The sequence below is a fragment of the Lutjanus erythropterus genome, chromosome 12, assembly GCF_056507025.1.
Source record: "Lutjanus erythropterus isolate fLutEry1 chromosome 12, fLutEry1.hap2, whole genome shotgun sequence".
Taxonomy (NCBI): Eukaryota; Metazoa; Chordata; class Actinopteri; order Lutjaniformes; family Lutjanidae; genus Lutjanus; species Lutjanus erythropterus.
In genome coordinates, this window is record NC_139328.1 from 14,796,216 (window position 1) to 15,064,536 (window position 268,321).

General features: G+C 39.2%; 5 protein-coding genes across 9 annotated transcripts; 1 reads left to right on the plus strand and 4 right to left on the minus strand.

Moving 5' to 3' along the window:
• Nucleotides 1-952: 952 nt before the first annotated feature.
• On the minus strand, nucleotides 953-21,301 carry rb1cc1 (RB1-inducible coiled-coil 1). Of its 3 annotated transcripts, none has more exons than XM_084731761.1 (23): nucleotides 20,952-21,301; nucleotides 18,717-18,849; nucleotides 18,498-18,624; nucleotides 18,228-18,398; nucleotides 17,828-18,030; nucleotides 16,443-16,857; nucleotides 16,179-16,349; nucleotides 15,909-16,093; nucleotides 14,820-15,006; nucleotides 13,766-13,847; nucleotides 13,576-13,640; nucleotides 13,370-13,473; nucleotides 12,522-12,648; nucleotides 10,364-12,300; nucleotides 9,622-9,808; nucleotides 7,510-7,618; nucleotides 5,722-6,022; nucleotides 3,510-3,561; nucleotides 3,363-3,410; nucleotides 2,844-2,902; nucleotides 2,452-2,621; nucleotides 2,140-2,210; nucleotides 953-1,867 (listed from the first exon to the last, which is right to left on the minus strand). In XM_084731761.1, exons 2-23 carry the CDS (start codon nucleotides 18,785-18,787, stop codon nucleotides 1,790-1,792), a joined length of 4,920 nt encoding a protein of 1,639 aa, XP_084587887.1. In that variant the 5' UTR covers nucleotides 18,788-18,849; nucleotides 20,952-21,301; the 3' UTR covers nucleotides 953-1,789. The 3 variants fall into 3 exon arrangements, with proteins under 3 accessions (XP_084587887.1, XP_084587888.1, XP_084587889.1); XM_084731762.1 differs by having other exon boundaries at nucleotides 2,494-2,621; nucleotides 20,952-21,300; XM_084731763.1 differs by lacking the exon at nucleotides 3,363-3,410.
• Nucleotides 21,302-34,993: 13,692 nt separating this feature from the next.
• Nucleotides 34,994-215,642, plus strand: agap3 (ArfGAP with GTPase domain, ankyrin repeat and PH domain 3). Of its 2 annotated transcripts, none has more exons than XM_084731420.1 (18): nucleotides 34,994-36,289; nucleotides 124,175-124,233; nucleotides 130,505-130,592; nucleotides 138,447-138,532; nucleotides 141,652-141,793; nucleotides 142,341-142,475; nucleotides 146,781-146,908; nucleotides 147,194-147,349; nucleotides 154,072-154,155; nucleotides 161,282-161,386; nucleotides 164,167-164,338; nucleotides 173,971-174,120; nucleotides 183,429-183,584; nucleotides 196,089-196,243; nucleotides 196,706-196,796; nucleotides 198,015-198,237; nucleotides 211,379-211,634; nucleotides 213,848-215,642. In XM_084731420.1, exons 1-18 carry the CDS (start codon nucleotides 35,920-35,922, stop codon nucleotides 214,082-214,084), a joined length of 2,793 nt encoding a protein of 930 aa, XP_084587546.1. In that variant the 5' UTR covers nucleotides 34,994-35,919; the 3' UTR covers nucleotides 214,085-215,642. The 2 variants fall into 2 exon arrangements, with proteins under 2 accessions (XP_084587546.1, XP_084587545.1); XM_084731419.1 differs by lacking the exon at nucleotides 34,994-36,289 and adding an exon at nucleotides 111,746-113,786.
• A 10,309-nt stretch (nucleotides 215,643-225,951) lies between these two features.
• Nucleotides 225,952-228,782, minus strand: gbx1 (gastrulation brain homeobox 1). Its single transcript, XM_084733088.1, has 2 exons — nucleotides 227,835-228,782; nucleotides 225,952-226,997 (listed from the first exon to the last, which is right to left on the minus strand). The coding sequence occupies exons 1-2, from the start codon at nucleotides 228,283-228,285 to the stop codon at nucleotides 226,483-226,485; spliced, it is 966 nt and encodes a 321-aa protein (XP_084589214.1). The 5' UTR covers nucleotides 228,286-228,782; the 3' UTR covers nucleotides 225,952-226,482.
• A 3,739-nt stretch (nucleotides 228,783-232,521) lies between these two features.
• On the minus strand, nucleotides 232,522-240,561 carry asb10 (ankyrin repeat and SOCS box containing 10). Of its 2 annotated transcripts, XM_084733197.1 has the most exons (5): nucleotides 240,114-240,561; nucleotides 236,917-237,184; nucleotides 235,383-235,887; nucleotides 233,811-233,924; nucleotides 232,522-233,175 (listed from the first exon to the last, which is right to left on the minus strand). In XM_084733197.1, exons 1-5 carry the CDS (start codon nucleotides 240,436-240,438, stop codon nucleotides 232,990-232,992), a joined length of 1,398 nt encoding a protein of 465 aa, XP_084589323.1. In that variant the 5' UTR covers nucleotides 240,439-240,561; the 3' UTR covers nucleotides 232,522-232,989. The 2 variants fall into 2 exon arrangements, with proteins under 2 accessions (XP_084589323.1, XP_084589322.1); XM_084733196.1 differs by lacking the exon at nucleotides 240,114-240,561 and adding an exon at nucleotides 238,366-239,609 and having other exon boundaries at nucleotides 233,029-233,924.
• A 12,755-nt stretch (nucleotides 240,562-253,316) lies between these two features.
• h2bk1 (H2B.K variant histone 1) lies at nucleotides 253,317-253,945 on the minus strand. The gene is made up of 2 exons (XM_084732564.1): nucleotides 253,763-253,945; nucleotides 253,317-253,681 (listed from the first exon to the last, which is right to left on the minus strand). Exons 1-2 carry the CDS (start codon nucleotides 253,874-253,876, stop codon nucleotides 253,445-253,447), a joined length of 351 nt encoding a protein of 116 aa, XP_084588690.1. The 5' UTR covers nucleotides 253,877-253,945; the 3' UTR covers nucleotides 253,317-253,444.
• Between the last annotated feature and the right edge of the window lie 14,376 nt (nucleotides 253,946-268,321).

The following is a 268,321-nucleotide window of genomic DNA, read 5'->3' on the forward strand; positions in this document are numbered from 1 at the left end:
CAACAGCAAATTTTATGATACAGTACTGAAGATAAGTAGCCAAGTGTTATAGAAAGAAGTTAGACAGCAAGTCAAAGGCAGTTTTAATGGTGGAACTAGCTAGAGACTACACATGGCAATGTTAAATCCCATTCAGCCTGATGAGAGTGACTCCCAGCAGCACTGAGCTCAGTGGGGGGTTGTAAACATTTACACTAAGAGCCTGTCCAGTGCACATGGTTGGTGCTTGCCAGCCACCTCGGTATCGAATGTTGTGTTGCATATTTTGTCATTCAGGCCTGTCCCGAAATTGTAGGAATCACACCATCAATTTATGAAGGAGCCATCCAAATGTGACAACAGGCTTATGCTAAATGGAGAAAATAGAGCTAAACATTGTTAAAACACCCCTAGACCCACATGGTAGAGAGTGCTCAGCGGAGAGCTGCTATGCTCCCCGCTGTGAACTGGGAAAGTGATGTTGGTGGGCTTCCTTCTCCATGAGGGCCGCATCGTTCTTGGGCCCCGATTTGAAGCCTTTTTGAAGTCTGTTTCCTGCAGCAGCGTGCCAACATTAATGTTTCCACAAAAGCAAAAATGCTAAATCAAATGAATACACTATATACTGTGCTATTCCACGTTGACTCCTGAATCCCCCAGAAAATTACAAAAGCATCATTAAAAAGCAATTGACTATATATGTCCTAAAAGTCACTAATATGCTTTTTTTTGGTATTTTATTTCATAGTAACAAGCTATAAAGAAATGGTTTCTCATAATTAAATACAGAAATCACAGCAGGCCAGTGACTTGGTGAAAATTAGCAATTGTATACTGGTGGAGTAAATTAGTTTTTGCTCATAAACCAGGAAAACTTTGAACCTCCTAATGAACATTATAAAGCTGAGTATAGGATTGCATATAATTCCCAAATACGGAAGAACAATAATTGGGCATCATAAAAACAGCAGAATCAGTTTGGGATCAATCCTTTATTGTTTCAAAACTCTATCTTTTACAATACAGTCATTTATTGTTACATGTGTGATTTGATGGGTAATGTACAATGTCTTTTCTGATAATGAAACACAGTCACAAAGTATTCCTTTCTACATATCAATATTCTATGATAGTGAGAAGTTTGTGCTGATATATTTACTTAGTTCTGACAGCTCAATTAACTTCCCTTTTCAAATCAACAAAAGCATTGTTTTTGAAAGTGCATTTTTCAAGGATTGCAAAGACGACTGTTTTCCATCAGTCAGCCATAATGTACATTTCAGTATTGACAGAGAGGGCCACACTGCTTTGTGAGTAACAAACAGCATTAACTACATTTCCAACTACAACATTTATCTGGATAAGTAAATCAAAGAAAATATATCAATATGCATGCCATGAACATTCCTCCATAAACATTTATAATAAATGTATATTTTTATTTAATTATGTTGATAATGACACAGTATTTTCCACAAAAGGACAAATGCTGATAATGAGAACTAATATTTAACATCCAAATTTTGTTCAATTTTACACACAGGTCAAATGGCATAATGCCACAGTGTATAGGGCCATGCCCTAATTAAGTTAATAGCATTTGGTCCACAATAACAAATCTGGGTTTAAAAGAAAAACAAAAAATGTGGTAGCAGGTGGGATTTTGAACTGAAACTCAAAGTAGCATGATGACGATCTTAATTCTTTCCATTTTTAAGGACTTTCGATTTTCAAGTTATGAATTATGATGTGAAGTTTCTGTTCAAAAATTAAGCAATATAAATATACATTTTAGCTCATTACTTGGCTATTATACTTTTCTGTTCCATGGAACAGCTTTCACTCTGTAGAACTTGGTTCCTAAAGGAACCTTGAACCTGTTCTGGGCCTGGTGAAGGAAAAAAGACAAGAAAAATAAATCTTTGTAAGACAGAAAGAAACCTCAACTTACTAATAAATTAACAGAGCAGCATTAATGACAAGGATCAATTCAGTGCATCCAAAAAATTAATCCAAACCGAGTGTGGAAAAATACCACTAAAATATATACATATATATTTCAAGGACCATTCATGTCATTATGCCATGTATATTTTTGCTTGTGTATTCATTAAAAATACAAGTTAAAGATCACTTGAGAACTTTTGGTGAATTTAGTACCTTTTTTGCCTGACAATATTCCTTCTCCATCACCTTTCCAAGTACCCACGGCCGTCTTGAGGTCCCTGATGCTGAAACAACAAAGCAAATCCACTTGTTAAAGAAATACTAAACACTCACTAAATCACAAAAATGCTTCTGTGTGCGTGTGACATTAAGCTTATATAAGCACAAACCCCCATTTTTAACAGCACATGTACATATTGTATACAGTGTCAATTCTTATGAATCCATTCATGCCTGACATATTAAATAAACAGCTATCAGTGTTGCATATTTATTTCATTAGCAAATAAATAAAACAAATATTACCACTAGAGTTATCATTGTCTCGAAGGTCTGAACGAAGCTGACCTGGTTTGAGGTCCAGTGCAGTGAGAGACTCTGAGTGGAGGAAGTAGAGGGTGGGACCCACTGTGAACAGCACGTAGTTGTCATGCCTTTCATCCAGGATGATTAGGACCAAATCGCCTACCTGGAAACTGAGGCAAAAAGACACGGACAAAGAGATGAAGGAACGATGACACCCGAGTTCTGCAAACTGCTAACAAAAAAGGACGACACATTAATGGTAATTACACAATAATGTGTATAATTACACTACATGTAATGGTGGTCAGAGTTTCAGTTAAAAAAAAAATATGTTAAAATATCACATCAGAACGTGCATGTTAAGGCCATGTGTTGTTTTTTTATTCACTTACTCTCTGATGGCGATTTTGTCTGAATGCCGTGACGACACAGACGACATGCTTTGAGACATCTACAAAGAAAAGGATTAGGGCAACGTTACACATGTTAAACTGAAGGGTTAACAATACTGGCTGTGTTGGCTACAGATGACTTCTAACATTTACTGGGGAATTTGCAAGAAAGGGTAAAGCAGTATCACCACTTTTACCATATTTACACAATTATATTCTAATCTAAAATCAGTTTTATCCTCCTTTGTGAATCAATCATCAGGGCTGATAAGTAATTATTAAAATATACAATAATTTTTCCAATCACAAAAGTATATTTTTAACACTTATTTTAGAAGATATGTTTTTGTTTCAAACACTAATATTCATCCCTCTACACATTCTACAGTCACTCTTTATGAAAATTCATTTTTCTTTACTGGGCTCTTTGGCCTCCTGGGTCAGGATTTTACTCTTTGATGCTACTGCCACCTAGTGGAGCAGGTGTTACATAGCCCACAGAGATAATAAATAACTGACCAGTCTTTGACTGAGGCGCTTGTTTTCTTCTTCCTTCATGTGTAAAGTCTGAAACATATATTACATTGATTAAACAAATAAATACATCCAGAAACAATCTGTCTAGTGCTCTCAAATGCAATGTGATCATACAGTTTGTGTATTTACCCTCTCAAGTAAGAGTATCCGCTGTTTCTCCTCTGACATCAGGATGTTATCACTGCAAGCAAAAACAAAACCTCAGATTATTGAGAACAGTCCTCAAAAATGCCCACAAAACTGAATAAGTAGAAAATGAAAAATTATCAAATTATGAATAGGTTCTCATCGTTATTCTTCTAACCACATAACAGTTTTTAATCTTAATAATAGTAAATAAAAGACTTACACTGTCTGATCCTATCCTGACCTCCTTCCATTGTCAAATGTCCTTTCTGTCCATCCATATTTGGATATTTTAAACGATCTTTTGAAAATATGATCTGCTTCAAGAATAAAAAGATCTCCTTCTGTCAGTGACTGGCAACCAATTCATGTCATCTTAACAAAGGACTTTATATGGGTATAAATGCAGCCCACTTGCAGGTCTGCTGTCACCTTTCTATAAGTGTACTGAATGCAACAAAATGTGCTATGAACATTAATTAGCATATTACTGTGATTGATTGTGGAACTATTAAAAACATGTATTTTAAAAATGCACAGTAATCTAAATAAGCTTATATCCCAATTAGGAGGAAATATCCTATAGCTGTTTGAACTTTGCTGCCAAATAAACCAGAATCTTGAAAAATCAATAGTGTTATAATGCAGAAAATATATTTTTATCATCTGAATGAACAAAGTATGTCTTTAGTAATATTTTCAAATTAGTTTTCACGGTTGATCAAGGAAAAAAATGACAAATTACAAGATGGCAGATGTAGAGTGTAATGAGAAAACCACACAGCACTGAAGATAAAGACAGCTGTAATTCAGTGGCACTAACCTGATTGTAGAAGCCACAAGTTAAAACTCACTACAATCACCTGGTTGTCATGTTTCTGCAGTAACCTGAGGGACAGTTCACCCCAAAATCAAAACTATGTATTTTCACTCTGGCCTCTGGTGCTATTTATCCATCTAAACCAGGGGGTCTCAACGTCTGAGACTGTGGGCGTGCCCTCAAACAAAGCTTGAAAAAAGCACCCCCGATTTAACTTAGCTTAGTTTTGCTCAATTCCTGGATGCCTATGAGATTATGATAATGTTATCCGATCACATAAACAGATAACCTAATATTGCTGTTTTGCATAACCTCAGACTACACCAAATGTATAAAGGTCAGTCCAAAGGGATTTATTAGTTCCTAACTCTAGGGAGGTGGGAAAAACAGTAAAATCCCCCCAAACTGTATCTCTGCACTGTCTTTTTAATCAGATCACATGTATTTAGGCTATTCTATGTGATCTCCTTTTGATAACTAATATAATGTAATAATTTTTCACTTCCATTCACTGAGCCTTCCCTGAAACTGTTTGGAGCCACCCTAGGGAGGCCCGGCTCTTATTCTGAAAACCTCTGGTCTAACCTGTTTTGGCGTCAGTTGACTACTTTCTTTCTATGGTACAAAGAAAAAAGTTTCAACATTAATCCGCTCACAACAAGGTCTGTAGATTATCTTGAGTAACCAGGTCATTATTTCTGGAAAGAGATATTGTTGATGAGTTGATTTTGGGGGTGAACTGTCAGGTTACGAGAAAAAAAAAAACAACAACCTAGTTTTTCAGCACTTCAATGCTGCGAAAGGAAAAAAATGATTGTGTATATGCAATAGATTTCTACAGGGTATGCATGTAAACAATAAACAAAGAAACTGGGGAATTATCACCAAAAGAGCAGGTCAAATAAAGTTAGAGATCAACAATTTAAACCGAAACTTAAATCGACATAACTCAGTTTCAACAGTTGACCAGTTGATTATTTTTTTTAAAATTCAGATACATATACACAGCAAGGATTAGTTTGGTGTTTCTCCTCTACACAGATCCTCTCTCTGTCCTCTCAGTGAACTGTCAAACCACTCTGACCTAAAAAAAAAGAAATCCCTTTTGGCTTCAGCAGCACCAAACAGATTTTTTATATATTATTTAGTACACCTATAAAGTGTCAACCTTATATATATATATGTGTGTAGAGCAGGGACACATACACTGACTAGCCAAATGCATGTTAACACTGGCCTAATCTGGTTAAAGTAATGAATGTAAATGTGTTGGCTTAACCTGATTTCTTTCCAGTGACCTTGTTTCTTGTGTGCATGTAAACACAGAGCTGTAAAACTACATCAGATCACACAAACTATCAACAGAACCATGTTTATTGGAGAGGAGATGCTTACTGGACTGTCACCATGCTGGCGTCCACTGCTGAATCAACTTGTTCGTCATCTCGAATGGCTGCCACAGAGGCCAGTCTGTCAGTTTCAGCCATGGACTCAGAGGAACAAGCCCCAGCAACAGGCAGAGCTCGAGCTACTGCTGCTGCTGCTCCGGCTTCTGTGGGCTCCTGAGCTGAGAGGTTAGGAGTGAAGAAGGCAGAGGAGACCAGTGCAGTGCTGCGCAGGCGGTTCAGCTCCTCTTCCAAGTGCTTCTTCTCCTGCATGACACTGGCTCGGTCCTCGGAGAGCGTCTCTATCAGAGCTGCAAGAAGTTAAGATAAATAAGAAACACTGATAGGCACAACAAACAGGCTAACATAAAACCTCAAAGAATGGCTGCTCTTACAAAAACTGCAGTAAGTAGAGGGAAAAAAAGGATCATTGATTGTGACTATTTATTAGGTCTGTTATAAGGCTTGGCATTGTGTTGATATCATATCAAAATCATGATATGAGACTAGATACTGTCTCAGATTTTGGATATCATTATGTACGACATAAATGTTGTCTTTTTCTGATTTTAAAGACTGTATTACAGTAAAGTGAAAGTATATTGCTTTAGCTGTTCTATTATTTCCATGTGCCCATTTATTCATTATATCCACATTACTGATGACTATTTACCAAAAATCTAATTTCTCACATCTCACGTCTCATGTGCAACAGCAATATTGTCACAACACTGATAAATATTGATATTTAAGTATTTGGTCAAAAATATTGTTATTAGGGCTGCAACTAACAATTATTTTCATTGGCAATTAATCTCTCAGCTATTTTCTTGATTAATTGATTAGTTGTTAAATCTATAAAATGTCAGGGAATGGTGAACAATGTTGATCACTGTTTCCCAAAGCCCAAGGTGACATCCTCAAGTGTCTTGTTTAGTTGACAACCCAAAGATATTCAGTTTACTAAATGGAGGAGTAAAGAAACTGAAAAATATTCACATTTTAGAAGCTAAAATCATTTTTTTTTTCTAAAATTAGTTGTGCACTATTAGATTAATCACCAACTATTTTGATAATTGATTGTGTTGAATAATCATTTAATCATTACATGTGACACTCTTGTCTAACCCTATAATGCACTGTTGGGTAATCTACAGCAGTGTATCATATTCTATAAAATCATCATATTTTCAGTATGAGAATGAGAATTTACTGTATTTATGAGGAAATTTGTATATCAAGATATTGTATTGTAAATTGTGAAAAGCCTTTAAAAAAAGCCTAAAACAACTGAGATAAAATTTATAAGACATATCACTCAGCTCTAGTAGAATATTAAAAAGACTGCATTACTATCCTGTTTAATATTATCACCTTTTATTTGACAAAACATTGCACATATTTAAACATGAGCAGCATGTCTACACACAAAATTTCACGGCTTTCATTAGAGATAAAAAAAAAAAACGATTACCCTTCTTTCAGTCAACAGTATTAGAGAGTGTGATGATTAGTCGATTACCGATTAGTTGAGCAAAAAGATAATTAGTTGTTTTGATAATTGATTCATCATTTCAGTCAATTTTTAAGCAAAACATGTCAAACATTTGCTGGTTCCAGCTTCTTAAATGTAGTGGATTTGCTGATTTATTTTGTCATTTACGACAGTAATCGAAAAGTCTTTGGGTTTTGGAATTTCTGGGAACTTGTGATGAGCATTTTTATGATTTTTTGACATTTTTAGCAACAGTGAAAATAATTGTTAGTTGCAGTTTTACTCATTTTGTACAGCACTCACCTTTGTCCTTCTCCTGCTGTTGGGTCACTTTCTGTAACTTCTCTGTGAGGTCATTGATGATCTGCTCCTTCTTCAGCTTCTCGCGGGTTAGAACGGTGTTGAAATTAGTCTAGAGAAACAAAAAATAATGATAACAGCATTTAGAGTTTTAACAAGCTCAAGAGCCATTTTTGGAGACAACAGAGAATTTAGACCAAAGCACAAATGATTTGAGAGGAAGTTCTAACAGCACAGATCAACTAGCAGCCTTGGGAGTTTCAGTTGTTTGATTTTTTTTACTAATCTGTTAGATTTTTGTTTTATTTTGTTCCATATCTGATCTTTCAACCATTTATCATACCCAGTAATAAAAAACAAAAATGAATTGCCATTATGTGGGCTCAAATGTTATTTCAAATAACAGTAACAGCACACAGCTCAATTATGTAATATTTTGTGCAAAACAAGTCTTATCAGATTAAGCTATGTGTGGTGCAACAGAGAGAGCTCCAATATATCCGTAACAGAAATTCAGCGAAATCTTTGTAATAAATCAGTGATAAAATATTAAACTTATGACTGAATAGAACCAAGTGAACAATTAGTTTGGTGTAAAGCGATCAGACAGACCAAGATTAGTGCCAGCACAGAAAAAAATGAATGTGTCAGACTAATGAATGAAAGGCTGATCTGTTGATGAAACAAATTAAATGTAGCTGGCTGAGAGTGACAGTTTCAATAATGATTAAAAATTAAAAGGTTTCACAAAGCAAATATTCACTGCTATACTGGACTGCATTAGAAAGCTAACATTGACCAGGTAGTGCTTAAATGTATTTAGGAGAACATTCACACTGCACTCCATACACTCAGATGCCAGTTTATTAGGTAGATCTAAACAACTAATGCAACATCCCTGTAATACACCTACTTTCATGAAGGTTAGAGGAGTTGATTGAACTTTATAGTCATTTTGGAGACTGTAGTTTATGGTGCTGTTGAAATATATTACATTATCAGAGCTGCGAACCTTGGAAAAATATTTTGAGTAGGACAATAGTGTAACGTTTGTTAACACGCATTTCAATCACTCTGCTTTTACACGGTCATTTCCCCATTCATTGCCTGGTCAGATGCATAAACAGAAATCATTTGCTATGTGTTCAAACTTTAAATATAGGCTAAAAACAATAAGGTTGGGTGTGACTGCTTCTAAAGGAGCAATATGTAACAACTGTGCATCCAAAAACGAGTACTGCAGTTCAGTGCGGTGCAGTTCAACAGTGAGTCGGAACCATGGACGTTATATTAAATAGGATGAATTTCTGTTTACTGTACAATTTGTGGTTGGAGTTGTTTGGTTGGTTGCTCTCATTACTGTTGCGGGTTTGGCTGCAATAATAATGAATATTATGAATACTATGAAAACGTTACTTCACCCACTTAAATGCTTGGGGAACAAGCAGGCTAGCTTGCAAATTACTTAATATCAGGCTAACGTTATTAATGTTAAGGTCGACTGCCTTCAATTTAACTTTCGACATAAACCCCAGTCATTTTACCTTTGAAAAGTAGTTAAAAGAACTGTCCTCACTCAAGGAACCAGGCAGCCGGAGTAAGGAAGAGGAACAAGAGGGAAGCTCTTGAAATGACATTATGTATGAATCCAGCGCTATGATTGGTTAAAGTCTTCTTCTTTTCAGCAGGCTAGTTGCTGCTGAGTACTTCAAGTCCACAACTGAACCCACAGGTGTCACCAGCTTTTTGTACAGTTCAGATTAACAAACCATGCCTGCACCAAAGTAGCCTGGTATACAGGTTGGCAGGTCTGCATTATACTGAAAGCCTACAGAGGTCTACCCTCACAAATACATGGGATGAACAAAATACTAGTATCCAGGTCTACCTCTATATGCTGTAGACCTAAATGGATCTTGTTGCACTTTGGGTACTAATAAATCTCACTTTATGAACAAACCCAAAAGCTGTTATCTGTGTGTAATATATCCTCAGTTATGCCAACAATCTAAAATACATTTTTTTTCTAAGGATATTAGATAAAGGGTCAGTTGCCACTAGACTTAACAAGACATGACAGTACTTTTCCCACCTATTAACAACACAAATACAAACCTGCTGCTCTGCAATCAGAGATGTCTTGAGGTTCTGCATTTCCTCATTCTTCTTCTTCTCCATGAGCTCCAGCTGGGACTGCAGAGAGGCCCTCTCCTGCTGCAGCCGCTCCTGTAGTGCCGAGTCTAGAGACAGAGTTACACCAGCGTCTGCAGACCCCTCAGCACGCAGCACCAACCCTTCATCACTGAAAGACACACAATAAATTTTATTTCTGACAAATAAATTAATCTGGACATACAAACACAAAGACATTCTCAAATAACAAGAATACAACATATTGTTTACTTATACAACCCCCACATTTTCTTGTAGTGTAAAACTTCAAATGTAAGCAGATTCAAGCTGCAACAATAAATCTATTTGTCAACTGAAAGAAAATTAGTCGTTTTTTTTGTTTTGTTTTTAAGAAAATGTGTCAAACAGTCACTGGTTCCAGCCTTTTTAACATATGATAGTAAATGATGAGTTTTTGGGTTTCGACTGTCGGTTGGACAAAAGAAGAAAATTGAAAATGTCTCTTTGGCCTCTTGGAAACTGATGACATTTATCACAATTTTTTGACATTTTACAGACTAAACAATTAACCATGACAACAATCGGCAGTTTATCAATAATAAAAATAGTTAGTTGCAGTCCTAAAGCACATTGAATTTACACAAACCATTCACTACACTCAGATTTTTTCATTTTAGCTAGATTTCTATATGTGGTATGTCTGCAACTGTGATGAAACATTTACCTTTTTGAGGATTGTCTCTCCTGAAGTTCACTCTCAAGTTGTCTAATTCTGTCTAACAGTCTCTTTTCCATCTCCTCCTTCTGCTGTTCTAACTCTTTAAAGGCATCTAGTGACGCAACCTTAGAGGCCTCTTCTTTTTCTAAATCTTTCTTGACTGCTTGCCTGTCCTGCTCTAGTTTTTTGGAGAGCAGGTCATTTTCTGCCTGCAAATTGCTGATAACAGTCCTCAACTCTTGCTCCAGTTCTTGGAAACTCCTCAGCTGCTTTTCTTTTTCTTCACTTAGAGCAGCCACTTGCTGCTCTACTTCCTGCTTAAGCTTCTGTTGCTGCTCAGCGTGTTTTCTCTCAGCATCCTGCGCCTGCTTCTGCAGAGAAGAGAGCTCATTGCGCAGCAAAATCGTCTCCTCCTCGTGTCTGTCCACCAGCTCTGAGATGCAGTGGTCCTTCTCGATCCTCATGAGAGTCCTCAGCTCTGCTAGGTCCACTTCATACTCCTCATTTTTTACCTGAAGCTGTTTTTTGATGCCTGCCAGCTCCTCACTGAGGGCTTTGGTCTGAGCCTCCACCTGGGACCTCACAGCCTCCACCTGCTGCATCCTGGCCTCCTCAAATAAGAGCCTCACCTCCTCTGTCTCTGACTCTTTGAGGGCGAGCTCCACTTCGAGTTTGCAGCGGAGTTCTGCAAGCTCAGAACTGCGAGTCTCCAAATCCTTTATAAATTTGTCCTTCTCCATCAGCGCAATGTTGTGGTGGTCGCCTGCCTCACTTAACTTCGCACTATTCTCAGCAGCCAGATGTTCCAGAGCCTCCTGGTTATGTTTGATGAGGGTCTCCAGTTCTGCCTTGTGTTCCTGCCTCATTCTGTCCTCCAGCTCCTTTAAGTGGGACTGCTCGGCGACTTCCAGCTCCTGTCGGATCTTCTGCTGGCTGCGTTCAATCTCAAAGTGCAGTTGCTCAAGCTGGCTGGTCAATAAATCTCTTGAATTCAAGAGCGTCTTAATCTCTTCAGCTTGATCGCTGATCGTCTGCTCCAGGTTTTTGATCCTGTCTGTCTGGTTACTCTCTGTTTCAACCCATCGCTCTTTCTCATTCTCGAGCTGAGTAAGTTCCTTTTCTTTGCGCTCCATAAGACCCTCCAGCTCCAGCATTGCACGTTGGACATCTCTGACAATATTCTGGTTTACTTGGTTTTCCTCTGTTAGTGTCTGAACCTGCTTCTCGAGTTCCTGTCGAAGAGAGACAAGCTCACTTTGGTGCTGCTCCTTCAGTTCTAGTCCATGTGTCTGGCAGATGTTGTCCACAATACTGCGCACCTCTGTGGTCATACTCCTTAACACAAAGCCAAAGTCATGTTGTTCTTTTAATACCATGCCTCTTAAGTGATAGAGGTCATCCTTAACACTTCTCAAGTTGGAATGGGACTCCTCTGCAGCTGATCGGTATCTGTCAATAACTTGTTTCAGGACAGTGATCCTCGAGTTCTCCCTCTCTAGTGTTGTGGTGTCCTGCATACGCTTGTTGTCAATAGCATTAATGACTGAAGAGTACAGCGACTCCACCATCATCTCAGGGCTAGTGGGGTCACTGATGGGGTTCGGAGAGGTCAAGTTCTCTTCAATTACAAATTCATTAACGGCAGACATGAAGTCAGATTCAGGGCTCTCTGCAAGAGAATCCAAGTCCAGGGAGCCCTGCTGTAGGACTGGATCCATGTTCGGATGGCCAATGGTTTCAAAGTCAAATGTCTGTGCATCTATGCTGTCTGGGGACAAGTCCTCCAGAGGAGCTGGGACGGGAACATGAAGGGGCTGGCAGCTGGGTCCCTGAAGGCTAAGAGAGGAAGGTGTTTTGGAGGACATCGGTGTTGTGGTCCCAGGTATGCTTTCAGACTGTGGGATCAACACGGTTGATCTGTGAGTGCTCCGACTACAGGACGCCTGCAAAGACACAACAGATGAACATAAAGGGACATAAGGAAAATACTTCCTATATAAATAAATCAGAAAAGAAAGAGCAAAACCATGCTATGTATAAAAACATTTTGGACTTCATACACATGCACAATGTATAAGAACCATTTTTATGTAATCAGCCTATCTAAATTTCTATTTACTTACTAAAAATACAAATAAAAGGTTGTTAATGAAGCTCTCATTACCCTTTGTTCACTTAGCAGGTCAGTAATAGTTTGAGACATCTCATCTACACTCTGTGCAGCCTGGACCAGCTGGTGAAGGGTCTCTACGTGGCGATTTAAGGGCTCAAAGTCACACATTGTGGGTACCCTGCAGAAAAAAAAAAAAGGATAAAGTTAAAGACAGAATTTTTAAAACTATGTTTATTTTAGTACTAACAGTCTTGGGCAGAGCAAGTTAGAACTACAATGGCTGGGTTTCAGGCCAAACTTCATGTCACAGGATCAAGCTCCAAAACAATCAATACACTTAAAAAAGCAAATAACTTTTAAAAAAGCCTGTATATCATATGTATCTTATCCAGCCCTTTCTCACAAAACAAACCCTGCATGATGTTACATACTACAGTCTCTTTGCAGTGTTAACCTACTGTACACTGCACTTGTTTTTAAAGGCTCTGTGTGGGAAAAAAATCAGAAATCAAAAATGTCTGATATAAGATTTCAAAGCTAGCTGCATAACTGTCCTGTGCTGAACATTACCACATCCACAAACTCACCTTGGATTATTGTCTTCACTTAATGTATTATTAATTGCTTGTGGGACATTTGACAACACAACATAAGTGCAATAAAATACTTACTGATGTATGTTCTGTTAATTGTTAAAGCATATTTGATTATTCTACAAACAACACTTAACAACAATAGCCAAGTTGCATACAAGGACTCAAATTAATTTGATTTAGAAATGGACACAAACTTCCAATGGTATTTTTTTATTGTCCATATCTTAGGACTATTCTTGTAGTGTTACGTAACTGACAAGTTTATGCCAAAATCAATTTCAATAATGGTGGACATTGACTTACATAAGGAAAGGCTGCACCTCTACAGGACAACAAGATTTCAAGTACTGCAGGTCCTCAACAGAGATGTCAGGAAGTTCATCATCAAACCTTCTGGGCTTTCGTGTCTATAACAATAATTAACAGAGCACAAGAAGAGCTGCCTTATAATACAGTGGAAATACATGATAATAACAACATAGTTTAAATGGTCTTAAACTATAACTTACACAAAATGATGTTGGAGGCCACGAATCAAGTCCTCTAAACAAACGATTTCTGAGGAAAGACTTCCCTGAAAGGAAGTAAGTAAATACTTAAAGGCTCTGATCTTTGTGTAATGTGTTATTTCAAAAGCATGTTGTGCTTAACAGTGACACCACAAATGTCATCAGCTGAGAGTTTTCAAAAGACACTTACTAAAGAGTTTCCCAAAGGATTCCCTTTTGAACTTCTCCGCCTCGTACAGTAGTTTCCCATCCTTCACAAGTGCATACGCCCACTGAAAAGATTAATAGTAAAAATTTCTCAACAACAAAGCAATAATTGTATTTCAGATGATATCCACTTTCAGGACTTGATGGAATTCCTTAGTGTGGTTTTTAATGTTGATGAACCACTGTGATGCAGTTTTCTATTCCGAGTTCAAATGTCAAAAAGGAAATTATTTAGCTTCATTCATGTTAAAAACCGGACATTAAATATCTTATTATTCCAACAACTCAAAAAAAAAGAAGTCAGGCTCTCAGTAGGAAAACAGTTTAAGACAAAGAGAAAGAAAGAACAATTCACACAGAAGTGGGTTCCTTTGGCATCACCAAAACACAAAACCAGTTCAATAAAAGAGAGAACAAATGTAAGAAAAATCTGCTCAATTATTAGCTTCCCACTCCGACTGTGCATTTATACATAGCAATATAAAGAAGAAAGACAGTAGTCCTTATCAGTTGAAGCATAATACACACACACACACACACACACACACATATAAACACACACACACACACACAAGCCTTCGGCAAAGATTGACAGAGCTGATAAAGTTTTTAGCCTTATGCTAATGCAAAGGGAGCAGCCACCAAAAGCGCAGATCCCAAACCACACAGTGGTGCAGTACTAGTCCTTTACAAGTCTGTTATATAGGATTTCTCACATGAAAGGACATTAGGACCAGTTCCATTTCTAGCTATGATACAGACTACAATGCCAAGTGTTTCCTCCAAAACATAAAAATGAACAAAAGACTAAAAAAAAAGCTCAAAATGAACTTAATTGTCAAGCACCAGTAAACAACATAATGGGCCTGTGGTAAACTCAGAGAACAACTGCCCAATTAGAGCTGAACATGTAAATTATGTACTCAGTGCTAAACACGCCTGAAAGCTACAGATTCATTGAGGCAAAAGGGCTCACCTCTTTGTATCAGTATTTCTGAATGCACGATTAGTGTCCAATAATGGGATTAAGCACTGACCTCTCTGTAGTGGCGCATAAACATTTTTCTCCTGACGACTTCCACCACTGCCAAGCAGTACATCTGGGGCACGGTACTGAGGGCCTCCACCACCCTCACTCTCTCCATTAGCTCTGTCAGAAGTCGGAGCAGAGCCTGAAGCTTCTCACCATCCTGGTCTGCATGAAGCATCACGTAGCAGCACCATCTAAAGCAAAATCATCAGCACTGTTAAAAGTTGCAAACATGATTCTCTCGACTTTAACACTTTTAAACCCAGTAAGGATAAATTCAATAGAACAAGCCAAAAGTGCTAAGTACAGAAAGTAGCAAGTTGTGAATCAAGCACAGGGTTCTCCCTACAAATGTAACTCAAACATATTCGGCCATTTTTTTAACACCACCAAAACTACTGGCATTTTATTAGCAACTACTTTGAGGTGTTTATACCAAGTGTGTGCACATTATGTTTCTTACTCAGTGTGAGTGTGTCAGTGTCATCACTAAGTGTGTGACAGAGACCACATAGTGATAAACACTAAACCTGAATCCTGTACAGGACGCCTCCTAGTGCTGTATGAACCAATGTTATTTTCAATACCTTTTTGCTGACTTGCCCATATTAGTAGAAATGATGATAAAAAATTATACTAAGTTTGTCTCTGTAGAATGGCTATTTTGACTGATAATGTGTAATCAGTTTATTTTACATAAATATTTGATTAGACAATAATAGCATTTTTTTTTCAATAGCTTCCATGTCATGTGACCCATTGATTCTAAATCAATGACAAACTGTATTACTACATTGGACTAATAGGTCATACCTCTTTTTAGTGCTTTTTTTAATCAATATTTTTATGGAAAATACTGATTCTATTTCAATGTCAGGCTTTGTACCCTTCTGTCCTTTTCTCTCCAGTGTCTTTGTTTGCCCTCAAGTTGTTAAGCAAAAAGTATAATTACTTTTTTTTTTTTCATTTCAGTGCAAGGCACACCAATGACGCACGCCCAAACTGTGTACAGCTGCACATGCCAAAAACATCAAGAAAAAAACCCTGAAGTAAAGCAGGCAATAAATGTTTGGGAAAATGTGATTTTCAGTTTTACTTGAGTCGGACTTGAAGGTTGTTTGCAAGTTCTTGTTTGGCAGTGGTGCACTTCTTTTTGATGTCCAGCAGCTTCCTGTGGTTATTCAGCATGATCATCAGCTGGTTGGTGTGACTCAGACACAAGTCAGGCAGAACAGATGTATCCTTCAGGTTTTCAGCCCGCTTCTGATTGGCCAAAAATCCCTGCAGGAGACAACATGTAAGCACAATTCATAAAATAATAGAAGAGAGAGAAAATAAATGACTGTTTATCTCTTATTTTACATACCTGAGCAAGTTCTTTCTGTTCATTCACCAGCTTCTTACAGCTTGCAATCATTTGGTCAAGCGCGTACAACCTGTCCTCCAACCCCTTGATGGCTTTCATGTTTTGATTATCTAACTTGGCAATTGTATCACGACAATCTGCCAGGAAGGGCTGAATGATCCGAGGGTCAAGCTGAAAGAAACATTCCAGTCAAGGTTTTTTCCCCCACCACAATACATGGATACACGTTCACAACATATGTCTATTCATACATGTGTGACTCACCCTGTTGATGGAGTCAAAGCATTTCCTCACGACTGACTCCACGTCATTGGGTCTGTCTTGCACATTGATCCAGTCTAATAGAGTCACGTTGAAGCTGGACGGGTTGACATACTCTGGAGTGTCTTCATCCATAAGCGCAGCTCTCAGCCCACCACTGTCAGTCATTTCGTTTGTTTCCTGGTCTCCAGTTGTCTCACACGTGGCTGTCGCCGAAGCAGAGAAGGATGCAGATAACTTGGAGGGCCTCTGAGCATCAGTGGTGCAGAGCACAGAGTCTGTGGATTTTTCTTCTTCCGTCTCATCTGAATCCTTCTCCGGGGTTGAGCTGGACTTCTCTATGCTCTCTCTGTAACTGTGCCTTGTCAAACACTCCAGAAGAGGTATCCTGGCCATTACAGAAACTGCTGTCCCTAACCTGCAATTACAACAAAATGTGCATTCAGACATCGATCTCATTTCCTTTTAGCAGAAATAAACAGATACTCACATTTACTTACTGGTATTTTAGTATATTTATACTGAGCAACGATTGTGATAAAATCATTTTTAATTTTTACTATAATAGAAAAGGCAAAATACAGATATTAAGCAGTAATATGTGACAATGACATGTCCAGAAATTAGTACTGCAGTCCAAATAGCAAGTTGGAGCCATAGAGGGCATATTAAATAGGCTGAAATCATATTTAACATATGATCTATGTTTGAACCGAGTTGTTCCATCGTCGCCCCCCACCCCTCCTCCCCAGACTGGAGGAAGCCCAGGCAGGCTGCTGGAACACTGCATGAGTGCAAAATGAGTGCAACATGGTAAACTGACAAAAACAAGCAATGTCAAGTCCTTCACTCTAAGTTGATCAGCTGTTTTTAAGTGCCAGTTGTCTGTCAATGCAAAGTTAAGCCCATTATCTTGAAAATAAAAGCACACTGCTCTGAAAATACACACTCGGGAGTTGGAGTTCAGTGATTGCCTGTCTCACTGCCTGCCAAATTCCACTGACAAATTGTTCAATTTAACTGTCAGAAACATCTGCGCATTCTACAAGAATACTGATTTTTTATGTTTCATAAACTCATTCAGTAAATATTCAACATTAATTTGAACTCTAATTAACATGAAACAGGCAAACAAAAAAACAAGTTATGGGCTGGAATAGGAATTTCAAAGGAAGACTGAGGCTGTAGCGCCGTTGCCAGAAAAGCAAGTATTTAAACTTAGTATGTTTCCTTTATCTCTGATGGCATATCATGGTCATTTTATGATTTAATACAGTAAATATATTACACATTTCTCGAATTACTAACAAGTATACAGTAATTTGAATTTCAAGTTCAAACAAGACTAGCAAAGTACAAAATATCATGTCTTGTGTGTCAGCACTTACTTTGTCAGTTTCACCTTAATTTCTTCCAAGTCACTTTGATAGTTTGTGTATGCACTTTCAAATCTCATGAGCAGCTTCTGATAAGACAGAGTGCAGTCGTCCAGATTAGCCATAATAGCAGCCCAGCCTTGGTGTTGAAGGTGTTCATCATGAACCAAACGTTCACAGAAAGAGCTAAGTTTGTTGGCAACTTCAAACATTTCCTGGAGAAGAATAAAAAAACAAATAAATATGGTCAGGAGAAGTTAGGAGCATTACATAGTTAATAGACAAGTAACAACTGTTTTATATCATACCTAAAGATATATGATGATGAGAAATACACAATGAGATACACAATGATGAGAAAAAAATCCAAAACAATTTCAAAGGTGATTTTTAAGAATAAATAGATAATTACCAGAGCAAGTTGTGTTCGCGAGGCAACAGTGTGAAAGACAGCTGGCATCAGTAAAGACTCCTCCACCTTGACCTGAATCTCACTCTCAATCGAGAAGGTGGTTTTGGGGATCGTTGGATCCCGGTCACACAAGATCATCTCTTTGTTGAACAGGAATATGGGGTTGGTTTCCTACAGATCAAGAGGAAGACATCAGTAAGTAAAACATCACATATGCAACCTGTATACCTTAAAGGCAAATATAAAGGGCATGAACAAGTATAAACATACAGTGCCAGCACTGTAGCTGCAGACGCGCCTCTCTGCAGCCATACATTCCCCTCCATTGACAACAAGGACTTGATGTTGAGTTGCGATCTTGTATTTAGCTTGGATGGCATGTTTAAGCTCCAGCACACTGAGACAAAAGATAAAAATATTTAGGTCATAATAGCCAAGATTTACTGACCACTATTTCTGATTACAAATGGTAAAATCCCAGTTTCTTACGTTTGGACAGCAAGATCAGTGTCAAATGTCAATGTGCTGCCATTGTTGACCTGGAACACATACAACTTCATGTTGAATCTCCCAGACTTCTTGGCGCTTGCCTATCTTGCACATTTAGTCATTCAAGGCCACCCTGCGAAAAAAAAACATAAACACGAACATGAGATAGCTGATAATGTCAATTTTTATAGTTTTAATATTTTCCATATGATCACTCAATAATTTCTAGTGAATGCTGCTTGATTAAAACCTATGCAATGTATTTTCTTAGAACAACACAGTAGAAATATTATTACTTTTTTAATGCTCAGGGAAAAGTTGTTATATAAAGCACAAAGTAGGGCTGCACAATTAATCTTACTATGACCAAGTACAATATCCAAATAACATAAGTTGCAATTTTTTGATTAAAGAAAAATGTTTGACAAAGCAGCATTATAATGACTTATTTTATTGTAATGCTGCATAGATGTCCTGGCCTACAAATCTTGTTATCCAAATATAAGAAAAATGTTTGATTGACAATTTTAATCATTTTCTTCAGTGAAAATGAAAATTGTGACGCAAAAATGATCATTCCCACTAATTGTGAATAAGATCACAATCACAATACCTGTCAAAATGATAGTAATCTAATTTAATCTAATTTTTACTATATCACACAGCCCCAGCTCAAAACTTTACATATATTAGTCACATAAAGGAAAAAAGGAATGATAAGATAGTAGACTAAGTTCAAAGCATATATTATTGTCCTGAAACAAAAGCTCAGCTCAAGTTACCAACACGTACTATCTCTCATAAAATAGTGGTACATGGTTACACATACACAAAATACATTTATCATTCATACTCATATCCACACATACATGTTTACATGTATACAATTGCCCATACACAAACATAAAAATATGTTACACATACACAATCAATATAAGTATAGTACTAACATATGTATATTTACATTCATATCTAATACATGTGTACATGTTAAAGATTGGTAAGGTGTACAGTAACCTGCTTCAGGATATATAAAGATTTAGACATCTGTTCTAAACATAATGATGTTTCAAATGTTTGCAGCCATGATTTCTCATGTATACTGTTACTAGTCTTGTGGCTAATCGTTTAGAATTTATTAATCCAACAGACACTTCATTATTTTTATACTGTGGCTATCTTGTATCATTCATATACTTCAGAATTAGGATTTAGGAAATTAGGTTCCAAGAGGATGTTTTCTTTAATAAATGTAAAACAAATAAAAGCAACTTTCTTCCAAAATGCAAGCAGTTTGAGGCATTTCCATATCAAGTGTCAAAATAGGCATTTCTTCCTATTATAGTGCCAACACATTTCATTATACAACTTCATAGGTTTCTGTTTACGTAGACTATAATTATGTGTAAGGAAACTGCTTTCAAGAGCTAGTCTATTTCATTTGATAATTTGCATAACATGTCATCCCTCTCATCCTCCACACAAACTTGTAAGGCCACTGCAATTTCTTTGTCTACTGAATGACTAGCTTTGTAGCTGAGTCACCATGTGGCTGGTTACTAGCTACTGTCAAGTGTTTAATATGTAAGAAGTCATCTAATATGCTGGTCTGATGTAAGACAAAGCCAAACTTTGAAAACTGCCTGAAGAAGTAGACAGCTGACATTTGTTGACACTTATCCAGAGAGAGGCGAGCCACAGGGCTGCACTGATGAAATGTTAGGTTAAAAATAATATAAAATACAGTTAGTCCTACCTAACTTATAGATGTTTTAAACTAGTAACACTTTACCAGCTAAGTTGCTATCACAGACTATGCGACTGTTGGTTAGCTAATTGCCGTTAATAACGGTTTGCACATCTACGGGCCTCCCTATCATTCAGGGTTAACAGAGCGCAAATGTTTTTGTCTACTGTTTTTAGTACAGATAACACTGACATTTAACCGTTCATATTAACCTCGAGGCCTCCAGTTAGTTATGGGTACAGTGCCAAAGAAGGGGCCACCGGCAGCTGCTAGCGAGCTAGCTGGTCAATAATAACCCGCTGACTGCGCTAACTGGCTATTAGCTAACAGCTGTCAGGCTAGCGCTGGATAGCTATTTCTAACGTCGATGAATTTGACTAATGTAACAAGATTAGACAAAACAGCCAACATCACCTACTTAGACGTACATTGGTATAAGGACGACACACCACGCTGAATTAATTTCATAAATGATTTGGTTCCCTTACCTCACTTTGCTCGCATCTCCCTGTTCTTGGTCTCCACCTCGCCTAAGCGAGTTGGCTAGCTAACAAGCTAGCAACTAAGCTAGCTAGCTAACCTGTTTTAGCTTGGCATACATAGAGCTAGCTTAGCAAGCCACTTAGCTAACGTTAGCTGGACTAAACTAGACTAGGATAAGTGACAAGCATGGTTAGTTGCACAGATTAACCATATTGATGTAAAAGAAATGTCTAATTTGGCAAACTCCAGCCGAGATGGTGTGACACACGGACAAAACCACCAGTTGTTTATCTCAGGTAGCTAACTACGCTAACACCCTCTCAGTAGCTCTGTCTGTTTTGTTGTTGTCATCTGCTGATGGGCGGTTCGTGGACGATCGGTTCATCTGTGATACAACTGAAAGCTAACGCAACACAGTTGTTATGCAATTTAGGTCCATTTATAATCTTTTTCATTTTTTGAAAGGTGGCTAAGTGTTGTACATTTTATTCTAAATTTAAGCGCATATGGATGTTTTTTGTTTTTGTTTTACTTAGATAAATTCAGTAGGCTACAAAGGGTCTAATTTGTGTCTAATTTATATATATTTTTCATTTCAATGCAGCTGTCATAAAGAAAATTTATTAATGATGATATTATTATTAAGTTTACTTTTATTCTTTTTATTATTTGTATTTTATTTATGTGCTTTTATTATTTTAATATACTTACATTTGTATGCTTCATTTACTATCTTCATTGCCTATATTTTCATTGATATTTATTTATTTAAAAATAATCTGGTTTATTCACTTATTCTTTCGGCTTTTCATAACATACTACTACTACTACTACTACTACTACTAATAATAATAATAATAATAATAATAATAATAACAACAACAACAACAACAACAACAACAACATTAATGATAATGATAATACAAAGAAGAAGAAGAAGAAGAAATATTATTTTTATAGCACATTTCAAAATCAGACTTACAAGGTGCTTCACAAAATAAAATGCCATGCAATATAGGTGCAAAGATAACAAATATATAAAACCACAAATTTAAAAGACCATAATACAAATAAAATGCTATTAAAAGGGAGCTAGAGAGATCAAACAAAAATAATTTTAAAAAATATGTTTGAATAAACATAAAAATATTATAAAAATGACAGTCTGTACATGTGAATTTTTATAAGGACATCAAGCCCTTTTTATCAGTTTTTCAAAATTCTGAATGCATTATGTATACAAATTTATTCTGTAATCATTATTGTTCATGTTGTTTACATTACCTCTAAGCCGACTGGATCAATAAAATTAATAAGCAAATACAGATGCACGTCCCACTGAATATGTTAAAAAGAATCAACTCTTACAACAGAGTCGAACTCCCCATCAGTATGTGCGTTCGTCACTGTACTTCTCCAGGTGTATTCTGGGAAAATAACAGAAAAAAACGCTGTCGAGTGTTTTGCTGCAACATGAGAAGGGGTGTGGTTAATGTGAGGCTGCAGTGTGTGGATGACTGCTGCAGAGAGGAGGTAGTAGGGGGACTAACGTCAGCTGGAATGGAGTTTCATGATACCAAAACTTTTCACCCTCTTGCATCATTATTGGTCTTTATTTTAATAGTTTAAGACATTTAAGTGAAAATATGCTCTAAAAATAAAACAAATAAATAGATTACAAAAAAAACACCCGTGTGAAGTTGCAGCAACTGATTTTAATTTGCTGTGGTTAAATGAGTGATCTGAAAAAACACAGAGGAATAGACCTCAATGCAACTGAAAACGCTGCAAACTAGTCAAACAATAGGCCTAAATACATTTTATCTGCATTTTAGTGTGCCTGTATTATTAAAGATCACAGTCAATTTACATGATCTGCTGTTATTCAGACCATTTTTGCATCTCAGCCTGAATCTTTTTTAGAAAGACAATACAGCAGTTGTTGCCAAGCAGATAAATAAAGTCTCTAAACGTGTCTGAGTCATAAATGATAGTACTGTATAATCATTAATGTTATGACTCCCCAGTTCTCACTGTGCTAAATTTAATGTATGCTTGTGGGGAATGATGAGGTCAGAGTCTTATCCCAAATGCGATCTCGCCTACTTTATGTTCATCATGTGTTGAAATAAAAAAAAAAAATCTATCCCATAGGAGTCTGCTGATTACAATTACTAGTGTCATCATCAACTGTCAGTGATGTACAGTGTGAATAACCTTTTACTGAAAGGGTATGTTTGTGTTTGACAAACTGTAAATGCAATCAAACTGCATGATTATTTCTGTTGTTTTGTTTGTGTATTTATTCTCATCTAGAGGAACTGACCCTTTAATCCTTTTAATGTTTTAGAACCAAATTCCCCCTAGAGGTCACTGTTTCACAATAATTTATTTGTCCCAACACATCAAATGGAAACAAATGGGTGTTTCCTTTTTCTTTCTTTAATTATTACCGCTCACACCATCACACATCACATCAGTCAAAACTGTAAGAACAGAAGGTCTCAAATATTCAACCTACAGTGACCTCTTGTATACAGTTCAAACAGTCACAGTACAAAGGGTCATGGCCGGCCTTAGAAACTGTCCACTTTCATGTTGTAATCTTGAGCAGCAGTGTAAATAAGAAGGCATTCTTTAACCAGAGGGTTGGGGTTCATATCCCTGCCATTGTGCTGTTCTCTGATGCTCCCACTGAGTAGTGCAAATTAATAATTATGAATGTAATTCCAAAAAAAAGCTGAGATATTTTGTAAAACATAGATGACACACCCACATGCCATCACAAATGCTGGCCTCTGAAGTTAGCGCTGGTAACAATCTGGATGTTCCCTCTCTTCTTAAGTCCAGAGGACACAAAGTCCATGATTTCTGAAAACAATCTAAAATGTGATTCATCAGTCCATCTCAGATGAGCTCGGCCCTCAGAGAAGTCTGCAGCACTTCTGCATATTTTTTTTTATATCGGGCTTATTCTTTGCATGGTGAAGTCTTAATTTGCATTTGTAGATGAAGCAACAAACTGTGTTTACTGACAGTAACTGACAGTTATCTGAAGTGTTCCTGAGCCTATGTAGTATCCTTTATACAATTATATGGGCTTTTAATGCAGTTTTGAATGCAGGTGCTGCCTGAGGGGCTAAAGGTCACAGGACTTCAATGCTGGTTTTCAGCCTTGCTCCCTCTGTTCGGAGATTTCTCTGGCTTCCCTGAATCTTTTCACACTATTATGGATTGTAGATGGTGAAATCCCTATTTCCTTGCAGTTTTATGTTGAGAAATGTTCTGGTCCACACAGTTTTTCTCAAGGTGGTGAACCTCACCACATCCTTGTTTGTGAACAACGAATGAGTCTTTTGAGGATGCCATTTATGGAACTGAGTTGTAGTTTCCATATGGGAACGATTTAACAAAGTGAGCTTGCACATTTGTTAAACGTGGCAAAAACAAAAACGACTAAGACATTGTTATTACACCAAATAAGGAAATATGGCATATATTACATATTAAATAGGCTACACATGAATAAATATATGTCACATTTAAGTTATTGTACAAACTCCTGGTCACAAACCGCATCCGTTATGAACCTTTTTCATCCAGAGAACCCTATTCGTAAGAAAGAGTTCTTCAAGCACTGTTGAAATCCTCGAAGAGCTCTTTTGTCAAGGGTTCTTTGGCACCGTGATATAAAACGGTTCTCTGTATAACCCCCTGAGTGGGTTCTAAATAAAACCTCTGGAATATAAAAAGGTTTTTGAGAGAACCCCCCTTGTGTGGGCTCTTGTTCGTGCCCTTAGAAGGTGGAAAGGCCTTTATGGTTCTAGTGAGCACCTTTATTTCTGAGAGTGCATGGAAATCATTTTGTAAATTTGTTGCTACTAAATTAGTTGTTTTTATGTGCTGTTTTAGATAACGATTCGCTCCCATCTGTTGTTATTTTGTCGAATAGTCCCCAGATGTCCTCTCAGCCTCATTGTTCGTGTTTTAGAATCAACTGTGAGCTGTGTTAAGTTTCAAAACATCAGTGTGAGCTGGGAAAGAAGTCAGAGACTTGGGAGTGCTAATAGGCACAAACAAAACCGCAGTATCGTATGAACTAAAACATGACACTGTTGAGTCAGTTCTAACACTTAACCACACAGCAATAATCATTAGTTATGTGTTCCCAGGTCTGCTGTAATCAAACACTGGGAATAGCCTTGGACGCGAAAAAAAATCCTTTAGACAAACACAGATGCATCTGTAACAAGCTAGGACATTACTTGTTCTTTGTGGTGAAAAGAAGCTCCATTAAAGTGTACATTGTAAAAGGGTGACCTTGTTTTGCTCAGTGTGTTTTAGTAACTTGAACCTGAGCAACAGCAGAAGAGCGAGGTCACCGGCTTGATCCGGCCACAGCTATCTGAAATCTGCACACTTGTGAAGGGCAGCGGCTCGCTCTGTGTGCTGCACTCGTTACATCCTTAGATGGTAGTTCAAGCCGTGGTGTCTGGATGGCATGCCAGAGTGCCTAAATATAAAAGAGAATCAATAGAGTCTCACCTCTTCCTTCTGCAACTAGTTTGCACATGAAAAGATGGTGTCTCTTGTGCAAATCTTTCTATTTTAACATTAAATTAAGGTTTGAAATTTTTATGATGATGATGATGTATTAATTGTCTTGCTTATTTCAAAAAAATCATCAGTAAATTCCAGTTGTGGAAGAAGCGTTCAGAGCCTTTACCACATGCCACACTGAGAAAATACCTCACAGGTGAAAGTCCGGCATTCAAAATCTGACTTAAGCAAAAGTGTTTCGGTACTATCAGCAAAATGTATTTAAAGTATCAAAACTAGAAGTGCTCATGCCAAAAAATGGTCCCTGTCAGTGTTTTACTGTGACAGTATCTGTATGTGTTCCCTGTGTTGTTTGTCGTCTCTGGCTCTGCCCAGGTGTGCTGCATCTGGTCGATCAATGGGCTGCACATGGTCTGGGAATAAAGTGCTTAAAAGCTCCTACAGCAGCAGATGAGAGAGAGGCTTCTGGTGTGGGGTCTTCTGTCTCTCACTCTGCGATTTTGTGTTGCTGTTGGGTTTTGACTTTGTGTCTTCTGGTAGTTTTGATTTAGTGTCTTGTTTGTTTGTATGTCTTCATGTTCCTGTGGTTGATTTTAGTGTTCTTCACACCACAGAGCTGCCTGAGGGTGGGGCGTAACATACTGTCACATATATTCAGATTAATATTACTGGTGCATTATTGTGTATGTTGCATTTTACTGCTCTGGATATTTAAGGTTGTGCTCATTTTAAGTACTTTACTGTTGGGGTACAGCAACACATCATATATTATAACATCATCATGTGTTTGCAAGTGTTGCTGTCCTGTGAGAATCACATATCTCTAAAAAGGCAAGCATTTCTTTAATGAAGTTTATTTAAGAAGGAAAAGTTTCTCAACCCACTGAGGAACAATTAATCCTTCAATTTAACAAAAAAAATTGCATAAAATGGAAATACTCAAGTGAAGTACATGTACTTCAAATTTGTACTTATGCACAGTACTTGAGTGAATGTACTTTGTTAAATTCCACCCCTGAATAAACCCCATGTGAGAGACTTTAGCAAGTCAAGCACAAAAGACACGATTTATATTCAGGATTTTGTTTAACCAGTTTTTAATGTTCATGGGAGATAAACCACTTCAATATGAGTATGATTTGCATTTATGCATTTATCTGGTATTACATTATACAGCACAAAAGTAACTGGAGTGACATAAACATCAACTTGAGATAGTTTGTCAATTTAACCTTCAATATAATTTAAAACAGAACAAAAGTCATTTTGCATCACATTAAGTCACATTAAGTTATGAATGAAGGTTTGAGCTTCAACATGATCGCATCATTTGTCCTTAGGAAATTAATTGGCCATAGTTGTACGTCACTGCCTCAGCCAGTGGTTCTCAAACTTTTTCCTCCCCCTTCAGAAGCTGCAAAAATTACATGCCAACCCACCCCATCCCCCAACCCCAGCAGTTATTATCAATAATTAAAGATAGATGAGGAAACACCTGATAAAGAAGGATTTAATTTGAATTTTAGTGAAATAAAAGTCAACATGACACTATCTGCAAACTCTTCTTTGTTTATTTCCCTTACATAAATCAATATTCATTCAACGTTGTTTCACTTTATATGTCTCCGCTGGTCATCCATGTTGCCCCTGCAGTGGCTGTAGGCCCCCCAGTTTGGGGACCACTGGTTTCGGCTCTTCCTTTTAGTTTCTTCATACAAAAAAGAACATGAACAGCGTGAAAGCATGGACAAACAAAATCAACTGAAACACAAAATTATATACACAATAAACAAATAATAAAATAACGATATGTGGCAGTAAAAGAGCATGGGTGTCATTATGTAAATTTTAAAATTGTAATAATAAGATGGAAACTACAGACTGGAAACTCACAATGCTAAAAAATCAGTGTGACATATGAAACAGTGTGACATTGTTTGTCTAATGGAAGCCTTTTTCCACGAATGTGATAATAAAAAAAGAAGATCCAGTAAGTCATTTTAATGAGAAACATTCTCAAAATTATGACTCAATTATGACGCAAGTCATTTTTTCTAGAAAGTTTCTCATTATTTTGAGATACTAAGTCACCAGATTGAGATAATTAAGTCCTTATTTTAAGATTTTAGCTCATCATTTAAAGACACACAACAAGAATGGGCCTTCATGATCAAATTTAACCATATATTTATAGTGTATTATTTTCTGGTCAAGTGGAATAATAGTCTATTTTGTTCTAACAGAGAAAGACAAATTGTAAATATGATAATCAAGCTTGAGCTAGAAGTATGTTAAGTCTTTCCTTTGTTCATTAAGTGGCATCACAGCTCATCCTTTGATTGCATTGCTCAGCTGCTTATGCGCATTATATAGCTATAACTATCTGATTAATAATGTAACATCATTTCATGCAGTATGTATGGTTCATATCCAGAGGATGCTTTCCTGTGGTCTTTTGTGGTTGATGGATAAATATGCAATAATTTGAGAGTGGCTCCATCTTGTCCTCAGTAAAGCAATGTGATCAGAGTTCAAGTGCAGGATGTACTCCACCTAAAACAGTTTGAGGCCTTTGTAAAGACTGGGGGGAAAAACAGCATCAAGATTTTGTATTTAGTCCTCATCTCTGCAAGTTAAAAGCAGAATCAATAATTCAGACAGGTTTCATAAATATTGCTCTCACACATTTTTTTCTCTCTGGGTGTAAATGAATCTCGCCTGTTCAAGTATTCATGCCAGCAACCAGCGTCCTGAGGCGCTTCTCACAGGGTCTTGCAGATCATTTGGAGCAACATACCAAATGAGTAAACTGGGAAACACTGCATTTATCTTGCTGAGGTCATTGTGCAGTTCAGACTTATTATTCAAACTCAAACTTATTGGTTTCTTCTGTAGAAATAAAACGTTTTTTCTGCAGAAAAGGAGGATGTTTACTGAGGAAACTTTCCTCTTAGTATTGTACTGTAACAATTTTTTTAGTAACTTACTGGCAGCAATTTGCTGATAATTTGCTGGAAATATATTTTGCAGTATGATTACTTTAAAACCTACTCACAGTACAACAGGATTTGCTGTTTACATGTTCAAAGAAAGCTCATAAAACCAGAATAATACCAGCATATCCCACATGTCTTAATCAGAATATCAAGTAACGATCCTGAAATCTGACATCTCTGATCAGATGGAACAAGAAGTGAAAATTAAATAATGAAACTATTATGAGAATATTTTCCAGAGCACTTAATGTGGACTGTGGTGGTACTGCTCTTTTGTTCTTTACATTCAGGACATAATCTGAAGAATTTGCTCACTAAACTTGAAATTCTAGATGGATGGAGTGAAGCTAATCAGGCCACACATAACATCAAACAAGTCATCCGCCACAGAGGAATCCGCCACAGAGGAAATACTAAGTTGTGCTTTTAAACTTTCAACTTTCTGAACTCCACCTGTGTGGCATGCAGGAGGCCCCAGGAACAAACTGAAACATGTTTGCAAATACTGTTTGGCTCAGTTCAACAAATAAGAAAGATGAACTCCTTGTCATTTTGACTCTGAAGACTGAGCACTTCAAACCTACTTTAGTTTTTGATCTCAAGCAGTTTTTTCTTGACTAGTTCAAATGAATTTTATTTTCTGTTTGTGTATTGATTTAGGCGACCAAAATCAGTGTGAGTAAGCATGACACAAGAGGAGAGAGAAAAACACAGTATTTCAAATTGTTAGCTTTTGACCTCAGACCTCCATGTGGAGGCACCAGCCGTGCTGCGACTGTTGCAGAAAGAGTGAAATAACAAGACAAACATAATGGACATACACCCCATGTTACAGTGATGTAATGATACGGTAAAAATCAGCACGCTCTACTCTCAGGGCACCTCCATTGTCAGGAAAGGAAACAAACACTGTGATGTTACATAAAAATATATACTGAAAATTGCAGTTTTTACACTTAAACAGCATGAAAAGACTTTGCTGGCTGTATGAATTAAGTTGAGTTTTTTAAGTTACTATGACCATAACTTTTTTAAGTTTGTCTGTGTCTTATTGGAACGCAGCCTTTTGAAAAGAAATCTGGCCATTTCATAGGACAGAGTGGAGTTCAAGGTTTGTACATGACTGCAAAAAGACCACCAAGAGGAACATACAAAAATGAAATGGTCATTATTTTCATGATGTAAAAACGGGCCTTTTATTTGTGATTTTTGCTACATCCGCTAATGTAAACCAGTAAAGAGTCAAAACAAAGAAGTATACCCAATAAGAGAACCCCAGACCCACAAAAGGTCTCACAAGATCGATCATTTTAAACCCAAACTATGATTTTTCCACAACCCTAACTGAGTGTTTTCTGTCCTTAAACCTACCATATTTATTTAACCATAGCATTCTCGCATTTAAAACAAAATTAGGTTGTAAAAGGTGCACAATGAAGAACCAAACACACAAATCTCGTGAGAGTTACACAAATCAAAGGTTCCCTCCCAGACCTGACAAGAGTTCAGTTCAGTTCACTCTCAAACAGAAAATCAAACTCCAAAAGTTTGTGAAAGAAGAAACTGAATGGCAAAAAGGGTAAAAATGAAGATCTGACTTTCGCCAACTCACCTTGCTGTAGAGGAGACTATTGATCAGCTGGTTCCGGAGATATTTCAATTTTTCGAAGGACTGGCTGGCTCTTCTTCACTCGCCGGTGTTCAGACATCATCACATGACTTTTACCTCTCATTATAAAGGAAGAAAAGTGGGCTAACTACTCAAAAACTGGTAAGTGATTGGCTGTCAGAGGGAACATGGACTGTTTTGGAATATCTAAATCAGGGGTGGACAAACTTTTTCCCTTAAAGAGACAAAACTGAAACTTAATGTTGAGCCATACCCCAAGCTCCCTTAACTTTCTGCTCAAAGACTCCATCTGGTCAGATTATGAAAAATAAGTAACAATCAGGGATCCCATTTAAAGAGTTTTTCAGATTATTTGGGGATCATCCAGCCTTTGGAGAATTTAAGTATTAGTTCAAACTATTTAAATGTTTAATTTAATTTAGCCACTCTTACAATAAAATTACATGGAGAAAAGCAGGTGGCCAGCATCATTTATGACACTTACCTGAACTGGATGAAAGTCAGGTCCTCTTCTGCCTTCTTAATAACAAAATAATCCTACTACAAATCACGGTATTGAGATTTACAGTGATAATATATTTACTGTAAAATTGTCCCGCCAATTATAAGTATACAGCAACATACTGTATACATATCATGCAGTAAGCATGTCTTCATTTTACAGTAATCATGCTGTAAAAAGTGCAGAAATTGCTGTATACATTTTATACAGTAAAGATTTCCTCATTTTACAGTAATAATGCTGTGAAAAGTACAGAAACTAAACTGACATTTTATGCATGCATGTTTCAGCTATGACTCTGAAGCTCTTGGATTCTGTTCATCACTCTGCGTTGAGATTCATTACTTGTTATTATGGGCTGTATAAGGTTGGGTGGCCCTCTCCCTCTGGTACACACTTTCAGTTTTATTTATTTATAAGGTCCTTGTTGGTCTTCTTTTACCCCCTTACATTACTTCAGTGCTGCTCTTATCGAACGCTCTCAAGTGATTGGATTGCGCTGCAGGTTCTGGTTGTTCTCACTGAGTTTGGAGAAACCAGTTTTTCTCATTGTGAAACTGCAACATGGAACAACATGCAGGGCTTACTTCATTTTATCCTTAGGGCAATCTAAATCTTTAACGGCATCACGTCTCACTTCTTGATGTTCTTGTTTTAGCTAATCAATTTGCTTTAAAATTTAACTGTATTTATTTCTTGTTAGGTTTTTATTTGTTCTATTGCGGCTTGTATTGTTTTTACTTATTATCTACCCTTTAATCCAAGTTTCTTTTATGTATTTTTTACTTGGCTACATTTTAAATGAGGTCTCAAGGACAAACCAGCAAATGAATTCCTACAATACTTGATTCAAAATAGAAATAAAGCTAAAGAAAGTCTGTCAAATATTTATAAAATGCTGCCAAAGCTCACCACTGCAGATAAGAGAAAAAGAAAGAGTCAGAAAGTAACATCAGCAGAAGACTTGAAAGACCCCTTATGTGGAAACTTTAAGATATCACATTTGCTTGGAAAGTGAACATGACATTTTTTTACAGCTTGCAAATATGGAAAAAGTTACTCCAAAATAGGGACCACTTGCTACAGGAAACTGCGAACAGCAAGGTCTGTGGATTATTTGAGTCAGGGTTATATTGCAGAGAACACAGAATCTCTACTGCTGATATCTCCAAAACTCTACAACTCACACCAAAAAGTCTAGATGAACAAATAGCACTACAAGCCAGAGGAAAAATGTGTATTTCTGATTTTGGGTTGAACTGTCACAAAGTTTGGACAAATAATTTTGGACAAATTAATTATTTAACTAATTTCAAATGATGACATTTGTTCAAATTGAAAAAATGAGCTGTAGTGTTACTTTAAATAAACACAAAATACATACATTTTACCTGTTAAAAGACCCTGGATATTGTGTATTTGCATACAGTGTCTGTGAATCTAAATAACATGACTAAGTTCTCTTTAAATTCATTTTGAATATCTGTCATTTTCTGATATATTATGCTGTGAGAAATGGTCTTGATTACTGTGCATGTTCCTTGTTGCATACTGTAGTTATTGTATATGTTGGCTCAGCCATTTGCCAAGATGGCTTATGTCATTCCCCTAAGAGCAGTGCCAACATCATATGTCAATACCAAATGAGCCAGAGAATTAACTGCATGATTCATGTAAATGAACAGAGCATGAAACTCATTTTAAGGCCTACAAGCTGCAGGTTATTGCAAAGGTTAGAGTCATATCCGAATATCAAGTAATTTTGAGATCCACGCAGTTTAACTTGTGGAACATTGCTATGAAAACAACTGGAGAGTGACAATGTCTTTATAGGCAGATTAAACAATCACCGCTGCTTATAAATGTTCACACTAAAATGGAGAGCAACAGGATGAGCATAGTAAGCAGTGTTTGGAAAAGGAAGTTCCAAATTTGGTCAACAGATGGTGGCAGAAGGCTGATGATAACACACACAGAGTGTGTAGTGTGTGTTGCAGAAGAGGTTCATGGTTACATAAAGAGAAATATAAACGTCTGATTTCAGAAAATAATGTTCTGTTACCTTAAAATGTGCCGTAAAAGCATCAACAGCACCATAAGAGTGGCTTCTACATCTTCCTCATCACAAGCAGAGGCACAGAATGAAGACACAGTCGTGCACGTTGTTTACTCGGCCTGCTCGGTCATTAATTCATGAAAATCATAAATAATGATCATAATTTCCAAAACAGCAGGTTGTCCTTGCTGCTGAATTCATAATTGCTCAGACGTGACGCTGGGAATAAAAAGTTATGTGTCATATTGCAGCTGTGCTGACATGTGCATTATCATCCCCGCTGTCACAACAGGTTTGGTTACATAATGAATTGGAAAAACATGCGAAAGAAAAAGACTTTTACAACCAAGTGCAAACCACGGCATCCATTTAAAATGCATCAGAAAATATTGGCACTTTATTACACTTCTTAAAAATTCTGAACAAAAATGTGAAGTTGGGTCTTTTCTGAATTATCTATGTTTATATCCCTTGGAAATCACTCTGTTCTAAAACTAATATTAATCTTGAAGCTGTGTTTCCAACTCTAATACCAGGAAGAATAATAAAAAATGGTTATTGCACTCTATATTATTAATGTGTGAGAAATGCCGCAGGCTGCCTGGAAGTTCAGGAACTGTAATGCTTTAATTTTTCCTCCATTATATTTAAATGAATATTTTATATAAAACTTTTTCATCTTGGCACGGTTTCCCTTTCCTTCCCTACACTGAAAAATCAAGACACTTGACCTGAAATGATGACAGATTACAGACATACAAAACACATATTTGCATTTATTTTGTATCTAGCTGTGTTTGTTTGGTCATTATCTGCACCAACACACTCCTGCAGAACCTTGACTGATGGTGACAGTCGTCTGGTCTTGAACAGCTGTTGTTGTAATGTGCATTCAAGCCAGCAGGTGGCTCTGCGTCTTCCTTTTCAGTGAAGACATGCCCACTATGATCCATATCACACCACTTCTTATGAGATTCAATAATGTAAGAACCTTTTGAACATGCAGATATTTGATGATGCATGCTGAGGAGGAAGTTGGGCTAATGTAAAATGAGAAGACCTGACAAAACTTTGCTGTATCACTGCTTTTTTATGGTTTGTCGGATATAAAAATGCAATATTAGTATGTATTTTTTCATTGCCAAATAGGTGTGTGTGTGTGTGTGTGTGTGTGTGTGTGTGTGTGTGTGTGTGTGTATACAAAGTGAGGGGAACCTCTCTGCCCTACAAAGACAGAGAAGAGTAACTACAGGAAAGCTTAAATTGGGAATAAAAGGGGGTTTAAAGTTGAAAGCTGACTGGATTAACTACAACAGATGGCTAGAATGCATCCTTTATTTTATATCTTTTTTGACATATTAGTTTTCCACAAGAAATGATTAACAACAATAGTCAGCTGGCAGGAGTTAGCTGATTGTATTCCCCATGATAGCATTCAGTTTCTGGTTTACCTTTGTGGGACAACAAACTATTTATCAAGATGTTGGTTCAGCAAAATTGATCAATTTATCAGTTAGGCTACTTGTCTGTAGTCAATGCTAGCTGTGGCTATCTGAAGGTAGTTATAACAGGATTTGTCTCTTTAGCTTTAGCTAACTGTGTAGTTGTGCTGTAGCTGTGGCTATCTCTAGCTATAAGGGTTTGGCTCTCTTGCTTTAGCTAGCTGTGTTGCTGACAGTAGCTTATTGCTACTCTGCCAGCTAGTCTACTAGGCAGGGAAGAATATCCTTTGTTTTGAATCTTTTTAACATATTATTTTCCCACAATTTAGTTTAAATAAGTGTTTTGATAGTAGTTTGACCACACAAGATAATTGTAAGTCCACTAGAGTCAAAAACTGGCCTGGCAGTATGTGTTCAAATTCTGCTTTACATATGTGGGACAATTAACTAAAAAGATGTTGCTCACCAAAATTGATATATTTAACAGAAACGTGTAAATGTTTGTATCAGTTTTGGTGAGCTAGCTGTGGCTATTTCTAGTTAGCCATAACATAATTTTGCTCTCTTGCCTTAGCTACCTGTGTCCTTGACCATTTGGTTTATATATATATACATACATATATATGTATATATATATATATATATATATATATATATATATATATATATATATATACATATATATACATATATATATATATATATACGTATATATATACGTATATATATATGTATATATATATATATATATATATATATATATATATACATATATATATATATATATATATTTATATATATATATATATATGATAAATAGTATTTAATAGTATTTTGCTATTTTTGTGCCAGGCATCCACCTATAATCTGTTCAAAGACAAACATGGAGTATTTTGGAGTTTCAAGACGATAAACATTTGGTGCAAAGAAGTCTCTCAAGAGCCCATATTGCAGTCTGTGCGCGTGCTTGTGCGCGTGCACACACACGTGTGAAAGTGTGAATGTGTAGGCCACTGACATAATGGTGTAGGCCTACATGGGATATACTGGCTGCTTTAATAGAGACAACAACAACTAAAGAAATCCTAATGTAATGGCAGCATGTATGTTTGTATCTTGCAGCAGCAGCCAGATTTTTTGCGGTTGCATAACTGTCAGGTAGGTTATTATAATGATGTGCACGTTGCGAGTTTCTCCCCCTCCGCCAAATCCAATCACACCCTCCCCCATCTCAAGTACAATTACGTGATGGGTGACGTTTCAGCATGCGGAGGAGGGCGCTGGGCAGGGACCACTTGGACCAAAGAGGACTAAACGCTATTTCATTTCAGCGCAGAAACAACGCATTCAAGGCAGTGTGGTGGTGGACCAGGGCGCCGTGCTGAAGCCTAGCCCATTGTCTCCTGCAAACAGAGCAACTAAAGGAAAACGGCTTTTGACCAAAACAGCGGTGTAGCCCATAAAGGAGTGTCCAAGTAGTGGTAGGCATTGCGGGTTTGTAAGCCACAGAAAAAAGAGGGGGCCCTGGATAGATCTGGCCAATAACGGAAAATGAATCACAGTCAAGTTTTAATAATATGAACAAGAGCCGCGTTTTGTTGCAATTGGCGACCAACTATTGATGCTTCTGCGCCGATCGTTTTCCAGACCATCAGTTCGCGCGGACTTCTTTTGTTCGCATCGCTTCAGTCTGAAATTCTAGTCTGCAGATTTGTGTTCGTTGTTGTAAAAAAGAGTTAGTCGCTCCCAAAAAAAAAAAAAAAAAAAGAGAGAGAGAGAAGAAAAAGATGAATTTCCAGTCGAGCGTCCCAGTGTCCGGTATCTCGCAGCAGTCTCAGCCAGCCATGCCCACTCCAGGCACGGTCCCGGTGGCAGTTCCCGTCCCAGTGCCCCAGTCCATCCCGTCCCAGTTCGGATCCGGATCGTCTGCGAGCTCAGGGGCAGGCCAGTTCGGTTCGGGGACTGTTTCAGGCCAGGCTGCCCAGCCCGGCCCGGCGGGGTCGCAGTTTGTTTTGTCCAACTCAGCGGCCATCAGGGCAGAGATCCACCGGTTCGAGTCTGTCCACCCGAACATTTACGCTATCTACGACCTGATCGAGCGCATCGATGACCTGGCCCTGCAGAACCAGATCCGAGAGCATGTAATCTCCATTGAAGGTGAGTAAAAAAAAAAGGGGGGGAATCATACTGTCGTTTGGTGCTTCTCATTCATTGAGGGCTGTTGGAGGTGGAGAGGGGGGGGTGTTGTGTGTCTGTTTTGAGGGGGGTCTCCAGTCCTTTCCCTTCCTTTTATGTACACATTGTCATGGGCGCATAGCACAGTGTCAACAATCACACTTTGAAGCTGGGGGCGTAGTCGATCTCATAGTCCTGCTCAAAGCATGAATTGCCCACAAGCACTGCAGTGTTAACAATAAAATGTTCAATTGCACTCACAAGAGCCTGTGTGATTGTAATTAGCTCTCAAACACTGGTCCAGCTTCTTAATGGCATTGTTTTAACATCCCATCAACTAAAATATCTGGCTTTACAGTTTTATTTCTAATGTTGGACCCATGTCTATGGCACAGATGCTACCAATGTGGAGTCACATGTTACATGAAGCCAATGATTGCCCTCAACAATGCAGAGGCACACTCACTCACACAGTTGTTGCACAGAGAGCAAGAGGAATAATGATGTACCACTAGAGATGGCACGATGGACATAATTGGGTTTGTTATAAAGCCGTTCAGTTCAGAAGGGATATTCTTTGTCACACTGGGAAAAAAATGAAGTCTAAATGTTATTATTACCTGACCAGAGAGGGATGACAGTCCCTGGTATGTGGAAAGCTGAGGATGATGCACTGTCAGGTGTCTTAAATGATGGTAGCGGTTTCTCCCTGCTACTCACCCGCCCATGTATCCAATCAATAGCTGTGTGACATAGCGGCAGTCGGTGTACTGTCCATCAAAGTCCAGCTGTCATGGGTCTTGAGAAGTATTATAGCAACTGTCTAGCTGCAGACATTTGCACCATTGGTTACGACACCATCTTTGGCAGCATTATTTGATTTAGATACGTTTTGTGCGGTCAGTCAAAAAGCATCAGGTTGCAGTTTATCTTGGAAGCGGCACTCACAGCAATCATTGAAATACACCTGCATGTGCAAATTTTTAAATATGTTTGTATAATTTGAAAACTGATTTGGAGTATTAGTGAACCGGCTTGGCTAGTTTTGTTTTTTTGGCAGCTGACAGTGCAGGAGTGAGACTCAACAGTGTTGTTTTGTTGTTTTGTATGTGAATGTGTCAGGCAGTATTAAAGCAGCTGTCTAAATGTACATGTTTTGCACCACATGTTCCAACACCATCTTTGAGACAGTTATCTTGATTTAGATACATTTCGTAAGGTCAAATAAAATGCATCAAGCAGCAGTCCCTAAAATACACCAACATGTGCAGGTTTTTGATTATGTTTGTAGAATTTGAGAGCTTGCTAGTTTGCTTTTTTAGGAGAAATTATATGAGCTGACAGTGACAGAATGAGATTCAGCAGTGTTATTGTTTTGTATTTGACTGTACTGGACATTATTATAGCAGCTGGCACCGTCTTTGGTATCATTATCCTGATTTCAATACATTTGTACAGTCAAATATAATAATTTAAATGAAACCAGCTTGGCTAGTTTGGTTTTTTTTGGCAGAAATTACGAGTTTATAGTGAAAGAGCGAAAGAGCTTGATTATATTCCTGAATGGATGCGTACACAGACAGCTGCGGACACCACAGACGCCTGTTAGTTTTGTTTATACCTTCTGGAGTCCACTTGGAGGACGAGTTTCACACAAGCACAGTAGATTGTTGTCTGTAGTGATCAACAAATCAGCAATGGCGGGTATGTGGTGTGTATGTGTACACCCTCTGATGACGAAATTTCCATCACACTGACCTCAGCGAAGCCTTGCGCACTCGTGGAAGCTATAACTTAATTTTAAGATCCAACAGTGACTGTGTTAACATCCACACCAGTTTTCCACTGTAATTCAGAATATGATAATGTTCTGAATTTGATATGGGTCATATAAAAGGAATATTCTGTTTGAATATTCCAAATTAAGCCTTATTCTGAATGGAGTATTTTCCGATTAGAACGTGTAGGATTTGCCAACATTATTCTGGTGTTTGGAACATTATCTTGTTGTAAAGAAACTAACTAGCCAACAGTTTGCGAGGCTGGGGTAGAGACAAATGCACACAGCTCACATTTCTGGTTGGAAGGAGAAACAAATGTACTTTTAAACATTATGACGGCTTTTGATATCAACAGGGTTTTAAATATGCTTTGGTATGCATATGATGTTGTTGTGTTAATTGGAGTATGTATGGCTGCATGTAAAGCGGAATATTAGTGGTATGTTGATTTTCATTAGCCAGTATGTTGGAAAATTGTCTTTTCTTGAATAAGGACAAACATAGTCAATGAAACTAGCTTGGCTACAATGGTTTTGATAGAAGAGTGCGATTCAAACGTGTTACTGTTTTGTATTTGACTGGTCACTACAATTTCAGCATTTTGTCATTTTGCCAAAAAAAAAAAAGCAGTGGTTGGTTTGTTAGCATTGCATTTTCAGTGAGGTGTGGGAATCATGCAGTTGAATGCCAAAACAAATACTTAATGCAACCTTAATAAAGATATAGCAATGATGTTGACAATATTTACTTGGGAAAAGCTAGTTGATGTTGAACATTAGGTACATGGTGTTTGAGTTTTAATATTTACTTTTATTTACATAACACAACATAGTGGTCACCACCATTAAAACTTCAGGCAGAATTAGAGAGTCATGGAGTGAAATAATGAAGATGAAAATTATCTTCAGCAATCAACTGGTGATCATGTTGTGTCTCTGTTCAGCTGTGTGAAGAAAGGATGATTTTCCTTTTTTTTTTCTGGTGCCGTAGGATCATTGCATAATTTTCTCAGTGAAGGCATGTCTTTATTCTGTATCTTGATAGGACAACACTGGAGCCTTTTATGAGCCATCTCTTAGAAATACCCCTTAAAAAATGAAAGGTTATTTATTTCTTTATTCACAAATCTGTTTAGTAAAAATATTTAGTTTCTTCTTTCTAAAACATGAGCAGACTCTTGACCTTACAGAAAACTCCACCCTCAGCTTCCAGTGTTGGGTGTTATAAATTTAAAAAGTAATTTTGTGGTGTTGAATTACTGTTGTAATGGAAAACTTGTGTGTGCTTGAGTCTTCTTTTCTCTGAATGCCCGTTAATAACCCTTGGAATAAAAAGGAGTTACAAGTTGATGTTTATGTTGGCATTTCAATATATGTACCACCAAGTTTATGAATAGTGGGTCATGTCTAAAGGCCACTGTGCCTCCTTATACTCAAAAAATGACATATAGTCTGCATTATTGTCTAATGCAGCTTCTGTTGGTGGAGAAACTGATCTCTCTGTGACATCTTCTGTGTGATTGCTGAACACAAGCAAAAAGATTAGAGCCAAGCCCCTGCTTTCTGATTCTGATGTGCTGCATGCTAAACCTGATGCTTGCTGTTGATGTTTGAGATGAGAAATCTCTCAGTGGGATGTCATATTGCCTGTATTTGGCCAGATATCCTTGGGAATAAAAACAAAATTATGATTGTTATGGCATCGTGTCCACACCTGCAGTCTTATACATGTTAAACTAAGAAATGTTTAACCCCAAAGGAAAAATTGACTGCTAAAAAAACAAAATAGGCCCAGAAATGCACACTACACTCCCTGTAGGCATTTATTTATTAATGTGTTCAGCACATTGTTAACACATTTGATGTAAACTTTGATGCTGTATGCATGAAGAATGGTGTTGAATTGATATTTCTCAGTGTACGCCGCATGTCAAAAGGCATAACAGATTGTGGTGTCCCTCTCACAAAATCATTGCGTTAGCTTTGATGTACATTGTAGTGCTGTTAAATGAGATTCAGTTGCCTTAATAACTGTAACTTCAAGAGGCTTTGAAGAGCTGCAACAGGAGACTCTGGCCGACTTGTCTTCACCTGCACTGTGGAACTGCAGAGCTGTTCCTCTTCAATCTTGCATCATTGCAGAGTCTGTTGCTAAGGAACCAGTGGCTCATGCATTTAACTGAAAATGCTGAAGAAAGAGTGAATAGAAATTACAGCCTTGCACCCTTACAAAATGAATTCCCATCGTTACTAAGGTTTCCCTGTTGTTTTGTTGATTAATAAGACCTTTTATGTGATGATGACTCTCCATGCTGGTTTTTGTGATCCATTTTTTTTGCCTCGCATTGTTCCTTTTTTCAGTGAATGATGTTCAGGGTGCTTCTCGGTTTCTGTGAACCAATTCATCTTACAATTCCGAATAACATTTTTTTTTCTTTTGTCTTTTATAAAATCCTGCTTCTGAATACAGGACAACTGAGGCTGATCGAAATCAGACAAACATGTTATTCATAATAAGTGAGAATGACCGGGCCAGCCAGCAAAATGGCTGCGCCGAAATATGGACAAGTACTAAGTGAATTCACTGTTAAAAGTCTTGAGCATGTTTTGCTACTAATCTAAGCGGCTTGGATAAGTGTGGCCATGTAACCTGTTTAGGCCAAAATGCTGTTGAGCCCCTGTTGATCCATTAAGTGCAGTGCACACGCAGCACACTACACATGGCAACTTCTTTATATTTTGCGCAAAAGCAGAGAAACCAACCAGTACCTGTACGAGAATGGCCCCAGGTTTTCTGTTTGACAGTTTATGGTAATTTGTAGCCTGGTCTTGCTATGCTACTTCACATTTATGTTCATTTTCAGATCTATAACCGATCAGCAATGAAACTTGATCTAGGGTAGCTGGTAAATTAAACTTGCCACATCCTGTTGGAAGTATAGCAATCATTTTTCTTATCAACAAAAGCTTTAAGGACAGTTGTTCTTTTAGAGAAAATATTCTGTCTAGTTTGTTAAAGGCCAGAGATGTACTTCCTTTTAACTACACGTTCACGTACGCACCCCTACACATCCATTCGCATGATGGCCGCCTTGCATATCCTGCGTCCATTTGGAACGTTTTTTGTGCCTGAGTTTGTGCTTTAGATATTAACTCTATGCATGCACAAACATGTGGTTAAACAGCAAGTATATCTCTTGCAATACTGATGCAATAGCGGATTCAGCAGAAACAGTATCCATCAGCCAATAAGGTTGCACTCCTCTGTACAGTCAAACCTGCCATATATTAGATAAACAGTTGTGATTGTCCTGACTAGATCCAGGACTGGTGGAAATCTGTCTAAACGAGAGGGGGCCCGGATGAATCAGCCAGAACTAATAGGACATGAGATCTCAGATGGGTCTGGTTCTCAGGATAGGTACATAATTTGATGAAACACTTCTCAAACAAGTTTGCAAGTATTCAGAACTGACACACGATGAACCTGGGACTTGTTTTTGGGGGATCCCAAGGGCAGTTGCCCACTTTGTCTGGTTGGTAATCCAGCCCTGTGGCTAAGCTACAATAACGTCTTTGACTTGTGACCTGAATGAATGAGAACCTTCATTGACATTATGCTAAAATGACTCTAAAATCCCCAGGATTAGTAGGCTGGGTTGCTTGTGTGTGCTTTGTCAATCAGGCTAAACTGAAAACTGCAATTTCCTGGACAACAGCTTGGTCTAATCCATATTTTGTTTTCAGTTGCTGTGCCAGTTAAACCTTGTCTTTAGTCTTGAAATAAGTCTAGGACTAGGCCTCATCTCCATGACAGCATCAGCTCATAGACTTTGCTTGTGACTGTGTCCCATGATGGAACATATTTAGTGGTTTTTTGAAACCGATCAGACACATTGACCAACAAATTGATTTATGCCAACTGCAAGATGCTGCTAAAACATTATGAAGAAAAAAAGTGCACATTGTGACTGCAGTCTAATTCAAGACAAAACTGACCACAACCGACCTTTTCATGGCAGCCAAATTGATATGAAATTGTAGGGTGGACACAGGTGTTATCAGTGATACTAATTAAGTTACTGTTCCATTTAGAGTCAAAGAGCCTTTCCACCGAACCAACATGCACAATAGCAGCACCCTGACTCTGCTTAATGTGAATAGAAACTCAGCCTTAATTAGTATCATTGATAACACCTGTGTTTACACTATTATTTCATGTAAAATGGCTGCTGTATATATATGTATATATATACATATATACAGGAGAGAGAGATTAAAATATACATGGAAAAATAAAAATAAAGTTTGTTGAGTCTACATGGATAAATGTCTAATGAATGGTTCTCTTTTTCATTGCCAGCCAAAGGTGTTAATTATCTCAATATTGCCACGTTAATCACCAGAGTAATTTCACCGGCCAGTCTTCTTGCCAGTGGCCATCTTTAAGCCTCGCCGTGAAGTAACATTGATGATGCAGCAGAAAGTTTGTTGCAGAGCAAAGATTTTTAGCTGTCAGCCAAGAAAGTCAAATCCAACTGAGGACTGCACCACAGCCGTGATCGACTGATAGCAGGTTAAACTCCATCCAGGAGGCTGTCGAGTGCTGTCACAGGAAGAAAAGAAGGAAACGGAAACAACAGAAAAGCAGCAGATCTCCAGCACATTGCCAGTGTTGCACATGCATTGTGCAGGTCACTGTCAGGTTGCACTTACTGTACTTCCACATTTAAAGTTAGTTCAGATGGCCAAGCTAATGAATACCCAGCAGCCATTTGGCAAGACATTGGATCTCTTGTCCTTGCTGCATAATTAATTGTTTGAAATAGCAGATAGCTCAATTTTTTCAGTGGAACAAACTAATATCATCTTTAGAAATGACTCAATTTTATTGACTCAAAACTAGGCTTAGGTGGTATCAACATATTACAGCGTACCAAAGTATTAGAGCTACTTGATGGTGACCATGAGAAGTGAGGATGACTCAATTCATTCATTCATTCATTCATTATCTTCCGCTTAATCCGGGGCCGGGTCGCGGGGGCAGCAGTCTGAGCAGGGACACCCAGACTTCCCTCTCCCTGGACACTTCTTCCAGGTGTTCCGGAGGGACCCCAAGGCGTTCCCAGGCCAGCCGAGCGACGTAGTCACTCCAGCGTGTCCTGGGTCTTCCCCGGAGCCTCCTCCCAGTGGGGCATGCCCGGAACACCTCCCTAGGCAGGCGCCCAGGAGGCATCCGATATAGATGTCCAAGCCACCTCAGCTGACTCCTCTCGACGTGGAGGAGCAGCGGCTCTACTCCGAGCTCCTCCCGGGTGACAGAGCTCCTCACCCTATCTCTAAGGGAGCGCCCCGCCACCCTGCGGAGGAAACTCATTTCAGCCGCTTGTATCCGAGATCTTGTTCTTTCGGTCATGACCCAGAGTTCATGACCATAGGTGAGGGTAGGAACGTAGATTGACCGGAAAATCGAGAGCTTCGCCTTTCGGCTCAGCTCCTTCTTCCCCACGACAGACCGGCGCAACGACCGCATTACTGCTGCCGCCGCACCAATCCGTCTGTCGATCTCGCGTTCCATCCTCCCCTCACTCGTAAACAAAACCCCAAGATACTTAAACTCCTCCACTTGGGGCAGGGACTCTTCTCCGACCCGGAGGGAACAAGCCATCTTTTTCCGGTCGAGAACCATGGCCTCAGACTTGGAGGTGCTGATTCTCATCCCAGCTGCTTCACACTCGGCTGCAAACCGCCCCAGTACAAGCTGAAGGTCCTGGTTCGAAGGAGCCAACAGGACAACATCATCTGCAAAAAGCAGAGATGAGATCCTGTGGTCCCCGAATCGGACTCCCTCTGGCCCCTGGCTGCGCCTAGAAATTCTGTCCATAAAAATAATGAACAGAACCGGTGACAAAGGACAGCCCTGCCTGAGTCCAACATGGACCGGGAACAGGTCTGACTTACTGCCGGCAATGCGAACCAAGCTCCTGCTCCGATCATACAGAGACCGTACGGCCCTTAGCAGAGGGCCCCGAACTCCATACTCCTGAAGCACCTCCCACAGAATGCCACGAGGGACACAGTCAAATGCCTTCTCCAAGTCCACAAAGCACATGTGGACTGGTTGGGCAAACTCCCATGAGCCCTCAAGCACCCTGCGGAGGGTGTAGAGCTGGTCCAGTGTTCCACGACCAGGACGAAAACCGCATTGTTCCTCTTGGATCCGAGGTTCGACTATCGGCCGAATTCTCCTCTCCAGTACCCTGGAATAGACTTTACCAGGGAGGCTGAGGAGTGTGATCCCCCTGTAGTTGGAGCACACCCTCCGGTCCCCCTTTTTAAATAGAGGGACCACCACCCCGGTCTGCCAGTCCAGAGGCACTGTCCCCAACTGCCACGCGATGTTGCAGAGGCGTGTCAGCCAAGACAGCCCTACAACATCCAAAGACTTGAGGTACTCAGGGCGGATCTCATCCACTCCCGGTGCCTTGCCACTGGGGAGCTTCCGAACTACCTCAGTGACTTCAGCTTGGGTGATGAATGAGTCAGCCTCTGGGTCCCCAGCCTCTGCTTCCTCTACGGAAGATGTGTCAGTGGGATTGAGGAGGTCCTCGAAGTATTCCTTCCACCGTCCAACAATATCCCCAGTCGAAGTCAACAGCTCCCCACCACCACTGTAAACAGTGTTGGCAGGGTACTGCTTCCCCCTCCTGAGGCGCCGGATGGTTTGCCAGAATCTCCTCGAGGCCGACCGGTAGTCCTCCTCCATGGCCTCCCCGAACCTTTCCCATGTCCGAGTTTTTGCTTCCACAACCACGCGGGCCGCAGCACGCTTGGCCTGCCGGTACCCGTCGGCTGCCTCAGGAGTCCCACGAGCCAGCCAAGCTCGATAAGACTCCTTCTTCAGCCTGACGGCATCCCTTACCTCCGGTGTCCACCACCGGGTTCGGGGATTGCCGCCGCGACAGGCACCGGAGACCTTACGGCCACAGCTCCGAATGGCTGCATCCACAATGGAGGCAGAGAACATGGTCCATTCGGACTCGATGTCTCCAGCCTCCCTCGGGATCTGGTCAAAGCTCTCCCGGAGGTGAGAGTTGAAGACCCCTCTGACAGATGGTTCCACCAGACGTTCCCAACAGACCCTCACAGTACGTTTGGGCCTGCCAAGTCTGTCCAGCTTCCTCCCCTGCCAGCGGATCCAACTCACCACCAGGTGGTGATCAGTTGACAGCTCAGCCCCTCTCTTCACCCGAGTGTCCAAGACACACGGCCGGAGGTCAGTTGACACGACCACAAAGTCGATCATTGACCTCCGACCTAGGGCGTCCCCATGCCACGTGTACTGATGGGCACCTTTATGCTTGAACATGGTGTTCGTTATGGACAGACTGTGACTAGCACAGAAGTCCAATAACAGAACACCACTCGCGTTCAGATCGGGGGGGCCGTTCCTCCCAATCACGCCCCTCCAGGTAACACTATCGCCACCCACGTGAGCATTGAAGTCCCCCAGCAGGATGATGGGGTCCCCAGTCGGAGCACTTTCCAGCACCCCTCCCAAGGTCTCCAAGAAGGCCGGGTACTCTGCGCTGCCGTTTGGCCCGTAGGCCGAAACGACAGTGAGGCATTTATCCCTGACCCGAAGGCGCAGGGCGGCGACCCTCTCGTTCACCGGGGAAAACTCCAACACATGGCGGCTGAGCTGGGGGGCTATTAGCAAGCCCACACCAGCCCGCCGCCTCTCATTGTGGGCAACTCCAGAGTAGAAAAGAGTCCAGCCTCTCTCAAGGAGTTGGGTTCCAGAGCCCCGACTGTGCGTGGAGGTGAGCCCGACTATCTCTAGCCGGTACCGCTCAACCTCCCGCACCAGCTCAGGCTCCTTCCCCCCCAGCGAGGTGACATTCCATGTCCCCACTGTGAGATTCCATGTCCTGGGATTGGGTTGTCGGGGCCCCCGCCCACGACTGCCACCCAAATCACAGCGCATCAGCCCCTTCTGAACCCTCTCGCGGGTGATGGGCCTACGGGAGGGCGGGCCCACGTCGCTCCTTCGGGCTGGGCCCGGCCGGGTCCCGTGGGCAAAGACCCGGCCACCAGGCGCTCGCCTGCCAGCCCCAACCCCAGGCCTGGCTCCAGGGTGGGGCCCCGGTAACGCCAATCCGGGCGACGTAACTGACCCTGGTGTTGAACTTTCCATAGGGGGCTTTGGAACCGCTCTTAGTCTGACCCATCACCTAGGACCTGTTTGCCTTGGGAGACCCTACCAGGGGCAAAGCCCCCGACAACATAGCTCCTAAGATCATTTAGGTTCTCAAACCCCTCCACCACGATAAGGTGGCGGTTCAAGGAGGAGAGGACTCAAGTGAAAAATAAAAATTCTCCTGCTCCTCTTGTGTTTCGTCCTGATAATAAAGGTGTGTCAGCCAACATCACGAAACCAGATCACCTCTGTTCAGCCAACTGATTGGTCGGTATCACCTACAACAAGTACTTTCCTCCTGGAAGGGCGCTGAATTCCTATCTATTCATTATTCTGTCTGCCGTATGTATTTAAATGCAGCAAGCAGAGATGTTAATGTTTTTAAGCACTGGCCCCACAGGCCACCAAACTTGAAACTTAAACTTCTGTAAAAACAATTCAGAAAAGGCCATTCAACATGACTTAACAAAGCTTTCCTTGTGACACCTGTGTTGTTCACGTTTCCTATTGTTTTTTCATAGTCGGCCTTTTCTATTTTTGCTCTTTCTGTAAGGACTGTGTTAGCAGTTCGAGCTGGCCTAGTAAACCCATACTTTGGTAACCCCAGTATATCTGTAGAAAATAAATACCACCATATATTTTATACCTCAATGACATATCAGGAAGGTATTAAAAAACAGTAGACACCGTCCCTGCCTGCTCAAAACTCAATTAATGCTGTTTACACCTTGGACTTTGAACTACAGTTGGATTCTTGTTCACCCTCATATGCGAGGGTTTGTAAGTAGAATAAAATCCAGATAACTGTGATATGGAGACAGCTGCAGACATGGCATCTGCAATGTGATTTCAGTTATATTTTTAGCTGTTCATTTGTGCAGGAGTGTTCCATTAACAAGACTACACCCTGGGAATAGTTTTCTTTGGTTCTTTTTGTAATGGAAGTTCTCATTGCTACCTTGCATACTCTTATCTAACTTGTGTGTCGTTGCACACATGTGGGTGTGCGTGCAGGTGTGCGGACTCTGCAACACGACTGTCATATAAGTGTTTGACCTTTTTTAGCCTCAAGGTGGCATTGCACTTTCTCACCAGCAGGTCATGAGTTCAGGACGCTGACCTGTTTGTATTTTGAAGGGATTTCCTTGAGCTGCATGTTGTGATGTTACGTTGTTGTAATGTCATCTTGTATCTTGAGAAATAACCATGTTTCATAAAACTGAAAAAGCTCATGCTGGCGTTCATATTTCCAGCTGACAGGCCAATGTCAGAGCAAGGGCAGCCACCTAAATCCACTGCCACTCAAGAGGGGTGCTTGGGATTTCAAGAAAGGACTAATAAGCCTGCACAATGGGACATTGTGCACTCAGATAGCAGTAGGGACGACACTGAGAGATACAAAAGCACACAGACTAAAGCCGCAGAGCTCTCTGCTGGCATTGTGTGTCACCTAAGCAGCTCTCTGGTACATACTGCATCTCTCGTGTAGGCAATTGCCAAGGAGAGCATGAGCAGAGTGCTCATCTGCTAATCACACGCAGGGAATGATGATAATGCATATTTCCACTGCTCCTGAAACAGGATTTATTCCCTCCACTGAGGTGAAAAACACTGAGATATCTTAATTAACATTCTTTTTATTGACCACATGCTGTCAAGTTGTTTTGTATAATACAGCTTTTGTGATTTAATTCAAGAATCATGGTAAATCTACTGATTAATTATTATACATTAAACATGAAAGTACAGGCTGGGCTCACAGTTTAAAGGGGTAGTTCATTCCAAAATTAAAAATGCACATTTTTCCTGTGGCCTGCAATGCTATTAATCCATGTAGATAGTTTTGGTGTGAATTATTGAGCAATGTTTTTTCCAAAAATCATGACCTGGTTACTCAACATAATCCACAGACCTTGTTGTGAGCAGTTCCATGTAGGAACTACTTTCTTTTCAGAGGAAAACATGTGAGGTTTTGGTTCTGTGGTGAACTGTCCCTTTAAAGCTTGAGCTGCGCGTGTGCTCGAGGGGTTTGAACTCGGTTTGAGGAGCTGGCCTTACAGTTGTCACTGCGGGCCATCTGTGTACAGAGAATGCCGCTGTTACTTCTGGCAAGTGAAATCTTCACAATGTGCTCATTATATTTCAAAACCGTATCTGTGAATATGGATTAGAAACTGTTATAGAGTTAGAAATGTCAGTCAATACCACCAGCTGTGTCTCTTACATGGTACGTCAATGTAAATTGCTGTTAATGTGGAATGCTGGTGTTTATAGAGTAGCTCAGTAAGTATTTACTAGTTGTAGATCTTGTGCCTAAATAAAGGCTCACATAAATACATCTGTGAAACATGGAACAGGCCCAACCATTTTTCTACATACTGAAACACATAGAAAGCAGCAACTGAATACTGCTTAGCTGGAGATCAGCACCTGTATGACTTTAATTTCATATTATTCTGAGGCATTTATCTATATTACCTCAAATTTAAAGCCTTTTGTGAGCAGCATGAAGCTAAAATAGCAACCGTTGTAAGCCACAACCACCAGGCCTACATAAACTGTCTGTGCATATATTTGCTAAACCAACCCCATCAAGTTTTTAAAAATAAATAGCAAGTAATATGTTAATTATTTTAGCGACCAATATCTACATTAAGTATGTTTGTTTTAATGCTGTCATGCACTTACAGTTTTAGCCAGTAAACCTTTGTATTAAATATTCCTGCTGTGTTCCATGTGTAATATTTTCAGTCTGTCATTGTCAGAACAGCAAACTAGTTAACTGACTGGTCAGCAGTCCACTATGTAACTAGACTTATGATTTCTTAGGAAATAGTTGGATATATCGGGAAATGTGCTCATTTGCTTTCTTAATGAGAGAAAAACTAATCTAAGCCTTATTTACCAACACATTGTATATCGTTCATGTAATCTGTACACAAACTGACAATGCGAAATAACAACAAGGCTCCAGGAAGTCACTGCTCCCAACTGCTGTTTTCCAAGAAATAGCCAACACATCACTCTCCCTAAAATCTCAGATTTGCATACATCTTTGTGTATGGGTTAAGCAAACAAAATAAGTGTTAATCAGTGAGATTGAGAGGTGTCATCAGGTGTAATTTTGAACTTCCTGCTTCCTGTTTGTATGCTAAGCTAAGGTAGCATAAAGCCTCCTGACTTGAGAATGGTATCAATCTTCTCCTCTAACTCTCGGTAAGATTTCCATATTTGTGTAACCATTCCTTTTAATCGATGGAGTGCTGCAAGGATGACGTGTTTTTCGAGGTCAGACTGGAAGTCGCTGTCGGTCTGGTTCTCTCAACAAAAAGCCAATGGGATTATTCCATTGGATTTTGGATTAGTGCAGAAAATAAGCTAATTATACATGTTTAATTCTGTAAGATAATCTTCACAAAGGAACTCCACTTTTATGATTTTTGAAGTGTAAATGCAATCACCAGACATAAAAAAACTAACTTTAGACTATAAATGAACAACAATATAGTCATATGACTTTGTCACCAATGTTAAGTAACTAGTATTTAATGTGTTTCATTTAGCGACTTGTTAGTGGCTGCCTTTTTTAAGACATTTTAAAGCATCAAAATTCAGGGGTGGGGCATTTACTGACATATTTTATGTGGTATACTTATATGTTGTAGAACATAAGGTGACTATCTCTTAAGCTTATGTCAGTCACAGACTTTATTTCATATAGGAGCCCATTTCAACTTCAATGCAAGGGAATCGGAGGTGCTAAAATGCTAACTCATTTCCAGGTTTCAGGGCTCGTTGCTGCAACACTATTGTAAAAACGTAAATCTGGCATGTTTGCCTATTCAGGATAGTTACAGACAAGCTTTAGAGGTATCCTACAGTACTGGAATTGAGTCATGGATGTCACTGTAAATAGCATGTGTCTAAGACTCGTGGATCTCTAGGATGTTCTCAATTTTGCTGTTAGTGGGAATGTCTGAAAGTTAAGGCAAACACAGATTACCTAGAAAATACACATTTTACTTCAGTTGCGTCTGTGTTGGAGAAGAGAACGATCCTGTATCTGTGGGAGGAAAAGAATGTCTTCAGAGGTCTGCAACACCACTGTCAAGCTCTCAGTTGAGCCGTTTGATGTGATGTAACACGGATTAATCTGCAGCACACCTGAAATGTGCATGCAGCTCCCATGTCAAGTCGCCCAAGTGGGCACTGATAAAAGTATAAGCTTCTTTTGATTTCCCATTCACTTGAGGACATTGTCAGATCCCCCGGAGCATCTGTTGCAACTGAACCACCTCTGTGTTGAGCACGGCACGTATCAGGTTTCAGCCATGTTTAATCCTTGAAAGCAGTGTTGAAAAAACACTTCACATCCAAGTTTACGTCACAGGTTTATTCTCGGGAGTGTAGTAGTAACAGACTTCACCCCTGACAGATGCACGCCAGATAACAGGGTCTGCACATGCCTCAGTCTCAAAAGACTCCCTGTTTGGTGATTAGCCTCCACAGTTTCTCTCATCTGCAGCTTCACAACGCCCATTAGAGCCCCATTGAAATACATTTTAGAGCTGCACCCGACTCTTGACCGTGGGTCAGCAAAGATGAGCTGTAAACAGAGCCTCGGTCTGACCGCCCCGGAGGTCCGCGGGGTCAAAGTGTCATTTCTGCATCAGGCCTGCTGTCCTCTCTCTGCTGCTGCACCTCAGCATCGGCTTATTGAATGTGACGCTATCCTCCACAGCAGAATGTCCTCCATTGTGCTATTGAACAAAGGCTCCCTCTCTCCCATTGATGGACAGCTAATTTTTTTCTTGTGTTGTGAATGTGGAAGGGGCGGGGGTGAGCTGGTCGGGGGTTTTTGCTCTTAAAGGAACATTAAGTATAGTAAAAAATACCAATCCTAATCTCTTATGAGCAGAAAGAAGAGGGATGTTTCTTCACTCTGCCATATTCGGACATTGTTAATGGATAGTGTGGAGGTCTGATCTTATGTTTTATTGGAAGAGCCATTCAATTTCTAAGCAGAGTTAGTTTTTAATCACTGGGTTTTCACCATAGAATAAGAAACTTCTCCTAAGCTCTCATGAATCTGTCGGTGTTGGGCCTTAAGCAGCTTCATTAGATTCAGATGAAAGAAAGAAAGGAGTCAGTTTCTGCGGATGTGTGGTGATGATATGGTTGATATTGTCTTCCTGCTACAAGGACATTGTGACGTTTGTTGCAATTAGTATGACCAATTGAGTGAATACCTATACAGTGGATTTAATAAAAAATCTCTTGCCTTAATGTAAACTGTATATGTGATGTGGTGACAAGACGTCATGCTGCTGAACCAATTCCTCTTTGCAGCCACTCAGTTGTGGAAGATTTGCTACTTTTCTTTGTCTTTAGTGATAATTATTTTTTGTAAGACAAAACAAGTAATTTGAAGATGTCACCTTAGGACTTAAGGGAAGTGTGAATTACTTTTTTCACTATTTTCTGACATTTTATAGAAACCGACAGGGCTGCAACCAACAAATTCAGCATTGATTTATCTGCCAGTTACTTTCCAGATGAACTGATTTATGTTAATTTCCTGCAGCTCAAGGTTATGTCTTCAGTTCACATGTTTTATTACTGCATGATATGTGAAAATAATTATAGTTTTTCTTACCTTAGAATGAGCCATTTATATCTACAAAGGATGAGTGTCCTCTTGGAGGTGGCCAGGTTGAACTGCCATGTTTCTTCAGTAGCTCAGAATAGTCAAACAAAACCCTGGCTCTAGAATGGACCTTTCTTGTTTTGCACAGGTTTCGTGGCCAGGGTAGGTAGGGAGAGGCAAGGTGTTTGCAGTCTGCAAGTTCACTGTTAGATGCTAATAAAACCTACACGCTGGTCCATTAAGCAAAAACACAAAACATTTATTTCTCTCAGCCACTTAATTGTGAGAATTTGTGCTTTTCTTTGTTTTTAGTCATAATTAGTGTTGGCGAGACAACTAACCAATTTGAAGATGTCGGTTAAGGGTTTAGGAAACTGTGGTATTTTCACTATTTTTTTGACATTTAATAGTACAACAGATGATAAGGTTTGCAACCAACATGTTTTCATCAGTGAGTTAGTTTCCAGAGCAATTGATTTGTCTATAAAATGTAAAAAAAATATGTCTAAGGAAAACTGAACCACTTAATTAATTCAAGTCTCTTTTTAAGGAAAAATATAAAATGTTCCATTTTTCCAGCCACTCAGTTGTGACAATTTGATGTTTTTCTTGGTCGTTAGTGGTAACTATTGTTGGTAAGACCAAACGAGCAATTTGTAGATGTCACCTTAGCCTTTAGGAAATTGTGACAGGCATTTTTTTTTTTTACTATTTTCTGACATTTGATAGAGTGCTGCAACTAACAGTTATTTTCCGGATGAATTGTTTTTTCTATAAAATGTCAGGAAAAAAATGTACAAAAAAAATCCTGCTTTTAATTTCCCACAGCCCAAGGCGATGTCTTCAAATGTATTGATTTGTCCGACAAACAGTATTTAATAATATTCAATAAAAATATTCAGTTTACTATCATGTATGACTAAGAAAAGCATCAAGTCTTGATATTTAAAGGTCCAGTCTGTAAGATTTACAAGGACTCATTGGGAGAAAATGGTAGGCAAGGAATATAATATTCATAAATATGTTTTTCTTCGTATATAATCACCTGAAATCAGGAATCATTGTATTTTTGTTACCTTAGAATCAGTTATTTGTGTCTGCTGGGTCCCTCTTAACTTCTGCCTATGATGACACTTGATTTCTGTGCATAGCTGACTTACGTGGGGTCAGATTTGCTGCTTGGACAGATGCCTATATATATTTGGCCAAATGACAATTACTGTATGCTAGTGTGCTAATATCAGGCTCCATCATGAGTCAAAACATGCTAGCTTCAGTGCAGCGCAGTGTCAAGAAACTTTTATTTATCATTTTATCTGATGAAGAACGTCATTATTAATATTTGTTTATTAACTGGCCTTTGGCTTTCTGCCATTTTACAAAAGTGGCCTCTGGGCAAAACAAGTTGAGTATCTGGATCCTACACATTTGGAAAGGGAGGGTGATATGATATGATATGAGGTGTTTGCAACTTGCAAGCTCGCCACTAGCCGCCATATTAATCCTTTTTTGCTTAAAATTATCTACAAACCATTAATTGACTAATCTAGAAAAAAGCGTCAGATAAATGGATAATAAATGATCATTAGTCGCAGCCCCACATTTGAGGTTGTATTGTCTTGTGAGATTTATAATTCCCTCTTTCAACATTATCTTGTTTTGTTTAAAGGCTGAGACAGCGGTCAATTAAATTTGCCATAGGCTCTTCTCTTTTTTTTTTTTTTTTTTTTTTTCAATTTGTGCATGGTCCATATCCTATGGTGGAAGTGCTCATGTTTCCTGCCAGTGGGGTAGGGCTGGAAGCAGATGGCTGCTGACAGAGGAAGGGGTTTGGAAAGCAGTGAGTGAGCAACAGATGGAAAGGCGCATATGCCTCCAAGTCCCCTCAGCCTGCCAGCAGTCCCGTGACTAACTGTGGGAAGATTCGGGCCTCATCCAGGTTGGGGATGGATAGAGGATCATGGTGAAGAAGAATGAAGTGTCCTTAGAATAGAAATGGTTATCTGAGACCAGTTTTTTCTGTGGAAATTCAACTGTGGGAGGATTCAGATCTCATTTAATTGGGGATGAATGGAGGATCATGGCAAAGAACCAACCTGGACCGCAGGAGCATTTTTCTTTTATAAATTCCTGTTTAGGAAAGCAAGCAGCGATCTTGTTTTAGTTATTCAGTTATTTAGGAAAAGAAGCCCAGTTGACTTTTTACTTTTGAAGAGAAATCTCGTACAGGCACTTTTCTTTCCCTCGGGGAGCAAATTTTCTGCACTGAGGAGGAAAATGCCGGATGAAGGAAGAGCGGCCTACAGTATGTGAGGCCTGCAGAGTATGACAGCATGCACTACGCTGGTTATAGTCAGTTACTCCCGTAATTGAGAATGTGCTATTTAAAGGTTTCAAGGCCGTGGAAATTCAGTGTAATTCCTTTAATGGCTCAGGGACATGTCACAGTTTCTTCTGCGTCAGTCAATCTTCAAGGACATGTTTGAGATTGTTTGCTGCCACATGAGGCTGGTGGAGTTATTCATGAAAGTTACTTTTATCTTGTGTGAATGAATCTTAAAGTTATAGGACTGTGTGGTAATATTATCACAACTTAAGTCTGGCTAAGTGTAACCCCCAACTAAAAGTCTAATCTTTTTAAAAATGACTTATAAAAAGGTTTTTGTGTGGATAAAATCAGTTCTATATTACATACTTGCTTTAGCCACCTTAAGGGTGGGATCATATGGCGTATCTGTAGTTAAAGGGATAGTTTGTTTTTTTAAATCATATTTCTAAAAGATCAAAGGGCTGGATTGAGGTCACAAATTGAATAGGCCTGCTTTAAAAGATAGTTTGGATTATTTGAAGTAGGTTGTATGAGGTACTTATCTATAGTCAGTGTGTTACTTACAGTAAATGGCAGGGCCTCAGTTTGGAGAAGCAGAGAGGAGTGCCAGCTCGCAAGCTAAGCAGTGTACTACTGCGAACACAGTCAGCAGCAAAATGTATTTTAGCCACTTAAAAAAAAATCAATCATCAATCAGTTTAAGTGTATGCTACATTAGGAATATTTTCATTGCTGTACCTTTCCATCGGACACCCTTTTCTGACAGGAAACTGCCATTACATAAGCCAAATGTGGCTGTGTAATGCTCAGCCAGACTCCATGGGCAATATCAATAATTGTACCTCACAGAACATGGGAGCTGCTGGTCTGCCACTGGCACGATCTGCCAGGTTGTTTGTGTTATTGTGTGACTTCTGTGTTTTGAAAGGATAGTTTGGATTTGCCAAAATCACATAACACTAACTAATAGATAGAGACAGCGGTGGATCCGCAACTACTGTGTCCTGCAAGGTAAAGTTACTGATTTTGTGTATGGATTTTGGTTGATTTGCGTTGATCAATATTTGGCTTCTATAACAGCGGTTTGGCTGCCTGAATGCAAGTAAAGGTATAATAATATAGTGTACACTTAAACTGATATCGATTTCTTTAGGTGTTTTTTTTAAGTGGCTAAAATACCTTGTGCTGCTGACCCTATCCGGAGCAGGACGCTGCTTCTCCAAACTGGGAGCATGTCAACCTCCATCTACTGCAGCTAATACACTGACTATGAATGAGTAGTGCAACCCAAATTCAAACGATCAGAACTATTCCTTAAAGCAGGCCTATTCAATTGTTGACCTCAATCCGACTAATTTAAATTTTACACATTTAAATTCCTAACTGTGCTGGTCAGACGTGGTAAAACTACACGTCTGGCCCCTCGACACTTTACTCAAATCTGGCCTTTCTAAAAAAGAGTAATTGAATTTGTCTGCCTTAAAGGCTTGATGTGTATGCAGCAGTTTGACATTTGCTCTCACTCTTGGCTGTTAATAGAATATAGTTACTGTATATATCATCTCACTTCTTCTCAGGTTTGTGTTCATTGGACTGAGAATAGTGTAAGCATTGTCGGCACTACTTTTGTGAGGTTAGCCCTCTTGTCAGTACAGCTTGTTTAACATGTGCCAGCTGAGCGTTATCACTCAGGTCCTACATTCCTGCTGTAGATGTCATTGTTTTGATGGTGTTCTGACATGTCCTCTGGCCTTGTGCTGGCTGTCTTCAAAGGACTTGCTCAGGCAACATGCCAGGTGCTTGTTTCCCAGTTTATTTTGCTGCTGATTGTGGGAAAATACACGCCATACTTTTAGCAGTTGAGGGGGAAAAAAAAGCACCAGTGGACAGTTGTTTTTAATGAACTAAAGGAAAAACGAAGTTTGAAGCATCTGTTACTCAGCTTAAGTTTGGACCAGCAGCAGTGATATTTTGGTCACTTGTTTTGTGATTCATAACTAACTCTGAGGAGGGTCTGTTGTGAAAAGATGTTTTATTTCTGTGGGAAATCGCTGAAGAGGAAGTGTAATGTGACCCCCGTTTACTGTTTATACCCCCGTTTCCTGCTTCCCCCGACTGGAATAACCTTAAGTTGTTCCACTGCTGAATCCCCCTGGCCATGACCCAGGACTCATGTCATGCGGTGGGGTATGTGAACTGCATGTCCAACAACCCCTCTAGGAACACAATCACAGTTCCCTTTTTGGACTCGACATCTGAGGGGGTTTTTCAGAATAACCTCCGTTAGCTCAGGACATCGGCTCCAAGCTGTCAGGATTTACTTCCCGTTGCACGGTGGCTGAATGTGGCCCACTCCCTGCATGTCTGAATTTGTATTTGTTTGCTTTGTGTGATTTCTTTCCACCACAGCTTTAACACTGTGATCATTTTGACAAGTTTTGTTGATTTAGTTATAGTTTATTGACAAAAATGCCATCTAGTTTTAGTCTTATTTTAGTTATCTGAATTAGTTTAATATGTCTAGATTAAGTTGACCAAATATAATAAGATTTTAATTGACTAAATCTAATGTATTTTTTATTTAATAACAGTGACCTTATGGATTTAGTTTAAGTGTATTGCATAAGCTATATGACTAATATTTCTTCAAACTTTAATTTCCTTTTTTGTAATTTGAGGACAAAGAAACTTGACACTTTATATCTTAAGCATATCAGTCAATCTTTTGATCTTTATGATCTAAGATTAGAAACTCTGGGTCACTCACTTCTTAAAACAGTAGGGCTGGGTATCATTCGTTTAAAAAAAATTACAGGATCAGGACTAATACCAGCACCCTTAAAGGGACATGGATACCAGTAGTTCATTTGATGCCTTTTTTCTTTTTTGAAAGCATTCCTGAGATAATTGGTCCACATTGTGTGCATTTATTAACATGATAATACTATTATATGCTAATTGTATGTATTTAAACACACCACGCTCAACTCACACCACATCACAGATCATATAGGTTGTAGCTGCTGCTTTATTGGGCCAATCACATGTCACTGTAAATCAAACAGCGCTTGCAGTGATTGACTGCGAGCAAAGCCATGCATATAGTTTTATTCTGTCTAGATTTGTGTACAAAAAGGTTTGAATGCAGGTTTCATTTGATTGGAGAAGTTTTCATGCTACTTGGTACTGGGTTTATTTCAGTCGATACCTTAAAAGTATCGAGTACCAATTCTCCAGCCCTGTTAAGTCACTGATCACTCCCAAACAGTAGTCGATTAGTCACAGCATGTTTTTTTTTTTCACCCAATAACAATAGTACATTTCATCAAAAAGGTCTGAAGTACAACCAACAGAGGGTTAAGGTTAGGTGAAATTGCAGAGTTCCCAGTTGGCTATAAGAGTCTGTTTACAAAATGAGCCGTCATCTGATTGGACTAAATGCCCTGCAAGCTTGTCTGAACTGAATACTGTTGGACTCCAGTAACAACACAGCTGCTTTCTTGCAGGGATAGTGGGAGTCTTCAGTGGTAGCTTCTCTAAGCTAAAACACACCAGCTCAGGTTAGCTGATAAAATAACGTTAGCTTAAAAGAGAAAAATGCATGAATTTAGGAATGATTCATCTGCAAATGTTGCTTCAAGTCATGTTTTTACCAGTGATTGTAGCTCCACTCAAAACGAGACCCTCCAAACTATGATGAAATCTAAAGATGTCTTCATCATCAAATAAAAAAGAGATGAAAATGTTGGAGAACGTTTGGGAGAAAGAGAGGAACAGACATATGGATAAATTTCAATGTCAAGATGTCGAGGAAATGACAGGGAATGTCATGATGATGTCAAGGAAAACAAAACCTTTGTCAAGGGTCATGGACATGAAATGTGAAATTGATCCATATGCCTGTTCTTGTCTTTCTCCCAAACATTGTCGTTTCTTTACAGTTACAAGACATGCAGCCAGTGCCTGCAAGTAGATCAGTACTGTCCAAATGCATGTTTCTAACCTCTGTACCACATCGAGAGGTTAGTTCTGATGAGATCTCGTCCCTCTCTAACATTTTCATCTTGTTTTTATTCAATGATGAACATGTCAATAGATTACATCATAGTTTTTGTCTCATTAATTTTTTTAATCAGTTATTATCTTATTTTCGTCAGTGAAAAAGAGTAAACTGATGAAAAGTCTGACGAAAATTATTCATCAGTGAAATTAACACTGCTCTAACAGTTAGGTTTGAATGGGACCTGTTGTCAGTGGTGCACAGACCAGCTGCTGCCCGTAACAGAGAACTGCATTATTAATGAGATAATACTTCACAACTGTGGAACATTATAAAGTCTGAAAACATTTTCTTTTCCATTTTGCAAGCAAATAATGACCCGTGGTGAGCACAAATCATAACCCTCATACATTTTACCCATGTGGTTTAGGGGTCTAACTTTATCATTGCACACCGAGCCTTCATTTTCTACCTTTTCTAGAGGCAAAATGGTTTGTATCACTGTGTGTGCAGGGGATAACTTCATTGCTGGGGTATTTGTATACATATGCATAAATCATATGAGAGAGTGTTAGCAGGGTTGCCTTATGTTAAAAAAAGTGGAGCCTCTGGCAACAAGACAACACATTTATCTCTTGGTTCAGCCAAAATTATAGCAGGACAGGACACAAGAGGCCAACACCAAACATGAGAAGCCTAAAGTGAATAAAACCTGAGGAAGTAATTCATGAGAGGCATATTCTTAATGGCTTGCCAGTCGGGAACGACGTTACTATGGAGATTTGGAAGAAAAAGGTTGCCAGAATGCTACAGTGCTCGACGAGCACCATTTGGTCCTCTTTTTTTTTTTTCTAAATAAAAATGCAGTGATTCTGATGTGAGACAGAGCTGCAAACTGAGGGACTGCGTCGTCCTCTGTGTGAACGGACACTCTGCAGTACCGATTATGATATAAGCCGTTCCGAGTCTCTTGCTCAGGGCTGTGTCTGTGCAGCTTCTCAACAGCTCCGGCTTGGATGATGAGATTTTCCTCATTGAGGAGTCTGGCGTGAAAAGTGCACTGTTCAGCAGGCTGACACCGCTCTCAGAAGACGAGCTCTCCCCCCGATTTTGTATTCGCGCACTGGAACGAACTGCTGGCCTCAAATAAATCACTGTACAGTTAAAAAAGGAGGAATTATGACACTTGTGTTGCCACACAGTACATCTCAGGCCCCGCTGTGCTCTTGGGCCCATTCTGTTGTGAAATTGGACCAACTGGTGTCTAGAGATGCACCCTGCTGCTGTGTTAAAGCATAGTGAGCCATTTGTATCCATTTTGCAAGACATTTACAGGACATTTATTTCCTCAGCAAATTGGTTTCTTAGCAGCACTGTGCTGCTGACTTACAGTGCTCTGTCTTATTTGTCCACTAGCGAGCAGTTGCTCAAAATATTGTTAAAGCCTGGCCCTCTGTGGTGTGCATTATGACGCCAGTTGGTAAAAAATGTATTTCGGAAAATATTTAATCGCCTCGACAGTTTAAAATGTGTGCCATTTTAAAAAAGTAACTCTTTTGTTTGTTTGTCTGAACATTACCTTCAGTCAAAACTGTTCCACTGGGGAACAAACTGAATGAATGTGTTAAAGAGTGTCGACATTTTTAAGCAAACTTTACATCAGTAATATATCAAACCAAACTATCATAACTTTCTTCAAAACAAGATGGAGTCACTCTGTTTCCTGACGCGTCTTTCCTGACATACAGTATGTTGCAACCATTTGTTGTGTTGTTGCCATCTTTGTCTCTACTTATGAGATAAAATGAGATGGTCATCAAAGCGTTTTACACCCTGTCTGCTGGATGGCAGCATATGTTGCTCCAAAACTTGTATGAACCCTTCAGAATTATTGAGGCTTTCACAGATGTGACAGTTAGCCATGTCATGGGCACTAACACACCCTCATCCCATCACAGATGCTGGCTATTGAAAAAAAAAAAAACTGGATGGTCCTTTTCCTCCTTTGGAAAGTTTATGGGTCTGAAAATTAAATATCTTGTCTTTGTACTGTATTTAATTGAATACAAGTCGAAACAGATTTGCAAATCATTGCATTCTGTTTTATTTACCTTTTACACAACACAATTTACCTTTTAACCCTAACCCTAACCATAACCCAACCTTTTTGGGACCCAAACCACAACATATTACAACACTTGTAACAATATAAACACTATAATAATGACAGACGTTAAATTTAAGAAGAATCAATTTGCAGTAGTTTATGAGATGAGTAGTTCTTTCATGGTCTTGTGCCTTTGTTTTTTTTGGCCATTTTCCTTTTTTTTTGCTCCAAATCAAATGTTTTTTGGTCATGATTTATGTTGTAGTTGGTTGGCTTTCAGTTCAGCTCAAAGAGGGATTTTCTGAAACGTCAGTGGACTCAATTAATGAGAAATTCACTTCCAGAATCAGAGCTGTCAAAGAAGTCGGTGGTCACTGTTGAGCTCTATTATTTTCTTCAGGGTCCTGCCTCTTTTTTTAAACTATTGCACCATAATTGAGAATGCATTGTATGAATGTAAAAGTCCAAATATGGGTATGGTACCTGAAGGCAACATTGTACCATAGAGGACTAAGGATAACTCATGTTACTAATGTTTGTGTAGGGCCTCTCTGGAACAATTCACACTATTAAATTGTGGCTTTTCACACATTTGGCTTCACCTTCCACTCAAAAAAGGTATCTTTTGTTGTGTCAGAATCTGGCATGCAATCTGGCTGAAAATTGGCAGTTAATCCAGGCCCAGGCTAATTCAAAGCTACATTTTGTCTGTTTAGACAATGAAACAAATCTTCCTGTGGTCTCCTCATGCCAATAGGCCCTTTAGTAAACAGCACCCTACCTTTAGTGGGCTGGCGAGCGAGAGCTTGGCCGTGATTTGTGGTCCACTTTCAAAACCAGTCTTTGGCCACACTCGTGGACTGTCAGATGTCACGTTTGGGAAAAGTCCATCTGACTGAAATCTCGGTTTACACCGTCAGGACAGACAGGTCGTTTAGCGTCAGCGGCCCAGAGGACCTGTCCTCGTGTCTGAAATGTCCGGGCAGAGAAATGGGGAAGTGCATTGTTACTAATACTTGTGCAGCGTGTGAAGAGCTCTGGTGATGCATCTCCGTCGGTGGCTGAGTGGAGAGCAGCTCTGGCGGTGGATGGGTAGGCAGTGGCATGTGTTATGTAACACAAGTAGGTGGCTGGAGTAGCTCTGCGTGAGTGTGTGTGTGTGTGTGTGTGGTGTGTATGTGGATGTGTGAATTTCCCCCCCCACACACACACAGGCCTTTGCCCCTGACCTGGATGGGAGTCAGATGAGTGCAATGCCCCGAGGAGATGGATGTAATGGGAGTTTCAGTTTGTTGGGAGGGGTGGGGACAAAGTATTGGAGCCGTTTCATGTTGTGACTGCGGTTCAGGAGTTGGGGTAGTGAGGGTGAGTCTGCTGTCTAGGAAGCCTTCTAACAGTATTTGTCTGGAAGAATCAATCTATACCATTTTTCTGGGATTATTACCACCGTTTTTTTCTTTCCTCCGGCCTCCCCATATCTCTATAGCCTCTGAGCAGATAATTGCTCCTGTGTATCGCTCAGACTGCTGGTTCAGACCCTTTTGTTTGCAGCTGGTCAGGGACTAGACATCCTTATTTCTGACAAAGAAGGGATCAGATCTCATCAGATAGAGCCCCCAGAGGACGAGTCGACCTGAAGTTGTCTCAGCCTGAGCTACTGCTCTGGTATATTTGGATAGATGAAATAATTCAGCACAATATTATTTCCCTAAAACATCTACATGGGTTTGTTTGCAGCAGTTGTGCAATCACACACGAGACAAACTTGTGGGCGACTGAAATTCATTCACGTTCTAAATCCATTTATTTCTGTTTAAGTTCACAGGAGGGATGGAACATGTCTCGACATGCATAGTGTGACAGGAAGGGAAATGCATAAAAAAAAGTAGCCTCAGATTGTTGGGTGTTATGTTATCCCAGAATTAATTTTTGTGATTTGAAGACCATTTTATACCACTGACATAATGATAATATAATAGCATAATAATGGTCGTACACCCTTTCAAAGAGCAGTGAACTTTAACTTCAGACAGCAGATGATGAGAGTGGACCAGAAGTGACACCAAAACATTGCTGTTCATTGTTCATTTGGTTTGAGTGCAGTGGAAAAAACGCTTAAGCGCTGCACCTGAATCTTATAATCATAGGGAAACCATGATGTTTACTCTGGCATCATTTGCTAAAATGTTGGTGACAAACTAACATGCATGTAAACACAATGGGCAATATCATATGATATATGGACATTGTGACAGGCCAATAACCATGTTTTCTTTCATCTGGAGATCAAAATTTTTAGGCCAGGTCATCTATGCAGCACTACAGTACTTCATTATAATGCTGTTTTCTCATATTTTTTCCTTTTCCCAAAAATTGTGATCTGCTTCTTTGGACTTGGACTGCATTACAATTTTATTCTGATTGCGATTAATTGTGCAGCCCTACAAACAATAATAAGCAACCATGCATCCAAAGTCAGAGGTCCTTTCTTAACAAAGGATATTGCAGAAGGAATTCTTTGCTTTCAAAACAACACGAAAATTAATCAATAACCCAGCAGTCTGCTATGATTTGCTGTCGAAAAACTGTTTCACTCACCCGCCTCTAACCCTAACCCTTCATTAAATTAATAACATTCATGCAATAGCAGAGCCGACCCAAGAGGGGCACAAGCACAAAGAAACAGAAACATCACTCATTCAACATTCATATATATCCATGGCTCATATTCATGTTTGAGTACTGCTTCATAAATGATTTCACCTTCATACCACATAATATTTGTACACTGTGGGTCCAACACTTATACTGCCTAGACTCTCAGTGAATTTCCACTCAACCTGATTTGCATCATCTTGAACTTGGGGAAACAACTTGGAGCTTAAATGATTAGTTGATTAATTCATCAGTCAACAGAAGATGAATCGACACCCATTATTGTGATAATTATTTATTACTTTTTTATGCACAAATGCTAAACAGTCTCTAATTTAAGCCTCTTAAATGTGACTTTTTGCTGCTTTTCTTTGTCATATATGATAGTAAACTGAATATCTTGGGGTTTTATACCGATGTTCAGATAAAACGATTTGAAGGTGCCACCTTTGGCTCTGGGAATTGTAATGGGCATTTTTCACTCTTCTGACTTTTTCTATAGTCCAGATGATATGTGAAAATGATGTTGAGTTTTACATAAAACTATCAGTCTTGGTACAGTTGGGGCCCTGAACATTTTCAGAAATGGAGCCATCATAAAAATACCTCATGACGCCCATGACTTTCTGCTTCTCACTATAACCAAATTATGTGTTTTTGCATCATATCTCCTGACTCAAACTTGCTAACACAGAAAAGGCGATGTCCACCCCTGTGTTTTGATGGTCAGTGATTACAATAATTCAATATACAACATCATAAACTGTCCAGGTGAATAGTTAATAGCAAATCTAGTGATGTTTTGAGAAGAAAATCACAGTGTCGGAAGACTGATGGTAGAATTTATAATATCATGTCTGTTGCATAAATGTTATGTAGAGTTTTAAAAGTGTAATCCTTTTGTTTATTAACTCTGATGACACAGTGACCCCGAGCTGTTCCAAGTCTCATGCTTTTATGAAAAACACATCTCCTTAAATTTGCCACGTCACCTGGACTAACAGACAACAGTTAACAAGTGTACAGGGGCCACATTCAGAACCTCCCACCACCTCTTGTGTATTTAGTTTTACTTTTATTTCACGGCTTGTAGCTTTAATTTTCGTGGTACGTGTGTCTTGTTGGTCACAGTGTCTCTAAACATCATCCAGTTACTTGACTGCAGGAGGGACTGAGCGAGCTGTTATATGATGCACTGTGTGAATTAACTGGTATGCTGATGACTCATTGAAAATTCTTCTGGTTGCATATGACCCGTGCTGAGCAATGCAACACCTCAGCCTGCACTGACTCAAGGACGCGGATAGCTACTGCAAAGCCAAACATGGAGAGGTTTTTGATGACTGTGAGTTATTGGACATAGAGTCCAACCACCAAGAGGCACTAAACACATTAATTTGTCCTCAACATGGAAGCAGTTAGGTTTGTTTGGTTGTTTCTACGGAGCCTTACTTGAACATCCTGGATAAATTGTCCTCTTGTGTCCATCTGGAGAAAATAACACCCACTCTAACTCACATTTTTGTTGGATCCCTTGCTTATGAAGAGCTCTTCAAATGTTCTATGTTCAGACTGTTATGAAATGTTTAAAACTATTTATATGTCTCCCAATATTAATCATTTTCTGCAAATTCATGCAGCAAAGTTTACTTTTTTTATGGGAAGCTGAGCTCCTGATGTGATTTGTATAGATAAAGGTCGCATTGAACTTGTTCAAGGGTAGTTTGTCAGACCTTGATGGCTCTAAATGGACAGAAAATTACTGTAAACGCAGAGTAGTGACCAAAAAAGTGTTTTTGGACTGTTGAGTGGCATTTCCCTGATATTTCTTTGTATGTCAGGCCTCTTTCTATCAGGTCAGATAGAAGCAGAGGGGAGAGGGGTCTGGATAGATTGGATGGACGGATGGAGAGTCAACTAATTCAATTAAGCATCTGGTGGTCAGCAGATTTTGTCGGCTGGAGATCGAACAGCACAACTCCAAGATTGTCTAAACTTAATCACTGGGTTGCACCAACAAAGATTAATTTAATCTGGGATTAGCTCTCAAAACTAGGTTAAAATGTGTAAATCCAGACGTGAAATTAAGCAGAGCTCTGTTGCACAATTAAAAGTGATCTCAGTTTGCTAAATCCAAGTTTAGTGATGTAAACTGAAATTAAATAGAGTTAGATCACCATACCTTACCTTGTCCAGATTAAAATAAGTAAAATATAAAATCTGAGTGTTGTAGAATAAAAGAGGCAGAAAAACTGCAAAAAAAAATCCCCTTAACCAAACATTACATTGTTTGCTAGCTAGCTAAAGAGCAAATAAGTGTTATGTTATTTGCTAGTTGGCTAAAAACAACGAAGAGGAAAACTAGCTAGCTAACTGAAAAAAAAAATATTGTTTCCTAGCTGGCTAAAAACAAACTTAAAATTCATAATATAGATGGCTAGTTAGCTTAAAAAAGAAAAAAAATATTGACTTGTTTGCTAGATGCAAAAAACAAACAAGGCTTCATAATATTGTTTGCTAGCTATGTTAAAAAAAATTACATTGTTTGTTAGCTGGCTAAAAACAAACTAAAAATCCATAAAATTGTTTGGTAGCCAGCTAAAAAGTTTGCCTTGTTAGCTTACTCATCATGACTCAGCAGAGAATTGTTTTTCTCATACCATCTCAATAAGGCAGCTATTTTAAAAGTTAAACTATCTCAAGTGGAAGTTTAAAGATGGCACAGGATCAAAGCTTTGGTGCAACAGAATTTAATTTAATCTAGGTTTAGAGTCAAAAGAAAACTGAGGTTTAAAGAGAGGTTTAAATGTGACCTTTATTTTAATGTAGTTTAAAAGTTTGTCTGTTAAAGGTAAACCAGGTTTAATCGGTTTAAAGACTCGTCCAGCCAGTAAGGAAAATCTCTAAAGTCTGTGCTTACTATGATATGATGTCACTGAACAAAAATGCGATCTGATCTCGAGTTTTGTCAGAAAAATACCAACAAATGTAGGATTTTAATGCTGCTGTTCAGATTTGGCACATAACCACACAAAAGCATCCCACGCTGTCTGCAGTGAAAAGGTTCAGTCTGTCGCTGAGCTTTGACGTCTGACATCTTTGACTTATTCTTGACATCTTACAGAAATGTGGAAATGTCAGCCATATGGGGACTTGTAATGGATAAAGTCTATCCTGAAAACTTGTGTCTCTTTGTGATGATTCCATGAATTATTCATTTAATATTTTGAGCTACATTATTCAACCCCTTTATTGAGTTACCTTAGACAGATTGTGGTGTCATAAGCAAGTATCAACAAACTGTCAACACACTAAACCGTCAACCGAACACACTGATTGCTACCCTAATGAAACAAAACCTATCAGGTGGCTGCTTGAGAATTTGTTCTGAAAGGTGTCAAACTTGGGATCATTTTGACTTGAATAGAAAGAATGGACGAGAATAAAGAATGACAAGAAAACTGATGTTTGTTGACAGGATACCCTGGAGATGTAACGCTCCAAATTTAGCAGCATATCGGCTCTGTCTATATTTTATTGTGATGTCTGCATTAACGATTATACAAATGTATTGTCACATGTCTCCTTGGAAGTGGCTCACGGGTCATGTACTAGATTAGGGAATACATATAGGCAAACGGGTATAATTGATCCGTAATGGGACGTAGTGCCTTATTGAGTAGCCCACTGAGATCTGACCAACTCTGATTTATTTTCAACTTAACACCTATTGAACTCCTCATTGATTTCCTTTGTTTCCTCTCCCTCATGCCCGCCCTGCCTGCGGCCCACCTTGATGGATTCCCAACATCGTGCATCTCTGCAGGTAAGCCTCACAAATACAGGCCATTACGAACACACACTCAGAAGCAGTGACCATATTGTTAGGTATCAGGATGTACAGTTATAATGTGTGTTTGGTGCAACATGTTCTCACCCAAGACTCCAAACTGTGACGCCATAGGTACCCGTCAAGCATCAGCTTTGCATGTGTAGGGCTCAGTTTCAAAATAAAGGCACAAAAATGACTAAGTTAGCGTTAATTTTAGGAATAGATCATGGTTTGTGTTTAAGTAAATTTGTTATAAAAGTTAATGTACATAACAAATTGTGTAATGTAACATAGGCAACTTGTGTAAAATAGCTTATGTACATTACATAATTTACACAGAGCTCAACAATAAGGATTCTTTCAATGATTAAAGTAATTTTCATGCAAAAATTATAGAAAATGCTGTTTTCAGACTTTCAAATATGGAGAGTTCCCAATTTTCTCAGTTTGGTATTGTATTAAACTAAAAATCTTTTGGTTTTGGACTGACAAGGCATTCAAAGACATTTTATAGACGTTTGGGCCTCAGATTAAACATGTTAGGAAACCTTGTTGTTATTTAATAACTACTAATAAATAAAGTAAATGAAATAAAGTGAAAATTGACAGTGGGCAAGTAGATATCTGACCCACTTTTCTGACCAGAGAAGAAAAGAAAGCAAATGAAACGAAACATAAATGTCGAACCCTGTTACATACGTTATGTAAACCTAAAGGAAGCCAACATAGATGTTTATCAGTATACAGATAAAACAATAACAAAAGGGGAAAAAAACAAAATATGTTTTGATTATTAAATGTACATTTATGAATGAACTATTTTGACAATATCATTATTGAATATATGAATATATGAATATATATATATATATATATATATATATATATATATATATATATATAAAGATATGATCAATGATAAATCTACAGAGGTAAGACTCATGGGGCGCATGGAGTTAACTACATTCTTAAAAACCATTAAGGTGCCTGTTGGAATGGCATCAAAAACTATTGCAAATTCCTCAGGGGCTGCTGGGAAATAAGAATTCTCTGTATGGTTTGTTGTTTCACATGAGACACAAGGCCTGGTCTCCTGGATTAAACTCTGCAGACTTTCTCGCTCTTTATACTGTGTCACCAGTACATCAGAACGTAACGCTAGAGGGGTGCCTGCAGAAATGCTGCTGGAGGAGAACCTACAGTGTAATAGTTTGAAGCGTAGGGGAACTGACCAAGCTGCTGTATTTGACCTGTTGGGAGTGAGAACAGGCTGGCTTGATGACACATTTGGATGTATATAAACATAATTTGAGGGGAGGTTAGTCTGCTGTACTTGGCACAGTCTCACCGTCTGCTCTGTGGATCCTCAAGCAGACAAAGCCTGACTCCTTGCCCTCTCACCCAGCCAGCTGTTAAATAGTGTGTAATAGTACCTGCGCTTTGAGGACTTGGACTTTGTGTGTAGGACCCAATAAGAAATAACAAAATATTTTGTTTTCATGAGCTCAAACGCCCAAAGAGTTTTACTCTCTGAGTTGATTTAAGACCTTTTTTTTCTCAACATGCAAGCAGCCAAACTACTCATAAGCCTCCTAATATGTTGACTTGGCTGATTTGTCTTTCTAATCTGTTGAGGAATCGAGTGCAAAAAAGGGGGACACATTACCCTTTGGTTTCTGCACTGAATACATTCCTGGTGTCATTATTTCTGACATATGGTCTGTGAAAGGAGAGGAGCATATAGCCCAGGGCAGGTTATAAGCAGGGCAGTGCTGATGATGTATTAAGAGGTCGTAGGAACACAAGGGTTTCTGGATCTTCTTCTGGAGCACAGAGGATCGCTCATAGTGAGAACCTCCAGAGAGCATCCCAGATGGGGATGCCATCCTCTCAGCTGGCCTACTTCCTTCCCACTTGCAGTATAACACGTAGCAATTTGTCCAATCCGCCTGCGCCTCTTCTCTTGCTAAGCCAGCCATGTAATTATTGTGTACATTTTAGCTTTTGTTGCGGTGGAAGACACTTCTTCTCATGCAAAATTTCCATACGGTTGGTTGGGACACCCATGCTGTTCCATGAGCAACTGTGGTCAGAGCCTGGCACAGCACGAGTGGTAGGAATGGCACGGTGAAATGTGTTGCTAACAGTGACGCTGCTATCTGTTAGATAAAATCAAGAACATGAATGTAGGAGTGAGAAGTACACAGGCGCAACAAAAGAACTGAGAGCTGAGCAAAGATGAAGATTTCTCTCAAGTCACCCGACAACACATGTTAAACCTGTCAGTTTAACCAGGTTAAATGTCCCAATAAAGCCCACCAGACTTTTCTTTTTTAATATATATTGCTCCAATTTAAGGGGGAGTTCAAACTTCTCCTTTGAAGTGTCATTTATCATTTATATGAAGTGGTTTTATTGTTTACCTGTGGAACCCATGAAGCCAAATAAGCCAACTTCATGATTTGCTGATAGATCCGAACTTTTCAAAACTGTGATGGCTTAGCCCTGAAAAGCTGTTTTCATTTCATCCCCGCTCTAATCCTGTGCCTTGTACGTGCCATTTGAAATGGGCGTGACGAGCCTGTTTGCTCTGTTACCACTGCAGAAAAAGCTGAACTTACAATGTGTCGTCTTTGGAATGCAGTCAAAAAACATTTATCAACAAAATCAAAACTATAGTGGGAATTACTCTTTAATAGTTCATCTTTCAATATGTGTTGTCATTTCGTCTGTATGTCTACCCTATGCTGTGCTGTGGCCCAGGCAGACTGACTGAAAGAAACAGTTTGCAGCTTCAATATTAATGTTCTAAGGACAGTAAATGAGTCAATATCAGAATTTACAATTAAAAATAACTTAAATTGATTTTCCAATGTTCACATTTAGGCTATTGTAAGAACACATTTTGAAGCAGTTCAGTTAATTATGGAGAAACGTTACTGAATACACATGCAATATCACTTTTTTTATATAAATATGAGTAGTAGTTGTCTGAATCATGGAGGTGATTTTATTGGGTGAGGTCAAAGTTAGGGAGGAAAAAGGATCAAAGGTCAGAAGGGAGAAAATCTCCACTGAAACTCAAATGGGCTTAAAGGGAACCTCTGTGGATTTATGCTGAAAAGACATGAAATGAAATTAAATGTTAATATTTAATATTAAATTATATGAAATTACTCTATATATGGTGCACTAACATAACATGAAAAGTATAAATTGATCATGTAGAAAAATGATTAGCTTTACTCATTTACATCCCCAGCAAAATAATGCTGCAGAACCTACCACTGGGCTTAGTGTTGACATTTACCCAAGCTAACACAGCTCAGTTTGTATTAGGAGCACAATATTGCAGTTTAGCTTGTGTATCGCAGGTATTCACACATGACCACAGGCAGTTTGGCGGTCTGTACTGAGCCGGTGAAAATGGGGCAGTAGTCAGTAGCAGTTACTTCACACATGAACAGAAACCCACCCTCAGGAACATCGCCTACCGCGAGCATTTTCGTTTTGTGATAACAATAACTGTAAGAGCTCAGGAATTTATTTCCAGTGTTACTGCACTGATTTATGCTAACAGGGTTGTTTATATGCAGGTTTGTTGAGTGTTAGAGGGTCCACACTTTGATAGTTATCATTTATTATTTCTACTGGTCTTATTATTTAACGTGTGCACTGACTCATGTGGTGTGTCAGTCGAAATACAACACCTACACCTCTTTTTCTTTGATTTTTTTACGCCGTGACGGAGATCCCTATGGTCGTGCTGCAGTTGAGGGTGAGAGTCTGTGGTTGGGAGCTGTTTGAAGCTCCACTTGGCACCTGCAGAATGATTCGGACTTTGTTTACATCTCTTAATTACTTGCTGTCATCATATTGACATGGACAGCGTGGCCACACAAACAGCATCTAAAAGGGTGCGGTGATAAAACACGATGCACGACCGAAAAACTGTCCAGTGTGATATTATATAAACATTATATTTGATTCACTGTTGTTACTGTGAAGGACAAAACAGAAAACTGCCAATAGAGGGACTGGAAACCCCAATTATCAGTGCAACCAGTGTTTTGGTTTTTCAGTTATTTAGCATATTTTAGATGCTAGTGGTGTCTAAAAATGCATTTTATAAAAATCTGGGACCCCTCAAAGAAAGTTTTAAAGCCTGATATTTATCCGGTATTAAATCATAAATCAATTATCATGCTGTTAGATATGGTTATTATTAGTTTCTACTCTGCATTAATTGATTTTGGCCCTTAGTGGGCAGAAAAAAACATCACAGCAAGCTCCTAGATAGACAGCCACCACGTTATGCCTACGTGTAAGTGTTAGCAAACATTGCCTACTTTGTGTACATAGCCGGCAGATAAGGAACAACAGCAAGATAAATTTGGAGTCGTGTTTCTGGCCACTGGATAGGTCTCAAGTCCAATATTCACTCTTGTTTTAGCTTCACCAACCCCAGAGATAAATTGAAATGGCTTCCTGTTAATGTTTTTGAGATTGAACCTTGCAGTAGATGTGCGAGACAAAGAGCCAGCATGTCTATATTTATGTTAAGTACACAAACAAATGTTAACACCCAAAGCAAAATGTCAAGAAATAGAACAAAAGTCTGTGGCCACCCTGAGTGGTGCTTTGAGCCAGGTCAGCTCAAACAAGCTCAAAGGGACATGCTAACATTAAGCAGGTGTAATATTTACCATCTTAGTTTAGCTTGTTAGCATGCTGATACTTCCTAATCAATAATAAACACAAACGCAGCTGTGGATGACGAGAATGGACTTTACAGGTATTTGGCCATAAACAAAGATAATGGATAGAGCAAAGTCAGATTTTGAAGTGATGATGGTGTTAGAATCAGGGAAGTTATTGAAATGTAAGGACCAGTGTGTAGGATTTAGCAGCAGCTAGCAGTGAGCCTGCAGATAAACACCTCATCTCACCCTCTCCTTCCGAGCATGTCGGAGAATGTGCGGTGGCCACAAAACCCGTGTAAAACACCAGAAGCTGTGTCTAGAGCCTGTGTTTGGTTTGTTTGTTATGGCCCACTGTATAAACATGGTGGTTTGGCCTCCATGGACGAGAACTTGCACACAATATGCACATATCATCAGCTCATTCTGAGGTTATGAAAACACAACAATTCTTATTTTTAAGGTGATTTATACACTAATGAAAATATGCTTATGAATATTATAATGCTGCCATATTGTGCCAATAAATTCCTGTAAATCTTACACACTGGACTTTTAATTCTCAGTGAAACATGAATGTCTGTACTGCAGCTGAAGCTCTTCTTTTAGCTTTTATAGCTTGAAGCATAGATTTGGGCACTGTTACTGACTTGTGTTGAGTCCCACATTGATTATGGGGCTACAAATTAACTGTAATGCCTCATAAGCTGAGTCACAGTTTTTGATTTGCAAATTTTAAGCGCCAGTGTTGGATTTGTTTGTGATGAATTGGCCGATTTCTTGCCCAAATGAATAGAGCACGGTTTCTTCTCAAGAAACGGCCGGGATAAACTGGTCACACCTCCAGGAATGTACATTTCCAGGCTTAAAACTGTCGAAATTCATGACAGTATGTAATTATGGCCACCGCAGAAATAATGATTTAGCAGCAACAAGACCACAGTCCATAAATCTGATTCTTCTTTCAGTTATTCAGTCTTCCCCTGTGACATAACCAGGCTTATTTTTGCTGTTTTGATTCCAGCTCTGGTAGAAACTTGTTTATGGTCGCACCTCACCACCACCACCGCCTTATAATCATACACCATTTATAATTCTGTTGTAGCCCTTGAAGCTGTATTTGTGAAAATTACCTAATTTACTTAAATACACATCATCATAATACTATGCTGTGTCAGATCAAAGGAGAAAATGACTTTAAGTGTGCTTTTATGTGTTTTTTAAGGTCCTTTGTAACATCAGATGCTGTATGTGTTGTAATTGGCTGGAAGACCTGTGGGTCGACAACAGCATGATGTGAGGCTTTTGTGATGCAGTCGGCTCCAGTCTCTCTTAGCTGTTCCTGTCCTGTTTCAATAAAATCAAAGGATGTGACAAAGGAACATGGGCACAGGCGGCGCAGGAATCTTTCATTGCCACCCTGTGGAGCGGCTCATGGCTTCCTCTCCAGTTGACTGGAGTTATGTAAGATCTGCAGCCTCATACTTAAATAGGAGAGTCATAAATCAACCTGCACAGTCGCAGCAACACAGCAACTTTTGCTTGAGTGCTCCTCTTCTTATCTTCCTCTTTGTCCTCCTTCCTTTACGTAATCTGGAGAAGATGGAAATAACTATGAGGGAGATGGTAGCAAGTAGCAAGACTACCAATTCTGGTGATTCATAACTGTCCTCAGGGCTCTGGGAGTATGCATATTGGTAATGATAGCAATTTGGATGAAAATGACAAAATATCTTACATCTTTTCCTTTGTCACGTCACCAGTCCTCTTCACATTTCTTCACTGCAGTTGCACTTAAAGCCCAAAATTTGTAGACACACAAGCTTTTTTTTTTTTTTTCACCACTTTTCCTCGTCTCATCAACTTTTCCGAACAAAGGGGGAAGTCTGCGATTCTTTGTTTCCTACTGTTTCCTTGCATTCTTTCAGCATCACATAGCAGGATTTTGGCGGGAGCATCTTTTGAAAGTCTTCCAGAAGTTTGAGAAAATAGAAGCTGACGCAACTCCTTCCACGCTAGTTTGAATTTGGCGTTTCGGGCCAGACGATTCGCTCTGCCAGCCTCAGAGTGTGAAATTCGCTGTGACGCTCTCTTATGGTCTTTTGCTCGCCGTCTCTCATTCATCCTGCTGCACACTCCACATCACCTTTTCTCATCCTCTCTGTCTTCCTCCCATTCTCACGCACAGATTTACTCAAACTAAGGGCCTAAATTATTTTAAGTTTTTGTTCTCACAATAATTATCCACAATAGTTTTAGTTAATTTGCACATTATAAAGACAATAAGAATAATAAATATAGTATAATAAGTTAGAACATTTTGCAGGAGAGGTCAGAAGCCAAAAAGGCTTGTGAAGTTACCTCCCCTATACATACTTCAAAGTGTAAAAACTAGCAGTCATACAAAAGTGATTTTTAAAAAGAAAGTGTTTACGCAGAAGTGCATGTTAACAAGTTGTTGTATTACAATGAGATCAAAGAAGTGCCACAAATCCTCACTAATTAGAGACCTTTTCAGATGATTTTTGAACGATGGTAATGTAGATATTGATTTTAGTGATGCCGCTAGATTGTTCCAAAGCCATGTTCCTCACTGTGGATTGATTAAGGACCGTCCGACAGTGTGGAAGGTCAAAGTCCTTAGAGCAGGGGTCAGCAACTTTTACTCTCAAAAGAACCATTTTTGGCCAAAAAAGCAAAGAAAAATCTGATTGAAGTCGCAACTGTTAAATTCTCCATTTTCTTCACAAAGTCTTTTCTTTTCTGTGTATGGGCTGCATATTTTTTCACTTGCAGAATGTATGAAGTCTACATTAATGATAGATGAAAATTAAAATATAAAAAAAAAATACCAGTTCATTTCCATGTAAGTTTTTATCAGAGCCGCGGGAAGTCACTGGAGAGGGACAGAAGAGCCGTATGTAGCTGTGGAGCTGCAGGTCACTGACCCCTGCCTTAGATATATAAGATATGAGTAAAAGTCTGAGGAAGACAATTCTGGAACGTGCTGGGCAATCATGAGTACTATTTATATGTACACACACAAACCAGTCCTATATTCACATTAGTCTCTTGGTTTAGCATCTGAATAATATTAATATTGATAATAATGATGACAATATTGAAAAAAGTGAGACTAAAATGTCATAACATTAGATTTATTTATATTAAGGGAGAGTTTGTTCACCTGAAACCGTTCAGAAATGGATGATTCTGTGTGCTAAAATTTACATGTGAAGCAACAAGACATGTCATCAGCAAATAAAAGTGGCAACACATTATTGCAGACCCTCGATAAACCATTCATGTCTATCAAAAACAAGAGGTCCAAGGGTGGATCCCCGAGGTGCCCCACAAAGTGGTTTAGCTGTTTGAGGTTTGTCTTTTTATAGATACATACTTTTCTCTGTCCTTTAAATAATCAAGCAACTATATTAGAGGACAATGAGAAAAAATTTGAATGAATGAATGAAAGGCTTTTGACAAGTCTGAGATATTATGAACAAGCTGCAAAAGAGCCATTTCTGAAATTTTTTTCTGAAATCCATATCGCGGGCTTTACAGTATGTTGCTCTCATCCAAATGTTTTATAGTTCTTGAATATACTAGCTTCTCAAGAACTTTAGAAAAAGAGAGTAAAACAGATATAGGAGGATGATTAGTAAATGTGCTGGAATCACTGAATTTGAACAATGAAGCTTAAGCCAGCCGTATGCTGTGAATAAATTATTTCCATGCTAATAAGAAGAGCAGTTAATTTATTGCTGTAAAAAAAATTACAATCACAATTATACACGTTTTCTGTCTGCTTTTACACAAATATACTTGTTATTTATCAAATAAAACAAAACGATGCCTGTGCAGAAGTAGACAAATCATTTTTTTGCAGTACCACATGCACACATTCTCCATTTTGTTTCATTGTTTAGTGGCTTTATGTGGCCTCTCAGTGTTTGTACTGTGTTGACTTTACAGCACTTCCATGACATCATGTCATGTTACTAATAAACAGCTTAACACCTCGCTGAAGCACAAAGACAGGGGAGCATCCGGTCTCCGTGGCCATGCCTGGCATATGATGGGAGGAGGAAGAGGAGGAGGAGGAGGAGGAGGAGGAGAAGAGTGGGACTCAGCCACCGGATGTGTAGTCAGGAACCAGTCATCACTCTCTTCCTAATCTCCCTGTTCACCCCCCTGTTCACCGCCATCTGGAGAGGATGCCAGGGACTGGCCTGGTGGCAGAATTAGACTCACGGGCTCAGGGAGCTGCCAGGCTCGAGAGGAAAATCCTGGAGGGAAAAGGCCTTTTTGCAGATCATGCTTGTCTGTCTTTGCGTCCTCGCTCTGTGGTGTTGGACGGCAGCCCGCAGTGCTGACGTAGGCTGCCCTACCTCTCAACAAGACAACATCTAGCTCATCTGGCATCCAAAACATGACCATAAGAACAAATCCTCTGACCATGGATTAGCCACAGGCTGCAGAGAAGCATCACTTTTATTGCAATCAAGCTGCACCCTATTAATACGCTTATTCTGTAGTCTGTCGTCTTTGCCTTTTATATTCTATGCTGTGCAAAAAAGGCCCCCAAATATTGCCTGATATGGATTTTTAATGTTTCTTTTAACATTTTTTTTTCGTCGCTCTGTTAATTTTTTGCTAATTTCTCTTTTTGTGAACACCATTTCCCATTAAATGTAATTTCAATCACCCATCTTAAAAGTATCTTGCAAACAGTTTGCAGTTTGTGTAAAACTTATAATGTGCACAGTATTGCACATATTTCGAGTTGGCTCAACTTAAAAATGTAAGTAAACTGAATGTGATTAGTTACTGCTTGCTTTCAGATGTTTTCAGATGTCCGTGTGGACAAGACAATAAGTTGCTTAAAAAAGAACAGAAAATTGTTGTAGTTTTGTGTTAAGAAAGCAATTTTTGTGTTAAACACAACACCGCAACTCTTGTTGTAATGATATGTTTTCAGTGAATTGGTACATTATTCATTTTATTGAACGCTAAATTTATTCTGTCATATGAACTTAAAAACATTGAGTACATATTTTTACAACATGTTTTAGTTAATTCAGCTATCGAAATATAAGAAATATAAGTGCACAGTCTAGGTGTTGGTAATTGGTTTTGACCTAATTATGCTGTTTTTGCTTTATAAATTTTAGTAAAATGAACATAAAAAAAAAAAAATCACTTTAGGGTGCGTTTCAATCAAGCTGCAGATCAATGCACTTATTCTGCCTATTATGTTCTTTGCTCTGCAGATTTAATTGAATTGCATAAATAGTTTTCTTTCCCCCTTTCTCCTTTTGTAGTAACCACCTAAATAAAGCAGTTAAGGTCAAATTTGAAGCAGAGGCACATAGTCTTTTTCTAAGCTTTATTCCCCCAGAGAGCACTGAAGTGCAGAGAGCCATATTTCTTCCAGTAACGAGAGTGCGGGCTACCTAATACGTGCAAAAATAAGGAGCCCAAAGATGCGCTCAGCATCTGTTTGTACTGTACTTATATATGCACTGCCATGTGCTATTAATAATGCTATTCATGCTGTGGATAATGGAGAGTGCATCAGATACTGCCAGCTTTGACCCTCTTGTCATTTGATTCAATGCAGGTTGGCTAATTGGTGAAGTGAGCATAGATGGAGAGTGAAGTAATCTCCATTATTAGTCATGTTTAATGCTTATAGCAAGCTACAATAAGGAACATTTTGTCTCTGACAGCGTGGTTGGTAAGCCAGATGGAATTCAGGCTGCATGGAGAAATAATTCTAGTTCGCTCAGTGGACCGCTGCTGCCAAAACATCTGATTATCTTCTTCTTCGCACCTTTTTTCCTTCATAACAACCAGTCATACAAGTTGTAATAAACCGGTGGCCACTGCTTCGCTTTCACCCTTCATATCCTGTCAGCTCAGTGGTCCTCAGGGAGTCGAGACGAGGGACAGGAAGTTATAATAGGCCATTTGGGGGATTGGGGGGGTGCCAATGTTTGTGTGTACTGCTCACAAACGAGCGGCATTGAATATGAGCCATGAGTCTCGTCCCAGGAGAGCAGCTCATCCTCACTGATGAACTGCCTCTGATGGATTCCCTCCTCCCCCCGACAGGAATATGGGTCACGGTCATGAGGGATCTTCAAATCGTAACACAGATCAGTCCAAGTCCAACATGATTACCATTTCATTTAGACTGGTAGCATTTTGTTATGTGCATCTTCTACAGCTGGTAGCTACTGCTATTGTTGCACCAGACACAAAAATCATCCCTAAATGTGTGGATTTGTAATACTTAATGTGTTCAGTTAAAGGGTCATTTATTCATCACTCTATAAATTTAATTTGCCAGTATACTGTAAACATAAACTCCGACTGAAATTAAATGTCTACTGTGCACTTTAAAAGTTTTTTATGCAACCTGTTTACAATGATAATTTTCCTCTGATTCAACTTAAAAATGTAAGTTAACTGAACATCAGTTGAATAATTACTAATTTTCAAGTCTTATTGAGGCACACGGCAAGTTTCCATCATGTTTTCTTCAAATTAGAAAGGTCTCGGGAGGTTTTTTATCCTGGGAAATCTGCTAATATGCTCTGCCCGCGCTCTAAAAATAATCACTGCTTTAGCTAATTTTTACTAAATTGTGTATACAAGAAAATAATAACAATAATCCAGGTACACTGAGAAGAATTATTGAACCAACAGTTGGTAACACCCTACTTAATTAAGTTGTTTCAATTCAAGCTAATAAGTTAGATGAACACAATTGCCTTAGGTCATGTGAATTAATTTATTAAACTTATCAGCTTAAAATAAATACAATTTTCCGTTTAAATTATTTGCTTTGTCCGAAATAGCATGATTTTAGGAAACTTATTTTTATAGTGTCCTTAGTGTGTTACAATAACATAATTTAACTAACCATATATTATTTTAAAAATAAAATACAGTATGATAAAATACAGTTTTGTCTTGCATCAGGCTTATCTTCTTTCCAAGTCACCAAGAGAAAATGGGGGCTCAACCACAGGGGGAAAAATCTGGAAGGATGTCAACGTCACGATGTCAGATGCACAATACTCAGAGAAACCTCACTGATGCGCTTTTACTGAAATAAGAAATTGCACATTAAGGGAATAGGGATCAAATTTCAAGTTATTAATCCACAAAAGTAAACTGCCATAACTAAAGCAGAAAACTGAATGACACTTATTCAGGACATTACGTTACTTAAACGACTAATGAAATGCACTTTTATGGTGCAACTGCTGCAGTTTTCTGAAGAAATCAGAACACTTATGTATTCAGCATAACACTGCAACTCTTGCTGTCTTAATGTGACAAATCATTTGTTTTATCAAACAAGAAACTGACTGTCAGGAACATAAACATATAGTACATATAGTACTTTTTTTTTGTCTGACTTTTTTAGTTCATTCAAATATCAAAATATATGCACAATGTATGTGTTGTTAATTGCTTTTGAACTAATTAGATTATATCAGCTTTATTCATCTTAATAAAATGAACTCAGAAAAACTTGTTGACTGAACAAATAAATTATGTCAGTCTTACAATGGACAAGTGTTTGAGTCAAGTGAACATAAATTTTCATGTCACTTTGACAGCCCTGAACATTTGTGTGAAGGTCTAAATAGTGGTTTAAAGCCCTTTCCACACTGCCAGGAACTAAATTCTGGGGGAGAAATGCTGAAGCCCTTGTTTATTCTTTATTTTGCATGCCAAATAGGGGTTGCACTTAAACATGTTTCCTAAAAAAGTAGTAATCAGTTTCTTAAATGCCCTCCATGTGCAAGCTTGTAATTGCAGAGACTTTTCCCAAGCTAACACCCTCAAATTCACAAGGACACGACCTCGGTATCCTCATGTGTAGCTACAGTCCGGTACAGTGTGTGCCTCCGCCTCTCCCACTATACCATTTAAATATCTTACAGGGTTTACTATGGAAAATTGTTAGTCTTATATAACACGACTGCACTTTGTTTTCTTTTCTCTGAGCCTTAATTATGAAAGCTGTGCTTCAAAAGCACAGTTTTCATAATTATGCTGCAGTATTCAGGATTTTAAATTTGAATCTAGTCTAGACAGAGAACCAGAAGCATCCAGTATCTCATATGTGTTGGAAAAACACAGAAGCAGGGGTTTGTTGTTCTTTTCCCCCATAAAAATCAATGTTGTTCTGACCTGAGGGATAAACAGCACCTGAATCTTCAGAACTGGCTTCTCAAGTAAGGTTTTTTCATTTAAATTAATTTACCAGGAAATTGCCAGAGTTTAGGAAGGGTAACATGTTCCCATTATATAAAGAACATGAACAAGAAAGTATTGGTATACAGATTTAGATCCTTTCGGCTCTATTCAGCCGTGCCACCAGGCCTATAGTAATCAAGGTCTGGCATGCCGCCTTGGATTTGTACAATATGCGCGCGTGTATTGTTTGGTCATGTAGTGGTTTGTAAGAAAAACAGCATGGAGCAATATGGTTTGTCCTCCCATAATGTATCGTTGGTCTCTGACTGTGAAAGCAAGGTTTTCTCTTCTACCTCCCTCCCACTCTCCCTCTCTTTCCCTCCCTCTCCTTCCTTTCTCTCGTGCTCTGCAAGGGTGAACGTGGGCGGCTGTACAGAGCATGACAGCAGTGCTCTGTTGAATGTAGACTAGAAATGAGGAATAAAGAAATACAACACCCATGGAAACACTGAGCCAGTCTTGATAAAGGTTCTTGTTTGTCTCTAAGGCTGTGGATGTGCAATTGTTGCGATTATAATGTTGTTGCACCTCCATTTTGTGATGTTAGTGTAAGACTCCTCTTTTTTTTTTTTTTTTTTTTTTTTTTTTTTTTAGAAAAGGTTGATTGCAAGAGTTTTCTATTTGGAAATGTAGTACATTATTAGTACATTACACAAGCTACACAAGCTTTCCAAACTGAAGTACATTTTTTTAAACATGTAATCTTACTAATACTACACTGCTACTACTACTACTAATGATATTGATACTTATAATGGTAATAAGAGGTATGATCCAGTTTCTGTATTAGGCAGTCATTGTAAGGTTGGGCCAATGGACGATACCATCTTCCAACACGATGTGTGACAGTCATCAACCACTAAGCCCTCTAATATCATAATACCGTGATTTAAGAGCCACACAGGGTCAGAACGGACAGGATCTGAAATTAAGACACGGCAAAAGGCAAATGTGGGTAGATTTTCCATATGCAGAGTAAAATCTTGTCACTGAAAATGTAATAAAAGCAAAAAAAAACAAATAAGAGTTAACTACCAGAAATATCAATATTTATTAAAGAAAACACAGCTTATATAATCACACGGTTTACTTCCTTGCGAAAGCGTGTTTTAATTTAGGTACAAAATTAAAAGATATTTTAAATCTATATGTTCAGCTTTATTGCTGAAGCGCATAACTGAAATGTGATACCATCGTCCATCGCAATGTTTCACTGTGGATCTCTGTGAGTATCAGGCTAATGTCACCAATTGATCTAAATCCCACAACGCATCGCATACACGCAATGCATCATGGGAAATTATGCAAATCAAGGGCGTCTCTCTACCTATAACCTGCACCTATGAATGTCATAATCCTACAGCGCCCCGCAGTGGTTAATGACACAAGTTACATTATACAAATTAGACAAGCTTTCCAGACTGAAGTTCAGTTTAGCATCATGTAATCTTACTACTACTACTACTATTACTAGTAGTATTAATATAGTATTGGCAGATATACATATTGGAACAGAGAACAGTGATTGGTATAGCTTTAATTTTTGCGTTCTAATTTCCAGTTTATCAGTGATTTTTTTTAGATGATTTTTAGGATTTCCCCTGCAACATGCTGTATATTTTGTCTGTGCTTTCATGCCAGGGGATGTTTGCATCCCATAAAGCCTTTGTTTCTATGTTCGTCTTTATGTAAGCATCCCTTTTCCTCCCATCGTCTGCACTCCTGCTGTGATTTGTGCAGCAAGGGGCTCGGCAGTAGTGACACTGATGAGCACAGCATCAGCCTCCAGCCGTGTGTGTGTGTGTGTTTTGTGGTTGCGTGTCTGTGGCTGTGTGTGCATGTGCTTCATAGTGAGTTAGCCTGTGTGTGTCACGCCCCCCTTGACAGAGCATTGGCATTGATGAATGCAACAGCAGCTGTGCTGAACTGAATGTTACTTGTGATTCAGTTTCTGTTGTTGTTTTTTCTTCCGTCTTCTTCTCTCTCTGACACAAAACCAAACAGCAGATAGACATTTTTCCAATTTCCTAACCCGTGTTATTTTTTGATCCAGGGAGGGAATGCTGTTGGTTGGTCGGATGGCTGCTCAGCAGTCAAACTGAGTGTAGAGTCGAGGCTGCCATGGCGTGCTGGGTGACGGGTGACTGTGCAAAAAAATCACTGTAGACTGGATTAAAGGGATAGTTTGGATCATTTGAAGTAGGGTTATATGAGCTATTTATTGATTATCGGTGTATTACCCAGTCGGGAGAAGCAGAGAGGGGTTTTAGCATAAAAGCTAAGCAATGAACTGCTGTGGTCCACCTAAATAAAAATCAGTATCAATTAGTGCACACAATCTATTTTCGCCACTTTACTTTGCCATCAGACAGCCTTCTCTGACAGGAAATAGTTGTTATATAACACAAAAATCTCTCTCTCTAAACCAACCAAACTCCATAGGCAAAATTAGCCATTTTACCTCACAGAACACGAGCTGCCTCGATCTGTGTTTTTGTGTGACTTTACTCTTTTGAAAGGTTGAGTCAGATTCACCAAAGTCACACAATAACACAAACGAACTAACAACCTGTTCTGCAAGGTAAAATGACTGGTTTCACCTATGGAGTTCAGTTGGTTAGGAGAGAAAAACTTGGCTTATCCAGCAGTGGTTTTCTGTCATAAAAAGTAGTCTGACAGCAAGGTAAAGTGGTGAAAATATTCTAAATATTGAAATACTTGCCACTTTGCCACTTTGCCACTTTTCGTAATGCTAGCCACAGAACCTCATGTATCAAATATGCGTAAAAGTATATCAATCTACTATGGACACTTGCCGTTATTTAACAGGTAAGTTGCACAACAGGACAGTCTAATAAAATCCTGCTCCTGTTATATAACTGAAATTATGGCATTTGCTGATATCATGCTTGCTTAAGTATTTTTGTTTGATATTTGAGTTTGATCATGATGTTTTCTGCGTTTCATCTCTGCTTCATTTCTTCACGTATAAATCGCTCTGGTGGAAATAGCACACAGTAATTGGAATTCAAATTATACTCATCTATCGGAGCTATTTGAAGATGATCTCTATCAGTTTTTTCTCTGCTCGTGGCCTACTTTGTGAAGATGGAAGACTGTGGCAGTTTCATTAGTTTTTGTCATCTGTAAGACTGATAGAAAGCAGTGTCTGAGTGTCTATTTTTCCTTAATTTTACATGTCAGGTTGTAGATTTATTTGGATACTTAAGAGTTAAGATTATAGTGTCAGGTTTGCTGACAGAAAGAGACAGGCAGATGTGGAAATAAATTCATGAATGAATGGATCAATGAAAAATGAACCGTTGTGCAAGTGAAATGTAAAATAAAATTCGTCTTGACACTTAAACAGGCGCGAGGGCTTTGAGGTTGCCTAGGCAACTGGTTGCCTGTGCAATGGATGGGCAAGTGGGCGTGGAGTCAACAGGGGTTTGTGGGCCGGTGAGAGCGGAGGCAGGCGATTGGCACACAGCACATGCCGCACGGGGGCTCAGTTCTGATGATCTGACAGCGGTGTTGACCCTCGCCCATCTGCTGGGAATAAAGGAGGGTCACAGCAACTCACGCCCCGGCCTTTGTGGCGTGTCGCAGCTGGACCGCCGACAGAGGTTTGTGAAAATATGACATGACATCAGGGAACACCTGGTGGAAAAGGATTTGTCCTGTCTTTAGCTGCTGTTGATTTTTAGATTGCTGTCTTTTGTGGGTGTGAAGAAGGTCAGGTGCCATCAGGCTGGTTTGTCATGAGCTGAGAGTGTTTACTGCCTTACAGTCAGTGCTTAGATGATTAGTTCATAAAGTGATTAGTTGATCAACATAAAATGCATTGATGCAATATATATCGGTCTCAATGAAAAAACCCCCAGAATGGATGTCTCCTTGAAAAATCCTATGTTGATAATTGATTTATGAAGTTATACACACAAAACCACCTTCTTAAACACCTGATTTTTTGTTAATGAACATTTTATTATAGTTTAATCTGCCTATTATATCCTGAATATATTCTATTATATCCATTTGTCCAATAAAACAAAAAAAATGAAATTTCTCCTAGAGCCCAAAGTAACCCCTTAAACTTGTTGTTTGTTTGTCTGAGTAACAAACCCCAAAGATATTTCCATCGCTGTTCGGCTGCAACTAACAATTACTTTCGCAATCGAAATTCCCAGAGCTCCATTAGCCCACAGTGAAGTCTTACAGCTGCTTGAACAAACCCAACAACATTCAGATAAGAAAAAGAAAAAAGCCCCAGAACATCACATTTGAGAGGCTTTGAACTGTGAATGTTTGCGTGAAAAATGACTGAATTTATTTATCAAAATTGTTGCAAGATGAATTTTTGTGGAGCAACTTATTCGTTAATCAGCTAAACATTTCAGCTCTGAACTGAATCTCTTTGGATTTTGGACAACACTGACAAAACTAAGACATTAAAGGACTGGTGTTTATTGGCATCTACTGCAAAACTTATGAATTTTTATGAATATTATATGCCACTTCTACCATTTTCTCAAATAAATTCCAGTAAATTTTGCAGATCGGGCCATTAAATAATGAATCAGTCATGAAAATATTTGCAGATTAAGTTATTGTTGATCAGTTATTTCATTAATCAACTAAACATTTCAGCTCTAAACTTGATCTCTGGATTTTGAACTCCTGACTTGAAGACACTAGCATGGTCTTGCAGTCATTTTTCACTATTTTTTGACATTTCATAGACCGAATTGAAAAACAAGTCCATGGTCAAAAATCATTTATCACCAACCTGAGAAAATAAGATGATTAATCAATAAAACTAATAATTAGTTGCAGCTACGGCTGAACAATCAATGGCTGAGAGCATTATCCAGACTGCAGAAGCTGCAGTTTTTTTTTTTTGATAAAGGTAAAATGTGTCACAACATACCATTATAAAAATGAGTTGTTGTGGTGCTGCAGAGATACCCCCCGCCTACCAATCATATTCTCCAGAAGCAAGGGCACACGCTTGTTTGGTGAAGACTGCAGCAAAAAAAATCTAATCATTATTTTTGTTTATTTCAGTGAAAATGAAATGGAAAAGTGACATTACAGTATCTGTCAAAATAATTGTAGTAAGATGTTTTGCTTATTTTTTTTTTCAGTCTTAGTTGTAGTCCTTCTTATACAGCTCTTAAAATATTCTGCAAAACAACGTCTCTGTGCTTATAACGCCACCCATGACAGCACTCGGAGAGGTGTACATGCAAACAACATGATCACTACCGCAGTCCAGTTCACTCTGTCTCTTGCTGACACTCACCAAAATGTGGAAAAGTTCTAAATCCGGTGACAACGGCTGTGCAGGAAAAAAATCACAGCCTTGTATTGAAGGTCAAGGCTGGTGTGTTGTTGTTTTTTTTACATTAGCGCTCGCTCTAACCACAGTGAAGACCCACTGACCAGACTCTGCTGTTTACAGCAAAATGACATCCCTAACTATAAAAGACAATAAAAGCTGGTGGAGGTAACAACAATCTCCATACAGCAGGTACATTTATTAACGCATGAATGAATGCATGAATAATGTTTGTTTTGCTGTAAGAGCCTAATTAGCGCTCCCTCCATGTCGCTTTTGATCTTGTGTGTAAATATGTTGAGCGAATGGGGGGGGGGGGGGTCGGTTTTCTCCCGACTCATATAGGCACCCGCCCGCTTCATTTCCATTGAGCAGCGGCTGTTTAATGGCTAATTATTCACATAAATTTGCAGCCTCTCTGCTGCATTTTCCCCCCTCAGCCAGTCACCTCAGCCATTTTGTTCTTACTTTGAGTGAGAGGCCGATCAACACTGAGAGATTCCACTGAGGATGCGAGTGCGTGGGCCACTACCCCACTGATGAGCTTCTTATGTAATATCCGTCTTCCAACCTCTCAGTGCACGCTGGTGGTGGATTGTCCACAGTGAGCTCAAGCTGGCAGGTTTTGCTCGTGTGTGGCTGTGGCTTGTTTGTATGCTGGGAGCTGAAATATCTGCACATAAATCATGCATTAAAAATATATATGTATAATTTGTTAAAGAAAAAAACAAAATGGCAGTGAGGTGGGTGTTGATCTGTTTTAATGTTTATTATGTTTTGGGAGGATTTTGATTTTAGAAGCTATCTAAGTCTGATTTTATATGTTCTGGGTGAAAGATGATGAGATGATAATGAATTACATTTTCACAACTTTGATAACCAGGTATTAAAGGAATAGTTTGGGTTGTTTGAAGTGAAGCAGGGAAGCTAAGTAATGAACTGCTGTGGACAGGGCCAGCAACAAAAGGGATTTTAGCCACTTATGAAAAAGAAAAAAAAATAAGTTTAGGTGTATGCTATATTTAGAATATTTTGATTGCTTTATTTTATTGTCAGGCAGCCTTTTTCAAAGGTAAATCGGCCACAAATGAACCAAATATCACTCTCTCCAAACCAACCAAACTCCACTGGCAAAATCGGTAATTTTACCTCGCAGATCAGAGGAGTTGCTGGTTTTCCGCTGCCCTGTTTTGGTAGTTAGTTTGTGTTATTTTTGTGATTTTGGTGAAGCCAAACTATACTTTAAAAACACCAAAGTCACACAATAATACAAACAAACTAACAGATGGAAGCAGTGGTAGTCCAGCGACTACCATATTCTGTGAGGGAAAATGACTGATTTTGGCCATGGAGTTTGGTTTGTTTTGAGAGAGTGATATTGGGCTTGTTTAATACGAGTTTACTGTGTGAAAAAGCTGTCTGATGGCAAAGTAAAGCGATGAAGATATTCTAAATGTAGCTTACACTTAAACTGATAATGTTTTTTGTTTGTTTGTTTCTTTAGTTGGACCTTTTTAAGGCTAAACCTGTTAGGCTGAAAAGAGCTCCCACTGCTCTGAAAATACACATTCAAGATTTGAGTTCAGGGAAGTTCAGGGACTGTCTGCCTTATTAACTGTTAGACTCCATTTACATATTGCTCAATTTAACCGTTAAAAACTTCTCCTTCTGAAACATTGTTAATAATTTCATACTCATAAACAGACACTTAATCATTCAGTGAACATTTGGCATTAAGCTCTAATTAACGTGAAACAGACAAAGTAAAACAGTTTTTCTGGTCTGGAATAGAAATTTCACAGGGGGATGCAGTGTTGTTGTCAGAGAAGACGGTATTTTAGCACGTTTCCCTAATCTCTGATGACATCTCATGGTCATTTTACAATTAATTGCACTGAATATATCACAGATTTCTCCTTCAAGAGCTTGTAGTTTATTCAAAGATTAGATTTGTGTCCAGTGCTTGTGTCCTAAGTAAGTAAACTTTTTTGTGTGCAAAACATGAAAGAAAGTGGCTAACTGTCCTTAAAATCTCAGGAGACAGAGTGCAAATAGGAAACTTAAGGTCAGATTTAAAAACAAGAAATCATGAAATTGTGGCATTTTCGCTTATAAATATTTTTGGAAAATTAATTAATTGCTATTTTCTAATGTACCTATGTGCTTGCCCATTTAAGGTTTAAAACGAATTTTGAATTTTTTTCTCTGAGCAAAATTTTGGAAACTATGAGCAGGCTATATTTTTGGATTGGTACCAATGAAAATATGCATTAAAATCCTCTATAATCTGTTTATTTTTTAGATTTTCTGCATTTCCTTTCAATTCAAGCACCCAAAGAGGCCTATAGTTGCAAATAATTGTATGATTGTCTGCCTAAACGTATTCAACACTCTCATACGGCAACAGTGACCCCCTGTGGTGACACTATGCCACCACACACACACACCAGGAGAGTTTTCTTTTTGACCTCTGATGTGAATCTGACAGAGGAACAAAGCAGGTACATCGCATCAGATTGAAGCGAGAGTTACAAAAGGAGTCACTGCAACAAATGCTATTACCCACGAGCACCGGGGGGATGCAGAAATAGAGAGGGTGTCTGTTGTGTTGTGCCCATCTCTGCGCAGTACGTGGGCAGAGCTTATGTTGGGATTTAGATGGATCTCCTCCGTTTATTGTGTCAAGGCAGTGCTCAGTCGTTGGCTAAAGTCAGATTAGCTATTTGTTTACTCCCTGCAGCTGTCCCTTCTCCAGGGGCTGCCAACAGATGCCATTATGTTTGGGTTATTATCTGTGGATCTGGAAGTCTATCTGGAGTGTCTGAGAAAGGCCAGCGTGTCAGAATAATACCCCGTCCTTACCACTCGACTGACCATATTTCTCATTTATTTTGTGTCTTTGGCTGAGTGAACCGAGAAAGTTAAGGCACTTTTTTCCCCCCCAAGTGGCCTGTATATATTTAATTGAAGATGTCCTTTTCTTATATCCGGAGTTTTCCTCCGCGGTGAAGTTATTTCAGTCACATTTTCTGGGAAGACAAGTTCACGATCACCAGAGAAGTCTTAGTTTTAAAGGTCTGTGACTTTGCCTCAAGCTACTGTGGGTTTGATGACACAGATACCCATTGACAAGGTGCACCGAGGGCTATCAGATCATAAAGTTTTAGCTGGCGCTTAATGATCAGACTAATAATTGCAATTACCAAATCTTTTTCTGGTCATTTTATATCACTGTTATATAATAGTATAAGTGTACTACATTTCTGTTAGCCTTTTAGGTTTTGTAAACAGAAATTGGGTAGATATGACATAAATAATAACTGAAATGCACAATATGCAACTTCTGCCCCCAGGGATCATGGGAGTTGTTGTCTTTGCTATTAAACAACCACCATAGCTGATGAAAATCGATCTGACATGACTGAGGTAGAAATCATGTTCATAGACAAGTAAAATTAAGGCTTTATTCATGTTATGTTTAGTCACTTTCGCCGACTTTCTTCCTCGCTCTCTGATGTATCCAACGTATCCAGTGTTTTTCTAAAGTTATAGCAACTAGCTGCTGGTAGGAAACACACTGTTGCCTTAAATAAATTACTGATTTCTCTGCATTTAAACATTGTTGGAAACATTAAGGATAATATAAGTACACAACTAAATAAAATATATAACATATGTCAAGTGTTTTTACACATTTTAATGCAGGCATGTTACATATTATAGCTTTAACATAACAAAAACACAATGTATTACAGCAATTATGTTATGCTGATCACAGATGTTTAAATGTTTTTTATTGTTTTTTCTTATTTTATTTTTAGAGTGCAGGTGCAGGATATTAGCATACTTCCCAGAAAGCATTGCGTGAAAGTTCAAACTGTTTCTTTTTTATAATTTGAAGAAAAGATATAAGATAGATTGTGTTTTAAACTGGAGCAGACACATTTGGGATCATGCTTGTACACAACTCAACAAAATTTACGACACAGGTCTACTATTTTTAGACATTTTATTACGGAAATGTTGCGTATTATAGCTTTAAATGTACAAAGCCTATTGCTGAAATACAAAAAGAAATTACTGACAGTCAACAGTTATCAATATAGAGAATGTGCAATGGACAAAAGAGGTCATATCAACCATGTAGCAGAAATCCTGAACAAAATCTGCAAAGGAAAATGCAAAGTAATGTGCATTCCAGTTCACTACCATTGTGTGAATATTATAAGTTAATTGCACCTGAGTGGAGAATTACCAACACAAACTTCATGCGCTTGACAGGGTTCATACGGGTGTTAGAAATCCTTAAAATGAATTCTAATGTAGTGTTTTCAAGTTTTGTTAATTGGTTGGATTTTGGATAAAGTTCTTGAAACTGCTTGAAATTGTAATTGCATTACTTTCATATAACAAATCGCCACATAGACAAGTAAAATTAGTCGTGTATTGGCTCACACAGGTTCTTTAGGATCATGGATACCAAGTCTTCTTACAGACAAGTGACACATTTTTAAAACATGAAACCTTGTTGTGTTTTTCTTTCATTTGTCACCCTTCTGTAGGATGCCCTCACTAAGCATAGTTTTGGTTGTTTACAGCACAGTAACATCTGATTTAGGGTGATGAAGAACTGAAATAATCAATTTGAGTATTTATGTATATAGATATATAATTTACAACAGCTGTAAGGTGCTTGAAAAGCATGTAAATTCTTGAAAAGTACTTGAATTTTACTTTGGAAAGGGTATAGGAACCCTGAAACCATAGTAGAGGAAGATGGTGCAATGAGATGATTAAAAGAGCACCAGTCAAACCTCAAATGGTGGAAAATGACCTGGAAATAGTGATGTAAATCTGACATCTCTGTTGGATTCATCCAGCTGTTTTTATACAAGTGAGTGGAAACGATTTGAACGAATATGCAAAATGATCGCGGTCAGCTCAAATAATCAGGCGATTATAATAATTATGACAGGCCTAGTTGCACCTCTGATGGTCTTTACATTAGCCATATTAGCTTTGAAATATGTGCCTGTTTCCTGTGTTAATAAGCCATAAAATAAGCAGGAATGAGTGACTTAATAATCCCAACGTGCATCGAGGCAGCTGGTCACATCATTCGTGTGTGAGTACGCTTTACTTTCTAAATACCTTTATGGATGGATACATGTTTCTGCTTTAGATCTATTGCAGCATGAGTCACTGCTGGATCATTAGGAGACATGGAGACACCAACGGGATTACAGCTGACCGAGCAGCGGCAGCTATTTACATGTGAAGAGGATAATTAGAAGTGCTTCTCCCACATATTTTTTATTATTAGAACAGACATCAGAATAGTCAAGAGAGTTCATTTACGGCCAGTGCCCCGCAGGATCCTTGCAAGCATGGCCTCGGCGTAAGTTCTGCATTCTCCACGGTGTTTGTTTCATGCCGAATATGCGTGTGTCATGACTTTTCCAGTGTGTGCTTTCAAAGCAAAGTCTACTTAGCGCCGAGAAAGTGAAAGCCAGCGCAGATCAGACTGAATCCTTCGAGCAGCTGCTTATCTGTCAAGTATTTCATAAGCAAACATGTATTTACCTCCTTACACAGTTTACACGGGAAGTTAATTTGCCATTCGAGTAGCAGGAAATTACTATCAAGATTGACACTATACACTATCAGTTGTCTCTCCTAAATATTTTCTGTGTGGTTGCTTGTCTGAAACACTTTATCCTGCTGGATTTTCATTATCACAATATAGTTTTATACCTTTCTCAAAGTCTTGAATCAAATAACTTTTATTTGCAAGTGCAGGGGACTATAAAAGAACATTTCCATTAACTGCCAGACTCCCTGTCTCCAGCATCTTCAATAAGGAATGAATTCATATCCAGCAGTTTGAGAACTTAAAGCCTACAAGCTCATCACTCCTGTAATTTCTACATCAGAATGACATTGAGTTTGACTTTATCTGATCACCTGTCTGTTGTAATATATCAGGTGAAGATAATGAGCCTTAAAGGGATAGTTCAGATTATTGGAAGTATGAGGTACTTGTCAATAGTCAGAGTATTAGTTACAATAGATGGTGGAGTCAACAACAAAAGGTATTTTAGCCGCTTAAAAAATTGTCCACCTAAAATAATTAATATCAGTTTGAGTGCACACTATATTTAGAGTATTTTCCTTGTCATGAGACAATCTTTTCTGATGGGAAACCACTGTTATATCAGCCAAATATCACTCATCCAAACCAACCAAACTCCATAGGAAAAATCAGTCTCACACAACACAGGAGTTGCTGGTCAACCGCTGCCTCGATATGTAAGCTAGATGGAGTTATTGTTTGACTTTGATGAATCCAAACTATCCTTTTAAATCACCGAAGTCACACAATAACACAAACTAACAGATCAAGGGGGCGGTAGAGTGGCAACTTTTATGTTCTGTGAAGTAAAATGACTGATTTTGCCAATGGAGTTTGGTTAGTTTGGAGAGAGCCATATAACTGCTGCCTGACAGCCCTTACTCATGGAAAACAGCTAAAAAAAAACTGTGAAAATATGCTAAATATGGCACACACTTAAAGATTTTTTTAGTTGGACATTTTTTAAGTAGCTAAAATACGTTTTGCTGCTGACCCTGGCCACAGCAGTTCATTACTTAGCTTCCTTGCTTGCTCTCATCTCTGCTTCTCAAACTTGCAGACCAGCATCCACTGTGGGCGACACATGGACTTTCAATACGTGCCTCTCAACTATTCCTTTAAAATAATCCTTCACTTTGACAGTAAAACTGGACAGGCTTCCAGCACACATCAGGTGAGAGATTATCACCTGTTGTCAGGATAATATTAAAGCAGTGATGTGAGCTGAATATGTCAGTGGTTAGCTCATAATCAAATATGCTGCAGTCACATTGAAATAAGCATCACACGCCTCCTTTACTAGCAGTAATTGTTTAGAAATGACTCTTGAAATGACCTCTTGTTTTCAATTTAAACTTCAGCGGTTTAATTAGCTTTCAGGGACTTGAATCATCTGTTTGATCAAGTTCAATGGCACCCAGTGCATTAGGTAGTCTGCAGTGCTTCTGACTGCATACCAGCACAAAGGAATAACATCAAAGGACATGGACTTGTTTGTTGCAGTCCTTGGGAAAACCTGTTTTGCTTCTGTTTATAGTCATTTCAGTGGAGCCCATTCAGTTTTCATTATGTTTGTTTCCTGTTACATCATTTCCCAAAATGTCCCAAAACCCCCAAGACTGCATGCTTTTTATTTTGACCGTTCCTCGGGACTAACAGGGATTTACCAAAAAGACCAACAGGTCTTTTTACGTCATTGCAATTTACACTGCAGTTATGCTCATTTTGTCACATAACGTATTTAGGATTCTGACCTTTATGCATTTACTCGCATAAAGACCGACCTATTTCAAAAACTGAGATAACTTTTCAAGTTTCATTTCACAAGAAGAATCGGCTTCATGCTCTACAACTGTGTTTCCCATCCTAGGGGTCAGGACCAAAACAAGGGATTATTGTTGTTGTTGTTGAGGGGTCTGGAGATGATCAAAAGGATAAGGCAACAGAAAAAAACTAGTGATAGCTATCTGACATCTAAACATATTCAGCAGTGACCCACGTCTGCGCTCACAAGGCTGAGAAACCAAAAAAAAAAAAAGAAAATGCCTGGTCAGTGTGGCTGCTGTGGAACAATATTTTTAATGTAACTCTCTTTTAAGAAAAAATTCCTCAGTCACCATCGTCTTTTCTAAATGTTGACAATTTTCTCCCATCCTTAGTGGCCGATGTTACATATTTCATCATATCATGTTCAGTTGGAGGTTTTTGGCACACTGTACCCTGCTCTTAAAAACCAGCCATGTTTTTGAATCTACAGCAATTAATACAATGTATTTTTCCATTTCTTTAATTAATAAAAAATCATCTAAAACAACATGTTAAGATAATCATGTATATTTGATTATAATGTGCCTGAAACATACATGATTTTGGTTTGTTTTGATATCAGCATGATTGTCAATATTCTTTTGACTTTCTTCTAATACTTGCTTTTACTTTTTAGTTACCAGATAATCATATTTCCCTGGGCCTCTAAAGATTAAGACATTATTTTTTCACTGCATGAGTCACATCAGGTTCACAAGTAGCCACTGCCTCTTCTTAAGTTTTAATTGGCGGGAAAGACTGGGCCCCACTCCCTAAATCATAACATAACATCAGAAACAGAATGACACATGACATGACATTTGCCATGGTATATATTGGTATATACATCTATAACATTGAACATCATATGAGAAAATATAAATAAAGGTGAAAGCATGCACTGTAAGTCAAGAGGTATGAATAGAAAAAGAAGAAAATTGACAGTGACCAATGAAAAACTATTATAAAAAAGATAATAAGTACAAAATGAACGGTAATTAAATGAAAGAGTTGTGCAGGACTTTGCAAAACATTGACCAGGGAATGTACAAAAGTTCACAGTATGAACTTTAAATCATATTTGCAATGTGCTAGATAGAGATCAATAGATGTGTGTTAACCATTTTGATTCAGGTTTGTAAGCTTATTACATAATATTAATGTAACATGTAGAGGCTGTGTGGGGGGTAGAAGAGTCAGTGTGCTGTGTGTCGGATTGTTTTTTCCTGCTACACACTTCTTGTGTTCAGGATTTAGTTGGCATTCAGACAATGAATAGCTGAGATATTAGATACATTTCTTGTTCAGCAGAATACGCTGAAAGATGCCATTTTGATATCCATTATCATAAAAAGTCTCCTCCGACACCTTTTGTATTTTCATTCATAAAGTTCTCAGTCGGCCCTCTGAATGTACCGCTCCTGTGTTTGAGCAGATCGAGGAGGCTTGTGTTATGAGAGAGGGAGACTGATGTCGACATAATGTCGGCCATCCTGCAGCTGTCACTGTGATGAGGCGCAAAACTGACACTGCTGTGCTGATCTCATTGGCATGCAGCAGCAGCAGCAGCAGCGTCCATGCAGCCGGTTCAGGCTCAATCCAGACAAAAGGGCCTATCAGTCAAAAATAACAGCACTTTACCTTCTGATCCCCCAAACACTGACCTTGATTCTGCACTGTTTAAAACGCTTCTGTCAGGTAAAACAGGGTGAAGGTGGGGATCCTAGTTATTTTTTGACACCATGCCGTATCTTTGCACCATCAGCCGTGGAGCAGTAGAGTGCTATAGCACCTTTCAGCAGGTTTCTCCCTCCACAAGCGCTCACACCTGTCTCTTCCCTGCCAGGAGCCCAGAAATAGTGCACTGCAGCAGTGTGCTTCTCCGAGGGGCGGGCGGCCATGTGACCTCAGAAAACTGTAGTACCTATGGAGATGCCTGAGCAAAAATAGCAGAACCGTCATCTTCCTCCTCGTACTGTAGATCAGGCCGTGTGGGGGGGCTTCCCCTGAATTTCATTAATCTTGTGTCTGCAGTTATTTATCACACAGGGTTACGTAACAAGAGAATCACATTATAGAATTGCATCTTCCCAGAAGGTGTGGGTGCAAGATGAAGCCAGTGCCTCTCAGGCGGCTTTTGAAGTGGCAGTTAGTATTCATAACGGTCTAGTTAAAGAACAGGTCTCCCTTCTCGTGGGGATGCTGCTGCTGATGCAGTGTTCGGCGAGGCACGGGGAGGGTGGAGGGCTTGTGGGCGGATAGGATCGAGTTAAAGATGAAGAGACACAGAAGGAGGGAGGAGGAAGAGGAGGAGGAGGAGAACCTGGAGGAGATCACGTTCTTGTGTCATTTCTGCTGCTAAGGATTGTTTTTCCAGTAGGCCAAACTGAAATTCTCACCTCATTAGGCAGCTTATTTCACTTTGCATTACACAAGGGAGGATAGGGTGTGTGTGTGTGTGTGTGTGTGTGTGTGTGTGTGTGTGTGTGTGTGTGTGTGTGTCTTCAGTGCATCATATTCAAACACAATCAACCTCAGTGGCAGAGGGAAAAATCAATTGCTGCAAAGTTAGCATGGATTGGAGGTGTAGGAGGTTATGACACTTCAGCTCTCAATGAGGCAGTAATTCTGAATAATAATGCACACTGTACATGCTCTGCATACAAGATTCTTGCTGTAAAGTGCATTCAAGAGGCCTCAAGTGCTGCATATTTTGCTCTTGCTCATTAAGTGCCCATTTATTGCAATTTAGATGTCATTTTCCTCCCTGCCGATGATTTGTTTCAGGTGGAAAGGTGGTGAAATTAGTGCAGCCTAAGCCCTTAGCATCAGCATTTTTGTGCCTCCGTGATGCACAGAAACCTAACATTTCATCAGTAAAAAGTGCAGAGATAATGACTGCATCATTCCCATGGATGTTTGCTTCAAGGTCTTAACTGTACTTGTATGGCAGCTGCCGTGCTTGGCCACTCTCCACAGAGCTGCAGAAGTTATTAAATAAATCTCTTTGGTACTGCAGATATGTGCCTCTGTTAAATTGACTACAGATTCTGACACTTCCCGAAGGGAGAACTCCCTTTTGTCTAATAAAGACGGCTTGTCAGCATTCGAAAGGAATCAATCTCCAGGCTGGATGTACGTCTGAGCAAGTTGGGGTGATCTCCCGAATTCTCAAGGAGAAGAGTGAGAATTTAGATGGATATCAGTTAATATAAATTCCAAGTACAAGTTATTTTTCCCTTTTTCCCTTCAGGTTGAATACACAGCACTTATCTCCTAACATGATATCTCACACAGGCTTTTCCCCCCTCGTGCTTCCTACAACCTGCAAAAATGGGTCTGCACAGTTTTCCTTTTTCTTGATGTGTGACTACAGAGCTGCAGTTTTTTGAGAGAGGGTTTAATAGCCAATAGTTCTTTTTAATGTTTTTACATCTTTCAGTTGTCAATGTCAAAACCTGACAAAGATTCTGCAGGAAAATATCAGACTGAGTCACAGAAACTGTGTATTCAGCACACCGTGCTGCCCAGCAGAGAGTCAGATCTTCTGATCAGCAGTTTTGATATTCTCACATTTAGGGAGAAATGACAACGACAAGCTTAGTTTCCACAACACCAATTCCAAATTGCCAAATCATTTTCAACCTGTATTCAACTGAATAAAGTACAAAGACACGATATTAATGTTCAAGCTAAAAAATGTTGTTTTGCGTAAACATACACTTATACTGAATTTGATGTCTGCACCGTGTGTCATAAAAATTGGGTCGGGGCAACAAAAATAAGTTGTGAAATGATCAAAGAACACCTGTTTGGATAATTTCACAGGTATTCTGTTAAATTGATAACTGGCGTTAGTATCATTCATCAGGTATGAAAGAGGCGTCCTCAAGACTGAGCTGCTGACAGGAAAGGATGTTTGGTTCTGGTTCACCATTCTGTGAAAAACTGTGACCAAATATGTTAAGAGCAAAGTTTCTCAGTGCACAATTGCAAGCAATTTATTTCAGTGTCAGCTATTCTTAATATCATATCAGAGACTCCAGAGAATCTGCACATAAAGGGCAAAGCTGAAAACCAACACTGAATGCCTGTGACCTTCGATACCTCAGGCGACACTGCATTAAAGACCCACCACCGTTGTTGGTAAACACAGTTTGTCGCCGCATCTACAAATGCAAAGAGAAAGCCATATATCGACAACATGCAGAAACGCTGCTGACTTCTCCGGGCCTGAGCTCATCTGGGATGGACGAATGCAACGAGGAAAAGTGTGCTGTGGTCTGATGAGTCAACACTTCACATGTCAAGGCTCCATTAATGCTCAGAGGTACACACAGGCTTTGGAGGAGCATACGCTGCCATCCGGACGACGTCTTTTTCAGGGACTGCTTATTTCAGCAAGACAATGCCGAGACACATTCTGCGTGTGTTACAGCAGCGTGGCCTCATAGTGGAGTTTCCTGTTTCACATTGAAAATGTTTGGTGCGTTATGAAGCACAAAATACAGCAGCAGAGACCCTGGACTGTTGAGCACCTGAGGTCGTATATCAAGAAAGAATTTCACTTTCAAAACTTAAACAGTTATTGTCCTCAGATCCCAAACACTTACTGAATGTTGTTAAAAGTAAAGGTGACCTGTCGCAGTGGTAAACATGCCCCTGTCCCTGTTTTGTGTATATTTAAATAAACTGTAACGTCTTTTTACTGTCGTCAAATGAATATAGGTTAAAGGATTTGCAAATCATTGCATTATGTTTTCATTGACGTTTCACACAGCTTCCCAACTTTTTTGGAGTTGTGTTTGTACATTACTGTTGTGTTTGTGAGTATGTCAAGGTGTTGTATTTGTTTCTTAATATCTCAGCTAGTCCATCTCAGCGCTCCCACTTCCAGACTTTGGTGACATTATAACAAAAGCCCTCGAGCAGGTCTCATTTTTCGAAAGCCAAATTGCAGGAAATACTAGTCGGAGCACCATCACTCAGTGTCTCCACGTCCGGTTTAATCACGTCCAGGTTTTCTGGTTCACCTCGACCTGCTGCTCAAGCCCACATCATACTGGACTGAAGCATTGAGCATGATGAAATGTGTCCTCCTGCGATGTACCTGGCAGGGACAGGATGATATGTCATTATGTTAAGGGCACCTAAAAATGTCACGAGGACTGTGTAATATAACTGCTCCTTTCTGACTTTGACAAATAGAGCTGTCATGAAACTTCACCAATTAGGATACAGATGTTTTCTCTGGCCTCTCCAGCCTCGACGTCTCTGCTATTCAGCTGCAGTAGACGGCGACTGAGCTGGAACTAAGCCTCTGTGTCTGGCTGTCTGACTGAGGACATGTTCTCATCCAGAATACTGATGGCGTGTCATTTCTGATAGAGGTTCACAACGTTTACTATAAATGAATTTAAAGTTATTCAATTTCACGCTAAAGCCTCACTTTTGAAGTCTCTGGCAGATTTCAGGCCTGTGGGGGCTACAGGGAGGGAATCTATATCTGTCAATTTGGTGTTTTTGATACTGAGATATTATAAGTAAATTGAGTTTTTACACGTTCTGTGAAGGCCAGATTTATAGCATGTTATGGTGGCATTCAAAATGAATTATAATGCATTGATAACACTTTCTGATTTTACTCATGAACACACATAATGCTTCCTGATACACTATATCAACTGTCTTAAAACAGTGCAGATGTGACCAGTAATAAATTACAAGTCAAGTGTCTTATGGATGCTCTTGACAAGGAGTGTCACAGTTCAGTTTTTGGATTTAATCTTTTGTGTGTTTTGCACTTACACCTTCGCTGTTATTGGACTTTTGATTTCTTATTTGTTAAGATCAGCAGATCGTTGGTTTTATCCCCTGACAAGTGTAATGTTTTTCAGATTCTTTTTGAAAAAAGATGTAGTTTATATGATATCAAGTGTGACATGATGGCTGATAATCTCTATCCCAGCCACAGCCTGTTCACCCTGCTGCCATCAGGCAGGAGATACAGAAGTTTCTGCTGCCGTACCACCAGACTGAAGAGCTGCTTCTTCCCTCAGACTGTGCGATTGCTCAATTCATCCTCAGCTTTCCACCTTATGAATTAGTTATTTTTATTTATCTCTACAGTCATTTCCAATCAATCAATGAAAGAGGGAACTACAACAAAATCTCATTTTACAACCTTGTTGTAAATGCTAAATTAATCACCTTGTAATCTATGCTGTGTCCTTTGTGAAGAGTTGTGTTTTTCTTTGGACTCTTGCCAAACGCTTCAAGCCAAATTCAGTCACTTTTCGATTTAATATTGAAATTGTGACGTCCGTAATCGTAAATGACTATTCTGCAAGTAAAATTTATCTGCTTTAGGAGCAGAACCTTAACCTATAAATATTACAGTGGCCGCTGCAGAGGGTTGTTGTTGGTTTATTTGAACACCGTGTCTCATTGCTTTCATCCCACAGTAACAATAAGCTGGACAGCTGTCTTTTTCTTGCTTTGAATTGAGAAAAAAGCTGAGGTTCTATACCTTAAGGTTGTGCGATGCGTCTCTTTCATGTCTTACATAATCACTTGATGATGCAGTATAGATTCTGTTAACTGCATTGTCCTTTACGTAACACGAACAATGAAGCAGGCATTATTATAGATGAATCAATGTGCTTCACCTTATTTAACACGATTACGATAACATACGATAATGCATAGACTATTAGCATATAGCGCACTAGGAGTACTTACTTACTTATAAGTGTTGCTTGTTTTCTGCTTTTTTTTATATATATATGTTCACCTCACTGTCTTCTTCTCTGCTGTGCCCTTCACTCTCTGTGCACAGTCCTAATTGTCAGTAACCAAGTTACCACGGTGCCCATCCCACTGAGTGCCATTTAACTGGAATTGGTGGAGCGTGTCTTAATTGTCAGTCACCTGTGGAACTAAATCTCCCCGAGCTCTTTCACAGGCTGAGGATTTGAGATTTTCATCAGTCACAGATATGCTAGTTAAATGAACATAACAACAATTAATCCCACATTGAATACAGAATCGATGATGCGTCACTATCCTGGAGCCATTATCTGTTGATTGCATAACGGTTTGCAGTTTGCACATGGCAGAGTGTCAAGGGAGGAACACTGCATCTTTTTATTTTGTAAACCTGAGGTTCATGAACTGCATCAGCTCAATGGAAATGAATAAATCCTCCTGTGTTTGATCAGTCAGCAGCTGCTCTGTAGGTTTGCGTGTCATTAGCACTGGTGGCGGTGGGGGGGCATTGGTAGGAATGATGGTATTCCTCCCGACTTCTTTGTAAAATGGTGTTGTCAGCTTCATAACGACGCTCCCAGCTTATTGTCTCAGCGTGCATGGGCGGCACAGGAACGGAGACAAAAGGCGTGGGAAATTACATGGGAGCTTGTGCCCAAATGTGTCGCTATTCTTGGCCCTCTTTTTGGAACAGCACGCAAAGAAAAAACCTTGAAAGGAGTGAAAAGTAGAGGAGTGAACAGAATTAGACAATTTTCTGTTGATTTACTGCTCCTCCTTTAGAGCTACGTGTGGTGTTGCACGTGAACCGCAGAAAGAATCAATGATAGTGGCTTTTTTTTTTACCTGCATCATTATCACCTTATGAAAATAAACAAGGGTATAAGTTAGGGTTAAGTTAGCTTCATAGTTTAAGTGTCTTTTCTGCGTCGTAGCAAGATGACATTGGTTTGTGGTTGACAGACGTTGTGATTGGCAGTTCCATTTATTTTAACAACTGCAGGGTTGTTGCAAGAGGATGGCAGCTGCAGGCCAGATGGTGCACGACAGATTACATGTTGCTATTAGAAGATGGAAATTGTAGTAAGAATGTGATTCAGCTAGCATGATCGCTCCAAGGGTATGGATCAAGGGCTCGCCAAAGGGTCCAATCTGGCCCACTGGATGACTTTATAAAGTGTGAAAAATTGCAGAGCAGTTATTCATCCCAGACCAGAAAACTTTTCTCTGAAAACAACAATGAATACCTTCTTCTTGTGGACATATTTAAAGGTATTTAATATTGTTCAAAATGTAGTCATTCAGCAGCTTCAGTACAAAAGAATCTGTATCAGGCTTTTACTTTAAAACAATATTGGTGGACTCTTATTGCCGCGGCACTGCCAAAACTTTAATTTGTACATAGTTTGTACGGCAGCAGATAAATTTCTTCCTCATCAACTTCCAGTTTAGCTGGTGTTTACTCCACAGGACCAAAAAATATATGGAACATTCAAATAACCTCTAGATCTCGGCAAGTTATTAAAATCACAAAAAAGTAAAATACTAATGCAATGGTTTTATTGGTTTTACTTGAAGTTGAGTTGGTCTGTGTGCGGCCATGAACTAAAATGAGTCTAACACCAATGCAGGGCTGAGTGACCTCACAGTAATGGTAATACATCACAGTATTACAAAAATCATAAGGGATACTCCACTGAAAAACATGATTCAATCAGTTCTCACTCTACTGACAATGTGAGGGAGCATAACTTATGAAAGAAAAAGTTTTGTTGAAGTATCGATGAATCCTTCAGCTTCAGTTTTCAGCCTTGTCCTGGCTCTTGTTAAAAAAGCACTGACAAAAGGTTTTTTTTTTCAGTTGTTATGGGGACATTTCCATCAAAAATAAAGATTGTCCATTGGGTGTTCACTTCTTTGGACGGTGGGAGTAGATGAAGACTGTTAGACAGTTTTGCTCCTAACGTTACCTTCCACATCTTACTGTCACACAGTCTTAGCGCAGCCACAGTAAGGCACGGTAGTTTTAATATGCTGAAACATTTATCATGGTAATGGCGATATTGCAAAATCCATGCCGCCCACCCCTCCCACCCAATATTGGTGATACACAAAGCTGCAACTAGTCCTTTAAACACTCAAAGCTCTTCTCCTAAATGATACAGAAGCCTGATTAAAGGAATTTCTTTCAGTTTAAATTGCGCCTCTCAAACGTGCCCTACCTCTGACCTCCTGCTTCACATTATTACACACTACAGCTTTTACTGGTTGTCATTTTCAATGAATTGATCCACTAAAATGAAGCCTATCTTGTCCCCTCTTCCCGATAATCGTCTTTCAGGATGTGTTCTTGTGTAATAAAACCAAAAATAACACTCATATTACTACTCCTCCTACATTATAATAAAGATTACAGGATGCAGTACCACATCAAAGCTGTTGCATAAAAGTGAATTTGGAGGCAAGTTTTGAAAGATGACACCAGAAGTAAGCGGGGGTTTGCAAACTAATGTGTAGAGGAGGAGGAGGACCGGGAGCCACCAGCCCACACAAACCTGCCTGCCTGTAAAAACTGTGCATCTCTCTGCAGCTTCCTCCTACGTTCTCTCGCTGGTCATTTTGTCATCTCCTACAAACCTGTACACAGAATGCCTCTGTGGTTCCCTGCATGTCCATTCTCAGTTATTATTGACCCGTTCTCTGTTCAGTTGTTCCACTTTCTCGAGCCAGGTCTGCAGACTTCAGCCACACTTTTCTGCATCTCAACTCTCTTCATCTGATACGTCAAATGAGTACACTCTTAGAAATTAGGGGTCTAAAAGGGTTCTTCCTGAGGGGCTACTCATAACATCTGGCTTCTGAAGAACCCTCTTTAGGACTAAGGGTTTGTTAAGGGTTATTTGTAAGATTAAGGATTCTGAAAGAGAACCCTTTTCTTCAAGGATTGTCAAAATCATTGAAGAACTCTTGTCAAAGGTTCTTTGGATCATATACAAATGGTAATATACAACTATTGATGGTAGAACCCACTGGGTGAGTTCTAGATAAAACCCTGGAATATAAACGGGTCTCCATAGAACTCCTTTGATGCATTCTAGATAAAACCCTTGGAATATATAAAGGTTCTGTGTTGAACGCCCCTTGGCAGGTTCCAAATAAAATCCTTAGAAGAAAGAAAGAAGTTATTTGTAGAACCCCCTGCCTATGTTCTTGATAGAACCCTTGGAATATGAAAAGGTTCTCAGTAGAACACCCTGGGTGTGTCCTTGATAAAATCCTTGGAATCTAAATAGGTTCTTGGTAGAACCCCCTGAGTGGGCTCCAGATAAAACCCTTAGAGTATAAAAAGTTTCTCCGTAGAAACCCTTTGGTGGGTTCTTGTTGCCACCCTTAGGAGGTGGAAAGGTTCTGGATAGAACCTCCAGAGAAGGTTATGGGTGGAACCATTACACCATTAGATGGTTTGCCTGTAGAACCTCTCAGATGGGGATCTGGGTGGAACCATTCACAGATGTTTCTATGTACAACACCACGTAGACTTTTCTGAAAAGGTTCCAGATGGAACATTCATAAAAGGATCAGGATCATACCAGGACGAGCTGAGGAACCCTTTATGGTTCTAGTGAGGATCTTTATTTCTCAGAGTGTGGTATCATGATGGCTGGCAGGGTGGTTGTGATGGTTGCAGGAATCAATAGTCACAAAGACTCCCACCTGTTCATCCACCCATGCATGTTCAGTACATTTGCAGGTACAAACAACAAACAAACAGTGATCCTCTGCTCTTAATGTTCAGTATTATTTTCTGTCAGAGGAAACAGGAAAATTAGCAGCGAGCGTCTTGGATGTCAAACATTTTAACTTCATGCTGCTTGTACAGCTTCAGGTTACGCAACGAACACACACTCTGTCACCGTCTCTCTCCCATTCAATCTCATACATTCTCCTCTCTGTCTTTCTCTCTCACACACACACACAGGCTATACAAACGCACCACGCTCTCTCAAAACCTGAATTTTAGAGACAGAAGCGTCTGGAATTTTTTCACAACCTCCCACAGACGTCCTCGAACCTATCATTTTCTCTGCAGTGGAGCAATGGTGACGTATGCTCATCGCTGGTGCAGCTGAATTTTAAAAAGCTCTACGCCCACGCTGAATACCACTACTGCAAGCATAATTATCATAAACTTTCCTTGCTGTCTGTAGCCCTTCTGTCTCTCTGTGTATGATTCTCCTGACTTACTCCGTTGCAGACATTAATTCAGTGTCGATGCAGAAAGGGGAGGGTTAAAGGGGTCTGGTACATTTATGTGTTTTTGAAAATTGGTTGGTCATTGTCCAATTACTGCCGGTGCTGTGTAATCACCGGGGTGTGTTGGAATCAAAAGCACATTGCATATATTTTCTTTGTGCGTTTTTGTGTGCGTTGGTAAATGTGTTCCTGCATGCATAGATGCACAGATTGGCTGCAGTTTGTTTACATTATGTCTCCGAGCAATTCTCATTGTGGCATTTGGGAATAAACACTGTTGTACATTAATTTGGCAGAGAAACACCTCATTTTATTTTTCAGCTATAACAACCGCTCCTGTGAGTGTGTTATTTATTTATTTTTTTTTATCAAATTATAAGTCAGATCTTCCAAGGGGATTTGCAGTTTGACAGAGCTGTTTGTAAGGTTTCTTTTTTTGGCTGGGGCACATCACGTTTTAATTGTGCCACAGAGAGCTGAATAGTCACACCCAGGAAAACATCAGTGTTCCAGAGGGACTCCCTTGTGACTGCCCACACTTGTAATTAACTGTGATAATTTATTCCCCCTTTCTTTCTTAAAGATGTAGTGACAGATTTTTAATTTTAGTTGTTTTTTTTTTTTTTCTGGTTCGGTTGCCTCAGAGGCATGATCAGTCAGAGAATACCTGGCTGTTATGAAAACTTAATCACAACGTGGTAAATTAAAAAAGCGTGGAACTGTAACGTTCACCTAAGAAGCCCTAACAAAAACACTTGGACTGTAATTACCTGCACCGGTGAGGTTATATTTTAGGTGCCATTTACCTTTTTCTTTATTTGTCAGCGGAATTATGGAAAAACTGCGGGACCAAGGAAGAACCCGTTCAATGTTTGAGTGGATACACAAACTATTTTTCACTTTTGTTCACATTGCGAGATGAGGCATCAGGCCTTGACGGAGGTCTGCGCTCTCCAGGAGGCTGTCAAGTTAGAAATTATTTTTTTTCAACAGCTTCAGCAACCCCATTACAGTATGAAAATTAATCAATCATAGCTACAGTAAACAAATACATTATATGAGAGAATGTTTGGCACTTTTGTTAAGTTATTATTATTATTATTATTATTATTATTATTATTATAGTAATTTTATTTATTTACTTTGGTTAATGTACAGATGTTTTAGTGTCAGAATTCTACTTTCCCAAGAATTTCTAAAAACATTTTGCCACGTGACCTGATGAAGGTTTCTAAATGATGATGTTGCAAAAAATAAATGACTTAGGTTTACAGAGGAGACGGCATCAGGGCTGTAACCTATATCACTGTGTTTTGCTACTAGCTGAGTCCCCCTTTAAAAACTTACCCTGACAATTATGGATTTTGTTAATCCATTAATCAGTTATTTGAATTCACCTGACTAATTTCAGCTAAACATGACTAAAATACTGACCTCTTCTAATGCTTTAATGAATGACCCTGAGGAAATTTATACACGCAGTCTTGTCACGTTCAACTTCATTCAAAACAAAGCGACTCACAGCATCACAAGCCTAAATGTTAATGCTTTAATTCAGCATACATGATCTTATCAGAGGGGTCTGGTTAAAAATTACTGTTATTTCCTGTTTTCTTTTCCTTTGAGATTTAGAATTAACATGATGTTGATTTTAAGTTTTGCCCAGATCTCGGTCTGAATAGTATTTCTAGAAATGCTCTGTGAGAATTTGTAAGAATTTTTATTTCTCCTTTTTGATATTTTCCCGTCTTTTGCCCAGAAGGAGCCCAGCTTCTTGCATTTTGACCTGGCACCCATCTGAAATTAAAAATCCAGAAGATGGCATCAGGAGGCATTTGATATGGTGAAAGCCTCGGGCAGAATCTTGTACAGAGCTGATAAGAATTTCAGAGCTCATGTGTCTGGTCTCTGATGGTGCTAATTTCTATGACTCTGTCCGGCGAGGTCAGACGTCATTTCAATCAAGGACTCTTTCTGAGAGCTGTGAATAATTTCCTCTACTTCTTCCAAGTTGGCCTCCTTGGGCATCTCGTGTTCACATGAGGCTATATTTAAAAGCATGACATCAATACCTATGAACATTTTTGTTGTCATCAGACCTTGTGAGTCACTGCTGCCAGCTTTGACACTGATTTGTCATGCAAAGCGCTCAGCAAACACCTCTGAAGTCTGCAGGTGACGGATATGTTTGAGCTTTCAGAAGGTAGATGACACCAAAGGATTTTGTCTTTCTAATCTACACAATCCCGGAGAATGCTGGATGCCTGTCAGGTGTGTGAGTCGTGCAGCGGTTGTGTATGTGTGAATGAGGTCAGTGACACCTTGCTGACAAAAAAACATCAGGGGGCGTTTGACTACGCCTACAAGCCCAGTGCTCATTATCCTAAATCAGGGAACCGCCTTCCTCGACTGTTCATGACTGTTCTCCTGTTTGCCAGAGGAAGCAAACGGCTGTCTTCCTCTCACTGACTCATGTTCTAATACTGACGAGGGGTTAGTAAGCTTTACTCATATGGCTTTGGATGCATCATGCTAGCTGCTAGACGACACCAGGGTCTGTTGCGCATAGTGTCTGTGGCCTTATATAAATACACCAGTGCTGGCCGTCTGTCGTGTCTGCTGTTCAGACGTATCTGACTGTCCTGTGGCTCCCGCTAACAGGCACTGACAACCCCTGAAACTGCTGTAAGGTAAAAACTGGCACTTTTCATGTGGATATCCAGTCAACGTGGATGGCAAATGTAGTCAGTCGAAGCAATAAATTTGCCATTGTGTGCTATGTTGACTCAGAAAGCTGAGTTCACTTGCTGCATCAGTTGTTCTTCCTGCACCCGGTGATGTCACACCGATGTAGTTGGAGGCTCTTTCAGCTTGGATTCTAGTCTCTGCCTCTGGGTAGCCAAGTGAGTTGCTAAGTGAGTATTTTTTTTTCTTACCATGTTGATGAAGCAACATAATCCTGGGGATGGCAGTTTACTGCAACACTTCATTAGATTCCACTGAAGCATACTTTTGTAAGTGTAGCCCCTTTAAGTAATAGGGCAGTGTGTTAGTGTGTGGGGCGTGCAAATTGGTGGGGCGTTAAATAGAGCAAGCAGCAGACTACAGGTGTTGTTCACAGCAGAGCAGAAACTTAAATTTAGTAGGTAATTGCCAATCTAGCCGTAAATGTACGGTACAGGTTACAGTGTGTCGCTGCAGTAAACGCAGCAGCTTCTCAAGACCACGAAAAGTCATTAATTTCACAACGGCTGGAAAAGTGACGGGATTAGCCCCAAAGGAAGCCGAGCAAGAAAGCTAATACTAACACTAGCATTGTACCTTTACAGCATCGACTCTGTGCAATTGTATCATTTTCAGAGTCTATGGTATGGTAAAATAAATCCATAACGAAAAATCCAGCACTCAGTGTCTTTTATATTCATTTATCCTTTTTCCGTCTTGAACATTTACAACATGAACATCATGCTGTATTGAAGGAAATTTCTAACTAAATCTTGAGACCATAAACTCACGAGGAAACCGTTTACTGGGTTCATGAGACTCCATTAAATCAGATTTCTTTTTGTAGCTATTGGAGTCACCCCCTGCTGGCCATTAGGAAGAATGCAGGTTTAGGGCACTTACTGCATTGGCTATACTTTTCAAACCTGGAAGCTCCGACCACTATTTAATATATGGCATATGGCCCTGGTACATGTAGGCACTGCTGGCACGGCTCCATGAGCAGGAGAGCTCAGCTTTCTTGGCCTATATTAGCAGGCAGTGAATTTATTACTTCAATTGACTCCGTTTACCATCAACACTGTCTGGACGTCCACATGAAAAGTGCTGAATTTTCTTTTTCAGCCCTGAAGTTAATTGATGCTGTGAAAACCATTCCCAGTTCAGCCACTCACTGTCTCCAGGCTTACAGTGGTTGACTGCAGCATGGAAACATCAGAGTGAGGTTGTTGAATTTCAAAACTTTGCTCAAACTTTAACATAATTGTTCTCATATGAAAGTTTTGCTTTTAAAAGTCATTTTAAAATTGCAACCTTAAGATCAGTATGCATCTTCTGAGTGATGTGACTGCCCCCCTCTGGAAGTGGCAAGTATATTGGGTCAAATTATCTCAACTGAAAATGAAAATACTATTGAATAACATAAAACCTAATTGAATTTAATTAAGAGGATGAGGCAAAAATACAGATGATCCAATCAGGGGCTGTAATGAGTTTTTTAAATAAAACTTTGCCTGCTCAGAGTGAAATAGGTGTCATTTCCCATTGGATAACAAAATCAAAAAAATTCCCCTCTTGCATCATAATTTACTTAAGATATACTACATGTAAGTGCAGTGCATTTACAATCTAATGTATTTCTAAAATGCTGGAAATATTCAGGGGCTTTTGGAAAATTCAACAAAGTGCATTTCAGTATGTTTCTGTGACATTTACTGACAAAGAAAGATGGCTGATAGAGGTGATGACAGGAAAACCTTTGTGTTGTTAATGTAGCCTCAGGGAGGTAAAGGACAGTGAGGTCAGAGCCATGTTGGCAAAACAACAACAACAGTACACGCACATTTTTACCAGTGACGCACACAGATACACAGATAAATGGCCAAACTCACGCCGTATGACATCTGCTCACAATCAGACAGATGTGTACTCACACGTGGAGAGAGATATACAGAGGCAGAGCGTAATGCAGGAACCTCAAAACATGCTAATCCAGTTTTTCTGAAAAACCCTCCCAGCTTCCATCAAGATACGGTTACAAGAAGGAGAAGCATTTAACTGTGGGACAGGGGAGGAGAGAGGGGCACACAAGAGAAGCTCTGTTACCTTGTCAGCACTTTGAAATCCCAGGATTTACCGCAGCGCAGGTTTCCTCTGGACCGAACCGCAACAAAGACAACAGGACAGTGGATTAACTTTAATCCTATCAGTGTTTCTTATGTAGGACCCTGTTCACAAGCACCTACATGAGGAATTACCAGGAGGAAACGGCTCCAAGTGGACCGTGACACATGGCCTCTCTGGGCCACTTCCCCAGGCTGCCCAGTAACCACTCGATCTGGTTTCTGCTGGTAACCACATTATCAGGTCTGCATGGAGGACACATCATGACCACAGCGTGATGCAACTGACAAAAAAAGAAGAGGCAGGAGTGACAACAATGACTGATACAGAAGCAAAGAAGGAGAGGAAAATGAAAAGATGAATGCCAGTTTGGACTGACATATGATATTTCAGACACCTGGATGTTTTCTTCTCCAACGGTTATGGGAGACGTCCCTTTGAGGTTATAGGTCGACCATGTTGCTGTGTTTTGGGAGTCGCAGACGTTCTCGACACCACCACACCCACTGGAACGAAAGAGACTGTTTGCTCGATGACGAGCCTCAGATGATCCCAAACCCCTGCTTCCTCGACACAGGTAAAGGCCGGCGAGGTGAGCTCTGACGGCTTAACATGAGCTCTAACTTCACTGTCAAAGCGTCTTGACATTTTAGTGGTAATTCTCGCTCTCATAAGAAGCATCAGGACTTCCCTGATTGTGCGTGCGTTTGTGTGGTTTCAGTACGTGCTAAAAAGTAAAGCACCGGGTATCTTGGAACAATACTTTAAATGTTTTCAATTGTTTTCATTCAAACACCACTCAGTCTGCTGATAAGAACACAAAAGGAAAAAATGCACCTCCAGTATGGCACGCACTCTAAATGGTATGAAATGGCAAAGGCCTTGATTCAGACAAGCTTAAACTAATGTGTTGGAATTTTTCCTTCAACCTCAGGAAATAATGAACATTTCAGCTATTAGATGACTTTGAGGTGTTATGGTAACACTGTCTATAAAGTTGAATGAAAATATATCACACTTTACTTACCACAGACAATGAAATGTTGTGATGATGCATGAATTATTATAGATGCATCAATATGTAGGCTGCTTCACTTTACTTAATACATACAATGATAACTAATGATGCTACATGGACTGTTATAGCATACCATGAGTCCTAAATACAGTTGTTTGTTGAGGTGTGTACATGTAGTGATAATGTATTATTAATCCCATCAGTTAACATCTAGTTTATGAGTCAAGAGCATCCATAAGACACTTGAATTCATAATTCATTATAAGCCTCATCTATGATATTTTATGACTCTTGAAGTAGTGCACCAGAAAGTAATATATGTGTGTTTGAGTGTAGTCATAAAGCATTATTAATGCGCTATAATAGAATTTCTTTGAAGGTCATGTGTATAATGAATTTCAAGAACATTCATAATACATAATGAATTTATAAGGCTTTTTAAAACCATTTCTAAATGTTTATAAGCATGCATGACAACTTATAATAAGGTTTTAATCATCATACAATGTATGTACATGTATTATTATGTTCATAAGACATTATTTCATTTCAGAAATTTTATAACTGCTAAATTTATGGTAAATATAGTTTGCTGTGTAACCCAGGACTCAGATTCTTCTCCCAAATACCTTTATCACTGTGGCATAGAGGTATAAAACATTATGAATGCTGAATTTATAATACATTGCATGTCCACCACTTATAATACTTTGTAAACCTTGTTATAAGTTGACATGCATGATTATAAACATTCATAAAAAGTTGTATAAAGTCTCATGAATGCCAGTAAAAAAACAGTTAGGAATTCTAAGTTTCTGAAGTGGAATAATCTTATGTAGTCTTATAAAGATCAATGATAAGCTGTAACATTTTTTGAGCTTTAAGTAACAGCACTGTATTAGGCTGTTAGCAATGGTATGATGTTTAAACCGCATTTAAATTGTCATACATCGTTATAAACATTTATGAATATTTTTATAAAACCTTATTAATGCTTTATGATTGTGCTAATAAAGTATTGTAGATATGACCTTTATAGACAGTATTACCAAGAGGTTTTTAAACCAGCTTCTGTTGGCACAGAGCTGCTGTGACGCATGGACTGCACCTTCCAGCTTCACCGGATTTCCCCAAAGTGACACAATGATGGTTAAACTGGATTTCCCACAGTGAGAATGGGCATTGAGCGTTGCCATTTTGTTCTGTGGTTTACTCTGCCAAAAACCCTCTTAAGCAGTGATGATAAATTATGACAGTGCACCTGTTTCTGAGTATATATGTAATATAGGAAATTTTGTAATAAGAGGTTTCAGTATAATAGCCAAACATAGAGAGGGTTGTTCTGATCTTGTATCATGAAAACATTGTTCAGACAAATTATACCAATGTCAGTGTAACCTCAGGGAAAATTTTCCCCTAGTATTCTGTTTCCTACCAGCATTTTTCTCTTTTTGACCACAAAGGGGCAGTGTTCCAGCCCAAACCGCACTGCAACTAGAGTGCTGCAGAGCTGAGCAGGTAAAATCTGGCTTGATTCAGATGATGGTCCTTATAGTATAGCTATGGCACTATATTTACTGGCTCCATTTCAGTTCATTAATGCATCATAGAGCAGCACACTTCTGAAATGGAACAGGAAAATGTAAAGGATGCTTGGTCCATTAAGCTTGAGCTCTCCCACTGTGTGTAGGCTGTGTGGTGGGATCCAGTGTGGTGTGTATTTGTGTGGCTACTCCATGTTACTAACACAGATTTGTAGTTGTAGTGGGAGGCAGGGATTTTTTTTTATGTTGTGTAAGTTTTTCCTTATCAAAAGATATCTGACTGAACTGTGTCCAACATAAGCAGTGTAGAAATGCCAGACCCTTAAATATATTCAAGTTAAAGTGGATTAATAACAAAGTACTTGTCTCTTCTTCCATTAAATGTGGGAAATTATCTGTCTTTTGTGTTTTGCAATTGGTCAGGAAAACACAAAGTGTCCATTCATGGCTGTTAGTCTTCGAGCTGATTACACACTGCTGTAATCAACAGTCTTCTCTCAATCTCATGCTCACTTTTGTCTGTTTACGTCTCTGAGGGCTACAAGCTGCTCTGGAGGAATCAGGAGGGCGTGTTAAATGCCCGTGGGATCCACTCCTTGTTTTCCATGTGTCCCGGGGGTTGGAAGGCAGCTGAAAGTTCAAACAGAGACTCACTCCCTCATGCTCTGCATGGCAAGAGCTCAGAGATTAAGGGGTTTGTCTGCACCGCCAACAACAAGGATTGCTCACAGTTCGTAACTTGGCAAAGAGGAAGGATGATTCAGTGTTTTTTTAAGTTGCAACTTTTGCAGCTATTACAGATGTGACTTTATTGCAAAACAAGCGGATAACCTGTTTTTCTTTTGTTCATCTGCCTGTGCAGCACAGGTAGAGTAAAGTTTGGGGGGAGAAGGCAGCTACCATCTAAATGCCTGTGTGAGTCTGCGAGTAAAGCAGCCAGAGGATGCAGGTGGCAGCAGGGCTTTGCTCTGACTTGTTTGAAGTTTTTTTCCCATGTCAAAGGTGAAGGATTATGCCTGGCATAGGAATTTAGTCTTCAAATGAAGGACTTTATGAGCTGAATCTCAACAACTCCCGGGCAGAATGTGAGCTTTGACTGGTGCTGCTTGCTTGTATCGGTGTGTGAATGAGGATGTATGTGTGAATCAGTGCCATGCTCTTCCTCAGCAGTGGGACCGTGGATGCCACCCCAAGGAGTACAACTATTGGCCAGCAGCAGCAGGGGAAAACTGTTTACCACATCTCTGTCATCCTAAAAGAAACACAGGGAGATGCACCGGTGTCTGCGCTGGGAATGGGCCAGGTCACCCACACCCTGGTGGAGAATTGCCAACCAGGAGGAGAGATAATTAGTGTAATGCCAATGGAGAACAGCCCCAGGTTGGGCAGGGCACAACAGGAACTTGACAGGTGGACCTCCCTGAGCTGCACAGGTAGAGCTGGGAGGCAACAAGAGGAGGTGGTTGTGGAGGAGAATGAGGAGGAGTTGGAGGAGGTGGAGGGAAAAATGAAGACAGACAGGTTTCTGACACAGCCTTCCAAGAACTCAGGTAACTCTTCACAGCAAGACAGAGACGCGGCGGAGGTAGCAGCTCAGGCAGACACCCAGGAGCAACACATTCGCAGCGCAACATTACGCTCTGTCACTGTACATGCTAAAGGGCTTGTGTTTGGGGAACATGTTGCAAGACACAGCTCTCTGCCCCGGGCCGTGCTGCGAAGGCCACGTCAGGATGAAGCTCCGCTGGGGAGGAAGACGGTGAGCATGTATGGCGACTCAATCAAGCAGCAAAGAGATTCTCACCCTGAACAAGAACGACGGCTGCGGAGGCCCAGGAGTGTGTGCATGCTGGCAGGCCCAGGCTCAGTCCTGTCAGAGACCCAGACCCAGCAAGCCTTCAAGAGGGCAGGCATTGTAGAAAACAGCCAGCAGTACAGGAGCAGGAAGGCTGAGCTGAGAGCTGTGGATGGCCTCAATGCTGTTGTGGCTCAGCGGCCATCGTCCCCCCAAGAGGTGACCCACAGGGTCCGCCAGAGGGGCTGGAAGCCCAGGCCTGTCAGTATGACAGTACTGGAGCTGAGAAAAAGGGGCTCTGATGATGAGATAGATGGCCAGAGGAACGGAGATGGAGGGGGCTTTCTCAAAGGGGGCTTTCGTTGGAAGTTTTTTGGCAAAGATAAGAGCAAGGAGAGGGACAGTGACAAAGATGAAAAATCCTCTCCAAAAAACGGCAAATCTGATGCTCCAAGAAGTACGCTAAGCTCCTTAAGACGGAGCTTCAGTATGCGAATCAGAAGGACTCGACCCCGAGAAAAAGTCACTTTAGCGTCAGAAACCCAGTCAAAGGAGTGCTCTCGAACTAAAAGTACATCCGAGGAGACAATAATGTCACCACGGCCTTTCTCGTACCTCACAGGGAGAATGCTTCCCACTTCCAGTGAGCAGGTTGAGGATGGGGGCATGCAGTACATTCAGTACCACAGCAAGGGGAAGGTCAAGGTCATGGAGGTCCCCCTCTGTCCAACAAAACTGTCTTCCAGACCAGTTCAGGAAGAACCAAGCATATGGCAGCTCATAACCAGCCGTTTCAGGAGGAAAGAGCAGCCATCCAGTGGCAAATGTGAATCCCAGCTGTCCCAGAGCAAAGACGCTGGCCAGAATCCCCTGGCCGGGGATAATAAGTCACAGCCAGTCGCCATAGAGACTCTGGCAGGCATTGACTCCGACAAAGGTCAAGGTAAGACCTGCAAGATTGCTGAATTTGTTTCTCAGCTCAGTTCTTCATTTATGGCCCCTCCTTCACTGCACAGAAAGTTAGAAGAGAAACACGGAAGTGCACTTTTTTTTTTTTTTTTAGAAGGACAGGCAAATGAAAAACACATGGAGAATTGTGAGCTTGGATGGCATTCAAAAACGTCTGGTTTCAGAGTCCTTTTGGAATTTCTATTTTGGGTGCTTTATTTTCTCCAGTGTTTTTCATGTGTGAACCTTCTGTGTGTTTGTATGCACTTGCACAGCAATTAATTTGCCTTGTAAGTGCACTAAATTAATAGGTAAGTACAGTTTACCGAAATCACCAGTGACTGATAAGAACACATTATAATGGCTTGTTGTCCAGCGGTGTATCTGTGGTAAAACACAGTCCTGGTGCTGTCTCTGTTAGCCACACACAGGACATGGGAGTCTTGATAATGCTTTCTGCCGGCCTCTCAAAGACGCAGCTTAGAGCAGCAGCATTAAAGCAGTTAGTGGCTGTAATAGGGATGCGTTTGGCAGCCTAACAGGGCTAAATTAAGAGGGCTTACATGCTATAATGATGGGGAGACGAGAAGACGACTTAAGCACAGTGTTTAAAGGTTAACTCTGACAGTGGTGTTAGGTTGTCCAGTTGCCTGGAAGAGCAGGCAGAGGCAGGCAAATATTTGTTACTCTCTGAATTAATAACTGTGATTTGCTATGTTTGGTGCGTCAAGCTTCGATTTCACACCTTCGCATGGAGACCTAATTATTCGACCATGACTGCCTAAAGGAATAGTTCAGATTATTTGATATGGGGTTGTACAAGGTACCTATCCATAGTCAGTGTGTTAAGTACAGTGGATGGCTATCGACACACCCCCAGTAAAGAGAAACAGAAAGGAGTGCCAGTACAATTAATATACTGTTATAGACAGGGTCAGCAACAAAAGTATTTTATCTGCTCAAAAAGGTCCACCTTAAAAATCATATCAGTTTAAGTGGACACTATATCTTGAATATTTCCCTTTCTGTTTCTCCAAACTAAGGCACGCCAACCAGCATCTACTGTAGGTTATAAACTATCATTAAAAACCTCATACAACCCCACTTTAAACAATCCAAATTACCACTTAATGTCTTCTACTAATGTAAGGTCACACATATCCTGTAGTCATTCTATTTAAGCCAACCTTTGAACCAGCAAAGCAGATAGTTCATTCTCATACTAGTGTAACCTCATAATGGGTCTTGAGGTCAACCTTGTTGGGCTGCCAGTCTGTTTGTATTCTCACATGTCAAGTTACCAAGGTTACCATGCCTTGTGGTGGTGTGTCAAGTGGTATTTGTCCATTTATTCCACTGCAGTCAGTCAGTCAGGCATCAGGAATGTAGGTGTGCCGATCAGCCTGTGCAAAGCTAGGTGTTCAATGCCCTGGGAGGGACTCAGCGCCTGTTGCTACCTGCCTAAGTGTTTGCTCCTAAATTGAATCCAGAAAGCTGAATCCCCGCCCCAAACTAAGCACACACACAAACGCATGCACACACTCACCTCAAGTGTTTCCAGGTGATGACTTTTAAATCTTGTGTGTGTGTGTGTGTGTGTGTGTGAGGGAGGTTTTGGGGGATGGTAGATGAGGGGTTTGAGGTGTGCAGGGCTGTGTCCCCACCCCCACCTGTGGATGAACAAAGCCACTCTGTCATGCCGGTGGAGGCATGAGTGATCAGTGAACCGTGAGAGGTGAGATGGGGGCTCTCTGGAGGTCTTTGGGTTGGAGGAGGGGTGGCTTGTCATGAGGTCTTGGTGGTCAGCAGTGCACTTATCTAGTGATGGTTGAAATATTTGGAATGGGACTCCAGAGAGAACTCTGTGATAAATCTCAGTATAAGGTGTCAGCAGGATCCAGGAGACAGAAAAGTGCTCACTGATGCGTATTTACTCTGACTCGCCTCAACTTGCCAGTACCTATTGACAGTTTAAAGAAAATCCCCCGTGTGTGATCCTTTATCTTGAATCTGACATGAAATGTTTTCATGAGGATGGAATTCCCTTCGCTTCCTGCTATGTCTCATTTGATCCTCTGAATTCTTGCTTGTAGTAGGAATTGGTCTGCTTACTTCAGAAATACGCAGATTGAAAATTAATCTAAAAGATGCATTTCCTTATTTCATTCATATCAGCAGGGGAGGATGAGCCAGACTCGCAGTAGGTAATTATGCTGAAGACAAATAGACATTTTCAAGGAAATTGGGACAAACAGTAACACAGTGTGATAATGGCCTCTCACCTGCTACAGATATGAAATGAGGAGACAGCAAGACATTGAATAATCACTGAGTGATACAGTCTGAGCATGAGCAGAGGGAAATCTGTTAATAACTGAATATAACTCATATTTGAGCATCTGCCACTGCTAATCTCAGCGAGGGTAAATCTTGTTTTTCAGGACTGTGGTTCAGGAGGTGAGCAGCATCCTGCTGTTGTAAGAGACAGTAAACTTTTCAGCCAACAAGTCTACAAACTGTTGTTCGTTTGAAGTTTGAGAGAGGGTCTGTAGTTTGTATTAGTGATGCCATGGTGAGCAGATTTTCCCACTGGTTAATGCATGGCTTTGTTAAATTTGGTCAATTATAGGATTCTAAGGTCTATTATTTCTGTATAACAGACAGTTTCTGTGTAGAACAGACTGCAGTTATGGACACAGTTCAAATCACAGACTCTGGAGGACCATTAAAATAATTTTTTACATTATTATTTTGTGCTTTTTTTTAACTATTTTTTAAGTAGGTCACCATGTAATAAGTGAGCAGGTCATTATTGTGAAATAAAATGTGGTGCAGAGGTCTTAAAAATCCCTGAAGGTAGAGGAGACATTATATTACATTACTGTTTACTTAATAAACTCATGACAACACAAGTGTTAGCAATTACACAGGACTTTTTAGAAGTAAAGATTAGATCAACAAGCTTTAATATATATAATTTTAGAACATCTTCTTTAATGTTAGGGGCCAAATCATATAAATATAATCTCTTTCGGTCATCACTTACGGCCCACTAGTGTGTGGTGGCATCTGTATTTGCAGAGACCCTGCCCTTTGCTTGTATTTCCATATTTTCTCATTGTTTTGCTGTGCTGAGGATGTTTCACCAACCCACAATGTTGGTGTTTGATGTCTCGATGCTCTTACAAACAAGTCAGACAAATCAAAATGACTCTACCTTTTAAGAGAAAACTTGAAGCGTTTGTGCAACCGTCACTGATCTTTAGATCTTTCTCTTTCTTTGAACAAAACAAATGCTTAGACAGGTGGCTCATTATTAAGTTTCAAATTGCAGGTCACCCCAACAACTGTAGCTACAATTCTAAAATAACGTTAAGTTTAAGTTCACAAGGGTTGTCGGGTTTCGCCAAGTTAGCATGAGCTAGTGCCTTCATGGTCATATGCTGTATATAACAACATAATACTTTTATGTCTGCCTGTAGCCCACCACTGTTTGGTGATGCTGGTGCTCTGTGTAATTGCCTTCCAACAGATTTCAGTCTGTGCAATCATATCCAGTTGTCAAACAACCTCATGTCAGGCTGTGATTATACAGCTTTATGCTTGAAATCTGACTCCTGCTACTCTGTGCTGCAGCTCTGCTGCTGCTGCTGTACAGAGCAGACACTCTCAGTTTATATTATTTTAATGTTTGTCGACAACGTATTGATAACGCTTAGATTGTGGGCACAATGGGCAACTAATGTAATCAGTACACACTGCTACACCAACTAGCACGGCGAGTTTAGTTTTGAATGTTGTTCATCACTTTGTGCAGTTTTTCTTCTTAATTCACACTTAATTGTTTTCATCAGTTTGTTCACTTGCACTTGTTTTTGGGTAGAGAAAAAAGATAAGCTACATCTGACACATTCCTCTCTAAACTCCACAAATTGAGTCAGTCAACCCGGGCGCTGCACTGCAAGACATCTTAAAACCTAATTTGCAAATCTCATGTTAAATGAGAATCCTGTTTGAACTGGGGCGTCCAATTTATTTTTGGGGAAGTGATCAATGCCTGTCTGCAGACAACACAAGGCTTTAAGAGCTTTAAGTAGGCCAGGCCATCCAGACCGCATTAGACTTGCATGGCGTAAAGATTTTTACCTCGTTCTCTGCTGATTGTGTTTGTCACTTACCTCCTTTGATAGAAAAAAAAAGAGGTTGGTGTTAGGGAGCTCAGAACAGTGGAGATAAGAGCTCTGACTGTGTTGTTCGCTGTGTAAATGGCTCTGGAGAACAGCGCACAAAGGGAAGATGATATAGGACCGTTTTCTCAAGACAGGCATGATAAAAGTAGTCAGACAGGCCAGGGAATGTCGGTTGGTCATGAGGTTGGCAAATAAGGGAAGTAGAAATACTAATTGCTAGCTAAATTCTCACTCTGTAATTTATGACAGTGGGAAAGCATGGTTGGAAAGTCCGTCAGAGCTAGAGTGGAAATTTAGACCTCAAGGTTGTCCTCTCTCATTCCAAAAACCACTTCACATTCACAGCACGTATGTATGCACACGCACACAACCATATGCACAGGGTTTTTGCTCTCATTGCATTTTCTTTTCTCATGAAATGGAATAAGTTGGGGGGGGGTGATTGTGCTTCGCTACCCTCAGACTGAATGGTCATTTTTATCTGAGTAGACATGAGCAGTGAAGTGAAAAACCTAACAAACAAGCTGGCAACGCACTTTTCCCCTCGCTGAGACAAAGACACTGGTGTCCTCTCCATAGGCATTCTGGGACACAGTAATGGTGGGGATGCTCATTTTTAAAGCATGACGTAACACCCGGCACATGGATTCAATTAGGGCTTTTTTTTAAAAAAAAAAAAGCAGGATAACAAACTGGTTGTACTGTATGTGCCTCCAGGATGGCAGAAGTGGGACATCGTCTCTATCACATTTCCTAAAAAGCAGTGGTGGTACATTTACTCAAGTATAATTTTGAGGTACTTTACTTGAGTTTTTTCATTTTAAGCCTCTTCAACTTGGCTACATTTCATAGGGAGATATTATACTACTACATTTAAATGACAACTTTACTAGTGTGGCTTTGTGATATGACCAAAATCTCATATCCTGATGTAGGTAATTGGATATCCAGATAACAATACATATCACAATATATAGTTTATATATAATTACCACATGGAAAGGCACACATTTTTAATTATGTGCTCGACAAATGAAAGGCACTTTGTCATATTTGATTACTGTTTTGTTTTTATTTAGAACCTTTCTTAGACATGAATCTTGTGTAGTTGGTTTGAGTCTGTGGCATAATTTACAAAGTACAACTCTCTGGTCTGTTTCTGACTTTTCATACCCAAGCCAAGTCCATGCAACAGAAGTAACCCCTCTTTTTGGTACAAGCTCCTTGTTTTGTTTTTTCTGTGTCACGTTCGCTCTCCTCTGCGTTTGTTTGTGTTGCCTTCATGCAGATTTCCTGCCTGCATCCATGGCGTGCAGAAAAATGTAAAGTGCCGTCCAAATGATGAAAAGTATTTGTGTAAAGATTGTGATTTGCGACACAGCGTAATAACAAACCACAGCAGAATACAATATGAAACAGTAGATATTTTTCTATTGTTACATAATATACATTGTCATATTTCTCAGCCCTTGTTATTTTTAGATGAAGATTTTACAAAATGGATAATATGACAAGATTCAGTCACATTTCAGGTGTCTGTGACATGTAAACAGGCCCATCAAGAACAACTTATGACTTGCATCACTGACAGTACAATTTATATGCATTTGCATGAAAAGTAAATTATTGTTGTGATTAAAATACAGAAAAGCCGGGGTACAGAGAGAACGTGAAAATGAAAGGAGCAGAGAGGCAATAGGCAGCAGGTAAAGCTGAGCAAAGGTGAGAAGCTAGGCGGACTAGCAAATAAAACTTGCTTAACCTTTAAGTAACGTTGGCACGTTCCCTTAACAATATTTTAAGGACTGCTGCTGCACTGCCCTTATAAGGCTATTATACTACAACCTGCTCATGCTGGAGTGGGTATGGATGAGGGGCCCAATTTGGAAAATTTTTGTCCCCCTGTCCATGATTCTTAACGGCTGACCTGCTAACCATCAATATAAAGCAGCTTGAAGTCCACCTGCAACAGCAACAGTACTGTGTTGATGCTTCAGTATTAATAATCTAATGTCAATGTCAGTGTCAAGCATAATACTTAATTAGTCAGAGGGGCCAAACCAATACTTTTACGTCAATACTTAAATCACATTTTACTGCTAATACTTATGTACTTTTACTTGAGTAGGACTTTTATGAAGGCTTTTAGTTGTAATGGAGTATTTTACATTGCTGTGTTGTTACTTTTACCTAAGAAAAGTAACTGATAGGGCTTAACTTAATTGAATATTAATTTGATTAAAAATGATTTCGGCTTTGAACAATTCAATGAACACAATCATTTGCATTATTGATGTGTAAAGTGCATGCTCCCTTTTAAGGAAACTCTGCTGCATATGAAATTGAGTGCGTTTCACCCTGCAGCGGCAGCCTGTGTAAAATTTCCTGAAGGTTGCAGCTGCAGTCCAGAGTAGAGGAGTAATATACAGCAGAGAGCAGACAAGCAAAAGGAAAATTGGATGTCTGGAGCAGAAGGAGAAGAGCTAGTCCCTCTTTCTTGTCCAGTAGTTCCTCAGACATCCATAGCTCCATGAAAGTGTTGCTATGTCGATGTAAATTTTGGGTAAAAAGTTTACCACAATTTTATTTATATTTTGCTTCATGGAGATGTACAGTGAATAAGGACCAGTTTTATTTTAATGCACAGTTTTGCACGTTAGCAGCAATGTAGCACAACATGGAAATAAAAGCAGTGCTCTGTTTATTTAAATGTGAAAGTGCAATAAAAATATTTTTCTCTAAAATCAATGAATAATGATGATAAATAATAATTTTGGCCATAATCTTGCAGCCCTAGTGTTTGACTTCTTCCTCCACGTCTGCTATAAAAGACTTGTCTGATTGTTGTGAAAAATTGCATGGGTGTAAGGTGCTGTCCAATTTTGTGTGAAAGCTTTTAATGTCCTCTTGCTTTCTTCTTTTCAGTGTTTTTTGTCCTTGAAAGCATAAGTGGTGTTACGGTCAATGATAAGGAGAATCTACTGTTCCAAAAATGCAGCGCTCGTCAGCAGCCAACAGCTCAAGTTCTGCGTTGGCCTTTGATATCACTTAATTTTCCTGGATAGTCATCTATGTATTGGTTTTTGTTTGAATGTTTCCCACTTTTGAAAGATTGATAATGTGGAAATTTGTCTGTATCTGCTTCTGCAATGGGACTCTTGTGTGTATGAACCACTGTCTGCTCTGTCAGCAGCTAATGACGTACTACTGGAACCATCAGCTTAGGATTTTTTGTGCTCATTTCTGACTGTATGCTTAAGGACCTCTTGTAGTGGCTGTGATTCACATTTTTTGAAAAACCTATTTTATCGACTGCTTTGTTTTATGCTGAGTGCAGACTCCACACTCCTCTGGCAGGGGCTGCAAGTCATCAACAACTGCCAGGCTAAAAACAAGGCTCACCTAGTCTGTTGCAGACCACAGTTTGGATTTTGTCCTTGCTCAAAAGTTGACATCCATAGAAAAGTTTTGTTTCTTAAACTGGAGCATCTCCAGATTAATCCCATACCAATATGTCATGAGCCACTAAAGTGGCTGCTGCTGTATGTAGCTGCTATGCGTCTGGCAGTTGTGGTGACATTGCAGAAGGTGCTTCACCATCTCTGTTGTTTCTGTTTATTTCTCTATTCATACATTTTTTGTAAATGTTAGATACTGCAGCAAGTGGTGAAGACTGTAACCTTTCACTGTATTTGTCTAATTGGTAGTTGTGGCTGCTACCTTTTTTATCAACCCTCCAATTACGTGAAAAATAACACAGTATAAATAAAAATCATCACATGAAGTACAAAGAATACATCTGAAAATAACAGGTCGGCACAAAACGGCAGGAAATCTGAGAAAATGAGGCAACGGCCTTATCTGATGAGAGAGTTGTAACCTGCATTCAGTTTCCTGCAGAGGAGAACTGAATCAGATGGGTGTCTTCTTCTTCTCCTTCCTCTTCACTCATGTTCCGACATGTCAAACCCACACTGTGAGGGCTTAACGTGAGGCGTGCTGTTTTAAAGACTACTCTGCTCCTCCACACAATGCTCGATGAAAGGCCCTTCTGTTAGGGATGCACTCTTCTCCTCTCCCACAACAAGTGAGACATCCAGAGCAGCACGAGCCTCTTTGTAAATGGAGGTCAGAAATAAGTAAACATTTTAGCATTTGAGTTGTTTTTTTTTATCTAATTGTAGTACATAAAGGAATTTTTGGCTCAGGTCTGCTCAGCTCTGAGTCATTCGCTCTTTTAGCATGCATTTTTGAGAGAAAATGGTGTCTCATGGTGACAGTAGGTACCTTAATATTTCTGCTGTCATTCTTCTTGTATTAGAAACGCCTCGGGCACAAAGGGGGAAACCGCTGTTGCTACAATAAACAGGCTTACTGTAATGATGACTCGCTGTTTTCTGAAGGCTTTAATTGTTATGGTGTAGACATGTGGAGGGTTCACTTGGTATTACACACCTTGTTGCCTGGAGACAAGGAGTCTATAGTCTCGTATTAGAGATGGTATCTACTTCTTGGGGGGCTCAGATGGTGAGGAAGCCGTGATCCAGAACAGGAAGGTGGTCTTTGTTCTAATAGCTGTTATGACACACAGTCGTGTACTCCATCTCTGTGGGAAACAGGCACAGCTTGCGGAGTCGTCATGTGCGTTTTTAGTTCAGACAGTTTGTGTCGTTGTTCGTGGTGCTCCATTTCCCAGTGCCCGTGTTCAAAGTGTGATTATCCAGTCAAAGTCTCCAAATGTCACTGCAAAACCAAACAAGTTGAATCAAGCCCGATAATCGCGGTCTCTTAAAATGCATTAGCTTAATCCCATTCAGAGATTTCACTGTGTTGAAACATTATATTGAAATCGTCTGCACAGGCTGTACCTACCACATGTTTGGTGCTTACCAATTCCCTCTTGACAGTTTTGTGTTTTAGAAGTTGTAAACACATAAACAAAACTGGATCAGAGCAAATCATTCAAAAGGAGAAATAAATCTTCATTGATTGGTTGTTTCTTTGAATGTGTAGGTCTGTAACTTATAATTAGTTTGGATGAATCTGCTGATTACTTTCTTAATCAATTGTTTGTAGGGCTGTGGATTGGATTTAGATTTGGCTATTATATATCAATATTTGACTATTTGTTCCTTTTTTCTTACAGACTATCAAGCTATGCTTTATCAACCCAGCATATTTTTTAACGGGGGTTGGTGGCCTTCTGACACTAGATATCAAACAAAAGCCAGAAACTATATCATACTAAGTTGTTGTAAGCTGCAAATTCACCATTTCCTTTTTATGACTGAAAATTTGACCTTTTTTCAGTTTTTATACACAGAATATTTAGCAATTCTAACAGACAAAAACAAAATTAAAATTAAACACCAACAATAATCCTATAAGATGTAATAACACAACTTAACTAAACAAAAGAAAAGAAAAATCAGTGACTAAATACGAAAATAAGAAAATAACTCCCACCAATGACCCTTTGCTCCACATCATTCCTCACTCTCTCTCCCCTTTCCTGTCATATCATCAACCATTCTACGAAATCAAAGGCAGAAAAATAAGAAAACCAGCTAATGTCCACCTGACAACACTTTGTGTTCTAAATGTTTTGTTCTCCCCAGATAACTGTTGATTTGTTGCAGCTCTAATGTGTGAAGTTGTTTGAATCCTCATTTGGAATAAAGTACAATGAAAAATATGAAAGGAACAATTACTTCACCGTGAGAGTATAGCGTCAAAAAGTATGCCAATTTGAAAGGCCGTATCTTTGACAATTTGTTCCGTTTAACATCAGCAGGTTTGGTACAGCATGACGCTGCAAGTACATGAAGGTTTTACACAATCCCACTGGTTAACTGTTGAGTTTTTGTGTGCATGAAATAAAAGATGGCAGGGAAAAACTAGGTGCAATGACACTGAGCTGTCCTTTTAAAAATTATCACAAAAATCAAGCCACCAGACTGTAGATAGGCTCTGTCAAATCTATAGGACAGTAGAAAAATCCATCATAAAACTTGTTGCACACACTGCAGGTAGTCCATAAATTGTAACTGTAAAGTCACTTTACCATCATCCAATGGGAATATTGTTAGTTCCATATCATCTGCAGGCTAACTGGGGTCAAATGGAACACAGACAGATGGATTACCTCTCCGTTCTGCTTGACCCAATTTCTTTTTTGTCTTTTCCTCTTTAGACTCTTTCGTCAACAGCCAGGAATGGACATTGAGTCGGTCAGTGCCAGAGCTGAAAGTGGTGAGTAACTTTTTTTTTATATTCCTAACAGTCCCTCTGCGGCTTCGGTTTCATCTTACTGATAGATGTAAATGTCAGTGGGAAAGCGTGTTCTGTCCATGTTACACTGCTTCTGCGTTTTACATGAGAGGGAACAGTTGAGAAGTTGGCCGGACTTTTGCCTGGCACGTAGTGGGTGATTTTTAATGAGATGCGTTGGCATGGAGATGGCAGGGTGGCTTGCAGCAGGACGCGAGATGAGTGACAGTTTTGGGCTAGACTAGTGACACATCCTGGGTCTGATCCCACCCGCCAGTGAAGCACACACACAGCCACTGCCAAATGCACAACTAACATCCTCACATGATTTAATGCCTTGCACCCGCAAAGACGAGCGGCCTTGAAAAACGGCACTCCACCGTTCTGACAGCTGATATAATATTTCCGTGTTAGGTGAATTCATTGTTGTGGCACCTTGTAAAAAGAGAAAACTTCAATGGAATGAAAAGGGGGAGAATTCACACGGAGCTCAAAGACAAACTTACTTTTTTTTTTTTGCTTCAAACACTTAAAACGCATCTGTTTCCTTTTTATGTTTCCAAGGTGTTAATTGGCAGCTTCCACACAGGGGTTTCTGTTAAATGGACCCGGAAAAGACTGAATTAAATGTCTCGAAATATCTATCACTCCTTTCAAAATGTTCAAAGCGTAGCAGCTCAGCGATAATGTCACACTGAAAAGAAGTTGGTCATGTGTCACAGAAGCTTTTTATGATAAGGATTTTTTTTTTCTTTTTCATGCTGCAGTAATAATCATGAGAGCCGCGGTCAGAACATTTCTAGTAGATCAGCTGAAATGATGACAGGGTGAGAAAACATCTGCTACAACAGTCACTCCACATGCAGTCTGTATCCTGACATGTTATCCAGATAAGGAAAAATGCGTGTCAATGCAAGATGTAAGCACACAATGATCAGAACGTGATCTGTCCGACCACATCTGGAGGTAGTCTTTGCAACTCGCAAATATGTCTCGTATCCAGATTGTATCTTGATAATGATTTAACCTGATAATATTTACACCTGGTATTAATTTGTGTCTCCACTGTCCACACTGAGATCAGTTTTGCCAACTGAAAGCAGCGAGCACGAGCTCTAAAGGTTGCCAGATGATCTCATTGTGCATAAAGCTTAGTGGTTTTATTGGTTGTAGTGGGAGAGAGATCACCAACCATATCAAATGCAAGAAATCTAGAGCCAAATAATAACAAACTCATTAGAGCGACATTGTATATTTTTAAAAACTTTTTTATGTCAAATATACAAAGGGGAGCAGAAGCTCTAACAAGCTATTTAACTATTTATTTCCACATTTAATATCTTATTCTTTTACAGATTAATTACTTTTTATGACTCTGTATAGGAAAACCCGAGATCCACAAAGAAAGAGCAAACAAACTCTTTATATATTACAAGCTGTAGGTACATCTGAATCTAGACAGAAATGAGAGAATCTCACTCGCACTTTGATAAGTTCCAGTCCAGCATCAACGTAACCATAGAAACTCACTTCAACTGAACTCCCACTTGCTACAGAGAGCGGTGTCCTCCTGCCACGCACGCCACTCTGACTGCATACACGCGGCGCAAGAGAGGGAGACCCTGGTGCTGCTGGAAGAATAAGTTGCTAAATTTGTCGCTAGTTGCTTAAAGGGTCCGAAAAGTCGGCATATCTGGTGAAAGCCTCCCACGTTGTTATATGTGTATTGAAAATGCGTGTGCATTTACACTTGTGAGGTGGTTTGGCTGTCCTTAATCCATCTTGGGTGCATTTTCACCTGTGCTTTCATGTGATCAAACACCATCCAACTGCAATCAGATCACCAAAAATGTATGATAAAGCAAAGTGTAAAGGAGGTGTAAGTGTTCAGATCTAAAGTAGATGTAAACGTGATCCGTACGACGTGCTGGCATCCGTACACAACACTGATAGAGATATGTTTTTAGCTAACAGAAAATGTGGGTAGCAAGAAGGCTGAAAGAGACATGCCTCAAATTACTGATTATAAATTTATTCTGTCTTATGAAGGTGCCAAAAAATGTGTTATTCAACAGAAATGCTTGAAAATTAAAGCAATATCGGGGTGGGAAATGAATGATATACAGTAAAGGATAACTGTGTGTGCGTCGGTGTTCGCTGTATTCATCTCTGCATCTGATCTGCTGTTAACAAGGCATATAATTTATTTAGTCACAGAATAGCCTACACACTGTACTGTAACACACTGGGACAAACCACACAGTATTTTCCATACAAAGAAATTAATAACTTAATGTGTTATAGTCACTGGATTTACAAGAGGGGACCAATAATTCAGAATTTCTTATAGACAGCATTTCACAAAGTTTGCAGAGTTTCGTCTGACTCAGCAACTCACACAACTCTGAGAGGGAGTCTGAGGCTGATGTGTCGCCCCTTCATACATTATAGTAAAGACTCTGGGGTTTTCGTGGACAAACAAAGACACTTGTAGACATCACTCTAGGCTGTGTGAATAGGGCGAGCAGGTTCCCCACTTTATGTGGGACCGCGCAACATTTTTATCCTTTGTCCTACCGTCCCACATATTGAGCTGATGTCCCACATTTTGACTGGCTGTAGTTTACTACTCAGAGGGTGAGAAAGAAATATTTATTTTTTAAGTTATATAGACATATCAACATTTTAGAGCTGTCATCATTGTGTCACATGGGGAATTTGGTTTGTGGGGATCTGGTCACCCTATGTGTGAACATCAAAACATTTTCCTTTTTTTTTTTTTCCATTTAATAGACAAATTGATTAATTTGGAGAATAACTGTCAGATGAATCAATAATGAAAATAATGTTTAGTTGCATCCCTAAGTCTATAAAATGTAAGAAAATAGTGAAATATGCCCATGACGATTTCCTGAAGCCTAAACTGACATCTTCAAATAGCTTATTTTATCTTACCAAAACTAATTATTACTAAAGGCAAAGAAAAGCAGAAAAATCTCACAATTGAGCAACTGGAAAAAGGAAACGTTTTGTGTCTTTGCTTAAAAATGATGCTTGAATTAAATATTAATCTGCCATTTGACTAATTGATCCAGCTTTACTTAGAGGACATGAAAAGACTGTGGTGCTGGTGAGCATATGGTGACTTTAAGAGTATAAACTGTATTGTACAATGAAGCAACATGCTGTCTTATCATAAAAATAACATATACATATTGTATATATTTTACAGTTCTGATCTTGATGAGAATAACGAGAATGTATTAAAAATACCAGGTGTAAACACAAAGGCAGGATTGTATCGTTTTTTTAGATATAAAATAATTAATGTAACACTAGGGGTAAATGGGGCGAGTGAACTGTGCTCTGGTATTGTCGTTTCATGGTGGCAACTGTGGTCAAGTTTACTGCCATCTTTTTTTCTATTCCAGTGCAAACTTTTTAAATATTTCCCAGATCAAATCTTAACGTCTACAAAGAAAGAAAGGTCTGTGGTGTAAGAGTGCTGATGCAGCTCTTTGGTTTCATGAAGGCTGTATAGCAGCAGGTCACAAAGCCGAACAGTTAAAACAGCAGGAGCACTGGTTCAGTGGTACATTCAAAGTCGATTTTTGTTGACTCATAGCTTTCACCGCACACAGCCTACAACTTTTTCTAACTTCAGTCTTATTCATACTTTATTCTGCTGGGGTACCTCGTGGTGGTGTGTATATATATATTTGAATTATGGAGAGGGTAGGCTGGGAAAGGCCTTAAACAGATCTTTTCTCCTGCGCTTCAAACGTCCCTATAATTAGAACCATACCTGACTCTAACACCCACTAATGATCTAAAGAAGAGGAGGGCGATGGTGGGTAGAGGAGGAGGAGGATGAGGAGGAGGAGAAGGAGGAGATGAGGCATGTTGCAGCCTTTGTTCTTCCCAGACATGCTGGCATCATCAGCCCACCCTCCGCCATGCATCACCCTGAAGGCGCTGTAGTTGGGTCTGGTCTAGACACCAGGGAGAGGAAGCGGGGGAAAAGACTGCAACCAAACTGAATGTATGTGATGAGGACTTTCCTTAAAATGATTCAGCCACACACAGCCTGGTTTCAGGGTTTTTGCTCCTCAACGACAAACCATAATGAACTTTCCATTAGTTTTTTGTTTGATTTGCTACATCCTGGCAGCAGTTTGTTTCAGTTCCTGCCAGCGTGCAATTAAAATCTACTTAATGAGAATAAATGCATCACAATGAAAACTGAGTCACTTTTTCTACTTTGTGGAATAGTTGCATTTTTTAGGGCATATCCTAATATAAAATCATTTAAAAGAATGGAGCCAATATTCATTTTATACACTAAACACAACAATGTTGCTACTAAGGCACCAGTTCCTTTATAGTTGGTACCTACCAGACAGCATCACAACACAGTTTACGGTGCCTCATTTCAGTGCCACACACTTGAGCTGTCGATTGAAATAGTTGCCCTCAGGTATGAACGTTACAGGCGCATCACTAAATTGCGACTTCACATGAAGCAGCACTTTCTTTACGTGGCTCCGGCAACAGGTAGCCTTTTGCTGCCATTAGCTACCGTCTACCTTAAACACTGTAAAAAGCCAGGTTTAACGGTGTAAAGTGGTGCCGTATTTCACTCAAAAGGATCCCAACACTGAACAAGATGATCAACAAATGTTTAAAAACGGTTGCGTGCAAAGGGGGACAAGCATCTGGCAACACACTTGAAAGCAGAAGGATGCACCGTGCTCGACTGCTTGTGTGACCGCGTGCCAAACTCCAGCCATGGGGTGCACAGTTATAAAGCACTAGATGTGATATTTCATAATGACTTGACATTTATATCGATGACGGCGAGATCGCTGATGATGATGATGACAGAAGCATTTCCTCAGGTTCTAAAAATATGATATGGTCGCCTGATATGGTTCTGTTGGTAGACCGTTTCCTCCCCCAAGTACGGAGGCTGTGAGTCCTCCGCAGCGGCCGTAGGTTCAACTCCTTCCTGCGGCCCTTTGCTGCATGCCATCCCCCGACTCTCCCTCCTCCTTTCCTGTTTTCACTTCGGCTGTCCTGTCTAAAATAAAGTTAGCCTCATGAAGGTATATCTGCAGAAGAATTGCTGAAGTTTGTAGAATAACAACAAAATATTTATATAGCTGTTATTAATACTGTAACAGTTATTCAGTGTTAAGTAATTGTAGGTGGTTAAGGTTTTATTTATTATGTGAATTTGATATGTAAATTAAAGTGTTTTGTATTAATTTACATCTATTTAACAGTTGATATATTGTTCAATTTCAAGTCCAGATTTTCCGTAGCAATGAAAAAGTCATACTTTAATGTTGTCGACTGTCATTTTGTTCTTCTTATATATATATATAAAAAAAAAGGTTCAGGCACTGTTTAGGCACCAGTACTGTTTTAAAAGTATTATTTTAACACAGTTATTGGAAAAAAAACAGACGATACCCAACCCTCATTCCAAAAAACACTAAGCATTTGAAAACCTCTGAATGAGACACAATGATCAACTATCTTTCTCCAGAATTGCGCACTGCTCCTTTAAATTTGGTTGTGAACGAGCTGTGGCCAAGATATGTACTGAGCGGAGCATTTTAGTTGATAAACAGACGTTATTGCAGTGTCATTGCTTGCCGGTGGACAAACAAGTAAAGATTCAAGTCTCTTAAAATGACATTTCTTATTATTTGACAGCATTTTCATGTTAATTATTCTCTTACATGTACAGCAATATAAATATATTTGTAGTTAACTAATATAAAGCAATATGTTGTCAGACGATTTATCTGTTTGGCTCTAATAAGACTGCCGCTGTGAGCAGAAACTGTTTTTAACACCTTTCCCGGTGCATTCAAGGAAATTTGTAAAACAAATATTTGATACTTGTCAGCCAATCAGCAACCTTTTGAATCAAAGAAAATACCAAATTTCTGTTCTTCTTTTCACACTGTTCATGGGAAAATGTTGAATTTCTCATAAAGTAGATCTTGATGTGGTGTTTTATTGTTGGCTGTAATAAAAAGCAAAATAAAAAATAGCTGTTTAACAAAAGAAAAATCTCTGATCTGAGCGAGGTTGAAAGTTTCAGACAAAGTACAAGGACCTTGTGCTTAGAATTTGTTGTTAGGTCGCCATTACGGTCTTTTAATAGCATATGTTTGTGGTTTGTACCTGTCCTGTTATGTCTGACAGTAATAATCACAGTGTTTTGCTCTTGACCTTGCAGGGCATCGTGGGAAATCTGTCCAGTGGAAAGTCTGCCTTGGTCCACCGGTACTTGACAGGCACATATGTGCAGGAGGAATCACCTGAAGGTACGAGTCTCTGACACGTTAAAATAACATCCGTCAGCAAAGATTCAGGTTAATGCAGCATGTGTATTCTGGCTCTTGTTGCCTTAAAGGGACAATTCGTATTTTTGGTGTGGTTGTATGTGGCGCTTATCGATGGTATTACCTACTGTATATGGCAATCGACACACCTCAGATTGTAGAAGCACAGAGGAGTACCAGCACAGAGGCTATTTTTTAAATTTTATTTTATATCTATTTCAGCATAAGTGTGCCAAACTCCATTGGCAGAACACAGGACTTACTGGTCTTACATTGCTTCAGTTATTCATTCAGTTTGTTTCTGTTATTGTGCGACTTAAGTGAATCGAATTTAATCCGCCATATCTGCCGTCCATGCTGGTGCTCCTCTCTATAGCGTGCTGACAGCAATCTGCTGCTGCTACACTGACTATGGATACCTCACACAACCCCACTTCAAATAATCTGAACTATCCCTTTAAATGTCACGCTGCTTAATTGCCTCACAACCTGTCCTGAAGAAGAGCAGAAAGATTCCCGCACACCGTCTCGCTTTCTGCTGATTTATTAGTTATCCGATGTTTCAGTCAGGTTGTGATGAAGGTCGTCCAGTCATAAAATAAATGGCTGCTGACAAGTGAAAACCTTTTATTTGCATAGTTTCATCCTGATAAATTAGGAGAAGCCTTGTTATTAGCCTGATTACAATCTGTTGTGTTTAAAAAGCATTTGATAAGTGAAATTATACAGAAATCTGCAGTCTGGTAAATTAGTTTTCTTTTGTTTTTCCACAAGAAGAAAGTCAAGCATGTTGGCACATTTTGCCAAACTGTACAGAAGGATAACCATATTAGGATATTTACATGAAACATGGTGCTGAGAGTATTTTTCTAATTAGTTTGTATTAAAATGTTGTGTGTTGGATTATTTTAGGCTTCCGGATGCCAGAGTTGATAATTGGCTGAGTTAATTTTTATGAATTTCTTTTTTACTCCTCCTCTACAACTGGCGGGATAATAACAAAGCATAACATTTCCAGTAAATTAGGGCTGCGAGGATTACTCATTGTTAAAAAATGAAGGTAAAACTGAACCTCATCATTTCTCTGGGACTGTGAAATTAAAGTTTTTATCACATTTCATAAAACATTTACTTCCCGGATGTCCTGATGGAGAGCAAGCCAGTTTATCACGTTTAGGAAGGTCTATATCAGAAAGGAACCGCTCGCCATTTTTAGTAAATCTCTTTTTAATCTCTTTGAGATATAGATACATTTTACTAAATGTTAATATTGTATGTGAGACTTGTACATAATACAGTATATATGACAATAAAACAGTACAAGACCCTTGGTATATTAATGCGAAATGAAACTTGTATAATTTGTGCACTTGTAAGTACAAGGCTCTCTATTTTAGTGTGAAACAAACTACTGTTGTGCGATCTGTTAAGATGACCGCTTAGCTTGGAGATGGTTGCAACAGCATATTTCCTGCTCTAACAACCAGGACAGAAAATCATCTGCTAGCAAGACATGTTGACCTACACAAATACTAAGCATGTCACTTAGAAGTCAACAAAACAATGATTAAAACAAAAAAAAAATTTACTCTCATACCAACAAAAGGATTTTTTCAGTAAAGGCAGCAGCAGATGATACTTAGCGTTTTTTGGAATGAGGGTTGGAGGTAATGGAAGATGCTTTTTTAATTACTTTGCCTGTGTTTGATATGACAGCTTAAGTTAGAGCAGGAAAGGGGATGAGAGAGTCGGGGATGATACGCAGCAAAGAGCCACAGACTTGAATCAAACCCACAGCCACTGCAGAGGACTCAACCTCAATTTTTTAACAAGTTTTTCTTTTAATTTCCTTTCCATATGGGTTGAAATTCAGATATTTTTCACTTTTATCAGCAGAATCATAATGAGAATGCCCCCCTCTGGCCTGAAAGGTAAACCCCGCTCTCACAGATCCACAAAGATGTTGGCAAACCCAGAGTTAACTGATGATCTTCGAGGGGTTTGCAGTGTTTCATTTTAGTGTAATTATAGTGAGGATGAGACATGAAGCGCATAATTAGTTTCTGGCATTTCACTGCACCAAGGGAGAAAAATCCTCATAGCTTAATTAGGCCTTGAGAAATCAATGGTGAAAATGCAGGAAAAAAAAACAAAAAACATAACATGCATTGTTGCCATAATCAAGTCAACGTCTGCTCAGAGATGCGCGTATGTTGCCTTTACATTGCGGCGAGTTGCTGTGATACAACATACCTGTAGCACAATTAGCAGCTGCCGGGGGTTTCTTTGTATCTCGTGTGCTTTGACACTGGCTTCATTCCAGATCGGGGTATTTACATTGCGGCAGCGTTGCCCAGCAGAGGAAGGTTCTGCGATGGCTGTTTCTTCAGTGTTTTTTTTTTTTTTTTTTTTTTTGTTCCTGGGCTCTTTTGCTATGATATCTGAAAAAAGGTACTGGGGTGTGTTGCTATGGCAACACCGGATGGAGCTCCGTTGGATTGTGGCTCTGTGTCAAGGTCTAAGCCTCCGTGTAAGCAGAGTATGCTTACTGCGTGTTAACCATGCCTACCAACTTACCGTCTCTCTCTCTCTCTCTCTCTCTCTCTCTCTCTCTCTCTCTCTCTCTCTCTGTAGGCTGTCTGAGAGGTTTATTAGTCGCCTCTTTTTATGGAAGGTTGAGCAACACGTTCAAATAATTCATAATTACCTCTCAAAGTGTTTTAACGCTGAAGAGTACGACAGTCTGCCTTATTTATTCACAGCACAGGCTTTTTGTTTTTTTTATTTTTTCTGTGGATGCATTGTATTGGCTCAGCTCTAAATAAAGACAGCAGCGTCCTGGATGATTATGTAACTGAAATGTTTACTTCAAATTCCATCTAGAGCCGTATGCTTTCATTACAGCTGCTGATTTTAGAGAGACTTTACATGTTCTCAGCCTGTTCTCATGTGTTCATGTGCTGCCGAGCTCCCTACAAACTCCACGTTCTGATAAATCTCTGCTTTTCTGCATCGTTCAGATCGAGTCTCACTGTGTAATGAGATCCTCCTCATCTTTTTTTTTCCTTCTTAAACAGGATTCAGGGACACACAGACACATAGTTTCTCAGTCCTTTGTCTGAATTTCTAAAGCTCTGTGACTTAAGTAAAAAAAAAAAAAAAAAATGAAGCTGGCTGGTGGTACATGAATCTCTCTCTCTTTCTGTGTTACACAACCAGCATCCAGCAGGGCTTGAGAGCCTGTGCAAAAAAGGCTGGGAGAATCCCCTATTTGCCAAGCGGGCTAAAGTGGACTTAACAGGGTGGAAGTGTGGCTCAAGTGGATATGTATTGCTTGCTGAGACAGGAATACCGTCCGCCTATTAAAAATTACAGGACACGGCTACTGTATGGCCCTTACAGCTCTGCTGTGATGCGAGATCTGTAGTTCTTGATATGCTGTTTGAACCGTGTGATGTTGAACCGCCGCTCTATTATCTAATCATACAAGGAGGATCTTAGCTAACATGTCTGCTTATGAAACTCCGAGGAAATCTGATAAATCTAACAGGTTAAGGCAGGGAGAGATAACTGAAAATGTATCATTCAGTCAATATTGATATAAGGCCAGGAGAAAACAGAAGGTTGAATTTAACCACTTTATTTTGAAGTAAATCACCGTACTTTGAATTTAAAGGGATAGTTTGTATTATCTGAGGTGGGATTGTATAAGGTACTTATCAATATGTGATAAGATAAGCTTAGAGGGGCAGCAGTACAGAAACTATAAGCACTGTACTTCTGTGAACGGGGTCAGCCACAACAGAAACTGTGGCCACTTAAAAAAGGTCCGCCTGAAAAAAACCCATGTCTGTTTAAGTGTACGCTATATTTAGATTATTATCACTGCTTTACTTGCTGTCATTACTGCCATTATATAAGGCAAATATTGCCCTCTCCAAACCAACCAATCTACACAGGCAAAATCAATCATTTTATTTCGCCAAGCATACTGGTCTACTGTTGCCTTGATTTGTTAGTTTGTTGATTGTGTGACTTCTGTGAAGCCGAATTATCCTTGTGAAACTCCTAAGTCACACAATAATACAAACTAACTAACATTTTGAGGCAGCGGTAAACCAGAAACTCCTGTGTTCTTCAAGGTAAAATTGCTGATTTGGCCTATGGAGTTTGGTTGGTTTGGAGAGAGCAATGTTTGGCTCATATAATGTTAGTTTCCAGGTGGAAAAGGATGTCTGATGGCAAGGTAAATCAGTGAAAATATCCTAAATATGGCATACACTTAAATTAGTATAGTGATAGTATAGTATTAAGTGACTAAAATATGTTTTATGGTTGTACATTGCTTAGCTGATGTGCTCGTGCTTTTCCAAACAGGGGTTGTGCCAACCAGCATCTACTGTAGGTAACACACTGACTATTGATAAGTACCTCATACAACTGGACTTCAAATAATCCAAACTATGCCATTAATAAAACCCAAAACTGCCATACTGACAAACTGCTCTGACCAATTTCCTCACCAGCTGCAGTCATTTTCTCTCTGATGGTGCAACTGAACAGTACATCTGTTTAATGATCGGCTGCCACTCCTAGCGCGCTCCATTATCGAGGGATATGACAGGCTGTTTATCAGCCAAGGCGTGTTTGTTATGTGCTTTCATGGCGGTTGGCATTTAATGCATGTAAGTGAAACTATGGATGAGAGCAGCAAGTTGTGTTCCTGCCATCTGAATGACCACGCCTCCCTTTGGAGTAAAACAAGCATTGCAAAAGCATCCAGTCAGTGTATGAGTGTGTGTGTGTCTCAGACACTTTTGTCACTGGTTAGTAGTGATGTTACTGAGTTAATGACGTGTGTCGACTGTGCCTGTAGATCGCAGTGAATCAGAAGAGTCTTAGTGATGGTGTAACTTAAGTTTTTACTTAAGAAAAAAATGTCCCCACCATAAAACACCTGCTTTTAGAATGGAGTTTGGCTCAACAGTCTGCAAGAACAGTGTCTTAATGATATGAAAAGTGACAGATGTCAGAAACATATTACCTCAGTAAGGTAGTTGTATATGTCAGGTTTGTCCACTTTGATGGAGGCAGACTGAAAGCAGCCCCGTTTCTTGCATGTTTTTTCTGTGTTACGACACCGAACATGAATTGACAAAGACTAGTATAACTGTTTACTGGACTGGCCAGAGAATTAGGGCTCTTAACAGCTAAAAGGGGTTACATTTTTAAAAATTTTTGTGCATTTAAACTGGCAAAGACCTCAGAATTTGTATTCACTATCAATCAAATTAGAGTGGTTGTTTTCATCCAAAAAGGGGTGGGGGCATACATGGTATGTATGTATGTATACCAGATGGGCTGCTCTCATCCATTGAACATTTTATTCAACTATTTTTAATGCTATTGATGATGTTTCTAATGCTGATACATATCACTATTGTTTTTTTCCAAAGCCTATAACAGGTGTAGTTTTATTCTGCATGCACGTCTGCTGTTTTCAGCATCATGATCATTCTTAGACCTTCAAATTTGTGCATTATTCAATTTCGTCAAATTGCTTTAAGCCTATTTCCGTATTCATAAGGCACAGTTTTCACTCCCAGGGACATCTCTACCCTCATAACTTTCTCATTTGAATGTTTTTAATCTCTACAGGATCGCAAACCATTCAAATGATATTCAAAATCTAATTTACTGCGTAGTTCCCCCATTGGTCTCTTCTTTATCTGCAGCCAACTTTGCTAGCAGCAAGAAATATGCATTTGTAATAGGAAAGAAATGAAGAAAACGGGAGAGAAACTCAAGGCTGCATGGGGGCTAAGTGTTAGCTCACTACAATCCTGTGGACATGGAGTGACCTGAGGCACACCAGCAGAATAAAGACGAGGGGGTTTTGTTATCTCCCATCGCTTCCTTTCCACTCTTTCAGTCGCTTTGCCGTAATTATTCTCCTTTTCTTATCATTTCATTGGAAAGCGTAATGAGTTATGCTGTTAATGCTGTGAAAACCAATCTTCGAACACACTGCAGCTCATGCAGTGAAGCGATGGAGACTGAACGTGCGGTCTGATAATGTTTGTTGGGTCTTTCCAGGACTTGTGGCAGCGTAGTGACAGTGGTGCTGAACTTGTTCCCTCTGCAGCTGTGCATTAGACACGCTAAATGGCAATTTCTCGCCCACATAATTGGCTCCAGAGAGACCTGGTTTCCTGTCGGCGTATGATCCTAACGGCAACACGTTCAGGAGAGCTAAATTGAGAACTGCACTTAAACTTACACACACCTCACCAAACTTTTATGAGCCGTGTCAAGCTGGGTTTTTATATTACATTTGGGTTATCTGGTACATCCTCGTAGTTTTTAAGATTAATCTCTGTGAAAAGTGTCTGCACTCTCTCTTCATGGAAAACCCCTGGTGGTCAGTTATTTAAACCATAAGAAATTCTTCCAATATCATCTTGTACCAGAACTTGAACAGACTTAGAGAAATAGTTCAGATTTTTTTTTTTGAAGTGGGGTTGTTTGAGGTGCTCATCCATAGTCAGTGTACTACCAACAGTAGATGGTGGTCGGCACACTATATTTAGAATTTTTTCACTGTTTTACCTCCCTGCACTGGGACTTCTGCTGCTTCTCCAAACTGGGGGTGACTGTCGACTGTCATCTACTGCAGGTAATACAATAGATAAATAGATAAATACCTCATACGACCCCTCTTCAGAAAACCTGAACTATTCCTTTAAGGTAAGATACTACAGACAAAAACATATTTTTTCATGCACTAGTGAGTTTTGAGATTTTCATATGTTTTAATCACATGTAGTCTTTCAGACTAATGGGAAAAGAGCTCTCCTCTGGAAATGCAGGCAAATGAGCATATATTTTATTAGACATTTGAGAGACTTAACTTAATGCAAGTAATCAGCCAGGGAAGTTTCATGGTGATATGTATTAGTTAAAATCTTTATTCACTTTTTCAAATTTTTGCCTAAAAAATATGAAATTTTACAGTACATAGCTTTAAGGACTGTTATTTAAAAATGAAGTACATACAGTACAGTGAAAACTATAAACAGATGGTTATTGCGACCAGATTTTTTTGTTTTCTTTATATTCTAAAAACAGTCTGTCGTTCTTTGCCCCAGTCCATGAACTAGTCTAGCTTGACTCGATATGAGAAGCTCCTTCACCCCTAAAGGATGGAGCCACACTACAAGTGGACCCTCTCAAAAACCATTTACATGCCAGTTGTATGATTTAAGTAGCCGTTTTACTTCATGACCAGAAACCGCTAAACACCAAAGGGATTGTGTGACATAGTTAGCTATGCTAAAGCTAATGTCTAAAAAGTTAAATTAACTCTCCAACAACTTGCACATTACATTTATAGCAACTTCTGCCTTGACTACTTTCTTTTTCCTGTCATGATTTTAGTGTCATCATGATTCACTGTATTATTTTAGTAAAGTTTAAAAAAATACGATCAGATTACTGTAATTTTAAAATTGTTTCCATACGATGTCATTTATAAAAAGACCCAAAATGAACACTGTAAGCAGTCTACTTGATTACTAGAAGCAAATTGTTTAAACAGCATTTATGCAGGAATGATTCGGCCACAAGGTTTTGGATCCATATACTACCGATAATTATCACATTGCCACGTTTTATTCCTAAAAACATGGAAAAAATGCATTTGTTTATGGCTGCTGACAATATTTTTATGATTCATCGAGCCACGTGTCGTGTCTTGCCTTGACATGTTTCATAAGAACGGCCTTGGAACAAAATCTTTGAATAAATATGAATAAATAAAACATATCTGTTCTTCAGGTGGACGGTTCAAGAAAGAAATCGTCGTGGATGGACAGAGCTACCTGCTGCTGATCAGAGATGAAGGAGGGCCTCCAGAACTGCAGGTAGGAGAGTTGTTGATCCTGACAAAATGTCTCTTCATGCTAAAGATGTGTCAGACAGAAACTGTCTGCAAACTGTCACGCAGACAGGAACTGTTTAGAGACAGACCATTACATCTCTGCAGGACTGTTTGGAGCGGTGTGACAGCACTCTGTGGTTGTTCTACCAGAAGCACTTAAGGGGCAGCAACAGATCAATGAGTAAGCCCGACCAAAATCATTGTGTGGTGGAAGAGACAACGCAGCACCTAATCACTCCATTATGTATATGAAATATGACGAGTAATGGAGCTACTGTTTCATGCTTTACTAAGTCTTCATGAGAGAAACATGAAATTGATATACTCAGACACTCTTTCATTTTTTTTTTCCAAAGGAAGTAAACTGAGGCAATTCTTCCTGGTAATCCAGCCTTGTGTAATAACAGAGCAGACATCAGCCTCTTATCCCCGGTTATTCGTCAGCCATGTTTTACCAGAGAGTGTTGGGTTTTACCTCCCATTTACAGCTCTTACAGGACTTAAATGTACTTACGACGGGGCATCTGTGTTTCATACTGCTTCATCCAGGCTGGGTTTTCTGAAGGCAAACAGTCAAGGATTCTTTCTAACATTTGCTTGTGCATGATTGCACAGAATCTGGATCATCCTGTTTGCACGTCGATGGAAGCATCTTATATACTGTATACTAATGGATGGTTCAGATGTAGAACAAAGGATCATATTTTGACCTTTTTTACTAAAACAAGTGACAACTTTACATGCACAGATAATCTTGGTATACAAAGACAGATTTTTACATCTTTTCACATTCATCCCAAATTATCCAGTTAGATGTTCACAGTATAATTAGATACAACAGAGGGAGACCACCTCTCTAAATAAATGTCCCAGTGGAGTTGCACTCTTAACATTATATTATCCATCTTTCCCTTCTCTAAAGAGCGCTGTTAAATCGCTCCCTCTTGCTCAGCCAGACTCCATCAGAGGAATCAGTATTACACAGTATTACACAGTGTTAGCTCAGATTCACTAAAATCGCACAATAACACAAATTAACTAACCGATTGACTAACAACTCCCATGTTCTGCGAGGATAAATTATCGATTTTGACAATGGAGTCTGGTTGAGCGAGAGAGTGATATTTGGCTCATGTAACAGTTGAAAAAGGGCAGTGTGACGGCAAAGTAAAGCTGTGAAAATATTCTAAACATAGCGACATTTATTTGTTTTTTTAGATGGGTCTTTGTTTAGGTGGCTATAATACATTTTGTTGCTGACCCTTTCCACAGCAGTACATTGCTTAGCTTCTGTGCTGGTGCTCTTTTCTGCTTCTCCAAACTCGGGGCGTGCCAACTGCCATCTACTGTAGGTAACACTGCAGTGACTATGGATAAGTACCTCATACAACCCCTGTTCTAATAATCTGAAGTTGAAAGTAAACTAGATCTAAATCAATTCAATAAGGGATTCGAAAGGACTCAGACTTAATAAGCAAGTTCAATAAAATGCCAACAAACCCCAACACTTGAGAATACAGACTTGCTTGCGGCTTCATTCACAAAATTAAATGTTTCTGGTCACATGTAAGCCCTGGGTGACTTTACCATGCATTTCTATCAGCAGCTACTCTTACCTGGCCTGGCAAAGCTCTGATTTACGCTTAGCATTACGCTCGGTGAGATTAGGGAATAGAAATGAGTTCGGCTCAGTTGTCAGCTGCCTGTATAATTAGTGGCATAATTAAAGGCCTCCATTATGTTCACGCTCGCAGGAGGCTGAGCAGAGTTGTGGCATGGAGGCTTGATTTTCCATTCATTCCCTATAGGGTTCTGGGCGAGATGTGAAAAGCTGAATGGAGGAGAGGGCAATGCCGGGGAATAGTCATTTGATTGTCACCGTTACTACGACTCTGGCGCTCTGCTTAGCCTCGCTCCTACAATGGATGGTGATTAGGATTGATTTTCCTCCGCTCAAGGGAAACTGCTCTCTCCCCGTTTGATCATAAACTACGCAGAGATTATGAATGTATATGACGCAACAAATACAAAGATTCCTAGATTATCATCACAGTGGGAATACAGAAAAAGTATGAAGATACAGGAACAGTGTTTAATCATTCACTGCTTGTCCTCCTAGTGCTGGAACTTAACCTGAAAACAGACACTCTGTGGCTGTTACTACACTGCCCCCTCCTGTCTGCACACGTGAACTAAAATCATAAGAGGGCCTGCAACACATTCACAGTAATAATGTCTGCATATAACTAGCCTGTTTGGGTAAAACTTTTTATGATGCCCTTGTCTATAAACATACTTATAATGAGGTACAGTCTGCTTGTCTGCACTGAATGATTTTCCTTCAGTGAGAAACACGGGGTTAGGATGATTTCACTGTGGAATATCATTACTTAACTCAAAGCACCCAAAGACCACTTACAGTGACTCATATGCAAATAAAAATGCATTATAACATGATAATAATGCATTATAGAATTATTCTATTGTATTACAACTATGAGAACACCATGATCCTTGCAAAAAACATGTCAGTTAGTAACCAGGAATTATGAGGAATTAAGATACTTGATCCTATAAGTCATTATAAAATGCTTTATAATGTGCTCAGATTATTGTTATAGAGCAGTATTGATATTTATGAGTCTGTCTAACTGTAATTATACAGAACTATAAGCAGATTGTAGTTTACTTGATTTTTGGGGCTGATACTGATCTATATTAGGAAGTAAAAAGTTATGAAAGTAAAAAAGTCATGTTATTCTTATTTTATTTTTATTTTCTACAATCTTTAGTTGCAGTCCTAGTTGGTGCGTTCATGTCTTAAACAAAGTAAGCACAAAGAGATTTTACCTTTTAGTAGATGAATGTGAAAACAGCGTTCTACTGTCAAACTCTGCGTATGAATTATTCTGCACGGTGAAGCTCAAACATCGAGTAAAAACAACAATAAGCGAAACACAATTTTTGTTCCAGGTGCAGTGACTGACGTGGAAGCAGTGCTTCATGACAAAAAAAATCTGTTGTGCAAATGTTTTTGTGCAATAATGAGGCAGCTTATATTTTGCAGTGCATCAACGTTTACCACCTCTGCTCTGTCCTCAGTTTGCTGCCTGGGTTGATGCGGTGGTTTTCGTCTTTAGCCTGGAGGATGAGATCAGCTTCCAGACAGTCTACAATTACTTCTTGCGCCTATCCAGCTACAGGAACACAGCTGAGGTCCCCATGGTCCTCGTCGGAACACAAGGTGCCTGCTCTCATCTGATATATATATATATGTTTTGTCAGGATATTGCTTCCTCCATACTGGAACTACGCAATTTATACAGGAAGAACTCCATGTGCTGATCTGGTCTTTATTTTATTTAGAAAATATGGGTTTGGGTCTTGCATGTTCTGTATTTTTCAAATTCCACTAACAGACCAAAACCTAATTGTTCCCACACAGAAGTATTGTTTGTGTTGCTAAAGTCTGATATACTGTAGTTTATTTATTGTTAGAAAACAACAAAAACACACCAATCACACTGTTGCATTGGGATATATATTCTTCTCTCTAGTTATAATGAATGTAGTTTATTTTGAGTCAATCTTAGATACACCAGAAAACCTCACTAGCATATCAAATGTGTATTAATCCTCAGCTGAATATAGTTCCCAACAAATGTTTACTCCGGGGCCTGTGTTCAAAATTATGTTTTTGTGAAATGTGTTGACAACAACAAAAGTCCACAATATCGCCAGACTTATCATTTAGATTAAATGTTTGAATAATATGTTTTCTGTTTACTCAGATGCAATCAGTGCTGCCAACCCCAGAGTGATCGATGACTCGCGGGCCAGAAAGTTGTCAAACGACCTGAAGCGCTGCACATATTACGAGACCTGTTCCACCTACGGCCTGAACGTGGAGAGAGTCTTCCAGGACGGTGAGACGGGTGGAAATGGGTTAGACAGGAAGTACAATGTGTAGCTTGAACATAATGGATTAGAGTACAGAGCACTAGTGCCGAGACATATTTGAATAAGTTGGCTGCCCTGAACTGTATTATTTCCCTTTGATTGGCATCGTTTTCGTTAGAGTCAACTGACAGAACGTGACACTAGACTTATTTTAATAATTGATTAATTGTTCAGGTAATTTATATAACAAAAGTGCCAAAAAATCACCGGTTTCAACTTCTAGAATGTGAGTGTTTGGTCACACTGAACTAATTTAAAGACGTCAACTTTTTGTAAACTGTCATGGCATATTGAGACTATTCTCTGACATTTGTAGATGAAATAATTAGTCTTATTCTCATGCATCACTCAAGGCAAACACAAAGGCTGTCTTAATGTCATTATTATTAAAGCCACCGGAAAAATCCACAGTAGCTAACTATGTCATTTAGGGTCTCAAATACATGATAGGAAGCATCTAAAGTGAATTAGATGTTAGATTAATCGAAATCTGAAATATTGTCAGTGAAGTTTTTATGCATTTTTATGCATATTTGCAATTAAATCTGCAAAACAATCATGAAACAAATCCAGTCAGTTGTCACCAAACAGGTCCAACAAAACCTCTCTGCTCTGCTTGATCTGCCCCTTTGAGACTGACGAACTTAACAGGAAACTAGAGGTGTTCTGTCACTCTAGGCTCTCATTTTTACCTTACAGAACACAGGAGCTGCAGGTCAACTCTTGCCTTGATCCGCAGCAGGTGATGTTTGTTCAGATCCAAACTAACAAAATACCAAAGTCACACAAACAGCTAACAGATGGAGCAGTGGTAGCCCATCAACTCCTGTGTTCTGTGAGTTAAAATTAGATAACGGCTTCAGGTTAGTGTCAGAAAGGGCTGTCTGATGGCAAAGTGAAGCGGTAAAAATATTCTAAATACGCTAAAATATGTTTTGCTAGTGATCCTTTCCACAGCAGCATATTGCTTAGCTTCCTGAGGGAGATGTCAATCAAAGAGTGATCTGCTATGCCTGCACAGATGTGAGAAATAAACAGCAAAATGAGCTGCATATAGACTAGGTTTTCTAATAGTTAGGAATGTTTATTTTCACTCAGACTTTTGGGGATGCTTAAAGGTAAAAACAACACAGACTTATACAAAAAAAAAAAATCCCTCTCATCCATGATCCACCAGAAGCGCCACGTCACCATTAAAATTAACAAAAAGGTTCCAAAACAGCAATAACAAAATTTACATGTGATTTTGTTTCAGCAAATTTTTGAGGGATTTTTTGAAGGAGTATTTCAGATTCGCAATTTCCTTTCTGAGTGTGACGGAAAGACTGGAGGATTTCTTGACAGTTTCTTGAATAACCAACCAAGCAGCTCTTCTTGTGAAGGTTGTGAAAAGAGGGTCTTTTCACCTTCTCCTCATTTCAAGAAAAGTGGTCAATTTAGGTCTTTATACTTTGAAAAATCTGTGAAGCAATCAGTTTTACCCTCTGAAATTGCAAAGAAAAATCCAAGACTATCGAGTTGACCAAATATTTTGTCAGTTTGTCACGCCATTAAAAGTTCAGTTGGTAACCTAGATAAAAAAATAACTTTAAGATCAGGTTCCTCTGGATCCTCCTAATGGCATTTGAAGTCTCTAATACAGGCAACTCTAACCCAAAACGTCACTATTTGGCAACCTGGGAGTAAAACAGTCAACTATCTTTAAACAGAATTGTCAACTCCAGCTATAAACATGAGTAGAATTTGTGTTGAACTTCACTAATTATGAAGTTGTTGTTTTGCTCTTTATTCTGAGCTAATTGCAAAGCTGTTCATGCTGTTCGTGAGTTATTGCTATCAACATGCAGGCCTGTGCACGCTCGCCTCACATGGAGCGGTGCACGTACACATTAGTATTCTTTATGCTGCGTGCTCAGCTGCTCTGATTGGCAGTACACTTTGAATAGCAGAGAAACATTAACAGCCTCTCTTCAATTAATGATAGATTTTAAATGGAATTGGATACAATTGTCAAACACTGCAATTATTCATCACAGAAGCTAAAATCATGATCATGACAAATGTGCAGCTCCAAGCTAGAGACCAGTTAATATTCAGTTGTGTGTAAATGGTGAAACACCCTCTTAATGTCTCTTGAAAGTATGTGGAAACTCAGAGTTTTTTCCCCCGCATCCATAATTGAAGTCATGAAACTGTCATTTGGAAAGTCGGCAGCTTCAGCCCTGGCACATTATCCCCTAAGGCTGCAGCTCCTCTGAAAGCCTGTCATGCCTTCACAAAACATCTGAATATGTATCACAACGTTCACTTTGCATTTCATTGACTTGATGCACAGGCACGTTGTCTTCCCTCTCTGCCTTAATTGCTTCCTGAAGCCCAATTTGAAATAATTAAAAGAGATGAAGGAGCGTTGGCTGTCTGGAGAAGTCGCTCGGTATCGCTCCTCGCCTTCTTTCTCTATTTGCCATGCTGCAGCAGGCAGCCGGGCGTTATGGTCCCAGCTGTCAGCGCAACTTCAAATCATCTCTCTTTCCCTCAGTGCTAATTCACGTCACGCAGCCGTGAACATCACCTCCCTCCCACCCTCTCGTGAATTAAATGACGGGCTGTACCGATTGCATGGCAAATCAGGTTGTTCAGATGGTGACAATAGTCTCATTCGGCTAACATCGCTCTGTAGAGCTCAGTGAATGACAGGGAAAAATTGCAAGTATCATTTTGTATGATTACTTTTCTTCGAAATAGAGGTCCATTTTTTCCCAGGAGGTATGTAAAATCCACTGTGCAATATGTTGCTTATTACCTGACTGGAAAACAAATGGCCCAAGGTGGTGTTGATAATGTGTGGCTACAATTAGCTGTGCTTAGTGTTAGTGCTGTGTTTATAAGGAAACAAGAAAATTAGTGTTATTGCTCTGTTTTTAGCGCTTTATAAAGACCACATTGACATGTCCTACTATACACATAGACCTGCAAACATAGTAACACTGCATTTCCCTGAATTGTGTTTACTCACATCCACAGGTGTCCTAAATTAAGGCAGCAATTGTTATTTTTTACAGTATCATGTGTGCTTCGGAAATTTGACTGATAAAATTGTAGAATTTACTGAATGTTTTGTCTCAATGATGAACCTTTCACACGAGCCATTTTGACATGAAACAGCAGCGTAAACACAGGTGTTAATAATGATACTAATTTAGGGTGCTAAAGGTTAAAGGGTCTGAGACACTAAATGGAACTGGACCTTAATTAGTGTCATTCATAACACCTGTTTACTTCACTATTTCATATTAATATGACTACTGTGAAAAAGATCTATTGAGTTATCCATAAGAACTTAAGAAATACTTGAATCATCAGTCTGTTGATGGTTTGCAAAAGTCCTGTATGCTAACACTTATCAAACACAGTTTTAAAGGGTCAGTTCGCCCAAATAATTTCTGAAAGGACGTGTCGTAGTTGAATATTTTACCTGTAACTTATCCTTTTAACAAGGGCGACAGAAAGAAGATAAACGTAGTGAATAGACAGTTAGAAGAAATCAGGGGTGGAAATGAAATACTTCCAGTATGCATAACCCAGGTTCAGACATCACTAACGCATATGTCATGCAAGAGAGCTAACAAAAACAAATGGAATGGTCAAAGTTGTCATATTTAATTTTGTATAAAATCAGTTTATGATTAAATTACTTGAAATAGGCCACAATTGAAGCATGTGTATGCATGTGTGCATCCTGAGTGCACTCTGGTACTTAAGCAAATAGCACTATACCTCTGCTTTTAAGTAATTTTAAGTAATCACAGGAGAGAAGCATTTACCAAGGAATGAAGACTGGCCTTTAACTAAGAATTGCTGCATAAATTCATACATTTGAAAAAATAAACATCTTACAAACAACTCAGTTATTTTTGGAACTATTACTGCAAAATGACTTTTACACATTAGCTGAACAACCACCTGTTTATCTTCTGTCCACCGTTATTAACTACACATTCACCACTTTCATTTGTCATGGAAACAGAATTCATGATCCAAGTCTGTTGGAAACCAAAATACTGAATTTTCAAAAGAAGATTTTTTAGCAGGGTTTTGTTTTTTAAAAATATTTTATTTTACTTTTGCTAATGTTGGGTAAATTTATCCACTGCCACTCAACTAAACAGTGTTAGTATAGTGCTCCCAAATTCCTTTGTTCCTTTGTCAGAAAGAATTTGACAGGATTACTGAACAGTCTGTTACTGTGTCTTTGCCACTCTCTTCTCCAGTTGCCCAGAAGGTTGTGGCCATGAGGAAAAAGCAGCAGCTCTCTATTGGTCCATGCAAATCTCTCCCTAACTCTCCCAGCCACTCATCAGTCCCCGCTGCATCCATCCCCTCTGTTCACATTAACCAGGTAAGATCTGATCATCAACACTGTTTTATATGATGATCCCGTAGTTACTTTATGCTATTATATAAAGAGGTCTGCAGCACCCTCAGTTTATGTAACTCTTTTCATAATCACAACTTTTTCATTACAAAGAGGAATCAAATCCACATCATCCTAAATTGACCTGCGTGTTCATTGTTTTTATTCCCTCTTGCTTTCTGACTCTCTGACTCTCAATCTCTCTCTTCCTCCCCCCCCTTTTTTTTCCTCTGATTCTGTCTGTTCCTCTTAATCTCTCTCGCTCCCCAGGCGGCCAATGGTGGGGGTGCGTTCAGCGACTACTCCTCCTCTGTTCCCTCCACCCCCAGCATAAGTCAGCGGGAGATGCGCATTGAGACCATCGCTGCCTCCAACACGCCCACGCCCATCCGCAAGCAGTCAAAGCGCCGCTCCAACATTTTCACAGTAAGTATGCGACAGCTGATGCAAAGCAACACCCACTCACACTACTAGGAGGCATGTTGCCAGGCACACTTTGTCCACCAGAGGGAGACAGGTAGCTCCAAATGCATCCTCTCCTGCCTCCGATGCAGGCAAAGAAAGCGCCTTGTTCACACAGCACAATGGGCAAAGGAGAAAAAGACTAAACAGAAATTATATTAGATCCCCGAAATGATCCAAAAAAATGAAAGCAAATATCAAAGATAAACACTGTGGAATAAAAAAAAAAAAAACGTCTGTTCATGTCCTTCTTCTTTTCTAATTGGATGTAGTAAGTGCACATGGATTAAGTTTCTCATCTCACCCATGACAAACTAGGCCCTCTGCACTGTCTAAATCTTTTGACCTCCCTCCCCCCACCCCTCTTATTTTTACTAGATCCTTTCTTTGCAGTGACCTCCCTTCTTTTGGGGAGCAACAAACCGCCAATGCCACTACTTCTTCTCCTGCCCGACCAAGCTAAACTAAAAGCCCGAGCCAGCCAATGCCCTGTTTACACGCTGCTAATAACGCATGCCCCGCCCGCCCGCCCACACCCTCCAACACCCCCAGCTCCAGACAGAAACCAGCCACTAACCATCTCGCTGAGTCTAAATATCTCCCCCCAAATCTGATCTCGAAGATTCACTACCACACCAGTCTCCCCGTCGCCCCCTTGTCTGCCTGCTCTTTACCCCATGTCCTGTCGTATTTGCTCTAACCAATAGCATATGTGTGCACTAACCACTCTAATTTCCTTAGCTGTCCTAAGCTTGTCTTTTTTACTTGTAGCCTCTGCCCTCTTCTTCTACCCACCCAGCCTGCTCCCCCCTCTCCTCCTCCTCTCTCTTCCCTTTTACACCAGCCTTCTTCTTCTCTGCTGCTAAGACTCTCCTAATCTCACGCAGCCAGACCTCTGCCTCCCCGAGCATAGGGAGGTCTGCAGAAATGCTACCGAAAATGGCGTTGTTATTCTTCAAAATCAATGAAATAATTCCACAGAGAGCCTGTTTGTACCTGCGAAAACAGCTGACGTGTTTCCAAACTAACTGAATGGCTGAGTCAGCTTTTCCAAAGCTTTCAAGCCTTTTTTTTTTCTCCTGAACTTTGTGAGCTTCATGAGACAGCGAGGCTGTTCAGACCTGGTATTAACATGAGTCCCGGGTGATCCGATCACAAGTGGACAGCTCTCAGTAGATGAGTTCATACCTAGCATTACAGTGCGCCCCCAGATGCATCTCGAGTGACTACTTGTGATCGTATCTCACTTCTCTGCAAATATGCAAATAAACACCAGGCTGTAGTGTCTGTTGAATGTCCACTACTGTCCACAAAGATTCAGCTATTTGTTCCTTTTAGTTCAGATTGCACACTTAACTCCTCTATGAGCTTTCTTGACCTTCATGTGCAACCTGCGCTGTCCGCAGCCTGGCATTATGAACACGACATGGTGCGCTGGGATTTTCTAACTGAAGTGTGAGCACGACACACACGAGGCTCTTTTCCACCAAACGAGCTCTAGTTCCGTTCAAGATTCTTCAAACCTTGGTGCTATTTAGCAAACCAGCCGTGTTTTCACCAGTTTTGAGCAGAACCATTGTAATCAAGGACGTCATGAACAAAGGGTGCTGCACAATGCACAACAACCTGTAAGACATGACACACCTGCTTTGGTTCCTAAGGAAAACCTTTTTTTTTTTTTTGGTTCCAGCTGGTAACCAACTTTTCAGGTACTGAACAAATTTATTTTTGGTGGAAATGCTCAGAACGTTACAAAATTAGGTGCTTTAATCATAACGGGGCTGGTTTCATGTTGGTGGTAAAGACCTGACTTCTGCTTTCTCTCATTGTGTGGAAACAGATGAAAGAGAAAGGCATCAATGACAGCCTCTCCTGTTTGCTCTTCACAGCAAAACAGTGTTTTTACGAGTAAAAAAAGATCTGAATGTATTGCATTTAATACTGAATTTAAAAGAAGGCACAGCTGATTAAGAATTTGTCATAGGCAGCATTTGACAAAGTTGATAAAGTTTCTCTTAACTCAACAACTCTCAAAACTGCACAATTTTTAAAGGGAGTCTGGGGAGTCCAAACACATAATTTGCATGACAGTGAACCAAATGATGTACTTACTAATGTTATTTTATCGATACGTATCGAAATGCTTTCAGTACTAATTTTCTACTGTATTTATACACCAGTAACACCTTTGCGTACTTGTTCTCTTTTCCATGCTGTTCCCACAAAGCTCCTACGTCTTTGATTATGGTCAGAAGTAAATTAACTTAGATGTTGCTGTGTTTAACACACAGTTAATTGGATAATATAGTTATTTTTAAAGCCCTGATCTAAAGAGAAAGAAACATCTTTCTAAAAGGATTATCTTTCTTGTTGTCATGTTATGGCTTTTTTATTTATCTTTTAATAAAAATCTAAAATGTCATGCCCTCAGTGTTGTGTCAGTTTTTCGCAATGGTATTTAATATCAAGATTTTTCAAGGTATTGTTTTGATGACAGCACTAGTGCTTACAGGACACCAGTTGAGTAGGCGGACCTTCAGTGTGGCCCAGGACACATTCGGATACACACTGACTGAAGAATGTGCTCACATGCAGCCCAGACAACTTGTGAATGTGGTCTCAGATATGTCCTTGCTGTGTCTCGGGTGCGTTCAAAGCCGTCTTGTGACTGGATCACCCAGGACGCATGTTAATACCGGGTGTGAACCTCAAAGGTCAGGCTGTGTGAGATTACCTCTCTCCTCCCTTCCCCACCTCTGAAATGTCTCCTCTCCTCCACCTGTCGTCCTCCTCTTCCTCACCTCTGTCCTCTGTCGCCCCCTGTCTTCTGCCTCCTACCTCCTCCTCTTCTTCCTCATCTCTCTCTGACTCCTTCTCTAACCTCTCTATCCACGCCCTTCCCTCCTCCTCCTCTATTTCCTCCTCTTGCCTCCACCCTGTTACCCCCAGCTGCTGTGGAAGCCGCAGGCTTTGTGGCCTCCGAGCAGTACAGGCTGTGTGCTAGCTCCCCTTGTTGTCTCCCTTCCCCCCTGCTAGGTAGTGACTAACCATGTCCACCAGAGAAATGAGCCTCTCCCCGTCCGCGTCATGGAGATGCCGAAGCACGCCACCTACCCAGTGTGGGTGCCGGAGTGGCAAGCCGAGCGGGAGTTTCAGCTCATGACCTTCTGAGGAGCAGCGAGCCGAGGGTGGGAGGAGGGAGGGCGAGGGAGGAAAGGAGGAGGAGGAGGAGGAGGAGGAGGAGGAGGAGGAGGAGGAGGAAGCAGAGGAGGAGAAAAAGAGGAGGAGGAGGAGGAGGAGGAGGAAAGTTAACGGGGCGATGTCGACATTTCTTCAGTGACACTTTGAAGAGTGCGATGGGCTCAGGAGAGGAAGACTCGCAGTGCCGACCTTTTTCCGCCATTTTACAAAACAACAGAAAGAGAAAATATTTCATCATCAACTACAACAACAACAACAGTATCAAGGATGTCCCTTTTCCTAGCTTTTTGTCCGTTTCCAAAACAAATTAACATCTGTGTTAGTTCTCCAAAAGTCCTGCAGGCTGCCACTCAAAGAGCCTGTCCTGTTTTTTAGCCACACTCTTGTAAGTAGTTCACTTTATGTTGATTTTTGGGAGTTTCAAGAGAAGATATGCCTTAATGTCATCAGTAGACAAGCTTTGACGGATTGACTTTAGTTATTACACACAAGGTTTTGTTTTTTTTTATATTACAGAGGAGAAGAAAATAATCCAGTCCAGTTGTAATCAGATATAAAAGTAATATTTGTCACATTTGTGGCTCTGGCATTGGGACTCTTGAGGAAAAAATCCTTTGCAATGTGCAGTTTATTGAGTTAACAGTGTTGGAGAGTAAAGATTATCAATTTTTTTGTCTTAAATTTAATCTGCTTATAGTAGATTATTAGAAAAGCCCCTTGGAATAGTGATTTTTAAATACTGCATTGGTTTGGTCTTTTTTTTTTAAGTAAGTAAATAAAACTCAAAGCTTTACTACAGAAAATCTTATCACTCCGTCTTTTCACCGCCCTCACAAATCAATTTCACCAACCACAGTCATTTCAAGCCAGTATTTACCATAACTGTCCTCGGCCACTAGGTGTCAGCACAGTACACATTATTCTTTCCTAGTGCTTCCATGGTCAATAACTCTAAATTTTGTAATCTGTCTGTGGTTTCCTGCGTCTTCAGGCTGTCTGTCCCTTTTTTGTGTTGAAAAAGCACACTGTTTAGGGATTTAAATGAATACTACGACATTTTTTATACTTAACTCCATCCCACTCATTCATTCATATTCATTTAATCCATTTATTAATGTCTGCCATTTTCCCATTTCATGTTTTTTAGTCCCTTGACTTGTTACTGGATCTCCACGTATGAAACAAAAACATAACCAAAACAAACAAAGAAAAAAAAAAAATAACCATTTGACACTGTTTTTCAATATTTGCAGATTTGTGCTTCTGTTTCCAACCTTTCTTCAACAAAAAGGGCTTTCCAACTCCTTCCGAATTAGAAGAGCATGATGGTTTTAAAAAAATAAAGAGTCCCCCTGCTTTGCCAATCCTGATAGAGAGGAGATTATTTATTGAGGACTTACAGCTTGTCGCTGCGTTACCCTCGTGTGTTTCACCGCATTCAGGGTAATGCATAGAACTTGCACTATAACGGAAACCGTAGGACTTTGCGTCAAACGCTGCCTAAAAGTCGAGTCCAATCGAGTGTTTCACTCAAAAGTAGACTGTCAAAAATCACGAAGTGAGACAGACTGTAGGGACTCTTCTGGAAATGCCCCGTCCACCCTTCCCTGCCCCTGACCCCCACCTGCACCCCCACAAACTCCCATTCAGACATCCCATACAATCCAAAAAACACGCTGTACAGTCAAGTCACTCTTGGAACTGTTAATCCAGCCGCCCAAAGGACTTTCCTTACATGACATCACACTGCCTTTTTGCCATAAATGAGGACTCAAGGACTAGAGGTGCCAAGTTGTTTTTTTTGTTCTTCCTTTTTAGATTTTACCTACATTCATTTGGTCCGTTTTTGATTTGATTCCTTCTTATTTTTCCAGCGAGTATTGAAGTACTGAATGCAATTGAACATGTGGTATAATGTATTATCATAGAGGTATTTTAGATCAGAGTAACTTTGGGTAATTTTATGAAGGCCTTCATAAAAATCAGGGTAGAGTTGAGGTGAGGATTTTTAAAGGTATTACACTAAAGAGAGATATTATACTGAAAGATGCCAACAAATGAAACTGGGTTGCACCGACTTGTATGAATGTAGTTAAACTTAACATTTGTTTTCCTTTTTATTTATTTTATTTATTTTTGCACATTCTTTTCTTTTAAATTCATTTATTTATTTGCATTTTTCTCAGTTTTAGGTTTGGTACAGAGATTATGAACTCTTGCATAATCGCTTTTCTATCATGAACGGATTGACGAAAAATATAGACTGCTGTATATCTTGTATTGTATTTTATTTACAATGGTACTCTATAAAAAGTACATACATATAAGGAGTATATGAAATAATGCCTTTATTGTCCATCCTATATTTTGTGGGAACTGCAATGTTTGGCTCAATCTGTTGAATATTTTGAAGTGAATTTGTGACTTGCTTTGTATGGTGTCTGTATAGAAGCTAAACAAGTCATCATTAAAAAAAATAATAATAATAAAATGTTGGAAAAAATATAAACGCCAGTTGAGTTGGTTTACTTGAACTCGGACTCTACCTCTTCTCCATTGGTGACTGGACATTTTCTCATGTTCTGAGTGAGCCCATACACACTCATGTCTGTCCCCTGTCTGTATCTCATCTCTTTATTTGTTTATTTGGGGTGGGAAGGTTATTTTTTTTAAATGATTTATTTCCATTTGACGTTATATTTACTGTCCTAACCATTTGTTTTTACACAGGCACAGCCAGAAACTTGAAATGTGCATGTGTTTTTTTCTTTTTTGACCCTTAAATTGTTCGATCTTTGCAAAATAATTTATGTCCCAGCAGGTTTTGCAGGTCAAAGGTCGGAGGAAGCTTCTTGCACTTAAGTCTTTTTTTAATAAATAACCATTTTCCCTTCTCTCCCTTTAACCTGTAATGCACTTAAAGGTATTTAACATGCTATAAAAGCCCTTATGAGTGCAACTTATGCTAAAGGCTCAGCTGAAGCTAGCAGCAGTTGGCCTGCAGGTCCACTAAGGGCCCGCTCTGGGTCTCAAACAGAGGGAAGGATCCCCCCCCAAAGGGTTTCAGGGCTGAGTCATGACTCAATGTGTGGTCGTCCTTGGTCTCCTCTGTGTTGAGATGTGTCTAGTGTGGTCTTGGTTTGGTCTCTTTTTTTCAATTCTTTCTTTTTGAACTTGCACGTCGGTGTTACTGCTGTTTGTTCCGCTGGTCTGCTTGTCTGTTAATTTCAAGCTTCTTTTTGAGACTTTTATTTTTGCAACGTCGAGTTTCTCCACAAATGCTCCAAACACGAACCCTCACCTCCTTCCCCACACCTCCCTTCTGACCCCCAGTCTCTTTTCCTTTCTCCCACACACACATCCCAACATACAGTACACAACCACGCCCAAAAAAAAACTCACCTCACACCCCACACCTCCCCTCTCTTTGCTCTGCCGTCAGTGTGTTGCCTCGGTTGCTGACTGACTTTCTTGTTTTCTTGCAGTCACGGAAAGCCAGTGAACAGGCAAAGAGCGTTGACAGTAAAACAGACAGCATAGGCAGTGGGAGGGCCATACCTATCAAACAGGTAAGACGTTTTCCTCGTTTCTATCCTACATTTGTCATAGTTGCCCCGGTAAGTATGGTCCCTTTTTGTGCTGTTAGATATTCCTCTACGTTTAATGTTGATATGATGTGTGTTAAAGATTGAATCATAGTGGATGGGCTGATTTGGGCAAAGTCATGTGTTACTTCAACCACTAGATGGCGACATAATACAACATAACAAGCCAGTGGAAGTGTCGCTGAAGGAGGCTGGAGGTTCAGACATAACATAAGGAAGGTTATTAGCAAAGACATGTTCCTTTTTGATCGTGTAAATCACCTATCAAATTAAAAACATGTAGAGTTTTATATACTATAGGTGCAATCAGTTACTTTGTGATATAAATTGCAAGTAAATTCCCATTTATAATTGAAGAGTTATCATAGAGAAAATAAACATTTTTATATGTTTTTCAAATGACCATAACTGAAAGTATGAACCTCTTTTATTTTGTTAATAAACTTATCGCATCTTCAGAAAACGTTAAAGATTTTAGTGTATTTTTCAGCGTTATTGCACAACATTTCTCCATGTGTTTAAAATCATGCCAGTCAATTTAGGACAGATAATTCTTGTTATCGTTTGTGATAATAATCTTGCATTTTGGATCATGGGTCGCCCCTTTAATTTGTAATTGTGCGGTCCCAGTGGAAACGTTATTGTTGTTATTACTCATAATTGCATGTGGGTAGTATTTCTGAATAAAATTTTATTCATGCATGTCCATATAATCAACTTTGACAGCTTTGATTAGCTGGGATTTTCATTAGATATCCCAGTAGACATATTTTTTCCCCTTAATTTAGTTTAATTGAATTTAATCTAATTTAACCTAATTTCCCTGCCAGGGATCAATAAATGTTTATCTTGTCTTATAATAATCGGTTATATGGTGCAACATTCAATACTCACTGACATCACAGCGATTTTGGAGAAGTGGTATTTTAACATATTACATATGTTACAATTTTCCCTTTATTGAAGACTTTTTGCTAGTATTTTTATTAGGATTTTTAAAAGAATTTTCTTAATGTATTGCTTTAAAGCACCAGTTGGGTACTGAGCACTGAATTACACATCTGAGTGAGGATCGTTTCTAAGGGTCCGACTGTAACCAAAGGAGAAGTAATTGACACATTGATTAGTAATCACTCATGATTATATGAGGGCTTTTGAAAATGGGTCAGCAATCCTTATATTATCCTCTTTACCTGCAAATGATGGACAAAATGTCTTTTTTTTTTCCTTTTTTTTTTTTTTTTTTATGAAAATGAACCAGACCTCGTTCCCTTCGGAAGAAAATTGCCAAGGCTTCGGTCCAGCTGCAGTAATGTCAGGGTGACGCTTCCAAACCCCCTCACTCAATCAGAAAATGACGCTTTGAGGAAACCAGTTGAATAGATATCTATTGGCCGATCTGTCTGTCACTGACAGTAGAGGTTAATGTAGCAGATACGAATCCGTCACGATATTATAAATTAAAATAAATAATGTTACAATCCTTTTAAGTCATGATTTTCTTGCGCACAACTCTCTGAAAAATGGCTAAAAAAAAAAACAACAAAAAAACAACACAGAAATGAAAAACTTCATGGTGGCCATTCTGCAAACATGTCCTTTCTATTTCATCTCTTGGTTTTTATGTACATTAGTGTAATTCCCTGCAGAAGTTGGCAGATCTGTTGAGTGCAGGTGAGCAGGAGGTTGGTTCTTCACAGATTAAAGGATCCCCTCTGAACGATCTTTACTGTAAACTCACACATTCTTACCCAACACATTATGGTGAGCTCCCCTCTAAAGTCCAGGGCCAGTTTCCCTGAGTATCATGGCAACTTTTGACAAGATAAGCCACCCCCCTCTTTATCTACAAAGGATTTTTCTTTCGGAGGGAGGGACGGAGGGGGGCTTAGTGGTGTGACTAGCTGATCTCCAGGCCAGTCAAATGCACAATCAAGGAGATCAAAGTGTCAATGTGTGCTTAATTACCACTCACCCCCCCACCACCACCACACTGGGGCCAAATTACACACCGCATGCCCCCCACTCTCTGCTCCTACCCCCCCCACACTGTAAAAATTTTAAAATATAACTTTAACTTAACATATTTCATTTATTCAAGTTAATTAAACTTAAAATTCCTACTATTTAATTACAGAACGCATAGACATGAGTTCTTCTAACTTGAAGTCTTTTAACTTGAAGCGATGAGTTAAATTAACTCATTAAATTAAGAAGCATGATCGGGATATTAGCGGATTTCCCAGCATGCATTGTTAGCCCCTTCTTTTTTATAGTTTGAGGAACAAATATATGATGAAAACTTGCTGTATGTCTCCTGTACATTTGAAGATAAGTTGTTATTTCCACAATAATGAAAACGGTATGTAAAACGATGAAGGGTAGTGTGGAACTTGTAAAATTTAATATGTTGTTGTTTTGTTTTTGTAGCATTTTAAGACAGCCCAACTGAATTAACATTAAGTTTATTCGACTAAAACTGTTTATTGATTTTCAGTTATTACAAAATTACATCAGATTCAATCAACTTAAAATCTTTAGGCAGCCTGGACAACTGAATTAATATTAAGTTTATTTTACTGGAAAACTTTATTTGATTTGAATGTTTGAATCATGTTTGAAATAAACTTGCCTCAGTTTGTCCTTTCAAATCAGTCAACTTAAAATTTTAAGGCAGTCCACACAACTGAATCAAAATTAAGTTTATTTGACTAGAAACACCTATCGTATTTTGAATCATTACCAAAATACCTCAACTTGTCTTTTCAAATTCAGCCAGCGAAAAAATTTAAGGCAGTCTGCAAAACTGAATTAATATTGTGTTTATTTGTTATGAATCATTACGAGATCAGCTCAACTTCTATGTTTGAACTGAGTCAACTTAGATTCTTGAAGTAGCTTAGACACTTTAACTTTTTTTAACTTGACATAAGTAGTTTATTTTTACAGTGTACAAATAGTGAATGAGGATAACAATGCACTCAGGAGCTGTTGGCGGCTCCTTTAGCAGTGAGTGAATTCTTGCCCCATCATCGACCCCCCTCCTCCCAATCCAACACACACACACACACACACACACAGACACCAACACACACTTTACCCCTCCTGTCACAAAGGGCCGGCCTATCAGTCAGCCACAGTGGCAGGATGCAGCTTTTCTGCTGGTTGCCTGACAAAAGAGGGGAAAGACACTATCTCCTCTGTGTAGATATGACAATTGTGTGGACACAGAGAGCGCGTCTGATGATCGGCCTGTTTCCTTATGTCGCACAGGCTGAACACACTCATCTCTTTGTGTGTGTGTGCGTCTGTGTGTGTGTGTCAGTGCTGTAGGGAAGCAGAGGGCTCCACACATGTTGCCATGTGATGTCAAACTATCACATTAAGAGCAAACTGCTCAATCCAAACGATTCAGCAATTATGACAAATTATCTTGAATGATTTGTCAAGCTTCCAATTACTGCAAGTGACACACTTTATGAAAGATATATCACAGCCATAACTGTTGAAATAAAACAACAGAAAAAATAGTCCACGTGTAAAGATTTTCACATTATTGTCTCAGTATCTTTATTGATCTGCTTCACGGCTCTGATAAATATATGACGCTCCTCTCTGATTGCATGTATAGATTTATTTATGCCTCAGTAAAGCCACGAGATGAGCAACATATTTGCTTGTAAAACATGCATTATAAAAAGTCGCCAGAGGCCCTGTGACTGGATCATTTACTCTGTATGATTAGAGAGCCATTTAAAAAGTGTTTACAGTTCTTTTATTGACTAAATTGAGAAGAGTCTGGGCAGTCAGCAACTTATCGACTGAAGGACACAATGTCTCTTCCTGGAAAATCATCACAAGTATCAATAGTTGCAAAATAGCAAACCAAGCCTTTCTGAATTGAAAAATATTTCTATGTAATTGAGCTGCAAAGATAGGTCAATTAATCAACCATTAAATAAGTTCTTTACTTTTTTGATAATCGAGTAATCATTTTAAGTCATTTTTTTAAGAAGAACATTATTTACAATTTCTGACTTTTAATGGATCTAATAAATAAATTGAGAATCAAAATAATTGCAGCCCTAAAATTCTAATTTAACTGGATGACTTTTACTTCGAGCAAGTTTTTTTTTTATTAAGCAATAATTAACATATATATAACATATGAAATCTTTTGTTCCCCTTTTGTTTGCTTTTCATTACCCACAAAGACTTATTATTAGACTATTACTAATTGTTAAGTAGAATTTATTTAGTGTGAGCAACACACAGACAGGGTTGATACTTGTCTCTTTTCTCTGTGGCCTCTAAAAAGTACTTTGTTCAACTTTAAAAGGAGAAAAGAATAAAATAGGAAGATTTTAAGATAAGTTACCATCAGAAAATATTATTCTGTGCTTTGTAACTTAATGATTTTATTCGTGAGAAGTAGATTTAAACTTGTTCAAAAGTCAGAGAGTCAAAGAGTTTATTCATAAAGTTAAAAACAATTTTCCTCTGCCTTTGACTCTGAATGCTGTTAAACAAAGACACACATGAAAAGTGAATAGAAGAATAGAAATACAAGAAATATAAATAGTGATTTCAGGCGAGATAAAGACAAAAGAACATAAATAAAGTAACCGTTAGTTGAGTGGATTTGAAAGAAAATGTTTGAGGTCTTGCTGCAGTGAGAAACCATAAACAGGCAGGTAAACTGATAAGAAATGAAGAAGACCAAACTGTTGAGTCCCAGCATGCAGCCAACAGTCAGCACTCGCCCTCCTCCAGATGAGTGAGGCTTCGGATTAGGATGATTGTCGGCAAACAGCCTGGTGCCCAGGTCACCGAGGGTCAGCTCTGCCTGATGTGTTAATCAGGATTAAAGCCCGCAGGATGGGCCTGGCTAGCAAAATACTACCCCTGTAGCCCCCCCTTCTTTTCAACTCACATACACACACACAGGCCCTGGCTGTAAAAGCACAAACATTACCCCTGCTTAATCCCCTAATTAAGCGGGCCCCTCCTCACTATTTAACCCCAGAGAGCCTCCTGGCCCTTGCACTCAGCAGCGTTTGGTCACCTCCAGCGGAGGAACTGCATTGTTTACCAGTGGATTTACTCAGCAGATAAGGAAACCATCTGAGGCCCTAAAAGGCCCCAGAAGATAAAGTAGAATAGAATAAGACCCGAGTGGGCTTTGAAGAGGAGAGATCACACTCCCTAATCCCAGGATTGAGAGGTCTTCCAGAGTTCAGCATGTTATTTGTATGAATGCAGGGAGGGGGTCTGGCAAATTGGATTGTCTCTGAATGGTCTCTGTGCCGGAGGAACTTGGCCAACCTCAGAAAAACTAACATATCATTAAACCTGTCAGCCAACAAATTAGAATAAAGAATGAAAGTTTAAGTGGATATAATTACATATTACCAGGGTGGCTACAGGTCCTCAGTCTTAAATTCACATTTATTAATAAAAGGCCTTAAAAAGTATTAAAAAGTCTTAAATTCTGTTTGGAGAGGTCTGGACCACTTTACAATAAGACTATCCTCATAAAAGATTTATAAACGGTTTATAATTAGGCTATTATTTAAGTTGTAGATGCATCATAAATCATTAATACACAGTTATAAACATGTTATAACCGTTTTCATACATCACCGTGGATCCAGATGTGGATCTGGTACATCAGTTAAGATCCTGTTACTGATTACTACTAATTAATCTTAAAATTAGTTACTAACATTTATGCCTTCAAAAATTGAGCCATTGCCAAATATTGCCAAAACATAAGTAAACAGTTCTGGTAATTATATGTTAATTTGACGACAAAAGAAACTTTCTGACTGTTAAGGCGTGCAGACGGTGGTTGAATGCCAGTAACTATTAACAAACATCTGACGAAGCTGACAGGTGTAAATGCTGCTGATGGAGACGTCAAAGTAAACTAAGAGATCTGAGGGCTACAGATAAATGTGGGCTAACTAGCAAACTACAGGTCACTGTAGTCCTTCTTATCTAATGTGGAGTGACAGCTTACTAATGATTTTAGTGTGTTTACCTCCCAATTAATAAGATAATTATAAACCATTTATGACTCATTTACAAAGGGTAGTCTTAGTGTAAAGTTATATTAAACTAACCTGCCAGCCAAGACTTAAAGTTTAAGGTCTTTCATTCACTAATGAAAGAACTGAAAAGGTATTTAAAAATCTTAAATTCGGTTTTGGAAAGTCCTAAATGTTTATTCATTGAATGCTGGTCTAAAATGGTCTAAAATTCACTGCAAACACAAGAGTTGAATTCTTGTGACAGAAACATCTTGTTACAGTCTTCTAAGTTTTTGCTAACAAGCATGTTTGGACAAAAGTCAACCAGTTATTGTCAATTTGCAAGTAAAAATGCACTTCAGGGTGTCCACAGACTCTTAAAAAGTCTAAAATCCAATAATCAGAATTTTGACATTAAAATGTCTTAAATAAGATTTTGTCAGTGTCATCTTTATAAAGTTACATTGTTCAGTCTCGCTTTTGAATGCGTTTTGGGGAAAAATTGTCTTGATCATGCTGAAACAACTACAAAATGAAACCAATACTGAACCAATAACCACGACTAGCCAACCTGGTAATAATTTAAACATCAGACAAGCGAGCTGTTTCAAACCATGTTCTCTGATTCAGACCGTAGAAGTAAACCTTCCTAGTAAACCTAGTAAAGCAAGTATTTTAACTTGTCGAATCCTGCAGAACTCCTGTTACTTATAATTTTAAACCGGGATTATTTATTCACTTGGTCTTTAAATTAATTAAACGGTCGCATTAAAAAGTCTTATATTTAACTTGCTGATACATGCAGACTTCCTGATTGTGTTTTCATATTTTTTAAATATATAATCACCTCCTTACTGTTTCATAATTGTCACTTAAAATGATGTTTGTTTGCTTTATGACTAACCACAAAAGAAAATGCTCATCCTAACCGCCATAACGAATCTGTAATAACAATAATAATGCTGTTTTATGGTATTTAACATCCATAATGGCTCATATCAGCCACCATGCTGCTTTGAGAGGAGCACATGCTCACCGTGATGCCTTGTCTCTTACAGGGAATCCTCCTGAAGCGAAGTGGCAAATCCCTCAACAAGGAGTGGAAAAAGAAATATGTCACGCTGTGCGATAATGGCGTCCTTACTTACCACCCCAGTTTACATGTGAGTCTCTACCCCCCTCTTCTTCTTGCCTTCCCATTTCTTTTCCAATCGACTTTATGTGTTTGTTGCACTACTGTTTGTACTCGAGGGTGCTGCTGGAGGTTTTAATGTTGGACTTTTTCCTCCTGATGCGATTACATTTAGCACCACTACTGTGGTGAACTGGATTACAACCATATAGGCTCATGAATTGTACAGAGACTTATCACTATATGTAATAGCTGTATTAGCTAACCCTATTACTTAAAGGGATAGTTTGGATTATCTGAAGTGGGATTGTATGAGGTACTAATCGTTAGTCAGTGTATGACCTACATGAGATTCTGGTCGGTTTGAGAAACAGGAGCACCAGCATGGAAACTAAGCAATGAACTGCTGTGGACAACATCTGCAACAAAAGGTACTTTCGCCTTGTAGCAGCTAATAATGTAATAACTGCCAATAATGAAAACATTTTTCCATTCCTAATGGAATCAAAGTTGATTATGCAATGATAATACCTTATCTACATAATGTAATAAGTTATTAAATTATTATATTTATAATATTGTAATAATCAGTCAGTAATGTAATAACTTATTACATTATGCACTAAAAGTTATTACATTGTTTGATCAGAAATGTTATTGTATCAGTCAGAACATCGTCTTTTATTACAGTAGGAACAGAAAAATGATGACATTATTGGCTCCTACAAGGTTTAAAAAGCGTGAGTGCTTTTTCTGATGGGAAGCTGCTGTTACATAAACCAAATATCGCTCTCTCCAAATCAACCAAACTCCACTGACAAAATCAGTCATTTCACCTTGCAGAACACAGGAGCTGCTGGTTTACTGTTGCCTCAATCTTTTAGTTTGTTTGTGTTATTCTATGATTTCAGTTGATCCAGACTTTCCTTTCAAAACACTGTAGTGACACAATACCACAGATACACCAAAGAACTGAGGCACTGGTAGACTAGGGGCTCCCATGTTCTGTGAGGTAAAATGAAGGATTTTTCCTATGAAGTTTTGTCAGTTTGGAGGGAGCAGCATTTGGCTAGTATCATGGGAGTTTCTTGGCAAAAACCTTTGTCTGACAGCAAAGTAGAGCTGTGAAAACAGGGTATGTTTAAAATGATATTGATTTATTTGAAGTGGAGTTTTTTTTAAGTATCTAAAATACATTTAGTTTCTGAGCCTGTCCACAGCAGTACGTTGCTTAGCTTCCATGCTGGTGCTCCTCTCTGTTTCCCCAAACCGGAGGTGTGTCAACCATCATCTGCTGCAGGTAATACTCTATCGATCAAGCAACCCTACTTGAAATAATCTGAACTATCCCTTTAAAGCTTAGTATTAAGAAACAGGGAGCCCTAGTGGTCATCTCTGTTCCCCCCTGCGGTGCCCATCCCCGGTGCCGGCTAATGGAGACATGGCTGTGCTGCTGCGTGCCCGCCGCGCCCAGACTCCACGCTGGCTTGTATTTATAATGGTTCTCACCGCATGGCAGCAGAGCCTGACCAGCCTCCCACATCCATCTTTGTCAGAATCCTGCTGGGCTGCTAATACCTCTTAAACACTCGGCTGGCTGGCAGCAGACAGCTCTGGCGCCCCGTGCCATTGTCAGAAATGCCCATCGTTCTCCAAAAATCACTCTCCGATCCTTCCAGTCCTGTGGTTGAGATGTTTTAATAACTTGGCGGGATAAAAGGAAAGATATTAAGCAGCACCTTGCATCCAAGGAGGCGGCTCAAACTTTGAACACAAGCCCAACAGTTGGACGTGAACCTTGTGTGTGGCCTTGTTGCACTGACAGTGTGTTAGTGGTTTAATTTACAAGCGGTTATTAGCAGAGCAGTGCCGGTGCTACAGTGATGTATGTAATTGACTGAACGGGCTATCTCTTGATCATTACAGCTATTACAGGTCATCTGGGCAATCTATGAATCTATGAATCTGTTGACTTACGGAGGGAGGTGAAGTCGGGGAGACAGTTACATTAGCGCGGTAACAGCTCGAGCTCATTTGGAGCAGTGGAGCAGAGAAGGAGTAAGAGAAGAGGGAAGAGAGATTGAGAGGAGAGGAAGAAAGAAAGAGGGGAGGGAGGCAGTGGAAGAGGGGAACCTTTAATTTCGCAGTCAGCCAAGCCATCCACACAATCACCTTCTGTTAATTCTATCTGCTACATCAATTAAATTGTTTGTAGAAACTAATTGAATGTGGCTTAATCACACATCTTAATAGCTTTGCACGCTTCGATCTGGCTGTTAATTCCAGCAATAAAATGAAATGAGAGCGCTCACTGGGTAATTAGCGAGGAGGCTTGGGAAAGAAATGAGTGCTTTATGACACGGTAATAAAGCAAGAGGAGCCGGTGGGGGGACGGCAAAGGCCGAGCTCGCCTCTATCTGGGTCTTTTTTCTGCTGAGCCCAATGATTTTCACCTTGGCTTCCCACATTTGGGCAGTAGTCGCTTTAAACCAAATCAAATGCCCAAATTGAAAGAGAATGAGACTGTTTGCATTCATTAAGCCCAACATCTCGCTGTTCAGAGAGACGGCGTGGGCACAGGTGATGTATAATGGCTTTACAATCATTTTTCCACTATCACACACCCTTAGTGGAAGGTCTGAGATGGGTTGTGACTAATGGGGATGGAAATTGAATAGCCTTTTAATTTGTTTTTCTTGCCATAATTCCTTGATTCTCGTTGGTCTGCAGTGTATTATCAGGAGGGAAATATTTGGAAATATCTGGACTCATTCACAACTATTGTCATGTTCTTCTTCCCACTTTCTATAGGACTACATGCAGAATGTGCACGGGAAAGAGATTGACTTGCTGAGGACGACAGTCAAGATTCCCGGGAAGCGACCTCCCAGAGCGGTGGCCACTGTGGCCCCAACCGCTAGTCCCAAAACCAACGGGCTGACCAAGGACCGCAGCACCCTGCAGCTGGGCATCGGAAACACAGGTACGATCTCCTGTCCTTATTAGAAGGTTAAAGGTCAGGGAAGAGTTGCAAATTGGTTACATTTTCATTACCTGACAATTGAACATGTTAACAACAAATAATCAATCATTGATTAATAATCAAGTGGCACATTACTTATTTAAAACATTAATTTATGAAGCTCAAACTATAACAAGGCAGAACAAACCAAACCATGAGAAAACCTGTAATCTCCAGAGAAATGGTACACAAAATATTGGTCAATAAATTCCCTAGCAGCATTTAATTGATTAACGATTAATTATTAATACCCCTAAGTCAGAGTAATAAAAGCTTCTTTCCCAATTTTCATATTTAAGATACAGATTAATGCACAATTTAAGCTATTTATTTTATACATTCTGCCTAGGGATCAACCAATATGTTTTTGCGGGGCAAACACCGATTATTAGTAATCAAGAAGACTGATAATTAATATTTGAAATTTATATAGATTTGCAAAAAAACAAGAACATCTTATGGTCAAAATTAAGAATAACTGTTTTCTGCTACTTATACTTCCATTCCAATACATAATGGAACCAAATATTGTACTTTTTGCTCCACTAGGCTTGTTTGATAATTTAGTAAGTAAATAAGTAGCACTTAAATATTAATCAACAATTATGATGTGTTTTTATTTTAAGGGATGCCAAGTGAGTCTACAGAGTGGACTACTGATAGAGAGAGGCAGCTGCATCAGAGCCAAAGTAGCAAAATTTTCAGTGATTTATTCTATCAGTAGTTTGATTAAAAACAATAAAGATTCTGATGATTGTGAAAATGCTGACTATTGAAGCCAGTAATCGGTCAGGCCAATAATCAGTCGACTCCAAGTTCTGACACTTCTGCACGCAGTTTATTGATTGATTCTCCTGGAGTATGATTGGTATATTTGTGTTCTGTGTTAGCTTTAAGTTAAGTCATGTAGTTGTGGTCTGAAAAAATAAACCACAAGTGTTATGAAATGTATTATCAAGGATCTTTTAACACTGATGAGACTAAGGCGTTTTGCTCAGTGCTTCATCATTGTTCATGATGACATACCTTTGACAGTAAAGGCTTATATATGAAAGCAAAAGTTTCCGAGCAAAAGTGTCCCAATAAGGCAGTATTGTAACTAGTTACATGGCTAACAGTGATCTGTCACCACAGCTGGACAGGCTCCATTCATTGAGCAGTATGTGCACAGATTTTAAGTGTTCTTTTTGTCTAGTTCTCTTGAATTTGCATTGCCTCTCATCTGCCAATCATATCAATACACATTGCTCCACCATACCTGCAACCAGCCAACCACGCAGAGGTGGGTGGACATGTTGTCGGACAAGAGCTCTATTCAGTGCTTGAAATTCAACAGTATTTCCCTTATAAAATCGGAAAAGTGCTCTAACATTACTGTAAAGCTTGTTTACCAGCAGCGAAAATTAAATGCTTGACATCAAACCTGAGGGAACATCTAAAGGTAACCACAAACAGTCACATAAAAGAAAGTAACTGCCACCCACCATACCGCTGATTCATGTTCAAGAGGTAATTTAGCTCCATAGTTTGCTTGGTTCCCGTCCTGTAGGGTATATGTTTATGTTAAATCTCCATTCATGACAAATTAACATCTTAAATCAAGTTACTGAAGAACTTTTAATTAAGGTGTGACGGTAACCAGTGGTGAGTACTGTTTTGAGGTTTAAATTATGGCTTTTTGGCTTTATTGCAAAGTTTAAAACATTTGTCAGAAAAGTAATCAAATATAATAAGTTTCATTACCTTGCTGAAGTAATTAGTAATTTGTAACTAACTACATTTTAAAAGTAATCTTCCTGAACTCTGTGATTAGATGCTTGACTTCAGACAGTTTGTCATGATCAATCCAAGTGTCTTCACACACAGTATGCAAATTATCAAGATTTTTGTGAGCTCAGTGAAGCCCTGAGCAAAATATGTATTTTGTGTGTTTTCAGTATCACAAAACTCGGGGTTCGGACCACGTTTTCATCCGGCATCTCCTGTTCTGTTGTACACAATGTGTCTTTTTCACTCGTGGTTGCGGTATTGATGTGAATACCAATTAAATTACCAATTTGAAAAGATGGACATGGGTTGATAAAGAGGATCTCTCATTTTTAATGCCCTGCCCAAAAGAGAAAACAAATCACAGGTATATAAAAAGTAATGGTGACTCAATTAGTCTTTTATTACTGTACTCATTTTCTATTTGTGATTAATCATAAAAATGAGCCCCAGCAGGTTAATTATGTACTTTCTGTATGGTTCATTCATGCAAATTAGCTGCTAGTATACAATGATGACTTAATGAGAATCTATGAGAAATCTATTAATTCTCTAAATTGCTAAACAGGGAATTAAAACGTGTGTTTAAACATCATGCACGTGTTTAAGCAAATCTCACAGAAACATTAAGGTTTGTTCATGTTTTTGCCACTGACCCAGTTATTTTTCATCCTCTGTAGTAGTGGAGGGTCAAAGCAACCAAACACCAGTTTGGTCCTGAGCACCGTGCCAGGGTTTCTCCACCTTTCAAGTTTAAAAATAGAGCTCCTCTCCCAGCGAGCCGAGCCACCGGAGGCTGCACAGACTCTGGCAGGCTTACAGAGGGGAAGCCAGTGATTGGATTTAGGGGTTAGGATTAAGAGTAATTAATACTAATTAGCAAAGTGATCCCCAGAGGGAGGCGGGGTCCTTCATCGGCTGTGAAATGGGCACAGCGTTTCCATTGCTCAGGCTAAAGCTAACTGGCTTAGAGCGGGTACAGTGCCAAAGACGGGTCGGCAGGGACCATTAGCACTGTCCAGGCAGGTTACTGTTAAAACCTGGCCAAGGTGCTGCCACCACTGAACGGGTTAATCAGTCAAACGCAGGAAGATGTAGGAGTTTACAGAGCAGAGGACGTTCGGGCGAGGTTGTTCCGTCCCGCAGACTGTTAACCTTGAGTGCTGGATTGAGGGGAGTCATTGGGGCACAAAAGGGCCTTGGAAAAACAGGACAGACCAGGTTTTGGGAAAACAGCACCAGCGAATTTATTCTTGCCTCCACAACAGCTGTGGGCAGAGGCATATTGTTTTTGGGTTGTCCATCCATTCTGTTCTCGTGAAAGTGATATTTTGAGAATGCTTTGATGGAATTTCTTTAAAGTTGGCACAAATGCCCACTCAAAGACCAACTGATTACATTTTGGTCATCAAAGTTGAAGGTGGCTGTGACCACATGCTCTCACCCATTCTTGTAAACACGATATGAGCGCCTTAAGAAAATTTCTTCAAACTTTGTACAAATGTCCACTTGAACTCAATGATGAACCATTTAGATTTCATGATTTCTCATTAAAGCAATATCTTAGTAACGCTTTGACAGAATTAATTCAAACCTGGTACACACGTCCACTGGAACGCAAGGATGAAGTGTTTCGATTTTGGTGGGCAAAGCTCAGAGTTCAAGGTCACTGTGACCTCGTGTCTGTCCCATTCTCGGGAATGTGATTTCTCAGGAACGCCTGGAGGAAATTTCTCCAAATTTGGTTAAAATGTCGACTTGGTCTCACTGATAAACTGAAGAGATTTTGGTGGTGAATTGTCAAAGATCGAGGTCACTGTGACCTCACATCCGCCCCATTCTCGTGATGTGATATTTTAAGAATGCTTAGACCTAATGTCTTCAAACATGGCACAAATGTCCACTTGTACTCAAAGATGAACTGATTAGATTTTGGAGTTCAAGGTCGTTGTGACTTAAAGTTCGTCGTCCCATTTTTGTCAGTGTCATATCTTAAGAATGCTTTGACAGAACTCGACGATGAACTAATTAGACCTCTGTGCTGTGTACAGTTATGATGTGATAACAGCATGTTTCTCACTGGAAATTATTCACTGGAATCATGCATGTCAATATAGTGATAAAAATACATTTAATCTGAATTTCCTTAAAGTCTTGGAGGTTGATTGGTGGAGTTACAATTCAATTTTTTTTTCTGACCTAACAATGTTGTTTGCTCGTGTTGTTCGGTTTAAAAAAAAAAAAATAAACTCAATGACAAATTCCCAAGATTTTCAGTTGCCATCCATTTGTGCATCAGGGAACAATGTGAGGGAGATTTGCCTTAATCTCCACTTAGGAAAAGAAAGGTTACAAATCACATCAGGTCTGTCTCCGGGTGGAGGACCCTCTTCTGATTATGTGATCGGGATTTTGATTTCATTAGACGTGCAATTGATGAAGGGAACAAAGGGGTAATTTTTCATTCACGGCATCCAAATCACAAGCCTTGTCTGTGCCTTTGGTAATTCATTCATTCCTTAGATCTAAAGACCTTTATAATCACTGGGAGAAGAGGGATAGCGACGGAGAGAAGGAGGGGCGGAGTGGATGGGGGGAGATGGGAAGATGAAGAGGAGAGGCTGAAGAAGACAGAGAGTAAATGAGAGAACGCATGCGCCCACAAGTTCGCTGCCAAGCGGGCCAGGTTTAATTCCTTTGCTGGGTGCTGAGCGGAACCGTTTTAAATATGATCCTCCCTGTTAACACGCATCCTGCCGTGTCACCGGCGACACATACATTGTATCAAAGTATTAATGGGCCCAGTCACTTTGAATCAATCCTGTGGGGGAGAGAAGAGAGATGCATGTGGAAGAGTGTTTCGCTCATTCCCTCCTCGGTCTCTACCATAATTTGTCTCCAGCTCCAGTATGCAGCACTGTTGAACCAGTAGCCATGTACTCACTGACCAGCAGGCCCTGCCAGTACCAACAAGAGTCTGGCCTCTCGTGATTATTATCGTGTAGTTATCCCCTCGCCTCGCTATCATCAACACCATCCGTCATGTTTATGATGTATTTAGGCCTATTTATTTATCCTTTATTTAAACAGAGATGTCCAATAAAGGACAGATGACAGACAACGAACAAAAACAACAGAAAAAGCTTCACAAAACCAAAGAACAGATAAAAAAAAAAAAAAAACATACACGAATTGGGGCAAATAATGACACTTATTAAAACCTGGGGTGTTCCTAAGACACTTGGATTAAATTCCACTATGCTGGAAATTATGTTTCGTAACTTTTTAACATAAATACTTTTATGTATTTCCTTTTTTTCCTTTCCTTGCTTGGAAAGAAGAGAGTATACGATTTGATTTGGTGTAAAAGTGTCTTGGTGCTCATTCCAAATGTGCAGGGTATGAAAGGAAATGACAGATTTACTCAGATCTTCTCTGATAATCTAGTGTTAGCTACTGGACTAATATGTTAGTAAACTGGATAAATACAGGGGTAATTTACCGAGCAGAGCCTTTGCAATAAAAATTAACATCTGAGTTTTTCAGTCAAGTCCATTGAACCATTCTGATAATGTGCATGAGCAAAATTGTTCCAAATGTGTTCATTTTGTTTTGTTACAGGATTTGTCATTATTGTGGAATTCTTTAAGCTCATCCTCCTTTTCTTAAAGCAAGTTTACCACTTACAGTGTCAGAAACTGGATGTTTTAACATTTATCCAGCACTTTTATCTGTTCAGTTTCTTAATTCCGATTTTTTTTTTATTTTTTCAAATTAGCTGAGCTACTCCTCAATCTTTCTACGTTATGCACCCCCTGACAACTGTAGAAGTACCCCCCTGGGGCACACGCACCCACTATAGCCAGTTTGTACCCAGAACTGTTTCATCTGTCGAAATATTTGCTCTGTCTTCAATTTTCTGGGCTTGTTTTTAAATTACCTAGCTTCATCTCTGAGAAAATTATATCAATATTTCACCAAATTCGTAGTAGCAGTGTAACATAACAGCAGTTATGAGCTGGAGATGTCTGCAGACGTCCTCTGACGATATCAAACCTCATTAAAAGGCCTAAATGAAGAATTTTAAATTTGTCTGACATATCTAAAGAGGTAAATAATATAAGGCGATCTTGCACAAGAATGACCTTGACACAGGAATTAAAGTAAAGATTGGTTTAATGCACGCAGTTTTTATAAGTACAATAATATAACGCAGATGTGTGAATATGAGTGACTGGTGTGGGGACTGGCAGCAGCAGCAGTGTATCGTGGGTGGAGAGGCGGGGGGGGGTCGTCTGGGCGTTGGTCAGGATGATGTTGGTGGATTACACACAGCCGCAGATGATGTGCTGCCCGGCCCACATTACCATGAATGCTTCATTATCCCACTACTTGTACATAATGGCAACAACTCCACGGAGGGGTCAGGCCTCGTCACGGCTCATCAACCCACTGACGGCCCGGCCTAAAGAGAAATGAGGAGCAAGGCAGCGCTGCTCCCCGCTAATCCATCGCCTCTACTTAACACCCCATCCCTGGATAGCCTGCAGAACACACTCCATGGCTTTTTGTTATCTCTTTATACACATGACGACACAGTCAGCAAGACATATTCATAATGATGCGTTGTGCTTTTAAGTTTTCACTCATTTAAATAAGATTTACACAGGAGTTAACTGTGCAATACGGTGTTTTAGAAGTAATCTGTGTAACAAGATCATAAAATTACCACTTTGAATTTAGGTAAACAGGACTTACCTCTTTGCTAATTATGTTTTAATTACAGTAGACATCTTTTATTTAAGTAAAATGTAAAAATACTCTACTAAAGTAAAAGCCTTTTCATCAAAGTAGAAGTACAAATGTATTGTCAACAAAATGCAGCAAGTTTCAAATGTTAAAGTACTTATTTTGTAACAGAATGGCTGCTGTCAGTGATGTATTATTAAATATTAGAGTATTATTACTGGTGCATAAAACTGTAAGCAGCATTTTATGTGTTGCATTTCATCTAGATGGTGTTCATTTTCACTACTTTATTCTGTTGGGTATTTTAATAGAGTTAAAATCTATATATTCTTTTTTTTTAAATTACATATTTAGTGTATATAAAATATTAATATGCAAAGCAATTTGTATCTAAAGTTGTCAAATAAATATAGTAAAGTAAACAGTACAATATTACCCTCTAAAATATAGTTGAGTAGAGGTATAAAGTAGCAGAAGATGGAAACACTCAAATAAAATGCCCTTATAATTGCGCTTAATGTGCAGACATTGATTAAATGCACTTGTTTATACACTTTCTACAGCATGTCATGCAGTCTCAAAATAAATGGCTTGATTGCTGTTGAATTTTTTCACAACAATAATTAGGATAAGATGAGATAAGATAACTTAAACTTTATTGATACCACACTGAGGAGAGTCACGTGTATGTTACAGCAGCTCGGGAATCAAAAGAAGAGGTTAAAAAAAAAACAAGAGAGGAAAAATAAAAATACAAGTAAACTTAAAAAAAATAAATAAAAGTATAAACCTGTATATCACTTATATTTATAATCCTGCGGGATACTTGCACACACGGTGTGTAGCATTATACTAAGAGAAAAATATAAATAATATAAAAAGTAATATTGCAGGAGGATGCAGTCACCAATACAGATAAGTCAAAATAAAGGTTCTATGTATTCAGCAAATGCTGGAAATTGTCAAAATGATATATTTTTTAATGAAACAGCGCTTTTATTTATTTATTACTCCTAAAATGTTCTGTTGCATCACTGTATTTAATTATTCTAAACATTTATTGCATTAAAAGGGACTAATGCTTGATGTATTTGTATTTGACACTCTACTCACTCTTATGATCACTAAAGTCAGCAACATTCAGTATTAACTCTAATTCTTTTGGACGTCGATTTGCAGTTGTCAGGTTCATCAGTGTCAGTCCACCACAGTGTTAAAGCTGTAGACCGGAGTCAGGCCTGGCTGGAGCTGCGAGCAGTACAGTGCTCTTTTAATGCCACAAGCTGATTATTTCTCCACTGTAATTACATTATCCTCCCCTTTATGCAGGAGTGGTCTCTGGGGACTAATGGATACAGCCATGTATAATTCATTAATCATTAGCATCCAATTTGACAATTAGACGTGATTGTTGAATTTTAAATATCAATCGAAGTTGCCTCATAGTTATCTAACAGTTTTTTTTTTGTGCTCTTTTTTTAAGGCGTCAAAGAGTCAAACTTTGGAAATAAAGAAATGTCGATATTTATGGTAGAAAATAAAGAATTACCTCAAAAGACTGAGGTCATTAAACATTTTATCTGAGTGACACGGTGCCTTTGAAGATGCTGCTGTTGTGTTTCTTTAAAAACCCATAAGTATATTTATTCCTTTTCCCCCTGTTTTTTAGGATAAAAGCCAACAAAACCCTGTTTTATAAAAGTCGTGAGCTTATTTTACGAATCATTCATCTGCCACTTTTTAAAAAACAAAGTTTCATATTTTCTTTCCAGTTCCCCTACTCCTCCTCAGCTCTGTCTCCCCTCCTCCTCCTCCTCCTCCTCCTCCTCTGCTCTGATTTCAGCATGCTAATTTAGTCTGCGCTCCTCAGCATGATTCCCTCGCTCTCTCTCCCATTCTTGCTGCGATTCTGCTCCCTCCCCTCTGGGACCTGAAGATTAATATTCCTGGGCCCAACAAGATAATTACTGATACTAATTAGACATGATTATGTGAATTTGATACACTTATTACTCTAGATAATGAGTAGGACATATTATCCTAACAAGCACCCGTGCCGCTTAGTTTACTTTACACACGACCCACACTCTATATTTTCTGTTATTGTCACCTCAATCAGAAACTGATATTCTCTTGTAATTATTGAATAAAAGGCCTTGATGTGTGATACCTGTAAGATGAGAAAGCATTGTTGGGAAAATCAGACATATGTGGCTTGTTTTCCAAATCAAAACCTCTGAAAATTTAACCTTTCAGTGTCAAAGCAATGTCATTTTTTCTCATTAAATTGTATTGTTTTAGAATTAAGTTGAAAAAGCTATTGTAGCGTTGAAAATACAGTAAAAAGTAACTTTTATCGTGGCCAATTTTACTTACCAATGACCCATCTTTTCTTTTAATGCATGAAATGTTGCATTTAATTCAGTTAAATTATTTTTCAGAATAATTTCGGTTCAAATTCTTTCAGTTTGATGCATTTTAAAGCTCAAGCAGGTAATCCGACTCCCCTCGTGTGTCTGGAAGTGAATCGATGAGTTTTCCAGAGTAGTTAGGAGGACGTGTCGTAGCGACTGCTCGCGAACAGGAGGGAAGGACCCCACATGGTGCAGCCTAACCCATGAATTAGTAAAGAGAGCCAGGCGTCCGCGGCTCGCCTGATTGGAAGTTAGGGAGAGAACGCCTGCTGACGCCAGTGGAGATCGATGTGGCAGTCAGAGGGATGAGGCGAGATAATTAGCGTTCAGAGTGTATCTTGTTAATTAAGGGCTAATTAGAGGCAGAGGCGGAGGGAGAGGGGGTTTCGTGTGTGTGTGTGTGTGTGTGTGTGTGTGTGTGTGTGTGTCTGTAGTGAGGGGGGTTGTTTGACAGAGGGATGTGCACAAATAAGGTGGCAGGCAGCAGCATTGCAGTGCTGTAGAAACTACCAAAAACTGTTAACTCAATTACACCATTATCACTTCTTTTTTTTTTTGGTTTTAAAGACGACAGTCCTACCAGACGAAGTGTAGGATTCAAACAAGTGTAGAGAACATACACATAAAGAATTAATTTTGTTGTCTGTGTCACTTATTTTACAGGCGCTCCTCACTCCAACAGCAGCTCATCCCTGCAGGCAGGTGGATCGGTGTTTGGCGGCAGTAAAGATGGCATGCACCAACGCTCCTTCTCCGTGTCCAGCGCCGACCAGTGGAATGAAGCCATCAACACCAGTACAAGCAGCGGAGCCCGTAAGACCTCTAGCCCCAGCTTTTACATCCCCTTAAACACACAACAAGGAGTTCTGAGCTGGTTTTGAAACAGTCGCAGTTTAATACTGATGTCTCTATATGACCTACATAAGCGATGATGGTGCCTTTCAGAGCCAAAGTTAGAATGAGTAGTTTGTTAGCCAATTAAAGGGAAGAAGAGGGAGATTTTTCTTTGGAAAACTGAATTTTTGGTGTTATGTTTTGTGGTTATAGGGGTGGAATCTGCCACTTTTGTCCACAGGGGGCTCCAAAATCAACAATATCTTAACGTTCCTTGTAGTAACTTTAATTAAATCTCCTCCAAAGTCCTCTCTGTGTGAAGTCTAGTCAAGAAATCCCAAAATTACCAGGGTGTGTAGTAATGGATTGCATGTAATGGGGATTCCTTAATTAGATTACAAAATATTAGTCTCTGTAACCAGCCCAGATTGCATTTGAGGAAAAGTTTAATCAGATTATAGTTACATTGTCAAGAATAAGCTGATTACAGGTCAGTTTGAGTGCTGTTGGGAGCTGGTAAGCATAAAAAAAGAGAGGCTGCTCTGTATTCCTTAACAACAAGTTAGAAAAAGATTATTGTTTGCTAGCAAGTAAAAAATACAAGACAGTTGTGTTGATTTCCTGGTTAAAAAATGTTATATTGCTTTTTAGCTCGCTAAAAAGTTAAAATGTTACATTGTTTACTAGCTAGCATTAGCTAAATAGTTGGTTAGCATAGTTAGCCTACTCGTGATAGCTTATCTGAGGATTATTTTCTCAATCCATCTCAAAAAGGCAACAGTTTTACAAGATAAACCTCCTCAAGTGTAAGTTTGAAGTTAATAGTAGATCATAGTTATAAGATCTGGTGCAGCAGAATTAAATTTAATATAGGTATAGAGTAAAAACTGAACTGACATTTAAAGAGAGTTTTAAATAGAATCTTTCTTCATTTGTAGCTAGTTTTAAAGTTTGGTGCAACATAAATTAAAGATAAAGCATAATTTAATGTGAATTAAAAATGAATCATTGTTGATGCGACCCAGCCTTAGACAAGTGCTCCACTTTATGGTGGAGCTGGAGGGAGAAAAAAGAACCCTATGCAAAAATGCATTTTATTTGCATTGAAAATGTTTTGAGATCTTTAAAGAGAAAAAAAATAATATCTGTGGAACTCAAGTTTTTGTGGCTGTGTCCATTTTTTAGTGTAAGGTGGGACATTGTCAATGTTGGATTTTGAAGTAATCCAAAAGTAGATTAAATCATTCTTACTATTTTAATAATCAAATGGATGGTGTCACTAATTTAAAAATCAGTACTCTGTAATCTGACCCAACCCTGCATATTACCACCACAGACAGAAGTGAATTGAAACAAAAATGAAGAGGTCTGATCGAGACGTTTGGTGCGATGGAGATGCCATTTCCAGAGTTTCTCACACAGGTGGAACAAGCCTCATTTTCATAATTAGGTGATCAGGGCTGTGATCGCTGTGACCTTTTTGGCTGCTGCTCTTTGATAGAGGCGGCGTGCTCAGAGGAGAGGAACAGTGAAGGTTAACTTTCTGCCACCGATGCATCTCCACTCGCTGCCTCTGTGGTGTCACATTGCACCTTGTCACTGTACTTGAGTGAAGTAAGATAATATATTCACCATGCATGTCTACACACACCCCATCACCACCACCACCCATCCTGTCTTTACCTTCCATCTTACTCTTATCCCCCCCTTCCTCCTCCTCCTCCTCCTCCTTCGTCTGTTTTCCTCTCTTTTCTTCCGAAGAGGAAAATGAATGCTTTTTGGGGGTACCATTCATCACCAGTTATTTCCCTCTCTTTGTGGTTGGCAGTAAAAAAGCACTTAAATGCACATCAACAGAATAACAGTCATTTCCATGCATGTTTGCACTCTGGTAGTTCTCATTAGCACGGCGGCGGCTCCCCCCCTCCCCATGGGCTCCCAGGGGCCCCGGCAGTTTAAAGAGCGCACTTTACGAGCGCTGCTGGAGTCCAACTGCACGGCCCTCGTGGTTCCGCAGACAAGCCTGTCTCTCATTTGGAGCTGCCAAACGATCAATTCTGCCTGGACGCAGGCACTTCCATCACCCCCTACCCCTGTCTCCCATCAGCAGCATGCCCAAAGCAGAATTACTTAGATTCGTGGGGTCCTCAAATAAATGAGTGCAAGTGTGTGTAGTGTGTGTGTGTGTGTGTTCTTGCTGATTTTTTTGTGTGTGGCTGTTTGTATGTGAGTTTTTTCCACAGAGCGTGTTTGCGTCTGCAGAAAAAAAAAAGGCTTCATACTGGATGTTTGTGATTGTGCGTTGTCGGGCGTTGTCGGCGGCCGGTCTGCAGAGGACAAATTTCCTAAACGTTGTGTTTGAGAAAATAAGGAGGCCGAGAATTTCCCATTTTCATGTTTGGTAAACTGAAAAGCCCTCAATATTAACATAGCTCATTAAGCAGCATCCAGTCTTCAAGTAAATCAGATCCACAATTTGCTCCATTATTCTATTTTCTTCAATTATTTTCATGCTACTCTTAAGGTAACCACAAATGAGCTCGAATGAGGCAAATGAGCTGAAAATAATAGTAGAAACGTGGCGTCAAATGATAGATATGCTGCTCGTCCTTGGGAAGGAGTGTCTCTGTAATCAGTGCATAGTCAAGGCTCAAAAACTTTCTCTGAAACATCTTGTTTTTACATCTTTTCACAATTTAAGAATCTGAATTAAAGCAGCAGAGTACGTCTGTAGTGTAAAGTGTGACTGGACTATCAGAAAGCATCAACTTGATTGAAACACGAGCCTCTTATCTTTCATCCTAATGCGCCTTCAATAATCAATAGAGGGTGTTCCACGGTGACGGGTGCTCATGTTTTGCCATTTGAATTGACTTGAACCAAGCCCAATCACTCCATTATCCTTGGTGAAGGTTGCAGGTTAACATAAAATGTGATTCTGAGATGCAAAAACAGCAGATTGATGATTCACTGGAGAATGAATGCATCTTAGCCAGGTAACCATTTCCATATTATTTAAAGAATGTCCTCATTTGTAAACCTATTGAGCCCAAAGGCAGAAGGCAGAGGTAGTAACGTCTCTTGAATATTGAGCGCAGATTTTTGATTAAATCCCGGCCCAATTTTTCTATTGCTTGCATTCATAAAGACACCCATTCTTAATGCACCCGGATGCTTGTTTAGATCCCGCTCTCCTTCGTACACCTCAATCTTTGAACCTGAATTAAAAGCAAGAGGCTCAAACAGACGTCTGAGCGACGTGATGGGCTCACTGATGACAGTGACTTAAGTCGTGGTCAAAGTGTGAGTAATGTCACGTTTCCTAAGGCAAAAGATTACTGCAGATCAGTGCTGTTCATGTGTAATGATTAAATAATAATTATTAGAGATATCCTCACAGTTCTCATGGCCCAAATTTCTCCCAACTGAAGAATGTACTTTACCTGAAACAGCTGGATTATTAGTTAGAAAATTAATATGAAACAATTATGATAATGTATTAATTAGGGCTGCCCCAGCTAAAGATTTTTCCTTGCCAACTAGTAGTTGTTAGTTTGGGCCATTAGATAACTAGTCATTGCACATTTATGACACTGATTTAATTATTTAAATATATATTTTCTGGGGAAAGCATCAGAAAACGGTTTGAGTTTCAGAGAAATGTTGCAAATGGTATAATGCATTACAGAGGAATACAAAGTTATAATAAGGAGCTTTTAAAATAGAAATCTGACAGTGAGCATGAGTCCTTGAAGTGCTGTTCAAAACAGCAGAATCAATAACTTCCCACTTCACAAAAACAAATAGTTGTGGTCTTATCAACACAATGGATGATGTCTCTCGCTCCTCTCCTACTTCTTGCCTGTCTCTGAATCAACCCCTCTTCTCACCGACTAAGGGTTTGATCGACTACTCGGGGGCAGCTCTGCTATTTGAGTCATTTTTGTAAGAAACATCCATTGATTTCAAAGTTCACTTTGTCGTATATGATAATAAATTGAATATCTTGTGGGTTTTAAAGTGTTTGCTTGACAAAACAAGCAATTAGAAAATGTCATTTTAGGCTCTGGGGGAAATATAATGAGCTTTTTTTCTTACATTTTAATGCAGCCCCCCCCTTTAAATTAAGATAATAATCAGGGGACTGATCCATAATGAAAATAATGTTAGTTGCAGCTTTAATGGGAAGAGCAATATTTTAACTTTTTACCGTCTGAGTTGTAACACAAAAATATCGTTACATATTTGAAATTCTGCACCAGTCATCACAGTATTATTTAACTCCTCTCTGTCCGCTGTAGTGCTGGGATACTATGGATAAAATAAAAAATCGCAGTATATTTGAGCAAATAACAAACGCAAGTAACTAATTAAAACAAGTCAAATTACTGTAATTATGTTATTATACTTAGTTGTTTTTTTTTAATACAGTATTTTTACTTGCAGTTGAGTGGTAACGGTGCTTGTAGTTACTTTTTCCCACCATTGATATTAAAACAATGAGATTTTTGATAAATAATCATCAGTAATATGAATATAATGAATAAGTGGGTACAAGACAAAGGATAAAACAGCTAAAACAGTCTGGTAAGTTAGAAAATTACATAATTTTAATGTAATGCAGCCTTAAAAACCAGGAAAGGACAACACTTATGCCATATCAAGATATAACCATATTCAAAATCTAACGATATCTAGTCTCATATCATGATGTTGATATGATTTTGATATATTGCCCAAACCCACTGACTTCCCTTACCCCTCCATGAAAAGTTTGCATCCCTCTTTTCTTTTCTTTTCTTTTATTCTGCAGCTCTGTTCTGCTATGCATTAATTTAAATCTAAGTGTTTTTTTCTGTTCTGAGTTTGCATATGAGGACACAGGTAGTTAATGCACAGATAGCCTTTTCCTGTGGCACTGTGTTTTATACCTTGGCCTCCCGATGCGAGGGTGATAGCATGTGGGGCGTTTGATTTCTACGCCAGGCCGTAATGAAGTTTGACATTTAGTTTGGAGAGAGCAGCAGAGCGCGATCAGGCCTTGATTAGTACGCTCTAATTGAGGATAATAAGGGGGAGGCGGTGATTGTTTCTAATTTTTGCCATTAATTGCAGCCGTTGGCTTTGATTGAGGACAGGCAGGGCTGCCATGTCAAGGGGCCTGGCGGAATCATAGTGCTCCTCACCCGGAGCCTCTTGAATAACAATGAAATGACTCCCCTCCTCCTCCTCCTCCTCCTCCTCCTCTTCATCCCCCCTTCTCTGCCTCTCTCTCCCTCTCTCACCCTTTTTTCATTCTCATTCACTCTCAGTGTGCCGTTGGTAAAGGCAGGAAGCTGTTAGCAGCCCCCTCTTTGTCTCACCCAGAGTCTTCATCCTGAAGCATGTTTAAACTGTCATCTCTGTGGTGCGAGTGTAATACGCTGTAATCACAGGTTAGGCTGATACCTATTCTGCTGCCCAGGTGATCGTGGCTGAGTGGGAAAGAGAGTCCTGATCCCCTCAGTGTGCTTCATTACCCAGCTTGGTCCTGATGGCCCTCGTACACACTAACAGCTAGCTAATAATGCCAGAGTGAAGGCAGAATCAGTCCAATTCTACTTCTTAAGAAATATAATCTACCAGTCATTCACAGCTAACCACTTAAAGGCAGGACACTTTATATAAAACCATTAGGTTTCATGTGCTTCAGTGATGTGTAGACTATTTTATCCATTTCCTTCCTCTATACCTTCATGTATAGACTTCTTAGTTTATCAAAACTAGGTTTACATCGAGTTTAAATAAAGGAAATAAAAAATGAAATTGAGATTTAAAATTAAGTTGAGCTCTGTTGCACAATTCAAAACTAATCTTGGTTTAGTAAATCCAAGTTTAATAGTTTAAACCAAACTTAAATAGTTATAAATATCAATATAGCCAAAATGAAGAAGCTTGTTTGCCCGAATTAAAATAAAGAAAAAATAAATGTGAATGCTATTGGGACCTAATAATTATAAAAGAGGGAGGAGAACTGCTGCATTCCTTCACAAAACCAACAGAAAAAAGGTGTCCTGTTTGCTAACTAGCTCACGTTAGTTTGATTGTGAGCTAAAAAGTATAAACATTGTATTGTTTGCTTGCTAGCTAAAAAGTAAAATCAAAAACATGATATTGTTTGCTAACAAGCTAAAAAGTACAAGACAACAAACAGCAACAAAATCAGTAGTTTGCTTGCTAGCTAAAAAGTTGATTAGCCTGGTTAGCCTGCTCATAATGGGTCAGCGAAGTATCATCTTGTATAGGTTTAGAGTAAAAACTAAACTGGGATTTAAAGAGAGATTTATATTAAACTAGTTTTAACGTGTGGTGCAACATAAATTAAAGTTATACCATGATTTAATCTGGGTTAAAATTAATCCTTGTTGGTGAAACCCAGGTTTGATTGGTGCAGACAAAGGGAGGTGTATCACCCCTTGTATGTTTCAGGTGCAGGATGAGCAGGGCCAGGGTCATTTTCCACAACATTAGGGGCAGAAATTGATAATTAGAGGTGTTTATGACACGGTTGGGGCCCCTGAGGGGCAGCCCTCCCCTTTAACCTCAAGCGACATTAAACAAATGCTGGCTGTCACGTCGGAGGCAGGTTGGAGCTCAAGTCTTCCACCCGCCATACGGAGCTGTGCTGGCGGGACAGACGCTGGGATGGAGAGGGAGGAGGAAGCAGAGGGTGTGGGGTGGGTGGTGTAGAGGGAAGGGGGGGGGGGGGGGGGGGGGGGCACATGGAGGACCCCTGTGCCCCCAGCTGTCTGAGCCAGCTAATGACTCGTCTCAGGGGGGCTGTTGTAAGAGAGCAGGGAAATTGAAACAGACGCCTCGACTAGGAGCTGCTACATGTGTGGCTGCGTGCTGCCATTCAAAACACCAGAGAGCTTAATGTATGTAGTCCGGCACAAGCACCAATGTTATGTTTATTAATGTGATGGCATATAATCACTATTATTATTTTCCAAGTAGCACTTCACTATTTATGCTGAAATATTAATACTACCTCTAAGGATGGTCACTTATCTTCTAACGAATTAAAGATACAGGTAGTTAGAACTTATTTATTTATTGCTCATGTTTGTATACATCAAGATTAATCTGTTAAGATGAGTACAGATGTAACAATGTGTGTCTCAGGTGTTGTCTCCTATATTTTGCCCACGCTCAAACAATGCATCCGCGGGCCCTCAGAGCTCCACTCTCCCCCCACGTTAGCATCTTCAATCCCCTGCTGAGCCCATCTTACTCCTCCAAGACAGCCCCATCTCCCTAAAGGTAATGACCGAATTAGGCCTAATGTTGTACACTGGCTAATGGCACAGTGCCGCACATTATAGCATGTGCAACTGGCAACGACAACAGCAATAATCCCTGAGCCCCTTGTCCTCCTGCACTCCACCCCTGGGGCTGGGACGGTGCACAGGGAAATGAATGGAGTTTGCCACACTACAATGAGCTTTTGATGGGAGACAATGGAGGAGGCTGCCAGCACCACACAGGGTGGTAAGAGGAGAGCAATATGGGGCCCATCTACCGGCCCTCCCTCCCTGCTTCCCCCAGGCCCCTGGCCCCCGCTCCCAGATTCATAATGGCATCCGGAGGGGGAAAGAAGGGAAAGTGATGTCAAATGTCAGGAAATCAGAAGGATGGCAAGCTGACAACCCCCTCCTATCGTCCCATCCCTCCTGTCCCTTTGCCCAACGGTAGCACAGGTTAATATCACATTTATAAAATCACTTACAAGAAACAAAGCCGGCTCTTAGCCCCCTGTCACTCTCAGACAGTCATATAGAGAGCTTTGCCGCCGGCTAACTTAGGTAACCATTTGTTCACTGATAGCCCCATACCTGTCCTTCACTCTGTCTAAAGCCGAAACCACACACTCACTTTAGCAGCACTCAGAGGCACTTCCAGCTCAACAACTCTTACTGCTGTACACTCATTTTTGGGTTGTGACAAGTCTGCCTCTGCTCTGCATGAGGCTTTCAATACAGCTGATAATGTCATTCATTATTCATTGCCATTTCCCAGTGATTCATGCATTCATACATTTGATACAAACATACCTTTTGTGAGTTGAATTGAAGATGTCAGCTTAGTTTATTTTTAAAGAAATAGATTTCTTATGTCTTGTGGATGCACTAAATAAATTAGATTGAAGGGAGCCACAGTGCAGACCTTTTTCTATCTTCATTGCCACTTTTTGTCGGTCCAGCACCTGCCTCAAATGGTTTTTGGATGTGCGCGACTAGTATACATTGTTTTAAAGGAATAGTTTCGTATTTTTCGAATCAGTCTCCATTTCATAGTCTGCCGACATAATAGAGTTGTCATGATACCAGAATTTTAAACTTGAGTCCTGTTTTGACACCACAGCAAAAAACAAGTCCTAAGTACATAAAATAGGATAACCTTTTTCTTTTTTTATTAAACAACCTGCACACAGTGCTGGTACAAAGTAACTAAACACTGCCTGGTTTTGCTGAACGCCAAATTTTAGGCAGGATAATAAAGACTCAACTGAAATGAGGTCTTGAATGAGCACTTAGATATTTCTTTCACATTCATACTGGAATTGTAGTTTCAGATGAGAGCAATTAATAGCAGACAAATCAACATCTTCATTAAGGCCAAAAAAATATTCTTTCAGAGCCAACATGATGCTACAACATTCTGCCAGAGCAATTTATAGCTGATATTTTATCAAGTTAACTTCTATTTTTAGACTGAACACTTGTTCTTCATCCATCTTCTGCAGATCTTAATATATTATGATTTCACCACAGCAGTGACCAGTTAACTTAAAGTTAGACATAACATTTTTCCACGCTTAGTTGTAAATAGTGTAAGTTTTGTGGCTTCATGTCCGTTTTGAAATATGTTTTTGACAATTATTTTCTAGATGCTTCCCTGGTAAAACAGCTTAAACATTTGTTTGAAAACTGTAAAAATTATCTTGACTAGGATTTGATGGGTCTAACCAAAGCTTAGTACCCTTATCATGATGACCCGTCAGTGGGACAGGTGCATTTAAAGAGGTTTATATAACTGCTAGAGTTCATGAGAGACTCCTGTAGCATCATAATTGCTTCAGTGTGTTTTTATGTCAAGATTGTAGAGATAGTTTGGGATTGTAGACACCAAGCTGAAGCTGTGACAGTGAAACCTAAATCTTCACCAACATGAGCAGTGAGATAAACTACCAGGTTGATTGAACATAAATAATAATAATTGTTTTCCCTGTCTGTGTTTTTTTTCAGCCAATGGGATGAGTGATCCTGCGAGTTCCAGTGTGGGCAGCGCCACGAGTCCTAAACTCGAGCCCCCTCCTTCGCCACACGCCAACCGCAAGAAACACAGACGGAAAAAGAGCACGGGCATCACCAAGCCAGACGGCTTATCTGCAGGCAACGAAGGTACGACGCAGTCATATCGCCACAGTTCTGACATGATCAAAAAAAAAGAAATCATCCAGGTAGATACACAGGTGTCAAAACATTTACCTATCAATAGGTTTGTTTCCATCCACTGGTTTTAATGTTCGTTTTCAATGTCCTCTGAAGACACTACAAACAGAGGCATCTGATCTGTGTGGAGCAATTAGGCAGCTATAACAGTTCTCATATCAATATATGAAACAAACAGAAATGTCATATTGAATATCACATTTTCTACATTGTTTTTTACCACTTGAGGTTTTACCAGTGCTTTTCTTAATTCCGTCAGCTTGTTTTCTTCTTCTGCAATGTTTTAATAGCAACTGACTGCTGAATGATGTTTTCTAACTCAAGCAACCAACTCCAATATTTGCTTTATATTAGTGGTTGGAAATGTGCATGAATTTGCACTTTTGTTTACAGATTTCCTGGATATTTGAGTAACTAAATTGTAGTGGAAAGCTGTGGTAAGCACAACCTGTGCAAAACATCCTGCCTTTCTCTCTGCTGCCTCATATCACTCAACTCCCATCCCAACAAATCCACAAGTTCAAACAGCAACAGAAGGAGTGGGTTGCTCTGCAAAAACAGCCATTAGGAACGCCCTTTCTCTGAAATGCCCTCTGATCGGCCAGAGTCTCCCGTCATGGTTAGATTTTCAAAAACCTGACAAACCTTACAATATGCTGACAAGTTGTTATGTAATTTTGCCCAATAAACTGGCCACCCCAGGATTAATTAAGTTTCTGTTTTCATCACACAGGACAGATCTGTCAGCTACGTCTTCAGCCTGCAAACTTTCTGTTTGTGTTTGCCAACCAATACAATTAGCAGTTTTTGCTGTTGGGAAGCCTGTGTGGGATCACGCCCTTACACAAGAGACTCCTGTTGGTTGAATGATATGAAATATCCATAAAATATGTCACTTAGTCGGGACACATCCGTTTACTCAATGATAAAATAAAGGCGTCCATTAAGGAAAAAGGTTGTAAACCACTGGCACTTTGTATATCAGAGGAATCGTCTTAAACACAGGCTGCAATACAAGAGAACTGCCAATATTAAAGTTGGGCAGAAACATCAAAATGTTTACGTGGAATTTAACAGAAACTTGTCTTATTTTCTATGCATTTACTCATTTGTAAGATTTCTCCAGTCAGTATAGAAAAACAGAGCAGGTAACCTTCTATATAGTGATTGAGTAAGCCTATGAAGTACATATAGGTGTGTAGTTTTGTGTCTGTATGTGGCCCCCTGCACAGTGCACCCTCACAGCCCCCCCGTCTCTTTTACCGTATAGTCTGAATGGCCTGATCTCCAGAAGCCGTGGCCCTCCTCAGCAGGGGAGTGGCAGTCGGCTCTCCACCCAATTAATAATGATTCTCCAGCCCAATGATGAATGGAGTACCCTAATTGGATGGCATTGTGAAAACACTGGGACGCATTTCAGAGGCCATAAAACTGATGTCACCAGAGCGGGATGATCAATCAACAAGATTGATACGCTGGATAACAACAACAATGGCATTGACGCCTCCTAAATGGGGCTAAGCATTTATAATCATTATACTTTTTTATCATGGTCTCTGACAGCTCCTCTTTAAAGTCTGAATGGGTCTGTTGACCACATTGTTGTTTGTAGTGAACATCATCAGCACCACGGAGATAAGTGGTGTGAGATAAGTGCCGCTGTTTTTGTTACCGGAGTAGTATCTAATGAAATTTAATCGCAGGTTTGATCATTTTACAGATTTGGCACGGTCACTTACAGTTGCTATACGTGTGCAGACACAGTTAGCCGCATAGTTTTGAAGTGTAGCGTCCATTACTTGTGTTTTATTTGACATTATTTAGCTCGTAATGGGACTGTCAGCATCACTCAATCCTTGAAGGACTGATGGTTGGCGTTTGGCGTTTGTCATCTACAGTTGCTATACATGTGTAGATGCAGTTATCAGCTCCTAGCATAGTTTTTAAGTGTAGTGTCCATTACTTCTGTGTTATTTGACATCATTTAACTCTCATTGGGACTCTCCTGTCAGCATTACACAAGCCTTGAATGAATGATAGATGGTATTTGGAGCTTAGTTGCTTGCAGTTGCTATGCACTTGCAGACACAGTTATCAGCTCCCAGCATAGTTTTTTAAGTGTATTGTGCATTACTCCTGTTTTATTTGACATTATTTTGGTCTTAAAAGGACTCTACTGGTAACGTTTCACAAGCCTTGAATGAATAATAATTAGTATTTGACACTTGATCGCTTACAGTTGCCATGCATGTGCAGACAGTTATCAGCTCCTAGTATAGTTAGTATAGTTTTGAAGTGTAGTGTCCATTACTTATGTTTTATTTGACGTTAATTAGCTTTTAATGTGACTCTACAGGCAGCGTTACACAAGCCTTGGCATATGGCACTCGGTCACTTACAGTTGCTATGCACATGCAGACAGAGTTATTCACTCCCAGCATAGTTTTTAAGTGTAGTGTCCATTACTTCTGGTTTATTACATGTTACTTAGTTCTTAATGGGTGACTCACATTAAAGTCTCGAATTACTGATGGTCTTAAGTCAGATTCCTCCTGAGTAATCAGACTGTAGGAGGCATATTCTGAATGTTTCTCACGTCATCAAACATGCACATTGTTTTCTATCTCTCTCATGGTCCTCTGCAAGCTTTTCTATTAGCATCACCTTGTCTGTTCTGCTGAATGCTCTGGAATACAGACGTATCGCTTAAATATTGGATTCACCCAAGTCTGTGATGATGTGAGTTGATGTGAGTCTCCTGTTGAAAGAAGAGAAGAGAGAGAAAGAGGAGAAGAAAGGAAAGGAGAGGAGAGGTGGGATCCTTGAATAAATTGCCATCAGTTTATCTCATTTACGGGGCAATCAGAAGCATGCGATGCAGGCTGAAATTGAATTTTAGTAGTTGTGAAGCATCATAAATCAAAACAGCGTCGCGCGTCTTAAGGTGAGAAATCATTTTGGTCAACATGGGACGTGTAGGATGTAGGAGGGAGCCTGGAGAAACTGTTGCTGCAGCATCATTTCCAAATATGGTGTTACAGTACTTAGCGAGACTCTTCGACAAGGCTGCTGAAGAAGGAGAAAATTTTACACAGTTTATAACCTCAAGTTCATTACTTTTATTATGAAAGGTTAAATGACAGTAATTGCACAGACATATTATCTTTTCAGCAAACTTTCAAATAATGCTTTTGAAGTCTTATATTGGCTTTGAAATAAAGACAAAAACATATTTATATGCAAACAGTTTAAAGGAGAAATATATAAGCATTCAAATGTGTATTGCAGTCCAAATAGTGTATTGGAGCCATAGATGGTTTATTAAATAGGTCAAATCCCTATTCATTGTACAATCTATGGTTTGAGCGAGTTGCTTCCTTCTGCCCCCTCCTCCCTTGAAGCTGAGGCAAAGACACTGAACAGAACCAAGATGAACACAACTTAATATTTTGACAATGACACGCATCAACAAGTCCTACACTGTGAGTCGATCAGCTGTTTATAACTGTCACTTGTCTGTCGTTGTAAAGTTAAGCTCCTTATCCTAAAAACAAAATCCAACACCTCTGAAAATGCACACTTTAGAGCTAGAGCTCAGTGACTGTCTGCCTTACTGCCTGCCAGACTCTATTAACATATTGCTCAATTTAAATGTCATAATCATCTACTCTCTCTAAATGATTACAACCAAGAACAGGCACTTTGTCATCTGACAAACATTCTGCAGTCATTTTAATTCTGATAAACGTGAAAAGGGCAGTCAAAAATATAATTATTCCTGAACTTTGAAAGGAGAACATGCTGGCTGTAGCGTTGTTGTCAGAGGAGCCGGTGTATCAACTTAACTTTATTCCTTAATCTCCGATGTATCATGGTCATTTTATGATTTAGTACAGTGAATATATTACATATTTCTCCTTTAAAGCCGTGTTTGGATAGCGTATGTATTCTCTGTTATATCTATGGTGCTGCACTTCCACCAAGGGTATGCACAATGGACACAGTCCCTAATATCGTATGCACTGTCAGAGCTGTGTGGTGTAATGAACTTCTCATGTGCTTAAAGAATGATGCAGGATGCATGGCGAGACAACTGACAGCCCCGTAATGTGTTTCCCAGCAGCCGCCTGGCGACGAGCTTTCTCGGTGTGTCGCTCGCCATAAACCCACTGGAAAATCGATGGCCGATAAAGAGTTGTGTTCAGGGGGAGCCCCCTCTGATTAATGCAGACTGTCAGGGAGCATCATTAATGTATTTCTCTTTTAAAGAAAGTGTATCAAATGCTCATTGTTTTGGGGGGTTTTAGCTTGTCCAACGTGAGCAGAAAGGGAGGTGCAGGAATGGAGGGGAGATTGTGACGATGAGAGGCTCCTGCCTGATTCTTCCAGTTTTATGGGTGGAGATAAAGATTGTGTTCTTGAGTGTTTCATTATGTCTCCATCACAAGATTTGATTTAAATCAGACAGACAAAATTACATTAAACTTTACTTGCAGTTTTGTACATTTTGAGCATGATTGCTACATGAGTTATAAAAGAATATAACAGTATATATATAACAGTTGGATAGGTTGTTTCCTTCATTTTATACCTGATTGTACATATTATATGACCACAAAATTTAATTGATGTAAACCTTTTTAGAATTATAACTGGGGGAAACGCAGTATCAGCAAACAGAATTGGATCGTTCAGTTTTTCATCTACTGTTTCTTTCAATAATAATTATTATCCTATTATCAATACCTAATGTGATCAATTTACACCTTAATACATTTAAATAAGTGATTTAAAGGTAGCTTGTTCACACAAAATTGTTAATTCCAAAACTGGCCTGAGAGTTACTGCCACTCGGCTAAGCTAACGTTTGACAAGGTACCTTTTTAGCAGGACTACTTTATCTGTTTTTACTCCCCATGACTTGATTCAACTTTTACTTTACTTATGCAGGAAAACAAACTAAATAACTAAGATTATTAGTTCCCTGAAATTGATATGTTTAGCAGTTAGAGGGCTTTAGTGAAGGCTAGCTGTGGCTGTTGGCTATTTCTAGCTACATATAACAGGATTTGTCTCTTTTGTTAGCTGTGAGCTTTGTGTTCTTTTTAAAATGTTATATGGCAAAATGTATTGGGCTTAATATGCAGTTGGTGCATTTTGGCTTTGTAGGGCGGTATAAGATGTAACGAACTCTAATGTGCTGCAGAGCATTGTGTTTGGAACAGAACCACTTGGGTCGATTTCCTTCTTTGGATGAATTACAGTTTTAATCAAATCTATTTTAAATTCATATTTAATAACAGACCCAATAATTGATTTTAATAAATAGTTTTATTTTGCAGTTTTAAATTGATTGAATTTAAAGTGGTTGAAAGGACTCCTCTACTGGATTCTATCAGCAATTAGAGGAGGATAGGGTAATTATTTTTATGTGTGGAGAAAGTGTGCTTCCAAATTTAAAACATAATCCAAAAGGAGGGTACTAATGTTAGTGTTTTGTTTCATAGTAGCTGAGGAGAGTGCAGTCTGTCCTCAGTGGAAAAAAAAAGGTCAGTAGCAACAAAATATTGACATTAATGTATACATGTAGCCGGAGGAACACTGTGACCATAAAATGTCAATACTAGATATTTGAAACTACATATATTACATTGAAGGCTGTACAATTAATCAGAATATTATCGAAATAACAATATGGGCAAGTGCAATAGCGAAATCGTAGAGCTGCACATTTTTGATAAAGGAAAAAACAGCAACCTATAGATCAGAATCTGTTCTCGACTCATCTATAGATTGTGCTGATTTCATCTTGTGAAAGGTTCATTGTCTGGGTGAAATATCACAGTAAAAAAAATAAAGAAATAAATGCAAGTCTGCTTCAAAAACGATCCAATTTACACTGCAGGGTTTGTGCAATCTCATTCATTTGCAGTCATCTACAGATTGACTGGAACTAGGAATCAAGGTCCTTCTGTGCGCACACTGTAAGTTAACCTGCATTGACTGTGGATCAAAAACAGTGTTAAGGTATATATTGTCTTGTCCAACTTAATCCAGTCTCCTTTTGTCCTGCACCTTAGTAAACTAAGGGTTAATATCCTCTGGAGTCCAGCTGAGGATTAGGAAATGGAGGTTTAACTGCCTGTGCTAATGGTGGGTGTTTATCTCAATACTTTGTTTTGTCACTCCCCGACTCGCTCTCATTTCCGAAAGCTGTCCCTGGAGCCTCCACTCTTGTAATGGCTTAGCTTTCTGAGCGCCACAGTATGGAGGGAAAGGAATAACAAGATTCTCATTTGGGCTCCATACACACTGCCCACAGATACATGTATAATTGGCCCTGTTCTCATTCTGCTCTGTTGTTAAATGCACTAGCTATTAGGGTAGTGGTGGTATTGGTGCTGATTTCATGTGTTTGTTTATTGTTGGAAGGTGTGTTGAGCTCCGTGTTTGTTTGAGCATGTGCGTGTGCATGTAGAAGTGTGCAGAAGTGTGTGTGTGTGTGTGTGTGTGTGTGTGTGTCAGATAGATAAAGAGTGTGCTCTATCTCTCTCCCTCCCTGCTCTCTTCTTTCTGAGTTTGGTCGTGGTTCCCCTGGGGCCCCTGTCGCAGTAATGGCCTGCTCCTGATTGCTCTGATACAGGTTAGGAATATTGGCTTTAATGATGTGTAAAATGAGCAAGCAGTGCCTGTGACATTTACAGATGGCACCGCCTTGGCCTGTTCTTCCCAACTGCTCGTTAATTCACAGGAACGGCAAGCACTTCTTTAAGTGACTGCCTGATGCATGCATACGACACAACACAACACGTCCTGCACACCAAAACAATAGCTCACCTTGTGTACCTCTGCACCCTGTCATCGTTTCAGCCAAGTGTTCACACAAATGGATAAAAAAAAAAAAGAAAAGGGAGTCCTCAAGGCTAAGAAGTGTTTGCTAAGTCCTTTCTGAGGGTTTGTCACACTGGTCTCCAGAGGTCTTTGAGAGGCTTAGACAGAATAGATGCTGCCTGCCCGTGTAGAGACCACAGCTGGGCTCAGCAGAAGACCCCCGAGGTGCTAATCTGGTCCACAGGTCCTCGGCGGTGCGTCTGCTACACATACACAGCAATAGAGGAATCACCGTCCTCGGGTCACCTGCTTTTCTGTCTTTGATTTTCAGGTCAAACAAACACCCTTTAGAGGTGTTGAAATGGGACGTAAGCAAGTTTCAAAAGGGGATGACTTTATAAGTACACAGATCCTTTCATGATAGTTAAGGGAAGGTACAAATGTTATCAGCCAAATGTTCTCAAAGGTCCGGTGTTTGTGGGGATCTATTGGCAGAACGTGGCAGAAATGTAGTATAATGTAGTATAACATTCAGTTTGTTTTCATCACTGTATTTTCACCTGAAATTAAGAATCATTGTGTTTTCGTTACCTTAAAATTAGCCATTTATATCTGCAGAGGGAGCAGGTCCTCTTCCATGGAGGCTGCCATATTGCATTGCCATGTTTCTACAGCAGCCCAGAACAGACAAACTAAACACTAGCTCTAGAGTGTTTTTCACAAGTTCACAGCCCCCGTTGGTTTGTCTACATGTTTGGAAAGGGGAGGTGAGGGGAAGTGTTTGCAATTTGCAAGCTTACTGCTAGTGTGTGCGCTACAGTATTGTTGTATATCTGAATATATCAATTGCTGATGCATAAAGTTGCGTATTATTTTTGTTGCTGGTTGAGGTGGAGCTGGTATTTTATATACATTTCAGTATTTTATTCCAGTGGTTTTGCCAACCACTGGAATAAAATACTGAAATGTTGGGGTCAGGTTCCCTTCAAAGGGTCACAAGATAAACTTGAGGGGTTGTGAAATGATTAAAGAAGAAAAAAAGAAAATCTTCGCTGCACAAATTAGTTTTTATTTTTGCTAACTTTCCTTTTTGTGAGGTATTTGATAGATTGATGTCTTTGGAGTCCAAACACTGTATTTTATTTAACAGTTTACATTTACATTAAACCATTTGAGAAGTCTGCAGATTAAGTCACTCTTTGGTACAACTGTGAATAACTCACAGGCCTCTCTGTTGTGGCTTTTACACTGGACAAAAACCCACTAACACCCACAAACCATCTGGCTTTTGTCTTCAGTGGCAAAAGATACAATCAGCATTCATTCCTGGGTCAAATGACTCTGCAGTAATGGAAACATGACACTCAGGTGGACACACTAATTTTCACCCCTTTTTGGGCGTGATGCTTGAATGCTTGGTGCCTCTGATGGCAGCTTCTGCGACTCTTCATCTCAGCCACAACTTTCATCCATCTCCATTCACACACATTGTCCAAAATTAGCCTGCACTGAGTCTGAAAGACGGACTGAAGTAAAAGAATTTAAAAAGTAACGATCATCACATTCTCACTGGCCTCTGCCCTGTTTTGCTGGCATGTTTGTGACATCAAACATAACACATAAGAAAAAAAAACACAGAAAATACATACAATGTTTTGAGAATCAATACAGTATCACAGATAAAATATGGTGATACTTAGCTAAGTCTATCAATATTTTCTTACACCCCTACTAGTAACTATAGAGTGAAAAGTACAATATTTTCCTCTGCAGTGTAATGGAGTAGATGTATCAGAGAAATACATTCACCACCTAGTTTTGAAGCAGTCATTTATTACTGGCCAAACATTCTGTTTATTAAAGTGTTCCTGCTAGAAAACATCAAGTATGTGATGAATAACATCTGTAACTGAGAGGTTCCTGAACAGTTTTATGATCCATGTAAATGGTGGACAAAGATGTGTATCTTCATTTGTTCCTTCCTCTCGTTGTAGCTCTGTGGCCATTACGCTCTAATTTCCTTTTTATTATGCCATGTTAATTAAGGAAAATCATATTTCGCTCATTCTTCACAGTTGGCTCCTCCGTTGGCTTTAAATTGTGTTCTTCCTTGTCCGCCCACTGGCAGAGCTGTGTTAATTTATTTCTAATTGGCAAGAACTTGTTGATTGTAGGCTCGCAGATAGATCTGGTCAGGAGGTTAATGCTCATGTTAATGTGACAAGGTGATAGTTCCTCTGCTAGCCACGTGCTAACTGCAACCATCCAGCAATAATAGAGGCACTAATGACCCTTTTACAAGCTCATCATGGCAGGTGCCTGTGATACCTGTGACACATTGTTCATGCTCAGATTTACTGTCTCTGAGAAGACCACTTTGACCTCAGCATCATGCTTACATGGAGCAGAATTACTTCAGCTTATGGGGCTGAATTGCCGCACTGTGGACGGCATTAAAAAGTAATATGAGTGTGCTGGAGCTGGATGGAACGACGATACCTGTGTCACACATAAAGATTCACATGCTCCTCTGTCTCTTTAGTGGCTACAGTGCTGTATGTCTCACGTGTGCATTATTATGCATGGAGAATTAGATTTGTTTTCCCTTGTATACTCATCAGTTTAAGAAACCAGCCATCCGTTGCTTTTTTAATCTCCATAATGAAAGTGTTTTAATGCCTCCAATTTATTGCCTGGGCAGCCAACAGAATAATTAGCTTTGTTCAGGTTTTTAAAAAAAAAAAAAAAAAAAGATGAAAACACAAGTACAACAACGTTCGAGTCTGGGAACCGCAAATTATAATCAGATGCATTAGTTATTGTACCTGAAGTTATATTGGACAAGGAAAAATTGATTTCTACTGAATGTACTCCAATTAATCTAGCTTTTTTTTGTACAGAATTTTTGCTTTTCTTTTTAAAGATTCATTTAATTTGACCATTTTCGTCACATCAAATAAAGATTTTTGTATTTTAATCCCTACCAGTGCTTTAAAATGTCACACACACATAAAGACTTTTTCTCTGTAAGTCTAAATAAAGAGGCTTCCCAGCCTTTATTGATTCTCTGTGACCTGTAGTCGATTCCACAAACTAAATCAGATAATTGAAGTCGGTGTCGAGCTAATTGGATTATTGCTTTCGCCCTGAAGAGATGGCCCACCAATGCAGCGCAGGGTTTGCTACATTAGTGGCGTCCATCAGACAACTGTCATTTAATAGCACACGGCTGCGTCCCTTTACCAAGGAGGGTGAATTGATTAGAAATGTAGTAACAGTGTAGTAATTTCTTTGAGTAGATGATTTGTTTGATAATCTTATCATCATCAGATTACCAACATTTTATAACACATAAAGAGTTAAGTTGATATTAAACATCTCCTCATTAATCAAATGTCAGAAAGGATTACATTAAAACTATACATTTATTTTTCTTTTTTGGTGTAAACTCTATTAGAAATTAATGATAAAAGCTACACAAGAAAAACATTCCCCTTGTGTCTGCTTGCCTGCAGTCCTCCAAACATGGTTTATGCAAATGAGATGACTATTTGCATAGACATAATTAGGTAATTACAAATCATTTGGCTATGAGCATGTGCACAGACCAGAGATGTTACACAAGTCACAGTGTACAGTACGGAGTTAATGAATTGCTTCTGAACAGCAGAGGCATTATAGCATGTGTTGGAACATATGTTGTGTCAGACCTCTTGTTTGAGGACGACAGGTGACATTTTCATAAATCTTAGTTAAACACAAAGAGACAGAAGAAAACACTACATACACTGCAAAAACACTATAGATTCACAGCTGTCAATGCCAGTTTGATGCATTTTTTTAGTTACTATAAGAAAAAAATGCATTTAAGAAAAAAAAACATACTTACAAGACTGGTTGTTTTGGGGATGTTGGTGAAGAACACAGACCTAGTAGCTGAGCTGCACACCAGTATTATTACAAAACATTATTAGACTCATTGTTGTCTTTTTTTTCCAGACACTAATATTCTGTCGAGTGTTGGAAAGCAAGGTTGTCTTTACGCAATACATCATGCACTGGCAAAACTGGCATCAAGGCATTTGAGAGACTTAAAGGGGAAGACATTTAAGAAAACATAAGAGCAGTGAACAAGAAAAACAATATTGAATGGATATACCCGGAACTGATGATTATGTAAAGTATATGTGCATGTTAGTAAAGCATTTGCTAAAAACTTCAAAGGGGTTCCTGTCAATATTCTAATTTACTCAAAATGTCAGTAAATTCTGATATAATTATGTTTTTAAAAAAGTATAACCAGTGGTTAAAAACTGTATTTTTGTGTCCAGAGATTTGGCTCTGGATGTGGTTTATAATCTGTGGGTTGTCATCATAAGTCTTTCAGATAAATGGTGGGAATCACCAAACCAAGTGACAACCTGCTGCCAAAAGTTTTTATTTGTTTTTACGATCACGCTGGCTAATGTCAGCGCAGAAATTATGGTCGGGTAATACGAAAATGAAACTGTAATGTTAGATGATCTACTGTGCATCAGCGTAACTGAGAGAGATTATGTAACTAATGATGAGAATGGAGTTTTTACATGACTCAACAGTTTTTCAAACCTTTTATGGTTTGGATCACCATGAAACTAATTAAGTCATCAGTACAAAATATTAATAACTGCATTCTTTGGTAACATTCTTCATTCAGATCCACATTAGCTGCCACTGAGGGAGCAGCTAGTCTTCCTGGAGTCCACACAAAACAGAACATAACACATAAAACCAAGCATATAACGTGTGAAAAAAGTTTTATACACAAAAACGTTAACAGAACTGGAGAATCTAACTATGACTTCAAAGGTGCATTTCAAAAAACGTCCAGTGCACACATGCATATATGTCTGTACAGAGATAAGAGATGATACAGTCTGCATCTTCAGTGCATTTACTTTCAGACTCTGGGTAAATGCAGGATTTAGTTAGCGACTGTGGCGCCTTTTGTTCAGAAATTTAACAACGAAGCATTTTGAGTTTGCCACCACTCTTCACGTTTGCCTTCTTCTCCATGGCAACGGCAGCCTAGACTCTTTGGCACTGTAGTATTCAGACCCATCTGCCATGCCAAAATGGTGGACAAAACTGGTGAAATGATCAAAACTAAACTTCATTTTTCTCCACTTTGCTCTTTTGAGTATGGACATTTGTGAAGTCTGTAGAGTTTTGCAACTTAATACATGATTGGTGCAAATTTAATGCTTGAGACATAAAAATAAGATGTTAACTCAGAAAAATCTGATGTTAAAAAGGCCATACTGTTTCTGCTGTTTGTTTCTATTGGTAATAGCAGTGGTTTTTAAAGCCATTTGACTCCATCCAGCCGAAAGAATTGAAATGTGTCCTGGCATTTATGAGCTGGACATTTGAGGCATCGTGGAACAAAACAGCAGCAGGAGGAATCACTGGACGTGCCAAGATATCGCTTGAGTGTTACTGAGTTCAACAGAAGCCCGTTCCATCGTACATTCATGCATGGACGGACCTCAATCGCTGAGCTGTGCGGCTGACTTGCAGAGTCAGATTTCATGACATGCGTGTTGCTGAAGTGCTAATTTATTGTTTATTTGTGTTTTCCAGAGCAAGAGGATTCCTTCGAGTTCATCATTGTGTCGCTGACCGGACAGACGTGGAACTTTGAAGCATCTACGTACGAGGAGAGGGAACTGTGGGTCCAAGCGATTGAGAGCCAGATCTTTGCCAGCCTGCAGTCCTGTGAGAGCATAAAGAACAAGGTACAGTAGGTCAGGAAAGATAAGAAGGACTGATGATTATCATCTAATCACAGCATTGTCACCATCCTACAGTTCTGCTGCTTCATTTACATTCCTCTTTTTCCCTTCTTTCCAAACCGTATTGCGGCCTCCCCCCCTCCCCCGCCCCTCCTCACCCACTTCAAGCTGTCACATGTGGGAGGTTGTCAGACAGGTGCACCGCAGTGTGGGGGATCTCTTATTAGAACTGACAGACATCAGAGATAGAACACGGCTTGTGTCAGCATACTGGGGAGACACGGCCTCATTTTCATATTCATATTTTCTCTGCCTCAGTCTTTTCCAAAGACTTTGAAAAACCCGTTCCCTCCCTCCACTCGCTCCTTGTCCATGATTTGAGTCCAGCTGTAATTGTTTGCCTTCCTTTTTACTCCTGCAGTAATTAGTACCTCCTGGCTTCTTCTCTCCCCTCGTTTCTTACAGTCTCGGTTAGGCAGCCAAAGTGATGCAATGGCCATTCAGTCCATACGAAATGTGAGGGGGAACAGCTTCTGTGTGGACTGTGATGCACCCAGTGAGTATAATTCTTCACCACATAGTCTGATTTCTCATTGATTAAGGCCCTGTATAGTATGAAATAAAGAGCTTCACATGAAAACATTTGATTTTGAGTGATTTTATAAAGTTAATCCATTACAAAATTACAGTTATAGACGTTTGTATCTCCAGCCAACTCAGCTGAACATTTGTTTGTTAGCTTTCACGATGAAAATGCTGAAATCCCTCCAGTCAGGCTGTTTTTGCCTTTCAGCATTTCAACAGCAGAAACTCAGGTTTGGCATCAGTTAGAGGAGCTGGTTATGATTAAGACATTGTCAGTTGTTCAATTCAGCTCATTCTCTGACCTAAAAACCACAAAAAAAAATCCAAGGCGCTATCTTTTAAAACAATTAAAATACCTTTATTGCCACAGAATCGTCACGTTAAACCTTAAAGGAAAAGCTGACACTGACCTAGCCAACCGTTACAGAGATACATTTATTTGCAAAGTGTTATGAAAATAAGTGTTATGAGTTTGGATTTGGGTTTTTCACTTTCACTTTCTTTGATCCCAGTTCTTAGAGACAGTACAGGTTCCAATACTTATACTACCATACTATTTGGTATGTCAGCAGAAGATATAGTATGTCCCAATACATAGTATGACATATACAGTATGCCAGGGAAACATGTCCATTTTCTCATGAGAAGAAAAAAAACACCAACCTATCATTTAACGCATAAATGTAATTTAACTTCTAAACATTTACAAAAGCATGCACATCCAAACATGATAAATATTAGGTGATGGATAGCAGTACCTGTCAAAAACAGAAAAATAGAACCTGCACACTAGGTAATGTCCCCCATAAATATTTATTAGTATAGCAACATATTTATTAATTGTGTCAGAGGAAAATATGTGCTGAGATGTTATCGGCCATCAAGCGTTTAGCATCTACCTGCGTCTTGCTTCAAGAAGCAGAAGAACCAGCAATTATTCAAGTTTAAAGCTAAAATCACTTGAATAAGATTAGTATTAAGTTAAGATTCCTTGACTAGAAGTTCTTTTCAAAGGTTAAACTGTAGTGTAATTCTTATAAAAACCTTTTCTCCAAGAGAGGTTACTAAGACAAAAAAAAGCTCAAAAAGGCTCTCATCATAAATCTCCTGTTCAGTCTAATTTGTAGAGCATCTCTTGTTTCTTTTATTACTCAGTTGTTTTAAACATTTGTTAACCTCTATCACACAGACCCAGACTGGGCCAGTCTGAACCTGGGCGCCTTGATGTGCATCGAGTGCTCAGGCATCCACAGAAACCTGGGCACCCACCTGTCCCGTGTTCGCTCCCTGGACCTGGACGACTGGCCGGTGGAGCTCAGCATGGTCATGACAGCCATCGGTAACTCGATGGCCAACAGCGTGTGGGAGGGCGCGTTGGAGGGCTACACCAAGCCGGGGAGCGACAGCACCAGGTTAGCATCCCTCTACAAATAAAGGTGCTGCTTAATGAAGCGTGCAGAGATTATAGAATGAGGAGGCAGCGCCGTCTTCTCTCCATTAGCTGCCGTTTATTAGCCATCCACATCTCAGCACAGGCAGTTCACACCACAAAACGCTCCATAAGAAGCACCGGGGGTCCATAAATGTCAGTCTGCTGAGCCAAGAACGCAGTATTTTATGTTTGAGCATCGGTCCATCCTGTACACATTGATCACAAAGCCTCTGTTTTATTTGAGTCAGTTCTTTGTCGGAGTCTATATGCCTCCGTCTCTTCATTTTAGGATATAATATCTGAGTAACTGTTCCCTCTACTTGACTCGAAAGCCATAATTCATGAAAGGAGTGTGTGTGTGTGTGTGTGTGACATAATTTTGCACGTACCTGATAAATCCCCTGACGAGCTCCAGATCCATCATGTTTGTCACGTGACATGTAGGTGCTAATCAAGAAGCTCTTTTAATCTAAACCACATCTAAAGCCAACTCAGGCCCTTTGTTCCTGCCCAGTATCAGCTTACACAGATTAGTTTTAAAGGATAGTTTGGATTATTTCAAGTGCAGCTGTATTATTGTTTTCGGTAGACAGTGTTTTAGCCACAGTAGATGCCAGTCAACACACCTTCAGTATGGAGAAGCAGAGAGCAGCACCAGTACAAAAGCTAAGCAATGTACTGCTGTAAACAAGGTTAGCAATAAAAGGTATTTTCGCCACTTAAAAATGAGAAACAAACAATTGTATTTAGAATGTTTTCACCACTTTGCCATCTGACAGCCTTTTCTGACAGGAACTCACTGTTATATGAGTAAAATATCATTCCATCCAAACCAACCAAACTCCATGGTTGAAATCTGTGATTTTACTGCACAGAACCAAGGAGTTGCTGGTCTCCCACTGCCTCGATCTGTTAGCTTGTTTGTGTCATTTGTGACTTCGATGTTTTAAAAGGGTCGTTCAGATTCAGTGAAGTCGCATAATAACACAAACAAACTAATACACTGAGGCAGCAGTATATCAGGAACTCTTGTGTTCTGCGAGGTAAAATTACTCATTTCACCTATGGAGTTTGGTTGTTGTGGAGAAAGCAATATTTGGCTTCTATTACAGCAGTTTGTCATCAGGATGGACTGTCTGATGGCAAAGTAAAGCAGTGAAAATCTATCCATTGGCTCTACCAGCTCGATGAACACAGGAGTTGCTGTCTACTGCTGCCAAAGTTACACTATAACTCGCTCAGCAGTAGACCAGCAAGTCCTGTGGTCTGAGAGGTAAAATTACTGATTTTGCCGATGGAGTCTGGTTGAGCACGAGAGCAATTGGATTATATAACAGTGGTTTCCTATATAGCTTTTTTGAAGCGGCTAAAATATGTTTTGATCCTGACCTTGTCCACAGCAGATCTCTGTTTAGCTTCCATGTTGGTGCCCCTCTCTGCTTCTCCAAACTGTGGGTGTGTAAACCGCCATCTACTGTAGCTAATACACTGACTATCAATAAGTACCTCATACAATCCCACTTCAAATAATCTAAACTATATCTAAGTAGGAAAGTGGAATTTTTCAGAACTTATACAACTTACTCACCCAGAGTTTTACTTTTGGAACCTAACAAGTAGCTTTCCATCTTTTTAACATGTATCTCTTAAATTATATTTTGCCACTTACCCCACACTGCCCTGCCCAAACTTACCCCAATGACAGTATCTGTTCCCTTTCCTCTGAGGTACCAGATCTGGTAGGAGGATTGTTTATCTCTTGGTGACAGGTGAGACGTAGCGTCCCAGTCTGACTAATGACCTGCTGTGTGGCTGTGCAGGTAATTAAGCACACCATTATGGCTAACCCCACCCCAAGAGCCAGGCCCTCGGGCCCCAAGCTGCCGTGTCACATATCCATCACACGAGGCCGGGTCATCACTCTGTCTGTCACAGCAAAGGCTGTCTGTAGGCTCTCCCTGGTGGCATTAGACTGTTTTAACATCACAGCTTTGTAACTTTGTTACCAAAAGTGACAAACCAACAGAGAAACCGAGTTGGTTTGTTTTTTTTACTACTACAGCTACTCTTACTGTTACTCTGCTGTTTCTGCTGCAGCTGTTACAGCTAAAAAAAATAATGCACATATAATAAAAATACAATCTTAAAGCCTTGCCAAGGACCATGTTGTGTTGACGGCTTACATTGATGTATTTTGATGATTGATCTACTAAATATATTAGCAGACAAGGTCACAGAAAATCACATATCAGGGTAATCAGTAGGTTTGTTTGCATCCTGTCATTTATTTGTTTTCTATTTCCTTGAAAACATTTACGACAAATTTCAGTGAAATACGTCAAAAGTTTAGTGGATGTATGTGTTCTCTAAGTGCTTTAATGTTGTTACATTGTAAATTTAAATTAGTGCTGAAACATTTAGAGGATCAATGCAATCTAGCGCAACTTTATTGTCCACCATAGTGGGAATATTTAAACTGTACAATATGTACAGTAACATACATGTGTGTACAGGGTGCTCGCAACCAGCAGTAAGTTCAACAACAGTTTTGATAATTGATCATTCAAGTTATTTATCAAAAAAGTTGCAAAATAATGTAAGGTTTTATAGGCTGTTTATATAATGTATATGTTAAAGGAAGGAAAGCCGTCATATCAGCAGTAAAGAAACTGACTGAGGGTTAATACTGGACAAATCTGACTTTAATAATGACATGAATTCATATTCCATCGCTTTGCTTTTATGGACTTTTACTCCATCATCCATAACAGAAACACAAAGGGAGAGTTTATCCCAAATCTGAGATGTCACAGTCACACTAAAGCATAGATTTTCAGAGGAAGCGAGTATATTTTATATATAAGCCTTTTTTGTCAATGGAGCAGTTCCAGCATGCACTAGCATACACAGTACACTGTGAGAGACCTTTCACATGTCCATACTAGGATGGAAATTGAAATTGTCCACTTAAAATGCTGTTTCAGGTCGCTTTTCTTTTCTTGTTTTTCATTCCGCTGGTCGTCTCAGTCCTCGTCCTCTTGAATCCATCCTGCGCTCTCCGGCCAGTTCAGAACTGAATGATGGCCTACAGTTATTTATTGAATGGTATCTGTGCTAAAGTGCTCCACTGTGGACTTGATGAAAGATTATTGATGTTGATTCCTCTCCCTACCACTGTCAGTCCTACGTCGCCTGGAGCGGGAAGGTTCTTCATTGTCTAAAAAATCCGATCTTATCCCGCAGCAGCGTCTCCATTAGTTTTCACTGTCAAACAATAAATCTCATTTGCGGCATAACTAATCTTCAGACAGAAAACAGCAGTTGTAAATATCATATATGGCCACTGGTTATTGAGGTGCTGCTGATGATTTTGCTGCTGATAGAACAATGTACCCTTGTGGGGTAAACGCTGCTATCAAATTATTTTTGCTTTATCATGAATGATGAATTATAACCAACTTAATGGGATGTCGTTTTTTTCTTCCTTTCTTTTTACGCCATAAATCCTGACGTGACTCTCTGTCTGCGTATGCTCCTCTTAACTTGAGCACATATGAGAGGATTTTAATTGTGTCACATCAGTGACATGTAGCAGCTTTGTGATGGCACCCAGGCAGGCAGTGTATGGCTCCCGAGTCCCACTAAACATTAGTGACACCTAATCTAAACGATTCAGTAACTACCTGAATATCAACTCAGTGTCTGATTGAATGTCTCCTGCAAGACTAGTTTTACCCCTCGCATTTTTGAGATTTAACTTAAAGGCATTCATCCACAAGATTGGTTTAGCTTATGATATTCTGGATCCAAAGAACACAATATATAGATTTGTCGTTCGCATTCAAAAATTACTGGTGTACATCAGACTGATTACAGGCTTCATAATGGGAAGCATGTTTGTGTCTATTCATATGTGCTTATATGTTTTAGACCTTGTAAGAAAATGCATTTTTTAATAAGGCACCCTTTATAAAGTTAAGTTATAACTAATGGCCTTATGAACTAATAATAAATCATTTACTAATGTTTTTATATCAGTTATAAGAAAGGTTAGGTGAAGTTTAGAAACTTAAGATACCAGTACCAATACTGGTACACTTAAAGTGATACCGACTCCAGTAAAGTACTTCATTTGAGGCCTTTTTTTTCTACTTTATTCAGTACCCATCATATGAATGGAAACAGTCATCGGTACAAAGGAGAAAAGTCTGCACACTGTTAGTCTCCAAATAAATATTTTTAAAAGTAAAATTTAATCTGTGAAATCTTCCTCAAGCCAGGAAGTATTCCTGAAATAGTCCTTCCACATTTTCTGCATTTATTTTTATGAAATGCCACAGACATGTAGTATAGCTATACTTTAATGCTGGTGGCGTCTTCGCACGCTGAGCTGCCAGCTTCATCAAATACACAGTAATCGACTTCACCACACCACAGACTGCATGGGTTTTAGTTGTTGTAGTGGGCCAATCACACATCATATTAAATCGAATGCCTGCAGTGATTGGCTAGTATTACTTGACTGCAGACGTTCAATACCACTTGTTTGAAATCTTAAAGGCATCAAGTACCAATACTCAGCCAATAGCTATCAGCCATTAATAGGAACAAATTTTGGATGGCCAGATGGTTAAAAATCCCTTTGGCTGCTGTCAGTTCTTTCTATTTTGTAATAATACAGTTTTAAATGTTAATTCATCAGTAAATGTAAGTCTGCAGTTATAAAGGTTGATAAGTCATTATTAAAGTCTTTCAAACATAAAGTCTGCAGTTCTAAGTAGCGCAGCAACTAAAGATTATTTTCATTATAGACTAATCTTCCAATTATTTTAAGGTGAATCGATGAATCGTTTAATTTAAAAATGTGGAAAAATTGTGGAAAATGCTCCTCACAATTTCCCAGAGCTAAAAGTGACATCTTCAAATCCTTTCTTTTGTCCAAACAGCCCAAAACCCAACGACTCTTTATTTACTACCATAAATGACAGAGACGAGCAGCTAATCCTCACATTCAAGAGGCTGGAGACAGCAAATACATGAAATTTTTGCTCAAAAAATGACTAATCAGCTAATTGACTAATTGTTGCTGCTGTAGGTGTAAGTGTTAATATTTTGTAAAAAAAATAAATAATTATTATTATTTATTTGGCTCCAGATCGTCTTTCCACAAGGTAAGTTTCAAACAGCCAAAGTGATTATTCACAACCTGGCAAATTGCATTTATTCATGGCTTATGACTGATCTACTAAGAATTTATAACCATTAATAAAGCCATTTGTTACAATTTATAACCCATTCATAAAGGCCTAATTAAAAAGCTGCACAGGATGCATTAAAAGTGCAAGTCAGACCCGTCTAGTCTACAGTTACATCCCTGATCATAAATTTGTGCATCGTGGCTGATCTCTGCAGTCAGCATATTGGAGGGGAGTTGTTCTTTTAATTAGCACCTGGGAGTCGTTGTGTTTTGCACGTCACCTCTAATTGCTTGGCATGTTCATGATAGAAAACACCGCAGACTATTTTGACGGATACTGTCGGGGGAGGTCCAACCAACAGCTAACTTTACCCTCATCTTCTACTGACACACACACTGACAGCGAAACACACACACACACATACACAGACAACCAGTTCTCATTTGGGGGAGATGTCCTGGAGCGTGGACGGATGTGGACGGCTATCCCTCACTGACGCGGGCCTCTCACTGTCACCCTCTGTAGGCTCCGCGCCGCCCTCGGCCACAGGCAGGTAATAGCTCTGATGAGAGCCCTCCACTTTGTTTCAGAAATAATTTGCCACTCCTGCCGCCTGCAGGGGCTGCGTGGTAATAAAAATGAATCACACCGCTAACCTCTCCAAACCTGGCCCCGCTGCCTCTTTGTAACCCTTTCTGCTCCGGCGCTGGCGTCTTGGCTCGCCCGTTTACAACATCGGTCCAGGATCTTGTCCACTGTGGCCTCTGTCCTCCATGTTAGTCCCCCAAAGCTTCCGGGCTACTCACAGGTTAGGAGTGCTGGAACGCCAACTCTCAAAAGAGCTTTTTAGAATAGCTGGCCTTGCCAGGAGCCCTGATGGAGGAAGAGTAATTAATTAAGACAAATGAATGACTGGGTCTTCCCATGTCCTCCCTCTTTCTCTCTGTCTAAATGAAACCCACAGGTCAGTAATTAGCCCTGTGTGGGAGAAGTGGTACCACAGCCACTAATTGCCCACATGCCACCGGGTTTTTGGAGCCAGGTAGACACAGAGGATTATGACAGTCCACTTAACGGTGCAATTTAGTTGTAATATTGTTAGCATTGCAAAATTGTAAGGAAAAAAAGGATCGAAGACCTTTTATGTGACCCAGATTTTTAAATGTCTGCGTATGTGAAGCAGGCTGCATGCATAAGCGGGGCATGTGTTATCGTCCCCTCAGCTTTGTATTCGAGGCGAAGGTTCAGCAGGGGTTAACAGCATGAGCATTTAAGGGTGTTAGTCTTGCTGGCACAAAAACACAGCCACTCCATCACGAGGAGTCTGACAACCTCATTAATGTCACAATATATTCAACTCATCCCTCTGCCTGCCTACGGCACCCAGATGCTCTCCTATTGGCCTCTCTATAGAGCTCCACACAACAACCTTTTGAATTCTGCTCATCTGTTCACACCGCACACTCTCTGGAAAGCAAGAAAAGTGGCATCTCTTCCACTTGTGAAAATATTTGTCTTAATTCTTTTGCAGCTGCGGAGCACACCGTGTCCTACACTGTACCCTGGACCAAAGGGGGGTGGGGTGGGGGTCTTATTTAGCGCTTTTCGCTGCGGCGTTTACTGTGTTGCTCCTTCATTTCTTGCCCTTAGCAACCTTTGATGCTTTGGGGCCCGGCTCCTTTTCCCCCGTTGTGTGCGCTTTTTTTCATCTCTGTCGTTTCCCCTCCGAGCCCCCTCTCTGTCTTTCTGCTGCTGTCCCTCTTCCTCACTCTCTGTCTCTTCCCTCCCCTCGGTTTGTGGAAGTGAAGCTGCTGGCTGCATGGGAATCGGGCCCATACAAGTTGCCCACCCCCACTGTGAGGTCTGTTCAGGCTGGTCAAACCCCAAGATCCCCCCCCTCCAACCCTTCACCATCACCATTTCTCCCCTTCACTGCGTCTATTTGATGTGTCCGCAGTGAATTTGGATCCTCAGGGAAGAGTAGGAGGAGTCCTGGAAGCTTTGATTGTTTAGGAGGACTCGGTATGTGTTTGAAAGATGGCTGAGTGGTGGGACGGACATCCTCCTCTTCCTATGGACCAATGCACCTTTATTGCAGGCAGTCAAGATTGGTCACTCCACCGCTGGCTCCACCCCTGCCGTCTCAGTTTCCCGTCCCTTCTTATAAATTCCCGTTTGCCTTTGTCTTTCAGGCTTGACTAATTATCCTTGTTTGTCCCTCTTTATTTGAATTCAGTCATGTGTTCTTGACTCCGTGGGCCGGGTTTAGGAGAATCATTCCGCCATTTGCCACTTAATTAAGTCAGGGTCAGGATCCATTGCTCAACGGAGAGCTGAAAGGACAGAGCTCTAATAGAATTATAAAAGAGGCCTTTCTCTACTGTTAAGGCTGCCTTTATCTAGGTGGGCTCTAAATGAAAGGGGACACCAGCTCTGGACAGGAGCCCATTACCACTTTAGAGTCAGTAAGCGTTTTGATGTTTGCTCAAGATTTCTCTCAAATAAAATTCAAATGATAAAAAGTTAATGATTAAAGAATATGGGGGATTTGTCAGTCGCTGTTTATAAATGCACCAGAAAGATGGCTAATTGTTGAGTCTCATTCCCAGGTCGTCAAATAACAATATTTTTGGTTGGAAAAGTATCCTGGACACAGCAAAATAATAAGAAAATAAGGAAATACAGGCAGGGTTGTAAGCAGAAGTGGTAGAAGTCCACACATTCTTTACTCAAGTACAAGTACAGATACTTGTATAAAAAAGACTGGTAAAGTAGAAGTACTGATTCAACTTCTTTACTCAAGTAAACGTCTGTTGAGAGTCATATGCACTGTTGGATGGAGTCCATACATTTAGATTGAAATCGGTGTTGATTGCTGGGAAGGTGGCACACAGTGAAGCACAATAAAAATAAGTGATAATTCGCCTCTAATGCATTAAAATTAAAGTAACAAGCATGTTTTGAAAATGTAATCAATAGAAAGTGCAGATATTTGTGTTAAAATGTCAGAAGTAAAAGTAAAAAGTTGTCAGAAATGAATACTCACTAATAAATACTTAAAGAGATAAATTGGATGATTTAGTGTGGTTGTATGAGTGAGGTTGTATGAGGTACTTATGGGTAGCCATGAATAGATGGCAGTCAACATGCCTCCAGTTCGGAGAAGCAGACAGGAGTACCAGCATTGAAGCAATGCTAATGATCTGCTGTGGACAGGGTCAGCAACAAAAAGTATTTTAACTGCTTAAAAAAGGTCCACCTAAAAAATGAATATAAATTTAAGTGTACTCTATATTTAGAATCCAGCTGTTTCTGATGAGTCTTTAGGTGGACCTTTTTTTAAGTGACTAAAATACATTTTGTTGCTGGCCCTGTCCATAGCAGTACATTGCTTCGCTTACATACTGGTGTCCCTCTCTACTTCTCTGAAGTACCTCATACAAACCTACACGAAATAGTCCGAATTATCCCTACAAGAAACAGAGTATCAGTACTTCATTACTTCCACCTCTGGTCATGAGTGGAATTATTTTAATATGGGTCTATGCGTCGTTCTTTAGGAAATCACTGAAACAATGATTATCAGCTATAAAATATCTCTGAATGACAGAGAAAGTTTGTGGCGAAGCAAAACACTGCTTGTTTTTAGTTGAAGGAGACTCAGGCATTTTTATTGGGAACCTTAAGCTCCCCTCTGTCCCCTAAGCAACAGTGAAATTTAGAACAAGTATGTGCTTGAGCAAGGGTGGGGAAATTGGTGCCTGTTGGTGCCCATGCCTGCTTGGATGTGTGTGTGTGTGTGTGTGTGTGTATATAAGGCTAACCATCAGTTCAATTTCCTAAATATCCCCCCATGCTGTGAAAATTCACTCTCCTTCTCCCTCTCCACCTCCCCTCCTTCTCTGTCCTGGCGCTTTGACATGCTAAATCTGCTGATTTTATTTTTCTTCCTCCTGCGGTGAGGAAGTGTCCTTTTCAAGGGTCTCAGTTTTCCCCCTGACTGTCTAAACCCTACCTCTGTTTGGATTGTTTTTCTATTTCAAACAAAAGACAGAGGCGGGATTACCATTTCACTTCCTTTCACACTCCTGTCTTTCAAGTGGCAGCAGCTTAGGAATTTTTAAAGAACCGCTGCCCGGCTGCTTTTTGGCTTTTTAAAGTAAAGAGAACTGTGGTTGAATTTGGAGCCTCAGCATCAGCAGTGTGAGTGAGTGAGGCCTTTTTCCCTGCAGGTCCTCGGGGCTGATTTTGTAGCGGAGGATAACAAAGTGTCCTCAGGGCTCCTTTCTGAGATGTTGACGTCTTCTTAATGGCTCTCCTCAGCCTTTTTGTTTCACATCTTGGTGCTAACTTTCTGCCTCATTTAGCTCATATCAATTCACTGGGCTCCACAGATTCAGCATCTCATTCATGGTCTAGCTTTCTGAAACAAACTTTGGACAACAGCTCTTAACCATGCTCAGATTCTTCTTGCTAAAGGTTGTAGATTTTTTTTTGCCTGGAGGATTACAGTCGCTTACAGAGTTTTCAGACATACTTTATCCTCTTTAGAAGTTAAATAGAGACACTTGTTTTCAAAGAGTCCACCGGAAATAAGAGGGGAGGGCAGGACAGCCCCTTCCTGTTTCTGAGCAGTCCACTGGCTCTCAGGCCAATTGATTTGCTAACAGGCTTGTCCACACATAATGACTGAGTAGGGATTGATGGAGGTCTTACACCATAAAACTCTGAGCCGCTGCAATTGCCTGCCATTAGGGCTGTATTGTTGCTCACATAATGCCCTCATCCTTAAGAAAAGATTTGCTTATGGTTCGGCGGGGTAAAGGACTTTCTCCTCCAGGTTTTCTTTCAGGTCAGAGCAGAAATGCGCCCATATGCTAGTAGTAGTGTTAAGACTATTCGAACATGTGGGTTAAGTTGCTTTATGAGCTTCAGGTGGTGTCTTTCAGCTAATTAATCTGATAAAGACATGTATCTCGTCCATCACATCCTTAACTCCTGTAGTTTGGGTGGGTGCCAGGCTCTTCTGTGTAAGACAGACTGCTCTGTGAAGTGAGCCTGGCAGCTGACATATGAGTCTGAAAATGGTTGCTGTCTGTGGTAAGTTGGCAGCCTTGACACCGAGCCGTGAAGGTCGTAATAAAGGAGAGTGACTAATGTTGAACTGGTTACTATTGTTAAAACTGCTGCGGTCATAGAAAATTGTCTGCTTTGGGATCGACTCTGGGTCAGCTCACGCAAATGACACAAGGACATATTTTATCTTTTATCTACAGTGGTATTTTGGCGTGATTCTGGTTTTACTCAAGCAGGTTTGGAGATGTGTGCAGGTTATCTAGAACAAGAGTTCCCAAACTGTTTCAGGTCAAGGGCCTTCAAAATAGATAAGCACTGGACCACAAACCTCCAAGTTGAGGGGATTTTGTCTCAAAGAACACCCTCTGATTTACATTTACATTTATTCAACACTGCGGTGAATAATGATAAGTAAATCCTTATACCTTTTATCCTCAGTAATAGAAATTTTCTAAATCCATCAGTGATCAAACTAGAATCTCTATTAATTACAATCAGTCTAAACGGTTGACCCTTGTTGTTCTAACCTCCAAAAAAATGTGATAAAAGTTAAAATATTCTCTTCCTCATTTGACTGGGGTGTAGAATATGATTTAGAATAGCCAAGTCATTTTTTCAGGAAAAACATTTGTTTTTTGTAAAAGATAAGAAAAATTTAATGTTTTTCTTACTATCAACGAATCCCATGAAAGACCAAAACCAACAATGAATTGATTATACTAACAATGAGGGTTCAGTACTGTTCACATTTGAACTGATACGTGGAATTCAGTTCCACAACCCAACGGTACCTTTTTTCTATTCTTTAGTCTCTAGGTAATGACAAAAATATAATTTCAGTTATAAAAAATAGTCCAATCCTGTCCAAACATTTCAACTTTTGTATTATTAAAGACGCTAAGCTGACATCAATCAAGACAGTTTAAAGAGCCCAATTATTTCCAACAATCTAGCTAATTAATTACCTGAAGATGTCATTGAAGTTGTTGATGCCTTACTTTATGTTTTGTTGTCCATGGAGGGTTAAACGAGGATTTGGTTCTAGCTGTCGGTGTCCTAATATTAGCTGCAGCGGCTGCCTTTAAGCTATCAAACGCGGTACACGCTTCAGCTTTGAGATATATTTTGTCTCTGGCCAGGTGATTCCTCAGGTTATACATGTGACCTTTCACCAGCTTTGCAAGTTTGTGAGTTTTGATAAGTGTGACCACACTTCCTGTGCTCCTGTCTGAGTAACATTTGGTAAAAAATCACAGTGCCATGATGTTTAAGGAAGTCTTTTTTTGGGCTGTTAAAAAGCCTCTTGTTTTTCTACACTTACTGCATTGAACCTTAAACTTCAAAGTTTCGTAACCCTGAACGATTTTAGAGTTATGGTGAAATCCACTGCGTCCAGCCCGTCTGTGTGCAAACGTTTTATGTGATTGTTGTAATGTCACTCAGTTCTGTCTGACTGTAATTTACTGTTGAAACTTTGTGTTGCTGCTATTCTTTACCAGGTCTCCCTTGTAAAGGAGATCCTTAAAGGCTAAATAAAAGCAAAATCATTTTCAGTTTCTTTTTACAAACCTATGAGCTTGACAAGTGAAATTCCATTCACTGTATTGAGGTGGAAACAGAAATCTCAAGGATGAATAAAATCAAATAAAACCAAATGTGTCTAAATAGTACTTTTGCAGTTTGAGTGAACTAACCCTTTAATATATGATGATAAGTATATAACATAATGTTTAGGTGCAATATTTTTATTGCTCCTCTAAAAGGTTGATTTTGGTAATTAAGCCGTTCTGTTTGAGCTTGTCGTCACTGTGATTATGATGAAGCAGAATTGACGTGAATCAGATTGTCAGTTTCTACCCGCTGTAAAAACTCGGCCTCCGTTGATAGCGAGTCCCACGAGAGCCTTGTCACTCTCGCCGGCGTCGCCGCTTCAACTTATCCGTACGGACCTTCTCCTCACTGTCACTCACCCACCAACCCAAACAACAGCCTCTTTTTGCTCCCCTTATCACGCCGGCTGACAGGGTCACGGGGTTAGTGTCACACTGGGCATGCTCACTCATTCACATATTGATATTGATTTTTTTTTTTCTTTCTTATTTGGACAGTTTGTATGTGGGCAGAGAATGAGACGGGGGGTCAAGATGGAGAGCAATAGATAGAATTCTGCCTCGGCGATAGAGGACGGAGCCTTCCCTCTGTCTCTATTCTCTGCTGCGGGCTGGAGTGACGGAGCCCCCACATCCCACCATCCCTTCTCTGGCTGCCATTCAGCCCCATCGATCTGACTCAAGGCCCAGCCACCCCAAGGGAGGCCGGGGCTCGGAGACACACTGCCGCTTTTGTGGAGGGGATCCACCGGTTCAGACTGACAGCCGACAGCGCTGATAAAAAATACATCCCCCTCCTTTCCTTATTGTCCTCCGCAGACATGCTGTTCAAGATGTGTAACCTTTAGAAAGCTGGCCAGGCTCTAACCGTCTTGCTGTCGACCGTAATCACTAGAAAGTGGAATATTGCCCAGAGCGTTGTACCCTTTGGCATTCTTTCATCTCTGCAGCCAATCTCACTGTATTATTTCCCACTGTGATAGTGGAGGCTAGTGGCTTTCCTGTGCTCTAATAATTCTGAAATGTCACTCTACACCACTGAGTCTCGTAGGCCAATTACTGTAATACTTCCCCTGTGTGTCTACATTCTACCTTAAGCTTTGTCTTCAAATCGCCTCTGAATTATGAGCTATGCATTGAAATGTTCTTTAACGTAGGCGCTAAATTGGTCGTAGCATGTTCACCGTGATTCACCCAGCCTGACCCGGAGCGTCCCTGTCATTGCCTTCCTCTCCAGGGAGGAGAAGGAGCGCTGGATCCGAGCCAAGTACGAGCAGAAGCTGTTCCTGGTGGGGCTGCCCCAGTCGGACGTGCCCCTGGGGCAGCAGCTGCTCCGGGCAGTGGTGGAGGATGACCTGAGGTTGGTGGTGCTCCTGCTGGCCCACGGCACCAAGGAGGAGGTTAACGAGACCTACGGGGATGGAGACGGACGCACCGCTCTGCACCTCTCCTGCGCGATGGCCAACGTGGTCATCACACAGCTGCTGATCTGGGTGAGTGGGGTCAGAGTTGGAAGAAATTGTTATTTTAGGGATTTAGTGTTTGGGCAAGTGAATTAGGGGTTAAGATTTCCAAACAAGCAGTCCTTCAACCTCTTTAACCTCTGGACAGATGTGCCAGTTTCTCATTACAAGTCCCGTCTCAGACACCAACTTTCCAAAAATGTTCATTATTAGGACAAGGTTTTATTTAAAAGGGGCAGAAAAATTATCTGCAGCAATCTCTTGATAATTGATTAAGTAGTTTTAAAGAAAAAGAAAATGCCAAAAAGTCACTGTTCCAGTTCCTCAAACGTGATATATTTTGGGATTCCTTGATAGTACACCTAAATAGTTTTCTCGTTTGCCCATGCCCCATATACAGAGGCTAAAAGTCCTCTGCAGTGGCCATGAGTTCGATTCCAGCCTTTTGTCCTGTGCTGCATCTCTTCTCCCCTCTTTCTACCCCCATTTCCTGTCTATCTAAAGTTGGCCTATCAAATAAAGGCTAATAAGCTCCAAAAAAAATCATCTTAAAAAAAGAAAATTGATAATTGATAATTAAATTTCTTGCAGCCCTAGAATAAACTTCCTATAGATTTTGATATTATTAATCTGCCTTATGCTTTAAGTAATAGTTAAGTAATAACTTCACTTTCATGTTTTGTTTTTTTTTAAAAAAAGGGGCTGTTCCTTCAAAGACTTTCCTCTGAAACTCAGAAACACCCTATAAACTCAGCACAACTAAACTAAACTCTGTCCAAAATCAGTGTCTCAGCTCCAACTAGTATTAGATTTCACACGTCTTTCCAAAGAACACCCTAGGAAAGTACTGACAATTTACAGACCCATAAAATAAAGTGTTACCATTGATTTCCCAACATGACATTTTAAATGCTGCTTTAAAGCCCTCTCAATGCTGTGTGGAGTGGGGAGAGACTGAATCATCTATTTATATATTTTATTGGTCCAGACAGTAGTCCATTTTAAGTGTGAAATGCCCCCCAGGGTTGCTAAAACTAATAAATTCAAATACAGCTACCTCAGTGGTAGCTACAGCTGTGGAAAAAACACGTTGTGTGGTAAGTACTGTTCAACATTGAGAGCAAATGACAAAAAATTAATTCTAGTCGAGATTCAAGAGATTCGAAGTTGTCCAATGTACCAGTATGCACAGTTTGGGTAGATGTGTGTGAAACTGAGAAGACATCTGGAGTATTTCCATAATAATGTAATGTTAATATATAATGTTATATAATAATAATATAATGTTAAGGACCTGCCAAAAACATTGTGCAGCATTGTGGGTTTGAATATTTCACCAGACAGAAGGATTATACGCTGCAGTGTTGGGAGAAAAAGATGTAGAATATATTGTATATGCAGAATTGTCATACAGTGCCAAACAGCTTCAGTGCTTCTTCATGAAAATGTAAAGAGAAAAACCTCAAAGTTCAAGAAGTTAAAGAATACGTAAGACTCATTCAAATCTTCAGACTTTACAGATTTTCAGTGGTTTTTCAAAAGGAAGGTATCAGTTTAAACTGATGTACACAGTCATCCAAATCCAAATCCTTCTTGTTGATGAAAAAATGGAAAAACCTCAAATGAGATGCTGACTATGCTCTGAGTAGAAATAGAAAAGACAGTTCGTATGGTTTTTAAAATCTAATTTTTACTCTGTTGTTTGTATTAGCCATGGTTTAATGTTCATGAAATGAAAAATGCCTTTTTATCCCTTTTAGATCACACCTGTGGTCATATTTTGCACCTGTTCAACAAAATATGCAAAAAAAAAAAAAAACAAAAAAACCCAAAACATTTCTTTGTATTCTTAAACCAAAATCCACTGATGTCCCCTTCCTGGAAAACAAAATATCCCAATCTCAATATTATTTCCCACCTGTTTTACTTTAATTGGCATAATAAAGCTGCTACAAGGAACTTTTATATTTTGTTTATTTTGGATGGTCCTGTGGAAAAAAGCGGTAGTATCTCTATCATCGTAACCACAAAATAAAATGTCAAAAATAAAATTATCTAAATAAAATTATGGTCTTGTTTTCTTATGTAAGGCATGTAGAGTTATGAAATTATCAGTATTGGATTATTGACTGTTTTCATAACTCCTTGTTGTAGCTTTAAATATTAAGTTCCCTAACATTTCTGCAAAATATGTCACATCTTATATCTGATCTTCCTGTCATACCTCTCATGTCCTCCCACAGTACGGTGTGGACGTGAAGAGTCGGGATGCCCGTGGTCAGACCACGCTGTCCTACGCCCGGCGGGCCGGCAGCCAGGAGTGTGCGGACATCTTACTTCAGCACGGTTGCCCCAACGACACGAGCAGCCTGACGTCCGTGCCCACGCCCAACATGAGCCGCCGCAACCCCAACCCCAACCCCAACATCAACAACAACAACGCCCAGTGTGAGCTCAACCGCAGTATCAGCATCATGTAGGGGCCGGAGAAAACCCCTGAACCCACCCACCCGTCTCTGCCCAGTACTTCCTCCTCTGTTTCACACTGTGTAACCCAGAACCAGTACCAACGGAGAGACATCAGGAGGGATGGACTCATTGTTGATATTCCACTACGCCGAAAGAAGTGGGCGTCTGGGGTTCGGACATTGTACATTGTTTTATATTATTATTTTTTATTTGTTTTGTTTGTTAAATTCATCCAATCTTGGTCTGAAATGATCATGATCAGCTTTAAGCTTTTTGTTTTTTAAGCGTCAACCAAACAAATGACTCACTTTGGCATTCATACCTACCCGTACGAGAAGCATTTCCTTAATGCTTGAACATTTCCTTTTATGTCTTCCCCTTCTGCGACGTGAGCTGATTTTATAATGAACGTGAATGAGAAACTTCCCTCAAATTTCCCAAGCCTCGGCATAATAACATAAAAACTGTGAGGAATAGTTTCACACAAGTGACAAAACAACGATGTGGGAAAGAAACTAAATCTTCCATGATATCAGTGGCTGTTACAGCTTTAGTAATGATGCATGTCTTCAACACAGCTATCAAACTCTTGACATATTATTCATATACAAAGGCAAAGCAATTATGGTTGAAGAGTCCAAATGATTTAGATACTTAATTCACAGGAAAATGGGTTCGGATCATCATAAAGGAGTTGATTGCGGAATTCCTTCTCGGGTGAAAGTGAGTCATTTCCTTCGCCACCCTTATCGTGATCCTCCGGTAAAAGTGTCCATGACTATAAAGGAATTAAGGGGCTTAATGTTTTATGACCATTGAGCCACATGGCTTTGTAAGCGTGCCTCTTCAATCAGAATTCATTCAGATTCAAAGGTTTGATTGAAACAGTGAAATCGCACCATTATGATGTCTTTGTTGGAGTAATTTTCCGATTGACCAGATTGTCTTGATAACTGTTTGACACAGATTTCAAACCATAAGCGTACTGGAATATCCCTTCACCTCCTGTCGGCTGCAGGCTGTAAAATTGGTACTCTCGAGAGCGTTTCCTCTTTCGTTGCTGTGAAATACATATATGGTGCTGTGTGTGTGCGTCCATACATAACTGTATGATACGTGTGTGCTTACGTCTTCTTCGTCTGTAACCGTGTGCAGCACAGAGCGACTGGGCATTTCTGTTCATAAGCATTGGCGAAAGGACACTGGAGAGAGGAGACCCACAGTGCAGTGAAGATTTGGGGACATGACTGTGTTTTAATGTACAGACATCTGTAAAAAGAAGTAGTTCTTGTTCTTCACCTTATTCCTTATAAGATCTAACTCTGACTTTTAGAGTAAAAAAAATAACAACCCTTCCTTAAACCCATGTGCCCCCATCCTGAGAACCTGTCAGTCTAAAAGCAGGGAGTTAAAATACATTAAAGTGAGAGTGACATTTAGGGATTAAAGAGGGAAGCATAATTAGTTTGACTCTCTTTGCATTAATACACATGTACAGTATTTCTCAGACATGATAAGCCAATTCATTTATAGTAAATAGGACTTGAGTAAAAAGTGAATTCAGGTGGAGTTGGCACAATGTCTACAGTGTATTATTCCTTTTACTCAACTGCCGTTTTTAAGGTTTTAAACCGTCTTGATTTTTATGGGTTTACAAAGGCAGGATGTATGTTTACAGAGCAAGTTGTTAACTTGGTACCTTATTCTGCTGTTGCTTTACAGTATTTCTGTTGTCAGAGCTCACAATGAATGAATTTGTGGTCAAAAAGAGGATGTTTGGAAATCCAGTTGAAGAGATAGTTTGGCTTTGATTTTTGGAAAGACACTTATTTGCTTTCTTGAAGAAGAAGTTTTATCGGAAGATTGATACCACTCTTGTGTTTGTGCATTAAAGTCGAGATGAACAGAAAAATGCCTTTTTGCCCTTTTAGATAACGTCCTCGGCCATGTTACACCTATCTAACAATATAAAATATGAATTTCTTTTAATTCTTATCAAAATCAAATATGTTTTAGGCCTGTGAAAGAAAATATGATGTCGCTTACAGAGACTTGAGCTAACCAATTTCAACCAATAATATCATGATATCCACCCATCAATCAATTTTTCAATGAATCTTCAGCCTTTAGCGGCACACCCACTTTTCATTAATCTTTTAAAATCAAATTCCTCCCAACTTTATGTCCCACATGTTTCACTCGGAAACATTTCATCTGGACTCTAAGAACGGAGCTGAGGTCATTAGCCTTCCTTAGCAAAACATTACACCACCCAACTCCCTCTAAAAACACAATTATCATCTTTGCATCTTTGTTTTTGTACAAATTAAGCAAACAAGATATAATATGTTCATTTGTAAGGTTAAGATGTGCTGGTAGGAAGAGTTTTAATTAGAGTTTTAGTTAAGCTAAATTAACCACCTTCGGGCTTTAGCTATATACTTGATCTACCTTCAAATGGAAATCATTAGCTTGGAGGAGATCGTCACTTGGTGTCCGAGTGGTTAGGTTGTGAAAACAGCATTGCTAGGCACAGACAACATAGGTGCCAAAACTGTCTAAGGCAAGAAGCCAACAAAGCTAACAATTTAGAAAGCTAATCTAATGCAGGTTTAACAGAATGGTACACCACCTAAATCCCATTAAAAACACTTTTAAACTTTGGAAAGAGCCAGGCTAATTGTGTCCCTGTGCTTCCAGTCTTTATGCTAGCTAAACTAAGCTAACTACAACCTGTGGGCTCATGGTTACAACATGGGGAGTGATATGCATCATATGTTTGGCGTTAAAGTCGACGTTCAAGTTGTTAAGTCATGAGAACTCTGCTGTTAAGCCAAGACTGTTGACTATAAGCCACCAAGGCTAACAATTTAGCGAGCTAGCTAATGAGTAATGTAATGAAGGAAATTTATGCAAAGGCACAATGAAAAGATGAGGCTGTTGGGAATATCAACATTTTCCTCTGACATATCATAAAATTACAAAGAAAAACTCTGTATGTGTACAATATTATAACCAAATATTAACTGTCATGGCCTCTGCCATCTCTGAGAATCATGTCGCGACTTGTGATTTCAGAAAAACTGTTGTGAAAACCAGTAGATTTTGGGCATTCATATGGGCATGGGTGAACATGACATGACTTCAGTTAAAAAGGCAGCATCTGATAAGGCAGAAGAATGGTATTGATCCCCTCATCTAAGTCCCAGAAAGAATGTGAATAAGCATATTTCCCAAATGTCAAACAATTGTTCAAAACATCCGAAACCGGCCACAAATTCAACCAGATACCTTCGAACTTACTTGTACTGTACAGTGGTACTAGCCTTATTTCTGATTTCTACTTGACCAACTTATTTCAATAAGTACATTTCAGTGTCCGAGGGGATTACTGAGAGGAGTTTAATGTGTATAGTGATTACCTGAACCCTTATTTACATACTGTAGATGCTGAAAAAAGAAACACTAGAAACCTGCCTGTTTTTTCTCCCCCGAACACAACATGAAGTGTACATATTAGCTTAAAATGCTTTTATCTGAAGACAAGCTCCTCCTAGAGAAACAAACTAAACTGGTTTTAGGTCAACAGTCCCCTTGACCCACAAACCATATTTTGATATGTTGTTTTTGTTTCTCTTTAGGCATATTTTTAAGGTACTTCTGTTTGGTCTCGACATTAAATGACCATCTTTGGTACTTGTGTATAATGATGTACATTTGACATATTTATAATGCAGTATGTAAATATCTTTTTTGTTTTGTTTTTGTTCAAGTTAATTTTCCTATTGTAATTCCTTTTACGTTCAGAACGTGAAACAAAGCAAAAGCTAAAGAGTAACATGTTGTATGCTTGGATGCTTGGCTGACTGTTGACCTATTAATAAACACTCAAATAAAACGATGTAGCCTTCCCTGCATTTAGGGAAATCGACACATTTGTCTTGTGTATGTGTTCATTCATCGTCCATCACGCTCCTGTCGCCTCTGCACATGACCTGCTGAACAGGTGAGACTCTCTTTCAAGTTAAAAGTGTCACTATCACATCAACAAGCACCGCCATCTCATGTTTTTTGCCTTTTGCATGTTGTCGTCATCAAACTTCATGGAGAAATTCACTGGAACAGATCTGGTCCTGTAAATGTGTCAGAGACGACTCCGCCAAGCCTGTCTGGAGGTAAGTAATAGCAACCTCTACACTTCCTGCTTGTGGGACCCCCCAACAGTTGCTGAAAGAGGATTAAGATAAAGAGCCGGGCTTAGTGTCAGGCAGCACAACACTGTGGGGAAAAGTGAAAGGTCTCAGTGTTCAGAGGAGTCAGGCCCTCACTAATCCACTTCTTATTTCCTGCTAATCTTGTCTCAGCATATCTTCATCCCCTTCCTCTCCCTGTTGGCCAGCATTGTTTGGGCTTTATCACCTGGTTTCTCTTTAGTGTTTCCTCTTCCTCCCTCTGCGCTGGGTCGACATGGAGCCACAATACACCGAGTCACGCTTAAAGGCACTGAAAACGTATATCATCAATCAGGTTCCTTACTCATAGTAGTGGGGCATGCTGTTTTCCATAGGTGGAAGTAAGTCACGTGTGCACAAGCAAGACTGAAGTTACTGTGGTGAGAATCAAGCAAGACAAGTTTAGTCCCTGCTATAAGTCAGTAGTTTTATTATGCAAGTTTTATTTTCATAGTGGAAAAACAATTGCAGCCTGCTTATAAATGAAGGGTTATGTGGCCCCAAATCAGTCCCCCAGTTGTCTTTTACATTGACGGCATGTCTTCTTAATAAAATGCATAATAAGTTAAAGACCTAATCTGACATAATTTAAACTTTATTAGCTTTCTATCTCATGTTTGACCAGCCAATAAGTTGGCTAAAGAAACACATTCATGTACCTTTATTTGTGGTTTTATAGTGACAAATGAAGTTGGATTATTACGGTCGCCTCACATATTTTTTCCTCCTTTCCTCTTCTTACTACCATCATCAACACCAGTGCTTTTTCTCACTTGTTTGAAGTGGGCAATGCTCATTTTAAAAAAAAATCACAGCACCAATCAAGATTAAGCAACACGTTTGGTGCTTACTGTCAGCTAAATCTTGAACCACAACTAAATACAGACCTATGGAAGCTGATTCGATGAGATTTTTAACTGTTAAACTATTAGTAAAATTGATTGTTGTTTATTTGGTCACAAATCTTAATTATAGGTAAAAACTTAAATCTTCATAAATTTTTCTTTGGGCTGCTTTTGAGCGCTGACATATCATCGCCTTTTGTGTTCATATGGAGATTTTGCCTGCAAACAGTTGGCTGTTTACGCATCCAGCAGATACAGAGCTACATTAATATTCGTTTGTAGTTGTGCTCGTGTCCTCCTGACAAATGTAATGCTGCATTCTTATGCTCCTCAGATGGTCCCATTTCCTGACTTCAGTGTGTTCACGGGCTTGTAAGTCGTAATGTGGAAACAAGGACACTACAAAGTAGTAAGGGTAGGGTAGATGTTTTCCTACTTGTAGCATCTGGGTGATTAGTTGGCTGAGACCAGTGTCCCAGTGAAGATACATGTAGCTGCTCAAGTATGCTGAAACAGTTCTAGACTTGTTGCTGCATCCATACAAACCACTACAATATTGTTTTACCTGACTTTTTATCAGGCTTATGTGAATAAATAACTTATCTAGACCACAGCAACTGACTGTAATAATCTAATAGCCTATTACAACTTGCATGTGAGGAAAAAAATCTTGTAAATAAAAAAGTCCTAAATTTTCTGCATATATGACGTCAACAGACAACAAGTCGTCAAGTCACGCTCCAGAACTTTCCAAGTTGTCGTTCTGACTTGGTGCGGGCAACGCTGATAGTGACCCTAAACAGTAAAGTGCAGGCAGAAAACCAAAATATGTTAGAGTCTAAAGTTTTTGTCTACAAGCAGTCACACATAAACCTGTTAATGCAATCCACTGTTAATATAAAAATATTGATTATAGCAGCTTTACTTTTGATGCCAAGTCCCTAGGGACTTTAAATGTCTAAATTTTAACACTTTGCTTAAATTCACCTAAACTGAATCATTTTCATTTTCCACATCTCTTGAGAAATATCACCAAAAGAACGTGCCCTGTAATTGATTACCGTGCCTCGCACCTTGGCGGACCCTGGCCTCTCATGTTTGTTGTGGTGAGACTGGAGCGCTTGCTTGCACTGCTGTGTGTTTTGATATTTCATCAGGGCCTGCTAAACAGTGAGGAGGGCTCTCTGCCGCCCACCTCTTCTCAGACAAATTGCCTCCAAGATTGCAGAGGTGGGTCTGAGGCTGATGGATGGGTACACAAAGACCTGACGAGACCATATTTGCAAACATTAAATCCATATTTCCATAACATGTAGGAGCCGCTTGGCCACAGGCCACTTTAACAGCCTGTTTAGCAAGCAGTCAGTGATGTGCCTGCTCGTAACATAAATGTTGCTTTAAGCTGGTTTGTCTTACGTGTGTCAGCCTTGTCTTGATCTGGATAAGTTACTGTTGCTCCTTTTAGCTCACTAAAAAGACAAAACAAGCTGTACTTTGTATCAGATTTGACAAAAACTAGAAATAATATGTTCTTTGTTAGACAGTATTACTCATTTCATTAAACCCTTATTAGACTTAATTAGAGGGTAATTAGGGATGCAATACAACAGAGGTGTACTGTAAACTAAAGCGTATTAAATCACATTATGTTCTTACAGTATTACGACAGGTCTGTGCAGATACTCTTTCACATATTGTTTTTAAGTGGGGGAGTAGCAGATGTGTGATTTCACTTTAGTTTACAGTACAGTTATTTTGTAGTGTGTCCCAGATTACACTCTAGGAAAGTCTAATGGTAGGAAACAATATACTTAAGTGTACAGTGCTATGTCCCAAATTACCCTCCAAAAACAGTGGAAAATAATACACTTTAGTTTACAGTACAGCTCTGTTGTATGGTGTCCCAAATTACACTCTCAGAAATTCTAGTAAAAGTCTTCTCATGGGAGATAATACACCTTAGTTTACAGTACAATTCTGATATAATGTCTCCCAAACTACCCTGTGAGAACAGTGGGAAATAATGCACTTTAGTTTACAGTACAGTTATGTTTTAATTTTTCCCTAATTGCCCGCTGAGAAATTCTAACAAGGGTCTAACATTGAGAAATAAAACACTTTAGTTTTCACTACAGTTTTGTTGTAATGAGTCCCAAATGACCCTCAAAGAAAGTCTAATAATATTTAGAACATATTATTTGTAGTTTTTGTCTAATTTAATGCAAAGTACATCTTGTTACATTTTATTAGTGTACTGTAAAATAAAATGCGACCCCTGTTATTCCTCCTCCCTTCACCCTTTTAACCTCTTTAACCAGTAATTATATCCACTCTGACCGTCTCTCCTCTCCCGAGTCCCTGCAGACCTGAACATCCATTTATCAATTTCAGCTCCATCATGTCTGACCAGTACATCCAGGTTGCACCCTGCCCTCTCTGACTGCCCCAAACTCATGTTCTCATTTCCATATCCTTGAACCTCTCGCTAATCAGCGGATTTCAGCTCATCCTCTCTCCTGCTGCCAACCTGGCTGCTTCATACCCCACCATGCCATCCTCCTCACCCTCCTCTATCTCACTTCTTTGTCTTGCTTAAACGCTCTGTTCCCATCCCATCTCTCCCATTCTCCCCTTCTCTTCTTCCCCTCGCTCTTCTTTTTCTCTCCTCTTCCCCGTTGGCTTTTGCCTGCATTTCTCTGTTAATTTGCCTGAGAATGCATTAGCTGTAATGAAGGCTGAGGGCCGAGGGAATCCTCCAGGGTTCCATTAATCATCCCCCCTCAGACAGGCAACCTTGATTACAAGTGGCAAGAAATTCATTAGAGCTGGGCCTCTGACAACTCTTATCTCCGCCACTAGATCTGACTCATTAGGCAGCCAAATTAAAGCTATGATGGCCCTGATGAAACTCATCGCTTGTTTATCTTGTGCGATTTGATGCATCTGCCCATACATCACTGTAGCCACGACCGTCCGGACCCTCCCAAGAAGTCAGGCCTCCAGTTGGCGCTGAGCAGCCTGTGCTCACACACAACCAGCAAGTAATGAGATCCCTCCCTCTTTTCTCTGTCTCTCTCCAGGTGGGGAATGTGGAAATGGTTTAATGTCTTTGCTGGAGAGGACTTCTGATATTTCAATTTGTGGTTCAAGTACCAGAATGGCTGAGTGATACAGATACTGTCTGGAGACTGAGGTGTTCACTGAAGATGTGGCTTTAATGGAGGAGAGATTATTAAAACAAATTCACAAGTAAGGCATTCAAAAAAAAATCTGTTCTAGTCGGAGCTGCAACAATTAGTCAATTAATCGGTTAGTCGATTGAAAAAGAAAGTCGCCAAATATTTTCATTAGGGCTGCAACTAATGATTATTTTCATTGCTGATTAACCCATTGATTATTTTCTCAATTAATCTGTTAGTTGTTTGGTCAATTAAATGTCAGAAAATGGTGACAAAATCAATGTTTTCAAAAGCCCAAGATGACGTCCTCAAATGTCTTGTTTTGTCCCCAACCCAAAAATATTCAGTTTACTTTCACAGAGGAGTAAAGAAACCAGAAAATATTCACCTTTGTGAAGCTGGAATCTGAAAAGTACAGCTACAACTAATAGATTAATTGTTCCAGTTCTAATGTAGATAATCATTTGCTGGTTCCAGCCTCTTAAACGTGAGGATTATTTATGACAGTAAATGAAGAGTCTTGAACTGTTGGTTGGAGAAAAACAATTTTAATTTTGATAGTTGTGAAGAGCATTTCTGACAAATTTTTGAATATTTTAGACTAAATGACTAATCAATTAGTCACTTAGTTGATTGAAAGAAAAGTAGTTGTCAAGTATTTTGATACTTAATTGTTTCAGTCATTTTTCAAGCAAAAATACTAGAAATTTGCTGGTTCCAGCTTATTATTATTATTGGCTGCTTTTCTTTGTCATTAGTGACAGTAAATGAAGAGACTTGGGTTTGTTCTGTTTTTTGAAGACGTCACTTTGGGCTCTGGAAAATTGTGAATGTGAATTTTTGATCAATTGGGAAATTAATCAGCAGATTAATTGACAATGAAAAGAATCGATAGCAGCTGATTTACTTCTAGCCAAATAAGATGATGTGTTAGGGCTTGGCGATATGACTTATAAATAATATCTTGATATTTTTAGGCTATTTCGCAAGATATGATACATATCTTGAAATACACATTTTCGCTTCTATAACACACCTCAAATGGTGCATATTTGCACTATTATGGCTGGGCAATACAGACAACATATACCGACATATATGTTGTGACAATATTGTAGGCATGACTGTTGTTACCTTCACAAAATATTAATACAAAGAGCTTTTTGATAAATAATCATCAGTGATGTGGATGTAATGACTAAGTGGGTAAAGGCAAATAATAGAACAGCTAGAAGTCTGATAAATTCACAATATTATGTCAGTTTACTGTAATGCAGCCATTAAAAACAGGAAAAGACAACACTTATGTTGCATCACAATATAATGATATCCTAAGACGATACTTAGGCTCATAGCACAATATTGATATCATATTAAAGTATATTTCCCAGCCCCTTGACAGAGTATTAACCTTTTAGTGTTTTTAACAGCAAATCCTATAAGATGGAATCTTTTTAGTTAATGATTTCACTAATTTTTCCTGCGCATACGAGCACAGAACCTCACTTTGGAATGAAGTGATCCCCCCTCACAGCATCCTGATAATAACAACCATCATGAACTTAGTGTCTGAGAGCTGTGTCATGGCTCCTCATCGTCACCTCCACCACCGTGCAGCTCATGGGGACTGAAATAGCTGTTGTTGCACTCTGGCACAATGTTGTGGAATTGACCGTCTATATTAGTCAGCTCCTGGACCATAATAAAACTTCCACTGCTCCCATCACTGCCTGAATCCCCATCCAAGTGTCACAGTCTTGATGTATGAGGTGGATGGTGAAATAAACTTTACTACTCATGGGTGCCCAGGTCATGAAATCTCTCGACTATTTCTGCTCTGAGGTCAAACTGAGAAAAAAAACAAACATTTTTTTCAGTGTGTGCATCCGTGAGAAAAATAATGTTTCCTGCTGGGTCCAAGATTTTTTACTCTCTCACCTAAACCAATCATATTTTGGTTAATTAAGAAAAGCGCTGGTTAATGTAATAAAATATTAATACTAATAAAATATTTGAAGAATCTCGCCCTATCATCATACTTCAACAGGTGCTGCTGCAGTAGCTTAAACATTGCTCGAGGCTTCAGTCTATTTTGGAAACAGAAATCACTTTCTCTCATCTGAAGTGAAATTATTCCAACATGAATTTCCTCTTCTGGAAACAGTTCAGAGAAACCATGTCAACCCAGAAAGTTTGCATAAAACATCAAACTGTGTTTTCCCTTTCCTGTAACTGGATACAGCTCTGTGGCCAGACATTATTTTAGCTGCACATTATTTTAATAATGCTGCTCTGTAATTTCACATTGCCATGTAAATTTCCATATTTGGTCTTAGTGAGCAGGCTGTCGCATTGATTTGCTCGCGTTACCATGGCTGTTGCACATCAGGTCTGTTAGTGTATAAGAAATAAGTTTATTTATTAGACGCATGTTTACAAGCTGTCATTTTTAGGGGTCATATGTTGCCTCCTCTACAATCGGATCAAAATTCATGAAATATTTTCCTATTGGAGCATTCAAAACTCATTTTAATGCAGAAGAAAAAAAATAGGAAGTGCTGCAATTTGTCAAAAAAAAAAAAAAAAAGTACTGTTGGTGATATAAAAATGAAAGATCCAGTGCTCTTCAAGGATCGGGCCAGTAGTTGGATAAACATAAAAACAATGTCCAGGTCCAGACTGTCCATCTTAATGATGTTTGGCTAATCCATGAGTTAACAAAGGATTTTGTACAATTTAAAATTCACAGTGAGAATGCCTCAGATTTTTCTAGACTGACAACCAACACCTTGAACTTTTATCACTAGAAAGCTTTTGTTTTTGTGTTTATCTCATTTTAATACAAGTTTATGCTTAAGAATTCAAATTTCTCTCTAGAAATCAGCTCTATAAAGAAAATGACACATTATTTAAGAGAAGTATTGTAATCATTCTGTTTTATGGATCTATATTCATGAGAGTCGTTTTTTTTAATTTATAAAGACACATTTCAGCTCTTAGTTTAAAGGCTGCCATCACTTGACTTCTGTGTCTGCAGTGACTGATAGATAAGTTCATTACAGTGTGTTGAGTGTGACCAGTCTAATGAGGATCCATCCGTCCACTTGAGACAACATGGCCTCCTAAGGAGAAATCAATCACTGCTGCTATTTAAAAAAAGATTTACCATTCACCTTTCAGGTCAGGATGTTTCAGAAAAAAGATAATCATTTGTAACATGAAGGAAGCTACGACGTTGCATCACAGAAAACACTGAAATGTTGGTGAACTTAAAAGTTGTAACGGTGAAACTCTTAATGAATTAATATAGAAAATACAGGTTTTCAGTAAATCCTTCATTATTATAATATATATGTTTGTAAACATTGTTATTTTAAAATTGAAGCTGATTTCTTCGGGGTTTTAAAAAACATGGTATTTATTTAAAATGTGTTAAATAATATTAAAGTAGCCGCCTCACTGCAATTTGCACTGTATTATTCAGAATGAATCGCCATGTTTAAACACTCTAGGCCACATTTTTCATTTTTGCAGGACAAAATAATTATTCTAGATTTTTCGCGACCATAAAAACACTGTTACTTTACTCTCTGAACAATAATGATTCAATCTGGATTCCAACTTTCGTATAAAGCGATTTATTAGGTCAATATACTTTACAGTTTGTCCCTTGTTTGGTCATTATTTCCTTCACATCTTTTCTTTTTCTTTTTTTTTTCCACAAGTAGCTGTCAGAAGTGTTTCCTACAGCCGCCAAACAAAATGTAGCGTAAAAACTGTCTTTACATGCAAATGTGCTCAACAAATTGTACGAAACACAAAACAAAAAAAATTCAGGACATGCACATAACCAACAGAAGAACATTTTGGCCCTACATATAAATACTTAAAAAAATCTTTACAGTCTCATCTCATAGTGCCCATTTGTACCAGTTTTTACCCATTTATATTTACATATTCACAGAAGAATAAATAAAAATGACAGCATATTGCCAAATAATTGATCTTCTTGTCTGCTCAGTCTCACCTCAGACAAAATAATCGACTCCTCCTTTTTGTGCTTCATGCGTTCAACAAATCAGTGGAACATAGAGTCAATGTAAGTGTTTTTTCTTATTTATTATTAATATTTTTTTTTGATTTTTCATCGTGTTCATGGCCTGGTCCCTTGCTCTATTTGTTGGTGCTGACTCCTCACAGCAAACCTGTTGACGTGCACCGGGATGGGGACTACGATTTTGGGGTTTCTCACCGGTTCTCCTGACCGGTTGTTCACGTTGCCGGCTTTGATCCGTTTCCACTTGGCCCTGCGGTTCTGAAACCAGATCTTCACCTGCACCTCGCTCAGTTTCAGTGCGTGCGCGATCTGCGAGCGCTCAGTCAGAGAAAGGTACTTTTTACAGTGAAACTCCTTTTCCAGTTCCAGCAGCTGCTCGCTGGTGAAAGCTGTTCGTCTCCTCCGGCTCTTCCCCGCCGAGCCGCCCGTCGGCAGCGCCTCCTGCGAGCCCGTTTTCAGTTTGCTCTTCTGGGACAGGGAGCCGCAGTTGTTCCCGTCCGAGAAACTCTCGTTCTCGCTGTCCGCGGAGCTGTCCTCCCGGTCACTGCACACCGTGTCCGCGGATTTTAGGTCCAGCTTCTCGTCGTCTGAGCTGTACAGTTTTGTCTCACCTAAAAAAATGTCAAAAATGAAAGAAAAAAAAACACATCCACATTGAGTCTTTTTTTATTGTTTGATTATTTGGATCCCTGTTAGCTGTCACAAAGTAACAGCTACTTTTCCTGGGCTCAATATAATGAGTGTGCAAGCCAAAAAGGACAATAATGCAACGTCTCACAGCATTGGCCATCAATCATTGGCCTTTTTAGGTGACTGGTACAGATAATAACTAAAAAAAATGCTGAAAAACACTCAAAATGTTTTTTTTACACGTAAAAATGTGAACTGAACTAATATTTGGGCCTTTACAGCTGTAGTGTTTGTAAAATTCTGAGTTGTTCTGTGAATTTTTGGCACCTTAGAGCAAGTTCAGCTGATTTCATCTCAGCAAAATAATTCTGCTGACGTTTTTTAAAAATTATTATTAAAATGTGGCTTAACGTGCTCTCTAGTTTACTGTCACGATAATAAAACGAAGAACTATTCAGGAATATTTTTAATTACAACCTACAGACAGTTATTTAAAACTGAATCTGAAGTGACAGATTGTATAGCGTATATATCATCAGGTTGCATTCTCTAGAATTTAGACTATAATAAATATATCATTAATATTTCTGTTACTCTGCAACAGTAACCAAATTGTTGTACGATTCTTTTTACTTTTAATTTGAGTGCATCTTTAAGACTAATCACCCACATTTTGCACTTTAGTTTATTTTTACGCACAGTGGTCACTTTTTTACGCAACAGCATTTGAGTTACTGATTTGATAACACAGATGTTTTTTTTGTTTGTCTGTTGTTGTTTTTTAAACAAAGGAATGACAGTAATGAGTCCGAGCTTACCTGATATCGTTTGAAAAGTTTCCGAGAAGTTCATCAGCTCGGAGCTCTTGTCCCGGCTGTGCAGCTCCTCTGAATGCGGACTCTCCTGCCTCCTCGCTCCGGGGTCGGCTGCGCTCAAACGCGGGCCCGGGAGCTCTTGTGGCGGGTAGAAACTGTCCGGAGGATCCGAGAAGCTCGGCATGGTGGTGGTGAGCGCCACCATGGAGGGCACCCCCTGCCCCAAACTGGCACAGAACGTGTTCGTGAGGCGTCCGGCGAAAGAAGCCAAAGGCGCGAGTGGAGGTATACCGGACGATAAAGGCGAGTGGGATAAAGCTTGAGGAATCACCAGAGGTCTGTAGGGCATGAACATGGGGTAGCCCGTGTAGAGCAGGTGTCCCGGTCTGGGCTGAGGGGTCCCTATGAGAGAGTCGATTGAGAACGCCGTCCCCTGGCCGCCTGGTCTCTGCATGTTGCAGGCTTGGATTCGGTGGAAACTTGAAAGAAGCAGGTGTCCTCTCCTCTCCTTTCCTCCGCGACGCGTAAAACTTTCAGTGCAAAGACAGAGGAGTGAAGAGAAAGTAGATCCTCATCCCGGACTGGCTTCTTCTGCTCTCTACGTGTCAGTCAGTGAGTCGGGCGCTTTGTTGTGAGCCCCTCCGCTACCTTTTCCCTCTTATTTGTCACACACTGAGACATAAACACACGCTCCTTCTATCTATCTACCTCTCCTCCTCTCTGCAACTCCTCCCTCCGCCCCTCTCCGACCATGCACCGTGTGTGTGTGTGTGTGTGTGCGCAGAAAGGAGAGGAGCGCATTGGTTATCATCTGCAATACAAGAGGAATGAAAAGGGGGTGTTTCCCTGGGGGCTCATCCATCTTCCTCAAATTACGCTTCATTTCCTTATTCAGCCTCTGACTTTTTGGCCGTCTTGAGAGGCGGTAGTTTCCCAGTGGAGACCAAATAGACGGGTCGCACCCCCCCTCCATCCCCCCTCCTCCTCCTCTTTCTCTCCCCCCCCCCCCCTTTTTAAGCCAGGTTCACCATTGACTGCAGGACGGTGTGAGAGACTGCTCCAGCCCTTCCCCTTCTATAATCGTTGACCACACCAACCCAATCAGCTATTATTAATTTTGATTGATGATAAGTAATTACTCTGGATGCAAGGGGACAGCGTAAAACAACGGTGGCTTTTGTGGGGAATATTGGGGGGCCGATGGGCATCAGAGTCAGGAGGGAGGAGAGGCAGATGTTTCTCCGGCTCTCTGTCTCTATTCTGCGCGGATAAAAACAATGCAGGAAGAGGAGAAGTGCTGCAACAATTGTTCCCTGGAGAGAGATACTCTGCGCGAAATGATGTCTATGCGAGGTCAACTGCAGTGTGGACACGGTGGACGCAAGTAGTGTCGAAGGGGATATATTAAAAAACTAATAAATAAAAAACCTCAGCATTTTGTCAACTAAATCATACCTAAAAGTTGTTTAAAAAAAGATCCTGAAAGGAACTTTAATATTTTGTTGATTCTGTAGTTTTTCCACCCTTATAACTACAAAATACACTGTAAAAAAAAGTGTATTTTATTAACAGCTGCAGTAACATTTTAAATGAGTCTCGCTCAGCTCATGCGTTAGTGATGGCCATCTACTTTTGTGGATTATAACAACTTCAAATTACATCCTGTTTCCTTAACCTGCTGTTCTTTCAATAAAAGCACATCAGTTAGGTTTCTCTTAGGACTGTCCATCTGACATTGTGACATTCATGTCCTTTTCAGATGTTTCCTCCTGCAGTTGAGCCTAATGCAAGACAAAATTATATTTTGCAGTTTTTGCAGACAGAGTAATATATTTTGTTATAGATGTATGGTCCACCTGAACTGGATAATCTTTGTTCTTGTTGAGTTTTCATGAACTCACTGAACCAAACTAGCTATAGTTAAGACAGGCTAGCATTAAGTCACGCTAACGTTAGCAATTACACTAATTATATTTAATAAACTAAAATAATAAGGTTATTTTAACTAAGGTAAACTAAAAGTAAAAAAAAATATACTTTTTCTGAAACCATAGTATTAGGCTGTTTGGATAAAGCAAATAATTGAGTTGGAAAAACACAAATTTTTAAGCTGACTTGCCTTTAGTTTAAGCTGCATTAAGGATGTTTTGAAAGCAATCAGAATACACCTGAGTTAAAGCTATTGTGTCCATCTGACTTGTTCATTTGACTTTTTTTTAAAGCAAAAGTTTTGTGTCGTATCAACTGAAGTAATTTTTAAAAATTGGTCCAATAATTCTGTTTTTTCTCAAATATAACATTATGTAAAATAAAATCAGTTATTTTTAAACTGGTTTACATGTTACTCATCATAACTTTACCTGAGAAAATATAAACACAGACTAATTTCATCTGATTTTATGGAGAATCCAACAACTATATTGTAATAGCCAGTCTTCTTGCTCATGATTAATTTATGTAGGTCATACAGGGGCACCAGTTTTAAAGTGAGATGGTTTCATAACCAGATAAAAACTCCTTGTAGTATCTTTAATATAAATTAAATAACACATACATTTTGCTTTGTGTTTTCGGGAATTGTAATTCATCCCTGATCAAAAATGCATGTGCAGGAGAAGAAAAAAAAAGTCTCTTTTCTTTAAGCACTGCTTTAATCGCAGATCATTTCACCTTTTAAATGGCAATGGGAACTGATGATGATTAGCCCTATTGAGTCCTGGGTGCCCAGGCTCTCCAACTGGTCGTCTGATTGCATGAGGACATAAACATATCACCACCGACTCTGATTAGCAGTGGAGGGCCAGGCCAGGCTAATTCTTATAATTGCAAGTGACTTCAGTTCAGCAGCAGCAGCACCTCTCTTTGATCTATTGAGACCATTTGCTGAGCTCCTCTCCCCACCTTCCCTTTCTTTCTTATTTTTTTTCCTGATGTTACACAGCCTCATCTTCACACCTTTTTTTTTATTATTATTAAAGAATCTTCAGTAACAGTGCCCAAACCGAATTTACATTCATACGGAATATTTATTATTTTGATCTGTTTTATTTTTCTCGCCTTGTTTAAATCTTACACAAGATGACTGAAGTAGACAGTAAAAAGTGTCTCTTACAACCATTTAGGGCTGCAGCTAACAATTATTTTCATTGTCAATTAAACTGTATTATTTTCTCAAATAATCAATTAATCATTTGGGCTATAAATTGTCGGAAAAAGGTGAAAAATGTCAATCAGTGTTTCTCAAAGTCCTGGGTGACTTTCTAAAATGTCTTGTTTTGCCCACAAAGATATTCAGTTTACTGTCATAAAGAAGTGAAGACATCAGAAAATATTCACATAAGAAGCTGGAATCAGTCAATTGTGACTTTCTTTTCTTTATAAATTACTCAAACAAATTAATTGATTATCAAAATAGTTGGCGATCAGTTAAATAATCAATTAATTGATTAATCATTGCAACTCTGCGTCCTTTGATACATATCTTGTTGTAATGCATCACAACTTGTCAGCATACACTTCTTTGTAAAATGTTAATTTTTAAAATAATTTTTGTGTTGCTGCTTAGTCTTGATACTTATGATTATTATTATTTACATAGGAGGAAGGTATCTTCAAGAGTCTTTTTTGGCTTCCACCTTTCCTCCATCCATTTTATTATTCTTATTGTCTTTATACACATGCAAATAAACTAGACTAAAAACTAATATTTTAATCACCACAAGAGGTGATTAAAATCTTGATACTGTGTTTTTTTTTTCATTGGATGTCAAACTGATAAAAGAAAAAATAGTCTGCAGATAATTATCATTTGGCTAAATGTAACTTTAATGATTCCTCCAAATTAACTTTTTTTTCTGGCAGGTGTTACTTACTGAACTCTTGTCTGTTGTCTTTTTCTCATTTCACCATCGTGTCAAAGCTGATCATTACATTATTAATCAGATGACCAGGTTAAACAAGAATAACCTGATCAGAATCTCTTGATAAAAGCACAAATTACAAAATGCATTTGACATGATTTAATGTAGCTGCGGCTTGTTTTTAATATTTAACTTTCTACTTACCCTTTTTAAATTTAAATTTTTGAAAATTGATTTAAAATGTATTTTCTGTCATTGATTTGATTTGATCTTTATTTGCTCACACATATACAAAAGATTCAACTTAAAATATACACAGACAGCATAAAATGCCATGCAGAGGTGCAAAGAAACCATCAGAGGGGCTCGATCAGGGCACCCTGTGTGCATGTTTTACATATGTGTACCATATGTTACACATTTTTGTACATGTATGTCTTTTTATCTGTATTCTGGTATAAATGTACAAGAACTGTATGTGCATATTTTGTATTTTACTGTAATTCTTTATTTTAAATATTTTGTCATGTTAGTTATCTCAGTTATCTCACTGTTTTATATCTAATATATATATTTTGCTAATGTTGCTTGTTAGTGCACAGCCCTTTGACACATGGTTTGTGATACTGGGCTATAATAAACTTTGACTTGACTCTCCGGTGCACATCTTAATCTGTGAAAAAGGTGGGGGGAAAAATCCTAAAAGGATGGAAAAGAAAGAGATATTTTCTAGTCAAAAATGTAAGAAAATAGGAAATAATAAAACAATAATGGCTAGACTGCAAGGCCATGGTGGGACATTTTATTTTATATCAAGCATTTTTTATATATATATAAAACACCTAATTACAGTCATATCAGTGGCAATAATTATTTATGCAAATATTTAATGGCAGTCATCAGTGTTCAACACATCATCACTGTGCACAACATCAAACTAAAATGATTATTATGTACAAAAATATAAGCATCTGAGCACCTTTGTTAGCAAGTGCAGAAGTAAAAAACAGAACGTGATCATAAAATAAATAAAATATAAAACATATAAGTGCATACCTGCCATTAAACCTCATCAACTCTAGTCTGTAGCTCCCTCTTGTGGTGGAACATCAAAAAAAGTGACAAGCATCTGCTTCTTCCTCCTGAAAAGCTTACAAAAAGTGTATTTAAATATATGAAATATACTGGTGTACAGTGGCACAGCTGAATTATGATCTTGACTGTTATTATATTCTGAATAGTCGTTCCTTTCTCACATATAGCAGCACTCAGTCTCCATCAGGACTCACACTTTACTCTCAATGGATGTAGCCTCTGTACTCCAGGAGCAGGTAGTTCTTGATGAAGGTGGGCAGGGCGAGTTTAGGGACCACCTTGTGCACGCGGCCCGCCAGGAAGCACCTGAGGTTGCAGCGTGCCAGGTGCTGCAGGGAGCGAGGAGTCATTGCCAAGGAGAAGATGGACTCGTAGAACTCTTTGTGCTCCTGATGTGATTAAAAACACAGATGAACATGAGATAATTTGGTGAAGCACTGCTATTATTTGTCTCTCTTAACAGTAAATCATAGCAGTACTTTGAAATTAATAAGCGAAAATAATTACTGAGCGTTCAGTAAGCTTTTTATCTATTGTTGCAGCTCTAGTCGTTATTTATTATTTGCAAATATCAAATATCAACCACTACAGCTATAAGCATCCTCTATGCAAAATCAAAGACATTTCTTTCTCTCTTCATTGTTTTTGCACCTTGGATTAATTCATTATGTTTATGTAAATTAAGTTTGTATTTAAAGGCTGTATCGCAGAGTTTCTTCACCCCTTGAAATTATGTGGTGGGTCACCTCAGGTGGTTTAAGAGCTGTTAAACTATAAAAGTTCATTTAATCAGCATTGATTTTAGAGCCTTTATGGTCTTTGAGCTTTCCAGATAATGTGCCCAAAACATGGACGTTTTGGCCGCAAAAATACCATAAAGAAATTACAAAAGAGAAAACTGATAAACTATGTAAAGACATAAATTGTTGGTACAACATAAACACCATAAAATCTATAAACATTTGTGTTAAAACACCCACACTGGCTGAATTCTACTCATGAATTCATTATTCAGCGAGCTTGCCTTGAACACCTCCGGTGTCACGGACTCAACCCAGGTGTCTGTGACTTTGAGGTGACTGTAGGCGTTCAGGAGAACCTCAATGGTGCGTGGAGACTCAGAGCAGTGCTTCAAAACCTAAAACAACACAGAGCAAAGCAATAGGATTCATATAATCATCATTTAAGTTCATGAGCGAGCTTGTGACTCCATAGAACTGAAGAAATAAAGTAATTAAACACTTGTGAAATGAACAGATTGGTCTTCCCTCCAGGGGTTTAACTGGAAATTATGCAATTAGTGCTAATTAATCTCCTATTAACACTTGCCTAATTAGGAACCAGGCATTTTGTCTAGTGCACGTGGGTTCACTGATAGTTGTAGTCTGTTTCCCGCAGAGAATGCAACACTTCATGTTGTGTCATGAAATGGGAATGATTTGAATGTGAAGTTGTGAAGTCTAGAATATTGCACAGTTTAGTGTTTCAAGACTCTTTTTTTTTTCAAGGTGTTACATGTGCAGCTCTTGCTAATTATGTCAAATGAGCCGCCTTGATGAATAATTGGTTCACACCACAAATACAATATACTACTACAAACCAATCTGGAATGCTTTATCCCCTACGAAACGCATGTGCTTATATTTAATCCTTAAGACTCGGTTGCACCAACAAAGATTAATTTAAGATTAATCCCAAACTGAGTTTAGCAAAACTATGTTTAAAATGAGTAAATCCAGATTTAAATGCTGTGTTGCGGAAGAAAGAAAGAAAGAAAGAAAGAAAGAAAGAAAGAAAGAAAGAAAGAAAAATACATGTGAGTGTTGTCAGAACCTAGTAAATATAAAAAAGGGTGTGGAATAACCATCTTGGCTGCTCTCTCCTCCGTAAAGTAACATTAGGCCTACATTATTTGCAAGCTAGGTATAAAGCCTAGTTAACCTACTCATGATGGCTCAACAAAGAAGCTCTAATTTCTCCTCCTATGAGAAAATCTTGTTGGCTGAATTAACGGAGCAATATGGCTGAAGTGAAAGAAAGAAGAGACGCATTATAGAACTCAACTGAGCTGAGTCTGTCTTTCTACAAGGAACTTGATTATGTTCCTCAATCCATCTCAAGAAACCAGCCAATAGACCACATTTTAAAGTTAAAAGTTTTGGTGCAACAGAATTATATTGAATCTACGCTTAGACTGGCTAGTTCTATAAAGCTATCAATCCCTGCCAGCAGTTGGATTCTCTGCAAAATCAGATTAAACAAGCCTGTGTTTACATTTTCTCAGACAAAGTTTCAGTGTGCAATACATTATCCCATTAAAAAGAAACAGAAAGACATTTTAATCTAGATAATTTTATATTTTGTGGTTATTACAGCAGAAACACTACTGCTACTTTCCACAGGGGCCTCCAAAATCAACAAAATATAAAAGGTTCTCATAGTGGCTTTAAAGAGAAGTTTAAAATAAATCTTTTTTAATTATAGGCTAGTTTAAAACTTTGATGCAACATAATAGAAGTTAAAGAGTTTAGAAATGAATCATTACTGTATCCAGTCAGAGTATTTTTTTGATGACATGTATATTTTGATTTCTTACCATAGGCAGAGCTCCAGGCCACACCCGAATAGAGCCATGGTTTAGCAGAGCGCGGACAATCCTCTCAGGCTGATGGGGAACCTTGTAGCACACCACCTTCAGGATGTTGTGCATGGGAGCCTCGCCACCGTAGTCCATGTTGTTAACGCAGGCACCGTGAGCCAGCAGCAGATCCACTATGTCTGGATTTGCATTCTTACAGGCCAGATGCAGAGGACTGCGTTTGTCCTGGTCCATACTGTGGACATCGGCCCCTGCCCCCAGCAGCTTTTGGCAAACCTTGAAATAAGGCTGAAGGTCCTGCACCTCCTGCCGCTGGGAACAAGCAGCGTTCAGGGGTGTGAGACCCTCATAGTTCTGTTTGTCCACGGCAGCTCCGTAGCGCAGGTAGAGCTCAGTGTGGTCTGAAAGGCCATTCCTGGCTGCCACATGTAAGGGAGTGTCCTCTTCATCGGCTGTGCGACCATTGATTGCTGCACCGTACTGAAGGAGATACTTGGCACATCTGCAGGTAGAAATACAGAACTTTGTTTTAATGTGACATGATGTAATATAACTTTTTTTAATATAACAATTCACAGTCCTATCACATGAGCTCTATCAGCACCACGCTCCATGTTCCAAAGGTGCTCATTTAAATTTATATTAAACCGGATAAAAGTGCATGTTATTCTAATAATTTTTTTATAAGCCAGTGATCCTGAATGTGTGAATGTTTTGGCTGGGTCTCTTTTTGCCAGTGGGTTTCTATTACAACCACTTTGTATTATAACCGGCACTTTAAGCTGTCCATTAGCTTCTCTGCTTGCCTGGTAGTTTTCATGCACTCTCATTCTCAACAGGAGCTGGTTGTGTTAAAGTGGGACTATGTAACTCTTGAAAGAAACCGCATAATCTCCCTCTTACAAAAGTTGAATTCATTAGCAATAAATGCACCCTTTCTCATTTCAATCCACTTAGAGGTTTTGCAGCTGGTCTTACTTGGTTTGGTATGATCATACACAATAAGCAGACGGAGCTGCTGAGTCTAAAAAGTGAAGCCGTTAAACCTGCATGCTTTCTAATGGCCAGTAGGGGGCGGCTCAGCTGGTTGCAAAACAAACTTAACAGTTTCTCAATAAGTTTATGGTCTCAATAGTTAGTTTATCATCTTCTCCTGTACAGCAGGATGTCCATTTTGTAAACAATGGTCCCATTTAAAGAAAAATAGACGATAAAGCAGGATGTGATTTATAGCTTATAGTGGCTGATTGACAAGTCATTTTTGAGTCCCTCCACTAAAAGGCTCACAAAACTCAGATCAAAATTGTACACTAGATAATAGTGAACATGGGTCAAGATACTACTTCTGGCAACTGTGGAAGTGCCTCCTGAGGTACATGTACCTTTGGTTGAGAATCACTGCATTAGATGAAGCACTGGCAAACACTTTCTGCTTTTGTTCTGTGTTAGTAACTCTTGGGATAACGATCACTAGTTTTATTCTACTCACTCCTGGGATTACACTTTTGAAGTTTTGTTCTGCTTTACTCACTCGAGGGATTCAGGGGTTGTACAAACATGCAAAGGCATAAGACCATCCTCAGAGACAGCATTGGCGTTGGCACCATGACTCAGCAGCAGTTTGGCGCACTCTGCCTGGCAGCTATCACAGGCCTCGTGCAGGGCGGTGGTGCCCCCAGGTGCCAGGTCTACATTGGCTCCACGCTGCAGCAGCAGTCTCAGGCAGTCAGCGAAGCCTCGGCCAGCTGTGATGTGAAGCGGCGTGGTCAGCTCCTGCTCGTAAGTCAGTGACCACAGTCCTGCCAACAGGGGGGACAGTTAGGCATAATGTCAACTTTGAGCTCAACAGGTATGTTAGATATAAGTATTCCATGTTTTTCTACACTATACTAAGTTTTCTTATCTTTTATGCAAAGTCTCAAAGTTTGAGAATGTAAGAATCATAAGTTCACAAAAATGGTAAGTGAAAAATAAAAATGTTAAAATAAGAACCATTATTCATTCCCATTTCTTTTTTTTTTTTTGTCAAAGCCACAGGAGGCCACTGGAGAGGGGCAAAAGAGCCGCATGCTGCTCTAGAGTTGCAGGTTGTTGACCTGTGACATATTTATATAAACTTAATGAGGAGACAGTATGACCAGTCCACACTTCTCAATTTGAATACTGATAATTATTTAGAAATCTACATATTTTGAAAATCTGAAATTCTTAATAATCTACACTTGATGTTGTCTATCCATAGGTCAGAGCATGTCCCAGTTAAATGTGTGGCTCTTCAGAAGGTTGATGTTTTGGCATACACCCCCAGTTAATTTCTCACATGTATAACAAACCAAATTTCATGAAAATCGGTTCAGAATTGAGTGAGTAACAGTTGATTTTGAAGTGAAGTCCGCATCTCTCAATGCGTATTGTTTACAAGCAGATCTTGACCTCCCCAACTTGGCAACTATGTAGACACATAGTGGCAACACACACCAGCAGCCAATGAGGTACAGTAAAGATGGCGGTGAAGATAACACAGTGCCTAACTTACATAGATCATAACGAATCAGGTATAAGATTAATCTGCAGATGCTCCAGTTTAAGATGAAAATAAATATTTCTATGAATGTCAGTTTTTGAGCCACACAAAGGGCAAAATATGGCCTGCAACAGACTAGGTAAGCCTTGTTTTTAGCCTAGCAAATACTGATGACTTGCAGCCCCGACCAGCTGGTTAAGAGGAGTGAGGAGTCAGGAGTCAGCATAAAGCAGGCAAGAAAATATGTTTTTCAAGACGAGGTCCTTTAGCACACAGTCATAACTTTGCACAGAAAATATTTGGCCAGTGGGTCCAGTAGTATGTGAGATTAGCTGCAGACTGTAGATAACCTGATAAATGACCCTTGTACCCTGAAGAAAAGTAAGACCATGAGTTTTTAACTGTCTGTAGTTTTTTAAAAAACAAAACAAAACAGAAAAGTTCTGATCAACCTACTGAGGCCTCTGTAGTTAAATCTGAAGTTCTTCCATTCTTCTATGTTGCTGGTGTCATAAATGGCATCAATAAGGTAGTCGTACTCGTCGTCGTCCACAATGCTGAGAATCATCAGCTCATCACCCACAAGCAGAGAGTTCCAGAACTGCAGGACACAACCCGAGGCTTTGGCCGTGGCGATCACATCAGTGCGGTACGTCTTTTGTTTGCGCCACTTAATCTTGGGTGCCACATAAGCCATACTCAAGCCAGAGCTAGCTAGAACTAGATCTAACTAAAAGTTCAATTACGGTGGTTTCTCCTGAAGGAAATAAGCACTTATGTGGGTTGTTTGTGCAGACAGGGCTATTTCAGGGTGGTGTTATGTGATATTTTGGTTGACCTGGTCAACTTTGCCAGTACTGTGGGGGGCAGTGAATGGTGTGTTACATGTCACCTGCCCAGTGATTCAGCTAATCCACTGAACTCAATGCTCTGTTGCATTAAAGAAACTTTCAAGAAACACATTTTTCTGACAAATAAAATGATTTTGGTAGCATCCAGTATTGCATGGGCCCATTATTAGTGCTATGTTTTCAAAGAAAATTGAAAAACTTGCAGTCTGCAACAGTGATTTCCAAGGACTGAACAAGCTAAAACTGACTCAAAATGTTAGTTTTCCTGTAGAAAACTGCTTTGTCTTCAGTGAGAGGCCACAGTTCAAACCAGTCTGATTGTGTGGTGGACATCTGATGGTTTCTATAAATACTGCCTTGTGTTCTGTTTCTATAAATGCTGCATGGCTGTGTTTTTACTGACTCAGGGTGACATGTACCAGTTACATGTTGCTTGTAAATGCATGCTAAAATCATTAGGATTTCTTCAGGTTTCAACAGGTTTCTTTTTTATGACCTTTTTAAGACTATTGCGAAAGCAGTTTAAGACCTACTTTAAGTCCTAACTGGCAAAAGAAATACACAGTTTGCGTTGGTTATTTGTTCAATATTGATTCCATTTTGCAGTTGTTACAGCCTGATCAATACATTTTTCTTGCCAAAACACATTTTAAAGCATGTCAGAAGTTTATTCCAGCATTAAGTAAGTCATGTTAAAGCTACTACAGTGAGATTTAATTGGTTATGAAAGGGTCTCAGTTTAATACTGTTGCCTCTGTATGACCTACATAATCAAACTAGACCATCAGCGAGAAGACCGGCTATTTCTTTATAGTTATTCTTAATATCTGCCAACAAGTCAGATTCACATTGAAATCAAATGAAACAAGCCTGTGTTTATATTTTCCCAGCCAAACTTACAGTGTGTAGTATGGTAGCAAGTTAAAGGAGGAGATGTGTCTTTAGAAAATGATTATTTCTGATGTTATATTTTGTGGTCATTACGGTGGAAACACAACTGCTTTTCTCCACAGAGGCCTCAAAAATCAACAAGCTCCTTGTGGAAGCTTTAATTTCATCATTCAATCAAGACCTGTTCAAATTACATTTAAAAAACGTTAAGGCCAAAAATTCAGATGATTGGATTTTAAATTTCTTATGACTTTAAGGACCTGCCGAAACCGTGGTCATTTTAAGCAGTTATTTGAAGCAACACAACAACATAAGTAATGTTTGCCACTTCAGGTAAAATAAAAAAATACTTACAAAATTATTTTTTATTGCTAATCTTCAGGAAATACAATGAAGCTACTTAGCTGTGCCAAATCATGTGAATTCCTAAATTAATTCCTAATGAAAACAGATGTCTCCTACCTTCCCCTGTGGCGACCCAGCGCATTTCCCCTCCTTGTGGCTCGATGATGAGGGTCGCTGTGGCTCCTCTGGGGAAGAGGCGCTGCATGGCCTCCAGGTCACCTGTATACAGGGCGTTGTGGACAACCACATCTTGGCAGACGGGTGCCGGCAGGACAGTGCTGGACCTCAGCGGTGCCCTGTCCCTGGCCTCCTTCTTCAGCATGTAGCTGCTGAGCTGATGGGAGGCCAGCTGCCTCCTGTACTTGTCTCTCTCCAGCATGTCCTCATCAAGTTGAAGAGAGCGTAAGGCCGTGGGTGTGAAGACAAAGCTGCCTCGCGACATGCTGAATGGCCTGCCTCTCACAGAGAAAAGTGGTTGCGTGAGATCTGTATGATTAAGTGAGGGAGTGTGTCTAAAAGGGCCTGTCTCTGTGTCTCTGTTGTTGTGTCCCTCTCTCTGGCTAATGTCCACTATGTGCCTGCCGGCTGTTCACAGGGTTGGTTCACAGAGTTGTTTTGATATTCGGTATGAGACCCTCCCTGCAGTGTGACAAGTAATGCTATTTTTATGTCTCACATGCGGCCACTCGAGCCTCTCCTGTTTGCCTTCAGCAAACTTACAGCCAAGTATCAGAGGCCACAAGTATCAAATGAGTTGAATCATGTTTTGTATCTTCAGTGCATGCTGGAACATGTTTTTTTAAACCACACAGTATCTTATTAGACTAAACTTTAACGAGACAGTTCACCCCCAAACCAAAAAAATATGTTGTTTCTTACCTGTAGCGCTATTTTTCCATCCAGATAATTTTCATGTGAGCTGACAACTTTCAGAGATACTGGCCGTAGAGGTGTCTGCCTTTTCTCCAACGTAGTGGAAGTAGATGGCACTCGGCTTGTGGTGCGTCAAAAAACTACATTTGAAAAACTCAAGAGCAGTGTTTCTTTCCAGAAGTCATGACCTTGTTACACAAGATAATCCACAGACCTTGTTGTGGGCAGTTTCATGAAGGAGCTACTTTTCTTTCTACCATACACCTGCCAATTGAATCATTGTACAGGAGGAAGCATGCAGACGAGAGGTTACAGAGCACATGAAAGAAGTTAGGCTTCAGGACTTTCTGCTTGAAAGGTTTATGACAGAAAGGCCCTAGGAAGTCACATATACATAATATAACTACATCTTTCTGTCAGAAAACCTAGTAAGGACTTTCCAGCAGAAAGGGCTTTCTGGCAGACAGGCTTGAGGAAGTCATGTTATGTAGTGTAAAGAGCCACAACAGGAGCACACTGTGATGGATGAATGGATGAGAGGCTCGGCCTCATGACAGCATGGAATACAAACACAGCAACTGAGATGATGAATGCACATGGGAGAAGTTAGCCTTCAAATATTTCTGCCAGAAAGTGATTTCTAATGCATGGTTAAGAGTCTGTTTTAACCCAGATCATGATCTTTTCCCAAACCTAACCAAATAGTTTTGTTGCTTAAACCTAATCAAACTGCAACTGAAAACAGAAAATAATAACTAAACTAACTAAAATAAATAGACTGAAGATAGTAAATCAATTACACTCATTTTTTTGTTTGTTAAATAATAAATTATCAATGAGCCAGTTAGCTTTCCATATGAGTCAAAACCCACTCATTCATCCACTATAGCCTGCTCCTGATGTATCACTCTTTATACCATGTAACATGACTGCCTAAAGGGTTTCTGTCAGAATAATAATAAATGATAATAATAATAATAATAATAATACCTTTAATTTATATAGCACCTTTCATACATTACATGCAACTCAAAGTGCTTTACAATGTGGCATTAAAAACATAAACAAAACAAAAAACAAGACAAAAAAATACATAAATTCATAAAAAATATATAACATTAGAATGAGAAATTAAAAGCAGCAGGCATAAAAAAACAAAAGAGAATTATAAAAACAAAATCCTTGAGATATAAGAAGAGGAATGTGCTACATTAACTAATGCCTACTTGTTGCCTGAATAAGTAGGTCTATTAAAAGTACCAACAGAGTTTTTATATCTAATGTTACTGGGCAGATTGTTCCATAGTGTTCCATAGAGTGTTCCAAAGCCATTTGTGCACTGTAACCTCTTATCCATGAGGAGATGCACACATGAACCTGCTCACAACAAGGTCTGTGGACAATCTTGAGTAACCAGATCATGATTCCTGTTTTTTCAAACATATTATTCTGGTACTTTGAGCAGCACAAGCCGAGTGTCATCTATTTCCATGATACTGGAGAGAAGGCAGACATCTCTACAGCTGATAACTCTGCAATTCACACCAAATCAATATAGCACTCTATTTGTGACTTGGGTTTACTGTCCCTTTAATCAGTGGAAAATTAGATTTTAGCTTCCTTTAAAAAATAGGTACCATTAAATTAACAGATTTGAAAGTTCAGCACACAGAAATAATATTAAATCCAAATGTATCTGCTGTGTTTCTACCCCTTCCTTCTACAAATGTGCTGTGCAAGAATAGTCCATGTACACGGTCATGTCATTGGATTATAAACCTTGACCACTCCCAGCAGGTCTTTCGATGTGAAACTCAAAAATAAGTTAAAACAGTTAAACAACTGGGCAACTTTTAAGGTCGAATTCTGTCTTTACTTTTTTCTTAGAGGGAGAGCAAACAAGAATGCTCTATTTGTAAGCCCCTGTGAGTGTATGTTTGCAAAATGTCTTTTTCTGCACAGTATTTTTTTCAAGAGCCTTAATGGATTTTATGTATCCACATGGCTCCCTCCATTAGAACATTAGGCTGAATGACTGGCAACCGCTGTGTCACTCTGCCCCACGTGTAGTGTTCTGATGGCGGAGGGACGGCGCATAATTAAGCCTCTTAAGCCTACTCGCTAAGCTTCTGACAAACATCTCTTTTGACTGATGGACCACCATTTTCCAGAGCTGGTAGAAATTCTACCCAGTAGCAAAGCTTATCCCGTCTTTTAACTCATGAGACACCAAGGACAGGTTTTCATGTCTGCGATGGATGATTTAGAATTAACTTTGAGTGTCTGGAGACTGATCAACCAAAAGGGGCATTCCGGATGTTTTGTATTAATTTTGACTGTACCGTGATACCTCTCCCTTTGCTTGACCAAAAAGCAACGTGATAATAACTTACATATAACTTACAAGCTAAGCAATGTACTGCTGTGGACTGGGTCAGCAACAAAAAGTATTTTAGCCAATTAATAAAGGCCAGCGTATGTATGCTAAATAATACTATTCATATGTTATTTTCACCACTTCACCTTGCTTTGAGACAACCTTTTTGATGTGAAACTGCGATTATAGAAGCCAAATATTACTCTCTCCAAACTAACCAAACTCTTCAGGCAAAATCAGTCATTTTACCTCACAGAACACAGGAGTTACTGCTGCCTTGATTGCTTAGCTTGTTTGTGTTATTGTGTGACTTATGTCTTCAAGTTTACTTTTGGATTCACCAAAGCCACACAATAATACAAATGAAGCAGCAGTAGACCAACAACTTCTGTGCTGTGCAAGGTAAAATGACTGATTTTCTGATGGTGTCTGGGTGGTTTAGAGAGTGCAATATTTGTCTTTGCGATTCCCTGTCAGGAAAAGCTGTCTGACAGCAGAGTAAAGGAGTGAAAATAATCTAAATATAGTGCATGCTTAAAATGATATCAGTCTCTTTTTTAGTGGGACTTTTTTTATGTGGCTAAAATACTTACTGATGCTGACCCTGTTAACAGCAGTACATTGCTTAGCTTCGTGCTGGTGCCCCTCCTCCAATAAATTCAGAGGATCGTCAATAATTTCCTCACACAGCACCACTTCAAATGATCCAAACTATCCCTTTAAGCTCTTATATCATGTATTTAAAACTACTGTATTTAACACACAATGAATTTAAACTGCACATAATTTAACGTCTGTTTATCCGTCTCTGTGTTGGAGTCAATCAGGATGTATGTAAGCTCTGCGGAAAACAAGGTCTCCACCACAGGTGGAGAAACACATGATATTCGTGGGGAGGTTTTTACCTTCTTTTCCATTTGAAAACAGAAGCATCGCTGCATCTCATCTATACCTTAACGACTGTTCTGGTATGGAAATCAAGGTCATTTATTTTATGTTACAGTTTGGTAATAGATGCCACATTAAACTGAAGGCGAGTAAGAGTTTCAACTTTGAAAACACACATTACCAGAGAGAGACTAGGAATATTGTTTTTGCGGCTGGAGTACATCCTTTTAAATGATATACATAATGAGTTTATAATATGCATCTGGGCTACCTCCTCTCTACTTTGATGTCTTCCAAATGGCCCGGGTGTCATCAGCAAAACATGTAGGCACTTTCCCGCCTCATTGACTCCCAAATGTATTTTAAATATCATTCCTGGTAACGCAATTATTTAAAACGCTGAACTAAACACTTACTAATGGGGAAAAAGACAGCGACTTCGATAAATTCATTTCTCAAATGGTGGGCATTCATGTTTCTTTTCTTTTTTTCCCCCCCTTTCTCTGTGAAGCGGAGGCAACTCTGATGGCAACAAAAAAACATCAGCAGTAGTAACACCCCCTGCCCTCACAGCCCCCTGCGGACATATTAAATCTTTGGTTTCCTCACATTACCCACCAGTAGCTGTCTCTCCAAGGTTTTCTGCATTGTGGTCAACCGCCTTTCCTCTCCCAAGGCGGTAAGAGGGCTGGACATCAGCAACAGCCCTGATGAGAGTGAGCCACTTCATTTATGCAATCATAGGCAATTAGTTCCCTCTGATTATGTGCCTCTTAATGCTGTTTTGAGTACTGTGGCACACAGTAATACAGAAAGAGATTAAACTATAGCCCTCCCTCCACACTGAGCAGTCATTTAATATACTGAGAACATAATGAAATGTACACAGTAATTACAGTAATATTAAATGCTAATGGGTTTGCAATTGGATCTGTTGTTAGTTTAAGACATAGTCAGTGCACCCAAAGAAAAGTCTAAGTTTAGAGAGTGCGTCACCGTGACATCAGCGAACTCAATTATCTATCAGGTGTTTCTTATTTTCATGATTTATGCGTCACTTATTGTCACTCCTGTCAGAGGAAGCCACATCGCGTTTGGCGTACGGGCAATTCTGTGCCGAGAGAGAGCAATTAATATGCAATTTACATATTTCAGTTCACATCGAGGGAGTTGAAGAGAAACAGAGTCTGAAGTTCGTGTTCCAGTGGTAGGATGACTGGGAGGTCACCATGGAAACATGGAAAGACATAATGAGCGTGCTTAATTGGCCAGCGACATTATCTAAAGGGAAGTTAGTTGCTGTATTCATGCATTTGTCTTGGTTCTGATTTACATCCAGAATTATTATAGCTATTTATAGTTTCATTAGTTTTTATTTTTATTTTTTGTTTGTTTGTTTTCAATTCAATTTAGTTTCAGAAGTTTCCGATTTATTTATTAATTTATTTTTTGTTTATTTATATATTTACAGTATTTTAATTTGGCTATGCAGAGCAAGCAAGCATCTCTTTATTGATTAAGATCTATTTTATTTCAGTTTACTTGAATTTACTGAAGTAAGATTAGGTTTGATTTGGGAACCAGAGCTCTTTTTAATTTTAAATGTGGATTAAACAATTTTAAACCTAGTTTTAACTCTGATCAGTTTAGATTAAATTAATCTTTGTTGGTGAAACCTAGTCTTAGTTAATTTTTATATGATTCTGTGTGAGTTTTTTTTAATATTATAATTTAGGAGTGTTTGTCAGGGGTTTGATTTAAGAGGCTCAGAATACGTATTACAATACAAACACAACACTTAATGAAGGTAACTCGCTCACAGTTAGGCTAATTGTGTTGACTAATTTTGACCAAGCTGACAAAGCTTGGCCAAAGACATTTCCTGTATATTTTTATTTTTATTATATTTTATATTGCTTGATCATTAGAGCCCAAACAATGCAGAGACTCACATCCTCTTAAAACCCTCCCCTGATCAGACTCTGATTCAGGCTGGAACAATAGGGAAGGACCAAAACACTGCATTAAGATAAGGCTCACACTCATATAATATTAAATATGGCAACAACAATTCAATGCCATTAAACCATTAAACAAGTACATTACAATAAAGTGCTCATATAACAAATATCTAGAATAGAGCGTAGTAAAATAATATATTAACTGCTGAGAGGTACTTGTGAGAGATATATGATGTAACAACTCTAAATGATAAACCCCCTTCATTCACAATCATAAGTAACCTGTATCAGCTATATGACATAATCAATATAGTAAGACTTGTCTTAAGGCTACAAACAATAACAAAATCAAGCTGATCATTAAGGTGATTCTCTTATAGTCTGTCCTAATTAGAAATTTGTTTAACATTTGCTGAAAAATGGGAAGAGGCCTGAAAAATTATGTAGATCCTTAATTTGGACTTATAAAACATGAAAGGAATTATCTGAACAACTATTGATAAATTTGATCCACAAATAAAGTATCCTATCCTTGAGAGCACCGGACAGGCCTGTTGTTTCTTGGGAGTCCCCTGAAGCAAGTTCAAACTTTTTTTTTTTTAATTATGAAATTGTATTATTTTCCACAATAATAACAAACAAACAAATAAAATGATAAACAGATGAATGTTAAGTAAATTAGTAAAAAAAAAGAAAAAAAGAAAAACTAAATAAAAAAACAGGAGAGAAAACAAAACAAAAATATAGAACTCATAAACACATTAATCATAGAAAGACATTTTATACACATGCATGTACACACTGTTTTTTACACACTATACCACTGATTTGCAAATCAATTCATAAAGTAAATTGTAGAAGGGCCTCTGGAGCTTTCCAGTCCATTGTGTCACTTCCTCTTTGAATTAAGTCACTCAGATCATTGGGCAAGTGAGTTATCAGTGGCTGCCATACATGCAAGAAGCTACTGTTGTTTTCTTTTATTTTGGCACCGAGTCTTTCCATAAGACGTAGTTTAGGTTAGTTTTATTTTATTTTGTACAATTAAAATAAAATATACAAAAAAGGGCAAAGATGACAAATTACATACAGAGCAGGGAGATGCAAAAACAACAGAGAGCTTATTTGAATTTCCCAAAGTTTTTAAAAACTTGAATATAGTACAATACAAAAAATAATAACAGAATATATTACAGTACACTGAAGATTTCACCACTGAGTTACAAAGGGGGTTCATCTTGAATCCCATTAAATAGTATAATAATATTTAACAAAATTTCTGAGAGCGCCAGACTCCTGCTTGCTCCTGCAGACACTACAGTTCAGGACTGCCCTCAACTCCTTTACAGGACCAGAACACAGAGGGGATCTCCTGGGGTCCATTTTGTTTAAAATTTGAGATGTTCTGTGCTGTCTGTGCAGTATCCACTACTGCATTTCTTTAAATCTAATCTTCTTTAAAGAGGCTTAGATCCATTCTTTCCAAACATCCTTTTCATACACAGTTTGAAGATCATTTCCACCATTGTTAAACCACTCTATCTAGATTCTGCTCACTACACCTCAGAAAGATGTACTAAAAATATTAAATAAAACCTCTCTTTCTTTTGCAGTGGATAATAGATTCCTCAGTTGGTCCAAGAAGGGTCTTGTCTTAAGGTAACTTAGAATCTGCATTAATAAAGTGTCGAGCCTGAAAATAAGCAAAACATAAGACGTAAGAAGATCTTTGTCATCAAACAAACCATCCATCACTCTAATGTCTCAATCATGCCGAGAGTGAAAAATGGAAATTTTACTTTATTTTCTATTTTCATGTCACAACTGTATAGAATTTGAAAGTACTGGATTATTTACTGCCTTTGAGGGAGGTCTCTTAGTACTTGTGTGCTCTCCAATAGTTCTGGTGCAGCATGAAGAAAACAGTGAACCATTTAATGAATAATTTGAATAAGGCAAGCCCAATTATGATATACAGTATTTGGAGATGCAAAACCGCCTTTATTTTTAGGTAGCTGCATAAGTTTCATACTAAATCTGGGCTTTTTGCTACATCATATGAACTTTGAGAGGTCTTTTTCAATCTCTATAATTTGTTGTAATATATTTAGTTTTAATTAACTATAATAATCTTGTTTACATCTTGGCTTACTCTAATTTTCCTCATATTATACTGACTCTGACACTCCATGTGGACACATTAAGGTAGACACGCAGTCCGCTTTAAGCCTTCAAAGCCATTAAAGCACCTTTGATAGCCAATCAACACTGGTTTATTTCCACACGTATGGATCATCAGAGTCAACAACAGGGCTTAGACAAGGTGCAAATCTCCCCCAGGTCTCATCATGATGCTCAAGATGTTGGTGGAGAACCTAAATGAATTTATAGAGCCTTCAATTGAACAGTAGCTCCAAACTATTCGGTGGAAGCATGATTACTTTTTCTGTACTCTTTCAGCTCCGAGCCCCACTACCTTATAATGTATTGTATCGGTCTTTGCAGATTCCAATTGTCTCTCAATGCACTGATCACCACGCAAATAGCCCTCTGTTTCATCATGACAATTGAGAGGTTCATATTTCAACCTAATAGTCCTGTATAACTTTAACCATCTATCACAACCTCATTTCATTGCGGTTGCAGTTAATACGCGCTTCCCTGCCAAGTGGAACATTTTCTAATGATGCACTCTCACACGAAAACAAGGCAAGCCAGCCCGTGCTCTGCATCACTCACTAATGCACCCATCCATAATGTGTTCATAGCAGTCTGCCTAAAGGAGACAGCGATGACTACCGCTTGGCACGGGCATGAGAGGGGATACGGGGAAGGGTGCAAGATACAAAAACCTAAATGGCTATGATAATCATGAGCAAAGTCACCACCATCAGAGACTGTATCACCCTCATAATAACATCTGTAGATTTCATATCATTACCAAGAATGCTGGGAAACATCTAAAATGGGTATCTCAACAATAACAGTCAGTGGTGGGAGTCACATCAAGTGCATTATCACAGTGAGCACCGGCTTTGTAGGATGTTGACAAGGGTCGCCTAATAGGTGTATGTAAAGGCTGATGTAAACACCATCCTAATTAGAGAGACCTTTATCAGTTCCTCCATTTTATGCAGATTGGACTGGTGCAAACGCTGGTGTGATTATCCTGTAATCAAGTACTATTCAGTTGACAGTGTCGTCTTTTAAAAAGCTGATTAGAATACATAACAAGGGCACAATGTTGCATTATTTCCTCTGTCAGTTTATAAATATGTCCATTTTTAAAGCTAACTGAATAATGGATCTTGTCAGGGTTCGGATGAATGCATCAGAGGTGAAAAAGATTACCTTTAAAGCGGACCATTGTGGTGTTCTGAAATATAATAATAAGAAGAAAACAGTTTGCACCGCTCGTGTATTCATTGTCTTTACATGTGCGATGAAGGATGATCACAACTGAGTCAGAACTATGTGTATGTCAAATACAAAACAACAAACTTTGAAAAACTGTTTTACTACTGTCAAGATAACGAAAGGCTAATGTAGAGATAGAGAGATGAGATAATTTTATTTAATAATCTTATTGCTTAATGTTTATCAGAGATCAGGAGCGTCATATCAGCATGCATAGCTGGTGTCTTCTTAAGTACAGCAACCGATTTAAGATGAAAATGTCAAGAGTACTGTTGCACATGGACACAAGCCAGATGAGTGTTACTATTCTGTATTCATGCAGTACAAAACCCAGACAGAGACACACAGCTGCACTTCTTATGCTTACTAACTGTCATCAGAGATGGGCAGTATTTCAATTAAATATGTTTAAAATATCTATTTAATTAATTTTCTGTATTTTGTAATTTGTAATTTGCTGGGCAGAAAAAAATATGATCTACTTTATAACAAAATACTTTGAGCTTGTACTTGTGTGTTTGAAAAAATTCTCATCCCTTATCTGTCCTTTCATTTATCTTTCTCCTTTTTTGTAAAGCATCTTTGAGCTATATATGCTATGTAAGTATAATGTATTATATTATTATTATTATTATTAAAATACATGATTTAATATAACATTTTATTCTTAAATCAGACATGTTTTTATCACTAGAATTCAACTGAGGAAAAAAGTGTACTACAATTAACCTGATCACAGTCTTTGGATAAATATACTGAATTATGTAACATGTACTGTCAGGCTCAGCGGCATGATCATTGTGAACTACTGTATTTCATTTGTGTTCCTCGTGACCAGTAGCTTGGGGGAAAGAAGCTGTTTTGGTGTTAAGATAAAGGTCTGTCATCAAAATATGATCAGGTTTTGCTGCTAAGGCTGCTTACTGAATGACACTAAAGAAGAAAACAGCAATTAGCAAACACATGTGCTCCAGAACTGACAAATAATCTACCAGCTAGAAATCATCAACACATCCTCATAACTAAATGACAGGCCATTTGTCAGTGACTCCCAAAATAACATTTATAACCACTGGAGGGTACCAGCGACAGGTGCACTGGACCTTAAGTACATGATGTAGCCTTATGTCATGAAGTCACATGACATAAATCATGTCAAATTTAACATGTGGATAATGTGAAATGCTTGCAGTTTGGTCAGGTTTGTGAAAAGCCCTCCATATGCAGACAGTCTCAATCTTTATACTGCTCTTGTCATAATTACTACAGCCATTAGATGGCGCTGCCTAGCAATAAACATAAATGCACAGATGACCTACATTGCCATTTTTCTGGTGAGGATGGACAAAAACCACCCAGCATGCACCCCTGAATTCCCATCCTCTGACTTCCTGATTCATCACTTTAATGTGAGAAATTAGCAGAGCTGTCTTTCATCAGTGTGGTTTAAGTCAAACCCACATTGAAGGTATCTGAAATGAGAGTTGAGCTTGTATGGAATGCAAATTACTTGAATTTTAATTAAATACATTTTCCATACCTGTTTTTTATATTTTGATACATTTGATGAGCAAGTGTTTGTAATTTTTAACAAGCTATAGACGTATATGTGCCCATCTCTGACTGTCATACAATATTATACCACAGGGCCGAGCAGTCGACTAAGAAGTTACAATAAAACTGCCTGTGAACTTGAACCATGACTAATATGAATGTTATCTCTAAGAGAAAGACACAGTATAATTTCTGCCTGTGTTACACTGTCATTAAAGTATATTCTGATGTGATGATGATTGATCAATAATGACTACTTACGCTGAAATCAAATGCTGTTGTCAAGATATTTGCATGCTGGTGTAGCAGACTTAGTGATTCCACTTGCACTTACTAGCCATTATGTGTTACTATCTGCCAGTACTTTGCTATTTTATTTTTGTCAATATTGTTTATAATGTATTGTTATTAGTGTCCTTTGGGACTGGTGTGTTGTGTCTACAAGTTTGGTTGTCACTTGAAAGCAGACCTCACTGACTGTATGTACCAAGCATACTGTTTTTTTCTCGGTTCTCAGTCTAGGTGTTCTCTAAATCTGTTTTATTGTATGTCATTGTCAACATTTTTTTATTGTTTGTGTCAATTTCATTTGTAGTTTTATTTCAATTTTTATGACAGTCTTCACTTGTTTTGTTTTATTGTCAGTTTGTCAGTCATCTGTCAAGCACTTGGAGTTGTACTAACCTGGATGAAAAGTACTATGCAAATAAAGATTTATTGATTTGTTATCTTGAGATAATGAAATAATTAACTGATTTCAAGATAATGGCTGTTCTCGGCTTCTGTGTATATATATATATATATATATATATATATATATATATATATATATATATATATATATTGATATATGATATATGATATATGATATATATATGATATATTATTCATTTATTTATTTATTAATTTCAAAATATTCACATTTTTTAAAACTAAAGTAACACACAACCTGTCCAATTTATTTGTGTAGTGGCCTCGCAAACAAGCAAAGCAATGTCACTTCCGGTAGCCATGTTTGTATGGACAGTTGCCACTTAAGTTAGAGTTAGAAGTCTTGTTTTGGTCGGGTTGTTGCAGGCGGGATATTTGGATATACACTTACAAAACTGTACAGACGTCTTCAAAACATCGGTAAGCGTTTTCAAATGGCACTTTTTTTGTTTAGTTTAAACGGTAATATTAGTCTTGTATGTCATGGTGACCATGACGCTCTAGCTAACCTAGGTTAACTTTTGCTGACATGCTAGCTAACTAGCTTTAGCCCGTGATTTGCCTTGAGATAAGACACTTTGGCTCATTCTTATTTACTTACATCTTTAGCTGCTTATATAAGTGCTTGTACGCGTCTTTCCCATCGCGTTTGCAGTGCCTCTGTATGACTGCAGTAGAATAATGTCACATTTAGCAGATAAAAACAGATGAGCTGACTGACGGTAGCTAACTTTTAGCTTTGATTTATATTAGCGCCCTGGTTCGTTATCAGCAGCTAGCTTAACATTACCAGCAGGACACAGCTGTCGGGTCTGCAGAGCTCTTTGTGCAACCCCTTTTATTTTTGTTTGGTCAAGACACACAGATCACTTTGCTTTTGGGCTGATAAGTTTATCATGATGTTGTTACACATGTATGATAAACATTTTTTCTGTGTTTTAATCTCCAGTATACTGTTATGAGTATAGTGTATAATTTACACTTCTGTTTATACTAACAACTGTTGTGATCCTCGACCACACTTCCGTCTGTTGTACTGAGTGTGGGGTTAAAAGTAGTTGCAAAAAAAAAGTGAAGATGGGGAATGAATTGACATGCTTGACTACAAACCTCTTTAATTTCTTCTACATGCGTGCCGTTGCAATGTTCATGCTGTTAAAAACTAGACAAAACTAAACTTGAAAGCTAGATACAATCCAATAATAGTGCTAAGCAAATTCGTATTGAAGAAAAGTGTCATGCTGACCCCCTGAATGTAGTTTATTGTAACGTTGTACAATCCATTTAATAAAAATAACATTTATACAGTGCATCTGCAAATATGAAGATTTATAGCTGTAATACACAAAAAATAAGTTTTCTGAAAAAGAATTATATCGGACAAAGTCCCCTTGTATGATGTATGGTATCATTTCTAGATCTGTTTATTAAACTCTTGAGTCAGTATGCCTGTAATGTGACAGATGTACAATTACGCCATCTAGTGGTTAACACTGGCATGTCACTGCTTTCCCTTCCAATTAAAAAAAGGGAAATATTTTAAAAAATGAAAAGAAAAAACAGCTTTTTGTGCATTTAATGCAGTCATACAAATCAGCCTGCTTACAAAGCCACTGATGCACAGTGTTGAAATGCTTCTCATAACAACTTTGAGTGTGTTGAGGTCTTCATTTGGAGCTGGTGTACTTTGTGACCGCTTTGGTGCCCTCAGACACGGCGTGTTTCGCCAGCTCTCCGGGCAGCAGCAGCCTCACCGCGGTCTGCACCTCTCTGCTGGTGATGGTGGAGCGTTTATTGTACTGAGCCAGCCGTGACGCCTCGGTGGCGATCCTCTCAAACAGGTCGTTCACGAAGGAGTTCATGATGCTCATGGCTCTGCTCGATATCCCGGTGTCCGGATGAACCTTTGAAGGCAGAGGGAAATAGTTGTTGGTTCATTTTAATACAGAAAAGTTAAAAGCTCCGTGCGCTTTTTTTGCACTCACCTGTTTCAAAACTTTATAAATGTACATCGCGTAAGTCTCTCTTCGTTTGGCCTTTCTTTTCGCCTTTTTCTCACTTGAACTCTTCCCCTTCTTTTTCGATATATCATTAGTCATTTTTTGAAACCGTGTGAACTTGACAATATTAAGTTCGTCAGATGTTGTATCAGGTCGTTTAGGAATAATTATCCCAGTTTTCTGGCTCATGTGCAGCTGTTTATGTAGCGTGCGCTAATTAGTGACTGATTTAGCACACCTGATTTGTTTTTGAAGGATAGACTTGAGCTCCACATTAATCTTACCCACAGACCCCAGAGGCAGTCTTTTTCTCATATCTCCTGGGTGCTTTATTTTATTATTACATTTTCATGACTTTGTTGGTTTCTTCAATTTCATATCATTGTTTTGTGTTTTAGTTTGTTTAGTTTTATTTACTCTTTTATTAATATTTTCACCATGCAGAAACATACAGTATGTTGTGTGTTCTCTTGACACACTCCCCTTTCCCTTGTCCCCTGTTTAAAAAAACACAAACAATTTTGAGTGTCTAAATTGATTAATAAAATACTCAACAGCAAAAGTGATATGTCAAACCTGATGTCTTCAAAACACCATCAGTTTTAAATTATCCACCTTATAGATTGATTTCTGTTACTGTTCATGGGGAATGTTAGTGCCTTAGCAAAGACAACAAATGGAGTTAAGGATGAGAAATAATAGATGAGAAATAAATGCATTTATGTTGAGCTATCAGACCGTCTCATTGTTTTATTTGGACATTTTAGCCTACTTCATAAATGACACAAAATATGGCCATTTAGCTGTAATTAACAGGATCTCATTTTTTCCTGTCATTAGTAAACAATGCACACATTTAAAATGCGTTTCAATAGGTGTAATCTCAAATTAGCAGACTTTTTCTGAATTGTCTTATTTATTTGGTGGCCCAAATAAAATTTCCTGTGACTCACCTGTGGGTCCTTACCTAGTCTCTCGGATTTACTGCACAGTAGTACAGACATCATAGGACATGACCTCACACAAATTGCAAGAAATCCAACTGGTGCAAAGTGTTGAAAAATGCTGAAATCAGTGATGCTACAGTTTACTATTGTGCCCATGTCAAAAGTACTACAAGGATCTATGATATTTTAGAGGCTTCTGTGGATAAAAGCCGTAGTGTTTTAAGTGTGAGAACCACAAAATACAACATTAAAACTAAAATGATCTACATAAATATATCCTGCCACTTCTTTTAAACTGGCTAATACTACTCTCTCTAACTTTACTGGGGAAAATGTAAACACAGGCATGTTTAATCTGATTTCAAGGAGAGTCCAAGCCTTTGGTAGGCATTAAGAATAACAACTATATAGAAATAGCCGATCTTCCTGGAGATGGTCTCATTTGCTTATGTAGATAATATAGAGGCATCAGTAGTAAACTGAGACAGACAGTTTCATAACTAATGAAAAACTCCTTGTAGTGGCTTTAAAAAACTGGTTTATTCATGTCTTCTCGTCTGATGTCCACACAAAAGGTTCAGCACTGTCCAAAATCAAGCATACTTTAAATGAGACATGGAGTGTGACACAGTACAGTGCATGTGCAAAAGGAAATTTTTATCCCTTAGATGCATAAACGGGTTGAATGATCTAGTGGGCTGATTTTCTTACATTATCTTTCTAATAAAAACAAGTTTTATTTAAACAGAGTTTATGTACGTTAATGTTAACATTTATGTTGATTAGTGTCAATTTGTCAGTCATAAATATTTTGAAAAAGTACTGTTTTAAGTCATGTTTAAATAAGTTTGCCATCATGCCATTATATATATGGATTAGTGGCAGTTTATATTGCCTCATATACAAGTATACCAATATAGCGATGTTGATTAAAGTTATTTTTTTATGAAGCAAAAAAGTTGCAAAAGGGTATGGTTAGGAAACAACTGTGAACCACCACTTGGATTTTGTACAACTTTTTATAGGAGGAGCAGCCTTTTATGAGTAATAAATATTTGTCAGATAGTCTGTTCTGAGGTTCACCCCTTTTCTCTCACAAAATGCCTGTGCTAAAAAGGCATTTTTGCAAGAATCATAGGCGATTTTCAAACTTTCCCTACGTACAATTCTTTAAGAATTTTTTCCTCTTATTCAGAACATATTAAGGAGTTTGTCTATGTTGCAGTTTGTGTGAGGTTGACCCACACTTGTGGATAAAGTGGGGGTTAAGGACACTCTGTCAGTCGTTTTCAAGGAGTAGGGGTGGGTGTCACGACCCTAAAATAAGATCACAATATTTCAGAGTATTCTTCAATAACGATATTCTTAATGATATGACAAAACACTGCAAAGTATTTTTGGTTTACAACTCACAATAGCTGTTGAGCTGTTGACTCTCTGCATAGTCAGTGCTTCTGCTTGAGGCAGTGAGATTAGGTTGGTGTTTTGCTCTCTTTTGTTGTTATAGTCTACTTGCATGTCTTACATATTACAGTGTTGTGTTGATGTTTTGTGACCAAACCACTTCCACAATGTTGAAGCTGCTCCACATTTTCCTCCTCTGTGAAGCCTGTGGCAATGTTAGTTTCACTTAAACATGTTTATTTTTGCCGTGTGTAACTGTATGACCTCATTATATAATTAAGTTGAAATATTGCTATTATTATGATTATCACAATATGAATTATTTTTCATATTTAAAAAATCTTTATATAAAAATCTTTATATTTTATTGCCCAATATGTAAATTAGCTGCAACTTTCCTAAAATAATAGCATAATAATCTTTTTTTTTTTTTTTTTTTCCCTCAAATGACATTAAATACATAGCTAATGGTGCTGTAAGAAAGGAGTAAGTTCACATTTTGCTATGATGTAGTTTTCGTACAGTAGTTTATTCTTAGGGACCTCAGGGACCCCAGGCGGTAGTACTTCTATGTTAAATATGTTTGTAGGATTAAGATAAGATCAGTACTGATTACAGAGAAGACTTAGAACTGTAGCCAAGAGACCTCCTAAACATATTAAATTTTTTTTATTAAGGCAGTTAATGTTTTTGTGGTTGCAGATCTTGCTGAGCAGTAATGTGATAAATGGAGACTGAGTTATACCACGAAGAGGTTATATCACTACACATACTATTGGTTTCCACTGGGTGGCACACTTGCCCCAGTTTTTAGGCTTAATGAAACCTTATGAGTGAAATTGTATACCTGTAGTATGTTCCTCTGTAATCCATTGTAATCTTCCATTTAGCTTAGTGTACAAACTATTTTAGACCTAAGGGTATATTTAAATACCATAACATGTACAGGAAAACACTTCTGAGCTGCATTTGTAGTCATGTCACATTCAGTGTTTAAGTAAGCTCACTCTTGATCCACGGTTTCTACATGTAGGCCTGCATTGTTTGCAGATTAACAAACACTCAGGCTTTGCTTATTAAAAATGTATGGCATTATGAGCAAGACTGGATTAAAGCGGATACTCTGCCCAAGAACACCAGCCCTGAAAGCCTAAGGTCATTTTGTGTCATCTTTCATTTAGTGTGTGTCAGTCTGAAAAAAATGCAGCTATATTTGCCATATTAATGTCTACTATTGCAGCTCTTTAATATAGTGGAGCGCTGTGTTAGGCCGCTACCATTTAAAGCCAGACTGTATTTGCTTGGTGCATACACTGTTTTATGTCTAAACAAACCACCTATGCAAAGGCCCTTGAGTATTTTCAGTTTTGTGTACAGTTGGTTTTTGGTTTCTTTGGCAAATTATAATTGAGTTATTCACAAATTATATTCTCATCACATTCAGATATCAGACCAAGGCAGCTACTATGTGCACAGTTTATATGTGCATCAATAAGTGCACAGTGTTGCAGCTTTAAGGCCCCCTAGTGGGTTTGTTCACCCTCTTGATGTTATACACACAATGTATTTCAGTTTTACTTGGTGTCTGATTGTGGTAATGGGGCTGTTTGTTTGTTTACTTCACTAAGCTTGTGTTTGATTCCAGACACTTTTATGTGTAGAACATCTTGATAAATTTAAGATTTTTATGCTGATAATTGGGATGAAATGTTTCTGCCCCAGGCCTTTATTTTCTTTATTAGATGAAAAGTTTGACTTCTAAATTGGCCCTCAGTGTGTAATTGTTGAGTTGTTTAGTATAATGGCATATCTGAGAACCAACTACATCAAGATTTGACTGTAAAACATGTTAGCATCTACTGATTTTGACCATTTGACCATTTTTCTGATTTTAGTTGAAGATTATCTCCTATTTATATCAATGAGCTATTTCCTAACATTGTAATACCAGTTGAATATAAGCCAGTAACACAATTCAAAGATGTATCCATCTTGTCTGATGTGTTGTGTGTGTGAATATTGTATGTCCTAGCTCCTATATCACAGCTGTTTTGTCTGTTTGATTTATGAGATCCAAGGCACTTGAAGGAGCCGAATGCAAATTCCTGTATACCTTTAATCATACAATGCATATTTCTTACAACATTGGTACAACACTTCATCAACAACACTCATTCATTACACTCATAGCAACGCTTGGCATATTTTATTGGCTTTAAACATGTTTCAACACAATTTTGAGATGCATATGTATCATAAATAATCTTGTAGCAAGCGAGCATTGAGTGTGAGAATGTTTCTCAATTCGGCTGTTTAGGTTGTAAAGTGAAATAAATTGACATTAATGTCAAAGCAAACACCAGAGAGCTGTAATAAGCAGTGGAGATTAGCAATAACAGCTTCATCATTGACTCTTTTTGGAATTTTAACCAGCTCTGGGCTCATTACTTAAAGGGATAGTTAAGATTTTTGAAGTGGGGTTGTATGGGGTACCATAGTCGGGTTATGTGGCAGGTGGCATTCCCCCAGTTTGGAGATGCAGTGGTGATCCTGGTGTAAGCCAGCTGAGCTATGTACTGCTGTGGACAGGGTCAGCAGCAAAAGCACCTAAAAAAAATCCGTTTTCATTTTAAGTGTACACTATAATTAAAATATTTTCACTGACTCACCTTGTTGCTAGACAGCCTTTTCCGACAGGAAACCTCTGTAACGTAAGACAAATATGGCTCTCTCCAAACCAACCACTGGCAAAATCAGTAATGTTGTCTTACAGAACACGGGAGTTGTAGGTCTGCCACCACCTTGATTGATTAGTTTGTTTGAGTTATTGTGGGACTTTTGTGTTTTAAAAGATTAGCTCGTAGTCATGCAAAACACAAAAAACCTAACTGAATGATGCAGCAACTACTGTATTAACCAAAGGAAAACGACCTATTGTGCTTTTGGAGTTTGGTAGGTTTGAAGAGAGTGATATCATAATGGCAGTTTTCCATCAGAAAGGGTTGTCAGACAGCAAAATAAAACAGAGAAAATATTCTAAATATAGCATACACTTAAGCTGGTATTGAATTTGTTTTTAGATGGACCTTTTTTAATTGGCTAAATGCTTTTCATTGCTGACTCTGTCCACAGCAGTTCATTCCTTAGCTTCCATGCTGCTCCCTCTCTCTGCTTGCTGATTGGGAAGTATTGTAGCTAATACGCTGACTATTGATACTATTAATGATTGATACTACTATCCCTTTAATATATATTCAGCATGGCATAGTTCAGTGAGCAGCAGAATAGACATTTACCCGTCTTATTTGTCTTCAGGATGTACATGGAAAGCTTTTGGTATAAAACTTCCCTGACCCTCTGATACTGTCGTACATTTACTAAAATATCTGCTTTTATTTCTTTCTCTATAAGAAATGGCTCTATTTGCACTGATGAATGACACATTTTTGTCCCAGTTTCAGTCTGTAATTATCGCCAAATCTCTTCATAGTACATTGCCTTTCCTGTGTACAAGGTCTTGGACTTTTTCTTCCCTCCTCAATGTTGTTCTCTACAAGTGCACTGCAGATATAGAGCAGTAGATTACATATGAATAGGCCCTTATCTCAGACAGCATTTATGCAAGGTCATTTGCAGCGACTGCCACTCACATTGAATAGCTGCTGTTGGTTGACTGTATTGTGAAGGCCATCTTTCTCTCTGTTGTCTGGCAGATTTCTGCTGTTTGCTGCTTGTTTCATCTGTGAAGAGAAGACCGAAAAAAGGTGAGTGTGTATGCACATCTGCTACTCTGCCATGTCTGTCTGACAGTCACAGAAAAAGAAAAATGCGGCCTGTTCTGTTTATCACAGCCTTTCATATCAACATATTGCTGAAGGCTACGCAGAGTGTTTGTTTTATTTTTTTTCTGCAGGGTTTGTAGCTTAATAGAACAAAGCCTTGCTTGATACCTGCAGTGATTACTCTGTAGTTGCCAAATGCACAAGTTGTTTCACAGTCTTGTGTACAAATATACCAATTTGTGTCTCTGAATATATATTCACAGTCAAGAAAATGTAAGAGCTTTATAATTCTGCCCCTTATTGAATGAAACTTAAGGACAGAATAGTATTTTGCATTTATCTTAGCATGAAAAGAAAGTTGTATGATACAGTATAGATGAAAAAAGGTCAGGAAGATTATTTGCTTACCTTACTACAATTGCAAACAAGATAGTTTCCTCTGTATTCATTTAGCAGTGGTGCACCACCACAGCAAGGAAATTACCATAACTGCAAACATATGAATAAACATTGTAAGTTAGCCTTAATGTTATCTATAACTAGGCTAAATGTAGTCCCAATGGTTTAGAAGTAATAATCATATCATAATTGAAAAGACATTTAACATTAGCCTCACAACTTAAAATATAACTAAGACTCAAAAAGCAACATATTACAAAACTAGAATTATTACCCTAAGCAGCAAAGCTGCAACAAATTTACAGAGCAAACTTGTTTCACTAGCGACATCTGTTGGTTAAAAAGTGAATGCACTATAAAGAGGAAGTCCCTCCCCTTCTGGTGTCACCCATAGGACCCTTTTTTGGAAAAAATATGAAAGGTAATCTATGTTTGCCAATTTAAAAGATCTCATTTTACAAGTTAAAAAAAATGCCGTTTATTGCAGCTGAAAGACACTGTATTCCAAGATTTTATATCGGCAGATTCTTTATAAAACTCAACTATAGTTGTTGATTTTAAAAAAATATGTGTTGCCATTGTGTGTTAAGTAAATTAAGTAACTCATTTTAACAACACATTACTAAGCAGTACTTTCAAATCTCCAGTCACCTTTTAGCACTGATTTAATTTGGGGCCCTATATCTGTCTTACGGCTTTATTAAATTCTCAATTCTGTGATTCTGGCCGTGACTATGTCCGTACAGAAACTATAGGGCTCTACCATAAAAGGGAAAATTCTGCACTCTTCATGTGGCTGTCCAGTCAGTGTCGATGGTAAATGGGGTCAAATGAAGCAATAAATTCTTCATTGTGTGCTATATTGACCCAGAAAATGGGAGTTTTCCTGCTCACAAAGCCATGCAGCAGCGCCTACATGTACCAGGATGCAGTGCAGTGGAGCTTGTGACTCCCACACTCACGTTGCTGTGTTATCAATACCCTAGCATATACTTTGTTGGCCAAAACATAGCATTAGATGATGAACATACTAGCATGCTCCCTCAGTACCCAGAGGCAGAGACTAGAAATCTAATCTGAAATAGGCTGCAGTTCTTCCAATGTCATGACTGGGTGCAGGAAGAACAACAGAATTTGTAGCAGAAGAACTCAGTTTTCTCAGTCAATATAGCACACAGTGAGCAATTTATTGCTTTAACCACATTTACCATTAACACTTGCTGGACATCTGCATGAAAAGTGCATAATTTCCCTTTAATACTGCCCTCAGTCCGTTGCTGGCCCACAACAGGGCCCCATCATAAAAGACACTTACCACTGGGCCTAGCAACATTGCCGGAGAAAACCTGGGGTTCTTGTGTAAGCTGTTGAACACTGTAACTAGTAAAAAGTGCTCAGAGGCTGGGATAGTTATAAAGGATCACACTTTCAGACTAATCTGTAGTTCAGGTTGTATTTTTGCTCCCTCCTACTGGTGCTGCTCTGTTCAGTGCAGTGTTGCATCTCTGCTGGTTCTTCTTTAACTTCATGATATATGTGCTTTTAAATGTCAAATGCTTTAGTGCGGGGTTCAGTCCCTAACGGTGCAATCTTTCCTTCGAGGTTCTTGCCAAATCTGCATAACTTGGTCATCACAAAGAGTGACGTAACGTAATTGCTCCCTTTAGCTCTACATCATATCAGGGTGGCTTGCTTGTCATAGGAATTTTTGCTGAACTGTTGTAATTATAGCACATTACTTAATATCCAACATAATTTAGGTCTGTACAGTGAGAATGGCAACAGTGCTGCTGGGCTGTTTTCACTAAATTAAGATATTTACTTGTCAGATCAGGTTAAACATGTTTAGAGTATTTTGTCAAAGCTTTTACATTTTCTTCTTTGGTGACAGCAGACATACAGCACAGCAGACCAGCAGTATGAATCACATTATTTGTGACTACTTATTATGGACCAACCTAAACCATAACAATTTTGTTAAGAAACAGTTCAGATTAACTGATTAGAAAAGAGTATTTCTATGTCTTTCAATTATCTGAAATCCTGTTTTCAGTCATCGTGATTCTTGATCATATTAAATAGGGATGTAAGCATGCATTGTGAGGCAGTTAAAAATTGATACAAATGTGTGACAACTGAAATCGGTTGAGATGAAAGATGAATCGCGTTGCCATTTTTAAAGAGCAGAGTGTGTAATCTACTTTCATATCTGAGTGCACGAGACCGGGCTGACCCGAAAATAAAAAGGTATGGGTGCTTCTGACAGAGCTAATTGGATATACCATGAGTAATTTTGCACACTTCAGACTTCAGAAACACTTTCAAATTGTGTTTCCTACACCCACAGTAGTGTTAGTGGGACGGAGGAGTGAGGATGGGAGGAGGAGATGAGGATGAGGAGGAAGAGGAGAGGAAAGGAGGAGCATGGTCAGCCGTGTAACTGCTCCGTTGAGGTGGCTGGATCGGTTTGCCTCTCCTCTCCACCGTACCATCTCTCTCCCCCACTCCACAGCCAGCGGAGCTGCATAATAATGATGATGATAATAATAAATTATAAGGTACAAGACATTTTCAAGGTGCCTCAGTGTAAAACATAACCAGTTACATATCAGCATGACATTTGTGGTTCATTTATTGTATTACTTTTTGCAAGCATTCATGTAAAATAAACTGTTTACACATGAAGCTGCTTTGGAGATGTCCTGCCGTCTTCATATATTGCACACTCTTGCGCTTTCATTCCTCAAACCAGAAGATCTGTCTCCTGGCTTTGAAAATCTTTTCTCCTTGTTTTCTCCTGGTAAATCCGCTGTCATGCTGCCATCGCTTGTGCTCCTGGCACACCTGCTTCCTAAAGGTGATGAGAGCCGACTTTCTGGTCGGCTTATCGCATGTCGGCCTGAACTGGCTGGTGAATTAATGAGGACATTTGGGCTCACCTGATAGGTGTATCCCGCTGTGCACTCGTGGCACAAGGGGCAGGACAGGGCAGGATACCCCTGTGCCCCTGGCGCAAGATGGCAAAAGTGGATTTGGACACACCTTGAATAAATTAAATCCATTGCACCTCGCGCTTTCCACTTGCACTTTAGATCAGCATAAGATAGGACCCTGTGTGTTCAGAAATGAAGAGGGCGAGAAGATCACAGACAAGACTCAGGCTGTGCAAATATTGCAAGAGGGTGATGACCTACACAAGTAGCACATCCAACATGATGCAGCATGTCACCTGGCTGCATAGTGAGAAGCTCAAGTCAACACCGCCTGAGCAAAGAAACTGTTACAAGGACAATCCACACTGACAAGCAGATTTTTAACTAGGAAAACATGCAAGCCTTAGTTTGTTTATTTGAAGGGATTTCATTTATTTGCATTATTGATTTAGTTATATTGATGTGGGACTTGTTTTAAAAATCAATTTTTTATTTATTTTCTTGTTATTTAAGATAAAATATCATTTCAGTCGCACTTTCAAGAAGAGGACATGTTTTTTTGCAGTTTACTCTACGTCAGAGATTAAAAAAAAAATTAAAAGGGATTCTCATTTTTTTTTTTCAAATATAAATTCATTGCATAGTTTGAGTTTTGCAAAAATTGTGAGAAAATCGTATCGTGAAGCCAGTATTGGAAATCGTATTGAATCGTGAGTTGAATGTATCGTTACATCCTGAATATTAAATAATTTCTTGCAATGCTAATGTGTATTGTTAGAGGTAAAGATTTTGTGGATTAAGAAACACAATTTCTTAGTGTGCAAAAGACAAATAGGACCCATGCTCAACATGGAATTGTAAACCAGAGTTCAAACATTTAGCTACATAAAGTATGACCAAATGTAAAGGGCAATGGTCAAAGAGCATTGATTAAGGTTGAGAGCTGAATTAAATTTACTGCTGTGTGAGATATCAGTTATTGTACTAGGTACTGTATTAGGTTTCCATGAATCCTGGAAAATCATGGATTGCCAATTTTCCAATCATGGAAAACTCATGGATAATGAGCAAAAATGTTAAATATCCTAAAAACTCATACCGGTCCCTCCTAAATAATGGCAGGCAACAACTAACTAGCTGTTAGGCAAGTGGGATATGAATAAGCAACGTAAATATTACACATGTAAATGTAATTAAAACAGTAACTTAAGTGCTTTAAATGATAATGATATTATTATTATTTGTAACACTGTATGTAACAGTAAACTTAATTCTGTAAGTCCATAATAATGTTGTAGAATTTTTCCAACTGAAATATATAATGTACACAGTAAACTGCACAGCTTAATAAGGAACACAAAATTAGCACAGTAACTTAATACAAACAACTCAGAACTATAACAATTCATTACATTTAGAAAGTGCAGAACATGAGATGAAAATAAAACATGTTTTTAAAATCACTGTAAAAACTGTAATGGCATTTCTAAGTACTGGTAAAATACATAAAATACAAAGAAATGTAAAAACAGAGCATTAAAACAAGGCTTGAAATGAAAGAAGACAGTAAGAGGAGATAGTAAAAACATCTAAAGATCATATTTACTGAAATGGTGGAGTGAGTGACAGAAAGGCAAGTGCAAGTTTAACACTACAACAAAGCACCTTCATATGTTTTTGATTTTTGAAGACCCTGTGGACAAAAGCAGTAGTGTTTCTACAGTAATAACTGCAAAGTTTAACAAAATTAAACTGGCTAACATTCTGCTCACTATAAACTCTGCCTGGGCGACTTTGGGAACAATTATGCAGGAATAGCCAATCTTCTCACAGATTGTCTCATTTGCTTATGCAGGTCATGTAGAGGCATCGGTATTAAACTGAGTCTTAACCAGTTAAAAACTCCTTGCAGAAAGCATTATCTGTGTGTTATGGCGATCACTGTCTTTCAGACCAGCTAGATCATCACTGAAAATGTCCTGGAAAATAATCCCTAGAAAAAAGTGGGAACCCTGGGTTGGTTCATTTGTAATATCTCCACACTCTTGCCTAGGTTGCATTAGTTTCGACTAGCCTATATACTTTATTGCATCTGTACAACCTTAAGTTGCCTGTACAACCATGCGTGGACTAGTTAACATGTGCAGTTATGACACTGTCAGTTAGGAAGAAAGAGACTGGCCAGTACTCTGTTAGCCAGAGGTGTTTCAGGCCACCACTTTTTCAGAACATCAGTTGATAGTTAAAAGTCAAATTCAAAGGCTCCCAAAAAGAGAGTGCAGTGCCTAGCAGTGCTTCCAGTATTACCCCTCCTTATTAATATTCACTGCATTATGCTGTGCATTCTACCATCCACTTGAAAGCCAATTACTGTTGAAAAGTCCACCACTTTCATCCTGCAATCTTCAACAACAGGCATGCCTGGCAGTGTGAATTTGGAATTTAAGTTTGCTAATCTTTACACAGGACAACATTACCCAAATGTACAGAGAATGCAAATAAATTCAGTGTGAAGTGTATTTGCATTCTATTACTGACTATGGAAACTGAATGTCAAATGCAGATTTATGCAACATTGGTGACAAAAATTAATCTAACATTGAATATTTATCAAGATGTGAATAAATGTTTGTGTGTTTGTTTCACTGAAGACAATCCAGTTGTTTATCCCATGGAGTTGCATTCCTGTGAAACCATGTATGTAGTTTGAGCACTGCAGTCACAGGATTTCACCTCAGTGTTTGTTGTTTTTCTCATATGAAGGGTGTGGTTAGTTCTGATGGGACACTTAATATCATGGACACATTAGGTCAGGTTATAGTCAACCCTCTGCTCATCCACCATACTACACAAACTGATCCAGTACTTGGAGATGGTCTCTTAGACACAGTTGCTGCTGTTGCTGGTGTTCACTGTGTGTTTTGCCAGTTAAAGGTCAGCAATATTTATATACATTTATATATATATAAATGTATATAAAAACAATACAGAAAAGGCAATTATATGCAAATGAACACAGCCTTTCTAAATGTGACACTTGTGTTGTCCACTTTTCCCATGAATTGTAAGGTTTCCTGAGGGCATTCTTTCTAATGAAAACTGAGGTAGGCTACTCAGCTGGTTGAGGATTCTGGTGGCACACACTGCAGCAATTTATGTCCTTAGATGTGTCATTTTCTAGCCACTTACAGAACAAGTGTGTAAGGTTTAGTGGGATCTAGTGGTGAACTTGCAGATTGCAAACCGCTTGTCTCGTTCCAAGTGCGTGGGAGAAACTAAAGTGGCCGCAGAACTCAGGCAAAATGCACAAGGCTTTGTCTACAGTCTGTTTGGTTTGTCTGTTCTGGGCTACTGCAGAAACATGGCCGTGCAACATGGTGGCCTTTGTGAAAGAGGACCCGCAGCCTCCAAACATAAACTTAAACATCTCATTCTAAGATAACAATCTGTTTTCAGATGATTATACATTAAGAGGCCATTTGTGGTACAGCACAGAAACATATAGACACATTAAAAGCACATCAGACAAAAGCAACAGTAGTATAAGATCATCTGTAACACCTGTCATAAATATTGTCACAGTTCAGGCAGGCATTAAAGGGTATGTCAATATCTTCATATCAATAAATATCATAAAAATAACAGTAAGCATACTGCCCAGTCCCTATGTATTTCATGTGTTTCACATCATCTTGTGTAACTGAGTTATTGTCATGGGAATAAATTATGGTTTTTCCTGTTTGGTTTTGAAATTGGGGCATCTATCCCTCTGACCAGAAGGGAGTGGGTGGAACTCCACTGATAGTGGGTGGGATGCGTTCATGCAGACCTTGACAACCATCTCAGCTCGCCTGGTCACGCACGGGTGGTACAAGTCAGTCTGCTGTCGCCCTTTGATTTTCCCACAAGTATTAATAATGTCTCCAATTTTTTTTCCTGTGAGTAATTTTGGAATGTCCATAACCACCATATGATACAGTTAAGACAAGATGCTTTCAATAAGGATTTGTGAAACAGGGTAAGAATTTTTATGTCAACATTTAAAAACTTAAGGTGTCTGCCAGTAAACCCCTGTAAATCTCACACACCTTTGAAACTCCTGCTTCCATTCAGTCCTAAATTTTCCGTTGCTGTTTCATTATTTCATAATTGGCCTGTTGTAAGACCATTCTTCATTAGCTATATTTCAGTAGCTCTCCGCCGACAAGCACTGGTCACTGTTTTTTGTAAAATGTTGACCTAAAAGGTGCATAGGAGTCAGGATGTTTGTGGAACTGTCATGTTGTGTTGCTGAAGCCTGACGGTATAGCCATAAAACTTGGTGGCCACAGGGGTCCACCGAGATTGTATAAATGTCTTTTCCTGGTTTTACATTGCATTACAGTGCTGTACATTTCTGAACTTACTGACTGCTTGAGCTGTTCTATCATTTTCCCTTACTCACTTAGTCATTACAGCCACATGATCTCATTGTGTTAATATTTTGTGAAAGTACCAAAACTCATTGCTACAATATTGTTGCAATGTTCCTATCAAGGTATTTGCTTAAAAATATTGTGATATTTGAGTTGTAGAAATAGGTTCTCCTCCATGCTTGGAATGGGAGGGTGAGATGAGGTATTTGCATTCTACAAGCTCACTACTGGATGCCACTAAATCCTACACACTGGTGCTTTAATGGCTTTTCAGCAGATACTGCAACAGTGTACATTTTCTCGTACTCCCTCCCACTACTGTGGCATTTATGTATGTGTGGTATATTGTGGAGTAGCATATATAAAGCACTATAGCCACTCAGCCAAATGCTTACTTGATTTCTGTGTCAGGCAGTAATTTAGATGCGACTTCTTATTAAAGGATTTTTAGTTTGTCAGTGTTTGTCAGCAACCTTGACTTACTTGGCACTGCTTGTGAATGAAGACATATTAAAACTCAGTGAAGGTCTCGTATGTTAAATGGGCTCAGCATCATCCATCACTGCTAAGTGTTTTTATCACATTAATCATTAGCAGCCATGACCGTGAATACAAAGGAGTGCAGATGAATTTGATACATTTTATACTATAGGAGAGGATGACC

Excerpts from the sequence above, each read along its gene's own strand:
- agap3 (XM_084731419.1), top strand. The coding sequence starts at position 112,202 with ATGCTCTTCCTCAGCAGTGGGACCGTGGATGCCACCCCAAGGAGTACA. Across the intron at positions 141,794-142,340 it reads GGTCCTCGTCGGAACACAAG|ATGCAATCAGTGCTGCCAAC; the intron begins GTGCCTGCTCTC and ends CTGTTTACTCAG. Across the intron at positions 164,339-173,970 it reads GCTGGGCATCGGAAACACAG|GCGCTCCTCACTCCAACAGC; the intron begins GTACGATCTCCT and ends CTTATTTTACAG.
- rb1cc1 (XM_084731761.1), bottom strand. The coding sequence starts at position 18,787 with ATGAAGTTGTATGTGTTCCAGGTCAACAATGGCAGCACATTGACATTT. Across the intron at positions 18,625-18,716 it reads ACTGATCTTGCTGTCCAAAC|TGTGCTGGAGCTTAAACATG; the intron begins GTAAGAAACTGG and ends CTTTTGTCTCAG. Across the intron at positions 16,858-17,827 it reads ATTAAGGTGAAACTGACAAA|GTTAGGGACAGCAGTTTCTG; the intron begins GTAAGTGCTGAC and ends TTGTAATTGCAG.
- h2bk1 (XM_084732564.1), bottom strand. The coding sequence starts at position 253,876 with ATGACTAATGATATATCGAAAAAGAAGGGGAAGAGTTCAAGTGAGAAA. Across the intron at positions 253,682-253,762 it reads TTTATAAAGTTTTGAAACAG|GTTCATCCGGACACCGGGAT; the intron begins GTGAGTGCAAAA and ends CTGCCTTCAAAG.
- asb10 (XM_084733197.1), bottom strand. The coding sequence starts at position 240,438 with ATGTCGCGAGGCAGCTTTGTCTTCACACCCACGGCCTTACGCTCTCTT. Across the intron at positions 237,185-240,113 it reads CTGGGTCGCCACAGGGGAAG|GACTGTGGTCACTGACTTAC; the intron begins GTAGGAGACATC and ends CCCTGTTGGCAG. Across the intron at positions 233,925-235,382 it reads GGCCTGGAGCTCTGCCTATG|GTTTTGAAGCACTGCTCTGA; the intron begins GTAAGAAATCAA and ends GTGTTGTTTTAG.
- gbx1 (XM_084733088.1), bottom strand. The coding sequence starts at position 228,285 with ATGCAGAGACCAGGCGGCCAGGGGACGGCGTTCTCAATCGACTCTCTC. Across the intron at positions 226,998-227,834 it reads AACTTTTCAAACGATATCAG|GTGAGACAAAACTGTACAGC; the intron begins GTAAGCTCGGAC and ends ACATTTTTTTAG.